Consider the following 288,358-nt stretch of genomic DNA (forward strand, 5'->3'; position numbering starts at 1 on the left):
TGACTATTTCCAGACTATTTTTCACCTTTTTGGATGATAAGTTGCCAATACAGTTCATTGTTTGTTGCACTTATTGATCTTAGGCCATCTCTGGCTTCAAGTACACAGCTATGCTTCAAAGATTCCAGCTGCACTTTTCAAGGATGCTTCTGGTTCACAGACCTAGTTTCCAGGCTGGCAGGCAATTTCTTCTCTTCAGTAATTTTCCCTTTCTAATGAGGTCTCTTTTATGGCTGCTCATATTACTTGGCCACTTTCTCTGTGAATGGAATAGCGTGTTAAATGGTTGGTGAAGGAAGTCCAAATCAACAGATATGTAAGTGAATAGCAGTGTGCTGCTGTTCCTTTGATTTTCATGACCGTGCACAGGAACAGCATTACATCAGGTACCAACTGTTTGCACTGTGTGTTGAAAGGATAGGAGGAGAGGAGCTAAATAGGCTAGGTAGGTGTCTCTAGAATTGCAGATTTAGATGTGGACCTGAAAACGTTAGTGTTCCAAAATTCCTTCCCCCTCCCCAAAACAAAACAAAACAGAAAAGTGTAGCTGACCTGTGTAACTACTTTAGTAATGTATTTTTGTGTTTACCTGGGAATGGTGCTTCTGAAGTACAGAATGCTCAGTTTTCGCATCAGCACAGGAATTAAGTATTAACTTAAAATGCTGGTGTTGTCAACCACTACTCAAACAGGAAAAGGAAAAATTTTCATAAGTTATAACCTATTCTGAATATAAACATTCACTTTTGGTTAGCTTTAAGCAGTGCAAGCGTAGAATGGAAAAGTGCAATCCAAAAGCTTGCTGTCTTCCTTAAGTTTTCTGTCCTAGCAGAATTTTCTGATATAAATTGTATCATCAAAGGTTGTAATGTAATGTAATGACTCCCAAGTACATGTCAACTGCTCAGAGAAGGCTTGACCTGTGGATAAAAATGCTGAAAAAAAGTGAGTGCTGTATCTGTTAGTGCTCCTGCTGCTGTTACTGCTCCATTCAAATACAAGGATTAGTAAACATTAGAAAGATTTCATAAAGAATGAACAGAAACTTTTGAGAAATAGCAAGTTTATCCCTGTCTTGAACATTTTAGTGTCAGCAACACTGGGCACTCAGTGGTTGAAAAAGTAGTAATTCTGTAAGAAATAATCTCAGACAATAAGGTGCTAAAAATATCTGTGCTACATGATGCTAAAGCAGCACATGACCATTGACAAATATACTGCTAAAAAAGGTCACAAGACCAGTGTGTTTGGAGAACTGCTTCATTCTTAGGGCTAAATTGGACTATGAAGCATTTTGGATTTTTATCTGAGGGCTATGGGAGTTATTTTTGGCAGTTCCCTGTCACTTTATGTAAAAGTTAATGAAGCTACTTTGGTTATCTCACAATCACCTACTTGAGAGGTATTGCCCTAGCCAAATAAATTGTCAATAGTTTTGACCTCCTCTAGTCTGTATCTTCTGATGGAGACAGCAGGGAAATAGCAAAACTCCTGTTAAGCTGCATGAATGCTTCAAAAAATTCTTTACTATATAGTGTATATTCTTTACTATATAGTGTACATTATATTGTGAGGTAGTCCTACTTTTTGTTATATTTTAAACTGTAAAGCTGAAAGTCATAATGAAATTTCACTTTATGAAAATTGGATTCCACCAAAGATAACAGTGATATGAAACTTCAATTTGACATGATAATGAATAATCTAAAAAAGAGTTTCAAAGTTTTCTGTTAAGTTAATGTTCTTATAAAGATGGAAAGTACTGGACTGCTTGGTAAAAATATTAGAAACTAACCCATGCACCCCTGCTACAAGAAGAGGATAGATTCCCTCAGTATTCCTCAAGCACCTGACTTTTGGATGGGGAGTCTAGTTTAGCTTATTGCATTTCAGGATGAAGTCAATAAATAAGCCCAGTTTTATAATAAAGATGTCATTTGTGTATCATAGGTATAGCATGGACTTGTGGGATTTTAAAAAAAATACATACTTAATTTCCTCTTCAAGGAACTTTGAAGCTATATTCTGAAAGCTTGGCATATCTCTGCCCATAGTCTGAAGTAAGTGTTTGTTATTGGAAACCATGTTTTTGTGAGTTGGAAGAAGAGATAAGGTATGAAATTCAAGACATCCATTCCCTTCTGGATTTTCGCCATTAATTCAATAAACATTGCCTCTCTGTTAAAGTGCTTCAGCTTCTATTCCTAAAGCAATGTTTTCCCAGAGTCTAGGGCCAGTATCAAACAAACAAACAAAACCCAACCACCACCACAACCTTATATTCAATGGAAAATTCATGGACAATACACCCACTTCTCTAAAAACAACTATTCAGTTCATACCTAAAACACTATACAGACAGGCCATTAGACATCAAGAAACTTGCTTTGTGAAAATATTTCTAACATCCATCTCAGCAAGCTAAGGAAATCTATTATGCACCAAATGTTTTCAACCATTTTTAAAATATCCACCAAAATACAATTACTTCAGGATGAAACAAAAGCTCCTCACTGACCGCATATATCAGAACCCTATTTGTACAGAACAGAACCTCATGTGACCATCTTTGTAGGAAGTTGCTAGGAAATTGTAGCCTATACTGAATTATTTGCAGTCCTCAAGCTCCAGATGTTGTCTAACCATAAGAAACAGATTCTGCCTAGTGAGACAAAATACCACTTTTTGGCTGAGGCTGGAAGGAACTTCCAACCTCAACCATTCTATGATTCTAATATACTGAAGATTAATCTAGGCTATTAAGGAAATGTGAACCTTGCCAAAGGCCACCCACAAATCCACCTCCCCCTCCCTACTAGCAGTAACTTATCCATCAATATGGACATCCTTGGATCCTGCACCTGTGATTTTACTTTATGTGCTTGCGCCAGTTCATCACAGTTGTAGCTGACACACAACTACCATTCAACAGAATTAATTTGTATAAACAGTGGATAAAAACATCCACCTATTAAATTTGTCAGAAAACAGGTGCGCTCTCTCTTCTGTCTCCTAATTCTCTAGAAAACCTCTTCCAAAGATAAAGGTGGGAGCTAAAAATCATAGCTGTACTGGATTATCAAAAATTATAGACATCAGTAGAAATATTGGTGGCATGACACAGTATGCTCCCTTTCTTCCTTGTTAACATTTCCTTTTCACACAAGCTGTAAATTACTTCTCATGTCTAACCCTTGCCCCAAGAAACACCCTCCTCAACTTGCACATTCAATACATGAGTACCAACTACTTTTACTTTCACCTATTTTAAAAGTGATACTTCCCTAAACCGAGTGATTTTTTTTCCAAGTTGTGTTGACTTTGAAGGCTTTTGTTTCTCTTTCAAAACTAAAGAACCTGCTGTACCTTCTGTAAAAAAACAAACAAACAAACAAACATTGTCTTCCCCACACTTCACTGACTTGCAGATTTTATTGTAGAAGAAAATCAAGTATTGATGTTGTGAATTTTGCAGTCTGACACATTCTTGCTTGAATGCTATAGCAATCTCACTGAGGAAAAAAAGTATTTAGGGTATGATCTTTGTCCTTTTCAGGTTTGAAAGTTTCCCTTTTTCTCTTTTGCAAACTGGCATAGGAGCTCAATATATGAACTGAGGATTGTCATGTAATCATTGTAAACTTTAAGGATTCGGTGTTTCATGGTATGTTTTCTCTTGCTTTCTCTTCTCTAAGGAATACAACAAAGGTAGAACATATTTTCTGCTTATGCTGCACAAGATAAGTCCCTATGTTATCTAAGCAGTTCTGTTAAGAACCTTACTGCAAAGCTAAATTAGTGTACAGATGCACTGCACAGGTAAGATATTTCTCAACCATACATAAGAACAGAATACAATAAAACAGAATAGTTCAGTTGCAAAGGACCTACAATGATCATCTAGTCCAACTGCCTGACCACTTCAGGGCTGACCAGAAGTCCAAAGACCTCTTCAACACTGACAGGCATGGGTCATTGACCACCTCTCTAGGAAGCCTGTTCCAGTGTTTTACCATCATCTTGGTAAATAAATGTTTCCTTATGTCAAGTCTGAAGCTCCCCTGGCTGATGCAGCTTTGAGCCATTCCAACGCATCCTGGCACTGGATACCAAGGAGAAGAGATCAGCACCTCCCTCTCCACTTCCCCTCCGCAGGAAGCTGGAGAGAGCAATGAGGTCTCCTTTTTGCCAAACTGGACAAACCTAGTGTCCTCAGCCTCTCCTCACAGGACATGCCTTCCAGCCCCTTCACCAGCTTTGGTGCCCTCCTCTGGACGCATTCAAGGACCTTCACATCCTTTTGAAATTGTGGGGCCTAGAACTGCACACAGTACTCAAGGTGAGGCCACACTAACGCTGAATACAGTGGGATAATCACCTCTTTTAACTGGCTGGTCATACTGTGTTTGATGCACCCTAGGATGCAGTTTACCCTCTTGGCTACCAGAGCACACTGCTGACTCCTATTCTCCTACTGCTGGCCTGCTGCCAACCAGCACCCCCAGATCCCTTTCTGCAGGGCTGCTCTCCAGCCTCTCCTCTCCCAATTTATACTTGTGTCCAGTGTTGCTCCATCCCAGGTGCAGAATCCAGCATTTTTTCTTGTTAAATTTCATGCCATTGATGATTGCCCAGTGCTCCAGTCTATCTAGATCCCTCTGCAAGGCCACTTGTCCCTTGAGAGAGTCAACAGCACCTCCCAGTTTGGTATCATCAGCAAACTTGCTAATGGTGCATTCAACCCCTGCATCCAGCTCATTGATCAAAATATTGAACAGAACTGGCCCTAAAAGCCAGCCCTGAGGAACACTGCTTGTAACCACTTGCCAGCCAGATGTAGTCCCATTCACTGCAGCCCTTTGAGCCCTAGTAACAGTTGTTATCAGTTGCTACAATTTCATTAGTTCATTAACTCAGCATTGGCTTTTTAAGGTAATGAGAACTCACTTACAAAACTCTGCAGGAAAGGAGAAGGCAAAGCAACTAGTTGTTAGGTCAAGTGTGTAAACTAGGAAATCTGTAATATAGTTAATTTAGTCTTTTGCCTAAATGATTTCAAGGATTTGGAAGTAAAACACTAACATCTACCACTATGTTATAAGGCATAAGATGTTAAATAGTCTTGGAACAGACATAAAAAATAATTTCATAATAGCTTGACTGATGGTGCTGCACCTGTCGTTTAATGCAGTATATATAGTAATTATGTGATACAACTGTTATCCTTTTCATTGCATTCTTGCCCCTCTGTCCCAGGTATTCTACTATGCTCTGCATCATCCTGAAAAACTCTCTGTACTACTCTCAAATGGTTCTTTCTGTAGCAAGTTACTTGAGCTATTTATTGTACAAGAATTCCATTAACGATGCCATGATGCTACCTAAATATTAATTTTTTCAAGATTAACTGCTAGGTTTAACAATTTTAGCATAAAATTTTTTTGTGCTATAGAGCTGAGTACAAATCCTACTTATACACGTATTTGGGAATGTGTTTAAGAAAGAGGTAGATATACTAATTCAGAGCTATAATGTGGGAACAGCGAGTAGGATGAGAAATGGACAGTGATGGCAATGTTTACAAAATAAACCAGCTCTGGATGTGATGACTTGGAGCTTTGCTATTCTAGTGGACAAAGCATAAACACCAAAACAAGAAAAATTATGTGAAAACAATGTCTATATACTTAATAATGATGGAGGATCTCAGGTATTGCTATTACTTTCTAAGGATCTGTACAGGAGCATTACCTGCATCTTATTTTTCCTTCCTTTTCCTGGGCAGACTTCAGATTATGGCAAATATTGAATTTAAGGACATTTGTCTTAATGTGTCTTTTTGCTTTATCTGTTCATGCTCCAGATAACTTACTGGACTATATCTTCCAATTCCCAGCTACTGCGGCTCTTGTATCCTTTGCAAATTGTTCCCTGAGAGATGACAGCTTACTCTGGTGGTATTTGCAATGGGGCAATGTAGTCTAACCCTAATGAAAGCACAAACCCTAACCCTATACCTCAGCCTAACCAAGTAACACTAACCCAAAACATAAATCGTAACAATAACCCTACTCCTAATCTAACCTTAACCCAAACTCTTGGTGTCCCTTGGGGGTATCTGGGAGCTGTCTGAATTTCACCAGAGGCACAGCAGGGGCTTTCTGTGGTCACAGGTGCTCTTGGAGTGCTTTCTGAGGCACACCAGGCTCAAACAAGTGACTTTTGGTATGCCCATGGGACCCTCCATCAGTCTGGACTTGCATGTAAGGGCCCTTGGAAAGCTTTTGGTGGGTCTCAGATGACTCAGTTCTTATCCTTAATCCTACACAGAAATTAATATTAGATTATATAAATATGTGTGGAGTTGAGAACAGCAGCCAGATACAGGTTCATTCAAATGTAGGGGGCCAAGAAAGATGGAGAACGCTGGGAGCATATGTACTTGTGTTCTACTAAGTCCTGGATTTTTACTATGAAGGGAAAAGCCGTTAATAGGATACTATTAGAAGTAGCATGTCTCATGTTGTATTTTCATCCTTGATTTTGCAGGGGCAGTTAGAAAAAAAAAAGGCATTTGGCCTGAAGTTTAGTGGCCAGTGGAGACCAGCCCCATCAATTTCAATTGATCCTCTTTTTTTTTCTTTTTTTCCCCCTCTGCATTTTCCCTCCAAGACAATGACATTTCCAAAACTGAATTTATCAGTCCCTCCTGGGGAATTTGCTGTCACAGTGGTCATCTGTCCTAAGAACCAACTCTACAAAAACCATACATGGAACAAAAGAATACTTGAAGCTCTGTTTTTCAGAACCAGAACAGCAGCTTGAGAAGACCAAAGAACAACTATGAAGAAGAGAAAGGCAAGAGCGTATAGCTGAAGAGGTGTATAAATATTGAAGTAGAAACATTGTTAAACTAAAGAATAATGCAGGGAAAATATGGAGGGTGTAAATTTGTGATGGAGTGGGAAAGAATTCAACGCTAAAATAAAGGCTCAAATTGACTAAAGGTAAATTGTGTACAATGTGAACTCAGGCTAACTCCATTTAGCCCTCAAGCACTAGTAGAACTGAAATCATACATGGTACACAAAGTAAGCTTTCTAAGTTTTCATAAGAAGCTCAATTTGTTAAACAGACAAAGTGAAGACAACGCTGGGCTCTGAAAAAATAGCACAGCAGTCACAAGACAGTTCCACCCAAGAACAAGTAGAGATGTAGTGTCCCATTTTTGTATGCTGTCATACCCAATGCATATCTGAATTTATGGTATTTGTACACATGCATGAGTTGGTAGAAGGGAGGCAAGAACTGGCATTTGATGAAACGTGAAAGATCCCTTTGTGAAAAAATTCATCCCTATTGTCCAAGTAGTTATATCACAACAGGGGCTATTTTTCTAGAACAAAAATATATTCACTTTTAAATGTAATTAATTAGAAAACTAAATATTACACTGGTGCAGAAGAGTACTGTCAAGTTTTACGTTCTTACAGAAACTAAAATACATGTTCTGTGACTTACTTTGAATGGAAAGTCGATAATATTTAGAAGAACACATTAACAAGTCACAATGAAGAATACTTTTCATTGATAAATGCTAAATCACAGGATATAAAACAAGGTACAAAAGAATACACGCAATGCAAATCGTGATTTAGGAAACACTTATACAATGTACAAGACCACAAGAACCAGGGAACACAACCTATGTTGCGTAAGCGAAATGAAATTCAGACTTAGAGATTTCCCCATTCTCTAAATGGAAGGGAAGCAAAACACAGAAAAAAAATATTTATGCCATCGTACATTTTTAATTCAACATAATTAATATATTGTACAGGCACACCAAGTTGGAACTGTAATTTCCACCGCCAACCGCATATACTAGTTTTAAAAAAAAAAATATCTGAAGTCTGGATCTTGCACAGTTCTGAAGAAGTAATAGGAAATATTTCCAAGATATTAACAAAAAAACCCTCTAAGAATTAGATTATAATGCAGCCCAGAACAACAACAGTGCTTTAGAGCGTGAGCAAGTTGATGTTTGGAATTTGCAGAAGGAAAAATGTTTCTAAAGAGTTCAGACCAAATCCACAAAACAAATTAGGATTTTAAGGCCCTAATTCTAAGGGTACCTTGTAAATCTACTGTGACCCGACTAACTCTGCTGTTGCTGGCCAACACCTTCCCTTGGCAGACCTTCCACAGCCCCACAAACGCTGGAATTCTGAGCTTGCCAAGCTGCCTAATTCCTCAAACATGTTGTATCTCAGTGTCGATAGAGCCCAGATCGGAATTTGAAAACATCCACCGACTGCTCGCACATGGAAGGTGCCAGCAGTCAAAGTTCCTGCTGGCCCGCAACTTCCATTGCCAGCGCTTCCACAGACGCACAAACATGGGCTCTCCGGGCTTCCCTAGGCACCAAACTCTCCCAATATTATCTCTCTCGGCGTCGCCAGAGCCCAGCTCCGAAATTCAAAACGCCCACCGACTGCTCCCAAACGAAACGTACCAGCACTGAAAGCTCTTGCTGGCCCTCACATTCCCTTGGCAGCCCTTCCAGAGTTCCACAAACACTGGTGTGCTGAGCTTTCCTAGCCACACAATAGTCCCAAAATTCTCTCTTCTCAGCACTGCCAGAGCCCACCTCCGAAATTGAAAACGTCCAGCGACTGCTCGCACACGAAAGGTCCCAGCTTTTAAAGCTCCTGCTGGCCCTCTCATTCCCTTGGCAGCCCTTCACTACGAACACTGGGACTCCGGTCTTGCCAACCACCTCCCTGTGCCGACGTTCCCCCTCAGCATCGCCAGAGCCCAGCTCCGAAATTGAAAACATCCACCGACTGCTCCAACGTGAAAGGTTGTAGCACTAAAAGCTCTTCCTGGCCCACACCTTCCCTATGCAGCCCTTCCAGAGTTCCACAACCACTGGCGCTCTGAGCTTTCCCACCCACCCAATAGTCCCAAAATTCTCTCTCTCAACACTGCCAGAGCCCAGCTCCAAAATTGAAAACGTCCAGCGAAAGCTCGCACACGAAAAGTGCCAGCAGTGAAAGCTCGTCCTGGCCCTCACCCTACCTTGGCAGCCCTTCCACTATGCCACAAACACTAACACACTGAGCATGCATAGCCACCTAACTCTCCCAACATGCTCTATGGCAGCGTTGATATTCCCCCTCACCACTGCCAGCGCCCAGCTCCGAAATGGAAAACATCCAGGGACTGCTCCCACATGAAAGGCACCAGCACTGAAAGCTCTTGCTGGCCCTCACATACCCTTGTCAGGCCGCCTACAGACCCACAAACACAGGAGCTCCAACCTTGCCAAAAACCTCACTGTGCCGACGTTCCCTCTCAGCGTCACCAAAGCTCAGCTGCGAAAATGAAAATGTCCGGTGACTGCTCGCACATGAAAGGTCCCATCTCTGAAAGCTCCTGCTGGCCTTCATCTTCCCCTGGCAGCCCTTGCAGAGCACCCAAATACTGGTGCTCTGACCTTTCCTAGCCACCCAATAGTCCCAAAATTCTCTCTACAGGCACTGCCAGAGCTCACCTCCGAAACTGAAAAAGTCCAGCAACTACTCCTACGCATAAGGTCCCAGGTCTAAAGCTCCTGCTGGCCCTCACCTTCACCTGGCAGCCCTTCCACTACGCCACAAACACTGGGAATCTGACCTTACCAGCCACATCACTATGCCAACGTTCCCCCTCACCATCGCCGGATCCCAGCTCCAAGATTTAAAATGACCAGCGAATGCCCGCACACGAAAGGGCCCAGCTCTTCAAGCTCCTGCTGGCCTTCACCTTCCCTTGGCAGCCCTCCTGGCTGAGCTGGCTGGCAGGCGCAGAGCCCCAGTGTCTGTGGGGCTGTGGAAGGGCTGCCACGGGAAGGCGAGGGCCAGCAACACCTGGGAGTCCTGGCACCTTTGGTGTGGGAGCAGGCGCTGGACGTTTGCAATTTTTGGGGCTGGGCTCTGGCGGCAGTGCTGAGAGCGAGCAAGGCACCAACGTCGGCACCCTGCGCTGGCTGGCAAGCCCGGAGCCCCAGTATCTGTGGGGCTGTGGAAGGGCTGCCACGGGAAGGCGAGGGCCAGCAACACCTGGGAGTCCTGGCACCTTTGGTGTGGGAGCAGGCGCTGGACGTTTGTAATGTTTGGGGCTGGGCCCTGGCGGCGGCGCTGAAAGCGAGCAAGGCAACAACGTCGGCACCCTGAGCTGGCTGGCAAGCTGGGAGAACCAGTGTTTGTGGGTCTTTAGGAGGGCTGCCAAGGGAAGGTGAAGGCCAGCAGGAGCCTGAAGAGCTGGGCCCTTTCGTGTGCCAGCAGTCGCTGGACGTTTTGAATTTTAGAGCTGGGCTCTGGCGACGCTGAGGGGCAACGTTGGCACAGGGAGGTGGCTGGCACTCCCGGAGCCACAGTGTTTGTGGGTCTGTCCTGGTGTCAGCAGGGATAGAGTTAATTTCCTTCCTAGTAGCTGGTACAGTGCTGTGTTTTGGATTTAGGATGAGAACAAAGTTGATAAGGCACCGATGTTTTAGTTGTTGCTAGGTAATGCTTACACTAGCCAAGGACTTTTCAGCTTCCCATGCTCTACTGACTGAGAAGGCTGGAGGTGCACAAGAAGCTGGGAGGGGGCACAGCCAAACTGGCCAAAGGGACATTCCATACCATGTGACGTCATGCTCAGTACATAAACTGGGGAAAGCTGGCCGGGGGGGCCGCTGCTCGGGGACTGGCTGGGCATCGGTCGGCGGGTGGTGAGCAATTGTACTGTGCATCACTTGCTTTGTGTATTATTATTATTATGATCATATTCTTATTATTATCATTTTATTTCAATTATTAAACTGTTTTTCTCTCAACCCACCAGTTTTTCTCACTTGTGCTCTTCCAATTCTCTCCCCCATCCCAGCGGGTGGGGGGAGTGAGCGAGCGGCTGCGTGGTGCTCAGTTGCCGACTGAGATTAAACCACGACAGGGTCTTTAGGAGGGCTGCCAAGGGAAGGTGAAGCCCAGCAGGAGCTTGAAGAGCTGGGCCCTTTCGTGTGCGAGCAGTCGCTGGACGTTTTCAATTTCAGAGCTCGGATCTGGTGAGGCTGCCAGAGTTACTGTACCCACACGAAAGGGCCCAGCTCTTCAAGCTCCTGCTGGCCTTCACCTTCCCTTGGCAGCCCTCCTAAAGACCCACAATCAGTGATGCTGCAGACTTGCAGCGAGTGCTGCACCATGAATGAGCAGCCAAAGAAATATCAGGGCCGAATGCAATTTTTCAGTCCTGGCCACACTGTGTAAACATTAACTAGCAACAGTACATTTTGGACCTGGGCTCTAGCAAGGTTTTGGAGAATGGTGAACAGCAATATTATTTGACAGAGTAAAAGTAAAGCTTCGTCACAGCCCACCAACATGGGACGATATTAAACCTCATTGCTTTTAAGGTGTGACATCCTATGACTTGAACGGGGAATAAGTGAATTTGCATGCTAGACTGGTCGGGGCAAAGGGGAATTGAGCCCCTGTTTGTGGTGTTTTTTGTTCTTATAACCTCTCAGCTAGAAAGAGATTATTATAAAATGCTGGTTTGGGAAAAGTAAGCAGATTGGATATTGATTAAAGGAAACAGAATGCATCCTCATCAAGTATGCAGCTGAAACTGAACTTGGGGTGCTATCAGTGCGGTTAAGGGTGTGGCTGTCCTTTTGGAAGGACCTATGCAGGTAGAGGAATGGGTCAACAAGAACGTCGTGAAAGTCCAGAAGGACAAGTGCAAAGTCCAGTACCTGGGACAGGCTTGTCCAGTGCAATGGTACAAGGCTGGGAACCTGCTCTGGTGAGAAGGACCTGTGGTTCCCAGTAGATAGTAAGCCAGCAGTGCGCCTTGGCAGTGACACGCTGGACTGCATCAACAGGAGCATAGCTAGTATATTGAGAAGTATATTGGGAAATAATATTCCTCTTTGCTCAGCACTCATTACAATCCATCTAGACTATTTCATCCAGTTTTAGGCACCCTAATGTAGGAAAGGCATCGCTAAGCTGGAGTGAGTTCAGCAGAGGACCACCGAGATGATGGTTGGGGCACAGGAGCATATCTCCTGTGGGGAGAGGCTGAGGGAGCTGTGCTTATTCAGCTTGGAGGAGGCTTAAGGGGAGTCTAAAAGCTGATGTAACTAACTAGTAAACATCCAATACCTAAAAGAAGGTTACTGAGAAGATGGAGTCAGACTCCTTACAGCAGTATATGGTAGGAGAACGAGAGAACATGATAGAATGGAGAAAGAAAAAATAAAAATTGAGATGACGATAGTCAAGCATCGAAGAGGTTACCCAGAGGTGATAATACCTCTGTCTCTGGAGGTTTTCAAAATCCGGCTGGACGGAGATGTAACAATCTGGTGTGCATTCAATGTTTAACCACTTTAAGCAGCAGGTTGCACTAGATGACCTTGGAAGGGTGATAATTTTGATTCAATAATTTCTCGGTAAAACTATTCTTTAAGGTAGCGTTTCAGAATGATGGTATGGCGGCTCATGTAGGTATTGTGTACCTGAAGTGATGTTGCTATTGCAAACTATGACTTCCTTGCTTGACAGTTGAATGTTTTGCATTGAATTAAGCACTTAATGTGCATTTTATTAATTGGTAATTCTAATTTTCCAATTCTTTCTTGCTTTTCTATATATATGTGCGTGTGTGTTTAACTTTTTTTTTTGGCAGACCTCAACTTTTGGTCCTGTTAAACCTGGATAGTGAGCAGTTGGTGAAACATCCTAGATTGCTTTCTTTCACCTCTCAGTTGAAGGCTGGCAAAGGACTGACTATCGTGGGCTCTGTGCTTCAGGGAATCTTCTTGGATAAATGCACAGAAACTCAGAAAGCTGAGGAGGTATGTAAAAGACAGCTTACAAACACTTGTAACTTCCATTCGTATTTAAATGTTGAAGCTGGATAACTCATATCTTGAATTTGAACAGACTGTTGTAAAGCGTTGAATAAAACATCAATTTTTTTACTATCAGCACAATGAATGAGGATATATTAAAGAATAGGTTGGTGTGTGTAGCAAAATGTTTTATAAAATTTCCCAATAGGATGAGACAATGCTGATACTTCCTAGACTCTTATTTTCTTTACTATTGAGAGCCCCGGGCTCACAATCAAATTACAGTCTTGAAAAAACCAAGTGATAGATTTCTAACAAATTACCTTATAAAGAAAACAGATTTATTTAACAAAAAGCTTAACATTTGTCTAACAAATGCAGATGTGTTTGGCATAATTTCATCCTCTGGAGGTATACATGATATTATTTTCTACATTGTCCTAGAAATACATAGCAGAGCTAGGACTAGGAGCAGTCTTGCTGGAATCCTACTCTGTTGCTTACCTGTAAACAGCATCCTTCTTGAGATCCTTTTACTTTTTCTCTTCTTTTTTTTCCTTTCTTATTTATCCTGTATCTCCAGAGAAGGTAGGATGAGGTAGGAAGAAACAGTAAGTTGTCACATAATTTAAGATGACATCTAACTGTGCTTACAAACACAACTGAATTTAATTTGAATGTTTCTCTTTTTTTTTTTTTTTTTTCCCCCTGACAACTTGTCAGTATTTGACTGTGCTACCCGATTGGAAATACGTAGACATTTTTGTGGGAAGCCCTTGAAAACACCTGAACTTAGTTTTAAATTGTCCCCTGAAGGAAAAAGGGAAGGTAATATATTGACTGAGCTTCTGAAGATCCATTGTTCATACGGCTTGGACTTTCAATGCAAAGCAAGTTTCCCTTTTTGTTCAGTCTTAATCAACTTGTGTACTTCTCTGTTTAATCCAGTATTGGGGTAACTCGGTATAGATAATTATATTTGCCTACCTACGCAAACTCTCCTACTCCTAACTTTGTAGAGCGGGGAAACATTTTTAGAAAATACCATGTTTCATGTATTTTATTGAACGCTATTGGAAAATCTGTTGCCTTTAGAAAACCACTATAAAGCCTACTCCAGAAGTAGGCTTTGGTTGCCATTACATCTTCCAGAACTGGTTAATATCTTCAGTGTTGTTGAAAAGAGTATCAGTTAAAATGGCTACTACTCTGATCCAAGTCATCTTCAAGGCTGTGTAAAAATGCCTGTGACTTATTCAGACCTGGTATCCCTCAAATAGATGAGCATTTGAGATGTTGAAATGGACTTAACAAAGCTAACTGCCCTTTTTCTCCCAGCTTGCTTTCTTTCTTTCTTTCTCCCTCCCTCTTGGTATTCAGACTTGTCCCTAGTGGTTTTTAAAATAACAAAGTGTGAAGCCAGATGGCCTAGCTGATATCACATGAAAAGGCTCCAAGAGGAGCAATTAGCTTGAAAATGTGGTGGGAAAAGCCTAGCAATGATATATTGTGAAAGTAATTGTTATTAAGCTGTTATTATCAACATGTGTGAGTAGAAAAAAAGACCAAGAATACAGTCAGGCCCTTGAAATAAAACAAAGGAAACCTTTGAACAGAAACTGTTTACCCGTGAGGATTTGAAATGTTACCTACAGTTAGCTTAACTTGAAGTCAACTACATTTTTGAGAGATGGATCAGGAGTGAATTTAAGGGAGACCTAGTGCCCGGGTTCTCTAGAAAGTCAGAGCTGGTGGTAAGATTGAGGAAACTATTGCTTTCAAAATGGAAATGAAGATGAATTGTAAAAGTTTGAGTGTCTGGAGGCCTCACTGGTTTTGCAAAATTTCAACTAGAAAATGTTTCTAGAAGATTTGTAGGAAATCAAGATTTCTCCTGTCTGTCTTTTAAAAAGAGAAAAGCATCCATTTAAACTGATAGGCCCTTGCAGATATTGTTTGCACAGACTGACTTCTTAGCTTTGCTACCGATTTCTCTGAAGACTTTTTTTTCTCTACTAAACAGACTTTCTGATGTGAAGCCACACTGAGCCAGTGCCAGGCATTCTGTGATCAAATCTGTTCCTGATCGTTTTTGATAGGAGTGCTGGTGCTTCCAAAATTCCAAACTTTGATGTGCTGGTTCTTCCTTCTGTGAAACCATGCTGATCTCCCACACAAGTCATTGATAATGATGGGATTTCTAAAGTCGTGCCATCAAAACATAGTAAATGCCAAAGCTGATGTTCCCTAGTCAACCTTGATACCATTTTGAATGCTACTTTTAAACTACTTGGTTATGTGTCTGTATGTTTGTCAGAGTTTAAATGAAGGGGAGCCATGCTGAACTTAAAGGGGTGTTGGGAGATCTAATCTAGTCAGTTTATCTTGTCATTATTCAGCCAGTGATTCCAATTGTCTCCTGCACGCTTTTTTTCAACGTTGGGAGCCGATAAAGAATCAGCCTCTTAACATCAAAGTTGTTTAAGGAGCTTTGGCGGCCTCTTCTTCTGAAGTCCTTGGCATCACGTTTTTCCAACCCTTCCAATTCCAAAAGAAAGGACTCGTCATTCCAAACATACGGTGCTTTGTCAGCCAGCAGTTTTGACTTTACCCGAAGCAATGTGACTTTATTTATCTTTGTCAATGTGGTTTTACTCATATCTTGTTCGTTCCTCTTTGGAAATAAAAGGCTGGATAATTGAAGTAATGAAAAACCTGTGTGTGGTGTCTTTTGGGGAGGTGGGTTGTTTTGGGTTTTAGGTGTCATGGAATCATGTTCGCTCTTTTGGAATCAGCGGTTTCTTGATGTTGGTTGTACGTTATAGCTAACATTTTGGTCTTATTTAGTGCTGTTACTCCTTATGGTGTTTATTACCAGTGTTGATGACTGTATTTCCTCGTGTGTAATCTTCCTTTTGCAGAACGTTAAGGCCTTAATGGGCGTAGAAAAGACTAAAGGATTTTGCCAGATTGTGGTGTCTCCTAATTTCAGAGATGGAATATCCTATTTGATTCAGTCAGCTGGTCTAGGAGGGATGAAGCACAACACGGTCCTGATGGCATGGCCACAGTCGTGGAAGCAGACAGAAAATCGTTTCTCATGGAAGAATTTTGTCGGTATGTGCTTATTGACATTCTCCTATGCATTTGTAATACAACTATGCATGTATTTGTCATCACATGAGGAAACGCGATGCTGAACATCCAGTGGACAATTGACTATTTCCCCACATCTGATTTCATGTGGAGTGGGTTTTCCCAGCCCTCAGTCTCTTCAACCATGGCTTTTCTTGTTCTTCTCCAAAGCAGGTTAGTCATTAAATGCAGGATGTTCCTCTTTTGCCTCAGCAGAATCTGGGAGGATTTAAGCTTTTGATTTTAAAACAAAAACAAAAGCTGTGAATGAAGACTAGAAGTTCTCGATCAAATGTCTTGCTTTCCCTTGCAGACACTGTACGAGAAACAACAGCAGCTCAGCAAGCACTGTTGGTGGCTAAAAACATTGACTTATTTCCGACAAATCAAGAACGTTTTACTGAAGGAAACATAGATGTGTGGTGGATTGTTCATGATGGTGGTATGCTGATGTTACTGCCTTTTCTCCTTCGGCAGCACAAGGCAAGGACAATAGAAAATGGCTGGGATTTCATTTTCTAGCAATGAATAGTTCTAAGGGTTTCTAATGAAATACTCTTTCACCTTGATAGAGTTATGCATGGGGAGGTTTACACGGCACCGGGCCTGCTGGCGGCAGATGGAGTCCAGCTGTCTCACAGGGGGAAAAGGATCATGGCTCATGAATTGGCGGGGCTCACTGAGAGGGCTTTAAACTAGGTTCGAAGGGGGAAGGGGATAAAACCAGGCTCACTAGAGATGAGCCTAGGGGTGGCATGCCGATGCCAGGGGTGAAATTGATAGCCCAGCTCAAGTGCATCTACACCAATGCACGCAGCATGGGCGGCAAACAGGAGGAGCTGGAAGCCACTGTGCAGCGGGAGAGATACAACTTAGTCGCCATCACAGAAACATGGTGGGGTGACTCTCATGATCGGAGTGCTGCAATGGATGGCTATAGAGTCTTCAGAAGGGACAGGGGAGGAAGGAGAGACGGAGGGGTGGCCCTGTATGTTAGGGAGTGTTTCGATTGTCTAGAGCTCAACGATTGTGACGATGATACGGTTGAGTGTCTATGGGTAAGGATGAGGGGGAAGGCCAATGAGGCAGATATCCTGCTGAGAGTCTGTTATAGACCACCCAACCAGGATGAAGGGGCGGATGAAGCGTTCTACAAGCGGCTGGCACAAGTCTCTCAATCGCTAGCCCTTGTTCTCATGGGGGACTTCAACTTCCCGGACGTCTGCTGGAAATACAACACGGCAGAGAGGAAGCAGTCTAGGAGGTTCCTGGAGTGTGTGGAAGACAACTTCCTGACACAGCTGGTAAGTGAGCCTACCAGGGGAGGTGCCTCGCTCGACCTGCTGTTTACTAACAGAGAAGGACTGGTGGGAGATGTGGTGGTCGGAGGCCGTCTTGGACTTAGCGACCATGAAATGATAGAATTCTCCATTCTTGGTGAAGTAAGGAGGGGGGCCAGCAAAACCGCAACCATGGACTTCCAGAGGGCAGACTTTGGCCTGTTCAGGACGCTGGTTGAGGAAGTCCCTTGGGAGACGGTCCTGAAGGGCAAAGGGGTCCAGGAAGGCTGGACGATCTTCAAGAAGGAAGTCTTAAAGGCGCAGGAGCAGGCTGTCCCCGTACACCGTAAGAAGAACGGGCGGGGAAGACAACTGGCCTGGCTGAACGGGGAGCTCTTGCTGGGACTCAGGAAAAAAAGGAGAGTTTACCGCTTGTGGAAGAAGGGGCAGGTGACTCAAGAAGAGTACAGGGATCTTGTTAGGTCATGCAGAGAAGAAATGAGAAAGGCAAAAGCCCAGCTAGAACGCAATCTGGCCGCTGTTGTTAAAGACAACAAAAAAAGTTTTTACAAATATATTCATGACAAGAAGAGAGCCAAGGAGAATCTCCATCCCTTATTGGATGCGGGGGGGGAACACTGTCACTGAGGATGAGGAAAAGGCTGAGGTACTTAATGCCTTCTTTGCCTCAGTCTTTAACAGGCAGACCAGTTATCCTCAGGGTACTCGGCCCCCCGAGCTGGAAGACAGGGACGGCGAGCAGGATGAACCCCCCATAATCCAAGAGGAAGCAGTCAACGACCTGCTACGCCACCTGGATGCTCACAAGTCTATGGGGCCGGATGGGATCCACCCGAGAGTGCTGAGGGAGCTGGCAGAGGTGCTCGCCAAGCCGCTCTCCGTCATTTATCAGCAGTCCTGGTTAACAGGGGAGGTGCCGGGCGACTGGAGGCTTGCCAATGTGACGCCCATCTACAAGAAGGGCCGGAAGGAGGATCCGGGGAACTACAGGCCTGTCAGCCTGACCTCGGTGCCAGGGAAGATTATGGAGCGGCTCATCTTGAGGGTGCTCACAAGGCATGAGCGGGACAACCAGGGGATCCAGCCTAGCCAGCACGGATTCATGAGAGGCAGGTCCTGCTTGACCAACCTGATCTCCTTCTATGACCAGGTGACCCGCCTAGTGGATGAGGGAAAGGCTGTGGATGTGGTCTACCTGGACTTCAGCAAGGCCTTTTGACACTGTCTCCCACAGCATTCTCCTAGAGAAGCTGGTGGCTCACGGCTTAGACAGATGTACTCTGCGCTGGGTCAAAAACTGGCTGGACGGCCGGGCCCAGAGAGTTGTGGTGAATGGAGTTACATCCAGTTGGCGGCCGGTCACGAGCGGTGTTCCCCAGGGCTCAGTTTTGGGGCCGGTCTCGTTTAATATCTTTATCAATGATCTGGAGGAGGGGATTGAGTGCACCCTCAGTAAGTTTGCAGACGACACCAAGTTGGGTGGGAGCGTTGATCTGCTCAACGGTAGGAAGGCTCCGCAGAGGGACCTGGACAGGCTGGATCGATGGGCCCAGACCAATTGTATGAGGTTCAACAAGGCCAAGTGCCGGGTCCTGCACTTCGGCCACAACAACCCCATGCAGCGCTACAGGCTTGGGGAAGAGTGGCTGGAAAGTTGCCTGGCGGAAAAGGACCTGGGGGTGCTGGTTGACAGCCGGCTGAACATGAGCCGGCAGTGTGCCCAGGCGGCCAAGAAGGCCAATGGCATCCTGGCCTGTGTCAGAAATAGCGTGGCCAGCAGGAGTAGGGAAGTGATTGTGCCCCTGTACTCGGCCCTGGTGAGGCCGCACCTCGAATACTGTGTTCAGTTTTGGGCCCCTCACTACAAGAAGGACGTTGAGGTGCTGGAGCGTGTCCAGAGAAGGGCAACGAGGCTGGTGAAGGGTCTGGAGAACAAGTCTGATGAGGAGCGGCTGAGGGACCTGGGGTTGTTTAGCCTGGAGAAAAGGAGGCTGAGGGGAGACCTCATTGCTCTCTACAACTACCTGAAAGGAGGTTGTAGTGAGGTGGGTGTCGGTCTCTTCTCCCAAGCAACTAGCGATAGGACGAGAGGAAATGGCCTCAAGTTGCGCCAGGGGAGGTTTAGATTGGATGTGAGGAAAAATTTCTTTAGTGAAAGGGTTGTCAAGTATTGGACCAGGCTGCCCAGGGAAGTGGTTGAGTCACCATCCCTGGAGGTATTTAAAAGATGAGTAGATGAGGCACTTAGGGATGTGGTTTAGTGGGCATGGTGGTGTTGGGTCGACGGTTGGACTCGATGATCTTGGAGGTCTTTTCCAACCTCAATGATTCTATGATTCTATGGTGATAGCAATCACTGTGTTACGAATTGTTATAACATATCTTTTTGATAGGTTTGGAGAAAATGTAAAATGCGTATCTTCACTGTCGCTCAAATGGATGATAATAGCATTCAAATGAAGAAGGATCTTCAGATGTTCTTATATCATCTTAGACTGAATGCTGAAGTGGAAGTTGTTGAAATGGTAAGTTACTGCATTTTTTTTTTTTAGGTGTAACTGAGACTGAACTTGGGAAAATGGATTTAGCATTTTTGAAACTAAGAGATGTTAGCCCAACTATAAAAAGGGAAAGACTGCAGTCCTACCAAGAACAAGAAGTTTTTTAAAGCAACGTTATCTTACCATGTCACAATGCTAGTGTATGTGGTAGCGAGTTTAATGGTTTTGTCAAGTGGAGTTAGCCATTTTGATGTGTTAATGCCTACTTTATTTATGAGGACTAGTCCGTAGAGATAGTTCATTCAGGAAGGAAAAAGGTTGAATTCTTAGCAGGCAGTGAAATGGAAGGCTGAATGTACTTAATCTAATAATCCATGGCATCCAGCATGAGAGAGGATGAACATGTCTGTCTCTCCAACTGCTGTATGAATATCTCTCTGGAATACGGAATCCCTAGGCCTCCGTGAGAATATGTCAGTTGTTTTTGGCATTGCCAGCCTCTTTGGCACTGAACGCCATGACAATATAGCTACAGAGTCACAAGTCAAATAGTGAGAAAATTAATTTTGTAACTTTTTTCCCTTTTTAAATACTGGGCGTAAACTGGTAAAGAGGCAGGACTAAAGCTGTAGTCTGTCTAGACCCGCTTTTTTTGGCAACTAAGGAAAAACTTCATTTCCAGCACGCAGAGGTGACTAGCATAATGTCCAAAGACAGACCAAAAAAACCCAAAAAACAAACCACAAGCCCCAAACCCAACCTTTTAAACTCATTCTGAAGTGGGATGAAGAAGATGGGTCAACTGGTTCAAAACTTCTACCGCCACCAGTTCCTGGAATGAATAAAAACAACCTATCAAAAAGATTTATCATGCTAATTGCCCATAAAGCAAATTTTAAGAATCGTTTAAATTACTTAAGAAAAAAACGACTTATGAAAAGTTTGGTTAGTATTTGAACCAGGAAGTAAGATAAATCCTTTTATTTATTTATTTATTTATTGTTTAGAGTACTGAATATAAAAGACTAAAATGATGTGGCAGGTGGAGGTAAAAGAAGATGAACAGCGTGCCATTAAAAAAAGGCTCAGCCTTGGTTGGATTTTGAGCAGAAGATAGTATAGGAAGCGCAATTTATTCTTTTCTTATGTGGATCGTATTTAACCTTGAGAATCTTCCAAAAGATAAGAGACATGTTACGAGTCAGTGACAAGACTGATGGCTGCTATAGATTTTTACGTTGTATTTTAGCTTTGAGCTGATGTGAGAATATATGCTGGAGTTTCTTTGTAAATGCTTCTATTTGTGAACACTTCTCACTGGTGAAAGGACAATGTGTTATTTTGTGGCTCCAGACAGTTTTTAAGGAAACAGGTGTGCACGCATGCTCAGGAGGCAGCAATGCAGACCCAGTTTAAATAAGCGCTTTCAACCCTTTCTCATTTCTGCAGCCTAGTTGGAACAGAACAATGGAAAGTCTGTCCCAAGTACCTCAAATTTAGATAAAAATCACATTGATATTGGCATAGTAGGATAGTTCATTGTACGAGATTGCTGTTTGAAGATGAAGCTTTAAGAACGAAGACAGAAATGATTGATCAGTTATATGCTTGGGATTACTCTAATGCCATAAATATATCCATGACTGAAGGAATGCAGGAATGAATGTGGTACACTGTCTAAACATTGTTCTTTTGAGTAGTACTTTTCTTCTGATGTTTCCAATGCCAATCTCTTTTGCAGTTTGAAAACGATATTTCTGCGTTCACATATGAGAAGACACTTGTGATGGAACAGCGATCTCAGATGCTAAAACAGATGCAGCTATCAAAGAATGAAAGGGAAAGAGAGGTAGGGACTTCGGCTTGGCAAGATGTTCTGTGAAAAATCTGAAAGTAATATTTCCTTGCCATGGCTTCTAATCAGTTTCTAACTAGTCAAAAGCTTTTAAAACTGCATTCTATGTTAGTTTCTCTACAGCAGGTTTCACTTGCAAGGTTAAAATAATGGGGGGAGAGGGGGAAATCCTTTTTTATTTGAACATATGTTTAGAGTTGTTCTTGTTAAGATTAGTGCAAGTACGTACCAGCAAAACATTTGAGCATCAGTGTGGAATATGTCCAGAGCACTTCCAAACTTGACATATATCAGTAGCTAAGGCTCATGATTATTCAACTGGGCTGATTAGCTTTGTTTGTGACTCGGTCTTGTTCTGTTCACACCAACTATTTTTTAGTTTCTGCATTATTTTGAATGTTTTATGTATCAACTAATTGTTGTTTCTGGAGCCAAAATTAGGCTGACTAACCTATAATCCTACGATATCCAGATGGGAATGCTGCGTTTGATGCTCCCCTACCCTTACTAGTCCCTGGTGGCGTTTTGCACGTTGTAGTGGCAAGCTTCATGCAGCTGTATTTTTGTGAATATTTGTAACTGTTAAATCTTTTTCTGTTTTATTTTGGCTTGTGCTTCTACCCCCTCATTTATGCTGTTAACTACCCTGTTAGTATCAACACTTTTTAGCGATGTAAAAGGTATTAAATGCTTTGGCTTTGCTATCACTTATAGTGATTTCCCTCCCATGCCAAGTAAGAGATCTCTACTGTTCACTGCTCACTTGTAAAATAACTAGTATTTTTTCCTTGTGGATTTTTTTGTCTGCTGATAATTGTAACTCATTTTATGCCTAAGCCTTTTTGGTGTTAATCCTACAAGTCCGTGCAGTCCCCTTTTTTTGTTTGTTTTCTTAATCTCTCCTTAATATTCTTTTTCCCGTTTCACAGGACTTACTTAAGGTTCCTAAAGATGCCTTGTATTGCTACAACAATGTGCTGCTGTAAATCCTCTTTCTTCTCATCTGCATCATGGTAGTTTTCTTTTGATCTGAGACTGCCTAACACCTTTTCAGTCAAAAACAAGCTCTCCTGTACTCCCTACTCAGTGTTTTTAAATTTTTCTCATTTCTTTATTGAACACTAGTATTTTTCCAGTGGAGTTTGAGTGATTAATCAATCCACAGTAGGCTTTTAAGGATTTAACTTCCTCATGAGTGCTTTATAAGTAGTCCAAGTATGTAAGGCTCTGTAGTCTATAGCATGTAAATTGTAGTGGAGACAAAAGAATGTCTTCTCAGCTGTATGTGAGTTGGTTGGAATCTGCACTACTTCAGAGTGTTGTTTGCTTGGCCGTTTTCACTTCTTTCTTCTCCTCCCCCACGTTTGGTGTGGATTTTTTTGGATTTGGTGGTTTGTTTTTTTTCATTACTCACTTTCATCTGAATGCATCACCATTATAGCTTCAGTTTGTTCCTTCATATCAGGCAGGGTAAAATCTGAGACGTTCAAAGTACCGTTGAATTTATTTCATGGTCTGATGTAAAATCCTTAATAGTTCCAAGAGCATCTAGTACTTATTTCCTGCCTTGTCCAAGAATAAAAGCCATATCCGTCTGTTGTTTCTGATTAGGATATCTTAATCTACCTTGTTCTTCTGTATTTTCATCAGAAAATGTTGTTTAGTTATGCCTTAACTTCCTCTGGAGCTACAGGTTGAGTAGATGCACTCAGCGTGCCAGGCCCTTTCTTAATCTGACCATCTCTCAAATGAGCTGAGCCATCGCCTCTAGATGAACTCCAAAACATTTCTCTCATTAGTATCGCTAGTTCAAATTAGCACTGCTTTTGTTTTCATTATCTGTCTCCAGTCATTCAAATGTAATCCTGATATTCCAGCTTTGAATGGTGCTTGTAGTTTTGTTTCTTGTTCCCATCAAAGTTAGTATTTTAACCTCACTTTTGCGCTGGTACCTCTTCAGACGAGGTTCAAACCTTCACAAGGAGGAGAATTTGTTTTTTGTACAGCGTTCTTTTGCTGTTTCCCTTATAGGCATGCTCTTATCCCTGAGGAATCACCCTCACCCTCCCCTCTTCCGTCACTTCTTAAAATGGAACTTTATTTGATTTTTGCCCCTGGGTTTTCTCGTGGAACTGGGGCACGGGGACTCATCAGATATTTGTTTCCTTTTTTGAGAAACTTGGTTGATTTTCTTCTATTCTATTCGAGTGTAAACATAACACATGCCTGCAAAGCATAAGATCTGCAGACTTAGGTGCAACTGCCAAACTTTTATTTATTTGACTTTGACAACAGCGCTGCAAAGATGAAAGAAAATGTAGAGCCTCGTTCACTTCCTTGCCGCCCTTCCTGGTGGTGGTTGGCTTCCTTCTCTGGCTAGCCCTGACTAATGACTGTTGGGCCAGGCCGTGATATTGTTGGAGCTGTGAGAAGGCGGTCATCCATCCCACCGCTACTTTCTGTTGGGTTGTGCAGCGGAAGTGCTGTTGTGCAGATTGCTGCTGCTAGGTAAGATTGGCAGAAACGTGGGTGCATGTAGGTGAGGACCACAATTATAGTTTGTGAATCACTGGGAAATACATCAGTGTTTAGAGTTGGAAAGCAGCTCTCTCATCTGCTTAAGTTTATTTTCAATACTTTTGATTGTAACTGAATAAAATCAATTCATCTGAATCGTCACATATACGAAGGGATGCGACTCTCACAAACAAGTGAATATTTGAGGTTCCCATACAGACTGAAGGATTCAATTCACCTCATGTTTTCACAAATCTCTGTAAAGAGACTTCATAACTAGCTGCTGAACATTTCAAAAGAAGCCCCATTAGTATATGTAAAAAAATGACATGTTTGTGAAAATAAACCAAGTTTATAACAAGCTATGATACCAAATCTTATCTATTTAAATTAAGACAATTTTTATTTTGAATAATATGATCACCTGCTTTTTTCTGTAGACTGTTTTTTTTTTTTTTGTCATTGGTAACCTTTTTGTCCAGATTCAGAGCATCACTGATGAGTCTCGAGGCTCAATGAGAAGAGTGCCTATCCTTAAACTGAGTCTTTACCATTACTCTTACCATAAGCCATCCACAGTTGTCTGTGAATGCCAGCTGATGGTCCTGCATCATGGCTCTCTGAGTGCCTTTTAGTATGTCCCAGGAGAAGCCAAGAGCCATTTGGAGAGCACCAGGGCATCTGATTACATTTCTCTTCTCCCCAGTGTTCTGAGAATGCCTTTTCATGCTTTTGATATACTGTGCAAATCTAGCACCTTCAGATGCCTTCTGGTCAGTTCACAGGGCCTCCATGTGTCTTTCATTGTACCTGAGGGCCCTTGGAGTGCCTTTGCTGTGCCCCCAGTGTAGCTCTGAGTGCCTATACATAAACCTAATCCTAATCCAAAGCCTAAACCTACACCCACACCCAGTGGTCTACAGGTGCCTTTTGGTGTGCAGCATGCCTTCCCAAGTGCCTTTCGGTGTGCCCCAGCAGTGTTTAAGAGCCAGCTGAAGTTCACTGGGTCATCTGATTATCTTTCTGTGTTCCCTCTGCTGCTGTACATCAAACTACAGGGACTGGTAATGGCTGCTTTCAGCTTTCGCTGTTTATAACTTTGTTTTGCTTTGCCTGAGAGAGCTATGATAAAAGCACTGGCCTTGAGCTTAGTCAGGTATTTGGGCCCTGCATCACTGCTGTCCCCAGGCTGAGAAACAGATGTTGATTGTATTATAAAAGAATAGTTTATGTATGTTTAAATAAAACCATTCTTTTTAGAGTAGAACAATCTACAGATACCCAACAAACACTTCAGGTCTTAAACAACATTTACAAAACTAAACACAGAGTGTCTGAAAAGGGGCAGAATTCTGACAGAAGCAAAAAGTTTCTATTGAGCACCTAAACTAAGTTGTTCAACAATTTCAAATGAAACACACTTAAGAGCTCGTTCAGTTCAGAAAAGCAGATTTTATTTTAAACAGCAGCACATACGTACAACATTTTCAAAATATACATATTTGAAAACAAGAGACTGCACTTCATTAACCAACTCACTGCGGTTTATCAATTGTTACAGTTATATTTGCAACCAGGTGGCGTTACTGCATCATAGCCTTCCTATGAGTTGGATGCTCTTAGGTTTCACTGGTATAAATGTGCAATATACTATAACTGCTAGTAGCTCATGAAAAAAAACCACATAACTTGTCAGTTTACTCTTACTGTCACCTGGAGCCTTCAGCTACCTGACTAAGTATTTTAAATAACATTCTCTATTTAAAACAAGTGTGGCAAATCATGGAACTTCAGGGAAACACTTTATGCACATAATAGACAAATTGGAGTGGTTGTATACACTTCTGAATGAATTTTCCTGAACCAGGACTAATCCCAACAGAAGCAACATAGCAGCATTTTGGTAAGGGAGAAAGCCAACTTTTTCTAAAACCTTTCCCTTTTTATTTAGATGCAGAACAAAGATTAAAATCATCAAAAGTTGCTTACATTTCTATACATTTAAAAACACCATTGCCTTACCATCTCTTTTCTTGTGTTTCACCACAATTTAACAAGTGTCAGAATACGCTACATATAAATATCCTAACCCATCCGCCATTTATTAATTCACTACAGAAACATTTTCTACATAAACCTATCTTCTTAAAATATAATTTAAATATAACTTTTTAATAGAAAAAAACAGAACACATGATCAGAAGATTCAGCTTGCAGGTAATTTTCAAGGTACTAGAACTCTTAATGAAGCTGCGCAAATTATGGCAAACAACTTTGTTTTCTTATTTGGGGCGGGGGGGGGGGGGGGGGGGGGGGCAGGTTTGAACAAAATGTGCAAACAGGTTAAGAATAAATGGTGATCACTTCACGTCCACTGCCTCGGACCAGGAGAACTCTATCCAGACCTTCTGTCAGAACTTCCAAAAACTCCATGTCTGAAATATCATTAAGTCAAGGAATTTATTCAGAAAAGAAAAACAGCCACTAATCTCTCAAAAAGTCTGACATATAATGCAAAAAATCAAAGTTCAACAGTTTCATCAAGGAGTTTTCCTGTGTCACCCTTTACTGTCCCATTATGTAATCCACCTGCTTGCTCAAATGGAAGCAAGGCCTAATTTGGTGGTGGTGGGGGAGATTTCTTGTTCTGCCCTACTCAACTACAGAAAAGATAAAAATAGAGATTATAAAATAAGTTCAAAATTGAGGAATGCTTTACATCAATTCAATAAAAAAACCAAACCTCACCACTATCAACATTTCTTAAAACTCTGTGAAATCAAAAGTTGTTTTCTAAAAGACAAAACTTATTCTTACCATGGTTACTAATGGTTATCCTGACAAGTAGACAATGGCACAATCACAAAAATCAAACTCCGATTTCAAGAAATATGGAAGCAATATAGTAGAGGATACAGTTTTCATCCCCTTTTCGGTTTTTAGGAGGTCCAGGCATATTCAGGAGAACTAGCTGAGCATGCTGTGATTTATTAAGCACTACTCCATTGAGCTTCACAGCAGTGTGCATTCTTCTCACATTTGACTGATTCCTAGCATGCAAACAAACATTTTTAAGTATGTCACAATACTTATTTGAATTATACATTATGCATTTGATACTATAAATTTAATCTATATGCACATAGAATAAGCTATTTTCATGGACACCAGTATTTGCACACATTCAAAATAAATTTGAGAAAATGCAATACCTAGGTTTAAAAGATTTTTTTCCTTTGAAAAGAACATTTAACTCTGAAATTCAAGCAGCTCTAAGCAGAATTACAAAATGCACAAATCTTCCAGTTGTCAGTTATCTTTTACAGAGATGAAGCAAAAACTTAATTTCAATAGAAATTCAACTTCAATAGAAATTAATTTAAATTAAGAATTCAATAGAAATTAAGTTTGGTCAAAAACACTGAGAATCCAGTTTATTGAATTATTTAAAGAGTAACTGGATTTGTACAAGAAATTCCAAACAAAGGAATTACAGGAATGCAATGGAAAGATTACAGCATTTGTGTTGTACAGTACAAGATTTCCCTCATGCTCCTTTGGAAACATTACAAGATTACTATAAGCCTGGTGAAGAAAATTCAGAAACAGCATAGACTTTATGAAAAAAATAGTAGTTTCTCATGTTATAAGAGTAAGGCAGTAAGCAATGAACTGAAATTGATCCTCTCCCCTTACATTATCAATATTAACTAATGCTTTGCTTGTTGTGTCCGCAAATATAATCGTTGTAAAATTTGTGCGCAAGAGGAAGAAACTGCTAGGACTTCAGAGATTTCCTTACTTTAGGATCTGCCTTCGATGATTTAGTTGCTCTTCAGAACAAAGCAAAAGAACAGTTTCTTTATAGTTCCTGAGAAACTGCCACCTGTGTAAAACTAGCCAAGACTGGAAATGAGTCATATGATACAGTGCAACAGAAATAGCCAGACTCTACCTAAGCCCATTTATCTAAAAGATCCACTGCCCAAAAGTAGATTCTTTACAAGTGAAGTGAGTCATTTCAAAGGGAACCTCAGAACACGGGGTGACAGCACATCTCAAGAACAGAGATACTGGTATGCTGATATAAGACACTTATATCCTGTGCAATTTTCTTAGCACTGTAACTAGTGGTCTCACAGTAAAAGCACAACTGTACCCTGCTCAGCTGGGCTCACATACTGTCCTATGGCAGAGATAGGACTGGCAGGTTAGTAGCAGCAGGACATAAGACATCCTCTGAAGCGCCTGATAAAGTCTGGCATCTTTTGAATTCCACTAACAGCAATCAAAATTACAGCACAAACCCCAGCACTGTTTCAGCTCAAGTAAACAATAGAAATTAATGAGAGCTCTTTTCCCAAAAGAAAAACATTTAGGAGGCTGAAATTTACGAAAGGAAACGCACAACTTTTTCTACTACCAGCGGTCATTTCAGGGGACTACACCAATACTTAATCCTAGAATCTTCTAGCAACATGAGGCTACCCTCAGATTATATAAAATATGTGTGGAGTTGAGAACAGCAGCCAGATACAGGTTCATTCAAACATAAGGGACCAAGACAGACGGAGAATGCTGGGAGCATATGTACTTGTGTTCTACTAAGTCCCTTTTTTTTTTTTTTTTTTTTTACTATGAAGGGAAAAGCCATTAGCAGGATACTATTAGAAGCAGCATGTCTCATGTTGTATTTTCATCCTTGATTTTGCAGCGGCAATTAGAAAAAGAAAGGCTTTTGGCCTGAAGTTTAGTGGCTGTGGAGACCAGCTCCATCAATTTCAATTGATTTTTTTTTTTTTCCTTCTTTCTTTCTTTCCCCTCCGCATTTCCCCCCCCAAGACAATGACATTTCCAAAACTGAGTTTCAGTCCCTCCTGGGGGATTTTCTGTCACAGCAGCCATCTGTCCTAAGAACCAACTCTACAAAAACCATACATGGAACAAAAGAATACTTGAAGCTCTGTTTTTCAGAAGCAGAACAGCAGCTTGAGAAGACCAAAGAACAACTATGAAGGAGAGGCAAGAGTATATAGCTGAAGAGGTGTATAAATACTGAAGTAGAAACATTGTTAAACTAAAGATAAAATGCAGGGCAAATATGGAGGGTGTAAATTTGTGATGGAGTGGGCAAGAATTCAGCACTGAAATAAAGGCTAAAGGTAAATTGTGTACAATGTGAATGCAGGCTGACTAACTTCATTTAGCCTTCAAGTACTAGTAGAACTGAAATTGTACATGGTACACAAAGTAAGCTTTCTAAGTTTTCATAAGAAGCTCAATTTGTTAAACAGACAAAATGAAGACAACGCTGGGCTCTGAAAAAAAAAAAAAAAGCACAGCAGTCACAAGTTGGTTCCACCCAAGAACAAGTAGAGATGTAGTGTCCCATTTTTGTATGCTGTCATACCCAATGCATATCTGAGTTTATGGTATTTGTACACATGCATGAGTTGGTAGAAGGGACACAAGAGCTGGCATTTCATGAAATGTGAAAGTTCCCTTTGAGAACAAATTCATCCTTATTGTCCAAGTAGTTATATCACAATGGGGGCTATTTTTCCAGAACAAAAATGTATTCACTTTTAAGTGTAGTTAATTAGAAAACTAAATATTACACTGGTGCAGAAGAGTACTGTCAAGTTTTACGTTCTTACAGAAACTAAAATACATGTTCTGTGACTTACCTTGAATGGAAAGTCGATAATATTTAGAAGAACACATTAACAAGTCACAATGAAGAATACTTTTCATTGATAAATACTAAATCACAGGATATAAAACAAGGTAAAAAAGAATACACACAACGCAAATCATGATTTAGGAAACATGCACACAATGTACAAGACCACAAGAACCAGGGAACACAGCCTACATTGCAAGCGAAATGAAATTCAGACTTACAGATTTCCCCATTCTCTACATGGAAGGGAAGCAATGCACAGGAAAAAAAATATTTATGCCATCAGGTACATTTTTAATTTAACAATATTAATATATTGTACAGGCACACCAAGTTTGAACTGTAATTTCCACCCCCAACCACATACAGTAGTTTTAAAATAATAATATCAGAAGTCTGCGTCTTGCACAAATTCTAAAGTAGTAATAGGAAATATTTCCAAGATATTAACAAAAAAACCCTCTAAGAATTAGAGTATAATGCAGCCCAGAACAAAAACAGTGCTTTAGAGTGAGCAAGATGTTTGGAACTTGCAGAAGGCAAACTGTTTCTAAAGAGCTCAGAGCAAATCCACAAAACAACTTAGGATTTTAAGGTGCTGATTCTAAGTGTACCTTCTAACTCTACTGTCTACAAGTCCTAGATTTAAGATAGGTTTCCTTTAGATATTAAAATTTCCCTTAACATCGTGCTTCAGGCACGTGCAGAAAATAGTCTAGGCCATGCTTATAACTGCATTCTTCCAGAACTCAGAAAAGATGCATGTTTGTGCTTGAATCACAACACGAGGAAGTAAACAAGCTGATGTCTTTGTCATTGGTTTTGTGTCTACTACATCAGGCTTGACACAGGCAGTAGCTCTTATCTATTAAGTGACTTCTATTTAAGAAAAAGACATTAAGGAATACTTCAACAGGAAATACTTAATATAACAAGACATATATATAAGCACAAATTTTATATTGCTTTAATTTACAGGATGAGGGTCGAATGTCCATTTCAAAAGGAAAAAAAAAAAGAAAAACAAAGAAACCAACACACCCAAAAAAACTCCACCCAAAACCCAAAACATAAGCTAAATATCTTGGAAGAGTCTATCTGCTTCTTTGGTAGACCCTCCACCCCAGCAAAACACAATAAATGAGATGGGGAAATGATACACAGTAATTTGTTACCCACAGGAAGAGAGAAAAAACAGAAGTTATCATTAAGCATTTTAACATATATGGTTTCTGGTACAATCCAGAAGTTGCGTTTACAGCTTGACATCTGTCATATTTAAGCTTCATTCACAACATTCTTGTGAATGACTCTGTACAGTCATTGCTGTTCCACTCAAGTCAATGCTAGGTTTCATAAGGATGGCATTGAAGTGAAGTGCATGGAAAAAATCATGTTTGTACTCAACTTTAAATAAACCTGAATCTCCTAAAAAAACCAAAAACCTAGATCACCACCACCACCACAAAAACCACACATTAAAATACATGCAATCAAATACAAAACTCCAAACGCCAAATGTATACTCACGGCTTCATGTTGAAAATATCTTTAAAGCCAGACACATTTGAATCTTTGGGTTTATGCTTTTCAGCTACAAACTTCTCTTTAGTCCAGGTCATTTGCACTTTTTCCGGCACAGCAGCAGCCACACTTGCTTTGACCGCTGGAGCTGAGTGCGAGGCAGTGTTTCTGTCATGGATCAGCTGAGCCTAGCCACAAAACAAAAAAAATCACCCCAAGATTCAGCCAAAAAGAGCATTTGTAGATTACACGCTATTAGAATTTTGAAAAGGAATTTCACAGCAGTGGAACAAAAGAAGATACAGAAAAATGTACCTTACTTTGTGAACAAATACCAGACTGTTTTGACTTCAGCATGAAATGAAACTGCTTGAAATGAAACTGCTTTTAAAAATGTAGTTATTTGTTCGTATTTGCAGGATTACATCTGGGCTGGGACATTATCTTTGTCGTGAACTAAAGTGAGGTTGAATCCAACCTGAGGGTACTTTATTAACACCAGGGGGTTTTGCCAGTGAAAGACTTGAAAGCCAGTGCTCTCATTCTTCATCAGTTATATTGTTATTTTCTCAGATACTATTGTACACACTGTCCATTTCACATGCCTTTAGCTGAACTACCAACATGACTCTCACAATGCCAGTAACACAACATTGGACTGGCTGAATTGGAGGCTAGCTACGTTCCATTAGATTTATGAATGCAAGTGCATATTACATAACAAAAGCCAGTCAGTTTAACCATGAAGGGGCCTTTTCTTCCCTTATAGTAGCAGAAACTCAAATCACAACTCTAAGAACACAATATTGTTGTTCCCACGTGCATATGCACTTCTGTCTTCTCCATTTCCCATTCCCCTTGCTGCTCTTGAGGAAAGAAGGAAGAAATATTTAACACATGTTATTTACTTACTTACTTCCCCTCATAATACTCTGTCCATAGGCTTCTGTATTTCCATCAAAAGCAACACAAATACAGTACCTTAGACTCTTAAAATCATAAGTGAATTGGTATGGGGGGAGGATTGTTTGTGGTTTGGGGTGTTCTGTTTTGGGGGGGTTGGGGGTGTTTTTGGTGTGTGTGGGGTTTTTGGGTTTTTTTGTTTGCTGGTTGGCTGGGGTTTTTTTGTTTGGGGTTGTTTGGTTTTTTAAGATCTTTAGCAGTTACGAAGTTTCTTCAGAGACTTGTTAAATCATGAGTTGAAGCTCCTGTTCCATTTGGGAGCCTCAGTTATTCACGTTAGTGATGGTAATGTCCCTCCATATGTGATGATTCAGAAGAATCAATTTCATTCAGGTCACAGTCAAAAGCATGAATAAAATCAAAGCATATGAGAAAACTACTTTCTATCTCTTTACAGCGATTCCCCTAGTGGTTCACAAACTGTAATTGCAGCTGTTTTTAAATGCCTAAGAGCTTCTGTATTTTTCCTAAATTATTTCCCTAGTCTCTATCCTTGAGGATTCCCAAATCCTAGAGTTCAATTCTGAGGTTCACATAAATATCTATTTGTTTGATGGTCTTCATATCTCCCCAGAAGATTAAATCATGAGTCAAGACTACAAATCAGAAGTTACTGTGAATACAGTTCTATTATGAGAATGGAAAAAAGCTAACAAATACATGCAGATACTGTACGTGCCGTACAGCAGTACCCAATGGACTGAAATTTCAAATTAACAATAGTAGGATGAGTTCAGTACAACTATGCTTTAATGGAAGAAAGTTCACCATTTTTAGAAAGACAGTGAGGCCAAGAGAAATTCTAGACCTATAGTACACGTTTATAAAAATGCAAAGACAACAAAAGCACATTTTTGTTAGTGCTATTTTGATACCAAATTAATTACATGAAATACAACATGGTCTTCTCATACTTCATGAAGAAAGGGAAACACAAAGGTATACAGCATTTCTACCAACTACGCTACACATCTTTAGATATGAGCAACACTTCAAGTGCACACTAAAACCATTGATTACATCCATCCATTTCCTTTCAAACTCACCATTCAGAAAGTAGTAGTGACATTTATGGGTTAATAATGGCTTGTCAATAAGCATAGGATCTCCTTAAAAAAACCCTAGTATATCTATATGGTCTCTGAGAGACTTCAGTACTTCAATATAGGAACTATAAAGGAAGGCAATGCTTTGTGAAAGCATGGAATATGCTTATTAATGAAACACCCACTATTAAGATGTTTTAAGAGATAGAAGGCAGAGAAGTAGCTTTGCTTCTGGCTTTTAAGAAAAACAGGCACTCTCAGAAACATAAGTGTTTCTTTTATGGAAAATAAGTGTGAGAAAAATAGGATGTAGTTCATGTTGCAGAAGCATCATCTAGAGAAAAGAAATATAGGGTAAGATAATGAACTTAGAAAAATAGTAATATTAAAATTTATGAAGAACTGTTCCATAACAATGAATGATCAAGTTGTTCATTTGTAGTTCAATTTGCAATAGTGGCACTTCAAGTGTTGCAATGAGAAAAATATATCTAGCCAGTACTATGTCTAACTACCTCCTCCTCTCGATAATCAGTCAGCAGTGCCTGCGCATCTTGGCCAATGGACTGTGGACTGGAGGGGCTTTTTCTTCTGACTGAGCCTCGAGACTCATCAGTGATGCTCTGAATCTGGACAAAAAGGTTACCAATGACAAAAAAAAAGTCTACAGAAAAAAGGAGGTGATCATATTATTCAAAATAAAAATTGTCTTAATTGTCTTAATTTAAATAGATAAGATTTGGTATCATAGCTTGTTATAAACTTGGTTTATTTTCACAAACGTCATTTTTTTACATATACTAATGGGGCTTCTTTTGAAATGTTCAGCAGCTAGTTATGAAGTCTCTTTACAGAGATTTGTGAAAACATGAGGTGAATTGAATCCTTCAGTCTGTATGGGAACCTCAACTATTCACTTGTTTGTGAGAGTCGCATCCCTTTGTATATGTGACGATTCAGATGAATTGATTTTATTCAGTTACAATCAAAAGTATTGAAAATAAACTTAAGCAGATGAGAGAGCTGCTTTCCAACTCTAAACACTGATGTATTTCCCAGTGATTCACAAACTATAAATGTGGTCCTCACCTACATGCACCCACGTTTCTGCCAATCTTACCTAGCAGCAGCAATCTGCACAACAGCACTTCCGCTGCACAACCCAACAGAAAGTAGCGGTGGGATGGATGACCGCCTTCTCACAGCTCCAACAATATCACGGCCTGGCCCAACAGTCATTAGTCAGGGCTAGCCAGAGAAGGAAGCCAACCACCACCAGGAAGGGCGGCAAGGAAGTGAACGAGGCTCTACATTTTCTTTCATCTTTGCAGCGCTGTTGTCAAAGTCAAATAAATAAAAGTTTGGCAGTTGCACCTAAGTCTGCAGATCTTATGCTTTGCAGGCATGTGTTGTGTTTACACTCGAATAGAATAGAAGAAAATCAACCAAGTTTCTCAAAAAAGGAAACAAAAATCTGATGAGTCCCCGTGCCCCAGTTCCACGAGAAAACCCAGGGGCAAAAATCAAATAAAGTTCCATTTTAAGAAGTGACGGAAGAGGGGAGGGTGAGGGTGATTCCTCAGGGATAAGAGCATGCCTATAAGGGAAACAGCAAAAGAACGCTGTACAAAAAACAAATTCTCCTCCTTGTGAAGGTTTGAACCTCGTCTGAAGAGGTACCAGCGCAAAAGTGAGGTTAAAATACTAACTTTGATGGGAACAAGAAACAAAACTACAAGCACCATTCAAAGCTGGAATATCAGGATTACATTTGAATGACTGGAGACAGATAATGAAAACAAAAGCAGTGCTAATTTGAACTAGCGATACTAATGAGAGAAATGTTTTGGAGTTGATCTAGAGGCGATGGCTCAGCTCATTTGAGAGATGGTCAGATTAAGAAAGGGCCTGGCACGCTGAGTGCATCTACTCAACCTGTAGCTCCAGAGGAAGTTAAGGCATAACTAAACAACATTTTCTGATGAAAATACAGAAGAACAAGGTAGATTAAGATATCCTAATCAGAAACAACAGACGGATATGGCTTTTATTCTTGGACAAGGCAGGAAATAAGTACTAGATGCTCTTGGAACTATTAAGGATTTTACATCAGACCATGAAATAAATTCAACGGTACTTTGAACGTCTCAGATTTTACCCTGCCTGATATGAAGGAACAAACTGAAGCTATAATGGTGATGCATTCAGATGAAAGTGAGTAATGAAAAAAAACAAACCACCAAATCCAAAAAAATCCACACCAAACGTGGGGGAGGAGAAGAAAGAAGTGAAAACGGCCAAGCAAACAACACTCTGAAGTAGTGCAGATTCCAACCAACTCACATACAGCTGAGAAGACATTCTTTTGTCTCCACTACAATTTACATGCTATAGACTACAGAGCCTTACGTACTTGGACTACTTATAAAGCACTCATGAGGAAGTTAAATCCTTAAAAGCCTACTGTGGATTGATTAATCACTCAAACTCCACTGGAAAAATACTAGTGTTCAATAAAGAAATGAGAAAAATTTAAAAACACTGAGTAGGGAGTACAGGAGAGCTTGTTTTTTACTGAAAAGGTGTTAGGCAGTCTCAGATCAAAAGAAAACTACCATGATGCAGATGAGAAGAAAGAGGATTTACAGCAGCACATTGTTGTAGCAATACAAGGCATCTTTAGGAACCTTAAGTAAGTCCTGTGAAACGGGAAAAAGAATATTAAGGAGAGATTAAGAAAACAAACAAAAAAAGGGGACTGCACGGACTTGTAGGATTAACACCAAAAAGGCTTAGGCATAAAATGAGTTACAATTATCAGCAAACAAAAAAATCCACAAGGAACAAATACTAGTTATTTTACAAGTGAGCAGTGAACAGTAGAGATCTCTTACTTGGCATGGGAGGGAAATCACTATAAGTGATAGCAAAGCCAAAGCATTTAATACCTTTTACATCGCTAAAAAGTGTTGATACTAACAGGGTAGTTAACAGCATAAATGAGGGGGTAGAAGCACAAGCCAAAATAAAACAGAAAAAGATTTAACAGTTACAAATATTCACAAAAATACAGCTGCATGAAGCTTGCCACTACAACGTGCAAAACGCCACCAGGGACTAGTAAGGGTAGGGGAGCATCAAACGCAGCATTCCCATCTGGATATCGTAGGATTATAGGTTAGTCAGCCTAATTTTGGCTCCAGAAACAACAATTAGTTGATACATAAAACATTCAAAATAATGCAGAAACTAAAAAATAGTTGGTGTGAACAGAACAAGACCGAGTCACAAACAAAGCTAATCAGCCCAGTTGAATAATCATGAGCCTTAGCTACTGATATATGTCAAGTTTGGAAGTGCTCTGGATATATTCCACACTGATGCTCAAATGTTTTGCTGGTACGTACTTGCACTAATCTTAACAAGAACAACTCTAAACATATGTTCAAATAAAAAAGGATTTCCCCCTCTCCCCCCATTATTTTAACCTTGCAAGTGAAACCTGCTGTAGAGAAACTAACATAGAATGCAGTTTTAAAAGCTTTTGACTAGTTAGAAACTGATTAGAAGCCATGGCAAGGAAATATTACTTTCAGATTTTTCACAGAACATCTTGCCAAGCCGAAGTCCCTACCTCTCTTTCCCTTTCATTCTTTGATAGCTGCATCTGTTTTAGCATCTGAGATCGCTGTTCCATCACAAGTGTCTTCTCATATGTGAACGCAGAAATATCGTTTTCAAACTGCAAAAGAGATTGGCATTGGAAACATCAGAAGAAAAGTACTACTCAAAAGAACAATGTTTAGACAGTGTACCACATTCATTCCTGCATTCCTTCAGTCATGGATATATTTATGGCATTAGAGTAATCCCAAGCATATAACTGATCAATCATTTCTGTCTTCGTTCTTAAAGCTTCATCTTCAAACAGCAATCTCGTACAATGAACTATCCTACTATGCCAATATCAATGTGATTTTTATCTAAATTTGAGGTACTTGGGACAGACTTTCCATTGTTCTGTTCCAACTAGGCTGCAGAAATGAGAAAGGGTTGAAAGCGCTTATTTAAACTGGGTCTGCATTGCTGCCTCCTGAGCATGCGTGCACACCTGTTTCCTTAAAAACTGTCTGGAGCCACAAAATAACACATTGTCCTTTCACCAGTGAGAAGTGTTCACAAATAGAAGCATTTACAAAGAAACTCCAGCATATATTCTCACATCAGCTCAAAGCTAAAATACAACGTAAAAATCTATAGCAGCCATCAGTCTTGTCACTGACTCGTAACGTGTCTCTTATCTTTTGGAAGATTCTCAAGGTTAAATACGATCCACATAAGAAAAGAATAAATTGCGCTTCCTATACTATCTTCTGCTCAAAATCCAACCAAGGCTGAGCCTTTTTTTAATGGCACGCTGTTCATCTTCTTTTACCTCCACCTGCCACATCATTTTAGTCTTTTATATTCAGTACTCTAAACAATAAATAAATAAATAAAAGGATTTATCTTACTTCCTGGTTCAAATACTAACCAAATTTTTCATAAGTCATTTTTTTCTTAAGTAATTTAAACGATTCTTAAAATTTGCTTTATGGGCAATTAGCATGATAAATCTTTTTGATAGGTTGTTTTTATTCATTCCAGGAACTGGTGGCGGTAGAAGTTTTGAACCAGTTGACCCATCTTCTTCATCCCACTTCAGAATGAGTTTAAAAGGTTGGGTTTGGGGCTTGTGGTTTGTTTTTTGTGGTTTTTTTTGGTCTGTCTTTGGACATTATGCTAGTCACCTCTGCGTGCTGGAAATGAAGTTTTTCCTTAGTTGCCAAAAAAAGCGGGTCTAGACAGACTACAGCTTTAGTCCTGCCTCTTTACCAGTTTACGCCCAGTATTTAAAAAGGGAAAAAAGTTACAAAATTAATTTTCTCACTATTTGACTTGTGACTCTGTAGCTATATTGTCATGGCGTTCAGTGCCAAAGAGGCTGGCAATGCCAAAAACAACTGACATATTCTCACGGAGGCCTAGGGATTCCGTATTCCAGAGAGATATTCATACAGCAGTTGGAGAGACAGACATGTTCATCCTCTCTCATGCTGGATGCCATGGATTATTAGATTAAGTACATTCAGCCTTCCATTTCACTGCCTGCTAAGAATTCAACCTTTTTCCTTCCTGAATGAACTGTCTCTACGGACTAGTCCTCATAAATAAAGTAGGCATTAACACATCAAAATGGCTAACTCCACTTGACAAAACCATTAAACTCACTACCACATACACTAGCATTGTGACATGGTAAGATAACGTTGCTTTAAAAAACTTCTTGTTCTTGGTAGGACTGCAGTCTTTCCCTTTTTATAGTTGGGCTAACATCTCTTAGTTTCAAAAATGCTAAATCCATTTTCCCAAGTTCAGTCTCAGTTACACCTAAAAAAAAAATGCAATAACTTACCATTTCAACAACTTCCACTTCAGCATTCAGTCTAAGATGATATAAGAACATCTGAAGATCCTTCTTCATTTGAATGCTATTATCATCCATTTGAGCGACAGTGAAGATACGCATTTTACATTTTCTCCAAACCTATCAAAAAGATATGTTATAACAATTCGTAACACAGTGATTGCTATCACCATAGAATCATAGAATCATTGAGGTTGGAAAAGACCTCCAAGATCATCGAGTCCAACTGTCGACCCAACACCACCATGCCCACTAAACCATGTCCCTAAGTGCCTCATCTACTCGTCTTTTAAATACCTCCAGGGATGGGGACTCAACCACTTCCTTGGGCAGCCTGTTCCAATACTTGACAACCCTTTCACTAAAGAAATTTTTCCTCACATCCAATCTAAACCTCCCCTGGCGCAACTTGAGGCCATTTCCTCTCGTCCTATCGCTAGTTACTTGGGAGAAGAGACCGACACCCACCTCGCTACAACCTCCTTTCAGGTAGTTGTAGAGAGCGATGAGGTCTCCCCTCAGCCTCCTTTTCTCCAGGCTAAACAACCCCAGGTCCCTCAGCCGCTCCTCATCAGACTTGTTCTCCAGACCCCTCACCAGCCTCGCTGCCCTTCTCTGGACACGCTCCAGCACCTCAACGTCCTTCTTGTAGTGAGGGGCCCAAAACTGAACACAGTATTCGAGGTGCGGCCTCACCAGGGCCGAGTACAGGGGCACAATCACTTCCCTACTCCTGCTGGCCACACTATTTCTGATACAGGCCAGGATGCCATTGGCCTTCTTGGCCGCCTGGGCACACTGCCGGCTCATGTTCAGCCGGCTGTCAACCAGCACCCCCAGGTCCTTTTCCACCAGGCAGCTTTCCAGCCACTCTTCCCCAAGCCTGTAGCGCTGCATGGGGTTGTTGTGACCCAAGTGCAGGACCCGGCACTTGGCCTTGTTGAACCTCATACAATTGGTCTGGGCCCATCGATCCAGCCTGTCCAGGTCCCTCTGCAGAGCCTTCCTACCCTCGAGCAGATCAACGCTCCCGCCCAATTTGGTGTCATCTGCAAACTTACTGAGGGTGCACTCGATCCCCTCCTCCAGATCATTGATAAAGATATTAAACGAGACCGGCCCCAAAACTGAGCCCTGGGGAACACCGCTCGTGACCGGCCGCCAACTGGATTGAACTCCATTCACCACAACTCTCTGGGCCCGGCCGTCCAGCCAGTTTTTGACCCAGCGCAGAGTACACCTGTCTAAGCTTCCCTAGGAGAATGCTGTGGAAGATGGTGTCAAAGGCCTTACTGAAGTCCAGGTAGACCACATCCACAGCCTTTCCCTCATCCACTAGGCGGGTCACCTGGTCATAGAAGGAGATCAGGTTGGTCAAGCAGGACCTGCCTCTCATGAATCTGTGCTGGCTAGGCTGGATCCCCTGGTTGTCCCGCTCATGCCTTGTGAGCACCCTCAAGATGAGCCGCTCCATAATCTTCCCTGGCACCGAGGTCAGGCTGACAGGCCTGTAGTTCCCCGGATCCTCCTTCCGGCCCTTCTTGTAGATGGGCGTCACATTGGCAAGCCTCCAGTCGCCCGGGACCTCCCCCGTTAACCAGGACTGCTGATAAATGATGGAGAGCGGCTTGGCGAGCACCTCCGCCAGCTCCCTCAGCACTCTCGGGTGGATCCCATCCAGCCCCATAGACTTGTGAGCATCCAGGTGGCGTAGCAGGTCGTTGGCTGCTTCCTCTTGGATTATGGGGGGTTCATCCTGCTCGCCGTCCCTGTCTTCCAGCTCGGGGAGCCGAGTACCCTGAGGATAACTGGTCTGCCTGTTAAAGACTGAGGCAAAGGCGGCATTGAGTACCTCAGCCTTTTCCTCATCCTCAGTGACAATGTTCCCCCCCGCATCCAATAAGGGATGGAGATTCTCCTTGGCTCTCTTCTTGTCATTAATATATTTGTAAAAACTTTTTTTGTTGTCTTTAACGACAGCGGCCAGATTGCGTTCTAGCTGGGCTTTTGCCTTTCTCATTTCTTCTCTGCATGACATAACGAGATCCCTGTACTCTTCTTGAGTCGCCTGCCCCTTCTTCCACAAGCGGTAAACTCTCCTTTTTTGCCTGAGTCCCAGCAAGAGCTCCCCGTTCGGCCAGGCCAGTCGTCTTCCCCGCCCGTTTTTCTTACGGCGTACGGGGACAGCCTGCTCCTGCGCCTTTAAGACTTCCTTCTTGAAGATTGTCCAGCTTTCCTGGACCCCTTTGCCCTTCAGGACCGTCTCCCAAGGGACTCTCTCAACCAGCGTCCTGAACAGGCCAAAGTCCGCCCTCCGGAAGTCCATGGTTGCGGTTTTGCTGGCCCCCCTCCTTACTTCACCAAGAATGGAGAATTCTATCATTTCATGGTCGCTAAGCCCAAGACGGCCTCCGACCACCACATCTCCCACCAGTCCTTCTCTGTTAGTGAACAGCAGGTCGAGCGAGGCACCTCCCCTGGTAGGCTCACTTACCAGCTGTGTCAGGAAGTTGTCTTCCACACACTCCAGGAACCTCCTAGACTGCTTCCTCTCTGCCGTGTTGTATTTCCAGCAGACGTCCGGGAAGTTGAAGTCCCCCACGAGAACAAGGGCTAGCGATTGAGAGACTTGTGCCAGCCGCTTGTAGAACGCTTCATCCGCCCCTTCATCCTGGTTGGGTGGTCTATAACAGACTCCCAGCAGGATATCTGCCTCGTTGGCCTTCCCCCTCATCCTTACCCATAGACACTCAACCGTATCATCGTCACAATCGTTGAGCTCTAGACAATCGAAACACTCCCTAACATACAGGGCCACCCCTCCACCTCTCCTTCCTCCCCTGTCCCTTCTGAAGACTCTATAGCCATCCATTGCAGCACTCCGATCATGAGAGTCACCCCACCATGTTTCTGTGATGGCGACTAAGTCGTATCTCTCCCGCTGCACAGTGGCTTCCAGCTCCTCCTGTTTGCCGCCCATGCTGCGTGCATTGGTGTAGATGCACTTGAGCTGGGCTATCAATTTCACCCCTGGCATCGGCACGCCACCCCTAGGCTCATCTCTAGTGAGCCTGGTTTTATCCCCTTCCCCCTCTGAACCTAGTTTAAAGCCCTCTCAGTGAGCCCCGCCAATTCATGAGCCATGATCCTTTTCCCCCTGTGAGACAGCTGGACTCCATCTGCCACCAGCAGGCCCGGTGCCGTGTAAACCTCCCCATGCATAACTCTATCAAGGTGAAAGAGTATTTCATTAGAAACCCTTAGAACTATTCATTGCTAGAAAATGAAATCCCAGCCATTTTCTATTGTCCTTGCCTTGTGCTGCCGAAGGAGAAAAGGCAGTAACATCAGCATACCACCATCATGAACAATCCACCACACATCTATGTTTCCTTCAGTAAAACGTTCTTGATTTGTCGGAAATAAGTCAATGTTTTTAGCCACCAACAGTGCTTGCTGAGCTGCTGTTGTTTCTCGTACAGTGTCTGCAAGGGAAAGCAAGACATTTGATCAAGAACTTCTAGTCTTCATTCACAGCTTTTGTTTTTGTTTTAAAATCAAAAGCTTAAATCCTCCCAGATTCTGCTGAGGCAAAAGAGGAACATCCTGCATTTAATGACTAACCTGCTTTGGAGAAGAACAAGAAAAGCCATGGTTGAAGAGACTGAGGGCTGAGAAAACCCACTCCACATGAAATCAGATGTGGGGAAATAGTCAATTGTCCACTGGATGTTCAGCATCGCGTTTCCTCATGTGATGACAAATACATGCATAGTTGTATTACAAATGCATAGGAGAATGTCAATAAGCACATACCGACAAAATTCTTCCATGAGAAACGATTTTCTGTCTGCTTCCACGACTGTGGCCATGCCATCAGGACCGTGTTGTGCTTCATCCCTCCTAGACCAGCTGACTGAATCAAATAGGATATTCCATCTCTGAAATTAGGAGACACCACAATCTGGCAAAATCCTTTAGTCTTTTCTACGCCCATTAAGGCCTTAACGTTCTGCAAAAGGAAGATTACACACGAGGAAATACAGTCATCAACACTGGTAATAAACACCATAAGGAGTAACAGCACTAAATAAGACCAAAATGTTAGCTATAACGTACAACCAACATCAAGAAACCGCTGATTCCAAAAGAGCGAACATGATTCCATGACACCTAAAACCCAAAACAACCCACCTCCCCAAAAGACACCACACACAGGTTTTTCATTACTTCAATTATCCAGCCTTTTATTTCCAAAGAGGAACGAACAAGATATGAGTAAAACCACATTGACAAAGATAAATAAAGTCACATTGCTTCGGGTAAAGTCAAAACTGCTGGCTGACAAAGCACCGTATGTTTGGAATGACGAGTCCTTTCTTTTGGAATTGGAAGGGTTGGAAAAACGTGATGCCAAGGACTTCAGAAGAAGAGGCCGCCAAAGCTCCTTAAACAACTTTGATGTTAAGAGGCTGATTCTTTATCGGCTCCCAACGTTGAAAAAAAGCGTGCAGGAGACAATTGGAATCACTGGCTGAATAATGACAAGATAAACTGACTAGATTAGATCTCCCAACACCCCTTTAAGTTCAGCATGGCTCCCCTTCATTTAAACTCTGACAAACATACAGACACATAACCAAGTAGTTTAAAAGTAGCATTCAAAATGGTATCAAGGTTGACTAGGGAACATCAGCTTTGGCATTTACTATGTTTTGATGGCACGACTTTAGAAATCCCATCATTATCAATGACTTGTGTGGGAGATCAGCATGGTTTCACAGAAGGAAGAACCAGCACATCAAAGTTTGGAATTTTGGAAGCACCAGCACTCCTATCAAAAACGATCAGGAACAGATTTGATCACAGAATGCCTGGCACTGGCTCAGTGTGGCTTCACATCAGAAAGTCTGTTTAGTAGAGAAAAAAAAGTCTTCAGAGAAATCGGTAGCAAAGCTAAGAAGTCAGTCCGTGCAAACAATATCTGCAAGGGCCTATCAGTTTAAACGGATGCTTTTCTCTTTTTAAAAGACAGACAGGAGAAATCTTGATTTCCTACAAATCTTCTAGAAACATTTTCTAGTTGAAATTTTGCAAAACCAGTGAGGCCTCCAGACACTCAAACTTTTACAATTCATCTTCATTTCCATTTTGAAAGCAATAGTTTCCTCAATCTTACCACCAGCTCTGACTTTCTAGAGAACCCGGGCACTAGGTCTCCCTTAAATTCACTCCTGATCCATCTCTCAAAAATGTAGTTGACTTCAAGTTAAGCTAACTGTAGGTAACATTTCAAATCCTCACGGGTAAACAGTTTCTGTTCAAAGGTTTCCTTTGTTTTATTTCAAGGGCCTGACTGTATTCTTGGTCTTTTTTTCTACTCACACATGTTGATAATAACAGCTTAATAACAATTACTTTCACAATATATCATTGCTAGGCTTTTCCCACCACATTTTCAAGCTAATTGCTCCTCTTGGAGCCTTTTCATGTGATATCAGCTAGGCCATTTGGCTTCACACTTTGTTATTTTAAAAACCACTAGGGACAAGTCTGAATACCAAGAGGGAGGGAGAAAGAAAGAAAGAAAGAAAGAAAGCTGGGAGAAAAAGGGCAGTTAGCTTTGTTAAGTCCATTTCAACATCTCAAATGCTCATCTATTTGAGGGATACCAGGTCTGAATAAGTCACAGGCATTTTTACACAGCCTTGAAGATGACTTGGATCAGAGTAGTAGCCATTTTAACTGATACTCTTTTCAACAACACTGAAGATATTAACCAGTTCTGGAAGATGTAATGGCAACCAAAGCCTACTTCTGGAGTAGGCTTTATAGTGGTTTTCTAAAGGCAACAGATTTTCCAATAGCGTTCAATAAAATACATGAAACATGGTATTTTCTAAAAATGTTTCCCCGCTCTACAAAGTTAGGAGTAGGAGAGTTTGCGTAGGTAGGCAAATATAATTATCTATACCGAGTTACCCCAATACTGGATTAAACAGAGAAGTACACAAGTTGATTAAGACTGAACAAAAAGGGAAACTTGCTTTGCATTGAAAGTCCAAGCCGTATGAACAATGGATCTTCAGAAGCTCAGTCAATATATTACCTTCCCTTTTTCCTTCAGGGGACAATTTAAAACTAAGTTCAGGTGTTTTCAAGGGCTTCCCACAAAAATGTCTACGTATTTCCAATCGGGTAGCACAGTCAAATACTGACAAGTTGTCGGGGGGAAAAAAAAAAAAAGAGAAACATTCAAATTAAATTCAGTTGTGTTTGTAAGCACAGTTAGATGTCATCTTAAATTATGTGACAACTTACTGTTTCTTCCTACCTCATCCTACCTTCTCTGGAGATACAGGATAAATAAGAAAGGAAAAAAAAGAAGAGAAAAAGTAAAAGGATCTCAAGAAGGGTGCTGTTTACAGGTAAGCAACAGAGTAGGATTCCAGCAAGACTGCTCCTAGTCCTAGCTCTGCTATGTATTTCTAGGACAATGTAGAAAATAATATCATGTATACCTCCAGAGGATGAAATTATGCCAAACACATCTGCATTTGTTAGACAAATGTTAAGCTTTTTGTTAAATAAATCTGTTTTCTTTATAAGGTAATTTGTTAGAAATCTATCACTTGGTTTTTTCAAGACTGTAATTTGATTGTGAGCCCGGGGCTCTCAATAGTAAAGAAAATAAGAGTCTAGGAAGTATCAGCATTGTCTCATCCTATTGGGAAATTTTATAAAACATTTTGCTACACACACCAACCTATTCTTTAATATATCCTCATTCATTGTGCTGATAGTAAAAAAATTGATGTTTTATTCAACGCTTTACAACAGTCTGTTCAAATTCAAGATATGAGTTATCCAGCTTCAACATTTAAATACGAATGGAAGTTACAAGTGTTTGTAAGCTGTCTTTTACATACCTCCTCAGCTTTCTGAGTTTCTGTGCATTTATCCAAGAAGATTCCCTGAAGCACAGAGCCCACGATAGTCAGTCCTTTGCCAGCCTTCAACTGAGAGGTGAAAGAAAGCAGTCTAGGATGTTTCACCAACTGCTCACTATCCAGGTTTAACAGGACCAAAAGTTGAGGTCTGCCAAAAAAAAAGTTAAACACACACGCACATATATATAGAAAAGCAAGAAAGAATTGGAAAATTAGAATTACCAATTAATAAAATGCACATTAAGTGCTTAATTCAATGCAAAACATTCAACTGTCAAGCAAGGAAGTCATAGTTTGCAATAGCAACATCACTTCAGGTACACAATACCTACATGAGCCGCCATACCATCATTCTGAAACGCTACCTTAAAGAATAGTTTTACCGAGAAATTATTGAATCAAAATTATCACCCTTCCAAGGTCATCTAGTGCAACCTGCTGCTTAAAGTGGTTAAACATTGAATGCACACCAGATTGTTACATCTCCGTCCAGCCGGATTTTGAAAACCTCCAGAGACAGAGGTATTATCACCTCTGGGTAACCTCTTCGATGCTTGACTATCGTCATCTCAATTTTTATTTTTTCTTTCTCCATTCTATCATGTTCTCTCGTTCTCCTTCCATATACTGCTGTAAGGAGTCTGACTCCATCTTCTCAGTAACCTTCTTTTAGGTATTGGATGTTCACTAGTTAGTTACATCAGCTTTTAGACTCCCCTTAAGCCTCCTCCAAGCTGAATAAGCACAGCTCCCTCAGCCTCTCCCCACAGGAGATATGCTCCTGTGCCCCAACCATCATCTCGGTGGTCCTCTGCTGAACTCACTCCAGCTTAGCGATGCCTTTCCTACATTAGGGTGCCTAAAACTGGATGAAATAGTCTAGATGGATTGTAACGAGTGCTGAGCAAAGAGGAATATTATTTCCCAATATACTTCTCAATATACTAGCTATGCTCCTGTTGATGCAGTCCAGCGTGTCACTGCCAAGGCGCACTGCTGGCTTACTATCTACTGGGAACCACAGGTCCTTCTCACCAGAGCAGGTTCCCAGCCTTGTACCATTGCACTGGACAAGCCTGTCCCAGGTACTGGACTTTGCACTTGTCCTTCTGGACTTTCACGACGTTCTTGTTGACCCATTCCTCTACCTGCATAGGTCCTTCCAAAAGGACAGCCACACCCTTAACCGCACTGATAGCACCCCAAGTTCAGTTTCAGCTGCATACTTGAGGAGGATGCATTCTGTTTCCTTTAATCAATATCCAATCTGCTTACTTTTCCCAAACCAGCATTTTATAATTTTTCTGTCATTACTACAAATTCAAAAGAACGATGAAGAGTCGGAGTGTACTTCCTGCCTCAAAACCAGCGCAGTGTAAGATGTAACAAGAAGGTCCAGTTCTAGCAATTACATTGACACAACAGAAGGATAACTCATCTGAAACTGAAGCGATGTCAGACATTTAACAGGAATGCTCTTAGTCACCGCTACATTACATTGGTGCCTCTGAGATGCCATGTTCAGACACAGATAAAGACAGTGGCTCATGTATTCCATAGTAACTGTCTATGTGCGTCAGTCCCATGACAAATGGTAAAGTGATGCCGTTACACTGAAGGGCAACAGAACATTGCATGTGCATGCACCCAGGGATACTTTAATTATAGTCACTACTCTGTGGTAGTATCACCGTTAGTGACTATTTTTGTGCGTTCCACTGATCAGAGTTCTTCTGATTTGCATTACATGCATGAGAAGTGACAATGTGCAAACATTCTTTTGTTTTTAAATGCTAAGTAATTTTTTGTGTTGGCTTTGAGAAAATTGGTAGTTTAACAAGTAAAAAGAATACATTGCAAAAATAGTAATGGACACCTAACCCCATTACATACAAATGGACAGCAAACATGAGATTTTGTTTTAATGATAGCTAAGCAATTTAGAAAGTGTTACTATTAAATAAAGCTATATAAAAAAGATTGCCACAAAAAATGAATTTAAACAAATAATGGATCCTCTGTGTATTTATACAATGTACATCAGAGGGATCATATATATATATAAGCAAAAAAATCTTATGGAATTGCAGCATTATTTCTTACAGAGACAGTGGGACTCAATGATAACTGTTCCTTTGAATCTGAAAATCTATAAATAATCAAACATTAAAATTCTTCTGCACTTTGGAAAACTATGTCAACACCACGTGGATTTAACTTGAGTTAGTTTGCCCATATTCCCAAGAAAGTTGATTACGTGCTGACCATAAGTCACATTCTATTGCGGTAAAATAATACTATTGCATTGACATCATTGCCATGCCCAAGTTAAAACATTACTTTAATGGTGAATTTCACTTTGGCCACTAGCTTTACCAGTAATATTCCCAATAGGTTTACACATTTCAAGAATTATGTGACCTTGGAAAGCATAGGACTTACCTCCAGTTCTTGGTGTGAGGAGGACCGTCTTCAACACGAAGCAAAGCATAGCGAGCTGCATTCAGAGACAGTCCTCGGATTCCATCACCCCATTCTTTTTCCGCTCTTGAGGGTGCAGAAGAGATTCAATTAACAGGGTCCCATTTATTTATACAAATTAAGTACATTTTCTCACATGAGGGATAACGGGCATAAAAAAAATGAACTCTTTTTGCATGAATGCATGAAAAAACACTCATCTTGCATATTTAAATCAAGAATGAAGACTAACCAAGATGAAGCACTCTCAGGTCCCTTCAAGAGAACCATTTATTAAGTATTTATTAATATTTGTTATGGTCTATTTTAGTCATACTTCAAAAGCTTTTCTGTAATCACGTTAGCTACTTAAGTTGCTTTTAAGCACTAGAATGAATAAGTGAGGGCTACTTAAAAGGAATTGTTTTAAAGCAGCAGAATGAATAAGTGAAACTTGATTTTGTATGGATTAGTGTGTTATATCTTCCCCCCCAACACCACCACTATAGCTTTCTCCACTTCCTTTCCTTCCCAGCTTCTCTCCCAGATGAGCCTAAAAAGCTTTATCCACCCTCCCGACCACTTTCAATCTCCCTACATTTTCCACTCCTCTTTCTCCCAATACAAAGCCATGCTATATGCCAGGTGGCCAACCAAATAAGAACGAACTGCTAGGCTAACACATTGTTCTCCTTTGTGGGGATTCTACTACGGCAAGGGGTCCATCTCCCTTGCCCTCCCTCCCTCTTATTCATGAATTCTCACTGAACTTTGTTACCTCTAGCCTTCTTTCGAAATTTAGATGAAATAAGCCAAACTGACTTCAAAAGCTATTAAGGAACAACATGGCAATTAACACATACATGATTGTGCTGTTAGGGTAAGTTTCTTTTACCTAGTTATCCAAAAATTCAAATAAAACCTGAGATTTTCTCCAGACACCAGTTTTTAGGACATTTCAGTGCGAGTTTCTCCCCACTGCCAAATTAGCCCCTGCGTTTGTAAAGGCAGGGAGAAGAGAAGTTAAGTTTCTGCAAAAAAGAGTCTCTTTCTACAGGGTAGGTGTGCTGGCTATGTGCCAACATTTATATAGTCTGTATAAGAATTTGGATGTACATATAGTTTTATGTATGTGCATACCTACATACACACATACAAGCAGAACTGTTATCATCTGATCTGACTTCCTGGCTAAAATAGGCAAATTAATTTCCTTATAATTAACCCAGTAAATGGAGCTCTTACAATCCAGGAAGGCATCTAATCTGGAAATGGATATATTAAAGGATAGAGAACCCACAAGGTGGAGCGGTTTATACCAGCTGATCCACTTAAGACCTGTGCTTAATCACTCATCAAAACAACTGGCCTTGCTTCTATTTCCTGCTCCAAGATCTTACTATTTTTCTTGACTAGAATCTTTCAGCATTGGGTACCTTTCCTTAGAAAGGGAAAGCACACACATTACTTATCATAATCACCTTTAGTGTTTGGATATGTTGTTTAGTTGGGGGGGTGGGGGGGTGGGTGTTTTTTTGTTTTTGTTTTGTTTTTGTTTAAACTCAGCATGCTCTTTAAGTCTCCTACTTGCACAGCATTTCTTAAAGGTGTGGTCCCGCATGTGTCCCTTGTCAAGTGCATACAATGCAAATGTAAGTTGCAATTTAAAGATTATCTAAGCCTTCAGAAAACAGATAATTTTCAGTGGGTGCTTTGGATTGTTCAGTATGATTCATTCTAAAAAGTGTTAAAGTCCACACAAGAGAGTAGAGTTTTTGGGCTTTAGCACAAGTTAATAATAAGGTAATGGTTTTGTAATAGTTGCTGCTTGACATTAAAAGGTGATGTTCCTGAAGTACCAAAAACTTTACACCATAATCTCTGCTCAAATGAAAATTTCCCAGCCTTATTGGTTCTTATTTTGATTAGTTCTGGCTGTCGAGAAGTTTGGAACAGAGGTTCCAGAGAAATTAGAACCTGAAAACTTAAAGCCTTTAACAGAGATGGGATCTTACCTTGTTTCAAGGAATATTCTTAATTCTATTACTTCAGTTGTATCTATTTTATACAAAAGTGCTTTTTGCTGAATGTTAAAGATATTAAATATAGAATAAATAAGATATATGGTCTTACCCTCTATATTCTATGTATTTGTATATACATCCTGCGATTAGCATGGCAATCAAAGCATAGTACCAAGAGCAAATGAACATCAAGGCAAGACATAAACTCATCCCCAGGAATGAGAGAGTCCTAAAAGAAACCATTTTTTTCCATTTTTTTAAATAGGCATGCAAACGTTCTACAAAGTCAATTTCTTATTTAAGTTAACTTCCAGAAAGGCCTTTCTTCTTCAAAGGCCATTTCATAGCTACTATACAAATAAAAATACATCATCCCAATTTTAGTTTATAAAAAAAAAATTACATTCTGAACCTTTGTGTGACATAAATAATGCAATTGAACTAGATATAACAATAGATTTACTACATTTGTCTGTTCTGAAACTCTATCAGTACCTCCAAGTAAGGTCAGTTTCAAAACACATTGCTATCACTTACTCACTGTTGATTTGAATTTAAGCTAAAAAAATTCTCAAATGGTACTAAACAACATTATGTTAATTCCATCAAAAATAGTTGATTAGTTTAAATTAAATTTGACTCAATTATATTCTCCACTTCTGTTGTGGCCTGTCTCTTAGGCAAGACGACAGGACAGTAGAAGAGAATACAGAAAAACAATCTTTCAAAGGTTATAAAGAAAGAATAACTGAGCTGAAAAAATTACAGAAGCATTTCTAGATTAGAGTTCATATGCCTGGTTTGCCCACACTATTATTCAAGATAGATGTAAGTCAGCTCAGAACTGGACAGTTTTGTGAATACTTTTAGTCACATATGACACCCCAGATTTCTTTTCACCTGATTTCCAAATTAGAGCAAGCTTTCACTGTATTGATAAAGAGTGTCGGCAGACCCAACTCTTATTTGGTACCTTCAGTTTGCTTCTTCAGCAATACAAGTACTGAGTCCAAACGCATCCAGTTTTAAACCGAAGAAATGCTTTCTACCAGTTCTGAGGACATCAATCTAAATGTAGTTTGTCTAAAAGAATAACAGCTGCTTATTCATGCTTGACTTAGCCAACCTAAGACTCTACTTTCACTCAAAAAATAAAGTCCCATCCCAATTTCGGCCAAGCAACCTGACACCTGCTTTGGCTAGAAGTGATTATGTAGTCATACAGTGAGTCAGTTGGCTCACTGATCTCTCTGGGGAAAATATAAAAAAGAATTGTTGCCAAATGGTTACAAACTCTGCTGTTACCATGTCACAACCCTTTGCTTTTCTTCTTCACCATGGTCCATCCCTTACTTCTTGCTGCCCATCTTACCCACCTGCCTTAGCTTTTAAGCTACTTTGTACCTCCTACTATACATCTTCCATGATCAGATTATTCAGGGGAGGTGGAACAAAAAAAAAAAAAAAAAAAAAACAGAGACCAAAAAGACAGCAATCCCCCATTTTCCTTCTTGATGTTGCAAATACCACTAGGTGTTTGCAGTGATAGACTGGGAGGCAGGCACTGATGTATTTGGAGGTTTAGGTGCCAAACTAGTAAGTGCTTACTGAGCATATTCAAAAAGATTTTTCAGGGCTAAACCCGTGACATTTCATTTCCACTCAATTCTTTAAAAGGAAAAATAATAAGCAACTCTTACATCCTAGAATCACTAAAGGCTCTAGTCTTCAAGGCATTTCAACACTAAAATTTCTCAATAGAGTTACTGTTAATTAAATACATATGTATTTTTCACATTTGGTTAAAAAAAAAATCAAAAAGTCCCCCAATCTTAGTTTGAAATGTTTGAACTCTTAAGCCATTAAAAAAATCTAAACTAAAAAAATACCACCCACACTTTTTGTATAATTGACCTTTACTGACTTTATCAAGTATCCACTTGTCTACTTCAGTTATCAAATGCAATGTTCAAAGCATGACATATTTTAAAAACAGTGATTGTTAAAGAGCGAACTGATGTATATTAAATGAGATTTTTTTCCTTTACAAGTTTTGGTTTTGTGTATTTTTTTGCATAACTAAAATGAAAATTGTATCAACCTTCCGTAACATTTTTATCAGTTCTCCTTATCTATATATAAAAGACAGATTTTTTTTTTCATCTTCATTCTCACATATTCAGAGATCTCTCGGCTTATAAGCAACATGAAGTGTCATCCTGTAGCCCCTTCCCAAACCCCCTACATTAGCCACCTGTTTTTGCGATCACAGCTATTACTAGCTCTATTCCAAACACATGAAAACAAACATTGCTGTTATAAGATGATTCATGTACTGCATACTCTAACTCATTTAAGTCAGAAAGGACATTTTGTTTTATTATTGCAAGAAAATCAACAATTTAGGGCTGCATAATTAGTTTTAACTCTTCTGAATAAAGGAATATTCCCTACCAATGGTAATACTTGAAACGAGGCCTCCAGTTGGGAGTCCGTAAAAGCGTCTGAACTGCACAAGCCAGATTTACAAACATATAGCACATAAGGAAAAACCTGTTAAGAAAAAAAAAAAGATCATTTTCCAATAGGAAATTAACTAGATAGATTTGCATTAAAAAGCTGAACACAACCCAAAAAAGGGTAGGAACTTGTACACTGTTCAGTGGCCAACAGAACACGACACAGATTGAATTAATACTTGCAGAATATTAGGCCTCAAAACATGGTATTAGCATAATATAGAGCCTCAAACAAAGATTTCAGAGAAAACGTAGCAAACAACTGACAATCATGGTGTACTGGTTTTGGCTGGGATAGAATTAATTTTCTTCATAGTAGCTCATATGATGCTATGTTCTGGATTTGTAATCAAAACAATGTTGATAAGACAGGGATGTTTTAGCTGTTGCTGAGCGGTGCTTACACAGCATCAAGGCCTTCTCTGTTTTTCTTGCTGCCCCACCAGCAAGTAGTCTTGTGGAGGGGACACAGCTGGCACAGCTGACCACAACAGACGAAAGGGATATTCAATACTGTATGACATCAAGCTCAGCATTAAGAGCTCAGGGAAAGGAGGAAGAAGGGGGGACATTTGGACTTAATGGTGTTTGTTTTCCCAAGTAACAGTTACAGATGAAGCCCTGCTTTCCTGGAAACAGCTAAATATCTGCCTATTGATAGTGATTGAATTCCTTATTTTGCTTTGCTTGTAATACTGAGCTTCTGCCTTACCTATTAAAACTGTCTTTATCTCAACCCATGAGTTTTCTCACTTTTACCTTTCTGATTCTCTCCCCCATTGCACTGGGGGGGAGTGAGCAAGCAGATGTGTGGGGCTGAGCTGCCTACCAAGGTCAAGCCATAACACATGGGATAAACTTCCAAGACAGTCAGTAAAATAAAGTTCAGTTCATACCCTAAAACATTAAATTGTTTTGTCTGCCTCTATTAGATGCACTTAAGCTCAAATAGCAGGAATTTTTATTTTAAAATCCAGGTTTTTAAAAGTTGAATGTATTTTTACTAGCATTCAAGAACTCTGTCATGGAAAAAGCTTTTTGTGCCTAGAAATTAGTTCCAGCCAAAATATTTTGTTGTTTCATATTATCTCCAGGATCAAATAGGAATATAACTTGTTAGAAGACAAAGTGTAGCATGTATTATTTCAAAAAGAAAAATAATTACCTCATTAATTTAAAAATAAAATACTAAGAACACAAAACACCATATTCATACTTACATTGAAAGAATTGGTGCTACGCTGTCCAATGAGGCTATCAAAATTCCTATTTCACAAATACCAGCAGTGAGAAGCAGAGCCCAAGTTGGTTCTCCATTTGCTTTTCCATGACCAAATACCTAGTTCAATTCAAGTAAACAGTAAGATTAGGGAAAGCTGTTCATTATACAGTTATGAAATATGGTGCAGATCACAAACTAACTCTAACTGAAACCAAAAACAGTCATTAGTTACAAAGGAAAATGAAGCAATCTATACTACAAAAAGCCACAAACAAAATTGCAAAAACCACACATTTCCAATATGAAAAAAGTTTACTAAAATAAGCAATGACTACAGAACATTAAAGTACTATTGCAGTTGCTGCTGAAATAATCTTAAGTAACTTAAAATCCACATGCATCAGAGATTTATGCTTAGTCTATAAAAAGCTAATATAGTTGAGGGCAGTATTTTTTGTAACATACAAAATAGGCATCAACTCAGTACTTACGAACATAAATATTGATCTTTAAAGAGGACTTAGGTAAGCCTATGATCCTGCACAGAGCCCTACCAAAAAATCATTTTGCATGTAGTAATTTCCTTTGGGAAGAATTCTATCCAGCTGTACTGGTGATGGATGGCAAAATGCCTCACCTAAAGTTCCAGCCATATTTATTCTCCTCCATACAATTATAAAGACTAAACCCTCACTCCCCATTTTCCACAATGGCTTCCTTTCCAAATGTCTAGGTTCTTCACCTCACTCATTCTCCATACTGCCTTCTTTCCCTTAGCTTCCTGTCATCCATCAATCTTCCTTCCCTTATATTAAAATGCCATTTTTTCTGCTCATGTTTCAAGTCTTTTGTTTTTTTCTTAAATATGTCATACGCTTGCCCCTATATTAATCTCCTTGCATTTATTTCCTTGATTGTCCATGCAGCAGCTATATCACTCCAAAATTGCAAGCACTTTTCAAGTCTCAAATCCCTCTTCAAATATCTTGCTTCTCCTGGATTCCCTTTCCCTCACTTCCCAAACCACGAATTTTTTTCCTTCCAATTCTTCACTTCTTTCCAATCTAACCCTGGTAAGACAGAATCATACTGTCACCCTCTCACCAAGTACCAAATTTTTACTTCAGACAAAAGTGAAATTTTTAATTTGTCTCTCTCAATACAACCCAGTATTTACAATTTATTGCATTACAACCCCTTCCCACTCACAAGTCAAACTCCATCATAATTCTGTACCCCCACCCCAGCACACTTAGTGTATAAACTTCCAGTTACAGATATAGGTCTTGCAAGTCAGGGAATACGCCACGGCTCTCAACTGTGAAATAAAGCAGCAGCATGTTTGATATTTTTGCACATCCTCATAATCTGTCTTCACCATGGTAGAAGAGATGCTCCTAAATCAAGGGAATGGTGATACAGCTTTCTCAATGAACAAGTTGCCAATACTGTAGGTGCAGAGCAGCTCAAACCAGTAGAATTGGAGACACAGCAGTTGCATTTCCTGCTACCAGTAGCATTGCTGCAAGTGCTGCTGGCAGAACATTCAGGCAGCAGAGGGACTGCAGAAGCAGCAGCTGCTGTCTTTTTAACTTGTTTACTTCTTGATTCATTAACCCTTCTGGCTCCTGCTCCCAGCAGCAATACTAGTGTACATTTCTAGTGACCATTCTCCCCTCCAGCCCAAAAGAAGAGAAAGACCTAAGGGAAAAAAATATCAAGGATATAGCCCTACTGAGACTAGGCACTAGCAGACAGACCAAGGAAACAGCAGTAGTGGAATGGAACCAAGTGATTAAAGACTGAGAAAAAAAGTTGGCAACAGCAGTATGATCTGCCTTAAAAAAACCCAAACAACAAAAAACCCACAACACACAAAAGACAACCCACCCTGCCAAAGTCACTAGCATTACCTCTTCCATTTTGCTTTGCTTCTCAGCTTTTCCAACCATCTCCTCTAACCCACTCCCTGTGCACTCCCTTCCCCCTCTTCACGCAAGTCCTTTCCTCTTTTATTTTCCCATTCCCACATATCTGCACATCTCTATCCTCCTCAGATGTTTCTCCCCCAACCCCACTCAAATTCTCCAGCTAACCCATCATTCATAATAGTCCTAGGCACATCCTAGCTGAGGAATTTTCTCAAGCCACACATCAATGTGTTGACTCATTGTAGGCTTTCCCCAAACTCAGGAACCAAACCAAGCTGCTGTTATTCTATACCTAGCCCTCACTGAAGATAGATTATAGATATCTCTGAAGAGTCTTAAGTTATTCACCAAGAGTAATAGCCCATTTTTAACATAACATACCACACCAACCTCAGATGTGAGACAGTGACCTAGAGCACACATCTGATCAAGACTCCAGAGGTAAGTGTGGGTAAAGTAGGGAATACTCAAACATAAGTTTGGTCACATAACTTAGGTATCAAAATAATGATATAAACCTCCCAGAGAGATATATAAAAACTAACAAGTGCTCCAAATCATCCTCAGAACTCCCTCCATACAGAACAGCCTATTCTCCTAAATTCAGCCCTAGCTACCTTCAAAGTCTGTGCTATCTGCAATCTCTTTCTGCATGCTAAATTTGATAACAGTCCCCTAACTCTGTTCCCAAAATATTTATAGTTACGCGGACATAATCCTGGTTTTTTTAATACTTGAACCTGTTCTTCGTAGGTTATCATTGCACTGTGCAACTGTTGGCTATTCTTGGCAATTTGAGGTAAGCTTTCAAACTCCAAGCTTCACCACAGAAATTACAGCTTTCCTCTCTAGACATTATCATCTTTTGGAATGTTATTTGTTTATTTTTAACTCAACTCTAGTTGTCTAGTTTTTGCAGATGCAGCCCAGCAATTCTGTTAAATATCTTCCAGCAAGAGTTCTCTTTTCTTCTGTTTGCCAGCTCCCTTACTCACTTCCTTTGAGAAAAATCTGATTTATTTATTTTTAAAATATGCACAGGGATGTCGGAACAATCTTAATGTTCGGAGTCATGGGACAGTATTCTATTGTTACATCTTTGTTGACTTAATTTAGCTTACAAAAATGAATAAAAATTAGAATTTTATCTCTATGATATGAGAAGTATCATGCAGTTCCATAGTGAGATTAAATCAACTCTGTTCACAAACACAAGTTGTAAACACAGCTTGGAGTCAAGAAGTTCAGTTGTTAGTTGCTTCTTAGTTCATTTATTTCCATTTATAGAAGACTCATATTCTCAGCTTTGAACCACTAGCTTTTATGTGTAAGAACAAAAATAATTAAATTGCATTGCACAGAAATATCCAAGTTCAAACTTTGTCCTACAATAGCTTGATCTATTATTGTACACAATTAGAACTGAGCTCCAAGTCTTTTCCTCACAGTTCTACAGGAATAGCAGAAATAATACCTCATTTTTTTTGTCAGACTATAAGCCATATTTGAAGTACTGTAAAGAAAAAAAATCTCACTTGAATAAACGGTACAATGCCATCTCTTGCAATGGCCTGCAACAGACGGGGTGCACCAGTGAGACTCTGGAGACCAGCACCACATGTTGAAAAGAATGAACCAATCACAATAACCCATGGAGAAGGCCAGGCCAGTGTACCAACCACTAGATTTCCATTAACTGCTTCTCCAAACCTTAGGGAAGGGAAAAAAAAGAAAAAATTCAGTAAGCATCAAAATATCTTTTACAATAGCTTCAACACCCACATTTCAATCTTTTTGGACAACAGCACTTTTCAACAATAAACACCGTGTCACAGTATGCACTATAGGATTTCCCAACCAATTTCTCTTTATTCTGCTGTTTTAAAGAAAACATATTATAATTGATTCATTATAAGTGCTGCCTCTAAGCAGACATGCAGCAAGTATCAGGTATCTTGGCAAACTTTGCAGAATTAACAGCAATAGCAAAAGTATTTACATATGCATCCTTAAGATCCTTGTGACTGCTAGGAACTAGATTGCAGAAGTCTGTTCTACAAGTAATACAGGTCTACCCTGGGGCATAAGCAGGAGATTTGCAAAACAAAGTATTAGCCTTTCCTTTTAATAGAGTGACACTGACATATGGACAAGTAAATAGAGAAACTACTAGACACAACCATCTCAAGTTATCCACATGCCTTCTGACTGTCATGCTACCTGATGCAATTTTTAAATGACTATGGCAAACAAGCAGGTGGAAGTCAGGAAAAGGTGTTTTCATTACAGTCTTGAGTGTCCCATCCAATGCCACTGCTTTTTTTTTTTTATAATTAAGTTTATGTTCATTTACAGACATCTTGGGTAAACTACAAAAAGGTTCTTACCCCCATCACGCTTGCGTTTTTGCTTTAAAAGCAAGTAAAACTTCTTGTAGTTCCTCTTAGTTTTGTTAGAAAGCAGCCAAAAATCAATTTTAAGACTATCTATACTGTGATAGCATTTTTTTCCCCCCAATGTTTTCAGGCTTTTCAAAACAAACACCAGAGAAAAGAAAAGGCTACAGGCTAAGAAAAATTAAATGCTTTAGCTCTTTTCAGACCTGCTCTTAAACAGGGTCAAGAAACACAGTAATCAGGTTAATATAACATGCCAGTGTTCAAATTCTTACATATGGCCAAGCTTGGATGCATGGCTACATACTATTTTTAGGAGATGGAAAAAGGGGAAACTACACCCTTTAAAGATATAGGAGAAAAAAAACACGTTATGCTTCTATGATGACATTTATACAACTACACATCCATTCTTAATTCAAATTCTAATGCCTGTGTTTTAATTAAACACTGGGTAGGAACAACTTGAAAAGATGAAGGACAAACACTGAAAGATGTACAACCTACTTTTTCCCATGGCAGATATGACAATCCATAATGAAAAAAACCCCAAAAAACAGTCTTTAAACCAGACCAAAATCCACGCATTTTACTGTTACACTGGATTTCAGCCAAACAAGAACTGGCAGCAGTGTAAATGAAAGAACATGGATTCAATGCTCTTGCTACAATGCATGCTGCTCTAGTGACAGATCACCTGCACTCACAGATTGGGCAAAATTCCACCCCCAAGTAAATTTCAAATATGTTACTTTCAAAGATGTGAGTTTATAGATATTGGCTGTGCATTAATTTATAATTCAGAATTAATTTACTGTTTTTTAAGCATCAGCCTGATTTGGTTTGTATATTTACTTTGAAGAAAAAGAAATCAGATTTTCACTGATGCAGCAATACTATTTTAAAGTAAAAATGATTCCCTGGTGCTTCTTGTATTAGCTTTGATTAGAATCCAGCTTTTAACTTAGACTAAAAGATTGTGTTTTGAAATAAGTTGTCTCAGCATCATCTCCTTCACCTTCCAAACAATACCCCAATGCCACTCCTTCATCACCAAAAGCAAACCTGGGCCTTAGTAAAAAAGAGAACCAGGCACCAGCAAGGAAACAAATGTGAAGCCTGCCAACAGATTCATCTTAATCAACTCAACTTCTCCTAAGGGAGAAATTTATCAAAATCTGGAGATCCTGTTCATGCTTATCTGCATTACATTTATTACCTTCATGATTCATTGTGCCTCAAATATCCTCAGGCAATTACATGGGTGAAAACTGACATGACTCCTGATATACAACTGATATTTTTCAAACAAAAAAATAGTCATACATCCAGTGGAAGTTATAGGCCTGATGGTGCATTGCAGTCTCTCTCATGAACTCTCCTTGTCACGTAACTGCCAAAAATATTTTTCTGTCTTTGATCCTCAGAAGCATATTACTTCTCCTAAAGTAATACCACTCTCCCCTTACCCCCACCCATCAGCTCCACAAATGCTAACTATGATTTTCTTTCTCAAGAACATTTTATGAGGACAGTTCTACTTCAAACATTTATCTTAGATTCTGCTTCTACTTCCTGAAGGGTTACAGCCTGATAGCCTGACCAGTTTTTGCAGCCATCTCAGTGTAACAGATAGACTTTCCCTCCAGTTTTAACCTAAGCAAAAGAAAAATATATCACATAAATATTTCCCAGAAGAGCCATTAATAAGTCCTATTAACATAACCCATGATCATACATACTCCCTGTAAAATTAGAAGTTGAATACGACTTACTTATCTCTTAATATCACACCTTCTATACAGGCACCAAACAACACTATACAGGAGAGATCTATTACTGAGACTGAAGGAAGATTACACTATAAATAATCATTTATAGAGAGAGTGAGAGAAAACACACCACTTTTCACCTAGGGATGAAATGAAAGTGTCCATGATAATGAATTGGGGGTTTTTTTGTTGTTGGTTTGTTTGTTCTGGTTGTTTTGTGGTTGGTCTTTTTAATTCTTCCTGCTACAACTTTTTAGTTTATGTTCTCTACAACTGCATTTGATGCACAGTTGATTTGTGAAGTATTGGAAGTAGCCAGTTCATATATCATGCAACAGAACATTTGTATATACAAATAAAATTTGAGATATTTTAAATAATGTTTATAAATATTTATATTTTAGACAAATATAAAATATTTCTTTTCAGTTTAGATTTCATTCATTTTATACTCAGGCAACTCTAATGACTTTTCAATGAAGAAACTATACTCTTATACCTACAGAATGCGCACTAGAAAAAAAAAGTCACAGCATAAAGGATACAAATAAAAGACGTAGTTGAAATAGCCAAAATTGTTCCAGTAGGAATAGACTTCTGAGCATCCTTAAGATCTCCAGATCTGTTTGAACCTGCCATAATACCTTAAAAAGAGACCAAATTTATATGTCAAAAATAATTAATACTAACTCCATGTAAATAACTAATAGAATAGGAACATTTAACTTTAAGCCTGATTTAACACATCATTATCAATGGAGCAGGCTACAGTAATGTATTATAATCCTGCACAAATCCTCAATTTATACCACCATTTTATTCAGAAATTTGTGTTACCATCCATTGTTGACTGAACAAATTCCAGACAGCTCAGGAAAGAGACAGGTAAAAAAAATGAAAAAATTTTTTCAAATATAACTTCAGAATCGTTTTTAAAATGGGGAAATATACATAAGTAGCAAAATATTGGGGATGGATGTTATAAACCAATAGAGATTTAGCAATTTCAGCCAGTGTGACCAAATGCACTAACTTTCTGCTAAACAGACCGTGCATAATAAGATATGCAAGCAAATCCATAAACTAAATAATAAAAATATAGAAACAAAAAAGAAAGGATCAGGCAGTAAGTACAAGAAGAATGGTTAGGAAGTCACATGTACATATCCCTGTTTGAATCTAACAAGATAACAAAAGTGTTTTCTAGCACATACTGTGACAGGAGGGAAAAAAATCATACAATAACTGACTAATTCTGCCATCTTTCCTAGAATTGCACTGACCACTGTTGGAGGCAAAAACATGGAAGTTAATGTCAAGATGTTCCAGTGCAAAAGCATTGTCAAACTCCATGCAATGAAACCCTAACCACAGGCTCAGATATGATGAGATGTTGATAAAAGAGCCTGAAGTAGAGAAATGGGAACAGTGGAGGCCAAGAATACGAAGGGACACCTCCGCCCGGTATTCTACTAGCAAACAGTGCTGCAACTTCGATCAGAGTTCTGTTTTGTTACTTGATATTACAATTGCTTGAGCTAGGACTTTTGAAGAAAAATGTCTCTGGTTATTTCAGTCAAATGTGATCTGAGGAAAATGATATACAACTAATCTAACCTTTAAGATTGACAAAAAATGTCTCTACTAGTTACAGTTGCAAAAAATATTGGACATTTAAACAAGTCACAGGCGGTTCACGGCTTGAATACCTGAAACAATCATCTTAATACTCAACTGTTCTCTCATGCATTTGAAGATTAAAAATATTATAAAGGCATGCATCTTATTTTGAATAAGCATTTAGTAACACACGAAGCTTTTGTTTTCTTTCCAGACATAGAAAATAGCACTTAAGCTGATTTCTTGTTTAAGTCCTTTAACCCCCTAAAATAACCAGCTGCCAGCTATGTCTGTCTAGCACCAGAAAGTTTTAGGTACATAAAACTTGGACACACAGACTAGCAATATATGTGTCATCAATAAACATTCACACACAAGAAAATCTTTTTTCAGCTATAAGTACACATCCTCACTCAAGAAAAATAACTGTATCTACCTGTCACAGATGGGAAATAAATCCCTACAAGCATTGTGAAGTAGGTCATGATGTCTGTAAAAACATAAGGGAGTCCACCCATTTTTATCTCTTCTGATCCAGCAACTGATGGCTGATCTTTTTTCTCAACTATTGATCCTTTTTCTGAATAGGTACTCCACAGATTATCTACAAGGGGGGAAAAAAAACCAAGAGCCAGTGTCATCTCTCTGATTCAGGATGTTAAGTAGTGAGAATGCAACAATCTTATGAATCAGATGGTTTTTCTTACACAAAAATCATGATGTTTCCCAGCATTTCTTTCCTTATAAAGCCAAGAATGCAGCAGCAATATGATCAATACCAATTGTAACTGGTGGACATTCCCACTGTACACCAGTAGAAATGCAGTATTGTATGGGATGCATCTTACAAGATTCTCTCTTCCATTAAAGAAAGATTTTGTTATAGAATTAAATTCTAAAATATTTGTAGAATGTCCATTTACATTGCACAAACATATGGACGTATTATCAAGATGCATTGTGAAAAAATAAGGAATCTATTATCTCCAGGTTCAGGCAATCTTAGCATATATTTGTAATTCTTGTTCCTATATTTTGAGGAGCAGGTCAAAAAAGAAGTGCTACTTAGCAATAACTTGAGTGCTTTGAGAACTGCTGTACCGAGTAACCTTGGACAACAGTTCAGGACTCAGCTGTTCAAGGTGAAGGTATTCCACAGTGACAAAAGCAGAGTAATTGGACTCCAGAAGAGAATTGATAAGCAAAAAAAAAAAAACCCAAAGCAAGCAAAAAAAGCAGAATGTGGCTCAAATTCTCCAACAAACTAAGGGTGCTTGTTCAATGAAGATTGACAGGTCAAAGAACCAGCAGCTTTTGAGAGCTTACATTTGTGGAAACACTGGTTGTGCCCCCGACAAGATGAGAACATCCAACACCGATTCTTATTTTAAAATGAGACAAGTTGTCCTATCGCATGTGAGGAAAACAAAGCAGATACTCTCCCTCCCTGTCAAAGAGGCAAAGGATTTTACACCACAGAAATAAACAATTCCCATGGACTGCCAGGATGATGGATCTGATAGCCAATTTTCAGTCATCCAGTACAACTTAAGGGAATTAAGTACAGTATCTAAGCCTTCACAATAGCAAAAGGTTACCTTGAGCACAATAGGAGATTGACTCTGAATCTCCATAAGTGGCCAAAGATAGGGTACTCATATCCAGATTTGTAACAGAAATCTTAACATTGGTAAGCATATATGGAAGCATGCATGAGAAACATAAAAGACAGTAGAACAAAGATTAAAAGGAAAGTAAGTATTAATTGCTACAGAACACTATGTGTGTTAGTTCATTCAAACGAAAAAGGAATAACAAACTGATGTAGAGATAAGACCAAAGCCATAAAAACAAGACTTAAGGAAACAAAAGAATTTTAAATTTCAGGAATTTTAGCAAAGATTTGAGGAGTGACATAAAACAAGGCCTCCAAATTAGCATCCACTTCCTATGAAGCATAAAAAGAAGGTCCAAAAATCAGTTTGTCATTGCCAATCAAAAGCACTAAATACTTAATGAGGACTTAATAGCCTGTGTCCTTTAGTCAGTATGACACAGAAGTGAGAATGGCCTGAGCACTCCAGATAGGTTTCCCTTCTAGGACCACTCATGGGTTGCTGAGGCTCCTCTAGCAACATTTAGGGACACATAAACAAGATCTGGTACAATGTATCTAATGTATCTAACCCAACAACATGCTACCATGAAGCCCAACGATGTTGATAAAAGTTATTTCCAGAATTATTTCATTATTGTTAGGGCCACATTCATAGGGATGTTTGGTCAGCTATTTGTAGAGTGATTTTTTTTGTTGTTAGGACAACATTCATGGAAGGTGTATACAGTAAGTATGCATCTCTTATACAAGTGCCCAGTAAATGGTGTGAAGGCTTAGCACACGCTTCCTGAGACACCCAGGCATGATATCTGAGTATTCCCAGACACAGCTCAAGAAACTTAAATGTGCAGAGTCTGCAGCTGCAAAGTCTTCACACAAAGCAGAACACAGGTCATCAGTGGAGGAAAATCCTCCTTGAGAAATCTTTGCCAGTCAAGTTCAAGCTTACATTAGGTATTAGAATGTGTGCTCACACTCAGCAAGCAGGACAGGTGATCCACTTAATTTAGTCTTAGCATTACGTGACACTAGGACAGTGAAATGCACTGTATGCTGTACTACTATACAGTAGTGCTAGTTCAAGTAAATGTTAATCCGTGAACAGAACCAGAGCACATTTTTCCAGAAGCAGAAAAATTAGTACTCAGCCTGAAACCTCCAAGAATACTGAAAGGCCTGAGGTGCTAACTATGAGTTTGCCTGAAATCGTATTACTACCCAAGGACTGAAACATGACAAACATAAGGCCAACTTTTTAAGAGAATTTTGGAGAGACCAGGAAACTAAAGGCTCACAAGTAGCATCTGCACATGAACAGTTAATAGCAATAATAGCAATGGATAGAAGCGGTAAACACATGGGTGTTATCTTTGAGTTCTGACAAAACCAGCATCTATTCACGGTTTTTTTCCTTGAGTTTTGGGGAACTGGGGAAGTTTCAGTATAGCTTTTGTAAAAGAAAGCTGTCAGAGGTATTCAAGTTCCTTGAGGGAAACATAAATGAAGACGATCCGCTTAATTCAGTCCCTCTGGATTTCCCACATTTTTGAAAGATTCCTCAACCAAGGAATCTATAATAGTCATGGGATAAGACGATAACTCCTCACATGGATAAAAAAAATGGTTCAAAAGATAGAAAACAACAGCTAAGAGTAAATGTAAATACAGTTTTATAATGCAGGAAAGCCACCAGTAAGCTTCCACAAGGATCAGTAGCAGGATATAGCCAGTGCTTTCCAGTACACTCAAACAACCTGGAAAAAGGAGCTAGTAGCAAGATGAGAAAGCTTAATGGTAATACTCAGTTATTCAAAGTTGTAGAAGCAAAGCCAACTGCAAAGAACTACAGAAAAACCATAGACACAGTGACTGAACAGAATGCAATTTGATGAAATTCACTATAGGTAAACATCAAGCAATGAACACCAGAAGGTGTATCTCTCACACTGAGCTTTCAGTAGACTCTCAATGGTTGTTAGAGATCTTAGCATTACATGACAGTAGAACAGTGAAATGCGCTTTTATACAGTAGTGCTAGTTCAAAGAAATGTTAATCAGTGAACAGAACCGAAAGCACATTTTTCCAAAAGAAGAAAAATTAGTACTCAGCCTGAAACCTCCAAAAGCAAAATAGCAGCTTAAAGCTTACACTGTAGCAAAAAATTAGAACATACAGCTGTCTTCGGAGCTGGGGCAGGAAATGTAAAAATATTCAGGAAGAGTTATAGATATGCGTGTGGTAAATTATAAGATGCATAGAACAAACCCTAAGTCACATTTCTTATAACAAACATTTAAATCGAAAAGAATTTCATTTTTCGTTGAGGAAATTGAGTGATTTTTTTAAACATACAAATTTAGATTCAGAGAAGCCAATGCTTCATTTACTATCTTTTTATGTACTTGTACACTTCATATTTGATATTTTAAACTAAATTACTATGGCAGTAGTGGTTGCCTAGTGTCCCTATGTAGAGTTACATATTTATATAAAACAAACCTTATTTTAAGGGGAAGCAGGGGAGAGGTATCAGAACATCCATTTCATCCCCAGAAACATTCTCTGTATACAATACAACCCATTACATATTCAAAATGAATCTTATGACCCAGTGCAATTGGAATCCCAAGCTGCCACCACTGTAGGGGAATGTAAACAGAAGAAAATCTATACACTTTGTAGAACATCTTCTGTCCAAATGCTAGACTGGAAGCTAGAAAGACTGCTTTTCTCCAAACCCACCACTAACTTGCTGTATCACATTGGACAAGCCACAGGATTTCATTCCTCAATGCATCACCTGTAAATTGGAAACAAGTTCTCCCTCAGGAGAGTTTGAGAATGTATTAATGAACAGCTTACTGAAATAGTTGTATTTGGCATAGAGAAGAGCTAAACAATTAAAAAAATTAGCTGTGATAAACACTCCCCTACTTTTTTTTTTGATAGAACAATGGCTTTTGAAAGAGTGCTATAAAACTCCAATGATCTCCAAGTTAAAGTATTTGATACTAAGCTTCTAAAACCAGATGGAAACTTTATAGGAGGAAGCATGCACCAGGTAGCAATCTTTCACACAAACAGATTAGAGCTAAAGAAGTAGTGCCAGGCTAGACCACTACATTACTGAACAGCTACAGGCCAAATTAACAATGTCCAAAAAATTTTTAAATCACTGCGCTTTCCAACTTACCAGCTAGAACTCCACTCATTATTCCTGGAATCCCTTGAATTTCAGTTACATTATTGAGACTGAAGTAGTCATCACATGTAGCATTAAGCAAAGAACTATCACAGAATAGGTTCCACAAAGTTGTAGTCTTCGTTTCATTATTGCTTTCAGTAAATTTGGCACAGACATCAAAGTTGCGTTTTGACAATGTACGGTTTCCAAGGAGACAGATACTATAAACAAAAAATAAAAAGAGTGATCCTTCAATATAGTGTTGTGCATTAAACTATTTTTTTTGTCTATTAGACTTCTTCAGAAACCTATTATTTATAGTACCTATCTTATGGCCTATACCACATCTACTAAAACAGTATGTAGTCTCTGAATATAAAACTATCGTCAATAATCTTTAAAACACCGATCAAACTTTAAGGTATTAATAGCTATTTTGCCTTCTGATTTATTCTTTGGAAAATACAATCAGCTCAAGCAGCTTGGCCACTAAATAACAGAGATCGTGATTCATTCAGTCCTACAAGAAAGAAATGAAATTAAGTAATACTTAATATACTTAATGTAACGATGAGCCTGACCAAGAAAATACAAAAGTAAGATTAAGCAAGTATATCATGCCCTTTTCTAGCAAATAAGTATTCTAGATGGCCCTCAAAAATATTAAAATCCAAAAGGTAGGAAATAAGCCAGGAGGGTTAAACAGGAAAATTTAAAAAACATTGATGGGAGTACAAATTAAAGAATCACGTAGCAGGAAGCAATTAAAACACTCAGAAATGAAAGAAAATTAGAAAACTCAGAATAGTTTGCAAAAAGCAAATTCCTAACAGCAAAGAATATTAAGGATCTAGGAACATTTCTTTACTAAGCTACACCAAAGATGTTTAGGAGGTATCTGTTCCAGGCTTGCTTAATAATGAAGTGATATATAATATCTATGAAGATGAAAGAAGGAACACCAAATAAAACATTCGTGTTAGGCAGAGAAGTAAGCCAACGAACACGTAGTACACACCTAATGCTTCTGAAGGCATTCAGTCAAGAGGCTGATAACAAGCAGTAAAAAAATACTACTTGGCATTAGAACAAGTATACAAAGCCAAGCAGAATATTGACCTAGTGCAATATCCTGTTTCTGATAGCAAGTAAGAGAGATGCCTTGAGAAGCGTACCAGACACCAGTACAGCTTCGGGGTATGGCATCACATGGAAGTTGAGCAGACTTAACAGAAAGCTGCTGCTGAAAAGATCATCTTGCCACTTGCTTTGCTCATTTTTCTTTTTAATTGCTATTGATTTGGTGACCCTATAGCAGCAGGGTATGTTAATTTGACCCATGGAAACTTCTTCCAGTTTGATTCAACTAGGAGATCGTGAGGTAAACTATTTTACCATCTATACAATGGCCAAACCTAATGGAGGTTAGTGATGCCAACTTAACTAACCAGCTAAGTGGAAGCTGGTCTTTTTGGTGACCAGCTCACCACCAGATCAGCTTTACCATACTAAAAAACCATACTCGAGTTTCTCATTTTGAGGCAGACTGGCCAAAATGTGAACAATTATGTTTATTGGAAGATAACCTTTCTTTATTTTTTTTTCCCCCGCTAAACAAGAATATATCACAGTAGCAGCCACAGATAAGGTTTCCAGGAACTTCGTAGTAAGTCTTACCTAGGCTACATATCCAGATAAACCCTCTTTTACCTTATAGGTGACTAAGAGATTTAAGTATTTCCCTACTGGAAGTTATAGTTTCTTAGAAATTCAAGTTTTCTTCAGAAAAAAAGTCAATTTTGAACACATTTTTTCAATAGAAGACTTGATAACATTTTACAGTACAGGCCACAAATACTGCTTTAATGCTCAATTTGTAACATGACCATCAACACTTCAAAGTACTAAGGTATCTGTAACAATCATACAGCAAAGGATAACTTCAGTCCTGCATAACAGATGGCACTTCATAACAAAAGTTACCAGGCTATTCTGCTAACGTGTTAAGCAGTATCATTTTGTTTTCTCTCCAAACAGAAAAAGATGCACAAAAATGCAACTCACATACTGATAACTGGACAAAAAAATAATTCTTAGCGAGCCAAGAGAGGTACAAGCTAAAGGTGCTGAGAAGCAGTATGCCACAAGTGACAACAATAATATTTGATTTTATTAAGAAGAAGGTATAAAGCCTTCACAAACACAAATGAGTTTAACACTGCAATGTCTCCATTTTAAGTAGGGAGAAATGGAAGTTTCAAAAGTTTCCTCATGACAAAGAAAGTTTGAAAGTATGTTTCTTTCACAACTATAGTTCATAGCTACAACATTTTCTTGAAGTTTTTACTTTATTCTATAGGTTTTTAGTTTAACTCTTTAGATAAAGCAGCTATATTTACTGTCAGCAAAAGCCACCTTCTTGTTCTTTACATGTGGATGGAGTAATGACTAGTAACTTTAAGTACCAAAGAACATTTTCCAGAGTATCATGACTTATGAACAATGAGAGAAAGATTCAGATATGTAACTCAGAATAACAAATGAGCGCATAATTACCTAAAACACATAAAACCTACCATGGAAGCCAATGTGCTTGTATTTTGAAGTTTAGCTTAAAACATGAAATGATTATAGTAGCTATTCCCTCCCCCCACTTTTTTTTTTTTTTAAATAACCCACACTACTTAAAGATACTGCACTTACGGAAAATCAGGTGGGTCAAAAGCAGTCTTAATAACTCCAGCATATATGGCAATGATGGAAAGAATCACACAGGCAAGGAAGACCAGTGCAAGTTTGTTGACATACTTTACTCCCACAAAAACTACTATGGCCATCAGAATGATAATACACGTTCCATAAATTCTCATGTTGTTCAGCATAGCCTCCGTTTCACCAGCCTCTTCTGCTTTAAATATAGCAGCACTTGGAGAAATGTAGGTCTGCAAGAGATATGGCAAACTATCATACACATAATAACAAACATTATTAAGAAATCATTTACTTCAACTTCAAAAATCTAAGCTTCTATTACAATATCAGTTTTATTCTTTCACAGACCAGTTCAACCAGATGACATGGGTGTTTAGAAAGTGTAGAGGTGAAAGGAAGGGGGAGGCAGGGATGAAAATAAATGAGTTTTGAGAATGAGGTACTGCTTTTGATCCAGCTGCTTCTCTCCCCTTTAAGAGTTTCTACTCTTCAAATTCATGTCTCTGCCAGACAGGAAAAACCACTAAGGACCTGGGGGTGGGGTGGGTGCTATTGATAAAAATTAAAAGAAAAAAACAAAACCAAAAACTAGCTCAAACGCAGCTCAAACCAGGTATATCCTTAGATTCATTTGAAGTATTTTCTGATTAATAATTCCATTGATTGAAACAAAATACGAAGAGTCAAACAAAAGCATAATAAAAAACTAAAAATATTTTCAGTCCCTGCACTATATTTCATACAAGTCAAAGATACCTTAAACATCGTACCTTGAAAAATGTTATGGTGTGTTTACCTTAATTTTTAATCTGAACTTGCAACAGCACAATTTAAGATTAGTGTGACAAAGCTTAGTCCTGTACTAAAACAGACAATTTAAACTACTGCAATTTCAAACAGAATTCTCTTACAGATCTCAATTTCATATAATTTTGTTCTGGGTTCTACCTGAAAAGAAGTTGGAAGCACAGCTTATAGGACTTATACTGATAAATGCAAATGAAAAGACAAACTCTGACCTATAGTTCTGAGACATTTGTGTACTACACTACATGATAAAGATATCTTTATTCCTTCTTCTAACACCTTTACAAAAAAGCCTCTGCTCAGCTATTAGGGGAGTACTGGGGCTTGAGGCAACTCCACTCTTTCAAAACAACTGCTAAACTGACTATCCTTAAATAATCTTACTTCTAAAGCCAGGAAGAAACTTTGAACAGGAGGCTACCCTGATATGTTCAGAACCAAAATCCAAAAATAGACATAGGCAATTCTTTACCAGAATTTTCTTTAAATTTAACTAATATAAATTAAATTAATTTTAAATTATTCACTTACTAGATTTATATTTAATTTAAAATTATTTGCTAGAATGCTGGAAGAGATGAAATTGTCACGTCACCATGAAAGAAAACAGAAAAAGCAAAACAAAAAAAACTGATTACAGATAGAGTATTTACATATTGCTATTAGAAAATCCTACATTGTGATGTTGCAGAAGTATCAGGCTCTGTATGGAGGTACTCCGGAAGGTTTTCTTGTGCGCTTTGTTGCCCTGCTGTTCACAGGCTTTGCTGGGGAAAGCCACAGGCAGATGACTGATTTCTGCCCCTCCAAATAATCCATGTCCCAGTGGAGGGGGGGGGGGGGGGAAATCAAACTTGTGCCTTGTGGCTATGACAGGAGTCTGTTCTGAGGTCTTCTGCCAGATATGACATCCTTGGGAGGCTTTTTACTTTGAATTCCATAGCTGAACCCCATACGTGTTTATTAGCAATACATAAAACCAGAATGACTCTTAAGTAGGGAGAACATTGCACCAAATCCAACCGACAACGTGACATGGTACTAGTGTTGTTAATATAGATCAGATCTCACAAGCTAGCAGTAGTGAGTGAGGAGTATCTCTAATTTCAAATCCAGGCTTTGAGTTTATGTCATGGGTCATAGTAAGTAACAAGAAGGAGGAATTCCGAAGTACCTCCTGTGCATATCTGCACAGTCTCCAATGTGATGACCAATAACTGTCTGGCCCCTCCTGGATGAGGCAAAGCCACAGTAGCTGGGCCATTGCCATACAGGCAGTCTTCCACAGCATTTACAGGAGTATGAAATTTCAAAGTCATAGTAGTCTGAAAAGGAGGAATTGGTATAGATAGAGGCATACCTCCCTGCCTCATAGGAGATATGCCCTTCATATTCTCCATAACCTTTCATTGAGCAGCAGCTTTCCCCAGTGCACATGGTAGTGCCAAGCACTGTAGAAGCTGAAGAGTTTCTGAGAGTTATCCCAGGAATGCTTGTCTGATGCCAAGCCCACAGACTTTCATTTGGCAGAAGGAGAGGAGTCCTCCTAGACCTTAAGAAAACATGACTTAAAAGGACTAACGCCATACTTACGCAGAGTAAGCAACTCTTCCAACAGAAATGTAAAGCCACCTAGGTGTGTGGACTGCTTACTATAAAGTAGTTGCCAGATTTAAAATCTTATAATCATGATCTCAAAACTAGAACAGTAAAATGGAAAATTAATTCCAGTAGATACAAAGTAAGTGGAAGCTCCCCTGAAGAGCTCACTAAAGGATTCAGGGCTCAAAGGCATACAGCCTGGGAAAAATGAAACAAGATATATATAGAGAAGTTACAGCAAGATGACAAAAAAAAAGATTTTGAAAAGACAAAGGATGAGTAATACCATGAAATCCACATCCTTGGTAAAACTTGAGTCACAAGGAAAGGAACCAAAACCTTCTTGTGTAAGATGAAAGAAAAAAAATGAGTAAGACTTCATTCAGAGTTGAAGAAAAAGGGAGGCTCCAAAGCAAAAAAAAAACCTGACTCTCAAGATAGAATCTTTAGCTTTTCAATTCCAAGTCTAAGGTGACCTGAAGGAAGTGCTATATGCATCTGCACATTTTTGTTCGGAAAAGGAGAGGAGGACGTGTAACACAAAAGCAGCATAATATATGGATCAAAATTTTTATAAGTTTGCTGTGGTGCACCATGAACATATGCAGACAAACGTTTAAAGAAATTAATTCCTTCACATTTGTAAATAAACTTTTTTAAACAGACTTAAAAATCCAAATGACATTTCAGAGGCCCTGAAAATAGGCATTGTCAACTATGATTTAATCTGCAATCTAATGTGACATTTCACTAAGGACTGCACTATTTCTTGTGATATTTTTTGTCATTTTTGATACAAAAGTTCTGGTTTTAAGTTGGTACAAAAATCACTGAATTAAATCTTAACATGTCACCAAAGTCTACCTGTTGATCTGATGTTCTTTTCTGTGAAATCTACTAAAATATTTCCTATTTTTCATCTGCAGTTTATATCTCCAGTTTGGTCCTATGCTTGTGGGTTTGGAATTTTAGTTATGTCTTACTAAAACTAATATAATTTTTCTTGCAACTCTGTAGGTTGCATACAGAGCATACAGTAGCACAGGCATAATTTATGGGACATTTGGTATTCAGAACATGTTATGAAAAGGTGACAACAGATACATTGCATCTGGTACAAATTACTAAATGTCAGTTACTGAATTCTGTTTGGTTCCTACCTTAAGTAGAACAAACTTACATCAAACAGCCTTTAATTTATTTTTGTATTGTTGATGAGAATTTTTTGAAGTTTTTCAAATAGTCACAAGTAAGAATAAATATTGACATACTGGGAATATAGTATCAAAACATTAAAAATCACCAAAGTAGAATGCATTTTAAGCCAAATGCATTCCTCAGCAATCTCCCAAAACAGCCCGAATACACTTAATCTTAAGAGAAACTAGTACTTACCAATAAAATTTCAATGGTACCAAGAATGTACATTGCTCCTGCAAAGGTTGTACCCAGGTAGAAACAAAATCCCACTGCTCCACCAAACTCTGGCCCTAAAGATCTTGAAATCATGTAGTAAGAGCCTCCAGCTGTGAATTTAACAAAAAAAAAAAAAGACTTCAGCCCTTCAGATCAAGGACAGCAATAGAGAACAGAAATTTGAATCATTCAATCAACATAGTCAAGATTCAGTGTCTATACCAACTAGGCAGTTAGAATGTACATTTCAAAGTGAATATCCCCATGTGCATTTTCTGGGGAACAGAAAACACACACCAAGGAAAGAGAGGAAAAAATCCACAAGCTAAACAATCTAAAAGTAAATTAAGAAAAGGATATACAGGTATAAATAGATGTGAATCAATCTAGTTTCTAACCTCAAGCTGTTTACAATCAAACAATAAGCTTCCAGAATAATTTCTTTATGAGATAGGGACAAAATAGAATTTGTCTCACTAATACGCATTCTTTTTCTTTTCTGTACATGAAACTATTACCACTTTCACTACAGGCATTTTTTTCAGTACCATTTAAAAGGGTTAGGTAGGGTTTGCTTTTTCTTGTCTACTCATATACTATTCACTTTGCCCCTGAATTTTTCCAATTCTTCTCACTCATATTTCCCATACACATGCATCATCTTTAAGTCATGAGCTACTCCCCCCATTTCCACTGTACCATTTCCCTTTCAATAAGGCTCTAAGTTTCAAGCTCTACCTAGACTTCCCCCCAACTCCCTCAAGGCATGCTCCTCTCTGGTTCTCTCTCCATGTTCTCTTAAATTAATGATGTTTGTCCCACTCATAACTGAGAAAGAAAGAGGAGACAGAGAAAGGAAGTGCTTTATTTTACGTAAACATACACTAGCCTTGTATAAAATTAGTCCACAAATAAGAAATACACTTCTAATTAAAGGGCAGAGCTTGAAACTGCTTTTCAATATAAACAAGTGAGAAACTAAAAAAAAAGTTACGATGCATCACCAATCCTTTTACTAAATATAATGCTGTTGCATACAACGGCAGGAGACAAGATCCTGCTGCTCAGAAGGTCTCTTTCAATCCTAGGTTCCTATCTGTGCCTTCTGCCTCCTCCATATATTCCAGCAGAAGCAGCATTTCTCTAAGAAACTGGCACCAACAAAAAAAAGTGAAAGTGAAGACCTGTCTAGTGTAAGAACTGCCAACTTCAAAGATTTCTGTGACACTCAGATGTTAAGCAAAACTTTTACAATTAACTTTAAAAATATGAGTGGGAAAAGAGCAGAACATTTTAGTTATCTGGACACTGATTAGAATAACTACATTTCATTATAAAAAATAAGTATTTGAAACAAAATTTTCTATTATATTTCATATATGGTACTGTATCCATGAAATGCAATTATTCTACACCCTGCACAAGTTGTAGCATTTACTTTTGCCCAACAACTTATGTATCAGTTCTGGAGCCCCTTACTAAGCTGGAGAAACTCTGCAAGTGAGGAATTATTTTAACTTCATTAGGTAAACTGTTCAGAGTTCAAAACAATGTCTAAACACTGGTATTATCAATTAATGTGTTGAGAAACCGAAGAGGATAAGAGCTGCAAAGGCTAACTGATTTTGCATCTATAAAAATTGGCTTCATAATTGAAGAGGAACAAGGTCATATATTTATCCTGAAAATTTAAGGAGATGAGCATAATCTAGAGTGCTTATATAGAAAAAGATTTCTGCTGGCAGATTGGCTGTTATTCTTGCAGAAAACAACATAACTAGCTCCAGTGTTTAAAAATGGAGTCTAGGCAAATTCAGGCAAAAAAAAAAAGTAAAGCAGCCTTATTTGTGAATTTGTAAAGAAATTTGCTTTGCATGAAGACAAGTCTCCATTAGTTCAAATTATAACATCTTATCTTTCATTCAAACAGAATCAAATGATTGATGACAAAAATGTGCTACAATTCATAACTCCCAGAAGGTCCAGTGAAGAGATTGCATCTCACCTTAAAAAGTCATTTATAAATCAGGTAAAAGAAAATATGCACTTGACATAAAAGCATTACTTCTGATCTCGCAGTACAGTAATTTCTTATCCCAGCTTTAAGCTTCCATCATTTGACCATTCACCATTTAAGATAAAATTCTTCATTACCTGGAACTACACCATTTGTTGCTATTGCACTCATTGAAATTGCAGTTAGCATAGTCTGTGGAAAGATAAAATAGAGGAAATTTAAAATAATGAAAGTTTTTTGAAAGATAAGGCAAGACAAAGTTATCAAATGAAACTAGGAATTTTTAAATTTTTTTTAAAAAGATGTTGTAGCAACCAAAAATGATCATATCTTAGGTTAGGGATATCCATGTAAATTAAGTACTAAATTTTTCAGTAGAAGTTTCAGTTAATTTAGATGTTTGAGGCAGTCTTTAAAAAGAACTGAAAGAATACAGACCATTGAATATACTTAAAATAAGATGTTCATTATTCCAATTAAATAGCGACAAACTGATCAAGTGTCATTGTTATGACAACATCATCTACTAGCGGTCTCACATTCCAAAATATTAATTTATGGACATAATGCTGTGGATTGATTTGTAGTTTATATTTCAGCTTGTTCTGAAGTTGTGAAAAGCAGAACAGTTCAGATCTCAATGTAAATCAGGAAATATTTGCTAAAAGCTGATTTAATAAAATCCATGTAATACTTCAAATAAAAGCTTACTGTGATCAACTCAAAAGAAACTCCATAGAGGCTAGAATGATATGTGACACTCAGTGCAAATATATATCTCTCTCCCCGCCCCCCCGTCTCTCAGTTGCACTAGTACTTAACCATTATGGAGAAATCTTTCTCTGCTACTCGTATATTAGAAGGCAGCAGTACTCTTGTAACAGAAGATTTGGCCAATAGTAAAGAAAAAGGTTAACTTACACAAGCACAGCACATAAACACAATGATGAAAGACTCGAGAACTCCAGCTGTTCCCACAATCCATGTTAAACGTAGGAAAAGAATGACTCCCAAGATGTTTTGCAAGCAGGGCAGGTACACACCAATAAAAGTGCCCATACGTGGAACCTGGAAATGAAGTCAGAACTTTAATTCCTTTGCCCTAAACAATTTAAGTCCATAAGCACTTCCGCAAACACTTATCACAAATGTTCCATGAACAAACGCCAAGTGAAATTGAATGGTAGCTTCAGAGTGTCCAGCTTCACAAATATTCATAGGCTGTTTATGAAGAAAGATTCCTGAAAAGACAGAAAACTATTTGTGATAGCAAACCCTCTTGTTCCACAGGAATTAGGATGAAACCTTGATAGGGGTAGGATGCCCCTTTATCTGTTGATTACAAGGCTTTACAAACTTTCTTCTGAAATACGTTACAGACTACCGTTGAAGAGAAGTTACTTCCATAATCAAAATACCAAATATATTCTGCAAAAAGTTGATCACCAATTGCCCTGCAGCTGGCCTACAAAATGATATTCAGCAATAAGCGTTTTCAATTTTTTTTAAAAAAAGACAGACAAGGTATTATGACAAGGCCAGAAGAAATGCAGAGCTGACTAAAATTTGTTTTTGCAAAAGTTGTAAAACCTACAACAACATAGTATATTTGTTTGTACTTTTTATTTGCTGGTGATCATCATGAGTCAAGACACATAGAAAAGCATTCAGGCTTCATCATTAAAGTTCCAGCCTTCTACATTTAGGAAGAAGTCAGGCCTTGAAATATTCAACTTAGAAGCAATAGTTATACACAGCAGGTTTCCAGATACAGAAGCTCTTCTTAAATCACAACTCAGCCTGTCAAAAAAGGCAATCAATTTAAATAAATATATAGCACCAATGCTTCAATGCTTGCTTAAGTTAACAAAATTATTAAGAAAACACTAAGTTTCCAAGCACTTTCAAGGAACCATTGAATGCCATTTAAACTATAATCTTGGGCATCTTGGACAATATCCATGTGCAACATCAGTGCTACTGTCTCAATTATGCCATTAAAAATGCTACTCTGCCAGGCTACTACTTAACCATCACTTAATTTCAGACATGGAACTGAAAAGAGACACATGCGCAGAAATCATGTTTTCAGGCCACCAGATGGTGCTCAAACGAGAGGCAAGCGAGGACACGGTGTTCGTTTGGGTAGTCAGTTCTAGAGGGACTAACACTGTGCTGCATTAACAAAAACCTCTCCACGGCAGCTGGACGGAGGACAGGGATCACGCTAAGGAAAGTGTGTGTTGATTAGTGTTGGTTTTCTCATATCTCAAGCTGTATCTTCAGTTGAGAAGAAACAAATACAGAACAAGCACAACAAAACAAACAAAAAGAAACCCCGCACAAACAAATGCAGGATAAGCAAAAAGCTAAAACAAACAGCTGGACTTCATTCCTCACCCTTGCCCATTGTCCTGGTACCAACTTCCTATACTAGTCAAGTCCTAATGCAAACAGTTCTATTGTAAATATTCAGGTACCATACCATAAATCTCTCTTCCAGTCACATGAGCTCCAGTTCTAACCTTACCTTCAAGCACCTTTTCATATCTGTCTCTTCTGCTACGTGCTCATTTCCTTTGATTCATTCTTATCTGCTTCTCCTCCTTTCTCCATAGCTCAGCATACAAACTCAGTAGCAGCACCCCTTCTCCTACACAAAGACAAGTGACTCCCAGCACTCTCCTTTTCTCAGTATCTACCCTAAATTTCTTAAGTTTCAGTCACCATGCTCAACCAGTTCCAGCTCATCATCCCTCCTTGCCTGGGAGTTTTTGTACTATGTCAGGTCACACATTTTTGATCCAAGCTTTCTCCTTCTGAAACAGCTCCCTGCTCACAGAGGGATCAATCCAACACCTCATTGCAGACTCCAACTGTTGCATATATTCATTTCTACAGAGGCCTAGATAGGCACTTTGGGTATCCAGTAGACAACCCTCAAAGAATTCAGCTGCTGTCTTCTAGCAAGTGTGTTTAGGGATATGCCAAACAGAACCTTTGCCTTTGTTTCTCCCCTCCCCCCCAATATCATATTTTTGAGGTATGTTTCCTTGGAATGTGTCCACTAAGTTTTAAAAATACTTACTCCAACACACAGAAACAAGAGAGCTACTCAGAAAAACTGCTACCATGTTAACAGGAGCAAATATGCTTATGGATTTAAAAGTGTGACCTTTTCATCTCAAGTTTTCCTTAAATTTCAACTTTGGGTAAAAACCCAGCCAATTAAAATATATTAATAAACCAGACACACACCACCACCCCACCCCCCAAAAAAAAGTCATACTATATCCTCACTAGAGGTAGACAAAAGGTACTGATGCTCATACAAGGACAGAAGGAAGAAAAGAAAGAAACAGGAAACTGGGTGCACTGCGTGTTTCAGGTCCTAGCTTTGCACGCATTTTATCTAGGGCTTTTACAGGAAGGTCTTGCTAAAACACGCTAACAAGAACACTGAATTAAACACAAGTCCTACCACAAACGCTTCAATTTTAAATACAGTATTACAAATCTTGCTCCTGTTTTTAGGCATCCACATATTTTCTTTTTAGGTTGAAAAAATGCTCCTTTGTGGCTAGCTTTGTCTCAATAACTTATTAGAAGTTTAAATACCTTGACTTCCTTTCGCTTGCTGTCTTCATCTGCTTCATGTTCCACCACGCCTTGAGTCAGATTAGTGTAGTTTGCTAGTTTATTAAGAAGAGATGACACCATGGGATTACTATCCATTTCTTCCTGTTGGGATTTTAAGAATACTGCATTCATTAAATAGTTTTTTTAAAAAGTCATGATTTTGTGATACTACTTTAAACACATACTCAACAGGTCAACCTGATTCACCCAAATCCAAAAATTAGCATGACAAAATACCAATCAGCTTTCAACCAACAAGAGCTCTAAATCTTTCTAGAAGTTTAACACTATGTGGCTATCTTGCAGTATTTCTTTCACTTTTTTTACACTGTCTTACAATATGCAGCTTGCACAGCTGGAATATAAGGGAAATCTAGAGAAGGTCCACTGGCAATAATAAAAATCTATTCCTATCACAATACAGTTTAAGGGATTGTACTAGCAGGGTCAAGTCATTAGGGTGTTTTTCCAGCATCTTGCTTGTGTCTAGAGAGTGGCCTCAGATGATTCTCTCAAGCACCAAGATACTTCAGGATCACCCTCAAGCCTACTGCTGCAGGCTTATATTTTATCTTAAACCATGCATATTACCTCCAAAGTGTTCATTTGTTGAAAATACAGGCACACATGCATACCATATGTAATATTACTTGGCTCAGAAGTCAGCCCATCTTTCTTTAGCCAATTATCTGCTACAAAACAAAAACGTGCTAAAACAAATAAAATCCAGGAGAAGCATATACAATAAAAGGATTCCAAGAAAAGCAGAACCAGAGAATTCAATCAAGTACACAAGATCAAATATTGGAAGGAAGACAAGAGATCACGACTGCAAACAGAAAGACAGGAACTAAGGCATCTCTGCCTGAGGTATTAGGTGATGATAATCATGGTTATAATAGCCAAACTTCTTTGTAACAGTTTATACAAAAATTCAAACACAAGTCGGCTGAAAACATGAGAAGAATAAGATCGTAGGAAACATACTGTGAAACATATATAGTACCAAAAAAAGATTCACCACTACAACAGCAATGGTAATGAAGTCACTAGAAGGCTTTCAAGGCGACACTATAACAGCATGGTCTATAATCTGAGATATGTAAAACATAGTCATCGTTATGCCATCAGCTGAGGATTTAATGTCAGCCACTATTCAAAATAACTGATGCAAGCATATATTCAAAGGAGATTAGGGACAAAAAGCAGCTATGGCCAATTTATCAATACTGAGGAATACAACAGCTAATTTGAACACAGGAAGTTTTGGACATTGCTTTATGGAATAGAGCTTGAAGGAGAGAAATTCAGTGACAAAACTCCACTATCATGGTTTCTGTTAAAAAATAGTAAGAAATTGCATACATGACAAAGAGACACAATTAATGACCAACATTACTTTGATCCTTAGCACGATCTTCTCTAAGACTTAGTGGAAAAATAGTAAAAATACATTATTTGGGTCATGCAGAAAGAGGGAACTGAAAGATCATGTTCTCTGTGCAAAGATATTTGAAAGGAATAAGAGAGGAGCATAAGAGGACAACAAGAAAATAGTGGATAGAATGCAACAGCAAGATGGCTAAGCAAACTGTTGGAAAAACCTTGTTTATTGTAAACAGCAAGCATCAAAGCAAGACCAGTTGATGCTGCTAGAGCAAAAGAACTTAGGTTAAACTTTACTAAAAATACTATTTCATCACAAAAGCAGCACTTAAATACCATATCAATATGTATCAATACCAGAGCCTCAATCACAGCTGAAATACCCCAAAAATGTATTTAACTTACCTCAAAGAGAGCCATATTCTTTCCTTCATACATGTTTCCTCTGTCCATCTCTGCACTGTTAATAAATGGACTACTTTCCCTGGCAATCCCATCACCTGGTGGAAAAGTACAACAATTAGAAACAAACAGAAAAAAAAAGACAAGGTATACCATAAAAGGAATATCAGAAGATGCTGGTTTAAGAATTGGTTCTAGATAACAATGGAGGTGGCTGCCAAACACTGTGTCTTTGTCCCAGACACGTGGACTCAATGTCCACATTTAAGGAAATTACAAAGATTAAACTGTTATAGTAAGCTTACAGCGTTCTGCCTCTTAACTATTACTTATTATTCTTTAGTACCTATACTGATCCCTCCTCTCTCCCATCTTTCTCGTTTACTTAAAAACACTTGATAATAGAACTTCACATAAACCTTCTGGACAACAACAAAAAAAAACGCAGCCTACCTTTTCATTACTTTACTGACTCCCTCAAAAACACTCCAGTAGTTGAGGCAGGAATTTATTAAAAAAAACAATGTAAAAAGTTATTTTGTAAAGGTTGTGGGGACTTCTCCATGACATGCTATATTTATTCTATTCCTTATTGAAATATCAATCTCATTAAGCTGTAGCTCCCCTGACCTGATCTGGCATACCTCAAAAAAATATAGCATCACTTTCACTGCCTTCCAGCCCACGCAATACAAAAGCTATTACATGCCAACACTGTCACAACATCAACATTTCCAAATAGTCTCAAGTCCTTGCCTATGTTGCTTTGCCTGTCTGCGCTTTTACCCTTATATTCACAATTTTCAGCAATAGCACCTACACAGTCTCTTCACTACAGAATTAAGGAACAGCTGGAGAGCAAGTTGTACTCTTTTGACCATGTCCTCCACTCTGCCCCATCCAGGACCCTTCTCCCCACATGAATTCCCAGAACAAAGCTGTTGCAAACATGTACACCAGCCTCAGCACAAAGTATTATCTTGGTTGTAATAAAAACAGATATAGATCTCAGTCCCTCAAGCAGATGAGCGACTACCTCCCTGATGGGTTTCCTACCACTCTCCATAGCTCCCTTATCCAGTAGGCTCTCCATAGTATCACTATACTTATTGGTAGCATGACATAGAAGCTGCATACTATCATAAAAGACTCGAAATATAGCTATTGTCCATTAGGGCTCTAGAATTAATTCCACGTTCCAGAGAAGAACTGTTGATGAATTCATCCACAACTACTGTTCTTACCCAATGTATCTCCTTCTATCCATATCCTCCAGCTTTCATTTTTCTGTTTTTCTACAGCTTGTAACTGGTCCCCCATTGCTTCAAGTCCTACAGCCTGTCTAGATGCCTCTCCTCCAACAATGCTTAATGCAAGGCCAGCAGAATGTGAACACAAAAGAATCTCCCTCATGGACCAGCACCTCGAGATGTTTCACAGTGGATGGAACACGCTGGTTTGGCACGAGATTATCTGAGAAGTTGGCATTTATTCTTTAATCGGCTCTATCGTACTTAGAGAAAGGTTCAGTTAGCTGTTCCACAGACAACAGAAAGCAACTCTGTCCCCAAGCAAATACATGCTGATTCCTCTCATCATCTTGCTAAAGCATACAAGGACTAGAACTTCTTAGTTAAGACACTGCACTTTCTTCAAGATTTTTTGGAACATTGTTTTTCTTTTAGCTCCATTCCTTGAAGTGATCACGTTATTTTTGCTAAAGTTCTTACAAAGCATTCATTACAAGGCACATTCCCAAGTTAAAATAAAAATAAGGTTGCTTGATATTTGTCTTGCTAAGACCACACTTTATTGACTTTCTCGCCTATTGATAGCTAGTAGCTGTACTTATTAACTAAATATTAGTACTCCCTTTGGGGTATTTCCAATCCCTTCAGAAAGGATTACTTTTCAAAAAGTGAGCTGGGGAATTTCAAGTATTGTTTTGCATTCATACAGAGCGTAATGTCACTGGAGATACTACTTCAGTGGGTATCATTAGACTAATCAAAACACCAAAAAGGTAGCCAAACGAATAACATGAATCAATATTCATAATTCTGAGGTTAAAGAATATAGTTTTGTCTTACCAGTTCTGGAGGTAAAAATCAGCATCTCAGCACTGTACATTAACTATTTTAAATTGTAGGTAGGAGAAAAGTGAAGTATTCCTTTATACGCTTGTATTTCTAAACAAACAGTTACTTGGCTTTGCTCCAGTAGGAAAAAGCTCAGAGCACAGTGTCTCTAACAAGCAAGTCTTGTCAAATGCACCTAAAAGACTTCAAATGGAAAAAATACAGAACTTAGGTTTCCTATTTTTCAAATCCTTTTTCGGTGTTTCCAACCAATATTATACCTATTTTAAAAGCTTTCTAATGCTAGTCTTCAAAATAGCCCGTCACTACCACAGTCTACAGAATTCTCTGTCTTTAATACAGTTGTCTCTCTCAGTATTTTGTGACTGTTTGGTAGAGCATTTTTATAGTATGTGACATGATCAGCATTATCTATTTTAGCTCTATTTGAAAGACGATCAATGCTGAGAAAGTGACCACAAAAATGTACTGACAAGTACTCTCTCATCTGCAGTTTGTTGACTAATCCTACAATTATGAACACCTTTGAACAATCTCCTTTGAGTTTTCAGCATTGCTGTCAACAAAATCATATTGCCTGTAAACAAAAAACCACCACCTTTAGGAGTATGCTTATTTAATATGCTTAGAAATATAGCGAGCCTTACAAACATGTAACTCAATTTGAGATGTATTACACCATCCAGTAGAAAGAACTGTCAACATACACTCAACAACTATGGCAAGATTAATGAAATAAGCTACTACCCCAATCTTTAGCTCATCCCTTCTTCAAAAGAAGGTATTCATTAGAAAACCAGAACTAAAAAAAAAAAAAAAAAGACAGGATTTACACTTCTCACAAATGCTGTAAATATCACCTCTGGTGCATCAAGTGGAATGGAGCAAATAGAAAAAACTATTTCAGTTGGTTCCACAGAGGTAAGATCGAATATAGAAATAAGTACTTTGTTCCACTAGTAAGTCTCAAGCCATTTAGAGCTTTGTTTTAACCCTATTCCCTTGGATTCCATGAGGAAGCTTAAAGATAATCAAATCATAGAATTATTTAGGTTGGAAAAGACCCTTAAGATCAGAGTCCAACCATTAACCTAACACTACCAAGTCTACCACTAAACCATGTCCCTAAGCACCACATCTACAGGTCTTTTAAATACCTCCAGGGATGGTGACTCAACCACTTTCCTGGGCAGCCTGTTTCAATGCTTGACAAGCAAATCACCTTTCCCTCAGGCTTCTTTGAAATTGCATCAACTCAAACTCTTTTCAGGTGTGGAGGCGAGTTAAACATACAATAAAAATTATAACTTCCAATGTAGTTTTAGGCATTCCTCTAAGCTGCACTCCCATACACCCCAGCCCTGCAATTGCTGATGCAGTGTAACCCACACAAGTTATCACAAACTGCCCCCAGCGTTGTGCTAGCCTCAAGTTTAGAGCAGCCAATGCCATCAGATAATTTCTCATTAACATTTCCACACACCAAACAAAATTTACATCAGAAATACATCTGCGTATCATAGAGGCAAAAGACAGCACTTTGTTCAAATTCATATTCCTCAGAAGTTTCAGAGTAGTGATCATCACAAATATTGACAGGTAGAATACTTTAAGGTATGTTACCAGTTAAAAATTTCTAAGCTGATCCAAACTGGTCCATTTTATACAGTGTAAGACAGAACCCAACAGCGTAGCTTAAACAGGCAGAATCCACCTTTGCCACCAAAAAGGTGGCCCTCTCACACTTACTACTCACCCATTTGTGTCCCTGTATCACACTGTCCCTCACACAAACAGAACTATTTATTATAAATGCAAGTGTTGTGTGCTTAATGCTGAGTTGGGAGAGAGTTGTTTTGCTTTTGTTTTTATTCTTGCTGCTACTTTTAATCCAGATGAGTTTGCGTGTTCATTACACAAATGCTTGTGCTGTCACTAGAGACACCATCAGTGTAAGAATGAGCAATCCGTGCAAGCAAAACCACTTCCTTAGCATTGATGCCAATATTACTAAGTCATAGAACTACAGTGGTTGGTTTTTCCCCTCCACCCCCCCCAAATCAAAAGAGGTAGAGTATGAAAAAAGTGTGTTACAGGTGTCTTGTCTGAGGGAAAGTGGCAGAGCAGGGCTTGGGGTAGAAGAAGGAAATGATCATTTAAGTGATCCTAAATTTGCACTAGGATGTCTGTTCAAGAGATTAAGGACAAAAAAAAAAATTAGACCATCTAATCTGACTTCCTGTCTTTCCACAGGTTGCAGAATTTTATTTCTGCATTAGGCTCTATAACTTTGAAAAAACATACTGAGATTTGACCAGTGTATCTCTTGATGTTTTCAGAACTGAAATAAGAAAAAAGCCTATAAATTTATCTTTATAAAGATTAAGGGTTTTTTATTCACTGGAAAAAGACTCAAAACAAATTGTTCCTTATTTCTGTTTAAATTTGGCTCTTTTCAAACTTCTAGCTGTAACATCCTAGCAAACCTTCCAAATTTAACCACTGGCACTTAGTATTTTCTATCTGTGAAGGTAACTATACTTACCAAATCATCTCAAGCTTCCTTTTGAAAAACTGAAACAGTTAAGGTTCATAAAATGTTTTCCTAACCCTGAATCATTTTTGTGGCAACATTCTCTCCAGTTTTTAAGTTATGCAGAATAAAAATTTTCAAACTTTAAAAATCAAATACAGCCTTCTAACACCAGTCTCAATCATGCTATTTACAGAAGTATAATCATCACTTCTCTACTCCAAGGATCAGGCTAGCCCTCTTTACCACAGCATTAAACCAAGCTCATGCTATTCTATTCCAGTCTGACCCCTAAATCCTTTCCAGATTCACTGCTTCCTTGCTGTCCCACACTATGTCTGTCATTATTGTTCACATTCAAGAAATGATCCTATTTGCTTTTGCATTCAAACACATTTTGTCCAAAAAAAGCAAGCATCTATGTCTCCCATCACACTGTAAGAGTTTAACACCTACCTGAAAAATAAAAGCAGATTCTTTTTATATGGCAAAAGAATACAGACGTTGTTTAAAGAAGTGAGAATGATCTAAAACTTTTGAACCACATAGCCTCAAATAAGATAGCTTGGCTATGATAAGGTATAGCTGTTCTCTAAACAAGTACATGTGTAAAACTAAAAAGTTTTGCTTCCCATTAGAAATGTCTAACTTTATATGCTTCTGCCTAAAGCAGAACGCAGTTGAAGAATAATGCTTCACAAAAAAGTCCTAACCTTTCAGTTTCCAAAGGGCAACTCTTAATCCATGTAGCTTGAAGTAGGTTCTGGTTAGCCAGATACGGGTGAAAAATAACAGGTTTTGTTTTGTTTTGTTTTTTTAAAAAAAAAAAAACCTATGGTAACATTTTCATTAAGCTAGCATTTAGTCACATTAAGAACAAACCAATACAAACTGAGACTATGAAGATAAGAGCCTGTTTGCACAAGGGTAAACAAGCATTTACTGTTAACATAAACACACTTTTTAAGGTAAAAATACATAAATTTTAAAAGTCACTAAATCCAATGTATAGAAGTGTCACATCCAAGAAAGCTGCCTGTGGCAAAAACTGTAATTCTATCTTCTCTATCATGCATATTTACTTCCTATATGTCCAAATTTTTGATTGACAGGCAACTAAAGAGCACTCAAAGTCTTAAACATTTAATTTCTTACCACTCCTAATCCAAAAATATATAGAAGTATTCTTTAGAGCTCTAACAAACTTGAGTTTACAAAAGCCACTACCTTGCTTTAATTCAAATTAAAAAGAGGCATCAACAACCTTGTTTGAACACATCTTGCCTCTGAAGTTTTGCATCAGATGGGTTTAAGAATTCAGTGCAATCTACTTCAAAGTTGCAGGTTATTAGTTTTTTAGTAAACAAATGTCTAAATATATTTACTATGTCATCAATTTCTTGCATTATTTTTATCAATGACTAGCACAATTTATGTAAGTTATCTTGAAAAGCAGAACAAGGTGTACTTAAGCTCCTTGTAAACCCCTTTACATAATGCAGGATTCTAATACTACATCCATCACTTACCTTATCAACATCACTAAATTTTAGTTTTCCTTTACTTAGGCTACTATTATAATCAAGCACAGCCTACTTCTAGTGAAAACACACTGCAAAAGCTCTTTATAAATTCTTTATAGTATAGCTGGAAGTATAGGACCTGCTATTTCAGTAAGAGAGTCATTAGAACCACGGTATTGTCTTTTAAAGACTCACTTGGATTTGGCCCACTTTCTTCATAGTCTTGTTCACTCATGATTAAGGAAAATCAAGTCATTCCCCTCTGCTGATTCTTCACATATCAAGAATTGAAACAGGAAACTGACAGTTGCTTCCTCCCAGCTTTGTGTAAGGTCTCAAATCCTGTTTCTTACTAGTATTGGATTAATCCTGAAACAAGTCATTAAGGCTTCATGCAGTGTGAAGCATGCACGACACAGCCAAACTACATGACAGTCACAGAACTCTCTAAAGAGAATTAAGCTGGAGGATTTCCGTCAGCAATAAACACCATGCTTAGTGAAACGGGCAGGATCAAGTTACTAAAACATCCCATATCTTTGCCTAATAAATACATTTAAAGTTTTCTTTCCATCAAATAAATTCACTCTAAAATACTTCCACTAAGCAGATCAGCATACATTAGCAACAAGTAGTATTAACCTATTCCAAAGATCTATCTACTATTAGAAAAGCCAATTTTACGCATCAAGTGCATATTAGCAGATCTGAAGCAAGTTAACCATAAGTATAGTTGCTAAACATTGATTTTATGTAGAAAGAGCTTGCATTAATTGTACTTAAGATGTAGCAGATAAAAACCACTTTAAAATATAGTTCTAGTAACTTTGCAAGCACTCTTTTAAAAAACAACTATTTTGAAGTTATAAAGGGGTCCTGTTTAAGACTGGTTGCATAATTTGTTAATTCTCTTTCAAATTAGATAAAAACAGATATCACTTTTCTAGTTTATGCATTAATCTATTTCACACATTTTATACCAGCTTTAAACAACTTCATACAAACTGTTTCAATTCTATTAAATTACTGTTATTGCTTAGAACAGACTAGTTCCTGTGGTCAAATCTTTGAATCACATCCGAAATCTACTTTTCTCTGTGGTCCTAACACCTATGCCACAAGCATGGTCAACTGTGGAAAGGCTGAAAGGGTTGAAGGCTCCTTCCAAGCCAATTTCCCAAAGTTCCTCCTTCCTAGAACCATCTCTGGTACTTACTAGGCCCCTAAAAGAGCTGCTTTAACTCACTGATGCTGCAAAAAGCCTGCCCCCTGTACCTCCCCATTTTGATTTTTTTTTTTATGTTTTGTTCCCCTCCCCGCCATCCCTTCCCCCTCCCCCCCACCCCCCAGGACTGCTTCTTGTTCCTTGCTAGCAAAATAAAGCAGCTTGTGCAAGTCTTCAGCAGATGTTCCACAAAGCAAGAAAGGCCAGTAGAGGGATAAAGATAGGACTGGTCACTAATCAATGGCAGCAAGCTATTAGGTTGTTTATGTCCTGGTAAGTTTCTATCAGGACAGTTCTACAGGTAACAAAGCAAAGTTCTGACATATTTTCAAGGATGTTCTAAACTTTCCTTTCTGAAGCTAGAAGAAAAATACGCAAGATTCCCATTCTTCAAGATTGGAATTAATCTGCTAAAAGGTTTTATTCTCTTCAAAAAGTAAGCTTGTAGGAGGTTGCTTTTAATTTTAAAAAGTTTTAAATTTGTGAGTTCCTTGTCAGAAGGCAAGAAACAGAACGAGTTTTTCATTTCTTCTTCTATAAAGAGAGAGGATTTTTTTTTCTTTTTCAGAAGATACACGAGATTAAAAAAAAAAAATCCATTTTGCAAAGCAGTTACCACTCAACATCTCACCTCCCAAAGGCTCCCAGAATGATTTCCTAAACAGGCTGCATGCTGCTTCTTTTTGGTTGCTATGAGTTAGCTAAAGGATACAGCTAATTAAGGTACCTAATTAAGAATGCTAGCTGCTGAAATCAGGAAGCAGATAATACTGTCCAACTGACACAGACATTACTAAGCCATGCTTTCCTATAGCTGTGAGTCAAGAGAAAAGTTATTCAGGGACCATCTTTAAGTTTGTATACTGCTAACTGCTCATGAATCGATTTCTGAAGATTACAGTCAGACCTTTAAAAATAAGTAACACTTTTGATGCCCTAAAACTCAAGGATGGCAATTTTGAGGGTTGAGAAGTGGCCAAAGAAACAGTTATACCTCTTGTAAAGCAGGGTCAGGGCAGCATAGCAAGAACCTAGTGTTGCACAACATAGTGCATCAAAACTTCATCCAATTTTGCAACTAGTTGAAAATTTGCATATGAAATCAGAGAGACTGCAGTTTTCATAGACTTCATGTGGTGGGTTGACCTTGGCTAGCTGCCAGGTGCCCACCAAGCTGCTCTATCACTCGCTCTCTTCAACAGGACAGGGGGAGAAAATAAGATTAAAAAGCTCATGGGTTGAGAAAAGGACAGGGACATCACTCAGCAATTACCATCATGGGCAAAACAGACTCGACTTGGGGAAATTAATTTAATTTATTATCAATTAATAAAAGAGTAGGATAATGAGAAATAAGAATGAATCTAGAAACACGTTCCCCCCACCCCTCCCTTCTTCCCAGGCTCAACTTTACTCCCAACTTCTCTACCTCCTCCCCCCGACGAGCACAAGGGGTTGGGGAAATGGGGGTTGTGGTCAGTTCATTATGTGCTGTCTCTGCTGCTCCCTCCTCCGGCGTGGGGTCCCACCTACGGGAGACAGTCCTTCATGACCTTCTCCAATATAGGGTCCTTCCCACAGGCTGCAGTTCAAGAACTGCTCCAGCATGGGTCCTTTCCATGGGGTCACCTGTCCTTCAGGAATGGACTGCTCCAGCATGGGTCTCCTCATGGGGTCACAGGTCCTGCCAGAAAACCTGCTCCAACATGGACTCCTCTCCATGGGCAACAGTTCCTGCCAGGAGCCTGCTCCAGTGTGGGCTCTCCACATGTCACAGCTTCCTTCAGGGCACATCCACCTGCCCTGAGGCATGGGATCCTCCGCAAGCTGCAGGGTGGATATCTGCTCCATGGGCTGCAGGGGGACAACTTGCATCCCATGGTCTTCACCACAAGCTGTAGTGGAATCTTTGCTCCAGCGCCTGGAGCACCTCCTCCCCCTCCTTCTTCACGGACCTTGGCATCTGCATAGTTGTTTCTGTCACATATTCTCACTCGTCTCTCTTAGCTGCTGTTGCGCAGCTTTTTTTTTTTTCCCCCTTTACCCTTTCTTACCAACATCACCAATGGGCTCAGCTTTGGCCAGTGGCAGGTCCATCTTGGAGCCAGCTGGAACTGACTCTGTCCGACATGGGGACAGCTTCTGGCATCTTCTCACAGAAGCCACCCCTGCACCCGCCTCGCTACCAAAACCTTGCCACATAAACCCAGTACACTTTACCATGTATTTTTCTTTCACCAGGGAAGGAAAAATGTTCACAACCACTGCCAAGAATGATGACACCTTCTCCACTGAATTTGTCTTTGCTGTCACCACTGTGTCAAAGGTGCAAAGAGACAAGAAAAACTTATTCCAAACCTGAAGTACTCTTATTAGCTTGGGGTGGGGGAAGGTAAATAGAAACCTGACAGGATAAGCTACACTACTAGCAGAATTAAAATTCTGCTAGCTACTGTCTGGACAGTTCACAAAGCCATGGCATACAAATAATTGCAGTTATATAAGTTATAGTGTGTACCAGAAATACTCCTTGTTCAACTGGTACACCGAATAAAGTAGGAAAAGAAATACTATCTGATTATGTAAAAAAATACTACATAAGCCACAAAAGGACTGTGTAGAAAAAAAAAATTGGTAGGAGAATCCATTTAAATTGGTAGGAGAATTCGTTTAAACCAAGCAACACATTTTGTTAAGGGGGGCAGCCTCAAGCTTTAATATTTCTACTCAGATTCAGAAAATAAGTCCCCTGTGATAACATTCTGTAGTTCATTAGTCTAGAGAGCAAATAAAAATAGCACTAATTATTTCATTCCCCATGCTTTAGTATCTATTTCTATGTAAAGCAACAACATAGTTCAAAGATGCAGGAAAAATTAATCAGGTCAGTGCTGCCAAAAGGGGTGGTTTTCTGTGTTGGGGTGGGGGTGGAACACCACTGTTGTTCTGCAGTGAGCTGATTCACGAAAATAAAGCCTCTTAAAACAACTTTTTAAAAGCAACCCGTTTTCTGTCATAGCTAGTTTCCTGCCGATTTGGCTCCCTAAAACAGTTCACAAGCAGCAGCACTGGAGAGAATAGAAATACTTTTTTTTTTCCCCAGAAGCAGCTAATAAGGTCTGCTGTGCAGTAACAAACTATATCCCTTACCAAAGGCAGCCTTTACAAAGTTTACCTGTGAGCTTTTAACACAGTAACAGTCATCTTAAAATTATAAGATAACAAAACATTACAAGTAAAGTTCTGTTACGAAAAACAGTAAAAACCAGTTACACCAGAAGACCTTTACTCACCATATTCTGATGGCTGCAAAAGTATTATCACCAAAAGAAAAAAAAATCAGCAATAAGAGATCAAAAAATATCTTATCCTCTAATGAAAATATTATTACTGAGAAGTTAAAATTATGAGGGTTGATATTGCTATATTTGATGTCACTTTCTCCTGGAATATTCTACTTTAAAGTTGTTTTATGACTAGAATTATTCACATTTAAGCTCTTAGGCAATAAGTACAGTAAGAGAATGTTAGCATTTCATTCACATGAAGTTAACACAATGGAGTAAAAATAATAATTTGCTGTCCATTTCAAGCATTAAGATCCCCTCCTTCACAAAAAAAGGTCAAAACTGCAACAGTCTAAAAGAAATGTTTAAACAGTTACAAAATGCTAAGTGACCACTTACTCCACAGTGAAGTTAGTTTATTATCCTTCACTCTGCCTCCTTTATTTGCCCCCGTTTCCCGTGGAGCTATCAATAGCTAACAGAAACGCTTATATTCACAATGATACATGTAGCTATATTAAACCGTGAAAGGACCAATTAAAGCAGCTTGGCAGAGCTGGGCGTACAACAGGAGTTGACCTGCTCAGCCAATGCCCCTAAGAGCAAAGAAAATCCCTGTGTGTAACTCCCATGCCTGTGATCAAATGTCATATATGCATTTATCTGCAACAGGAATAATATTTTCCATTCCAACATTGTATTACACAATATGACATTGGGGTGGCAGGGGAGGACAACCAATGTGGCTTCTGTAAAGGGAGATTCTGTCTCACATGCCTAAAAGTTCTTTGAAAGAATCAACAAGCACATGGATAATGGAAACCTAATTTATACAGTCTGCCAAGAGCTCCAAAAGACTTTTGATTAAGTACTTCTCTGAACATACTTAAGGAAATAAAGCAGCCATAGAATAAAAGAGAAAATATTAGATAAGCCGTAGGTAAATAACTGAGTAAGAAAACAGAAAACAAATATGGTCTACTCTCAGAGATGGAGGTGGTCATTGAAGTTCTGCTCGGACACATGCTGCTCCACACATTAATAGAAAACAGCAACAAAAATAAAAAACATGAGGTGACCAGAGATGTGACAGTTTGAAACTATTTCAAGTTATTTAGGATAGTCAAGGCACAGGCCAACTGTGGAGAGCTGCAGATCTCCAAGACTAAATGAATGTTAAACCAACAGACAAAATTTGACGTAGAGATTTAAAAGTAGATCTATACATACACGAAAGAAAACAATCCTAAACTACTTGGACTCCAACTGATCATTACCTCTCATGAATGAGATACTTTGATTATGATTGTTTCATAAAAACACCAGTTCAATAATCACTTTTCAAACCACAACCTGAACATCGGGAATGAAAAGGGAAAAAAAGTCCATATTAGACAAATGCATGGGGGAAAAAAAAAATCAGTTTGTTCACAACTTGGTTATCATGCACAATTCTGGAACGTCTCCCATTTCAAAATGCACAGAAGTGGAAAAAGTTCAGAGAAAGACAGAAAGTAGAACAATAAGTATGGAATAGCTTCCATGTAAAGAATGACTAAATAAGAGTCTTCAGTTTGGAAAAAAGGTGATAGGGTTAAGATGGGACAAGGTTCATAAAAAATCTTGAGTGATCTGGAGACGGATCTGACAAGTATTAGCATGATTGGATGCCTTTAATCTGATGACTGGATCAGAAAACAAACAAACGAGGTAATTTGCCTTTGAGCAGCAGATCTTACTGCCACAGTTTCTGAGGTGCCAAAAGCATACGTTAATTCCTCACTGCATAAGAGAATGGAAGAGAAATTCATTGAGTGTATTTAGAATACAAAAAAATTTAGAACTTAATCTAAAAATCTAAACTCACCAAAAAATGAGAAACTAATCCAGTTTCATAGAAGGCTCATCTTTTTCTGGCCCACAAGTTGTTGGAGCCTGGAAGAGCACGTGGAAAACAGTATCATATTTGCCAACCCATGCTCCCATGCATATCCCTAGACCTGAGCCTTTAGCCAGTACTGGAAACACTGTGCACGCTACTGACTAAGCACATGAACAGGGCACAGAGGGATAACTAACCTGTGGAGATTTAAAAAAAAAAGTGAAGACATCAGTTTGCATTTTTTTCAGAGTACAGAAAACTGGACAAACTGCAATGGAATGAAGGGGAACATGTAATACTGTATTTTTCTGTACAGTAAGTTCTGAACTACAGACTGGTTCTGTGTTTCAGCACAGGCTGACTGAAAATATACTAGACATCTCAGTAAGATTAGCCCGTCTTCCCTCCATTGAGCGTATACACACACACACCTGCCTCAACTATTTCCTGGTTTTCCAGGAATTAGCATTTTACCAAAATTCACAGCATTCATGCTTCATTAGTTATGTGATGACTTCTTGGTAAATGATCAATGTTTGTCATTGATATTCCTTGTATTTGAGGGTCTTCAATTTAAAAATATTTTGTAGGAGTTATTTAGAAACCAATATGAGAACTAAGACACTGCTGTGGCTAGGTAAATAATACTATGGGATGCTAAAAATACCAGTTATGCTTTGAAACACCTGACATGCAGAACTGTTAACAACAGAGATTTGATCAACTTTATAAAGTTTTGACATGTCTATGTAATAGACAGTCACTACTGCTATGTGTGAAGAAAACAAATAAAAAACCCAACACAAATGAACGCCAGAATTTCTCATAAAACTTCATTCATTACTGCCTACAACAGACTCCTGTTTCCTTCTCTTCTTCAACCAGTTACTATTTCCTCACTACCCTTCCCTTGTAGTGTATTACAAACACATTAAAAGACACAGGCACATACGCTTCTGCACAGGCACATATGCTTTCTGTTACTTTGTGCATATTTGCGTCAGCAGGTTCTGACCCTCAACTATTTTGTTCAATACAAGCATTAATTTCCACTCTGCCTCCCTACTCTTCCCAAGTACTACTTTGGCCAGTGCTATAATCCAGCCAAATAGCCACTCACCCAAGTCTTCCCCTCCTTCACACACGTGAGGGTGTCACATAACCAGAAAATACAAGGCTATAGAATTTCAGATGATTATGAAGGAGTGAAGAACATAGAGTAAGAACATCCCAGCTTACTCCATTATCACATAGATGAGTATCAGATAAGAACGTGTGAAAGGGGATAAATGCGCAAAATAATTGATAAGTGCCTTGCTAATAAGATACAAGCACTACTTTACTGGTGATCTAATAGTCAAACAGCATACAACCTGCTTTCCTGCAAAAAATGGTGTTGTGGGTTTGGTGGAGGTTTTTTGTTGGGTTTTTTGTTTGTTTTGGTTTTTGTTTTGTTTTGTTTTTTTGTTTTGTTTTTTTTTTTAAGGTACTAGTGCAGTCAAGGAAATTGCAGAACAACTACTTGTTTTTTAAGCCAGACAATCCAATCAAAACTGATAAAATTCTAGATTCCTGAACAATTGGAACAAAATTATATGCTGAGCTATATAGGCTAAGGGTGAGCCAAAGGGGAAGTTCCCATTCTCCCTCTTCTTTTAATTCCATCTCCGCTCTCAGCTTTACCCGCCTCCCACCTTGACACAACTCAAGCCATTCTCAGACTTTTTGCAGCACTCGCTCACCTCAACTCCAAAACAGGGGAAGCATGTTTTCCCCTCTGCAGGAGTTTAGTTTTCTGCCAGTTTATCATGTTGAACCAGCCCAGTGAGTGACTCAGCTCCATGAGCACCAAGGTCAAGTGCAGGAAAAAGGAAGGGAACCAGGGGATGTGGAAGAGGGCAGGGAAGGAAATGTTTTACTCCCTAGCCTTTTTCTCAAGGCTGGAGCAGGGAAAAAGGCAAGCACTCTTTCTCCAAGCAGCAGGCTTTTAAATGGACTTAACTACAACAGCTTTTAGCTGTACTAATATTTTAGAATTCTTTTAAGTTTTCAGTAGAATAAGTCAAGGAGAGTTATCTGATTACATAGCATTAACAATTTTATGCATTACAGGTTTACATACCACAAACATCCATATAATACCCGAGGCAACATTAAGTATGTTGTTCACATCCCAAACCTCTGTATCCAACTATAGCATTTAATCTCTTAATGAAGTCGGAGCTCTCCGACTTGTTTACAAGTCAACGCCTTTCCTTTTCAGTGTTTTCCTCTCTAACTCCCTATTTTACAGGCACGTTAACAGGAAAGTCACACACAAATTCATCCACTCAAGTGATATAGATCCAGAACAGTAGATAATTTAAACATATTTTGCAAATGTAACTGCTAGTCCACATAAATTCTACTTAATTGCATGAAGAATTTTTTTTTTTTAAAAATCACAAACCTAAAGGTCAGAAATAAGCCACTACAAGAGTGCCAGTTCCACTCTTCCCCCCACCCTCCCAAGATTTTCAAATGTACAAAGCCTTCCAGATGCTTCATATATAAGCATGGTCTAACAACTGTCTAACTATGCCTTTACGTATGTTCAGTATTTTGAGATGCCATCTCACTGAACACCACACTCCATGCCTTTCTGACTAGCTCTTCTACCATAAGGAAGACTGCCCAAACAGATTGATGCTGTACTGCTGTCATCCATCCAGTACAGGAAACAAACTGTTGCCGCAGTTCATACTATTTTATTTTTTCTATTCCATTTAGTTTGGGGGAAAAAAAGTGGCGGTTATTAGAACACTTGCTCATCGCTTGAATATACCAAAGGAAATGCATGTAGTATATCTCTTTTATGGGTAGGTAGGGGTTTGAGGGGAGAAAGCTCTGGGAGAAAACAACCCAACTTTGTCAGCTTGGTGTTTTACTGGATCATCTTCCTAAAGAATCTTTATGCAAAAAGCAATTAAAATAATGTAAATATATTAAGTTTATCAAATATCTGTTTTCATCTCTTTACATTCACATCCCACATCACATGGTATTAGCCTTATTTATCCGTGATCTATACAACAAAAAGGAGAAGCCACCATTATGAGGAATTGCCTTTTACAAAAACCCATCTTTTCACCTATGATCATCTAAAAAAAAAAAAAAAATTAAGAATGAGTATTGATTGTAAGACAGTGTCCAAAATAATGTGCAAGATCCAACCAGCTCTCACAGTGCCAGCAGTGATTCAAGCACCATACTTGGTATCGCTGCTGCAACACGCTTCAGAAAGAGGAAGCGTTAAGGGCTTCTGAGCCGAAGGAAGAAAGAGTTATTGCTTCCCTAGCAGTGCCTCATCATCCAAGTGAGAAAAGCACTCATTTCCCCACCACCGCTTGTAGACAAATACTCATCCCGCTGCAGAAGAGGCTGCCCTGACCAGACCTTCACTCGCGATGCCCGAGCTCCACCTCAGGCTTGATTCTGCTCCCCCAGGCGGGTTCAGGGGCGAGGCCTAGCAGGAGGCAAGGCTCCCAACACCACGCCATTCGGTACCAAACACCTACTTAATCCAAGACACGGTCGCTGGTGCAAAAGCACATACCTAGAAAAACACGTGGAGCAAGCCAGGTTAAGACTGCTCCTCTCCACAGTCCGAATCTTCCCTCCTACCTCTCTCTCTCTCTCGAGCTCCAGCAGGACTTGCCTTTTAAACAGAGCTTTTACGCCTGCCTGTTGAACTGCCAGCGGCACTGGTTACTCCCGCTCCCCCTTGCAAGCGGGAGGCGGACTGACCGCCCCACGCCGCCCCGGGCGGGAGAGTGCCGCGCCCGCCGCCGGGCTGCTCCGCTGCCCCGGCCGGAGCCGCCCAGGTGCGCTTCCTCCTTTCGGCCAGCGGCGACGGCTTATGGAAACAAAGAGAAACAAGCTCTCAGCCACCCCAGGCACCGGACTTTCGCCCTCTCCCGAGGCACGCTCCTCCACCTGGACAGGTAGCCCCGGCACCGCCAGCTGCGGAGAGGCGATACGGCCTCTCCACAGGGTCCAGGGGCCCTCCGGCGGCGAGCCGGCCCACCCCACGCGGCAGCTCCACTCCCCCGCACACAAAGCGCCGGCGCTGTCCTCAGGCGCTGCCCCCGGGCATCTCCCCGCTCCCCCCTCTCTCACCGGAGCCCCGGTCCCTCTCGTCGTCTTCTTCCTCCTCCTGCCGCTGCCCATCCCGCTCCGCCGGCCCCCGCTCCTCGCCCTGCGCCTCCACCGGCACCACCGTGAAGCTGGTCGGCATGGCGCAGGCGGCCCCGGGACCCGCTGGCGCCTCCTCCCAGGGCAGCGGGCAGGGTAAGCCCGGCGCTGCCGCCTCCCTCACGTGAGAGCCATTTCCTCACGCAGCAGGGGGCGGTGGCTCGGTGCCGGCCACCACCCGCTCCCGCCCCCTCACCGCCTGACTGACGGCGCTGCGGCCGCAGCTCCGAAGTGAGAGGCAGGGGCCCGGGGGCGCGGGCGGCAGCCTCCCCGGCGGCGAGGAAGAGGAAGAGGAAGAGGAAGAGGAAGAGGAAGAAGAAGAAGAAGAAGAAGAAGAAGAAGAAGAAGAAGAAGAAGAAGAAGAAGAAGAAGAAGAAGAAGAAGAAGAAGAAGGGCGTGCTATGACTAGCTCTGATTTACATACACGCAACTTCCCAGTTCGGAACTGAGGCAGGTCGGTGGGAGGTTTTGCTTTCCCGCGGAGGGGGAGAGGAGCGCCGGGGCGTTGGCGGGGAGAAGTGGCTGCCGTGAGTCGAGCTAGTGCCATTGGGGAAACAGCCTGAGAAGGGTGTGCGCCAGCGTCTGGATGTGTGCGAGCCGCCCTGGCTTGTTTATTGGGTTTCAGCTATGGCTGTTGGGCACTAAAAATGCTTCCTGTCTTTCTCAAACCTTGCCTTGCAGATATCCTTGCAGCACTAGGACCACCAGGCTGCTACTCCTCAGATCCCAGCAGACAGAAACTGTCTTCCAGTTTCTCTGAAACCAGAGCCAGGCAGCGGGGCCCTGATCCTCCAGGTCTCAAGGGATGGCAGCATCCAGAAGGCCCAAGCAGGAGCTTTGCGGGCCACCTTTTGGACAAGTGGAGGAGAAAGTCCACTGTGTGCCTTGGGACTACCAAGAAATGAAGATGGTTCCCAGACATCTGCTCTCCTACACAGCAGCCCTGGATTGCAGGGGACAGCTGAAGGCCCTGTGATTCAGGTTGGAGTCAGCACATAAGGTCTGACCTGAAGTGAAGCAGATTCAATGAATCAGTGCATGGGCAGTGTATCAAATTAAATATTAATGATGTAGCACTAGTGATGAGCTGTAGCTCTTGGTTACCTTAAACTTCCTTCCCAGAGGAGGTTGTAGCATCTCCACTCCAAAAGTAGAGACAACAGACTTGGAAGCCAAGGGCCTTTTTCTTGTCTCCTGCTATTCTACCTTCCCAGCAAAGTGCTAGAATAGAGCAGAAAGACTCTGTTCATGTCAGTCTGTATCTGTGCCTTTTGGAAGGGGACTCTGGTGGGTTTGTGGGTCCCATACCTCAGTGGGATGGAAGATGTCTACCTAACACTACAGTCTGTCCCACAGCGTAGAGGCCTTCAAAGAAGGGGGTGGGGAAAGTGATTCTGGCCATCAAAGGTGGCAGTGAAGTGGCAGATGTGGACGTGGTAGGGCAGCAAGAAAAGGAGAGGGAGAGAGGCGTGGTAACATTTTGGTATCTGGTATGGGCTTCCAGTTCCACCCCCATTCAAACCATGGTGTAACTACAGTAACGAGAACAGTGGCTGCATCAAAAAGGAGTTTCTGTGTTGGGGATGTGTCTCTTCATCCTCCCCCTGCCTTTTTCCAAGCTCAAGAAAGCAACTGGAATGGTGTCTTTGCTAGTGATAGCAGATTTCTAATATGTTAATGATGTTACCTGCAGAGGCAAGGATATTTGGGGGCACTTTTAATATTAAAACTTATTTTGTCATGGTACAGGCTATCAGAATTAACAGTACTAAGGAACTAGATACAATGGTAAATTAGAATAGTAAATGTAATTTTAAAACATATACAAAAAATAACAATTCCCTCTTCAAGGACTGAACAGCATGCAATCTATAAGGCATGGGATCACATATGAGCATTGAGAAGAAAATTTTAAATTGCTGATCATTTTTTAAGTACCATCCATCTGGTGCCTTGAGAAGTCTATTGAAAGAAACTCATATACGATAAAGATGAAAACTGTATCATACCGTCTCATGCTGCATGCACAAAAGGTTGAGTGGGGAGAAAGTAGGACTGCAGCCTTCAATTTTACTTCAACCTGATGATACAATTTTTTTGTCCAGAATAGCTAAGAGCCAAAGAAAGAGAAGCTTTGGACCAAGCAACTTTTGAATGAACAGAGGCAGCACTTCCTCTTCCAACTTTCTTCTGTTTCCTCTGTTGTAACCATGGAGAGCCATCTGATGAAAAATAGGTGCAGTTCTGTGGAGCAAGGATGGTAAGTTCATATGAGGTTGTGGGTTGTCCCCCATTACAGGGACACTGTAGTCTGAGGGCTGTGATTTGTGAGCCTCTTAAAAGTTTTTGGACAATGAGGACCTGGGACTAGAAAAAGTAACTCACGTTGATTTATTGTCATTTCCCTTCAAATAGCATGAGATAAGTAGTGTTGTGATACATGCCAGGTTTAACAACAGACTACTCTGATGGTACCCTTCTAGGAATAAGAAATGAAAAAAAGAGCAAAAGTAGAATAAGATTAAGACATCATATAGATCTGTGTCTAAAAAGCACAATACTGGAATCATAACATATGAGTGTTTTGCTAAAAAAAAAAAAAAGCAAAAGCTTTCAGTTTGTGACATTCACTGAAAACACAGAGCGCTGGACCATCACCATCTTTCTGTTTGGCAAGATAGGAATGCAGCAGGTACACCACCAATTCAACCAGATATATCCAGATGGACCTTTAGAAGGCATTTCACTTGTTAACAAAAATGAATTTTGGCGGTGAATATTCTATTGAGTGCTCAAGCCTGTCCCCCCCTAAAAAAAAAACCCCAGAACACATGAAGAGATATGAAAGTATAATGAAGCTAGTTTACATACTGAGAATAGAAAAAGGATTAAATTAATGCTAGCGATGAATGTTATGATTTAAAACAAGACATCTGCCTAAGGAAATTGATGATATCACTAAGACACCGATACCTTAAAAACTTGTATTGTCTTTGATGTTATTGAGATATTAGAAATAAATCACTAGAAATAAAAAAAAAACCCCACAGTTATTGTCACAGGAAAAAAAAGTAAAATCAGAAATAGCAAAGAAGGAAAGAAAAATGCTTAAAACATCCAGATCATAGTCTATGTGACTAACAATAAGAATCTTACTAAAATTACACATTTTCAAGTCATCAGGACTAATGCAGTTTAACATACATGAAACTGAAAACAAGCTACCCAGTGACTTCTTGGACTCAGGAATGTTAAATTTTTAAAAATCTTGGAAAATTGGGAAAATTCCAAAAGAGTGAATGATTGTCCTTATCAATATTGAGTCATCAATACCCAAAAAGAGGAAGAAGAGTGACTCAGAAAAGTTGAGCTAACTGGCTCAATGATAACTTTGTTTTGAGGAAAGATGATTGTGATATATAAATTTTGGGGGACAAGATAACGTCTGAACAGTTAAAGTTGTTCTAGTGTTACAACCCACATGAAAATAGCCAAGGCATTTGATTTGGTACCAACTGAAATTTGGTTGGAAATTTCTATGGAATTAACTCCATATAACTTCCATATATTTCAAAACTGCTTCCTGACAGATCTCAAGGTGTTAGCAGAGGCAGAAAGATAACGAAATGTAAGACAGGGAGCAAAGAAGATTAGGATTTGCTCTGACATTTTCATCAGCCATTTAGATTTTCTAGTAAAGTCTGTGGGTGACAATGATTGCAATAATAAGTAATGGGGGGGAATGTTTGTAATCTGAATCGAACAGACGAAGGCATTATAATGCAGCCATAAATACATCTGAGGATCAGGACTGCAGGAAGCGAACATTTATCTTGGGAAGCGATAACTCCAAAAAGGATACACTGTAACCCAAGTTGAGTGTGACACCTTCCCAGTTTGACCTTTGCCAGACCTTCCTGACTCTTCAAATATTTCTGTCACATACCATGACCAAAATGCAAGCCAGCTACATTGTGCTTTTTATTTCCTGGGTACAGACAAGTGTTTCCCAGAGTCCCATGCACCATGCCAAGTGGTACTGTTCTAAGACTTAGTCTGTTGGCTACTTGTCTCTCCTCAACGAGAGGAGAGGGGCATCACAACCTGCCATCACCTGATTCCTTACAGCCTGTTATCACTGTAATCTAGAACACAGTTCAGGTTAGCACATCACAATGGACTCTAACTTTGTGAAAGCCATAGAGTTTCCATTGCCCAAGTGCTCATGGCTAGGACATTTCTGCAGAGATGCTGCAGTAGCTTTTCATATCTATAGTGATCATTAAGACACACCTGAAGCAAAGTGTCAGATTGTGTGTCTATCTTGCATTCAGAGCATATGGAAGTGGAAGCCTATGAAAACCTGATGAAATTACTCATTGCCAACATAGTCAATGCAAGTAGTGAACTGGCAGTGTTTAGGCAGACTGAACAAGACCACAGTGGTGTAATCACACTGTTTTGTGGATATGGAATACCCAGCAGCAGTTCCAGAAATCCTGTATGACCTCTCTGTTATGAAAGAAGTTGGCTACAGTCTTCCAGGGTCAGAGCATGCTGATAGAAGAGCACATACTGGTATGAAGGTGGAATGCTACAGAATTATGTCATCTGGCAGCACAGTTGATTCCTCATTCTTTCTAAATCACAAAATCATTGATAGAGAACATTCTGGAGGATCCTTTCCTGGAATGATTTAGGAAGCTGTATCCACCACAGTATGAAGCATGTTAGGATACCATCACGGAAAACTGGGTATGTATAATTATTGAACAGTATTTGCAAAACTAGTGGCAAGTATTTTTACTTATAAAAGGCTCAGAACACAACTGAATTCAACAACTATTCCTCCATTCAGAAGGTATATGAATCTTAGCTGACCGAAGGCTGGGGAAATTAGGTGTGTCACATATGCCAGCATGCTTACTGAGTAATGATATGCCAGAGCATGTGTTGATATCACAACACAGGTTTCTAACAAGACTGAGATTTGCTTTGTAATCCTTTAATGAGTCTCTTTGCGTTGAATGCACATACATATCTTGATTCTACTTGAGTTGTTAGCAGAGCAATGCTGTTGGCTCATCGGCAGGCTTTGCATGACATAATTTTATCTTTCAGTAAACTCCTGTGGCTTCTGTAATAAGAGCAAAACTCAAGAGTTTCATTGGTTTGATAAAGCTTTCCATGGATGAGCTTTGTAGAAATCCACAGACTGAGCTGGGCTACTTTATCCTGTCATTAGTTTACATGGTGATAGTTTATGGTGCTTTTTTAGTCCGTGAGGCTGGGTAGACTCCTAAGGTGCTATGACAGATGGCAGCATTTCTTAAATTTGTGGCTTCAGTTTACTGTATGAAAACCTGCATATTGTCTCATTTTGTTGAAAAGATCAGATGGATAAGCATCAAAGCAAAAAGTTGTGTGTTTACCTGGCTTAGCCAATGCACTGTTTTTCATTGTTTCCATCCTTCTCCATCCTTAGTGATATCTAAAAGTTGCTGTCAGGACCCTGAGTGCACTAATAGGACTTAATTGCACTGACCAGCCTCACCTGAGACACTTCCACCTGCACATCCTCTGCCCCTGGGCTGAGGGGCTCCATTTAAGTTCAGGCCTGGGCCTTCTGTCCCTCTCTGATCTATACCATAGGTGTACTTGCCTCCAGTTCCATCACAGCTATGCTTCACCATGGGCTTTGTTGATCCAGAGCCTGGCCTGCTTGCCTCACTTGGGTACTGTGGAACCAGTCCCTGGCTGGTGAAGCTCCTGCCCTGCTAGCCTTGTTACTGTGCTTGGCTTCTCTCCCAAAGGGAGCAAACAGTCCTGACTGTTTCTTGATGCAAGTCTGGATGAGGCCCTGAGTAACTTGATTGACCCTTGAAGTTTGCCCTTAGTGTAAGAGGCTGCACTAAATGACCTCCAGAGATCCCTCACAAACGACTTCTTTCTGATTCCGTACAAATGCAACCACTAGCCCACGTTAACTAAGCACAACAGAATTTGCTTTTTAATAGAACAGAAAAATAGAAGGGAACTAGAAAGCTTGGTATGTTATCTGTTGCCTTCAGCCTCTACATCTGCTCTCTCCCCTCTACTTTTGCCTCTCCTTGTCAGTATTGTGTGGTGTGGGGATATCATGAGACTTAGCTCCTGTAGTTTGCCATGCCATATAGGAAACACTAAAGGAATATTAATTGCAATAGGTCCCATCTTTTCTGGTGATAAAACAGAATGAGAGCCATCTCCCCCTATGAAAAAGCCCAAGCCTGTGTTATGGTGCATATAACAGCATTGCTGTCTTAGAGCTGTACGAGCTCTAATTTCTGTTTATCCTTGTTGCATTGTTCAATATCACTTGCAGAATTAACTTCCCAACAAACTATTGTTTGTACTTCTATTTATTCTCTCGGTAGCTTTTCTTCTTAAGAGAAGCTAATGCATGCAGTGCATCTTGAAATTTTTAATCTCCTTGCTACAACTCTGTGAAGTTGTTAACAGTTGTTGACTCATGCTCAGCTTGCGTGGCTCAGTGGGTTGGGACATTGATGCCTCCTTGGACAGTTAAGCTCTTACAACTATTACAGTGCAAAGGTACAATTTGTTGGTTTTGTTTGTTTTTGTTTAATTTCAGAAATGAAAGGCACAAAGCTATGGTTTTGCGGCTTTTAGCTTGTTTGGCATGCTACTTTGACATGTTTGCAAGCAGCTACAGATGGAGTGTTTTTGAGACAATGCCAAAATTCCTAATGGAAAGTTGGTTTTCTTTGGCCTCTGCATTAAATATTGATCCATCCACATAGGGCTTGTTCTTTCAAAAGAGAGCAGTTCAATTCATTATAGCACTAGGGTAATTTTGTTCCTTGTCCACTTGATGTAGTGTTTCACGTATACCTTGAGCTGAGAGATTGTGGTGTGGAACAGATGTCGAAACTGCGGAGGTGCACCCTTAGAATATGCACAGTAGATTTTTCTGACTGCACAGTATGTGCCAGCTGGAGCTAGCTTTGTTAGTTACAGAAGTGGTGAAATAAACTACTCTTACTGATTAAAAAAACTGCAGTGCCAACCTCTCTGCAGGATGAAGGTAGGAACACCAACATGTTTGCATAGTACACTAGCACACCTTTCACATGCACCTGTTCCTCTTTGTCATTGCTAAACCACTGCACTGGGGGAGGGAAAACTTCACTCATCATGGAAGTATTTAAAGCAATTGTCCCTCATGAACTCATCCTCTGCCAAAATCAATAGCCTCTCTGCCCTCTCAATGGCATCTGCTAGCAGACACAGTGATACTGACTTGCAACATAAGCATTGCAGGTTAATCGTTGCCAAGGTTTAAATGAATTGTGAAACAAGTTTCATAACTCCAAATAAGTGAGGAGAACATAGAAGCATATTAGAAAAATGTAAAGAGTTCTTTAAAGAGCAATACCTTGTCAAATGAATGGCAGGTAAAAACATTAAGATAATACAATAGAAGTTAATATTACCTTTGCTTTAATACTACTTTGCTTTAACTGTGTTTTATTATTCTACTGACATAGAGTACTTGGCAGAAACCCCCCCTGCATAATCCAATTGCATTGCTTTTCTTCTGAAGGGAAACTATGCTCAACTCAACACTGGGAGTCCCTTCTGCCCAGTGAGAACCCCTCACCACTGAGCAGCAAGCAGCATTGTCTGGTTCCCTGACACGCGCTCCCTCAGAAGAGTGAGTTCTCTGCTGGACAGTACTATGGTTTCAGTACAGAAAGGGTAGGGAGTAGCTTCTTGCATACTTATTAAGGATATTATTTTGGGATATGGGAATAGTACAGTTGAATCCCCTCAGGCAATAAATGTTTAGAATCCACCTGGAGGAGTACTCTAGATAACAGTTTATTATGCTAAAGTAGGCACTTCTCCTTCTGTTTTTAATTAACTAACTTTTGACTGTTATATGCCATATTCTTCAACGTGTCTGCTGGATGAGGCCCCTCAGAGGACATGGGCAAAATTAGGTGTGTCTCTGCTTTGTCTGAATTGCAGTGAATCTATGAAAACAGGCTGATTCTTCACGTGTGAAGGTGCTCAAATTAAGCATTAAGGAAATTTTGCAAATTGAAAATCAGATATTGATTGAATCAAGCAAGGCACTTACAGTGTTAGCAGGGAAGTATGTCTTCTCTATTGCCATCTTGGACACAGGCACCTGAATTCCTCCCACGTGTTGTATTAAATGCCAAGGAACATGGCCTTAATGTAGTTCATTATTGTTTATAATTGGCTCTTTAAAAGATTGGAGCATTTGTCAGAATCAGCTGGTGGCAGTTTTCCTTCTCCCTCCATAAATTATGCCAATTTACTTTTTTTTTTTTTAAATAATATCAAGGATTCATCTTAGTTGAACATTACTTTATCTTGTAACTTGTCCATCACTATCAACTGAGAATATTTCACCTATATAGAGACTTCACAGGCGTGGTTAGGAGTGACACAGTAAATCTATCAATTTTACATCTTCTGTAGATGATATTGACTAGAGGATGAAAAAAAAAAAAAATTGCTTCCAAAATGCTGAAATTAAACCCCCCAGATGTTATTTATAGTTTATCTTTCTTCCTTTTAATTTTCCTATGCTTCTCTGCTAACATCTGTGATAAAGTCAAGTTGAAAACACACACAAACATAACTGTAAATCTCTCTCTCTGTTTGCCTATAAGGAGATTCTGCTAGGTTCACCTTTTTGTATTTCAACTAGAGGCAGAGTTTCTTAGCTTTTTTCCTCAGGTGCTATCTTTCTTTCCATTATTGGAGTGTTGTAAAACAAAGATGGAAACAGAAGTTCTATGAACTGTAGCAACAAACTGCCCAATTATTTCTCAATAAAGAGAGCAAATATCTTTTATGTATCAGGAAAGCTAGCCAACTTAATGAGCTTGCAAACTGATAGAAAACTGCTAATCCGTGAGGCCTTTCTATAACCTACTGCAATGGCTACAATTACAGCTTCAAATTTGATTGACTAAAATTATAATATGCCTTCTCATGCTGAAATACTAATTAACATAATTTTATTCCCTTTGTATAATTGTATTCAATAAATAAATGTAAAAACTCCTACCTATATTAGATTGACTGTTTTTTTAAAAATAATAATTTTCACAATAGTTCACAATACGTAGTCTCTGTGGATCATTTCTTTTTTTTTATCATGACTCTGTGTCCCCATATTGTTGTATGCTATCATCTATTAGAGTACAGTTGGACAGTGGCTATCAGAATAGCCCGAGGAAGTAAAACATGATTAAACAGCACCTTTCCAACCAAGAACCAAATAGAATTTTTCACCCAAGTTTGAAGCAGGGAGGCAACTGGTGCTGAAATGACATCTTTTGGTGACCAAAGAGCATGGAAACAACAGCCAGGTTTTAGAAGAGATTTTTTTTTTCCCCCCCCAAATTTAACTGTAATTCAGTGACAAACACAGCCGTGGTGGATTCCAGGAAAACAGGCTGGGTTGTGCCTGCTATATGAACTTTGATCACACTTATCTAGAGACTGCGTGCTGCAAGCTAACTGACTAAGAGATGCTAGTTGCTTTTAGAAAAACTGTCTATGTCAATAACCTGTTCTCACAGCTTTTCTTTAGAGATAAGCTCTCAACATCAGCCAATTATGCCTTACAGGAATAAATGCCTATGCTGTAATGCAAAGGCAAGTCCTGATTTGAGTTGCACCATCATTTAGGACATTACACCTTAAACTGTTTTCTAAATGGAAGTTCAGGAAACTGTATGAAAGGGCTGGGGGCTGAGCAAAGCCTTGTAACTCTTCATGAAATATCACCTGGTTTGCAGCCAGGAAGATGGCCTCAGCCAAGGAAATGATGCTTAATTTTGAACTTTCAAGTTTTTCACCTTCTTTAAGTTTTGAACTTTTACAGCATAAACAGAAGGGCATTGTTTTCCCTCAAGCTCTGTAACTTATTTCTTTATATGGATTCTTCACAGGGCTGAATTTTGATCAAAACCAAACAGTAGAGGTGATCCATGGAGTATGACTGCAACCAGAGGGGTTCACTGCCCACATCCACCTGTACAACCTGCCCCTTCTTCTTTCTGCTAGCATACTCTGTATTCATATCTGTTTCTAGATCAGTCCACTGCAGGCCATTGTTCCATGACAACGCAACACAGACATACCCCTCTCTCCTTGTATGTAGTCTGCCAGGCCAGCCCTGTACCATCTTTGCTGTTTCTATTTAACTTTCCCACACACAAAACCCCACTCCTTTACCAGGTGATACCGGGCTAATTTCATAGGAACATGCCAGCTTCATCAAATGTATTCTTGGACATAACTGAAAAATCATATCTCTGTCCATCTTGGTTTGTTTTGTTTTGTTTCCTCTGGCTGGGCTTTATCCACATGTCTGGCTCATGTCGGACCTCGTACTAGCTGCTAGAGCAAGTTAGTACACTGCCATCCCCTTCCTTCCTAAACCACTGAACTGTGTACACCTTTCCTGTTCTTCCTTACTGATTATAGACTCTCCACTAATTTTACACTGTTCAGTTGATGTAGTATTAGCAGTAAAAATAGCAATCTAAGAGGGTGGTCCCCCTAACCTTAAAAGCATTGGGGAACAGCAACAAGTTACAACATGCAGTCTTAGAAGGCCACCAAGAAATCCCCAAGCAAGCCTTGCCCCATGCGAAGAGGCTAATCCTGTGAGTCTGACCAAGAGACCCGTGCACCCTGACCCAAGCTGCCAGGATGACCATGGCAGTTCCTGGGGCAGCATTCAGGCTTTGCACTGTGCTGCAAGATACAGGCAACGTTGCACACTAAAATGGAAAAACAGAACAAAAATGCCAACTTTGGGAGAATGCGTAGCTGGGGACCATAAATGCAGGCAATTTGGTGCTGGCTAAGTAGTCTGCAAGCTTCTTAGCAGACTAGAAGCTGGGGGTGGGGGGCAGCATCCTACTGGGGTTCTGCTGCTAACTCCGTGGCAAAAATGTCATTTGGGACATATATCCCTGTTTTCTGCACACACTTTATATCATCAATAACATAGCCCTTCCCTGCCTCTAGATTTTTGAACATGGGCATGAAGCACAGGTGCTTGTTTAGATGACGGATCTATCCGTAGCACATTCCGCTCTTCTGGCCTTTGCACCTGTGATGCTTTACACGCAGGCTTTGCATTTCTCTCAGAAAAATCATAACCAAATAAACAATTTGGTTTTTAATAGCCAGGGCCTTGTGCTTCTGCAGACATTCCCAGACCTGCACATCCGTCTGCAGTTGGGGCACCTTACTTTTACTGTTAACTGCACAGTCGTGTGACAAGCAGAGCTGGCAACATGTACAGTTATGGATGTGATTACACCACCTGTGACAAATACAGCACCAAAGTTTCTTGCCCTAAATAACCTTCTGACATCCTTAACACTGTGCTAAGTTTGATCATGTGAAAGGAGGAAGGACGTCTTGGGATATCTATGGTGATTGATCGGCTTAAAAATACCCTAAAATTTTTTCCCCTCAGATAGGAAATTGATGCATATATAACATGCAGCAAGTCTTCAGGCAAGGCGATCTCACTCAGTATGACCTTCCTGTGCACCCCAGTTTGTGAGGCAGCTCTTTTGCACCAATTAACTATAGTATATGTCAGATCCCTCACCGCTCTAAGTCCTGTGAGACTCCCAGCAAAACAGAGGTTATTGTTACCATTATTTAGATTAATTAAATAGTACCACTTTTTGTCTATGATTTTAGAATGGCAGATAGACTGTAGGGTTCTGTGTCCTATGCTCCCAACTGCTTTTATAGTAACGATAGCCAAGAGGAAAGTCTGATCAAAACCACAGCTCTCATTTACTCTGTAGGAGAGTACTGATGCAGTCTAAAATTCTCTCTGCTTTCATATTGCTTAATAGCAGGAGAATATAAAGGGTTGTGCATGCTGACAGCTTTAAGATGGAGCTGAGCATGATCACCAGGTTCAAACAGTTGGCATGAGTGGTTAAAACAAACGTTTCATACAGTTCTTGCAGTCATACCTGGCCTAAATTAACAAATCTGTATTCTTCTACATATTGCCTAGCTCCAAACCCCTGGATGTGCCATTACCATCGCTGCACATCCTCCATGGATGCCTCCCGCTCTACCTCCTCTGCTACATTTGGGTGCAGAGGTAGCACTGCTCTTTCAAATGCCCCCTCAGGACGTGGGTGTGCTGCCAGTGGATCCTTCTGGTAAACATCCTCATTGTGAACTTGTTCACAATGAGCACAGCCCCTTATTCTATAGGGTGAGTGCAGTGTCAAGGATGTCCTCTTCCGCCCTAGCAGGACACATGTCCATTGCCAAGCAGACTCAGAAAAGCAGTTTGCACTTGCAGGACTTGTGGTTGCCATAAACACTCTCTAGCAAGATGCTCATAATAATGCAGAAATTGTTTAGCTTTACTAATGAGCAGTCTTTGTTGTAACAGTGTTTTCTGTTTTGTCGGGCCAAGAATTATCTGCAACACCAGCACTTTCATGCCCTCCACCTTGCCTGCTGCTCCTTTGTACCCAATAATAACCATGGTCTGCAGCCCTGCAAAACCTCCACTGGTTTTTTTGATACCCTTGATCTTTCAGCCACAGCTGTGGTCTCTGAGACCATGTGTCTGTAGGCTGCATCCCAAAGCTTGGGTCTTGCTGCTTCCACAGTAATCATGGTCTAACAGTAGTCTTTATTTCATTCTTAGTCTTCTGCTTTTCATTTGTAACATCAACCTAACGATAAGGAAACACAAGCTTCCAACCCAACTATTATTAGTCATACAAGTTGCTGTAAGCTCCCCACAGCTGTGGGTAAAAGGTGCTTCCCCACATCCCACCTTCTCTGAGTGACACTTACTTTGAAATTCAGTTCACAGCCCCAGCTCATGTGGTCTTTTACAAGAAGCCCTTCGGGCTCAGACTGCCCACTAGCGTCTCATAAGGACTTCTGTACGACATACAGTTCTCCTCCTGCAACAGTCTGGCTTTTTCAGCCCTGAGAAGGTCCAGACCACTGTAGTAGCATGTACTCCACCTAGCGTTACTATCCTTGGCAGCAAAACAACTAGCAATCCTGCAAAATGCTTTAGAGTGCAACTGTCTCTCTTCTCTCATTCCAGTACTAAGAGTGAGGAATTTGTCCTGGGGCTCCCTGTGTATTCAAACAATACATCTGTCTTCTTTTCTGCTAGCAGGAATCTGCTGCCTGTAAATGTCAGAAGTCCAGCCACAATCCTACTATGCTGTGCAACAAATGGAAAGTCATTAGGACGTGTGACACGAGCAGCCTTTTGAATTTGTTCATTCTAGCATTGGGCTCATCTGCTTTGAAGGCTGCACAAGCTGTTGAGCAACCACTGTGCCTGGCCTTAGAACTTGAATCTCAATAGATTAAAATCACATGGGGTTTACCAGTAGTAGTCAGAATGTTAAGTTAATATATTTTGTAAGCCATGTTCTATAACCACAGGAATGTATCACTAAAGATGCTGAGCCAAAGAAACAGTATCTCACAGAGCGTAACAGAGAATCCATTCTGTCATCTCTGGCTGCTCTGCAAGAATAGAATGGAATTTATACCTACAGTTAGAGGACAAGCGGTGATCAACCAGAATTCACTGGTCCCTTTAATGCTTATTGGTCTCAAGGATGAACAAAACTTCCCCTCTAAGTGGCAAATTGTCATAGAACACAGTGATTTTTTTTTTCCTATGCCTTGATAGGTTGTAACTCCATGCTATTACCTGGCACCCTGTCCACCTTAAAACCAGGAAGCCTTCTGGTACTTAACCCAACAAGCATGTTGTGCACTATCTCCTGGGCTAAACTGTCAGGAGAACTCGGTGCCCACTGCAAAATGAACTTCTCAAATCTCCTGAGTCTTCAGTGTATTGGCCTTCACATCCACTCCTCTGTGACTTTGCTCACCCTTTAAAGCAGGCCAAACTCTGGTTGAGGCTCCACCCCACATTTGGCAGGGGAGGGAGGTTTCACCAGTGCTGCCTTTTGAAAGTGTAAAGAGCCTGGAGGAATAGATCTTCTCAATCTCCCCCCTCCCTGCATTGCCTACCGTGCAAAACTTCTTCACCTGTGAGCTTTGGTATAATCATGAACTCCAGGCATAACCTGCCTATTTCTCCTTTGGTCAGAGTCTGCAGTCATTAGCTCATATTTGCCTACATCTCCCATTCTTATTTCAAGCAATTTTGTCCCTCAGTGTGCCACCAGAATGGTCTGCCCCCACTTTCCAAATGCCTGGGCCAGCTTCATTTGTTTTCGAAGAGTATTGCTGTTGCTGTCCCGGTTGCAATATGCTCAGGAATACTGTTGAGCGTACATGTCCCTTTCCTCAGTTTGTCCTGCTCTGCTGCTATCTTTTCCCATCACTGCAAGACTGTTTCCACCCATGTCTTATACCAGAGCCTGATTTTCTGCCCTTTTAGCAGAAAATGCCTGAACAACATTTTCTGCATGCCATGTAGCTTCTCTGAGTACCTCATGACCCTAAAGCATGGTAGAAGACTCTCCACACCTGGGCTGCTGGAGTGACAATGCCTTTGTTCCCCACCACATATGCTAGCCCCCCTGCTTTCTTCTTCCCATATCTCAGCCAAACCTGCTGTTTCCTGGCTGTCTTACGCCCTTATACCTGTCCTTGGGAAGCCAAGCTCAACAGCACAAGGCATATGGCTCCAGCCCAGTTTCCAATATCATTCATCTACAGTGGTAGATGTATGCTACCTTCTTTGCTACCTTCGTATCTTCAAGCATGAAGAAAGAAATCCTCCCCATACCCTTCCAGTATTCTCCATCTGTTTGGCACCCTTATGACAAAAGACTGCCAGCTATAATACAATCTTCCAGGAACTCTGGAATGAAAATCCCCAGTCAATACCCGAGTCCATGCCTTTTTCTCTCTCCTGTCCAATCTGCTTTTCCTAAAACTCCTCCTGTCACAGATTCATATGGGGCCACACACCCACTCTGCACCTAGAATGGCCAAACCTCCCATCCAGTAACAATTTGGGGGTTTAGTACCTAGAGAGTGGAAAGATCATTACTGACTTGGCTGGAGGACTGAATTTGAACTGAACAACCAAACAGGGATCAGTAACAGATTGGAGCCAGTGGGCTATGGAGTAAATCCAAAATTGCACTCTTCAGCAGTGACCTTGGTGGGAAAAGGGGGAAGTTTTAGCTCTAAATGTGCATAATTCTAAAGTAGTTTTTATTGATATTAATTTATTTCACATTAATATTTTCAATTTGTAGACCTGGATAATGTTTTGAAAAATATTTTACAGGGTGACTGGTTTTAGCTTATATTCACCTGAAGAACAACACATCTGGCACTAGTCAGCTAATTCTTTCAGGTATTTTTTGCAAATCCTTTTGCTTCTGAAAACAAACCTTTTCCATAACTTCTTGATATAGCCAGTAAGATGTCCATTCCACAGAATCAACTGACTTTGCTTTAATAAGTTTTTGATTATAGAAACTGTTTGGCCATTAAAAGTATTTGCATCATTAAGGAATTAAATATCAGGTAATACTTAAAGAATGCTTTATTCATCTCAGAATAACAAGAACTCTCTTTTCAAGGGTGGCAAGAAAAAACCAATACCTTTCTAAATTATTTTAATTTTAGACATTCTTTGATGCAAAAGAAACCTGTTATGAACGACTGAGATTTTTTTTTATTCACTTAAATCTCCTCTTAAAAATCTGCCGCTCTTAACATTATTATCCTCAAAATTAATATTTGAATTTAACTATAACTGTCTTTGAATCTGCAAACGCTGTAGTAACTGAAGGACTACAGCCATATCATAAGTGAGGTACGAAATTGCATATACAGCTTATGGGGTCCTAGGAAACCATGAAAATTTTATTTCCTTTCATTCAATCCGTTCTGTTCTATCAGAAGATATTCTACCCATAAATGTGTAAAACCTACTGAATGGTAGACATTAGAAAAGTACAAAATCTGTATCAGAATAAACAACAACAAAAAGCTTAACAACCATCAAATTTGGAACAAAACAACCATCAGAAGTCAGAAGCACACTTCAATGTGACTGCAGAATTACCTCCTTTATCAATTAACCAATCATGGTCTTTTTGAAAAAGACAAAATACAGCACAGATGTTAGCATATTAATAGAACTGCTCATGACTTCTGGAGGCTGTATGCGACATTCAGAAAGACGAATAAAACAGACTAAGATGATAATGGGAATCAACAGCCTGTTCAAAAGGAAGCTCAGGGAGGTCAAGACAGCCAAGATGTCTTTGCCCAGCAAAGCAAAGACATGGAGAGAATTTGATTAACTCATCTCTATAAACACTTTTGACAGCTAACATTGTATGTAGAAAAAGAACTGTTAAAGCCTAAGGACAAAAGTGAGTCACGAGCATAGCTTACGTTGACCATGAATTCTCGGATCATATTGGTTGGAAGGGACCTCAGGGAGGTGATCTAGTCCAATTACCTGCTCCAAACATGTCCAGTTAGAGAAGGTTGCTCAGGACCTGTTGTGGTTTAACCTGCCAGGCAGCTAAACACCACATAGCCTTTTGCTCACTCCCCTCTCCCCTCAGTGGGATGGGGGAGAGAATTGGGGAGAAAAAAAAAACAAGTAAAATTCATGGGTTGAAATAAAGACAGTTTAATAGGACAAAAAAGGAAAAATAATAATGATAGAAGAATATACAAAATAAGTGATGCACAGTGCAATTGCTCACCACCCGCCAACTGATGCCCAGCCAGTTCCTGAGCAGCGGTCACTGCCCCCTGGCCAACTCCCCCCAGTTTATATACTGAGCATGATGTCACATGGTATGGAATGTCCCTTTGGCCAGTTTGGGTCAGCTGTCCTGGCTGTGCCCCCTCCCAGCTTCTCGCTGGCAGGGCATGAGAAGCTGAAAAGTCCTTGACTAGCGTGAGCACTACTTAGCAACAACTAAAACATCAGTGTGTTATCAACGTTATTCTCATACTAGATCCAAAACACAGCACTGTACCAGCTACTAGGAAGGAAATTAACTCTATCCCTGCCGACACCAGGACAGACCCACAAACACTGGGGCTCCGGGAGTGCCAGCCACCTCCCTGTGCCGACGTTGCCCCTCAGCGTCACCAGAGCCCAGCTCCGAAATTCAAAACGCCCAGCGACTGCTGGCACACAAAAGGGCCCAGCTCTTCAGGCTCCTGCTGGCCTTCACCTTCCCTTGGCAGCCCTCCTAAAGACCCTGTCGTGGTTTAATCTCAGTCGGCAACTGAGCACCACGCAGCCGCTCGCTCACTCCCCCCCACCCGCTGGGATGGGGGAGAGAATTGGAAGAGCACAAGTGAGAAAAACTGGTGGGTTGAGAGAAAAACAGTTTAATAATTGAAATAAAATGATAATAATAAGAATATGATAATAATAATAATAATACACAAAGCAAGTGATGCACAGTACAATTGCTCACCACCCGCCGACCGATGCCCAGCCAGTCTCCGAGCAGCGGCCCCCCCCGGCCAGCTTTCCCCAGTTTAGGTACTGAGCATGACGTCACATGGTATGGAATGTCCCTTTGGCCAGTTTGGCTGTGCCCCCTCCCAGCTTCTTGTGCACCTCCAGCCTTCTCAGTCAGTAGAGCATGGAAAACTAAAAAGTCCTTGGCTAGTGTAAGCATTACCTAGCAACAACTAAAACATCGGTGCCTTATCAACTTTGTTCTCACCCTAAATCCAAAACACAGCACTGTACCAGCTACTAGGAAGAAAATTAACTCTATCCCAGCCAAAACCAGGACACGACCTCATCTAGTTGAGTTTTTAATGACTTCAGGGAAGAAGGTTCTGTAAGATTTCTGAGCAAACTCATGCTGTATTTTGCCACCCTCATGGTAAAAGTTATTTTGCACATATCAAGTCATAATTTCTCATGTTTCAACTTGTGTCTATTTCCTCTCATCCTTCTACAGTGCACTCTGGCTCTGCCTTCTCTATACCCTCCCATTAGGTAGTTGTGGACAGCAGTAAGACCTCTTCTTAGTCTTCTCTCTTTGAGGCTGAACAAATCCAGTACCTTCAACCTCTCCCTGTATGTCATGTACTCCTGCCTCGTGACCAACTTGGCGGTCCTCTGACTCACTCCAGTCAGGTCTTTCTTTTACTGGGGAGCCCAGAGCTGGACCCAGTAGTACAGGAGTCATCTCACAAGTGCTGAATAGAGGGGAGTAATCACTTCCCTCGACCTGCTGTCTTCGTGCTAATACAGCACAGTACACAGCTGGCTGCCTTTGCCACAAGGGTGTACTGCTAACTCACATTCAACTTACTGCCCCCCAGGACCCCCTGCCCCCCAGGTCTTATTACACAAAGCTGCTGTCTAGACAATGGGCTCCAGCCTGTACAGTTGCATGGGGTTATTCCATTCCAGGTGCATGGCTTTGTGTACATTTAGGCTGAAGACTAAAATAATTTCTCATAGTCAGGACTGGAAAAAATGGGAGAACCATGGGATAAAAATTTCATTGATTTCATATGGGGCTTTATCAGCTACTTCTTAGTAAAGACATTACTTACATTACTTAGTAAGTACTTAGATGTCAGCTAACAAGTAAGATGTAGCATTCCTTAAATGTCTAATAAAGTTACCAGAAATACACCTTAAATAAGAATTCATTAATTATTTCATTGATATTACAGTGGCAGCAATCCCATATCTGTTTAATCACTGCCTACTTCAACAGAATATAATTAGAATTGCATAAGCCTTTGATTGAAGCTGCTGAATTGTCCTTCCTAAGCAGTCACACAGACACATACTTAATTAGAAACTTTGGCACCTGTTTATTTCATGCCAACATACTGAATTTAAACACCAACCTAAATCAGTACTTATCCCAGGAGTTACTGCACTGACTGAAGATTTTAATCAATACTTCCTGAAACAGCATTTATTAGTATCTATTAAGAGGTATCGAACTTACTGGGTAAGCAGTAAATTCTGAAATTCCTTAAATAGCTTGTTAAAAAAAGATAATCTCTCTAGGTGCCTCGAATGGACAGAATGTACCTTCCTGACTGTATTGTTTGATAGGCAACTATCCAATGTATCTCACTACTCAGTTTTCACCACAGCCTCTTATTTCCTAGAACTGAGATTTATAAAAAACGCTCCCTAGTAAAACATGTAAGCTTACCCTACATACACAATTTTGAAAGAGACAGGCCTTTGCTTCCTACCTACTATATAAAAAGCATTCTATTAAGATGAGTTTTTCTTTACAATGATCATGATTTTTCGTTTAGTTTGTTACAGCTCCTTACAAATGAATCCCTCTAGTCCTCTGACTAGAATAAATTTTCTACACTTTAAGGGAATAAATGTGGATGTAGCAAGAAGACTGGACATTGGAATAGGCACACATTAGATCCAGTACAAAGCTGAGTCATTTACTAGGTGGCAGTTCCTGGACATGATTTCACAGAAAGTAAAGTTGTGAGCAGCAACCAAAGCAGATCTCCACACAACAGACACATTTTGCCCCTCCTTCCTCTCACTGAAAAGAGCTCCAGAGCAGCCAACAGTAGGTCGTACAATGATGGAGCCTAAACCAATTTACAGAGGATTGCCTGAAACACCAGAAAGGTGCTATACCTTGGTCTGTGCTCTGAAAAAGATTCTTTCAGTGGCAAAAACCATTTTCTATTGTGAAAGACCTGCATTTTCTATAGAAGTATAAAATTGGACACCCTGACATCAAAACAAATATACGGTGCTGGAAAAAGTAGCTCATGGGGTGGCAGAGCAAGACATAAGCCTGGACTGTAGAAGGGCACCTCACCCATACCACAGCCCTACTCTAGAAGGGAGCAAAGCATATTCAGCAGCAGATTTCACCCACTGAACATAAAGGCACGCTCACCTATGCTTTGGCTGGAAGCTGAAAGGATCCACATGTTGCTACCTGCAACAGGGTTCTATTAACACCAAAGGATTCTGTCATGGTTTAACCTCAGTCAGCAACTGAGCACCACACAGCCGCTCACTCACTCCCCGCCTTCCCCCCCCCCCCCCAGTGGGATGGGGGAGAGAATTGGAAGAGCACAAGTGAGAAAAACTGGTGGGTTGAGAGAAAAACAGTTTAATAATTGAAATAAAATAATAATGTAGTAATAATAATAATAATAATAATACACAAAGCAAGCGATGCACAGTGCAATTGCTCACCACCCGCTGACCCATGCCCAGCCAGTCCCCGAGCAGCGGCCTCCCGGGTTAACTCCCCCCGGTTTATGTACTGAGCATGACGTCACATGGTATGGAATGTTTCTTTGGCCAGTTTGGCTGTGCCCCCTCCCAGCTTCTTGTGCACCTCCAGCCTTCTCAGTCGGTAGAGCATGGGAAACTGAAAAGTCCTTGGCTAGTGTAAGCATTACGTAGCAACAACTAAAACATCGGTGTGTTATCAACATTGTTCTCACCCTAAATCCAAAACACAGCACTGTACCAGCCACTAGGAAGGAAATTAACTCTATCCCTGCCGAAACCAGGACAGATTCCCAGGATCCTTCTGGGACCTGGCTTCTCCCGGGGTAGCAGCAACGTGGCCTCCTTCCCTCTGCTCAAGAGCTGCGCTACTTCCTCCAAAAATCCAGAGATGACCAAGACTAAGAAACCTGATCTATAGCTCAAGAGCATCCAAAATACAGCCTTTGTAAAGACACCCTTTCTAAGGTCTCTGGCATTAACTGGTTCACAGTTAAATAACAAGTGTATAGACATAAAAATTCGCACATCAACCATCTTGAAGAATTCAGCATCTTCGTAAAGGATGAGAACAGCATTTGTTAAGTAGCAAGGCTTCTGCTGGGACTTCAGCATCTACGAAGTCTGAAATACTCAAAACTCAACATTATTTGAACAGTAGTATCTATCTAAGCATTTTTTTTTTTTAACCTATAAGGGACTGTTGTGACCATGTCATGACTTGAATAACTTATTTCCAAACATAGACAAGATAAGTGAACGGAAAGCAAAATTTGTCTCTTCTGCTGCCATTTGCACACACTGATAACAATGATGTTTGGTCACCTTCTAGTCAACGACAGTCCTGAACTGAAGTGTAAGTATTTTTTTCAGGCAGAGATTTCCAATTAAGATCTGTTTTGCAATGCTTATATACCTGCAACGTGCCATCTTCATCCTCCAAAATATCCTGAAAAGAAAGTCCAAACTTACTGGCAGTTGAGGTAGAAAGACAAAAGGTTTTCAGCTGTCTTTCAAGAACTCTTCAAGCTCAGATTATTTCTTGAATTTCTTTGAGCCATCTTGCACTCCATCCGAAGTATCAGGTCAGGCCACTGAAACTTTTTTGCTGCTATTCTTCATTTCTGTAGCTTTTGCCATTGGAGATGCATTACTTGGTATTATTAAAGTTTGAGGAGGGAGCAGTTCAAATAATTTCAAACTTCTGATTTTCAGACTGTTTGCTTTTTGAGTCTCCCTGCCATCTACTGAACTGTGTTGGCAAAGTTTTCACCACCCTGCTCCCATAACATCTGTCATCCAGTACTTGTTAAATCTAATGCCCATAGGGACTTTTAAGTGACATTAGTCCTCACTTCTCCCCCCGCCCCTATCACTCTTCTTTACAGCCATCACAACTGAACGGTGGACAAACAACAATGAAGGGACAATGAGTTAGAATCATACATTTTATTGCCAAGTAGCATTTAGGCTGACATAGTAAAGGTTTTTTCAGATAACCAAAATGTACATTTCTATTCAGATAATAATCTCTCCCTTCTTCTGAATCCCAAGAAGGCAGCAGATAATCCTTACTCTCCATTTCCTGGGGAGTCCCTCTTTACTTGCTTCATTCTCCTTACAGCATTCATTTAAAATCACTTCAAATGCAGGAAATCACACCTCATATTTCAAAATTTGAGGAAAAGGACTCCCCAAACTTCCATTTAAATCTTTATTTTTTCCTCTGTGATATCTCAGTCTTCCAACTTTGGAATACCAAGACAAAGCTTGCAAACAATTCCAAAGCACTGAACTTTCAACTTAGATTTATTTCAGGTTTATAAAGGAAGTAATTTTATACCAGTAACTTGAAAAAAAATCAAGTCAAATATAAAACTTTCAACAAATAACTTATTCTTAAGTGTTTTAGAACAATTTTACTTTGCTCATTATGCGGCAGAAACTGTACAAAACTGCCACAGAAACAGTGGTATTGAAGTCTACTTACGCATCTTACACAATTTTAGGTTAAACCCAAGCACTGAATATTCAGAGCACTTTAAACTTTAATATAGATAAGTAATAGCACAGCCCAAATGCCAAAGTATCTGCCTATTTCATACACAACTTTAAAAGCACTTCATGAAGTTGCATGAATTCCAACTGACATCACATAATTTATTTCAAAAGATGCTTATTGCAGAGTACTTTTTTCATATTATTCTTAGGGCTGTGGAAAATGATTAGTATATTGAAGCTTAAGTCTTGGTTCCAGTGATGTCAATAGGATTTTTGCCACTGACTTCACTGATGCAGAGATTTCTTTTATCCACTCATTCTTCTATTAGATAAAAGGTGTAAAGGCCAGCTCAGATTTACAAAATAGCTATTTGAAAAATATTTCCATGAGGCACACGTGCAATATGAAGGTGAATTCACACAGATATCAAAACTACAGCCTTTAGTACTATTCCATATGAAAGTCACAGATACATTGCAGCAAAAGCAAACCAGAACAGAGAGGAGAGCACCACTGTTAAACTTTGCCGAGTTCCTTCTTAAGGCTATGTAACTATGTTCTGGGAAGAAAGACATCAATACTTTCTTTTTGGTATTACTTTCCTGGGTAAGTGTATGGTATCATGTTTTTAACCAAGTTATTAAAATGCATTTCAAAATAAATGTTTCTGTACATGTGATTTGCTTCATAGCTACAGATATGCTCCAACAGCCACGACTGAGAGATGTGTAAGATACAGATCTATAAAAATATTTTAACATTCATGTAGTTAAGGGGTTTAGTGATGAGAATTATGACTTCTCAGTATGAACAGATTCAGTAATAATTCTTAGTCTCAACTTCAGAAGCTGAAGATTACCTGGGTTTTCCTATTAAAAGCAGTGGCAGAATACTTGACTGCTGAAGTGCATCTCACCAAGGTTCACATTTTTATGTTAAAGCCATAATCTGATAAAAATTTCGAAGAGCAGAGCTAAATATAATGCTAGTAAAACCTTTTAAGTTTTAAATTTCAAATCAGAGGTGCAAATGTGAAGTTTTAGCTATATTCATGTGAAACTGTGTGAAAAGTTAATAGGCTTCAGCTTTATTCTATTTATTATCAACTAAATCACTTTGGTTTTCTGTAACGTTAGGTCTACCTATGGTATACCAACTGCGTGTGCTCCAGTGTACGTGCATCTAACTTTATACTCTCAGCTCACCGGATGTGTGTGCCTGCTCCTGTCCAGAACCTACCTTTGCAGTATAACTATGTACATTCTCCCTAACAGGTGTTACTAGCTTGAAAACAGTGCTATATTAACATAGCTCTGAGTTTCAAAACCAGAATTAGCCTTTGTCTGGCCACACTGAGCTGGCACTTGAGCAAGCACTGGAATAGATACACTCCTCACAATGAAGGGATTGAAGAAATACATTCCTGGAAAGATGCCGAACAACTTACTTCTTCAGCTGAACTTAGCAAAGCAGTACACCTTGTAGAAACAAACATTACTTTGCTTAAGAAATTAAGGGGAATATAAGCTATGTTAATTTATTTTTCATTTCTGTTCACAAAATATTAGACAAAAAAGGTAAAACCAATTTAAATCACTACATGCAAATTAAAAGCCTGAACATTCTTGAGGTTTGAGAATCCTTCTGGTAACTGTTTTACCTGAAGCATATGCATTTCAAATGTTTAGAAACATGTAAGACTGCATATTTTTTTAATGTGAAATAATAAGCTCCTACAAAAATAGGCAATAACAGCATGCATTCTAATTTTCAAAACATTTTGGGGGACAGATATGGTCTGTGAGTTTGCTGCTCATTCTTTCATGTTTCACAAGCTGTTCAAGATGAAATGTAGCCACAGAATGCTTCACAGTTAAGGCTCAGGGTTGTGCGATAACTGTAAGTGAATCTAAGCATGGATAACTGCCTTCCATTTTCTTGGCAACACATCTCATGCTACACCACAATGAGCTGGCTGAAAAAAAAAAAAAAATCAACAACAGATGACAAGTCTTCTGCTAGATCTGTTTCTTCATTATGCTACGCCCCTTTTAGCAGCAGCCTCTGATGCTGTACAGGGGACTCACCTTTAGCGCTACATGTAGCCAGCCACAAGGAACAAGAAACAGAGCGCATCAGTGTCAGTTACTAAAATTACTAGTTCAAAAAACGTTCTTCTCAAGTGAACAGGTATTACTCAAATTCAGAGCTGTGTCACCTCTTCTGATCAGACCTACAATCTCCTCTCCCAGAGAGCTACTCACCTACCTTAATTCATCATCTGGAAACAATTCACCGTCTATGAGACCACTTCGGTGTCTTTCACTGTTTAAACCATTATCCCATTTTGTTTATGGCATTTTCCATAAAACAAAGATCTTCCATTGCCAAACAGTTTAGACAGATGGTCTTATAAATTTTACAAATATTATTCCAAATTCATAACATACTTAAACCAAACTTCACACATCCACGTTAAGCTTGCACAGCACAGAAAAAGATTATAAACCCCCAATAAAACCATGCAAAAAGACCCCCCTAGAAGACCATCAAGCTAATATATCTAAATACAAATTAAACCAAATAGAACATCAAAATAATATATAAAGTCTGATTTTGTTCAAGCTCTTGAGTAAGAAAGGATTCATAATTTTCTTGTCTTGGTTTTTTTGGGGTAGTTGGGTTTTTTTGGGTTTGGGTAAGCAAAATAAGTCTTAATTCCCCACCTTCCCCAAATCCTGGTTCTTCAGGAAAGGAATTCTGTGCTTTTAATGGGCATTTAGTGTATACGTTCATACTTAGATTAAATTTTATATTTCCTTCCATGTAGAAGAGTAACTCAAATTCCCAAATTTACCACATTAACACAAAAGTGAATTAATAAAATATGAAAACGCTTTAAGAGTATTCCCATCAGTGTTCTTAACACAGATTATTTCTGGTCCATTTTAAGTTGTGTGAGATATGTCAAAATAAATCTTTGAGATTGATCATTGTTCTTACTACCTCCAAAAATATATTTGATTACCAGTTCTCTCACTTTAAAGGCATCAATGGAAATCTACATCATTCTGACAGCACATTAGATAAAAAATTGCACCAAACCCAAGTTTAAAAAGCTATACTACTGTTAGGTATTATGCAGTTACGTAAACTGTAAAAATGCATAACTTTTTAAAGTATCACAATGAATGTAACCTTAGATGTTAAATCATGACTATGCTGAACAACTGATCATTTGACAGATAACCAAAAAGCGCCTCACACAATAACTTAGTATCTTCACCTCTAAGCTTCTGTATCATAATTCTACATCAATCACTTCAGTCCTGGACATCAAAGTAGTCAATTACCGGCTCTTCTTTTAATGGTTTGGATAAACCACTGTTCCCACTACTCCTGAAATTATAAGAATATTAGATGTTACTCACCCGCATGAAAAACAAGAAACAAAGTAAACTGAAATCACACTCCCATAATGTCTCAGCGTGCACACGCACGCTGCACTGGTAAGTGGCATGCATTTCTAAATTATGTTTTAATGGAAGTACCTTAATGCTCCAGAAAGCCTTTGTTAACTGATTTTTGGAAAAAACATATACTTTATTAAATGAATGTACACTAATGTGTGGCTGAATTGATACAATTTGTTTTGGGTTTTTACCAGAAAATACCATTTACTGGTAATATTTATTACAAAAACGATACTGAAGACTAAATGTTCAACATGCCTTTTTAAAAGAATAAACAAAAGAAATACTGTTGAAGCAAGCTGATGATCAAATCTGCCCACTTTTAAAAGCAAGAGTAACAAAAAGTATGTGGTAATACCAAATCCAAACACTGTAAAGATTTTTTCCTTAGGACAGTATGGGATCTTCCAGAATATTTTGTAGAATTAAGCACTTCTAAAGAAATTTAACTTCTAGTAATTAAAAATAAATTGCTAAAGCCCTTTTTTAATTTAATTTTGCCACATAAGCCGCTTTCATTAGGGTCACTGAAGACAGGAATCCCACAGAAGTAAGTGGAAATAAAGAATAACAAACTTTTTAAAATTCACATTGAGTTAGACCGTAAGCAGTCATTTTAGACGTGTTTTACTCCAGGTGCTTAGTTCTGAAACAATTTAAATTTTCTCCAAACAGCCGACTTTGTATTCCACCAGCCCTTTAAACACCCAATAGCTACTGCAATAGTTACTGCAAAATTAAGCTGTCCTTTCTGAAAATGGTACTTCACACAACATGACTTCAAATGCTAATTTGGAAATAACTTGGGGGAAAAAAGTTCTGAAAGGTAAACCTTAACAAAGAACAAGCCATCCATTAAAAAAATTCATAACTATGAGATGACTACAGGTACCTGAATCTGGCAGGTCATATAAAGTAAAGACTGTTCTATTAGACTATTTACCAAGAAGCCTTATATAGCCCACCTTCAGTAGTTTTCACTATCTGAGAAAAACAGTAGTTCACCTTTAGCCAATTGTATAGTCATATCTACACAAGAAAAATACATTTACTACCTGTCCAAATAAATCATTTTATGCCAGTAAGACATTATGTTTTACACAGAACAGTTAAAGGTAAAAAACATCACAAAAACTCCAAAACAGCCATCTCTTCCCAACTATCTAATCTTTATTAAAAAATAAAGTCCACAATGTTTGTTATATTACCACTACTCCTATACCACACAGTCAATCCTACATTTTTCTTAGCACTTCATTTCAGGTTTACTTCTACGGAAAGAAAATCTTAGTGCAGACTGCAAGCTCCAAAGCTGTGTGTGGGTTGGGAAAACAAAGAAACAGGGAGTATGAAGTTGAAGCTCAGGAACACTCTCCTCAGGTAACTCAGCACAAAATTGAAGAATACAGTTTCAAAAACAAATTCCTTACTTATCTGTTTGTTTGTAATGAGGAATAGGAGGTGGAGCCCTGCTCTGCATTTCTTTATCTAGCACAGAAGTTAAGGTATTGCTTGGACAAATGGATTTCCCTCTAGAGAAATAAAAGAAAGGTTATTTAATTCAATAGGAATTTATATTCATTAAGAAGTTAGAGCAAAAGAGTTACATTTGTAAGTAGCAGTTCTGGTGTCAGAATTCATACTTGTATACTCAAATCATCTATTCAAATATTTAATTTTCCAACCACAGAGACCAACAGTGTGCAAATTCCATTTTCATTATCAACAACAAGATTTCCAGTATTCTAAATGTCTTTTGATCACTGTCTATAAAAGATGCAGAAGCAGTTTACTAGATTTGAGTGTTGGTACCCAGACTCCTTCCTTTCTGCATGTGAAGTGCACAACTCCTTTCTACTATGAAGTGCACAACATGATCAACTGTTAAAATACCAAAAATGCAATACTTGCATTCTAGGGCAACATATATCTGTTCTTTCACAGAACAAATATAACATCAGAAGCAACAACTTAATAGCTTAACTCGGCATCATGTGAACACAGTTCACTGCATCTTCAGAACATGTTATCTAATGTTTTGGAAATGTGTTCTTGAACTCTGGCAGTAAGTCACGTTAAACTTGTTTATCACTCTGCACTCAGAATAGCCCTGCTAAGCAGCATTCTTCCAGGAACAATGCAGCAACACTGCATCTTCCTTGTCAGCTAGCCCAGGTGAATGAGATCAGAAAAATAACAGGCATTAGGCTCTTCTTGCCCTCCACACTAGTTACAATCCATTATGTGATCACAACCACACAATGAAGCATCCCACTTGTGTTTGTCCCAGCTGCAATGCAGGAGCCACCCTGTGGCTGTGGTGCAGGGCAGTATTTTCTCCAATATAGGAGGACAGTGTACTTTAGCATGTATATTTATATGCTTTAAGCATATATTGGCTGTGAATCACACTCAACTTCAGTATGGCAGTCCATGACCAAAGGATGCACTGGCTGGAGAAAGAGGAAGGATATAAAAAAAAACCCCAACCAACCAACCGAACAACCCAGAAAAAAAACCTAGAAAGATTGTTCCACAAAGGCATCTAATTAAAAAAAAAAATCCAAGTAATTACCAAACGCACTATATCTCTAATAGGCTGTGGAGATGTCTTAAAATTTCCTATCAATTCATGAGCCACTTTCAAGAGTGAGCTTGCTTATTTCAACTTCCGTTCACTGTTATGACTTAACTGCAAGACTGAAAAACCTTCCACTATCAGCATCTTTTCATTCACAGTTTCTTTTTCATCTTTTCTGGGGGGGAATAAGCTGAATAAATTAAAATTCTTAAACCTTGTCAAGGTCAATTTCTTACCTTTCTTGCACTTTCCTCTAAACCCATGCTACTGATGTTTTAAGACCAAACTACTTCTGGTACACTAAGCTGGATTGCTTTCCTATTTCTATCTGAATGGTTTATACTGGATATTAGGAAAAATTTCTTCACTGAAAGAGTTGTTAAGCATTGGAACAGGCTGCCCAGGGAAGTGGTTGAGTCACCATCCCTGGAGGTATTTAAAAGACTTGTAGATGTGGTGCTTAGGGACATGGTTTAGTGGTGGACTTGGCAGTATTAGGTTAACGGTTGGACTTGATGATCTTAAGGGTCTTTTCCAACCTAAATGATTCTATGATTCTATGTCAATCACTAAATAATGTTTCCTCCTTGTTTATTTTATTCATGAATTTTTAAATAAGCTCCTCCCAGAGCAGAGTCCTCTAGACCATGAGATTCTCTGTTTTTACTAATGACATTAAATTCCTACTTTCAAGTTCATCTTGCTCCTTTGAAAATTACATTTTGAATAGCAAAAAATGCTGCAAAACAATGGCTTGTGTATTGTTACAATTCCAGAAATATGTGTTAAGAGTTCCATGCTTTGTCACATACTCGGTAATTCATATTTTTTCCCCAACTCTCTCAGGGCTCTAAGCAGTTGAAGTCTCACATCAGTACACAGATGAACACTAGTTCTATTTCAGAGCTTAAAAAAAAATTTGTCTTATTTCCATCATGTCTTGTTTCTATCAGTTCTGAAAATATAATGGCCAATTCCTGTGATATTGTGGCATCGCAGATGAAAAACTCCACAACATTCTCAAGGTAAGTCAGAAGTCCACTAAAATATGGTGATGACCCTGACCCCATTTCAGTATTGTTTTAAACTGAGTACTGACAGCCTGTTCAAATGAACTGCAAAATCTTGCAAACATAGGTCACCAACTCAAAAAATGTCCCCATCCTCCCAACACTGAAAGTGTTCATTATTTGAAAAAAAAAAAAAAGTTACTTGCCACTGACCATAATTTTTTCAAGATTATATTATGTTAACATGTACATTCTAACAGCAAGTATATTAGTGTCCTATCAGTTGAGAACAACTAATTTTCCCCTCTTCTATAAAATGGGTTAAAACTCCTTTAGCTCCAAGCCTGGCATATAAAGCCAAATGCTCCCACTATCATTTCAGTTACCTCTCAACTGTAGAGCTCTACCTGAAAAGACTAAAAGAGGACAAAGGTAGATGGGAGAATATTTTGTTGTCTTCTTTCCTTTTTATAAACCGTGGTGTGCAAAAACATGGAAACCCAATTGACTGGAGGTAAATAGGCAAAAAAAAGGAAGGCTAGAAAGGCCTTCACCAAGTAAAGTAAGGTGTCTGTCTTTAAAATGTCAGGCTAAATCTTGCTTGTGTAGTAAAAAAAAGAAAATAAATGAGAGTTCTGGAATGCAGGAAAACAGAACACGTGCACTTATTTCTACAATTAGCTAAAAAAAAAATCTTATTAGAAAAGAGAATATTCTTGCATTCCAAGAAAGTAAATACAGCAGCTCTGCTGTGAAGTGAAATGTTCCCAGGCTGTAGAGGGTTAATGTATCAAACTCTTAAAAATGAGGAGGGATCAAAGTCTTGTGGACAGTTACAGGAGATCCTCGAACCAAATTTGCTTTGTCCACATCAAGGCCTAGCCCTGTTTTTGCTTTGACAAGATTTAGTGTCCCTCCAAAAAAAAGCAGAAGAGATACACAGCAGACTGTCCAGCCATGAAACCACAGAGGCTTTAGAGATGAAAATCTATCAATGAACACTTAAGCAAAATGTACACCACTTCCTGTATACCTTGGTGACACACAGGACAACACTAGACTGACTCCAATCTCCCCAAAATTCTGTGAATATTTCTATTCATTGGTTTAAAAAAACAACCACCACCAAACCTGAAACAGCCAATCATATTCAGATCATCTGGAAGAAAACCAAACAACTGAATTCAACTAAATAGGTGTACAATGGAAAAAAACCCTTGACTAATTGCCAGAAAGAGAAAGAAAGCAGACCCCTCCCTTCCTGCTAACGTAAATCATGGTTATCTACCATCAGTTGTAGTAGAACTGTGGAGATGGAACCAAAAGGCTCTGCAAGTACTTTGGACATTTTGATATGAAAGTTGTCATTCTTCATTCTATTAACTTACTCTCAAAGTAAGGAAAAAAAGACAACTGCCTGCCCCAAGCAACAAAGATGAGATGACAAAGTTTTAGCAGCACACCAGGGAAAAGCAAGGAGAACATAACTATCTGATGACTATACGACACTGGTAGTGCTGACAGGATGGCTTGTTGTATAAAACTGAACTGTGGAAATCAGGACTCAAACTTATCTTCTCCATAAAGACTGGAAGTTCAATTTTTATAACTCCAGGATGGATCAGCATTGATCTGTTTTGGTATGAACTACTACAAAATTCTTTGCCCGCTAATCTGTCCAGAACTGACTCCGTGTAGCCTTGCAATAATGATCCATCAGCTTTCAGACAGAGCAGGTTTTTGTGAGAAGTGTCTCCAAAAGCTGCTACAGTTTGGGTGGAATAATGAAGCAAGTGGCTCTCAAACAATCTCCCGATTGTCTAGACTTCACATAGCTGTCAGGAGGCAACACATACTATTCTCAGAGCAAATGATGTCAAGATTGAAGGAAAAATAGTAAGAAAGAGATGTAGCTCTTTTCTGGAGCAGGACTGCTGTTAAAACCACCTTGGCTGGTGACCTGTAGCATTATTTGTGCTTAAATTGCTCAAAAAGCCTTAAGAGGTTAGAGGTGTTGAGATGCAGTCATTGGAAAAGGCCTCTGTGATTGCAAAGGGGGTGGGGAGAAAGTTAGCTTTTTTCCTTATGGCAGAGGAGAAAATTCCTAGAGAATGAAGGGTAGAATAAAAGTCCTTACAGCGATAGAGTACCTTCAGGAAGTCATCAGAACTTCTGTCAAATTGGAAGTGAAGTTATTCCAGATACCAGAAAGGCTGCAGAGACAGTTAGCTTATTAAATAAAATGAACTTGTACCTGGAGATCAAGTACTGAAATGTGTCCAGAAAAACTTAAAAGAAGCCAAAGAGTAATTCTGTTTCCTCAGAGCATGTAATTTCCTTTCAACCCTGCAATTGGGATGTACAGCTTTTGTCTTCTATGATACAACTGCCATGATCTGATAAGGGTGTTTTCATGTAGTTACAGGGGGTTTAATTTCTTTAGGTCTTTGTTCCTGCTGGTCTTGTGTAGCCTGCAGCTAAGTAACCACTCCTGAACTGTCTCCAGACTGACCTAATTGAAAGGAAACAAAATCCTGTGTGAAGAGTAATAGAGAACACATTGATGAGACTGTGGCAGGATGTGGTTTTCTCAGTGAGAACAATGTGCAGGGACCCTGTCACCTTCCTGAAAAGTCCCCTTGTTCGTGAGGAGAGACTGACCCTATTGTTCTTCCTGGAAGGAACAGGAAAAGGATGGGTCTTACAGGGATGACTGTTCTCAAAAACACTTCCAGGATGTCTCAAGTCCATACAAGGTGCATGAACACTGGTCACTACATAACAACAAGCAGACACCCCTTAACAGGCTCTGGCATCCAGAGTTATTCTAAGAGGAGGGAAATTCATACGAATAAAAGACTTCAAGAAACCACTGACAGGTACAGCAAAGCACATGTGTCAACTTGGGAGAGAAAAGCCTTCCCCTTTTCACCGTACCAGTCTGGACATTACCTTTGAACCTGGGTTCAAAAGGAATCTGGTATTGCAACTGCTCAAAAGATGGAGAAGGGCACTTGCAAGGATTCACTTGGGGTCTTATACTTCAAAACACCAGAACTGTAATTCAGATCAACGTTGACAGTCAATACTGGGAACACTCTCTGTGTGGTTAGACATTGGCAATGCTGTACATAAGTGATTCTAATGCAGCTAATATGACCAATTCTTACTGATGTGGTGGAATGATGATGGGGCAGGGGCTGAGGGCAAAGCAGATTTGTGGAGTTTGCTCCTACATCTCCAGAAGAGGAAGAAGTCTGGTTGGAGGAAACTTTCTTAGCACCAAGGAGACTTTCCCACTCCTCTGACCAAGCTGTACCCTGTATGGTGATGTTACCATTTCAATGACACAATGGGGGAGTGTGAAGAGGAAGAATGGTCTCTTTGCCTAGCATCATTTTGAATTATCTATACTTGGACGAGCCCTAATAGAAATCTGTGGGGAATGCTGAGAGCAGGACGAAACAAAAGGAATCAAACCACTTGGACTTTCTGGTGATTACTAGCCCCTGGACTTGAAGAAGCTGTTACGAAATACTCAAAAATATCATCCTGGAACTTGAGCTATCACTTGCCTGAGGCTTCAATGTTTTTTATGTCTTGAAGAAGTGACAAATAAAAAGACAATGACAAGAAGCTTTGGATGAATCCACTGAAATAAGAAACATTGCTATGCAGCTGAAGTATATTTTTAGTAGACCACTCTGTGTCTGTAAGAGTGGCAGAAGTGAAATAGCAGCATGTGCATTCTGCATGGTACACTGTTCCCTGAACACAAGGGAAGGACCAAGTGTGCAATCTCTCCTAAAACCACAGAGGAAGGCCTCCCATTCTCAAGTTGCAGGATACGTCTTTGTTTTTAAAGCATAGTCATTTGTCCTGGTCCTTTCTCTGACACTTTATCCTCTTCACTAATTTCTCATCCCGCCCCCCATCTATTTCTTTTTCTTACATAAGCTTTTTCAAATATGATCTCTTTTCTCACCTTCCTTTACTAGAAACAAAAGAAAGAGTATCTTAAATTGTTTCATGGAAACAGAAAGGGGTATCAAATTGGTGTTCCATCTCTCTTGGAAGAAATCAAGATTGTAGCTAAGCTACCAACCCATGAACAGGCTCAGGAGCAGCTCATGGCACTCTAGTAGCACGGACAGTGACAGGTTTTTTTGTGGTTATTTGTTGGGTTGGTTTTTTTTTTTTTTTTAATAACTACAGTCAATATCTACAGTTAAAAACAACTGGTTATCGAAGAACCACAATTTAACAGTGCTAAACTAAATATGCTGCTCAGTGAGCAGCAGAACCAAGGAAGCCTCGATACCTGATTTGGGAAGCCTTCCCATACTATGTCTCCAGTGCAATCACCTTGCTTCTCCCCCAGCTATACTCCCTTCATTTCCTTCTCTAGTATGAACTGTCATCTGTGGGTCTTCTCCAAATATTTCCAGTTTTGCTTACAAATTTCTTCAATTTGTTGTAATTCCAGCTCCCTCTTTGTCCATTAACTAAAGAGGGAGTATACTCTGTGGCAGTTTCAGATAGGTGGAGAACAAATAAGTTCCAATACCAGATTTTTTCAAAGAAGGTGCAAATTTAGGTACAACTTCTCAACCCAGCAATTAATTTTCATAAAATTTTACGACATTTGTTATCTTTTATACCTCTATCAAATGTAGCTGATGGCAAAAAGACAAAAAGTTACTGCTAAGATGAACAGAAAACAGCCTTGCAAAATATTTTCTTAGCTTTTTTATTTCTAATTGGGTTTTCTTCTCTGAAGATTTACTTGACTAGTGGAAATAGAAGCCTATGAAATTATGAATTTAAAAACAGCTTTAAAAAAAATTTATACTGGAATTTACTGCATGTTGCAAATTGCACTGTAAATAAACTCATTCGAGTAAGTGATAAAAACATCCAATTATTTAAACTGTAGTTAATAGATTTGAAAACAATAATGAATTACGTACTTCACTGCAGTGATGACAACATTACGCTTTGGTTCGTTGTCATAGCTCACACTTTCAATGCCATAAACCTGAGCTAATTCATGGATGATTCTGCGGTGATCTCTGTTCATTGGTGGGTAACAATGGCTCTTCTTTGTATGCTTGCCCTGAATTCAGGAGAAAAGGTTTAAAAAAAAAAAAAAAGAAAAAAAAAGGTAAAGTTTTCCTTCAGGGAGGCCAGGAGGAAGAAAAAAAGAAAAGAAGAAAGTGCTTCTACCTCTAAAATTTTGCCACTATGACAAAATTAGTACCACAAATTGCTAATACCTCAGTATTGACAGAACACTCATCTAAAAATGTCCATTTATTTCCCAAAAATTAAATTACGTATTCTCTATTGTTTCCATCACCTCAAAGTATACACACACACACGTCTCAAGTTTGAAATACAAATCCTGAATGTATCCATTCTACTTACATCCCAAAGAAGCAGTATAAAATGATTTTTTCTGAATTTTTATTCTTCAGAATGATCTGCCTATTTTGAATGTGATCTAATTTTATTTTTCAGACTGGCTTTGCAATGCACATATTGCAGATAGCTACTAAGGTGTCAGATTTATTTATCACTTCCCTCTACCAAAGAAGCTATTTATCTGCAAAATCTGCCATGTAATGGCATTAATAGACTTTTTATTAAATAAAAACAAAATTGTAGTTTTAATTTCAGTTAACAAAGACTGATAATGCTTGATTCGACACTGATTGCTAGATAAACAGTAGAAGAACAAACAAAAAAGCACGGCCCTATGAGCCCTGTCCTAATGGGTTGGGTGACTTTGTAACAGCAAATGCAGACGGGGATGAGACACTCAGTGCTTCAGTTTGCTTCAGGGCCTCAAGACACTGCTTCAGCTTTTGCCTTGGTTGTCACCAACAAAGTCTTCTAGGTCTTTGGGTCTACAGACAGGGTTCAAGGGGAAGACAAACTACCAGTAGTACAGTAAGTTTGAGTCAGGGATTTCTAGAGAAATCCCAACCTATACAAATTCCTGGGACTGCAGGTAGTACATTTAAGGGCACTGAAAGACCAGAACGATGTCCCACTCTCTGTCATCTCTGAAAGATTGTAGAGAATGGGGTAGGAACCCAATGACTAGAGAAAGGTAATTGTTGCAACTATGTTCAAAAAAAAAAAAAAAAAGCAAAACAACCCAAGAACTACGGGTTGATCAGCTACACTTCAAGGCCTGGGGGGGGAAAAAAAAAAAATCATAGAGCAAGTCCTTTTAGAAGCCATTTTTAGGTACATGAAGGAGAAGGTCCCTGGGAGTAGTCAACGTGGATTTACAAAAGGTCAGTCACCTAAATTAATGTAAAGAAGACCACATGTAACAGAGCAAGCTATACATCAGAGGTACATTGTAGCTACCCTGTAAATAGAGGGTTAATATCTGTCTCCTCTTAGATTGTAAAATAGCTAAGTTATGAATAGTAACTGGACCAGAAACTGTGGTCAATCATTTCCATAAGTCTTCAGGGTAATCACATGCTGTCAGGATATAATCTTTACTTAGCAATGAACAGTAATAAACCTCCAACCTATTACAAAACTTTTAGCATATAGACAAGCATTTGAATGAAGAAAACTCTACAGATTCTGTACCTGTTTATGATGACTAGTAACGCTTGCTTTAAAAAAGCGGTGATGGTTCCACACTCAGAAAACCATCAGAATTTCTGTCCGTATGCAGACAGAGCTAGATGATATAAATGTTCCCTGTCTTGTCTAATTACATGTATCAACAATGACAACTCTGCTGTGCTACATGAGTACATATTGATGAGTCTAGGGGAACAGATGTTCATGAGGCAAGCAAAGTCATACAATGATAGATACAGATGAACCATATTAATGCTAAAACCTGTAAGTATCAAAATCCTTTTTATTACTCATTTATTCAGTTAAACTGAAGTTGGTGTCTCCAAAGGCACAGTGCAAAAAATAAAAAAGTCAAAGTGAAATGTGTCAGCATAAGTAACAGCAATCAGTATGAAAGACATAGTATTGATATAGGCAGAGCTACCTGAATGCTTGATAGACTGGCATGCAAAATACTTCTAATACAAGTAAGTAAAGCTCTACATCTAGAAACAAAGAAAATAAGCCACAACTTTAGTGAGAGAGGATTTAGGAGTCATGATAAACAAACAACTGAACACAGACTCAAGCATAAGGAGGACTTGGGGATCATGGCAGAACAACAATTAAAAACAGTCTTCTTGCATAATGCCATATCAAATGTATTAATCCAATCTTTGGCTACATAAAAAGGGGGAGTTGACTTGGTCAGGTTGGACACAGGCCTGAATGAACAACACTGATAACACTTACCAGGTACAGAAACATGCCCAAGACAACATAAATACCTGTGGGTTGCAAGATGAAACATGACTCTTACAAGGGAGAAAATAAAGCCTCTGAGACTTCCAGAAATAAAAAGAGAAGGTATGCAAGAAGAATTGAGTAGAAGAGGAGGTTAACTTTACAATGCAAGGGACATGTTCCCTTTTACACCATACACAGCACCATTTTGAAGGAAAAGAAAGTCAGAGCACGGCCTCCACACATGCTGTCACTCCTATCTTCAAGACGGGCATGGAGAACACACAGAGCTACAGGCTGGTCAGCCTCACCTCGATCCCTGGGAAAGTGATGGAACAGCTCATCCTGGAACCCTCTTCCAGGTACATGAAGGACAAGAAACTCCTCAGGAGTAGTCAGTATGGCTTCATGAAGGGGAAGTCATGCTTGACTGACTTGATAAACTTCTACGATGAACAGATGTGCCTGGTAGATGAGGGGAGAGCAGTGGCTAGTGTCTGCCAGGCCTTCAGTAAGGTCTCTGACAGTGTCTCTCATAACAGCCTCATAGCCCCTCAAGCTGTTGCTGTAGGGGCTGGATGAGCAGACAGCGAGGTGGATTGAAAACTGGCTGAATGGCCGGGCCCTAAGGGTGGTGACGAGCGGCGCAAAGTCTAGTTGGAGGCTGGTAACTAGCAGTGTACCCTGGGGGGAGAGGAGGAGGAGGAGGAGGACCACATAGTGGGTCCAGTCCTGTTTAACATCTTTGTTAGTGATCTGCACAGTGGGGCAGAGCGTACCCTCAGCGAGTTTGCCAATGACACAAAGTTGGGAGGAGTGGCTGATAGGCCAGAGGGGCATGCTGCCATCCAGCGTGAGCTTGACAGGCTAGAGAAATGGGCTGACAGAAACCTCATGAAGTTCAGCAAGGAGAAGTGCAAAGTCCTGGTGAGGAACAACCCCACACACCAGTAGATGCTGGGGGCCACCCAGCTGGAAAGCAGCTTGGCAGAAAAGGACCTCGGGGTCCTGGTGGACACCAGGTTGGACATGAGCCAGTGATGTACCCTTGTGGCAGAGGCGGCCAACGGTGTCCTGGTCTGCATTAGGCAAAGTATTGCTAGCAGGCTGAGGGAGGTGCTCCTTCCCCTCTGCTCAGCACTGGTGAGGCCACGCCTGGAGTACTGTGTCCAGTTCTAGGCTCCCCAGTACTAGAGAGACACGGACATACTGGAGAGAGTCCTGTGAAGGGCCACAAAGACGATGAAGGGACTGGAGCATCTCTCCCTTGAGGAAAGGCTGAGAGAGCTGGGACTGTTCAGTCTGGAGAAGAGAAGGCTTGGGGTGGTATTATCAATGTCCATAAATACTTGAAGGGAGGGTGTAAAGAAGGTGGAGCCAGACTTTTTTCAGTGGTGCCCAGTGACAGGACCAGAGACCATGGGCACAAACTGAAACACAGGAGGTTCCCTCTCAACATCAGGAAACACTTTTTTACTGTGAGGTTGACTGAGTACTGGCACAGGTTGCCCAGGGAGGTTGTGGCCTCTCCGTCCTTGGAGATACTCAAAAGCCATCTGGACACAGTCCTGGGCATCTCGTTCTAGATGGCCCTGCTTGATCAGGGGCATTGTACAAGATGACCTCCAGAGGACCCTTCCAACCTCAAACATTCCAGGATTCTGTGAAGTAACTACAGCCTCGTGTAGCAGGGCACAAGTCAATCTACTGCAGAAGCACAGGAAATTTGTAAGCAATGTGAATAACGCAGATCTAGAATGGGCATCTAAACAGAGTACTGATAATCAGGAATCTAAACATTTCAAGAAGGAATTTGACAGCCTTGTGAAAATTAATATGTAACTAAATGGAGAATTTTTAGGGACAGAACATTGAGATTGTCATGGAACTCCTCAGGTAACTGTTGGATTTGCCTACTGAAGACTTCATGAAAGAAGAATGATTTCTTATCTGCATTTGCATTATAATATATGTATACCAAGCTTCAAGGCTTGTGTCACTTGCCTTTGGTGTTTAGAAAGAAATCTCTTCCCCTTTGAAATATAATTTGACTTCTGGGGACCTCTTGTACCTTGTGGAATAGCAATTCCCAACAGCCTGAGGGGCAGGATGGCGCAGAACTGATCCCTGAGATACTGAATTGTCATGTGGGCCTAATTGGTTCATCCTCATTATGATAAAAGCTTAAGTAACCACTGGGTAATTCTCCCTTTAGGTCAGACAGGGAAAAGATTGCCACATCTGGTTTGTTTTCATTTTTTCATTCTCTTCTGCAATGTAGATGCTCTTTAACAGACACCATTTGTCTGTTTTGTAGAATCATTATTTAACAAATAGGTTACTGCTGAGAACTAAAGCACTGGAGATGCTCTTGCACTCTCCGGTTCTCTTGTTCCGTCATATTTGATGTCACTAATTCATTGTATATTGCAAATTCAAGACCTGTGGTTGCCTTTTTTTTTAATATATATTACATACCTTGGTTTGATATTAGTATAGGCATATACATTGGTATATGCAGTTATCATCTATATAGAAATATATGCGTGTACACACTTGTGTACATATGTGCATATAATAAAGGCAGTATATAAACGTGTATGTAAAATAGGATAACCACAGGCAACACATCACTTAAAAATAATTTGCCCAATGTTAACAACTGTTCTATGCATCTGTTACCAAGTGTCTGAGGTTGGAGGGACCTGAACATAGTTAGACACAGATGGCCCCCTTTTAGACTTTCATTCCAATGTGGAAAACAATGGGCAAGCACATTAGACAGGTGGACAAGCACAAAGATTGTTTAAGAAACATCATACATAAAAAAAGAAGGAATAAAGTTAAGTAACAGTCCTCATGGGGTAGAGGAAAGGAAATTAATGCTTTCTACAGAAGGTTAACTTTCTTGAGCTAAGGGCAACTGAGGATAGTATGGTTTACACTGTCCTTTGAATCACATATACCGGATCAGGCATGGTGCTGCAGCAAGCCAGGAATATGCTAACCTGATAGGCCTGAAGGCAGAATTCTGCTTTCACTGAAAAACCTATGATTGTGTCTGTGGTATCAACCTCTCTAGGTATACTGGAGTCTGCCAAACAACTGTGGCTGAATCTGAGTCTCCTTATAGAAGGAGGAGGACTACCTCACACACTGGCAAATGCAGGAAGCTATCCACAAATTTGTGAGCAAGTTCCACTACAGGGATCAGAAGAACCTAGGCTTTCCTCCTCAAAGTCTGAACCTTTAAACACCATCTTTGATGATTAATACTTTATTAATGGAGATCCAAAAATTAATGGTAATCCATTGATGCATTAAAGCCTAGCACTGGTTGAATCTTTAAACAAAGCTTGGCTGTCACCAAAGTGATCCTGAACTACTATGTCTCCTAAAAATTTTGTTCTATTTATAACTAAAATGTGCACTCTACTGGAGCCCAAACAGATCTAGTGTCAACTCATAACTATTAGTACTAACGAAGTTCAATAACATCAAACTCCCCTCAAACTAAACAAAACTGTTTCTTACAATAAGTCATACAGAATATCTGAATACTGACCTTATTTACAGCTTCCACAAGCATTCTCATTTCCTTCTCAATGTCACTGACAAATTTTAAATCCTTCCTGCAAGAACAGCATTCTAGGTAAATGAGGCAAGAGAGTATACAAAGATACAATATCTTCATCTGTTATAACATTAATTTTGTTGTTGTTGAAAATAAAGAACTCAATTGACTGAATCAGAAGCAGGAATGAGAGCACATTTTAATTTATATATTACACTGTTTACATTTAAGAAATGTTAGTATGCCATCACTATTGCAAAAATCATGAATTATTTTCCCTTCAACCCTTGGAACCCAGCATAAAATTCTATGATACAACTCTATTGTCTGACAATACAATTCTACATTTTCAAATGGATAACGTAGATTTTAAAGTTGCCATTTCAGTGTTTTTAAATTACTTGTCATTAAGGCAATTCACTTAATTAGAATACATGATTAGACAAAAAAAAAATGGAGATTGGGTAAACAGAGTGGAGTTCTTTTCCAAGACAGAGGAAAAGTGCACTGACTTTGGTCTTCAACTTGTCTAGCATAACAAATTAATAAGAACAAAAGAAGAACTGTTAGGCTACTTGCAAGCAAACAAAACGTTCTTGATATGAGATATTAAGGATTTTTTAAAATTTTTTTTTTTACCTTGCTTAATCACAGTAGGTAAAGTCTTTAACATTAGGGGTGAGCTTTGCACTCTGTTCTTAAATAAGCAGGTAAACTAACTCCAAAAGTAAGGTTGTTATGGGTTAAGGCACCATCCCCATGGGGAAAAAAGGCTACCTGAAGATTTCATACCTCAAAGCTGGTTAGTAGTAAATAACCTTATTTCTTCAAATATAGGCACCATTCCATACCAACACAACACCACTTTGTGAATGATGTCAGAATTTCATCAGTCAAGAAGTGCCTACCAAAGTAGGCACTACTATCTTTGGTAGATGCCCTACCAAAGTTCTGGATGCTGAAGTGCATGTATCACCAAAAGACCAAGTGGTCTCAAGCAAACATGCGAAACAGCAACATTGAGTAGCTTGGCTACCAACATCACTTGATCACTGGCATGATGGACTCAGCCCATCACTGGAAAACCTTCAAGGTTTTTTAACAGTGGATGGACATTGCAGGTGGTTATCAGAACTCCTGGATCTTCAGTGGAGAAAAGTATTACATTGGGAGAACTGCAAAAAGGACCTGGACTTGCAGAGTTAAAAAGAAAGGGGCCTCCAGACACCTAGGCTATGAAATACAGCGTCAGTCCATGTGGCATGAGGCTTTGGAAAGAATATTACAACAATCATGTCAGGTTTAAAAAAAAAAAAAACAAACAAACAAAAAACCAACACAACCAAAAAAAACCCCAACAATAAAAAACCCAACCAAAACCACTGATCCCTTCAGGACAAGCTTAACTCCAGAGAGTCAGAAAGCAAACACTACATGGAATGCCAGCCATGAACACCCAAATTTCAAGGTGAAGTAATCACAAGAGGTAAGAAAAAAATGGAACCAACAATCCAATGAGAGGGTCCACAAGCACCTGATGTGTAATATTTAAAAACCTACTGAGGAACCAGCTCACAGACTGAGGGATATGTTCAAAAAAATCAACCCTTCAGGAGCCTATAAAAACAGAGTTATCAACTGAAAGTGACTAGTGAAATCAACCAGGTGGGAGTTCTTTCAGAAATACTTAGAATGTCTCTCAGCTTCAAGAAATCTTTCAAACTTCTTAAGCAAACACTGACTATTCCAAGATAGTCAAGAATGAAGCGAAGCATACTATGCTGGGGACAGGGCTGGGTGGCAGCAGAAATCAACTGATTAAGAGAATGTTATTTCCCTGTAGGAAAAGGTGAGATGGATTGGAGCAGATGAACTGTACAGAAACTAATTTCATGGGCAACACCTAACATCCCTAGTTCCAATGACTATCTAAAGAGTAGAAGCAGGACCTTACTCCCTTTTGCCTGTAACATACTACACAATGGCAGAGTTGTGACTACCCATATGTGTGTTCAAAGGTTAAGCAAGTGTTTTATGTACACTTCGTACCTCCAGAATCTTTCATATAGAAGAACTTCAAGGAAGAACAACCCTGAGCCACCTCACAATCTGAGTGAGCCCCAACCTACAGACTGTTCAGACAGGAACAACAAAGGGCAGGCCAATGCAGATGGTGGGAGAGACAGACCAATTGCTTTTTCTTTGGAATCATCAGGAAGATTCTAGGGAGCATAAGTTGGGTTGAGGAATCTTCAAGGAAATGGTGGACTTCAGTATTCCTTAATCTGAAAGTTTCCTTTGAAAGAGGCACCCTCAACAAACATCTGGATTGTCTTAGAGAATTCTGGATGCATCAGTGAACAGCTGACGCAATCCAACAGGAAGATGCATCTTCTGTATCTAGATGTTCAGACTGAAGAATAGTACTTCAGGCTGTTCACTCCTCTGCCGCTAAGGCTGACAAAGAACAAGTAAGATTTTCTTTACAGTATCAAACTTTCCTTTGATATCACTAGATGAAACAGTAAAGAAAAAAATAAAGTCTCTTTTCAACAGTGTTGTTGCTTCCAAATTTGGGAGCAAACCTCATTAGACCGCCATGACATAAGAAGAGGGGAGTGTCAGGTCAACATGCAAGGAAGTATACTCTTTATTCCTAGCTATGCAGAAGCATGAACCCACACTTCACTGAAGGGTAAAAAGAAGCCTGCAGTTGCCAAGAAACGTTGGCAAGCTCAACTGTTAGCAAAGGTCTTGAAAGGCCAAGAGTAACAGAAACTATCCATTAAGACAAGGAAGAAAATGAAACCTGTTGTAAGTCTTTTCACAAGAAGATGAAAAAAAAAACAAATCCTGCAGGTTCAGTAGTCTTCTCTGTATGATCCTGATCAGATACCTGGGTGAGTAGGGACAGTAAGAACTGGCTACTGCTTATTTCTCACCTGCACTTGTCTCTGGTTCTGGTCTTGCAGTTTTAGGTTGCTTGTTTCGGTGTCTTATCAGCTTGCTCATATCCTGTTTGGTGAATTTCCTTTCTGGTCATCCTGAGCTGGAATTCGCTTGTATATTTACAAATTAACCAATGTACAATTCATACTGCCAAAACTACATATCAAAACCAAATGGAGCGTCTCCACTTCCCAGGATATTGATGAGTATCTATTACCTGACTGAAGTATTTTCTCAAGTATTTTTAATTCTTTTGGGTTACTCATCCGAGCTCTTACAATAAGTTTTCCAAGTTTTGCCAAGTGTGTTGTTTTATTGCTGTTTTATTTTAAAAGGAATATTGTTATTACTTACTAGCACAGAAATCATGATTTGCACACAATTCTTTCAATTAAGCTATTTATGGCTGGTTATGGCCAAACAACCAGCTAGCTGCTCATTGTGAGCTCTTACGTTCTAACCTGCAAGACACTTAATGAAAAATAAGTAAGGAAATGAAGTGGTTCTTAGAATAAACACATCTGATCCGATAGTGCATATACTGAAATTCTGCAATGTGGGACTTGAAAGCCTCTTTTTCTGTGCCGTGTCTATAAATGGTGTACCTTAGGCTTCTCCTCACCTCCTTGCATTGCATGTAAGCAGGAGCAAGTCTACTGCCATTTCAGTTCCTCTCAACCACGCTACTTAATGAGAATGTTCCTCATTGCTTGGTTTTTCACTGTAGTTCTTGCTGTATATTTTTTGCTTTTCCCAGATTTTGCTGCCTTTGCCAAAAGCCTCCTTATTCTTGCAATACTTGCCAGTACAAGATTTTGCCTCTATGTGATTTGACATTCCAGGCTTGCAGTTTGCCAGTCGTGCTTAAGAAACTGCCCTCACTGCCCCTTCCTTCAGGCTTCAGTTCTTGTTTAAGAAAGCTACAAAGGTCTCCTACCCCTAAACATATACGCTGCTTCTGTTGCCAGATCATACACAGGAGTGCTTGGCTCTGCCTTCATTGTCTACAACAGTATGTGGAGGGTAACTCCTGGGAAGACTGGCTAAGAAGATGCCTACAAAGGACCCATCTCCCTCTGCGTGTCTCTAGACTTAACCATTTGATCTGAGATTTCCCTGGTCCATACAGCTGCTGTGGGGTCTTGCACAGCCAGTGACAAAATAAGAAAATTCTCTTCTGTGTAGCTCCATGTGGTCAGATATTCCAGATGTCCTCCTCTCCTTCTCCAGTAGTCTTAATTCATCCAATAGCAGCCTTACACCATCCTTGTCATTGATACTTGTGCCAGTCTACCATTCAACTTCATGTCAACAGGCCAACTTGAGCATTTGCTTGCTCTCTCTGTTTTTGGAGCCTCTTAGAAAGGTCAGTGCTGAAGTGTCCACCCAGTGGATCTGTACCCCCTGATCTGCACTCAGTTGTGCTGGTACAGTCATCTCCACACTAGAAGACAGATTCCCCTTGGCAGCAGGATATCTCCTCATGTAAAGCTGTATGGTGTAGAGAGTTTTCTTCTGACTCCTTGTCAGATTCTGACTAACGCATCAGCAAGATCAGCATGCAGCAGCATTACCATATTATTCCTGGTGCTCCCTTCTCCTGCCACTCTCCCACAAAGGAGACATTATCTTGGCATGCTTCCGCTTACTCATCTTCTTCCTGTTACCTGGAGTTGTACTGCATCTTGGAGCTTTAAGGTTCTGTAATTAAAGATTACAGCTCAAAATCAGGAGTTTTCTCACAGCTTTCTCAAGTTCTCATTTGTAGATGTGCATTTTTTTCAGCCCTTGACAGTGTATCAGCTTCACAGATCAATGGATTACCTAAACAAGATAATACCACAGCATTCTACTCATGGTTTTGGCAGCTGCCACCTTCTTGAGGCAGTGACCCTGAATGCACAGGAAGGCAGCTGTCTTGTTTCTCATCATTCTGAGATCCCATACATAGATGTATAACTTACGCTCTGCAGAAAACCACAAGCCTTGAACTCTTGCATTACTGGAGTGACCTGCTCAAGCAAGAATAAACTCATCTGTCAAAACTTATACAGAACGCTGAGCTACCCGAAACAAATACTGTAACAGATACACTTTGTAGATCCTGCCATTTCACAAGACTACTGAGATAAAAGATCATCAAGAGCAGTCAAGGAAGTAAGTTCATAAAGCTTTACAAATCGCAGATTGCTGCTCATGTAAAGAGAGATACGTTAATGCAGGGAGAAAATAATTTATCTTGAAGACTAGATAAATGAAATCCAGTAATTCAGTGTGCAAAGTCATTGACTTGAGGACTAACAAAAACTTTTGCTTTAAGCTGTGAATCAGTAAGAATAGCCTGTGTGTATTAGTTTATCATGAGTTACCAAAATAAAGTGGCTACAAAGGAAATGCAAGTAAAATTGCAGCATGACTGAGAAGAGATATTTTCACAGAGAAGTGTGGAAGCATTAAGGCTACTTTTCAAGGTATCTGTTAGACCATCTGGAACACAGCACATGATTCTGGTCAGTTCTCTTCATGAAAGATGAACGTTGCACTATGGGTAGAGAATGACTGACAGGAAGGTGAGATTGGATTGTACTCCAAAAAAAGAGAGGGGACTACACACATGACACATGATATTCAACACAGTAAGAAAGTGAAAACGTGTGCTTCGTTTTCTGAAAGAGGTAGAGCAAAACATATTCTATATATACACTTAAGAGAACAGTCCCTATAAAACACCACTTTTAGGTGCAAATACTAATAAAACAGTACCTCCACAATGAAAACACTCAGCTCATCTTGCAGCTCTTATCTTGCAGTAATCAGTTGGAAGTAAAGCAAGAGGTGATTTACTCAAATTCTGTGTGGCTATTTATGTAAAATTTTCACTTATCTCAATACATCAGCAAATTAAATACAGGATTTTCAAGTAGAAAACATCCTCACAAAAATATGAAATTTACGGATCATTAGGATAGTCAAGCAAGAGCAAAACAGATTCAGCTGTTCTAAAAACTTAGAGCTGGTAAAAACTAGTGTCATGCCTACAAACACACACAAGAGTAAAAACTTCTTAGATGACACTTATCATTCAAGCATCTTTTTAAAAACATGTCTGACCCCTCCCTGTCATTCCAGATTGTGTAGTATTTATGAGTGTGATGCTTTTGATATTACCTTGACTTTCTATTGCCTCATTTTCAGATGTTTCAGTCTAGCAGCCTTTGCAGTCAGCACTGGCATAGGCTTAGCTCTGCATCAATCAAGTGTTTTATTAATTCCATTTCTTTATGTTTAAAGTAAAGGCAGTAAGGCAAAAAAATAAATGAGACTGGTGGAGGGAAATTATGTCAGGCTATGAGAGCATATTTCATTACTTAGCTATCACTTTTGTCTTTGTCTTGAAAAGTTTACAAGGAGCACCGAGATGGGGGTTGGTTGTGTATGAAAGCAGTGGAGACGTGAGAAGTACAGGTACTGATTTGTAGTGAGAAGAATGGTGGAAAACGATGTTCCCAGTCTACATTTGGTCCTGTTAGAGAACAAAGCAACCCGTCAAGCACTTTTTACTTTTCAGGTTCTCATTTTGGAGATCTTGAGAAGTGCACATAACCTCCTTTGCCTCAATTATCACTTATTGCCAAGGCTGGAAAGAAGAGTAAACACGGGCATTTTTACAGGAGTAAATAGAACTATCCTGCATTTCCCATCTTGCTCTCAACGCTATTTACCTATGACACCTGTCATTGCAACACATACCTCGCATCTTCTTTTAAAAGGTCACTGTACTTTGGTCCAGAAGAACGGATGTTAAAAGGATCAGAATTATCATCTATTTCAAGAGCCTCAGCAAGACGCCTAAATTTGAGGGTAGGAGGGAAAAAACAAAACATAACAAAAACACAGCCAAACAAAAATAAACACACAACCCTCCCCAGCCTCCCAAATGGGCTGTCATTGAAAAGTAAAGATACAGGTTACTAACACAGAAGAACAGCTTGCAAAAAATACAGTCTGTCCATTTGAAACTACTCATTTAGAACTTTTCACTACAATAGTCTAGTAAGATCTTGGATCACTCAATATAGATCCCTGTAACACACGAATCATCTCCACATTTATCAGTTCTCTAGGTCATGCAGGAAAGGTTTTTTTGGTGGTTTTTTTTAAACACACACACAGCATTAACTTTCTGAACCTGGACTACTTCTGAAAAAAAGCAAGCAAGTTCATTGCCCACCTGTTCCTCTGAAGAGCTAAGCATTCTTCATCACATTGCAACCTGAATTATGAAAGAAAAATACAATTAGAATCACTGCTGCTACTCATACTTTTCAAACTGAAGCTTTGTTGGTGTCATACCATTATCACAGCCTAAAGAAGTAAGAAGAGTGTGTGAGAATAGTTTATTGTATTAGATCAGATAATACAGCTAAAAACAAACAAACAAACAACAATTAAAGATCTTTGAGCACACAAGCCCTTCTCCAGGTCTTGAACAGAAGCAGCAATTACCAAATCCACATAGAAGCTGAGAAAAACAGCTTCTAAATTAGATTTTATTATATTGGTAAATTTGAGGAAAAAAATGCAGTTGATATCAGCATTGAGGGGATGCTAGGAAGGATGGGAAATTAGATAAAGAAGATGTGACAAGGTCACTTACTCCTATGCATCAGAAAGAGACATCAGCCAGGGAAAACAGGAGTTAGGTATGCGTACGGAGGATTACGATGCACCATAAAAATCAGTATTTCAACTGAGCCCGTAACTTCTAGTGTCTGTAGAGTTATGAATTTCAGTTTTCTGTCTCATCTTTGTAAAAGTACTTCATAATTTTACTTTAAGGGATTAAAATGTCAGAGAACGATCAAGAGTTCTCCAGAATTTCACAGTGGCAGTTACAAACTTCTGCCCCTTAGACTGCATAAGTGAATTGATTCTGTTGATTTCGAACAAGTAATTTCTACAGGGGAAACTGGTTCATTCAGTGACATGTATTATGTTTGGAGACACACAACTATAGGATCCAGAACTTCCGGTGGTTTTCTCGAAGGAGGCAGAAGAAAGCTAACATACTTGCACTCTAAGGTCAACGTGGTACTGTTTAAAGTCATCTGCTTGAAGAATCATTTTCCCCTCCTCTAAAAGAGTAATGTAGCCAACTTAGAGAAGCTACTCTAGGACTGACCAAATTTGTCACACAAACACCCCCCCCACCCCCTAATAAGGAAACCAAACTAAAGTATAAAATGTCTACAGAGAAGACCAGAGAAACAAAGAAAGGAAGTCTCTGCACAGTTTGCATACAATATTCTGCTACTGTAAATGAATGAAGCAGATTTCTAAGTTACTTTGAAAATACTGGAGTTTGACAATAAACTAGAAATTTAAGAATAAATATTTTATGTGCCACCATCTCTTTTCCCCTCTGCCCTGGTATTTCATAGATTAAAAGAGTGGGGAAGGGAGAATACCTCCTCTGACTGTCCTTGAATAAAGGCTACCTGCCACAGTTCAGATATCATATTAGGAAAGATTTGCACAGAGAAAAGTAATCTCTGGTAATTTCAGCTATTCAAGGAAAGGGCAGTATAAGTCTGCCCACACAGAAAGATGTGCAGCAGTAACTACAACACAATTTATATTACACATTGCAAAGGCTGGGACACCAACAGAGACACTGGTGTCTTATTTGCTCTCCTGGCAAGTATACCGCTGTTATAACAGACTTGCAGCTTCAATAGCTGAAAAAGTCATCCCCCCTTCTTCTACGACCCCACACCCCCATGCTCCCCTCCAAGTTCTAGCACTGTCAAATGGTTGCTTTCTTTAAACAGTGACTTTTTTTGAAGAAGCTGAAGTTGGCTTCATATTGTTGAGTATATTTGTATCTGGTTGGCATTGTGATACAAATAGGAACAAAGTAGTTGAGGCTCAATCTGTGTAAAGCAGAGATTATTCTACAGTAATTCTAAAGAGAAAAATCAATGCTTATATAGTACATTTTCAAGTATTCAATTAATTGAAACAAACAGGGTAGGCTAAAAAAGGACACAATTACTGTTCCCTATTTGTATCTTTCTTATATCATGCTTATACAGTACTCATATCACACTCTTTAAAGTTGCACACAGGAATCAGTACAGCTCTCCCTCTTTCACCTTGCTTTTCCCCCCCACTTTCTTCTGATGTATGACACTGGCCCAACTAGAACAAAGCTGGAGACTGGGATGAGCAGGTGTTCCCATGCGCCATTTCTGCTGTTAGTTCATCTTGCCCATACATTCAGAGTTAAAGTTATTTCAGTGTAGAAAATTATCCAAAAGGACTTGGTAATAATGTGCTCCAATTTCACAGACATCAAACAAATAAACAGAACAGAATGACTAGCAAAATTTCTTGAAGTATGCTGGTATAAGCTTCTGATACAGGAAGTCATGAAGCAACTGTATAGGAAATTTCACTATTTTGACTTTACACAATATAAAGGAATATTAGATTTTAACACACATAACAGACTGACTCCAAAATAATCAAATTCACAATTAAGAGAGGAGAGATGGTAAAAGAAAATAAACTAAAAACAGAAATTAGGGACTTCAAGGGCAAAGACTTCAGGAAGTCAAGTTTCTGACAGAAGGAGGTTGGAGAAACTTAACAATTCCTTAAAGAAATGATACTAAAAAGACAAGCTATTCCAATCCTGAGGAACATCAGGAGGAACAGAAAATCACCAAACTTAAGTCATAAGTGGTTTTGTGACTTAAAAGCAGATTTGCAGTGCCAGCCAGTATGAGAACACAGAAGTGCAAATCAAATTGAGATACAAATATAAGAAATCTAAAAAGGGTAATAGAAAAATATTATTAATAGTAAGATGATGACTAGGGGAAAATACACCCTATTAATCATCCAGGAAGGAATGCTGGATGCTGAAACAGAAGATAATAGCAAAAAGTTATACTGTCTAGAAATCTGAAAAAAATCCAGAGGAACTCTAAGGAGTTTGCTGGGTAGAAAGAAACTCTGAAACCACAATTATACTGTGCCATACTTAATTATAACAACAAACCAGCCAATGGTAGAGAACTCATTCTACATGAAAGCAAAAATATGAACCGCTAAGGAACTGCAAAATACTCTTTTAGCAGTATTGTTACAGTAGACTCAGGCTATTTAAAGTCTTCCTATTTTAGCTGGGATTTTGCTCACAATATTATGTATTTTCCACATCACCTATGTTTCAGGTACACACAAGGGTTTCAAGTATGTTTCTACATGTATCTCCTTACCTGGCCTGCTTCATTTCTTTTTTCGTAATAAGCCTACTGATTTCCACCGAATCCCCAAGCTGTAGATCTGTTAACTTAGTGGCTATAGATATAGCAGCTATTCTGGAAAAGAAGAGCGTTAGATTTCATTTGAGGCAACACAAACTTTTGAAAAGGTGTATAAAGCTGCAGATTTAAACCTCCAGGTGAAGTAATAAGACAGACTGACTGTTTCCTCATCAGGTTGCAGAATGGGACTCTAGTTCCACATCACCTAGTTTTAGGAGTCTGATCTAGCTATGTAAATTAAGAGGTTACTCTCTCTCTCTCATCTCCCTCAAGCAACTAGGAGCAAGACTAACAATTGGACATGCTTCTTCAGGGAATTTTTCAGAGCATCAATTCTAAGCAAGTCTAAACTAGGCAATGCAAATACTCTTTCTTCTCACCTGCTTAATATTCAAACTACAGCTGACCGTATAGCTTTAATTGTCTTTTTAAATTTTAATGTGATTAAACTGTGTGCAACTAAAACCTGTAAAGTGAATTTATAAAGTACTTAGAAATTTGCTTAGAAAATAGGGATGATACAAGCCATAAGGAAAGAGCAAAATGCCTACTGAGACGGTTACAATTTTCTTTATAAAGATTCTTCATCATTCCCTTCAATAACAAGCCTTCCCAGTCTGATTTTCTGGCTAAAATTTCTGTAACTGAAATATACAGCAAGTTTTTAGTGAAATATCCCACACCATTCTCAAACAAAATCCTGAAAATGGAACATTCTATCCTCTGAACCATCTTTTCTGTTAAATTCAGATAAAAGAATATGTTTGTCTCTATGTTTTGCATCACATTCAGAGAACTAATCATCTATCAGGAAGGAGGATAATCATACTTCATAAAACCAAAAAGCACTGAGAGGCATCATCAGCTTCATATTTATCAGGTGGTGACAGAGTCTAGGTAATGGGCCATTAGATGATATGACATCATCATTTTTATCATGTATACAGATATAGCAGCACACTCCCTTTCCTGTTCCCTTGGGCATTCTTTCACTGACATTCACTGGCAAAGCTCAAAGCTGTTTCATCATGCCTGTATCTTTTGAGAGAACTTGGATACCCCATTAACTTGCTGACCTTTCCACAGTAGTACTACAAGAGTTACTTCGTTGTGCTTGGTTTTTTGGGGGTTTTTTATTATTATTTTTTTCTCCCCAAGTGTGTAGATAGTGGGGAAAAAAGCCAAACCTAACTCCCTCAAAATCAGAATATTTTAATCTTTCAGCAACCTGAACAGTTGGAGTTATCATACAAACTTAGCTGGCATTAAATGCTGCTTTTGTTAATATCACATGGGCCAAGAGTAATTTGTAAACATATATGAACACATTTGAACAAACAGATACAAACACTTGCTTTAAACTGATTGTTTCCTTCCCTTCCTCTTGACTTGGGCTCTGATTAGATAAAAACATACATGTGTTCAGCTTATGCATGCAAGAACTCTCACTGACTTCAAAGAACCATTTTCCTCATACAAATATTTTTGCAGTGCCTGAGCTATAAACAGTGCAGAAATAACAGCCTTCAAAAATCTGGCCTTGTAATTAATGATAAGCTGGGAAGGTAATGTAATGACAAGCATGTGTCAATTTAAACTGGTATTTCAAAGTTGAGTCAGTCTTCTGATTTGTATTCATAGTGAGATAGATCTTAACAAACCCCCCCCCTTTTTTTCTAAAAAAGAAAAAATGATCACCACTCCCGTAAGTCTATCTTGTATTCAACTTAGTATTGACTACAATTGTTCTTAACTGTTTCCGATTAGCACATTTTTCTCCTCGTTTCCATTAGGTAGTATTAAGCACCTATTACATAGATGCTAAGCCATCTTCTGTCAGAATTTGAATCTGGGCAGTGTTCAGTAGCAACAAAGCAGCATATCCTAAGATGGACTAGAATTGGACCCTCAAATACCAGTTCCAAATAAAACAATCATTAGGAAGCTTTCTTTGAAAGACAGGAAGAATCTGGGACTGTGCTTTCCTATCAACTGGGATGCAGAGCAGAACTCTGGTTGCATATCAACTCTCTAGATTAATTTTTTGACTCCCTCTCAATCACAGCCTCAGAGTAAGGTTTTTTATTTTTATTATTATTACTACTGTTTTGCTATTTTCATTTCAAAACTTTCAAAGCCCTACTTTTCTTCTTTTCCTTGTCCCTTCCTTGCCCTCTCTTGTAAGAGAGAAAGAGAAATAAATTTAGAAATAGGATCTGGAGACAAATCTATTGCAATAAATGGAGTTGGGTAGGACTCAGTTTGCATATAAAGAACCAAGATTTAGATGCCAAAGCTCTTTGGCCTAAATTTAGCTATTTCAGAATGACTTTAAATCACTCTTTAGCTTCCATCATCTGTATTGACTAAGTTCCATCACACATTAAGGGAAACTTAGACAGCAACTCACACATGGACTGCTATATGTAATCACCTACATTCAGGAGCCTGAATCTGGACCTGCCCAGTTAGTCTGTATCTAATTGCTCTATGTGGGTAGAGCAGAGTTCCACAGATGGGAGATTCAAGCTTTGGCACAGCACCGCAGACTAAAAACAGTGAAAAGAGGAATATGTTCTAGTACAGCATAGCTGGTATGAAAGCTCAGGGGAATTAAAAAAAAAAAAAAAAAAAAAAAAAAAGTATGTGAAAGTACAAAAAAAGTGTGGAAAAGCTTGTGAATTAAATATATTTAGTCAAGCCTGAAATTTAATCAAACTGCAAAGAAGTCCAGTGAGGAATTAAAAGAATTATTACAGTACAAACCTTTGATATGTATTAGATGCTTCTGAGCAAATCATACTCTCCTTTCTTCTTCCACATTCACATTGAAGATCAACCTGTTGTATCACACACGAGAGCAGCTTTTTTAAACTTTTGTCTTTTTATGGCCGTAGAGGGGTGTGAGGGAGGTAAATTTATTCCTTTAAGAAGTCCCATTTTAGTGGAATAATGGCTAATTAAAAGTGATAAATAGTTTTTTTAAAAAAATTCAATATTGTAAGTTTATGGAAAAAATGTCATGCTATCAATACACAAATGTCATTTTTTTGTCACAATTGTTATTGGCTGATAATTAAACCATACAATTCGCCTGTGAATTTGCAGTGAATTTTCTTTGGGTATCTAACCTTTGCACAGCAGGATGTTGTCGGGCAGGGTGAAGAAGGATGACATGGAGCCATACAGGGATGATTACAATATAGCCTTGGAATAACACATGGCTGTTTACACTCTTCATCTATAAGACATTCTCCTTTATGACAGATTCTTTTACATTTGTGCATTCCACATTTTAACATTTGATTGCAGCGAAGTCCGCAGGAAATGTCAGTGAGATGACAAGGAATATTACTTCGCAGCTGGAAGAGGGGATGAAAAAGATGACAGCTAAAAATGAAAAATTATAAATGCAAATGCAAATCTCAAAGCACTTTTGCTGTTCACACCTTCATTTGCACTGTCCACGCAAGAATCGTAATACTAAGATATCTTAGCATGAAGACTGAGGTTTTCTTTATATCATAGTCCAATATAGCAGTTGGTCTGAATGTGTATGGAATAGAAGATACTCTTTTCTAATTTAATCACATTAAACTCAAACTCCAGTAACATATTGCATTCCAAAGAGGCCACAAAAATCTAAGCCTACAGTCCTAGAACATTATTTAGTATTCAAAAACATTAAGTGTCCAGACTTACTTCATGCTTGCCCATACACCATTTCTGAGTGAGATAGGTACAGGGTGGACATTTCTCCTCACTATGACATGAATGGTACACTGCAGTCACAGAAATATAAAAGCCAGCACAGTTTTATTAGCATACTTCAGTCAAATGCATTAAAAGAGACAGTAAAGACTATTAAACATGAGTTTGCGTTTCAGAACTACACAATTTATGGGAAGCATGATGCTTCATGCAAGGATAATCTGTTCTTTAAAGTACTCTTTAAAAATTATGATGGCAGATTTTTAAGTGAATATTATTCCATATTTTCTAAATGAAATAGCAGAGAATTTTGTAACTTCTGAGCAGGGTTATACTATGAGACAGAATTTGTCAGAAAGCATATCTGTTTGACCTGTGCTATATTTTTTGCGATCAGCCAATGTAATTCCAAGGAACATAGAAACTAACTGTTCACTAGATTATGCTACTGTTCCAATAGAGCACTTAATCTTTGGAATATAGTATTTAATGTGTTGTGACTATTAATAATGATCAGAAAAAAATCCAATGCTTTTACCAATCAGAAGAACCACTACTAGTATTCATGGCAAGTTTTTAGTTGGTTGGCTTTTAAGTGTAGACTTTTGGAAATATTCACAACTACTGAAAAAGCATCTAATAAAAAAGTAAATATATTTTCAAGCAGACCTACGTACACTTTTCTACATTTTGATTAAAAAAACCCACAAAACAAAACAAAACACCCAAGCAAAACTGAATGGCCTGACTTACCTGGATGATCACAGTCATGTGGCCTGGTGCATGTTTTTTTACACTCTGGTGGCTGGGTGCCACAGGGGACAGGGGGGTAAATCACAGATTCACCACAATAACAAGTTAACTCGTCAAAACCTGAAAAGACAAGTCAAATATATCCCAATGGCTACATGTGTTTGCACTTCTCCACTATGAGAAATCTTTAAATAACATGCAAATGTTTTACTCCAGCTTTGGGTTTTTTATATTAAGCACCACTGTAGTGAATTTATTAGTTTTTGTGGCTCCTACAAGAAAACTGGACTATGATCACTTCATTAGGAATTATGCTTGCTTTTAGAGAGTGGTTCTTTGACAGCAACATTTTGAACTGGAGCAAGAGAAATGCTCATGTCAAGTTGAAAGCTGTTGCTGTTCTATCCTTAACTTAAAAATGGGGAGATCTCTCTTGAATTCCCTTCCAGAAAGCACACCATCCAAATCTTGTTCTCTGAACTTCCCCCTGCCATCACTTTTTCAGACCAGTGGTTAGATTTTGTCCTTTTGTCAAGCCCTGCACATAGTACTGGGAAGATTCCAGAGAAAATTAGCAAAAGGCCGCCAGTCTGTAGACTTCTTCCTATAATTTTTTCTGTATACTTCTTCATGGCATATAGTATTACATAGATCCTCATAAGCAGCTTATGAACCTGTCCAAATACTTCAAAGCCAACTTTGTATGTTTTGGAAGTCCTCTGTTTCAGGCAGTATACATTTCCTTCTTTTTTTTTTTCCCTTCCACATTTGGGAAACAGATTTTGAACTCTTATCACAAGGTTCCAAATCTCAGTGATAAAATAAACAAAGGAATAGAAATATTTACATACACCACCCCAACTAAAACTTAAACTGCACAAAAATAAATACAGTTCACTGCTGTTTTTCAGACTATAAAGAAACTGGGAGGGAGACTGATTGCAATGCAAACTACAGTTCAAACAGATAAATCTTTAGAAGAACATGACGCTAAGAGAAAATATTAACATCAGAACTCATATAAAAGATCTGAGAACAAAAAGAGAATTTGGTTGGTCTATAAACGAATAAAGAGATAGTGGATCAGGGAGAACAAGAGAGAATGATGGAGGAGGTAAGAGAATAATGGGGCAATAAAAATACAAAACAACAATTCCAACCTGAAGAAAAGACGAGTGTGTTAAGGGAGCTGCTGAATTCAGCAAGTTCTCTGACTCTGGGAATCACAGGATTCCTCCTTTCTAGTCTACCAAAGCAAAATCTGTTGAACTCTAAAACCCCAAAGGTTCCTACTGCCCCACTTCCATGGATATGATGGCTGCTGGATCAATATGCAGGTCCAGCCAGTAGCAAGACTGAACACATATTCCAGAGAGACAAGACACTCAATACATACATGGCAATAACATGGCGCACAGGCTACCACAGAGCCAACTGAACAAGATTCACGTAAACAGGAATACCAATAGCCAAGTCCTCTTCCTCCTCTCCAGCTCATCAGGATTCAAGTTCACTAGTGAAGACACAGACACACTAGTGAAGACACACAAACGCATACACTCTAGATTCACATGCACACCACATTCATGGATCTCAAATATTAGCATAGGCTCTGTCTAATATCCATACCTGGACAGACCCCTTGCCCAGTCACTGGCTGAAACCTTGGGTATTCCCAGAGGCAGATCTCCTCCTACTAGTCAGTCAGTCCAGCTTTGAAGCATGTTCATTAGCAAATTATCCAGACATACACAGGCACACACAGGACTGAAATTAACAAGGGAATCGCGCGCACACACCCTGGTCTCTCCAGGTGCTGGCACCCAGACCAAAGAGCCCCTGTAACTTGTGACCCCGTTGTCCAGCTGCTGGCATACAGTATAATAAGTCTGTCTGGTCTCTCCAGTTGCTAGCATAGAGACTATGTGCTCCCATGATCTGCAGCCAAGTCTCCAGTTGCTGGCACTTAGACCTCTCACACACAGAATAGAGAATGAGATTACACTGAAAGATATTAAATCTTATTCTTAACTAGGACAGGATAGACAGTTGTCATCAGGTGCACAGGGCTCTGTCAGAGAGGTGCACTGACCAGCAGCTTCATTTGTGCAAATGGTGCTTTTTATCTCCCCTTCTCTCCATTTTCCCATGCATCCACCTTGATTCCTCCCAAATAATCTACCAAAATAAATTTCTCTCCATTGGTCCCAGTTTAGCTACATCTGTACCCAAATCTGCTATTTCTGGTATCATTAGCTAGGTCATCCCAGCATCACACAACTACCTAAGTTCTGCAATATTCCACTCCCCAAAAGGTTCCCAATACCCCCCTCCTCCAATTATTTGTGAAGCTCAGTCATCTCTCACCCTTAATATCTGTGAAATCCATCCATTTCTCATGGCACTATCTGAAACTTTTGTCAGCTTTTCACTGTGTTTTTTGTTATGTTCAGAAATTTCTCGTGTCCAGTTGTTTTTTTATTGTCTGTTCAGTCAGTTAAATCTCAGACCAGGTCCTAGTCATTTGCCTATGTATCTTAGAGTGCAGCAGTTAGTAGAAAGGATCATAACTTTTGTCTAAGGAGACTCAGTTACAATAAATTCCAGCAAATAAGAATGCTGGGGAGAACAAAATGTTAAGGGTTAGAAGAAAGAAGTAGAAAAAAGAAGAAAAAGCTGAGAAGTTTCAGAATGTCCATGGATTTTGTGTGTAAAGCAAGCATGGGAAAGAGTAGGGTTTTTGTTGACCCTTACTACAGGTCTTGAAACAACCTTTAACCCTCCAGGCTTCAAAGCCACAAATCTTCCTCGGTCCAGGAAGACGAAAGACCAGAGGCCAAGGTCCCTGGAAGACCTGAGTGTCAGACAGCTACACTGGCTGCTTGCTATTGATAAGAAGTTATAGGGTGAAGAATCTTAACTATAATGAAGGTTCCTTCACTAGCACTAATCAGGATAATGGCGAGGGAATGCAGAGAGGTCTGATCCGAAGAGTAGAAATACAACATCTGACAACTTAAGAAAAAAGCTGTCTAATGCTGACATCGTTTATTTTCCCCAAGAGATATATTGCCGTCTTGAAGTAGACTGGATGTGTATAAAGAGATCCTGGCATAGAAAGGGACCTCACCTCTCAGCACTGAGGAAATGACACTAGAAAGGTAAAGTACCTGGGAAGCACACAGAACCACAGAGGTGTAGATGTACTCATAGATACATACATAGATGCAATACAAGATGTATTGCATCTTGATGCCAGCCCTCACCATTCCCAGCAAAACCAGTAGTGGAGATGGAGCCAGGGGCAAGAAATCCAATCTAATAAGTGGCAAGTGGCTTGCAGCTGACCATGGCATGGCACATGATACAATGGCTGGTGCAGCCCAACTGCAAAGTGGTGGCTAGACAGGTAGATGAGAGCCAAGGATGAACTACTTAGTGCTGAGAAGCACTCCCCATCAGCTACAGGGTCAGAATCACACAATGTATGCCTCTGAAATCTCAACTAGCAGCATCCAAGGAAAGCAGGTAAGAAATCTTTGAAGATACTGCTTAGCTGATTTACCTCTGGACAGATTCAGAATGGGAGACTTCAGGGACACAAAGGTTTAAGCCAAATGATCATAAGTATCTGGTTCCTTGAGTAGGTAGCTGCTTTTCCTGTGCTCAAAAAAGGGCCTCACTGCAAAATTGCAGAAATGAAGCTTGTCCTCTCAACTGCATCACATCCAACAGTGGAACAATCTACAGGGGAGGCAATCCTTAGGTCTCTCCAGGCTAAGACAGGCATCTGAATCTTAGGTCTGAGAGTGAAATACAATCCTCAAAAATACTGCAGCAATGTGGAGAAGTTTAATGATCTTGAAGATCAAACCCATGAAATCCAGTGAAGAAAAACAACCATTCAGAAAAAACTGTGCATTCTGACTCAACTGGACCAGCAGTTACTAACAGGACTTCTGAGACATTCAGATTACTATTTTGCTTTGTCAAGAGAAATGTTTGGACACAGAAACAATTATTTTTTTTTTTTAGAGAGGTACAGTCAGCGTGCACATCATATTCGTAAGCTATTAAGACAGACTACAATGCTATTTCAACCACAGTGAGCTTTAGAGGCTCTAGTACCTTCTCTTTTCCAGGATGTTTCCATGAAAATTTGGTCTCCACAGAAAAATTGAGTTCTTATACACATAGACATAGTCAATGATATAGGAGAGACACGTGTACTATGGCAGCTAAGACACTTCCAGCTGTAAACAGTATCCTTAAAATGTACAACACCTGTCTGTCTCCTTTTCACAAATGTCATGAGGTCTGGTTCACACTTTCAACATCTCATTATCCTCTTTCCCACATTCAGTGAGCAGTTCCAAAGCAGTATCCAGTTTCTGAGAGAGGAGACTCACTTTTCTCCAGCAGTGACTGCAGAACTACTAGACAAAAGACAGTATTTGATGAAAGCTGAAGGGGAACTACAGGCGAGTATTTATATTCCATTCTAGAAACACTCTCCCCTCAGTTTTATTGTAGCTTACAGCAGATGCAAAAATAAACCTAGAATTCGCAGCTGTAAGACTTAACAATGATGGATTTAAAGAAAGCTTTCAAACTTCTTAAGCAAACACTAGGTGGAAGGATGGATACAAGCTGAAGAATTCATTACGGGCTTTTTCTGCCCAACTTTCAAAAATTGCATTTAGTAAATAGCTTATAACTTCTGTGATAAGCTACAACTATACAAAGAAAGGGGAAACCTGTATTAAAATATGAGACTGAGAAAATTAATTAAACTGCTATCGCATATGAAGATGTTCCAGATAAACTAGAAGTTCTGCTAGCAAAAGGAAACAGAAGCATTATTCTGTCTGCTTCAGGCCAAAATCAGAAAATTTAGTATTATCTACCTATTATAATGGTGCAAAATAATCCACATATGGTCCCCTACATCAAGTGGTAAAAAGCAGTTGTAGAAAAACTAGGATATTCAACTGACATAGCTTTTAATAAGAGTACATACCTGTCTAAAGCTATTGCACCAGCTTAAATCTTTAAATAGTCAGCAATCCTAAGAAAATTAATACCTGCTGGCTGTCCATCTATTTCTAGCAATTCAGTACTAATTTTCACTATCCAGAGCGTGACCAGAAAGCCTAAAGACACAAACAACTGACGTCTCTTATTTCTTCAAATAGTCCTGTCCAGAGAAAAATCACTAGTGTACCAAGTTGGGAAAGTCCAAATTCTAAGCAGCTAAACAAATTCTGCTACATACTTCAATATCTTTAACAGTTATTACAATGTTAAACAAGAGTTCCCTTAACTTAGAAACTATCTTTCTAAGCTGCTTTTTTTTTTTCTTGCATGATTCCTCAAATCTTTTAAGTGACTGCTGGATCAACATACATAACTGAATATATTTCACTGTAATTCAATTTTAACTATTAAAATCCAACACTCAATAGACTCATCTAAAATGAAATAACTCTTTCATGAAAAAACATACAATCAAAATGAACTGCATATTCTTCAGGTTCTGGCCAATTTGGATCACATTCTCTGTCCAATTCTGACCAGTTAAGTGAATAAATTTCTCTAATATCTAAGAAATAATGTACTTTTGCATGTAACTCACTTGTTTGCCAGCATGTTTGACAACTGCCCCGATGACAGGGTTCTTCACATCTATGAAGCCCACAGTTGAGTTTACGACCACAAACCAAAGAACACTTATGTTCTGTGTCCTAGGGGAAGGCAAAAAAAGAAAAGCAGAATTAACTATAAACCCCATTGGTTTATTTTTCTCTGTGAGGTCATAATCTACTAATTAACAAAACTGTACAGTGCAAAAAATAGCTTAGGCCTGATCTATACATTTTTTCCATCACTGTATGGATACACAATTTTTAAAGCGGATTCTGTTAAGACCTCTGTTGCAGACATAGCTATATCATAGCTTATGCTTCTTGTATTAAGTAATATCCTTCCCCTCCCCATTCTCCCTGGAAAAACACTGCATTGACAAAAAGCACCTTTACAGTGATTTAATTGCATTTAGGCTGGAACGTGGTTTTACATTTATAATGATACCCATAAAACAAACGCTGCAAAATAAGTGCACACACACAAACTTTTTGAGCATGACCAATACTGCAAATAGAGACTGAAGAGGCACAAAAATGGAAAGATACAAAAGCAAAAAAGTCTTTTAACATCACAACCAAAACTAAACACACATCACAATGAACAATTTTATACCACCAGTAAACTTACCACACAGCAAACTTCAGTACACTTGTGTCGTCCACATGATCTTTTCTTGTTGCATCGCTTGTCACACATGAATGTAATAGCAGCTATTATAAACAAAAAAAACCAACAAAACAAAAAAAGTGTCATAACTTTTATGTCTTCGCTTATACTGAGAACAAAGGCTGCGATCACAATGTTATGCTAAGGCTGTTGCAGAGCACGGTTTAAAAGACACTAATACAGAGTAAGTCAGCAAGCAAACTTTTAAATTACTTGCTCTTCCACATTAATTCCCCATGTGAACACTTGGCTTCCTTTAAACAAACCCTTGCTCAAAAGGATTTTGGAGAGCAGAATACATGAAACTAGTTTATTTCACATTAGTCTTTACACCATAAACTCTGCACAATAGAACACAGAAAACAGGATATCCTGATACACTGGAGTACCACAAACATCCAATTTAAGACTGCTCAAACTGGTAAGGCAGTAAAAGTCAGCTAAATACAACTACTGCTGATATGCCCATGAAACTAAGTATTAACAAAGAATATCCTTATCACCATCCACAGGTAACAAAAGCAATCACTTCTGGATTCTGAAGAGCAAAGTCTTCATAGACAAAAGCTCAAATTAGGATATACGCGTATTACTAGCTTACGTATCTTGTAAACAAGTACCTCATTATGATGGGGGTCCATCAAGTAAACATTTCACTGAGGTGAATTTTGAGATGCTACATCCAGAATACCAAGAAGTGTCAAATGGGAACTCTGCCAAGCTCAGATGCAAAGACCAGCAGTATACAACTGTGAAGCAGAATCAAAGCTTGTATTTCCCCAGGAACTTGGACAAGAGCAGAGCAAAAGCATTACTTTGCATCTGAGCTGTGCAAGTTGACCCAAAGATACGCAGGATGTTGGGGGGGGGTGGGGGGGGGAACCTATTGAATATGGCAGGTGACATAAGAAACTGTTCAAATTGAAACAGACAGCTTGTCTGGAATCTTCGAGATCAAATGCTGAAGAAGTCTTTCCTTATGTTAAAGATGAATAGAAATGAAAGAGGTTTATTTCAAACCTCTTCTCAAAAGTAGCGGCATCTCAAGAAATTACCAACTTGGCATAGAAGTATGGATAAAAGAAGCAGTACTGATCAGATATTTGCCAACTTTGTCAATCAGACCCCAAATTAATATGAGCTGTGTATTGTTTTTAAACCAATTTCACATTATATATGTAACGTAACATTGTACCTTTATTTCTGAGGAGAGTACATGGGACTTCCTAGGAAACAAACAGGGAGCCATTAGGTTAAAACAGATGAAACAACTAAAACTTATCTAGAACACACCTAGTCACATGATACAGAAAGAAGCAGCACTCTCAGTTTTCATGTATGTAACACTTCTGTATACAAAAGTGAAACAAAAGCTGGAAAAATCCTCAAATCTTTTAACACAGTACTTTTTCCTTAGAGGTTCAATACCAATTAAAAAAAAAAATAGTTTTGTATTCCCCACTTAATTCAGCAGATAATGCTGTGAAGTGACAGAAACAGGTTTGTCCTAAGAAACCAGAAACTTGCATGGAGGAAACCAAAAGAATTCTCCCAGAGAATATTGACAGAACGCATAAATTTGTGCTTTGACCAGCTGTCCCAAAAATGCAAGTCTGACTTGATTAAAAAAAAAAAAAAAAAAAAAAGAGAGAGTGAAGTCAAATCTCATGATCAAAGAAGTTTTACCTAGATTAAAGACCTCAACATGAAAATAAAAGGTGATGGATGAAAAGAACATTGTTGATCAACTACATTTAAACCTTCAGTCATCACAACTTTACATTCTGAGTTGTCATTTCAGAGCACCACATTTTTCATGACTGATTTAAGTTATCAGCATAGTTCACTCATACTTTTTCAAGAAGCACCTTTCTGGTGTCTGAGAAGCTGCATAAACTAAAACCCAAACCTCACTACTTTGTTTCAGGCCTCAAAACGAAAGATAATCTGAAGCCTTCTACCCCATAACTACCTTCAGAAAACTTGCAGGAGAAAACTGTTCCAGCCTCAAGCAAAGTCTCAACCATTTCTATGTACTTATAGACATATATTCAGAAGCCATCTCTAGTTATAGATGATATATAACAGGTCAGAAAAGTCATCAAGGCTCCTGTGATAGTAGCCAAAGATTTCAAAGCTATGATCACAGCATAGTTTAAAAATATACTAACATATACTATAGCATAGTTTAAAAATATACTAATTATTATATAACAATTGCTGAGAATCTGCTGGGTCACTATATAAATTTTTAATCCTGAATCTATAGACTAGAGTTTCAGGTCTACAATTAACATTGAAAATGCATACATTTTAAATATTTTTTACATTAATGTGGGGGGGGGGGGGGGGGGGGAAGATTGTGTGATACTATCTTACCCAAGTTCCAGGAATTTTAAGTAATTTTTTCTTCCTTTTCAGCCCAAAAAAAATCTGCAACAAATCTACATGCTATTACTATAAAGTTTTAGTTAGCTTTTTGATGTTAGGCTACCTTTCTTCTCTCAGTTTACATTACTCCTGGTAAAACTACCATTCTTTGTGCTATATAAATACTACAGGATAATACAGGACTTTGCAGCCAGCTTAAACAAACAGAATTCTGTGTAAACTCTGCAAAAATACTTCAAAAAAGTAAGTACTTTTTCCACAGTAAGTATGTGGCAGCGTATGTAACAGTGCCTATGTTAGCACTTCACAGTATCATCTAGTTAGCATCTATCAGTATACAACGGACGTTCTTGCAACTAAGGAGCACAGCACCTCTTATACTTCTTAGCTTTCTTTTCCTTAACTACTTCAGCTCCTTTTTCTCCATAGCTTTAAAAAAAACCCAAAGATTACCTGTTTCCATGGTCAAGCTTTATAAACTCACCTTTTTTTTGAAGCCACACCTACAATAAATATTTGATGTGTGAGAACATGGTCTACAGTCTCCTTCATGGCAAAGGCTTTCACATGTGTGAATGAACTCTAGCAAAATGAAAATAAAAAGATTAACAATCAATAAAAAAAAATAAAATCCATGACCTGAACTTCATATTTATCAGGAGCATCACTGGTCAAAAATACTAAGCTATGTGCAGCTGGGTTTCTAAACAAATTAACTATTTTGAGTTAAATGTGCATAAAATTTTGCCATTATTTTCAACTTTTTAATCCTGAATCTATAGACTAGAGTTTCAGGTCTACAATTAACATTGAAAATGCATACATTTTAAATATTTTTTACATTAATGTATGGGGGGGAGGGGAAAAAAAAAAAAGATTGTGTGATACTATCTTACCCAAGTTCCAGGAATTTTAAGTAATTTTTTCTTCCTTTTCAGCCCAAAGAATGACTTACTATGCATACCTTCATATTTCACTTACTAGGTTAACTGAAATTCAACTAAAAGCTGAATTACTCATTCCCTTTCTACTTGTTGTCCTTGGACTGACAGAATGGATCAGTCATTAATAAGAAGCCCTCATCTTGACAGCGTTAGTCTCTCTCCTCTCTAAAGTCTAACAAATCACGATTAAATATGTAGTCTGTAAAACTGGAGCTTCACACAATCTCACAGTTAAATACACTTGAGTTACCTAATGCACTCATTGAAGTGTCAAATTGCTTCTGCACATAACTTTCTCCAACTTTCCAACACTACTTTTTACTTCATGAACCTCTTACAGCAGCAGGAAATAACTATTTACTGGAGGCATCTGAACAAAGTCATTTATCTCTACCAGTCTCCACGTGAAAGTCAAAGATCTAGGTGGGCTTTTAAAAGACATCAATATGTATCAATATAATACATCAATACTCTCTGGGAATTCCTACAGCTCTATTCCTCTACCAATATAGGAAAAGTGCATGTAAACAAAATTTAAAAGGCTAGCTAGTGGTAGTGCTTTCTAGACAAATACAATTCCTGATTTTAAGGTATCATTATGAACAAACAGCCAAACTGCAGGCTCTGCAGTGGCTTTTACATTCAGTTTGGTTAAAACCCAAAATCACTAATCAAATATTTATTTCTTGAAATGAAACAGTTAAGGACCACTTTTTTTTTTTTTTTTAAACAATGAGATAATTTGAATACTCTGATACAGAAAGTTCTAATTACCATAGCTACCACAAGAAAGAGGTTTGCCACATGTTTTTCCACATGATGGGATAGGGTCTGTGCATATTTTACGTTCAACACATCCTAGTTCCAGTAACTTGCTGAGAGGAGTCTGACCACAAGGACAGCGATACACTACTTGTGGAAGTCGTGGACAGAGCTGGCAAGGCTGAGGATGGCATACTTGCGTACAGTTGTGCCTCCCACAATTTAATTTTCTGGAAAAAAAAAAACAAAACCAAAGGAAAAAAAAACAAAAAAAAAGGGGGGAATTATCTAAGAGCATCATGATCACTGAGTGTGAATAAAACGACCTTTTTCTTTTCAAAAACCTAAATTATAGTGACCTTACTTGCCACATATATTCTGACATGAGAAATTCCCAAATCCATCAGAGAATTCTTCCTTTGTCCCACACAATACTTCTTTAAAGTTGCTTCCACAGTAACACACTGAAATAAAGCAATATTCCACAGAAAACAACACAAGAATATCAGTGACAAAACACATCCAGCAGTACAGCAAATATAAAAAGGTAAAATGTGAAAAATTGTTACAGCCAGTTTTTAGAAGAATAATGAAGCTGCTCTTTAGATTTATTTCAGCAATAGAAGTTTCTCAGTCCTATAGAAGTTGGAATTTCTGTTTTATTTGTTTTGATAGATAAAAAAATAAAGAGGAAGTATTATCTGCACAAAAAGCTTACTTATTAAAGCAGTATATGTAACAAGTTAATTATTACCTTAAAAGTTGAGAAAATTAAATTGCAATTTTCTATATCAAATTTCAACAAAAATGTATTTGTATACTGGCACACATACATGCGACAATTTAATTTCCATTCAAGACCAAGTTTAGAAAATTTTAACAGAAACCGTGAGTAGCCTGTTGAAGTGTACTTTCCTATACCTCTTTCTGTTCTTCTTCCATGTACCTCAGAATTATAGTAAAAGATTAAGTAGGATCATAGGACAAATCAGGTCAGAAGGGCCCTTAGGGGATCAGCTAGTCCAAGCCCTTACTTAAAGCAGAGTCATCAATGAGATCAGATCACATTACTCAGCGTTTCATTCAGTTGGGTCTTGAAAACCTCCAAGTTTCCAAGAAAAGAGTTTTTTCTTATAGCTAGTTATAACATTTCAACTTAGGCTCATTGTCTCTCATCTCCCCCCGTGCACAGTCTGTCTCTGTCTTCTTGATTACCTCCTGTTAGCTATCGAAAAGCCACTACTCGGCCTTCTCAAGCTAACAAATTCCAGTACCACCAGCCTGTCGTAATAGGGCACATGCTCCAACAGCCTAATCACCTTGGCAGGATTCTTTCTAGTCATGTTTATATTCTTACTTAAATATATAGTGATGCTGACACATTTTCCTTTTTTAAAATATTCTAGCAATAGATTTTGGTTTTGTTAAATAAAAATAAGGCACTTGCCTCTTGGTACTGTTTTTTTTTCTCACCCTGTTGTTTTTGTAGTATAGAGTGGATATACATAAGGCTTTCCAATACTTACCTTGCTGTGCTGTTAATTGGCAAGGTGAACATTTTCCTGCATGGCACACTTGAGTACAGCTGTGCTTACCACAGTTTAAAGTATTTCCACATACATTAGAACAATGAATTTTTGTTGATTGGCCACAGCGAACTGAATGACTGTAGAGAAATGACAACATAGTCTGTCAGCTACCTTAATATCTACAGAGCGTTTATTAGAGAGGAAAATACTTTTTCAGTAAAATGCCAAAGCCTTTGAAATGGAGCATAACTTTTAATGACTTTTTAGGAAATAACCCCCCTGTTTTTCCCCCTGCTTCCCCTCTCCAGCCCCTCTGAAGTCGGACACTTATCACAGTAGTGAGTCTACGGATTTTTTTTTTTTTCCATTTTGTTGAAAGAAAAGGTGACACTATAACTTGAACCTAATGTATGGTTACGCATCATGCCAGAAGAGCAGATATTTCTATTACAGACATCTTTCTGAAGACTTAAACGATCCTAAGTCCACTGAGCACACTGAAGATAGGGATGTGGGCCTTAATAGTGAGTCAGTAGTCTATGAAAAGAGTTGGGTTTTTTAATTAAATTGTTAAAAAAATGGGACAAAACAATAAACTCTCCTCTTTTTCCATTCTGGCTGGCCTCATACAATGGTTGCAAAATGTACATTTGAAATAGTAACTTTAAAACAACTTAAAGTCAGAGATGCCATACCATACATCTTGGATGCTAATATAGTACATATGAAAAAATGCTGTTTAAAAGCAAGTTTTAAGTATTAAATGCAGTATTACAAAAATCAGCAATCTGGTGAAAGTAGCTGGCACCCAGGAAAAAGTAATAAATCAAAGTTGGTTGCATCTATTAAACTTTTAAATGCAAGGAACAGCTAGGAAAAAAAAAAAAAAAGATGTGATCTTACTATGTAAAATAAAATTCAGTAATCTACAACCAACCCATTTTTCTACTGACGACAAAGTTCTTTCAACTACAAATACTGCCACAGAAATAGCTGTACCTTCTTTTGAAAAAGATCACTTAATATTACATTCAAACTTTCAGAAATAATTGTAAAAGTCTGAAGACATTTTTTCTAGAGCAAGAATGCCAACACTGAAATTGGTTTTTGTTTGTTTTGGTTCTGGAAACGAGCACAAGCACACATTTTATTTACACAGAATCAGTTCTAGGTAGCTAGAACAGGGACTCTAAAGACTCTGAACAACTGAATATAAGAGATCAGAGATAGTATGGGCAGCACAGTCTTGCTGTTGGCAACGACACTATATGCATCTAACATGCAAGGAAAAGATAGCTTTCAAGTCTGGAGTATACTACAGACTTCTCTCTTGCTAGTGGTACAGCTTCCTAGAATTGTACACGTTATTTTTGAAATTATTATTTCTGGAATGGAGTAACTCAGCATTATATTCCATTCAGACAGAAAAGGTGTGAACCTTTTTCTACTTCCTTCTCTGTGTCTTCTACAAAATAAAATAAATAAATACTAGAATAGGATTTCAAAATCAAGTCAACTCAGACTGCTTGGACAATTCAGCTACATGTACCATAAATTGATTTTAACACAGACAATTCTTTTTTATTATTTTTATTTCTTCTTAAAAGATTAGAAGTAATTGCATTTTTTTAAAATATAAAATTCTCCAAATTATTTTAGCGCATAAATAAGTGTTACAGCTCAGATTGTTTACAGAAACTTTGTTCTGTAAACTTTTAATAAACTGTAAGAAAGAAAAATTTTATTATATAAGCTTTCAATCAACTATTCTTATATAAACTTTTATTTGTATAGTAGAAGCATTCTCACCTTGTTTGTCCACATTCACATGTTTTTGTCACAAAGGCTGGGCACGAAGGGCAAGGTCCTGGATGGCACAGGCTTAATTAAGTCCAAAAAGCAAACCAAATTGTAAAGTTAACTTTAGCTTTACTACACTCCCAGAGAAACAATCCACCATGACCCAATCCACAGTGCATTATCAGAACATTATACAAGCCACCTACACTCCTGCAAGGTATGAAAGCATTATTAACACAAGAAAAAAAATACTAGATTATTACAGTTGCATCAGTCTCAAATGTCACTGATGTTGAAGGAAAACTTCAGTATTCCTGCTGCTGTCAAATCAACAGTAACAGCGCTAACACATTTCATAGTTTGCATTTCACCAGCAGACATGTATCAACTCAACTGTGTTCATCACTGATAACTCAAAACATTGCATGCCCAAACCATTAATACCTATCCTTCTTCAGTGATCTTAAATAGAGACAAAAACCTCTCAGTGAATTTCTTCTTTTGAGTTGATGGCTTTATCTTTGAACTCAGCATTTCTAACACCACCAGTAAGAGTTGTTGCTCCTCTTCTTGTAAGGTAACACGTGGGAGATGCAGCAAGTCTGCCTCAGTTTTCTTTCCTACCATCAAATGCAATTTCCTGTGAGTGTCATCAATGCCAGTCCCTTACTTGATTATCAGATCCACCTCCTACTTCAAGAAACACTAGATGGTCTCTATCTGCATATAAGACCTCTGTTGGGCATAGACAAGCCCAGGTTTGTGAAATTATACTTAACTAACTTGTCTGCACTCTTCCTTAGCCAGCTCCCAGTTCCCTTCCTTTGCAAATACAGCAACTCTCATGTGGAGCAATTATTATTGGCCAGGACTGACCAGCCCAGATGTCCTAGCCAAAAGAAAAAGAAAAAAAACCAACCAGCAAAAAAACCCATAAACCAACTACCCAATTACATGGTAATTACTAAATTCCCCAAGTACAGTCACTGCGCAAGTACCAATTAGTACACCAGTTACTGCAGCCATATGCAGTATAATTAAGTCATGTCAGCAGTTCATCAACAGTGGTCTGGCTCCCTTCTTCCTCTACCGCTCCTCCCAGTTGACAACAAAGCCTAATCTATCACCCAACTTACAACAGCTCTAACAGTAAAGCCAAGCCATTACATGATAAACCAATTCAACACAAAAAAACACCACCAAAACCAAAAAAACAAACCACCAAAGAAACCACAACTCTGCCTCTTTGATACGTCAGTTTTATGGCGTAATGAAGAGTTAAATAAGCAGCAGAGCAGGCACGAGGAAAGGGAGAAAAGAACAAAACTGGATGGAGCAGGGAGAACACGATACAGAGGGAAACAGGAAGAAAGCAAAACCATTAAATTAATTAAAACTATTGTGGAACTTCAGACAATGAGAATTAACATGCATTCTGCAACAGAAAACCTCTTGTAAAAGGACAGCACTATATATTTCACTGTCTTGACTTCAATTCTTGCAGACCCATGTAGGATTCTAAAGGCTGGATGCCAGCTTATAAACTTAAGAATCAGATTAAAAATAGATATAAACTCAAAATCCTATTATCTAGGTCATAACATGGAAAAGGGAGAAGACACATCTTCAGAAATCTTGTCATGTTAAGTTTTCTATCTGGTATATTATTTTCCTCACTGTCGTATTCAAGCAATGTTAACATTGCTTCCATGAGACCTGTCTTGGCACACTTTCTGATGATACTATACGACATAACAGCAATTTATACTGATCACAGATATTTTTAAGTTGTAAATACATATAATAGTAGACTGCAGTCTTATAGCAAGATTCGTTCTGTTAGAAGAGTATCACGCAATTAATTTCCAGACATCTCCAAGTTTTGATAATGTGTTTCTGAGACAGTTTTAAGTGAGCTTGTGTCATTTTGTTAATATGAACAGAAGAATTCTAGTAATGCAAAAACTAACACTTTGCAACCAAGCTTCTGACTTTAAAAATAAGTATTCTTTATGCATCCCTCCAGATACACACACTTGCATGCTACTTATTTAGCAAAAGTCTCTGGTACTACTTGGTTTATGCAGAAGCTACAGTATGTGTACAGTTCCAGGATTTACTTGATCAATACAACAACAGTAAGATAGAAATTCAAATTTCAGTCAGCACACAAACACACACAGAAAGTGCAGAAAAAGATGATAAAGATGGGTGTTACCTTAGAGTTTAAGTCTGTTTTAAGGGACTAAGCAAAAAGTTAAGTTAAATGACTTAACAGTGTTACAAACTGAAGTCAAAAAGGCTGAAGACTTCAGTTATTAACTTCTGTTCAGTGAATGCAGTCTTATTTTTACTGAAACTCTATTATCTATCATTAGCATGGAGGATTTATTTCACAATTTACTGCTGCTGCTCTAGAGAACTGGCATACAAGAAAGGTTGTGATGATAGATACATCTAGGAAAAATTAAACTTCCATTTGCCTGACAGTGAAAATACTAGATACTGTAGGAAAGCCCAAACGGACTTCCAGTAACTGCTGTGGAAAAGATTACAGCACCAAAGATCTCTGAAGGAAGACCAGACACTAAAATTTAAACTAGTAGAGAGAAAATTTCATTTACTGCCTTTGTAAGACCTTCTTCAAATGCTCTCAAGGCCTTGCATAGTGCCAGTTGGCAGGGAGAATTTCAGAGTCTTAAAAGAAGTTTAAGTTTGTCATGAAGTTTATTATCAGGAACATTTTCTTGAAGGTTAAGCTAGATGTTTCTTTGATGTAAAACCTAACAGCGAAATAAATTTCAGTGTATTTAAACTAAAAATGTGAAGAGAACTCACTTCGTGAAGGCTATGCACGCCACAGCTCACGCTAGCAAAAGGCTTGCAAAGCACTCCCCTTTTAAACAGCTGCTTGCCTGTTCCTCAGCTCTGCCAACAGAGCTGTTTATATAAATGGTTACTAACCCATTTCAGTAAATCTGAGCAAATATTAAAGACTTATTATTAAAACAGCGTAAATTAGCGTCACTCATTTTCACCAAAATGGACTAGCTAGTGCCACACTTAACACAAGCATCCAATTGAACACTACACCGAGGAAATGAGATTAACACAATGACATCTACATTTAAAAAAAAAAAAGTCAGATTGAGGAAATACTGTTGGGAATTGGCCAACCATTAAAAAAAAATCCATATGCAAGGTGGGGGGGGAAGCAACCCTCCCCAACCAAAATATAAATGAATAACCAAAATACCACTTCAGTAGAAAATCATTTGTTCTGGTGGTATAAAGGGGATCAACACATAGGTGTAAGCTGGTTACAGGCAACAGTAGGCTGAAGAATTGCTGTATCTCTGTAAGCTCATTTTTTAAATTTGAACACCAATTTCACACATTCCTTACAAGTGTAAAAGAAATACCAAATAATTTGAAAGCCATAGCCACCACAGTCACAAAACCTAAGGAAACATAGCTCTGATTCAAACTGAAAGTATGTAGGATGCATATGTCTTATTACATAATTTTAGACAGTGCTTAGAGACAAAGGCGTCAAAAATGATGGTCTAACACTGCAAAGTAGAAAATTATGACACCCACTCCCCCCCCCATACAACACACTTCTTGCCTGTCATCCTAATCTCTCTTAACCAGGGTACAAGCTTTAATATCCTTTCCAAAAGCATCTACATGATGCTGAGAGCTCTAGACATTCTTATTACCCATATCAGGATCTGTCCTCTTTTGAATCTTACTAATTATTTGCAAGGAGATTCCCTGCCTAACAGAATGCATTTGATGCCTTCTGTATTTGCCACCTTCTGATTTAATTGAAGGTCTCATTTCCTACTCAGGGAACACAGTGGGGGGAAAATCCCCTTATTTTCAATGTTTTCTTGATAAAACTAATCACTTCACAAAGTATTAAAGTAAAAGGACCCAAATCTTTTCCCATGACTTTTAATCCAATTCTTTCTTCTCAGCCACAAGAGCCTGATGCTTACTCAGTTTTAAAGGGAAAACAGATTCTCAAGTAACTTAATCCACTTTGATCCACTTCAACTCGCTACTTCATAGTACATTAAGAATAATGTAACCACCTAAGCAGCACTTGGAATAGCACAACTGGCACCACCAAAAGATTACATCACCAGTCACATCGCTCTCAGAGCTGCTCATTCCACAAGGGACAATCGTTCACACAAGCCTAGCATATAGCGTAACAATGCATAGAGAAGGCAGACAGCAGGAGGGAGGCTGAAGTTTAGACCACCAACAACAACTATTACAATGGCTTACTTACAACACCTCCTGTACTCTGCACATTTCATCTACATGGCAGAGGGAGCAACTACAAGCATCCTCATGCACAGCAGTAAGAACAATGTTCCTCTGATGTCACATATCAGGAGAAAAGGGGATGATGTTGGATCCTGGTAGTGTCACACCAGATAGCTGCAGTGTAGATACACAGTGTGTGGTTTCTGAAAACTCAGACAATACTGCAATTCAGATTCTGTTGCTAGGCACTGCATAAATAATTCTGATATAAAGAGCAGTATATAATATCATATAGAGAGCTATAAGCATCTAAATCTCCCATACTCTAATTGTTGATACAATAGCCACAAAGAAAGATAAGAAACTAAGCAAGAACCCCATGACTCAAAAAGCAGGTTCCCCAAGACGCAGATTCAAGTCCCACCAATGAATACAGTTTATAACAGGATTCACCCAGATTAGCTCTGTCAGAGGCTCACGGACTGCAGATACAGAGGTCTGCTCAACTGGAAGACAATGGACGGAGCTGGGCTTTAAATGAGAGTCCCACATACTTCAACTGCAAAGGGTTTCTCAGAATACATGGGATTAAATACTGGAGAAAGGGCAACATCAAGAACGCCACACCAAGACTCAGTCCACTGCCCATAACAATGGACACATCTCTACTATTAACTAAAGTCACACATACTTGAGAAGAGCACGAATAGTTCACTCCAGAGAATTCATCGTCCCGTCACACTGTGAGGTAGAAGGTCTTGACAATGACATGAAACATCTGACCCAGAAGGGGTAAAACAAAAGAAAAGGAAAAACAAAAAAGTTTTTAGCATCTCAGTGACCAGAATGGCATTTCTGGTTCAAACCTTATCACGTTATGGGAACCTGTGGGAGCCAGGGGAAAAAGATCCACAATCCAAAGAAACAAGCGCTTACAAGAAAGAGTTCTGAGATCATCTAAACTCAAGCAAGAACACGAAACAGACTCCTGGTCCTGATGGCAACAAGTCCACCTTTGAGTATCCTCTTGAGGAAAAACTCTGCCCAGATACAGATCATGATCCAGACTTCTAGATCAGTTGAGGTTGTCCAGTGGGGAGGAGCTGGTAAGACAGACTGCCAAAGATGCATTCAGATGATAAAGCTCCACATCTCTAACTCCACCACTTCCTGATACGGCAAGAGAGAACCAGGTTTCTACTTGCTTTTTGATACAGCAGATGGAGGCACAGTATGTCCTCATAAATACCTAAGATTCCCACACGGGAGGAAGAAGTGTCCAACATATACTGAGGAATGTCCAAAACTGGGTAACACTGATGCTGAAAGTGCACTCCTCTCCAGATCAATACCACAAGTCAGAGAGTGCCAAAACCACCCATTATCTTGATCTACACCCTTGCTGTTTCCTTACCTCCAGGACTGGATGATCTCAGCATGGTTTTACTCATATGGAATGAGCTGAATGATAACACCTAAATTTGCTACAACTTAAACTGGTAACAAGTGGGACTTTAAAAGGTCCCAGTTTTCACAGCTTTTGACGCAGATCAGAGTACCAGGGACTATGAATTCGTAGCTTGCAATAGGCACAATATTGCCACCACTGTTCAGAAGACTTCCCAGAAGAGAATGCCAGAGACTGAGCCTCTGCTGTAGACTGGGACAGGAAAGAAAAGGAAAAGAACAGCTGTTTCTTCCAAGCACTATAGGAAAGTTTGTCAGGTAGCAAGTTGCAGTCACGGAGTTCTCAAAGTAGTTAAGGAGTCTACTTATTTCTGACTGGGCAAAAAAGTCCTCCATGGACACGCCTCTTCTGAGATGGAGGCCAGCAGCTGGCCTCCAAGAGAATCAGTGTTCTGCTAAGTCAAGATATCAGCTACATCAAGTGTAGTCTGAAAGCTGATCTGTGTTTCAGTTTTACCCTGCAAACCACAGCGAAGAGGATCTAGTATGATGATGAATTAAGAAAACAGCTATAGCACTGAAATGACAGTCTGAAAAGAAATCTAATATAATATTTTCACATGTGGGAAAGAAGTATTAAAGACTAAAGAAATATTCTTTCATTCAACAAGATGCTGAAATAGGTTTGAAACCGAACGCATTAAATAAAAAGTTTGGAGTAAAGTTCTAGTAAAGTTCTGAGTTTTAGTAAACCTTGGAAAAAGTGTAAGATGATAATCTATTTGTTGGAATGACTCAAGGTTTTGATTGTGTACCAAGAGCAGAAACAATTGCTTCTGACTATTAAAAACTTCTTAAAACAGAACTATGAACAGGCATCATGGACCAACTTCCATACATGGAAAATGAAGCTAGATACACTAGGAACAACATATAATTTATTTTTCTGACTAGCAAGCATTTTTATACATCGAAAAAGCTCGCCTAATGCTCTTAATCTTATCAATATAATACTAACACACTGGTAAAAAAAGATCTAAAGGAAAGTATCAAACTGAAAATAGAATTGCTTTTCTTTGCCTCTCTTCATTGAATTATACTAATAAATGTTAGCAAAAACAATCCAAGTTACGTATACCGATTAAGATCTCCACGAGGGATCCTGGTTCAACCATCTGGTGGTCTCAACAAATAGACAAATATATGTAATGCCCTCTTGTCCTCAACACTTTACAAGCCAAAGAAAAGAAAAAGAAACAAAGGATAGAAGTAAGCGGTCCTTCAGTTTAACCAAGTACCATTGCTCTTAGATTAAGATATACAAACACTATTACAGGAAAAGCAGCACCTAAAACGTCTGGTGGGCCACTGGATATACATTTAAAATTACTTCTATTCACTATTATTTCTCTACTTCAATGAAAGTTCTTGAAACCCAGTCAGGCAGCTGGTTCAGTTCCTAAAGTATGATGGAAATGTTGCTATGACTATTGTTGCTGACCTCCTGTTCATTCTCTCATATGAACTCACTTTAGACATACAAATGCAAATAGCCTCCATTTCTTCCAGGCTTCAGTTGAGCTATAAAACACCTCTAAGCATATCCTACAGTCAAAAAATATCCAAATACAATCTACAGAAATTTTCTCCAGATCATTTCAATATTCATATGATAAACATTTACTTACATGTTACAAAGATGTGGACAGTCCAAACATTGTCTCTTCTTTCCACAAAGTTCCCCACAGCTATGTGGGATTTCATTTCTATTCCATTCAGGATTGTGCACCTTACCTAAACCACAAAGACAAAAACATATTTATTGCCTTGAATACAACACTGAATTTGGGAAAAATATCACACCAAAAAGTTGTATTTTCAATACTGGCAGTAGTCGTCTTTGAAAAACAAAATGACACAAGATGTTTTAAGTTTTTCTCAGCTTTCAGTTCTGATATATACTAAACTTCTTTAAAAGTACATGCCACTGGAATATCAAGCTCCAGAAGATTCTTTCCTTCTGTGCTCTCAGCAGGCACTTAGGTAGCTGGTATTTTACATTAATTTAAACTGATAAAAGACAAGAAAATTAAAAGCCCCCTTTAGTTGGTCAGGCGGCATAGTAGGTAAGAAAATTAAAGGGTGAAACTCCCTTGCTGCCTCAATACAGAAAGAAAAAAAAAAATAAGACACAATTCCCAGAAAATAAGATCTAGCTGGTAAGGTGATGGGGAATAGGGGCAGAATGAAATAACTGGGCAAATTATAAAAGTTACTTCTCTAGAAAGAAGCAGACTCTACATAAATCTAAACATTAAAGGTTGACATTTTGATGCATGCCACAGGAAGTCTTGAACAAGAAGTGATAAATCCAGTACATTAGCTTCAAGTATTCTGTATTTCAGATAAGCACTGAAACCATATTTTAATTAATCTGCCATACCGTTAGCAAATCTCATAGCTCTAAGTGCATGAGATGATCATCAGGGTTAAAGTTAATTGCCATGGTTAACACAAGCAAATCTAATTTGGCTCTCTGCAAGAGAGGAACTAAATTAACAATGAAGCAACCGAGCCAATTTTACAAATTTGAGTTGCAACAACTAAAAACACGAAGAAAATGTATTTTTGGTGACATAGTTACATCATTTTAACTCTTTTAGTACACCTTTCTATATGCTACAAGTAGCAAGTTAAGAAAGTATGAATAAACACCACAGATGGCATACATTCACCCGAGTTTCAATTAAACTAGTTGAATACCCAGGAAAAACCTGAAAATTAGAAGATTCAGAAGAGAAATAAGCTAGGAATTTCCTCATGGAATGGTGAAAAAACCACTTAACCACACTCAACACATAGTTAGTATCTTGCATCAAATAAAAGATAGCTTTGCATAAGCAACTGGTGACGTCCAAATGCCGTATTGTTAATGTAAAATTATCTACAGAAGATTAAGGTCTTATGTTCCAACACAGTGCTCTGCTAATATTAACCCTGTGGACAACTTGAGGTTCCTACTGTAGATCTCCCACAAAACTATGAAACAGCCTTTAAGCCTAGGCAGAATTTCTTTCCTATTTAAACAGATGGACGACCTGTCTTAAAAGTGTAATTTTCATTTGGAATCAAAACATTCATTCTAACTGAATTATTATCCCTATACTCGTAAGATTTCACACATTGTCATACAAAAACTCTGGCTTTCCTGCATTGCACTGTTCTTAACTGACTCACTGACACATTTAGATAAAGAGAACTTTAGACAAAATTGTTACCTACTACAGCATAAGTCTAGTGTCTTTAGGGCAAGAAAGGCACTGACTCCCAGTTCCTGTCTCAATTCCAGAATATTCTGTTTTGTAGAAAGCGAGGTGAAACTTTCTAGTGACTCTGACTTAAGGAAGGGAAAGCTTTGTGAAATCAACACAAATTTCAGAAGTGTAAATCCCAAACAAAATTTATTTGCATGTATGCAATTAAGTAACATAATTAATTTCTCCCTTTTTGTCATATACTTCTGGCTTAATGAATGTTGTACTCACTTCATTTACCTCTTTTATTAAGCATGTATCTACATAAAGGTCTGAAAAGTCTGAATATTATTTCCTATTTAACCTGTATGTGCCCCCGATCAACGTAAATGACAAAATTGCTAAATCAATTTAAAAGGTTTAAATAGTTGTATGCTTCAATTGTGTATTATTTTGGTGTATCTTGCCACAAAGACAGACATAACATACGCAGGTTTCCTTCTACAGAAGGAAAGCTTGCAGGATAGCAGCCCAATTCTATCATTATTCTATAAAAATCACTATTTTTACACAGTGATATGAAAATATTTATCACTTACAATTTAATATTTCATTTTTAAAATGTTTTAAGCAATGTATGTGTGATTCTCTGCGCAGCCACCTTCCAGTGTCAATAAAGTTTTAAACAAGGTTAAATTTCAGGGATGTAGGCAAACAAGCAGCAATATTGGAATTCAAATTAAAAAAAAAGAATCAAAATTACAAAATTGTTTTTCTTTGCAAAAGCAAGCAAGAAACTCACCACAGAAACAAGTGTAAGTTTTAGGAACTTGTGTAGAAGCATTCTGACAAGCTGGACATCTCCAACCACTATTACCATCTGTAGATAAAAAAAATTAAAAGATAAAAATGACTTGGAAGTAAATAAAGGAGCTAATTTGCAAACCCAGAATAAGTGCTCTTGCCTTGTTTCTTAGCACAGCTGCAACCAAACTATGTTTTTCCATTTACTCAGAAGTGGTGAGAAAACAGGTTAATAAAAATGCATTTTATACAGTATCAAGATAAACACAGCAGTGGTACTTCACCTGACCAGGCTCCCACTTTATATAGAGGCAAGAACAAATTTTAAAATTGCACTTTTTCTATTACCATGTACCCTGTTATAAGACATTCTACCAGAATATAGACAGTCTTCACCATATCTAAAGATGTGAGGAAAAAAGTGCTAGTGTTGGAAATTGGTGAGGAAAATATAATTATCTACAGTCTTAAGCACCACCTGTATTTTCCTTTTCATTATCCTCTGATGTTATGAGTTTACATGTCTTGTAGAAGACCAATTTAGTATTGCTTCATGTCCAGAATAAATTAGTGCTATGTAAACCAGAATAATCTACTTTAATTTAAAGGTGACAATACCTAGCTATTGACTAGGACACTATTCTTCAAGTTGGTATTTTATTAAATAGTAGTTTTCTTGCTTCTGCATTTCAGGAGGGTGTTGGTTAGCAGTAAAGGAAGAACTTCAGTGTAAGGAAAGCGACATTCATGAAGATGTTTCCCAAATTCAGTACATATCTAGCTATGAAGAATACCAGCGAGAGAGCACTATTGAACACAAAGGGGGCAGAGAGGAGAGAGAGATACACTTTTTTTAATACATATAAAAAAGTAAAAATATGTAAATATAAACTGATTAGCTCTTCCTGTCTCTCTTAACCAATCAATTCAGTACCGGTAAATTAATAAAGCTGTTATTTTAGAACTGTTCTTCACGATTAAGAAATCCAACCAAGATTTATGATAATTTCATGTTATGAATGCAGGAGGGATTGCAAACAGGAAACCGTATGTGTGACAAGACAACTGCACTGCAGTGACAGGCACACCTAGGTTCACACTATCAATTGGATTGGAGACTTCTTAACGTTAACTATCATAATGCACAACGGTAATGATTTTCACAAACTCGAATTGATCCAGGTTATAGACTGCCTTGACACTCTTGAAATGCAAATCTAAAGCATGTCTATTCTTTTCAATACTTGGTGCCTATTCATACCCCTCATTATCCTGGCTCATATCACTGTGCCACCAAGACTGCTGCAGAAAGCTGTATAATTATGAGCTGAGCAGCTGTAGGACAGCAGCACAAGGAGTATACTTTCATATTCATGCTCAAGACCAACCTGCATTTCCTGACCAAGATTTTTTTTCTTTTTTATTTGACTGCTGCAAACTGAAGCATCTCAGAAAGCAGCATCTCAGAGAAAAGTGTTAAAAGCTACAGGTAAAAACTGGCAGCAGGGGACTGAAAGGGGTATCTGCTGACAAAGCTGTCAGCACCTTACGTGGCTCCTCCCAAAGCTAGCATACTAAACCCTAAGGGATTCCCTATAGGATTACTTTGTATGGTATACTTAACTATTACATTAACAACATAATTTCTTTCACTGTTATTCCACGTTATGTTTTTCAAAAGCTGTGAAGGTAAACCTATCATCAAAGCTTCAGAAGGCCAGCAGAAGGCATCTCCTGTCAACATCTCTCCTGGAGCAGGATGCCTAGTCCTCTACAAGCAACAGTTTCTCTAGAGTATAGTGAAGGTCCTTGTAAAATAGGAACCTTTTGCCAAGCAAAACAGCCTTTCAAGATATATTTTGTTGTTCTTAATCGTTGATTATCCTTCGCTCCTCTAAGACATAACTACATTCATGTGGGTCCACCCACAAGGAACATGCATGGTTGCTTTCCTCCAAAAATAAAAGAAGTAAGTTTTCTTCCTGGATTCAAATGCAATTACAGTAGGATAGAATGACAGTAGGATGACTCCTGACATCCACATTTGTAAGGAGTGGTCCTGTAACCACTCCTTACAAATCCTGATTACTGAAGAAAGTGAGAATGAGGATGACCCTACAGAATCCCTACAGAATGAATATTCCACTTTCATGAATCTTCTCATGAATAGGAGCGAAGTAGGCAGAATTCCAACCAAAGACACCAAAAGGACAGCTGTCCAAGCAAAATCAACACACCTCACTCCTGTTTACTAGAGATTGTTTTAGTAGTTGCTATCCTCTCCCTCCTTCTGGGATAAAAAGATTCCTTACTTGTAATTATTTACCAAAATTTTTTCCATACACTTTCATATTGCAAACGTCCCTATTTGTAGCACTTTCAGCCACAAAAATCTTTATCTGCGGTAGCATGCCCAGAACCCTGCCCCTTCCTATTGCATACCTGTTGTCATAAAGGCACAGTGAATGATCTCCTCAGTTGCCAGAATCCTAAAGGATTAAAGGGCTCAAAAGAACCTTGAGTAAGAAGAGCTGGGAATTATATATACCGACTAGGGATCTTTATGTGTAGTTTCAAACAAGCAACTTTCGTCTTTACATGCTTGCTTAGATGAGTCATAGGTGATTACATAAGAAAGGATCCAAACACATCTGCTGGAATAGAGAGTGAATGCTAAAAGGCTATGTTTCCAAAGGCAGCAATACACCAGCAATTTTCAACATATATACAATGCTAGGTACATAAAAAGAACTCCAAACAGAAGATTTCAGTCACTTCAACTGTAGTAGAACATACTAGAATCAACACTGGCAGTTTCATATTACCATTTCTAAAAGGTCTTATGCAGTTCTCCAATAAGATAATCTGTATCAGAATAAATTATTGCTTTGACTTCTCAGCTAGACACAATCAAAAGCTTTTGTCCCAGTAACAAAAAAGTGACAACATTTGTGTAATATCCAAGGCACACAGAATGGCTTCAGCCCTTTAACATCATGGCTTAAGAAGAAAAAAAAAGGAAAAAAAAAAGGCAAGTAGATTCTGACTACTGAAACTCAGAAGCCATCTTAGATGCCAATATTGGATTGGTACAGACCACTAGCTCATCTATAAGTAGAGGGCAGGGGCAGCAGAGGGAGCAGAATAGGAAGAGGCAGTTGTAATAACTCAAATATCTCCAATCCTTCCAGCCAAAATGAAAATACCAGTAAAACCACCTTCCTGCAAAGAAGGGAGCAAACAGCTTAAACTTGTGTTCCATTAATGTAAGGGCACAAACACCATTGAAGCATCAGCTTTTAAAAGAAGTAGAAGGAAGGGGGCAAGAGACAACAATTTCCCCTTTATTAAACATAACAAAGTAAAAGATCTTGTGTGCAATGCAGGTATTTTTGTCAGATTGACAAAATAGCTGTGCAATATCTAAAGGTCACATTCCTCCAAAACATAATTCAAAATGTTAGTAAAAATGCTTGCTAAGGAGAAAGTTATGTTCTTCCTTATAGGAAAGAATCTTTCCACATGATGGCAAAGTGATGCCTAGCAGAGCTCCTCCTCTTGATCAGGACATCTCTAATACACAATGAAAATCCATTCTCGAGTTCTGAGTGCTGCTGACAGTCTACATTGTAGAAATACTGAACATTGGATGTCAATCACAAGCCTAATGTAAGCAGAGCAAGAATAGAGCAATGCCCTATGATTCCCCACATAAAATCAGGAGATTCTTTCACCTGACTTGGCCAAAATAAAAGTCAGTTTTCAGATGATTGTCAAGACAACAGAAGGCAAAGAAGTCTCTGAGGGAAGACACCTTCAGTAAAACACATCTGAAAGAGTCCCTGAGAAGAGAGATACTGTAGGGTGCGAGAAGACTTTGTTATGGTAACCTAGGATAGTTCTTTGCTTCTTCCCACCCGAGTATGTAGAGTCCCAAACACGTTTTATCTCATTCACACGGTAACCCAGGATAATTCACTTCCCACCCTCATCTGCACCCACCTTTGCATGGGTGCCAACCTGACAGCCAGCTATGGATCTCGGAATTCGGACAATAGCACCTGCATTACATCAGCAAGTTCACTAAAGAGCAGAACTGGACATTGCATGTGTGCGATATGTTAACTGGCACAAGTTTTATTATCCATCCCTGCAGTGTATTCCTTTGAGCTTCACTCCTGAGCAGGGTTCCGTTGCATTGGGTCCCCATTTGATTAGCGTTGGTGTCCTGGGGCTCCCACCGTGGTAACGCTATGCTTTCATTAAAGCCAAAGCTTTCACTTGCTGAGTGTCGTGCCTTGTCCTTGAGGGATCCGCACTTGCTTTTCCCTCGTAACAGATACCTATTACTATTGATCTGGAAGATGGAGCTATGTGAGAAGATAGCATCCTTGGTGGGGTATCTACTTCATCCAAGTATTCAGGATTTCTCTGACACAATGCTGTGATCACAAAAAATTGTGAGAAATTATGTACACATACATACTTTCAGCCTCCTACTATGTGTCATAGAAATAAGAGCTGCTGTAAGGCCCCAAATGGAGGGACATTCTCACTGAAACGTTCAGTTGCTTCAAAAACATAAAAGAATGAACATTCAAAACTGATCTTATGAACAAAATATTCTCACTAGGCTGGAAGTGAAATGTAGCAGTGAAAAGTTTGGGTGCTGAGATTAGATAGGATTTCCTGGAATTGATTATAACATTTGCAGAATCAAGCAGATCTAAAGTAAATTGTGTCCAGAAAAAAACAGGTTTTTTTTCTTCTTCAAGAAAAACAGCGAATTATTGAGTTAGGTAGATTACAGTGTCCTATTTCTCTTCTGGTAGACAATAATTACTGCCAGGGTTCTAGTGAATTCCTCAACATTGTACAAAGCCTGAAAAGTAGAATCTACACTGAAACAACCTACCATAAAACAAATACACTCTGAAGTACAAGTTCTAATCAAGATAGGGCAGCAGGGCCTTGCAGGTCAAGAAATATGCATCAGTGTCCTTACTGGAGCTATGGAATCAGTTCTACTGAGGCCACCCCCTTTAATTTCAATTAATGATTAGCTCAAGTTCTCTCATAACAGGATACAGTAACGTACTTAGTCCACAAATTCTTACAAGAAGAGCAAATGGCCAAAAGATATGGCTATTTGAAATGCTGTCAGGATTCAAGCATCTAAGGTCACTGTCTTGACAGAGAAGCAAAACCTCCCTTACACAACGGGATACTCTTTTGATCAAGCAATAAGCTGTTTCAGGGAGATAAATCAGCTCCAAAGAAGGTGACAGAAAAACAGCTAGGAGATAAAGGTTCTCAGCAGTCACTCTCAGTTTGGCTTAGGATCTCAGTCTTACCCAAAAAACTGTTCCCTTCTCAAACATTCCAATGCCTTTATGTTTCAAATCTTGTGCTGACATTTGTAACTTCCTTTCTACTGTCAGTATGAAGCATGACAAGCCCTACCCAGAAGTCTGTCTATGCATCTTCAGAAATCCAAGAACTTTGCAACCAATCCTTTCTGCAAGAGATTTACAGTCTGTAAGAACTTCTCGGAAACATTTGGAAGTAGCTGACAGACTGTATTTCCTCAGTCTGCCCAGAGAGAGACAGAAGGACACATGAAGAATGGTAAATGCTAAACAAGCAGGGTACAGAAAAAGTTAACCCTACTTCGAGATTAACATTACAGTCTTCAGAGTGTGTATACATCACACAACTGAACACAGCAGAGAGGCTGCAATTCAGCCTTAACTTACACCAAAGCATTCAAAGGGCAGAATGTAGTGGTATAAGAGTTTCAAAAAGTGGTATAATACCAAGAATCTGAAACAGTTTAAGCTAATGACAAAGGCAGAAGCTTTCTGTCTTCTCTGAATTTCATTTCACTGCATGGCATTGGTGACGGATTTCAGGAGTACTTTATCTGAGAACAGAACTAAGAAGTGGTTCAGTAAAAGCAGACAACTAATGCTTGGAGTGCTTCTTCTGTCTGACTGCTCAATCAAGCACAGATGAGAAAATATGAGACGTTTCTTGGTGTGTAAAAACACAGCCACAGGGCTTTGAATCTTGATACACTGATTTCATTGAGTGATCCTATACTTATGTATCCAAACCTGGAAATTAGTTTTAGCTAGGAAGAATCAAAACAGTTAGGAGGATTATACAAAGCGTCCAAAGAACCCTAAAAAAACCCATTTTTTTATTTAAAACTTGCTTTGTTTACAGCTTACTGGTTACCTTAGACAATATTTATAAGTAGTTTTCCAACATAAGAACACATGAACTTTGCTATTATATATATATTTGAGAGAGAAAGCGTGTGCAAGAGAGAATACCAACCTTCAGCTTGTGAAGCTGGTGATCGTGCCCACTTCTTAATGCAATTCAGGTGGAATACATGGTAACAATTCTGACAGCTCCACACTGGGGCTACTATTCGGACCACCTCACAGCATACCATGCACTCATACTTCTCTGTGGTCAGCTGTTCAATCAACGACCCTGCAAATAAAATATATTACTTGTGCATGAAACACCAGCTAGCTGAGAAACAAAATTCAAATGAAATTCCAAGATGTCATTTAAATTGTAACAGAACTTATTTCTCCTGTGTGGCTGTAAGTAAGGTATTAGTTTACACTGGGAAGATTCCAGTTTGATGCTTGGTATGCATTTCTCTAGTTTCAGAGCAGGAAGAGGGAGTATGAGAGTCCCATAAAAGTGGCAACAATAATTCCTGTTGATGAATAGCAATCATTCTGATCTTACAAATTAGTTAATAGTTTTAAGCTTGGCAGAAGTTTGAGATTTTACTCATCACTTTATATGGGAAATTCATCTTCACATAAAGTTTAAACCAAGAAACTTAAAGCTCTTAACTACAGAAGTTTCAGCCAAAATTAAATTTAATTCCCATCCTCGAGTATTCCTGGAAGACCACACTACAAATATTAACAGTGAAGTACCTGAATTACGGAAATAAGCCTGTCAAACTGGCTGCTTTAGGAGTAGAATTACTGGGAAACAATAGTCAAAATACAGGGCCTTTTGAGCCATATGAAAGAACATGAAAAAGTACTTTGAAAATAAAGCAACTCCACATGGAAGACAAAACAGCCTGAAAATGTAGTTAGATATGCAATCATACAAAGGCACCACATAACTTCAGTTCTGCCAGATTAACTCTCCCATCAAGGTAAGGCTGCCAAATACACCTTAGAAATGCTATTTTATGTATGCCCACAGAATTTTAAAGTATCTTAATTACAAGTGTAAAGTGTAAAAATGTACCATTTTTACATGGTGCCAATACAAGGGAAGTTAGAACTCATAATGAAGGACAAAAATATGAAAATAACAAAAGAAAAATGACTATCAATTAGAAATGTGCTTGTACCACACATGACTGAAAGCAAGCTCACAAATGCCTGGAAACTTGGAAGTGTTAACACTGTTTGCCCTCCTTAATAGGATATAAGCACTTTCAAGCTTCTTTTCCAGCCCTCCTGCATCAAGCACCACAAGATTTAGAATTAACAGTCATTTCTGCTTTCGGTACCCCATGAATACTACCTGCTGCAAAGAAAGCATTCCCAACTAAAACATACTTCTTTTCTCCAGAAGACTAAAGCTATACCATACTCAGAAAGGATAGCTGTCCCATAAATAGTTAAAAAGCACAGACTCAGTCCCCTGAAAATAGTGGCAGATGTTGTTTCCAAAATAGCTCCCAACTAAAGCATGCAAAGAAAGACTGCCATTTTGGAGGGGGAAGTTCCTTAAGTTCCCTGTAAAAGATTACTACTTCTCTTCCTGCTTATTGCATATGATGTTTTTCATTTAATAAAATAATGCTGGGAGAAAGAGTGAGGTATCTTTAATTTTATGATCCAAGTAGAACCCAGGAGCATGAAAGTTAATGTATTTAAGTTAGAAAGGATCAAGGGGGATCTTGATCCTTGAGCTTCTCCTAAGGGAACAAAGTTTCTGACTGGAGCTATCTCATGCTTCCCGATTATGCTACTACCTTCTCAGCTCTGAAAGAGAAGAGACACTGAGAAGCAAAATCTTCAAAAGATTCAATACCACTGTTAAGATAACAGGAACTAGTCTACCCGTTTCTATCATTCTGGGCAGAAGGAAAACAGGTTGAGATGCTCTGTAGAAACCAACTAAATATAATTCTTATTTTTTTTCCCAAACAGAAACATGTACAAACATGTTTGTACAACTGGAAAGGGACCAAATTAAAAAAAAAAAAAAGGAAAGTTTCTCTCCTTATTATCTCTGAAAGAAAACAGGACTTCTGCTGGATGCTATGAATAACATGAGACTATTTTCTTGGTGCACGCTTAAGCTTATCTAAAACAGTAAGAAAAAGCTACCTAGGTCATCTAGAAACAGAAACCAGCACCGTGGCATTGAAGAGATTCAGCTGATTTCCATTTAATGTTTTAAGTCCCTAATGGTATGAGTTGGCACAAAATTCACTCAGACAGTCAAAACCTGTGGGTCTGCTTTACACTGTCAATGTCACATGTTTCTATTCTCAACTTCCGAAAATAGTATCCAGAGACTTTCTATATTTCTAATTACCTTTTGAGACTACCATTGCAAAAAAAGAACAAAAAATCCAGTTAGGAGCAGAATACAGTTACTCTATCTGGCATTTTCCTACTTCTACATAAAACATGAGAAAACTTATTCTGCATAAATCAGTTTTAGGATTGTTCCTCTCAAGTCCCATTGTTCAGAATTTTACTCCCCACTCCCACAACATACATGTTTTAACATGGTGCCTGACCAGGCTGTCATTTGCAGTTTGGTACTAAAACAAAAAAAAAAACACTTTAAACAAAATCTGTTCTACCCTAGTAAACATACAGAACACCTCCCCACCCAGAAACCACACATTTACATTTAATTCTACCCTCTGAAACTGATACTGATCTAACGTGAAATAATAAGCCTCTTCAGCTAGTCAAATGTGAAGGCAGTTTAAATTATTCAAGATCATATCTTTAACAGAGGAGTACAGGACAGTCTAGAAAGCTTACCTGTATGAGTTTCTTTGTTTTTTGGTACATCACTTTGCTTTTTCCAGTACTGGGTCCAGCTGAAATGAAGTGCAGGTGCCTGATCCCCCTTTAGCAGGAACTTTCTTCCATTACATCTGACAGAATCAGACAATGGATGCCTGATTTCACTGGTCAAGTTTTCATCATTTTTGTGAACAGAGAGTTCTTTCTTCCTTTCATTTTTATCTTTCGGAGTATATGCAAGAGAAGACTTCTTACCTACTTTTGTATTTTTACTACGGTGAGAATCATGTCTTTTCTGACACTCCTTTTCTACTGGGGGTTTATTCCACACAGGCTTCCGGGGATATCTTTTGTTTACGTAATTGTAGCCTTTCTGCTCATCCCCACTACCAACAGGTGCATCACAGAATGCCTTTCCAACAGATGATTCCGATGAGTCAGACTGAGTCAAATCCAAAGATGGAACATTTTCAAACAGCTCTACTTTCTGTTTAGAGCTCACTCTCTTTTCCCGATCAGGTACTTGCTTTCCCTTCTCCCTGAAACCTCTTCCAGATGCATGCATCAGATGTGTTTTCTTTGGCTTTGCTCCTCTACTATCTGCATTAGGTACCTCCCTGTCACTCTCTGAGGAGAGAAAGTCATTGTACCCTCTAGGAGGTGCTCTTCTCCCAGGTACTATTGCAGCATCTGAAATTCCTGGACCTGCAGCAGCATCAGCAGTACCTTGCCTTATTTTACTTCTAGTACACGTGCTATCGTTTCTTGATCTGTGCCACCTCTGGCTTTGCAAGTTGCGATTCTTCAAACTTTTACTGGTACCAAAATATTGGTGGAAGTCTTCAGAATTCCCATACTGACTTTCTGGATTACAAAAGCCATGATGCTTTGTGGAAGAGCTTTCATAATCCGTACCTCTTTCAGAAGACAGACTAGGAAATGGTATTCTTCTATTCTGATTACTGTTGGAGTCTTTCCTATCTTTATTTACCCAGTTTATATCTGTAGGTTGTCTTTCTCCTGGAATGGAATCGGCAGCATCAGTATTGAAATTCAATGCACCTAAAAAGTGAAAAAAAATAAAAACACACGTATAAGACTATTAAACAGTAAACGTTTCTTTTCAGCAAAATTACCATACATGCAAAGGCCCAGAAGTTCAATCAATCCCACACTTGACAGAACAACTGTCAAGTTTCCAGAAACTAGAGTTGAATCATACAGTGCTTTGTGGAAGCTACCTTCTCTTGTCATCCTTAGAGAAAGACTGTGATGACCCAGAGTTAAGATAAGAATATAAAAACGTAAGGGGAAGAAAAACATTTGAAGCAGCACTATAAGTATACAAGACATGCAAGTGTGATAATCGGTGTTTAACATGTGCTGAAGTTTTTCCTAAGCATGTTTACATACACACACGAACCTGAAGAAAAAGGGGTCCTTTAAATACAATGTCTACATCTGATATTTTAATATTACACAGAACTTTGAATATAAATTAAAATCCATCAGCCAAAGAGTAGCAATAGTAAATGCTTGCATGAACTGTGATTACACTGTTCTACATACAGACATATTAAATGGTAGAGGGACTACCCAGGGCAGCTTTGCAAAATTATTTTTCTGTTATGAGGCCATCAACGTGAACCATGCTTCTACTTGAGAGGTGTCCTGTCATTTCTGTGTCTCTAGATAAAAGAAAGAGGCATGTGTTAGAAATCCTATGTTGCTCAATTTTGTATCACATCATGCCAGCGGGGCCTGCCTGCAACAGGAATTATCAGGTGAATATCAGGGACAGTTTAATGGGCTGTGGCAGACTGGTTAAGTCTTACACAGAAGTGTAAAAAAAGAGAAGAGGTTTCTAAAATCTCATAGAGGTAATGCCCATTTTACAGGTTAGGTCGGTTACCTCTGATGGAAGGGCAGGTGCAGTTTATTCCTGGTTCAGGACAACTGAAAGAAAGAATCAAGCACTTGGGCTATGAACATAAGAGACTCTCCAAAAGGCCAATGCTATCTGGGTCTCTCAACTACTATTATTTTAACTTTTCAATAAAGATTGTGGAAATTAATATTTTGAAGGGAAGAATAAACCAGAACACTTTGAAGCATTAACATATTTTTTCCAGTGAATTTCATTTACTTTCAAATGAAAGATTTTTTTTTTTTTTTTTTTTTAAAACTCTAGGAATGGTCATAACTACTATGAGGGATTTGCTGGCAAAGAAAAAATATAACATACAACTTTGTGGAAGTGAAGCTTTAAGCCTACTAAAAGTTAGGAATGTAAAATTACATTTAAGGATGTTCTTAACCACATAACCTCATTCATACTTGTTTTTTAAGAGAGACTCAGCTGAAATAATTTTGTCTTTGCAAAGACAACATATATATAGTTATATATTATTTCTAGTACTCTATTAAGATATATTAATATTATTATTTGCTATGCTATATAATTTTATATATTATTATTACACTAGATACAAATGGCAAATACAAAGCGGTGGGGGTTTTTTTTACGCTGTAATACTAACCTGATTTTGAGACAACAGAATCAGAACACCAGACAGAGGTCTTAGAAAACAACTAGGGATTGAGTTAAGAATCAATCTTAACTCAAGAGGAGGGGAAGTGGAGAGGGAGGCACTGATCTCTTCTCCCTTGTACCCAGTGCCAGGACACATGAGAATGCCTCAAAGCTGCATCTGTCAGGGGAGGTTCAGACTTGACATTATGAAGCATTTCTTTACTGAGAGGGTGGTCAAACCTTGAAACAGGCTTCCTGGAGAGGTGGTGTCCCAAGCCTGTCAGTGTCTAAGAGGCATTTGGACAATGCTCTTAATAACATGCTTTAACTTTTGGTCAGCCCTGAAGTGGTCAGGCAGTTGGACTTGATCACTGTAAGTCCCTTCCAGCTGAACTATACTATTCTATAATTAGGACTGCAGACCCTAGCAGGTACAAAAGATTAGGCTTATACATCTGAAAGAATCTGGACTGCAGGCAGCTTCCCTGGAAACGTTCTGTTTTTCTCATCTTAGCACATGTATCCTGTGTAAAGAACTCAAAATATAAAAGTTCTCCTTTTTACTTTCTACAACTACATTTACTTTCAGTTTTTCCAGTGTTTTGCCAGTTTCTTTTCTATCACTAATAAAGAAGACTACAAACATAAATTGTAGTCCTTTTACATTATAAGTAAACAGCAGTCATTCAGTATAGATTACTTAAAATAGTTTCACATATTTTGATTTGAAGACAGGATGCAATCCTATAATTACATACAAACTTTATTTGAAACAACCCACTTTATTAGTTGGTTTAAGATTTCTTTTGTATGCCTTAAAATTTAAAGTCCAATGGATAGATTAACAAGGCAAATCAAACGGCTTTTTAACGTTTAATAAAAACATGTTTTTCAAAAAGATCACACAGCTTGCTTCTAAAAAGTATATTCTATTATTAAAGACCATTGTTTCTTCGGTTATGAGATGTGGTATGTGAAATCTATGCATGAATTATAAACAAATTGCTGCAGAGGGCTTTCAAATGAATGCAGTAAATAAGATTGAGCAAGTATGTTTTGTAGATCAGTAAAACATACTATCTTATACTGACATAAAAAACATGCTGGACATGGCTTTAAAATGCTGGTTTTCTAAAATACAGTCAAATCTACTTTTGAGCATGGCCTCCAAGAAGCATAACCAGGACTTGAAATGTAGCTGTGGAAGTGATATTTTTGAAAGCACTTTCCAAACTATCTATTAAGTTTGAAGAAACAGATGGGAAACCAGGATTCAGATATTTAAAAGCACCTCCAAAATATGAATAATTCATTAGGACTTTTTATATCACCCATGAATAGGATTCCTATTCTTACTGTCAGCTTTTACATTATAAAAAAATTCCAAAGTGGAAAATTCTACTAAAACTGATATCTGTCTGCCAAGACAAGAAACAGCAAAATACATATACAAGTGTAATAATCAGTAGCTAACACTGGCTCAAGTTTCCTGACATGTTTACACGTACATAACACAAAAATCCCAAGAAAAAGGGAACCTCCAAAGCTAGATTCCAGCCTGTGCTTCTATAAAATAAAAAAAGAAAATCCCAGTACCTTTAGAAACAACCTGTACATTGCAGATGTATATCCCTAAGAGCCTGAATGTGAATTAAAACAAAGCATATGAAAGTCATATGGTTTCATGCCTGTTCTGCCATAACATTACACCGCTTCAGCATTAACTGTGGACAGAGCCAGAATGCCCTGGCAAAGTTAGGTAGTCTGTGTGAACTATCCTTCAGAAAAATAATTTGATAAGGACACTTAAAAATATGAAGCAAATTAGTAAGTACACGTCTCATTTTAATAAGTACAAGCTCTGCTTCAAAAGCAGAGCTTATTTTGGGGACCAGTACAGCCATCAAACTTAATAACTTGGGTACTTTTTTTATGAAGACTTCAACAATGACATTTGAAGGTGCCACTTAAAGACATCATGCCTAAGTGGTATTTCTTAGCACAGCTGCAGCAAGCTAAATTCAATTCAATTTTGAAGAGCCATTAAACAATGTACTTTAATTAGGCAGAGACTGTATGAAGTTGCTAATTAAGAATAAATATAAGAAAGAAAAAAAATATATTGAAGAAGTCCAGCCAGAAAAAAAAAAATATAATGGATACAAGAGTCCACAGGGTAGCCACTTAGGTGTCAGAGGTAGTACTTCATTCTTAAATGAATTCAGCTCTATCTCCTAGATAGGAAGAACCCTGATTTTCCTTCTGAAGCTTCAGATCAATACAAAACTGGAACTAAACAATCAACACTGATTCATACCAGTCTTTCTGACTGGACAACCATAGTTTTTAATTGACCACTTCTTATTGAGATACTCAAATTCAACCACATATAGCGTCACCTTGAGTACTGTGTGCAGTTTTGGGCTCCGCAATACAAGAAAGATATAAAAATATCAGAATGTGTCCAAAGGAGGGCAACAAAGATGGTGAAAGGACTAGAGGACATGACTTACAAGGAGCAGCTGAGGATACTAGCTTTGTTCAGCTTGGAGAAGAGGAGACTGAGGGGTGACCTTATTGCTGCCTACACCTTCCTGCTGAGGTGGAGAGGGAGCTACTGACCTCTTCTCCCTGGTGGCCACTGATAGGACGTGAGGGAATGGCTTAAAGCTGTGTCAAGGGAAGTTCAGATTGGGTAGTAGTAAAAAAAAGTTTTTCAATGAGAGGGTGGTCAAGCACTGGAAGAAGCTTCTCAGGGAAGTGGTCATGGCCCCAAGCCTTTCAGTGTTCAAAAAGTGTTTGGATAATGCTCTTAGATACCCGGTTTAACTTTTCAGTTGCCCTGTGTGGAGTCAGGAGTTGGACTCAATGACCCTTGAGAGTCCCTTCCAACTCAGGATATTCCATGATTGTATGTTCTGTTTATATACAGGCTCCCAGTAGAAGACAAAGGTAATTTCAGGACAGATGTCTTCAGTTTTAAAGCAATTCAAATAACATATTCTTCCACCTAAAGATGGACGACACTACAGAGTGTGTACACAGCAATCTACTTGTGTCAGCACTGCATATATCCAGACAAGAAATGGTCCAGTCAGCTGAACACAAAGCACAAGTTACAGGGAAGACACTCCCTGCAGGTCTTATGGTACCTATACTACACTGTACCACAAAAAAAAAACTACTCAGGAATAGTGCATTATGGAAATCTGAGGCTTTCCCCATAGCATTGGAAGCTTTAAACCTCTTCCTCACAGAACACCAAGCTTGATCTTTTTTGTCTTCTCTGATCATTTTATATATTCACCTACAGCATCCTATCATTTCCAGAGATGACACAGATTTACAAAAGGTTAGATTTCTTCCTAAACAGGAGTTACACTGTTTCGGGCTTAAAGAACCAAGCAGCGCAACCCATTTTCACACAAAACAATCTGCCTGCCCAAAACTTATTCTTTATTCCAACTGTAATAGCTCATCTAATAAAAGATATGCTCCCTTCCCACCACTCTTGCCAGAAATTATTAGGGAAAGATTAACACACAAAATCATCATTACCATAGAATCACAGAATGGCTGAGGTTGGAAGGGACCTCTTGAGATCATCTAGTCCAAATATCCTGCTCAAACAGGGTCAGCTAGAGCAAGTTGCCCACGACTGTGTCCAGCTGGGTTTTGAATATCTCCAAGGACAGAGAGGCCACAGACCTCTCTGAGCAACCTGTTCTAGTGTAATACCATCCTCACAGTAAAAAGGCTTTTTCTTGTGTTCAGATGGAATTTCATGTGTTTTAATTTGTACCCGTGGCCTCTTGTCCTTTCACTTAACACCACTGAGAAGAATCTGGCTCCATATTCTTTACTCCCTCCCATCAGGTATTTGTACACAACATTAAGATCACTCTGAGACTTCTCCAGACTTAACAGTCCCAGCTCTCTCAGCCTCTCCTCATATGAGGGATGCTCCAGTCCCTTAATCATCTTCATGGCCCTTTGCTGGACTCACTCCAGTATGTCCATGTCTTCCTCGTACAGGGGAGCCCAGAACTGGACACAATGCTCCAGGGGTGGCCTCACCAGTGCTGAGCAGAGGGGAAGGTGCACCTCTCTTGACAAAATGGCAACGCTCTTCCTAATGTGGTCTAGGATACTGTTGGCCTTTCTTGCAGAGAGTGTGCATTGCTGACTCATGGTCTGCTTATAGTCCACCAAGGACCCCAAGGTCCCTGTCTGCAGAGCTGCTTTCCAGCTAGTTAGCCCCCTGTGTATATTGGTGCACAGTGCTATGTTTTTGTCTTTTTATGCTATTGTCCAAATTCAGCGCATCCACATTTTGAACAGAAAATGAAGTTTTAGCTAGCCCATTTCAAGACAACATAGAAGAAATATAAAAGTAGGGAATGAAATACAACTTCACTATAAGTAGCTTCATCATCCTAAGAGAAGTATCTACTACAGAATGGATTTCACATAAGGAGAATAAATGTATTACAAGTTTGCACTTTCCTATTCACCCTTACAGTGGGCTACTCAATGCTCTATAGCAACTCCCCGATATCTTCAGTTTAATAATGCATTGTACCATGCAAATGACCCAGCTGTCTTTGTGAAGGCAAAAAACCAAAACTACATTCAACAGCAATTACAGCAATTGATGGGAAAAAAATCCATTAATGGCTATTAAATACAAATGCCACCTGTCCCTTCTAGGTGCACAGGGCTGGAAACTAGAAAGGTATATCAATGTGAATAATCATTCTACAATTGCCTTGTTTTTTATATTATTCCCCTTTGTCTCTTATACTCGTTCCCTGAGTCTCAATAATCGTTCACTATTGGCAAGATATCCTGAATGGGCTGCACATCTGCCGTGACCCAAAACTGCCATTCTTCAACCTCAATTGCTTCCCCTGATCTACCCTGACAGCAGAAATATCTTTCGTATTTAAGCTCTCAAAATCATACACTCACTCTGTCAATGAAGTTGCAGGGCAAAAGCCAGTTCCCATCCTAATATTGCACAAGCAGAATTCGAAACTTACCTATGACATGGTTCTTGATAACATAGTGTTACCATAACAAGGAAGGAACTCCAGAACTTAAGGCCATGTGACAATATCTCTGTTAGCTTAAGTATTATAAAGCAAATGTAGAAATGGTGTACCATCCAGACTAATCTACTGCTTTTCAGTAAAGCTATTTTTAGCTCAGTATACCTATTTAAGACCCTTTATTCCAATACATATGCACTGTACAAAGGTTTCAGGCCCAGAGCAGACTTGCAGCCTGACAACATGGAAGATAGACATGCAGACATTTGCCTGCACCAGCTTCTCAGTCTCTGCTCTCTGAACCATGTCCCAGGCTATTCCACTTCTCACAAGGCAGCTGTGGACCCATTTTCATCCCATCAAAAAATGAATCAAACAACTTTTCCATCATGATAGCCAGGCTGCCAAGAACAGAGAAGAGACAGAGGATCCTATTTAGAATATAGGCTAATGATAAACCTTAATCCAAATTAGCATCAGGGTGTTGCAAAAGTAGATTCATATTTTCTTCTTCACCTCAGCCACAAAAGTCCAGGATTCTTCCTGGCAGAAATCTAACAACTCTATAAACAATGAAATGAGTTAGGTCATCAGGTGACCCCAAAGTGACATTGATTACCCAAAAAAATCTACCCAAACTGCAAAAAAATCAAAAGACATGATGAAAACACTACATATCATGAATGACTCTGGGCAACAGTGTTAATTCTAGTTACACGCTCGAGACACAATTACATAAGGGTTCTTCTATCAAGTGCCTGCAATACATGATAAATCATTAAATGCAAGGCTGGAACATAGATCTTGAAAGGCTATTCCCCCTCCTCCTCAGCAGCCACACCCAGTAAAACGAAAGTTAATCTGAACCTGCATCATGAAAGCCAGCAGGGAAAAACAAACAAACGAAAAAAATCTTTTCTTGCACTTGTGGCATTCAGTGCCACTGCAGGTCGGGTCCCTAAGCTGCTCTCCACCCGTGACCCCTTGCCTAGATCACTCTGGGCAGGTGGCACCTCCTCTAGGCAGTCACCTCCTGCACGCCCCAGACCTCTGCTTCTAGACCCCTGTGAGACCCCACGAAACGCTGCAATTTTACAGCAGCCCGTGGGGCTGGGAGAGGTCAGGCCGCCCCCTGCAGGCAGCACCGCCCTCTGCTGGGTTTCACGGGCACGGGTGGGCAGAGAGCAGTAAGTTTTCCAGAAACCAACCGACTCTTTTTATTTTTTCTAGCGTTCCCGTTCGCTTGTCACACACTAGAGGCTCGCACGTTCCTCCTGAGGCAAAGTTTCCCTAGCGCGCCCTGCGACAAAGGCGAGCCCAGCCATTTTGAGCGCCACACGCGCCGCGAAGTTGCGGCGGGCGGGGGCGGGGCGGCGGCAACAGGTGGTGCCGCAGCCCGCGCCCCTCGACACGCCAGGCGGCCGCCGCGGCGCGGCCCTCTGCCCCACAGCACCGCTGCGGAACGATGACTGCTCCTCCCCTCCACGCCCAGCCCAGCCCAGCCCAGCCCAGCCCAGCCCAGCCCCCCGGCCCCGGCCCCGGCCCCCTCCCCAACTCCCCAACTCTCCCCCCGCCGAGCACAGCAGCCGCACTTGCCTGCGCCGGGCCGCGCCTCCGCCATGCCAACGCGCGCAACCCCCCCCCTTCCCGAGGTCCAGCTTCCTGGCCGCCGCGCACGCGCACAGCTCGTGCCCACCCCCCTCGGCGGAGGGCGGCTAAGCGCGCGCAGCCGCGCTGGTGCTCCGAGCGCGAGCGGGAGAGCAGAGGCAGGCAGGAGGGGCGGGGCCGGGGGCGGGCGGGAGTGCGGGCGCGGGACCGTGTGCTCGGCTGGGGCGGAGGCATCCGCGGGAAATCGGGACCCTGGTCCGGTACTGCAGCGGAGGAAGACGGGAAAACTGACAGCGACAAAGAAGTGCTAGCGCTGGCAACAAATGGGCTATTTGCTTGGCAGTCAGCTTGCCTGCTGTGGCCTTTCCCTGAAATGGGCTTACTGTACTGGCTGCACTTCAGAGCCCGGCCAAGCGGGCCGAGAGCAGGAGGGTGGGTACAGGACAGGTCGTCGCTCTGTCAGTGCATAAAAGAGGTGCTTTCTCTAGGCACAGGGTAGAAAGTGGGGATGCGTCACCAGGCTATCTATTGTATCCTGCATGCACTGCTCTAGGGAGGTGGCATAGCCTCATGCTTGTCATCCCAAATGAGTGCTGGAACTTAAGCTTCTGTTGGAAAGCCCACGCAAGGATTCCTGTACTACGGCTGGTGCTGAAGACGAATCTTACCATGCTCCAGCTACAAATACTCCATAGACCTGCACGCTTTGCCATACTGCGGGTTTCAGCACCAGTATTTAACCATTGTATGATTCACACCTCCCTGCAGAGGTTTGCAGTGCCATGGTTACAGTACATCTACAGAACAGTTCTACGCTTCTACTGCTGCAGTGTGGCTCCAGAGTCTCTACAGAGCTGGTGATCTTTTCAGACACTGCAGAGTAAGTTCATAGTTCCATAGCAACTGCACCTCTTGAAGAACGGCACTTCAGGAGCACTGCTGCACATAGTCTCTGCATTCTGCCCTCCACACCCTCCTGGTGAAACTCCATTCCTGGATCAAAGTTCCATCTGCTGCATAGTTCTTCCCCTCCTAGTGAGGAAAGTTGATGGCTCCAAAGCCCTTAAAGAACCACTGGGCTTACTGCAGAAACACTAGCTGTTGAAATGCACCCCAGACTCCTGCCACCGCTGCAATGGAAGCTTGCAAACCGGTATGGCAACAGCCTTATGAAGATGCTACATGTTTTGCCATGGATTTTGAGTGTGTTTGAAGTGCTTTGCTGTATGTAAACATCGTGACCATCTGAGGTTGCAAAGAAAGGTATGTGGCAGTGGCATCCTTTCAGAGGTGATGCATGGTTTGCCTGCTGCTGTCAAGAAACTTGCAATAGTCGTCTGGTTCCCATAGACTTCTCTTCACTACTGTAGAGATGTGGCCATAACATTCACATAGAACTACTACAAATTTTTAACACTGCTTTACATGAATACCACTGCACTACCACTTCAGTATCCACACTCTTTTTTGCTACCACCAAAAAACCAGCTGTGGTTTTGTTATCCCACAAGCGGGGTCCGGTACCCGGTGTGCAATAAGCCAATCTTACACACACAGCTGAGATATTTATTTAGCTCATGTTTGCACCAAGATGGGTGCTAGGTGGTAATTCCACAAAGCTAGCACACCACACAAAAGAACTACAGCGTATTTATATTGTTACATGATTAGTAAAAACCCACATAAGTTCATGCTCATTGGTTAGTTATGTTCAAATTAGCCTCACTTGCCATGTAAATTAGCACGCGTGCTCCTTGCAGGTGTGTGTGGGGGCAAGTCTTTCCAGTCTTGAATTGAGTTGGTGGTCACGATCTCCCCCTGCCACCTTTACCTTTCCCCTCATTACCGCAGTCTTTTGCTGACTTCTTGTTTCTTTGGCAATCATCTAGCCTCCGACGCCTTCTAGGGCAGGATGTTCCCCTTTTATCAGTATTTTAGTTCTTCAAGGGCATAGTCATTGTCAGGCATGCATTGTATATACAAGGTAATCAGGCTAGTACAATGAAGACTACACTCTAGGATAGGTATTAACCCAAACATATGGCTGCAGTATGGAAAGGACTATAGGGATTTGCACCTGTATGTGCTGCTGTGCAAATGCCAATGATTAGGTCTATACAGCTTTTCCTCTGTTCCCCCTTTTCCCTTTTTACCTAAACAGTTCTGCTTTTTTTTCCTTTCTTGTCTTAAATTTGCGTTGGGCCAATCCCATCCACTCCTGATAGCCTAACTTAATTGCCCAGCATTTCTGTACAGGCATGTGATTTTATTCTCTTCTTTAGTTTGGCCAAAATAGTCTTTTTATCTTTTCCTCATCATTTCTCTCTTTCAGTGCAGGGATGGGGGCGAGGATCTCCCCACTGTATCATACACCCTCCCTTAAAACATATTTTTTGTTTCTACTTTGTCATGCTTGAATATTTATCTCCCCATCCTTTTGCCATTTATCGCTCATTTCTTTTCTCGGTGGCTGCTTTTTTCCATCTGACCAGTATGACTGTCAGGAAGCAGCAGGGACAGACTGCTCCATATGGAAAGTAGAGCTAGGAGCTGAGAGTCAGCAAATTCCACAATACCTGAGCAAGAAGAGCAGAGCAGGTTCACCAACACTTTAGGCAACAGGCCAGGTTGTCCGGCAAGCCTGTAGTGACAGGGCAGCTCAAGCCAGAAGTCAAGCCAGTGGGTAAGGATCAGAGAGGGTAGGCACAAGCATACCTGCAACGTAGTTCAGGCAGACACTAAGGACGAGAGCATGAATTTTAAAGCAGCGTGGGAAAGAATGAGGGGCAGGCACCCATTGAGGCTTCTCAAGGCCTGACAGCTACTTAGAAAAGTTGGTGCTGAGCCCATCCAGACAAACCCCCAGGGTGGTGGGAAGGGACATGGGGGAGATGTACTCAGGGCCCTTACAGTTACAGACCTCTCCTATATGCAGCAGGGATGCTGGTAAAGAGCCTTGCCTTCAAGGGAGAGGGGAGACAAAGTAGGGAAGCAGAAGGAAGGGAGTCCCTAGCCATAACTGTCAGTGCCAGCATGCCAAGGAAGATAAATCTGCTAATAGAAATCTGCTAATATTCACTCCTGAGCTGGCATCATGGTATAGTCATTTTTAAGGACCAGTCAGCCTATGGTGGGGTCAGTGACTGCTCGGGAGATGCCTTGACATGAAGAGAGATTGCCATGATGCTGAGATTCTGGTGAGGAAGACGAAATGGACTACAGCCAATCAACTGCAAGTCTAGATGTTCAGCATGAGTCTCCTGCATACACACAACACCCTTTTGTGCAAAGGATTTCCTGGAGTTCCTGATTTTTAAGGAAGCTGTTCCTAGGTGTTTCCAAATGCCATTGGGGTTACAATCCCTGCAGCCAGAAGCAGTAGTTTAATACAGTACCGTGTACCCCTCCAGAAGGCAAGGAAGAGTTATAAGGTGCTGTGGGCACAGTCCATTGCAGCACACAGGGATGTTCTGTCTCTTTTGCCCTTTCCTTCCTCACATATAGCCCTTATAGACAAGCAAAAAAAAGTCCACCAATATGTGCTTTCATTGAAAAAAAAAAAAGGAAACTACTTAGAAATGAAGAAGCTTGTTAATGGAGGGGCAGCTAAAATAATTATGTCTTTGAGGGTTACATGAAGACTTTAAGGATACCATACTGGAGGTTCAGGGGGAAAAGGAACCTGCCATGGTTAAGCAGCAGGGACAAGGGAGCCTGTTGCTGGGGACGGCTTTTCAGAAGCAGCCTTCGAAAAGCTAAATTTGGGCCTAAAATTGAAAATAGAATTCAAACTTGTGACAGATAAAAAGTAAAGCACACCATGAGACAGTTCAAAAAGGTTTGAGGAACAACTTGCATAAGGCATAAAATCTAATAATAAATCCCTTTTCAAACACTTCAGGCTCTGGAAGCCTGCCAGACAGTCTGTAGCACCAGGAAAATTAAAAGAAATTTAAAGGAGCATACAGAGAAAATAACAAAAAATCTAAATTAATTCTTTACATCTGTGTTCACTACAGCAGAGCTAGATGAGATTCCCAAGCCAGCTCTTCTTCTTTATGGGGGGGACTCACCAGGGGTTGTGTCTTGAAAGAGTCAGTATGGAACATATAGGTTATGGAACATATAGGCAAAATCAATAGTAACAAATCACAAGGACCAGATGGTATATAACCAGCAATTCAAAAAGAATTCAGGGGTGAACTACAAACTGTCCTGTACAACCTGTAGTATAAAACTGCTTTGGTAGCAGGAGACAGGGATGTGTCAGCTGTAATGTCATTTTTTTAAAAGGATGCCATAAGAAATCTAGAAAAGTACAGGCCTGATGTCTGTAGCAGGCAATTTAATGGAAACTGTAAGATAGATTAGAATTAGTCAGCATACGCATAAAGATGCTGTAATAGGGATGAGTCAAAATGGCTTTTGTAAAGGGAAGAACTGCCTCACAATCCTACTGAAACGTTTATGAGTCAACAAGCTTGTGGCTAAGGGAGATAGACCCTGGAATCCTGACCATGGATTTCTGGAAGGTATTTGGAGAGGTCACTCATCAAAAGCTCTTAAAGCTACACTGCCAAGAAATATATAATTGCAGGGGTATATAACTGGTTGAAAGACAGGAAATAAGACAGTAGGAGTCAATAGTCCATTTTCACAGTAAAAGGAGGTCACCAATAAAGTCCCACAAGGATGTGTTCTGGAACCTGGTCTGTGCAACATGTTTCTCAAGGATCTGGAAATGGCAGTGTCAGAGTCTGCTGATGGTACAATGTTATTTAGGGAAATAGAGGCAATGGCAGGCTGGGAAGACTGCAAGCAGAAGAGTCTTAGGATAATGAGTGTATAGGCAGAAAATGGCAGATGGAATTTAGGGAAGCTCAATGTAAAGTAGTGCCTATGGGGAGAGACCATCTTATCTTCACATTTAAAATGAAGAGCCCTGAGCTGTTGCAACAGTTATAAGTTAGTTGTATGAAAATGTCTTCTCTGTGCCCAGTAGTGTGAAATAAAGCAAATCAGTTATTAAAGATTGCTAAGAAAGGAGCAATGAATAAAGGAGTAAAGAATAAAACAGAAAAAACATCAAGACAGTGTATAAATTGATAAATATTGTACACAAATCTGGGTCCTCCACCTCAAAAAGAGTACAAAGGAATGGGGAAAGGTTCAGAAAAGGGCAAGGAAAAAGGGTTCATAAGCATGCAATGGCTTCTGTGCAAAGAATGACTTAGATAAACCTCCTGGAAAAGACAGTGTGTGTGTGGATATGATAGAGGTCTGCAAAATCTAGAGCAGCACAGAGGGAGGAAACAGACTGAGCACTGACCTTTGACAGGTGACATCAAATTAAAGATCATTTGCAGTCCTGGCCAGGCAGCACTGAAAGAAGGTAAAATGTCAAGATTAAGCTGCACTTGACCTAACAAGTATGGGTGCCCTGATGATCCAAACAAGTTAGAAGCTGAAAGAAAACATAATGGTGGGGTACTGATACTAATAACATGATACTAGTAACAGAATGGCTAGTCTGGTTTGAAAAACCTGAGTGTCCATCCCAAAGCACCGCACAGGAAAATTAAGGCCATGGGTGCATCAATAGACCTTACTTGCCCTGACCAGCCTCACCTGGGGCTTCCACCCACACGCTCTGCCCCATGGGCCCAGGAGCTCTGCTTAAGTTCAGAACTGGGTCCCTGACTCTTGCCTGTGCTACATCATAGGTGTACCACAGGTATACTTGTGTCTACTTCTGTCTCTTGTTGCTTGTTCTGTGTCCTGGATTTCAGGATTGACTTCAGATCCGACTTACCACCTTGCCTTTGTCTGATGAAGCCTGTTATTGTCACCAACCCTGCTTGGGTACTGTAGGACTGCACCGTGAGTGGTGAGATCACTGCCCCTGCCTGTTTTATGGTCAGTCCTGGCTTGTCTTCCCCTATGGAGCGGTCCTCACTCCTGCCTGAGAGGTCAAGTCTCCTTGAACTCTGAGCTGAGCACCACAGGGCCAGGCCCTCAGGCTGTGCAGGGACGAGCCCCGATGGCTCCCTACAGCTCCAGGCCCCAATGGCTCCTGTCATGGTTTAACCCCAGTCGGCAACTAAGTACCACACAGCCATGCGCTCACCCTCCTCCCCCCCAGTGGGATGGGGGAGAGAATTGGAAAAAAAAAGTAAAACCCATGGGTTGAGATAAAGACAGTTTAATAGGACAGAAAAGGAAGGGAAAATAATAATAATAATAATAAAAGAATATACAAAACAAGTGATGTGCAATGCAATTGCTCACCACCCGCTGACTGATGCCCATCCCATCCCCAAGCAGCGATTGCTGCCCCCCAACCAACTCCCCCCAGTTTATATACTGAGCATGATGTCACATGGTATGGAATATCCCTTTAGCCAGTTTGGGTCAGCTGTCCTGGCTGTGCCCCCTCCCAGCTTCTTGTGCACCTCCAGCCTTCTCAGTTGGTAGAGCATGGGAAACTGAGAAGCCCTTGACTAGTGTAAGCACTACTTAGCAATAACTAAAGCATCAGCGTGTTATCAACGTTATTCTCACACTAAATTCAAAACACAGCAGTATACCAGCTACTAGGAAGAAAATTAACTCTATCCCAGCCGAAACCAGGACAGTATCCATCCCTTATTCTATACCATTTACGTCATGCCCACGTCCTGCACTTCCCAATACATTCCAATTAATCACCACCACTTTTTCTGTCTTTTGATATATACACACAGATATCATTCCCTTAATCTATGGGCCATCCTTCTAAAATGTCTGTTGAGTTCACGTAGTCCATGACTTTGGGCTCCATCTGTCCTAACAGTCTTTCAGGGCAGAAGAGATGGTGTGTGGTCTTGGACTGTTGCATGCTGAAGCCAGTTCTGGTTCCATCGCTGCCGCACTTTGTGGTGTTGGATGAATCAAAGTTCATTCCTCATTAATCTGGGTGATTCTTATTGTAATACCACTGATATGGCATATAGCAACCATAGAAATGATGACATACAGATAGCAATTAACATCACACAGTTCAGTTCATTGGCTATTTTCACCCAAAATCAAATCCCCTGGAGGTACACATCGGACTTCCCCATCCTTCTGCATCACCCACCAAGTCCACCCAGGTCCTTGAGCAAAAGCAATCCCACGAATGGGTTTACCTTTGCCCAAGGCAGGAATAACCCAGACTGTCTTCCCCAGCATATTTTTTACGTGCACTACAGGGACTTTATCCCCATCTACAGTACGTAAAAGTTTTGACTGGGCAGGGCCAGCTCAATTGGTAGATGCCCGAGTGTTGTCTAACCAGGCGGCTTTTGCTAAATGTGTGTCCCAATATTTGAACGTCCCGCCACCCATTGCTCTCAGTGTAGTCTTTAACAGTCCATTGTATCGTTCAATTTTCCCAGAGGCTGGTGCGTGGTAGGGGATGTGATATACCCACTCAATGCCGTGATCTTTGGCCCAGGTGTCTATGAGGTTGTTTCGGAAATGAGTCCCATTGTCTGACTCAATTCTTTCTGGGGTGCCAAGTCACCATAAGCCTTGCTTTTCAAGGCCCAGGATAGTGTTCCGGGTGGTGGCATGGGGCACGGGATATGTTTCCAGCCATCCAGTGCTTGCTTCCACCATTGTAAGCTCGTAGCGCTTGCCTTGGCGGGTTTGTGGGAGTGTGGTATAATCAATCTGCCAGGCCTCCCCATATTTATATTTCAGCCATCGTTCTCCATACCAGAGAGGCTTTAACCGCTTGGCTTGCTTGATTGCAGCGCATGTTCCACATTCATGGATAACCTGTGCCATAGTATCCATGGTCAAGTCCACCCCTCGATCACGAGCCCATCTATATGTTGCATCTCTTCCTTGGTGACCTGAGGTGTCATGGGCCCACCGAGCTATAAATAATTCGCCCTTATGTTGCCAGTCCAGATCCACCTGAGCCACTTCAATCTTAGCAGCCTGATCCACCTGCTGGTTGTTTTGATGTTCTTCAGTGGCCCGACTCTTGGGTATGTGAGCATCTACGTGACAGACCTTTACAACCAGATTTCTACCTGGGCAGCAATATTTTGCCATAATGCGGCGGCCCAGATGGGTTTGCCTCTGCGCTGCCAATTGCTCTGCTTCCATTGCTGCAACCACCCCCACAGGGCATTTGCCACCATCCATGTGTCAGTATAGACATAAAGCACTGGCCACTTTTCTCATTCAGCAATATCTAAAGCCAGCTGGATGGTTCAATCCCCCGGGCATCTCTGGCCCATTGTACCCTTTTGGGTCCTTGAAATACCCTCTCTTGAGGTAGTCTATGCCAAGGATGCATGGAGCCTCTGGGCCAGTCACAATGGGGTGCTTCTGCCACTCATTCCCAGTTAGACTCACTTTGGCTTCCAATACAGTTAGCTGTTGGGATCCCCCTGTCACCCCAGAAATACAGATGGGTTCTGTCCCTGTTTAGCTTGATGGCATTAGGGTACACTGTGCACCAGTGTCCACTAGAACCTTATACTCCTGTGGGTCTGACGTGCCAGGCCATCGAATCCACAAAGTCCAGTAAACCTGGTTGTCCCTTTCCTCCACCTGGCTGGAGGCAGGGCCCCTCTAGTCCTGGTCACAGTATTTGTTACTCACTTCTTGTAGATATGAGTTAGAAGTCCCTTCCTTAAGATCAGAAGTAAGATCAGCCCTTCTACTCCATCTGGGGAACTGCCCACTGGAAACCAGAGCAGCAATTTTCCTGGAAGAACCCCCTTTTGTGATTGTTTTTCCTTGCAACTCATGTACCCGTGCCTCTAGGGTCGAGGTAGACTTTCCATCCCACTTCCTCATGTCCTCTCCATGTTTACGTAGGTAATACCACAGGGTGGCCGTGGTGTGTACCCACTGTATCCTCTCTCTTGAGCAGAGGAATGCTTACTCCTAATAGCTGAGGTACCAGTTTGTACAGGTGGGGAGCAGGACATAGCCTCTTTGAATCACTGGAACTCCCGGGACAGTTTCTTGGCTAGCATGTCCGGCAGTTTCTCCACAGCTGAGATGCAGGCCCATAGGGAAGAAGAGAGACTTTCTTCGTATTGCCACAGTTAACCAACCAAATCATCCACTGTTTGTCCCTCTCCGTCTTTCCAGGTCATTACTGTCAATGAGTTGGCATATGATGATGGTGCGCTCCGTACAAACTTCCACCACATGGGTTGTGTGCACTTGACTTCATCTGGATCTTTGGATAACTGCTTGTTGTCCAGGTCACCATAAATCACCTCCAACATGGCTGATTCCCTCAGGTACTGGATACCCTTCTCCATGGTGGTCCACTTGCCTCGGTGATATACATCTTCCTTGAAGGGTTACCTTTCCTTCATGCCTGACAGGAGTTGCCTCCGGAGGCTGAGGACTTGTGCCCCTTTTCCAATCGCTTTTGTCAATGCCCCCTTCCCTAGAAAGGGATCCCAGCTGCTTGACTTCCCTACCCTCCAATTCCAGGCTACTGGCCCCGTTATCCCAGCATTGCAGTAGCCAGGTGACAATGTGCTCGCCTGGACGATGGCTGAAATCACTTTGCATATCTCACTCAGGGATAGGGATCAAGTGGTTAGTGTCTCGTTTATGAGTTCTTCCTACCCCTCTGAGGAGGAACACTCCCGCCGAGTTCTTCCTCGGGGAAGCAGGGAATTCTTCCTCTTCCTCCTCCTGTTCTCTTGATGGCCCTGCTTTAGAGTAGTCTGCCTCCTCTCTGGCGGGGCAGTATGCTTCTTCCTCCTGCTCCCTCTTAGAAGAAGCTTCTTCATCCCTTACTAAACGAGCTGACTTTTGCTTCCAACATTTCTTCTTCTGTATGGGGGTGACTGATATCGGCACAGGTTGGTTCTCTGGTTCAGGTGCAGTGCCTATCACTGGGGTCGGAGTAGCCGCAGTGCCTGTCGCAGAGGTTTGAGTAGCCGCAGTGCCTGTTGCCAGTGTTTGAGTAGCTGCAGTGCCTGTTGCCAGGGTTGGAGTAGACAGTGCCTGTCACGGGGGTTGGAGTAGACACAGTATTCTTAAATAGTTGTTTAACCCTAACCAAGACATGACACATATTCAGGAGACACAGCAATAGGAACATGCTGGTTTGAACATCCCAAGGATGTTCAAAATTCTCAAGAGCTATTGGAATTAGCCTGGAGGAGAAGGGGAAGATGGAGGAAGGCATCTCCCCCATAGGTTGGCTCTCTGAGGAGAAAAAATGAAAAGTGTAATTATTAATAATTTCGGATAGATGGCTCCCAAAGTACAGAGGTGATGGCAATGCTGAGTACAAATACGAGATTGATCTCACAACCAATAATTTTATCATACCATAAGCCAGTGTTACACAGTACAGCAAAGCGATAACCTTAATCCACCTCCCAGAGATGATAAACAGCACATAAATATTGATAAACAGTATATACGGCAAGTAAGGTGTTACATAACACAGCTCTGAGAGCAAATACAACAAGTTAGAAAGCAAATAAATCAACATTGTAACCAGCAACTACTAAACAAATATAATGAATGCTTGTAACAAATTTGTTTTAACCCGCTCTGGTCAGATCTGTCGTTATCTCAACCCTTCATGCCCCATGTTGGGTGCCATAAAGAATGGTTGTGGTTTAACCCCAGTCAGCAACTAAGTACCACACAGCCGCGTGCTCACCCTCCTCTCCCCTGGTGGGATGGGGGAGAGAATCGGAAAAAAAAAAGTAAAACCCATGGGTTGAGATAAAGACAGTTTAATAGGACAGAAAAGGAAGGGAAAATAATAATAATGATAAAAGAATATACAAAGCAAGTGATGCACAATGCAATTGCTCATCACCCACCGACCGATGCCCAGCCAGTTCCTGAGCAGTGATTGCTGCCTCCTGGCCAACTCCCCCCAGTTTATATACTGAGCATGACATCATATGGTATGGAATATCCCTTTGGCCAGTTTGGGTCAGCTGTCCTGGCTGTGCCCCCTCCCAGCTTCTCTCTGGCAGGGCATGAGAAGCTGAAAAGTCCTTGACTAGCGTGAGCACTACTTAGCAACAACTAAAACATCGGTGTGTTACCAACATTATTCTCATACTAGATCCAAAACACAGCACTGTACCAGCTACTAGGAAGAAAATTAACTCTATCCTAGCTGAATCCAGGACAGCTCCCTACAGCTCCAAGCTAATCTCCAAACCCTGGCCAGGAAGCGGATAGGTCACAGCCCTGCAGGATTCTTTAACATCCCCTGTGCCCAGAGTGACCCCTGCCCCCAGCTTTGCTAAACCCCCTTCAGTGAGGATCAAGTGAGGGTTCAGGGATTTATTAGGCACACGTGGCTAATCTTTGCAGCCAAGGCAATAGATACTAGCTGCTCTGCAGTCATAATCTTCTGGCTTTCAGGGTGGCCCTGGATTGAGTCACCCCTATAAGATATGCAATGAACCCTGAAGCCTTATTCACTGATTTGAATTGGTGTCTTTTGGGACCATCAATGTGCAGCTGTGGCTGTGATTGCTCCAGCAGGGAAGCCAGGTGGTTGCTGACTAGACAATCCAGTTTATGCACTGGCTGTGGAAAACTGGCTGGGAAGAATGAGTCCTTAATGACCACTACAGATTACTGCCTACTCAAATTCATTCCTTTGGTGAGGCGATGGGCAGTGCAAGAGGTTGCAGTAATTTGTGTAATGGTTTCTTTCTGCTGCTCCTTGCTTCTTACTCATTTTCCTCTGCTCTGGTATGGCTCACCTATGGGCCGCAGTCCCCTTTGGGGAGTACCGGTATAGAGCACCTCTTTTCAGGAGTGCATCTCCAGCTGTGTACACAACAATGTCTCCTTCTATGTGTTTTCTCCATTTCTCCTTTCACGTCTCCTCTGCTTCTTCTCAGTGTCTTTTCCTCTTTTCCTCCCTAAGTGGCTGCTGCTATCTCTTAAATATGTGTGAGCTGGGGTGCCATGTGCTCCTCTGAGGTTTTGGCGTGTAGTGGGTTGTTTACATTGATTTCAGAGTTATCTCTGGTACTGGCTGTGACTGGCACAGGGCAATACATGATCTCCTCCTGCACAAGTCGCCTCTGCAACCTGCTGCTGAAGCCCTGCAATTTATGTGCAGTCTGCTGCGTTACAGAAGCACAACATTCTCATTAACTGCCAATTGGGTTTCTTGTGTTTCCCTGCAGGAAAAGAATACTCAGATCCTGAGGGCAAAAGTCTGCCCTGGGATCTCCTCTGGACTGTCTTCCCCATTTCAGCACCCAATGTGGGTTAGTCTGGACTCCCATGTTTCTGGTTTTACAGTGTGAGGCACCACAGCACAGCCTCAGCCCAATATTCCTACACCACTGCAGCTCTATCTTGCCAGATCCCAGGACTCTGCTCCCCACCCCTCTATGCTCCCAGATAAATACAGTGATCCTGTGGATGTCTGTGAGAAGAAGGAGGCAGAAAACACTACTATCCTGTTACTCATGACTGTCACATTGAACCGGCACCAGGAAAGGGTATGCCCTTCAGGTACATCTTTGCCTTATAGCACCCTGAATTGGCAGCCTGCAAGGAGGACCCCAAGGACTGTCTGGCATGTAGGTTTATCCACTCCTCACATGTCCCTGCTGGGGCCCCTATTTTTTTTTCCTTCTTGAAAAAAAAAAGAAAGTCTCTGTGTAGATTGCAGTGGGCTGAATGGCACCACAGTAGAGAACTGGCACCCTCTGCCTCTTGCTCTGGAGTTCTGTGAACATCTGCAGGGAACTTGCTGGTTCACAAAGCTAGACCTGTGAGAGGCCTGGCAGGAAAATGAATGGAAAACTGCTTTTCACACCACATACAGCTACTATGTTGTGATGCCATCTGCTCTCTGCAATGCTCCAGCCAACTTACAGCATATTGTAAATGATGTCGTGAAAGACCTGCTTCATTACTACATAGCAGCATGTCCAGATGACATCTTTGATATTCTGCACCATTTAAGAGGCATATGTAGACCATGTCTGGGAGGTCTTGAGTTTCCTGGGGCAGCACAGAATTCTATGCCAAATTTGAGAAATGGTCCTTTCACCAGCAGAGGGTAGAGTTCCTGAGGCCCCAACATCTTGCATATGGACCCCAAAAAAGTTGAAGCCATCACTTTCTGGTGTGCAGGCAGTGCACAGGATCTTAGGATTTGCCAACATCTATCGACAATTCATGAAGGGTTTTTTTTCTGGTATTGTGGTTCCTACACGAGCATTCACCTGAAGCAGGCTTGCTTTTGGTGGATGCCTGTAGCACAAGTGGCTTTTGAGAAAATGAAATGGGCATTCACCACAGGTACTAACCTACTCTACCCAGACTCCAGTTGGCCTTAAGTTGCAGAAGCAGGTGCCTCAAACCAAGCCACAGTGACCATCCTCCCCCAGAAGGTCTGCCTTACACAGGAGCGCCACCCTTTTTTCTCTTAGTAGCCTCTCCCCACTGAGAGGAATTAGAAGCTTATCTGGGATAAGGAGTGTCTTGCCAATCAAAGCTGCCTTTCGGCAATGGCAGCAATTCCTTGAGAAGGCAAAAAACCACAACAGTGTTGCTGACCAACCATCAGAACATGGAATAGTATCAATGGGTGAAGCGTTTCTCTCTCCATCTTGCCTCCTTTACATGGTTCCCCTTCACTTTCACATTATGTCCAGGAAAGATAAACAGCAAGGCAGATGCCTTGTCATGGAAGGAAGATTCAGATTTGGATGCACACCTTCTGCATGCACCCCAACCCTGTTTTCTCCAAGACATTTCATTACAGCCATGGCATTGGATGAATTCACTGCAGAATTTTTCCAGGCAACTGGAAGCAACTTGAACATAACACAGCATCCCATTGGCACAGCTGCCCTCAGCCTGCAAGAACAGGATGATTGCCTGTACCATGGCAGGCAGCTGTACATCCTACAGGGACCACTGCAGACACAAGTCTTCTGCCGATGCCATCATGTTCCTGCACCCAGACACAGGGACTGCTGGATGATGCAGTACCTGATTACTTGGTGGCCTACAGGACAGGGAGATGTGGTTGACTATATCCAGGCCCACAACAGCTGTGCTTGCACCAAAAGATCACCGGGTCCCTAACAGCTCCTCCCTGCTGCCAAATAGCCTTGGCTATTTGTGCATATGGATTTAATAGCAGACCTGCCCCCTTTGGAGTGGAATGCAGTGGTCATAGTGATTGTGGACCTGTTCACCAACATAGTTTACTTCATTCCCCTCAGGAAGTTGCCCATAGCCACTGCCTCACCCTTCCTATAGCATGTTTTGTGATGCCATGGCCTCCAAGTGCAAACCCACCTCTCATCTGCCAGACAAAGTCATCAGACTGAACACCAATCAAATCCTGGACCAATACCTCCAGTGTTACAGTAACTTTCTCTAAAAATGAGAGGGTCACCATCTTCCTATTGGTAGCATTTGCCCATGCTAACAACATACATATATTTACACAGCAGACCCCTTTGCTTACTTTGGTTTCCTCCTGCGAAGTCATCCAGCCACACCAGCTGCTTCATGCTTAATTGCAAGTTGGAGATCTGGTCAAACACTGCAACAGGGTTCTAACCCCCTCATAACTCAGCTGGACAAGGTCAAAAGGGCCTACAAAAGATGAGTCTTGGCTGGTCCTTGGCAGTTCTCCTGGGACACGGTCTGCAGAGGAACAAGTCTAGCTCAGGCCTCCTCCAGCTCTGTTGCAAGCTGTAGGCTTGGAATACTGGTGTCTACAGGGAAGAAGAATATGGGCGATGCTTTGCTGTAGTGTGTATCTCCAGACAACACCAAGAAACACATTTCTCCCAGTATTCTTTCTCCACAGGGGCATTTGAGATTGGAAATCGCAGGAGTCAGGATGAGGCTAGAGGTTGCCTTGATCAAGGGGGTAGGAGTGAAGATGATGGCTCTTCACCCATTTCCTGGAAAGGCTCTTACAAAGGAAGGGGCAAGATCAAGAGCAGGCATTACCTCAGGAGCAGCTGGGACACAATGCAGACGTGCTATGGCATTGTGTGCTCTCAGCTCTACACCAGCAGAATTTCTCAATTCTCAACAGCCAGCTCTTCTAGCAGGTGGAACAGCTCAAGCCACAGGTAGACAAGCAGCTCCTTTGGAAGATCTCTGTGCCCCTTTTTGTTCAAACACTGCAGAGCAGCACTACCTCCTGCAGCCTCAGTTCAGGAAGGCCCAACTCTTGGGAGCAGTCAGTCACTCAGCACCAAAGCCACCTGTGCTCTGTATGACTTGGCAGAGGAAAGACATCAGCAGTCTCAGCAGGAAGTGAAAGTGGACACATCCTGTGAGATTGCTACTGTGGATATAAATTGCGATTGCCCACACATGCATTGGAGAGGCAGAAATGGAGACAAGAGACTGAATGTGTCTGTGGAGAATGCAGCTAGGGAAGGGAGCTGGGGGAAACTTGCAGAACTTGCCAGCATATGGGTGCAGATGGTAAGAAAGAAATCAGAGCTTTTTATTTATTTAATTTTTGGCTACAGTCTAGGTAGGTCAAAAGGCCTCTGCAGCCCTATCAACATAGCCACCACAGGCCAGACGCGGTTCGTGTCCATCATGAGCTGGCCAACACCTAATAGCCTTCCCACAGACTGGTAAGAGTCAGACATAAGAAGGCTCCAGTGACTTCTTTTCTTTCCAGAGTGATGTGCTCACAAAAGACAGTGGCCCAGCCGGGAGTCTCAGAGATGACTTTTCACATGCTGAAATTCTGTACCCACTTCTGATTTCTGAGGTGCATAGCACAAGCTGATCCTACCTTTGGTCCTGGTGTCCCAGGTCCCAACACTGCTTTCCCTGATGAACAGCTTATGGAGGACAAGTTCTGAAGTCCCCACACAGCCCTTTTACCCAGACAAAAAGAGGTGGCCTACAGCAACTGTTCCCATTGCTGAGATACCGGACCAGCCCCACAGGGCTCCACAGAGCTTGCATCTTGGTTTGGAGCCTCCAGCAAGCAGCAGTTCTGCTGTCTTAGGTGGAAGAAAGAGGCAGGTCCCCCCCACAGGCCCTGGTGGTGAAAGCTGTCTGGCATGAACACAAACAGCAAATGAGGTAGACACAGACAGCATGTTGTGTTACCAGGAACTAAGCACAGCTCACCAGTCTGCAGGTATAGAGTAAGTATCGTTTTAGAACGGCATCCACAGGGATGTAAGGAAAGGGAGATGTGCATGGCATACTAGAAAGACATGCTGGCAATTAGGACCAAAGGCTTTTATGCTAAAGGACTCCTGGCAACTAACTTCTGATTTGCATGCAGCAGACACCCTATTTTGGGGGAAGAATTTAGCTGTATAAACATAAACTATATCTTGTTACAAAGTTTCTGAGCATCCATAGTTCTATCTGGAAAATCTCAATGAGTAGTATTATGTGCTGCTGAGATGCCCAGTATGAACACAAAGCACCTCCAATGCCCATGCAAAATCCAACATATAGGGCTTACCATGCATATATTTCTCAGTTTACTACACTTCTAACCAGAACACAAGGCACTTGCTCCACATGCATCTGTCACATGTACAGCTGACATGCAGTGGATCTATAAGCACTGAGTAGTCACATCCCTGTGATTTCTAGTCAACCTTGCCTACTTTATGTAATTTCAAGGAAAAGAATACAAGAGGATTCTACTAATGTGTCACCCAATTTACTATAATAAGTTCAAGCTTTTTTTTAAGAAAGACCTTAAAATTTAAACATGATGGATTTCAAATAGATCCTTGTAACCAGTACGGTCTCCTTCCTCTACCACTTATCATTCAAATATCAGAGGCAAACAAGTAAAAGAATTCATTGCACACAGTAAAAGTATACAGGAGGACCAGGCCAGATAATTTACCACCTGGATGTTCTCCCGATACTGAGAAGAGGCACTAAGAATGGTACTTCAGGAATGATACAGAAAAAATTTTTGATGTCATGGTAACAGAACAAAGAACCAGAGCCCCTCTCAGAGTTATTTTCATAATCAGAAGAAACTGTACCTCTGAATTGATGAGCAGCCTGTGGCAACAGAGCTGCTTTCCAACATCTGACAAATCAGAGAGGAAAAGAAAAAAAAAATCTAAAAAAGAGGTATTGCAGTACTGAAGAAATATGCACAAAGCAGTCAGAAAATAGGGTAAAGAAGGACAAAGCCTGAGAAGGGAGATAAGAACATGACACATCATTTTCACCCTGAACTAGGAGTTGACTCACCCAGATTCCTACACAATGTCCATGAGACTATAGGAAACAGAAGCTTTTTGTGTCCTGTAGTACACTCACCTGAAAAAACTCCTATATATTTATTCTCAGGACTCTGAATACTATGCAGTGATAACTCAGCAGCCGAGTCTGCAATGCTGAGCGTACCGTTCAACTGGTGTGTCTGGATTTGTCTTACACTAGAGGAAAAACCTGAAAAAGCAGGTCAAACAGAGCCATTCAGAAGAGCAAGAAGTAGCGTATTCTGTCTCAAATTTCATTACTGTAAATTTATGTTACAGAAACTCATAATTCTGCAGAATGTGTGTGTGTGTGTACATATCCGTATAGAGAGTGAGGGAGAGAAAGAGAGAGACGAAAAATAGGAAGAAGAGTAGTTTGGATATACCAGATATAGACAAAAGGTAAAGGACTCCTCTATGAGTCACTATGCCAGCGATCATCTAGCTGGCAGCCTAATTAAACAGCATTTCTTAAGGGTCAACACTGAGGCTGACACTGTTTAACATCTTCACCAATGATCTGGAAAAGGGGACGGAAGGACCCTGAACAAGTTTGCATATGACAGAAAATTGCAGGGAGCACATGATATGCTCAAAGGCAGGCCTGTCATTCAGATTGACCTTGACAAGCTGGAGGAATGGGCCACCAGGGGCCTCATAATAGGAGATAATACCTCAGGGAGAGGCTGAGGTAACTGGGTTTGTCCAGCCAGGAGAAGAGAAGACTAAATGAGAGATCTAATTGCTATCTTCAACTACCTAAGGGGGTTTATAGAGAAAACTGAGCCAAGCTCTTCTCTGAGATGCACAGCTAAACAAGAAGCAACAGACTCAAACTGAAACAACAGAAATTCTGGCTGGAGTGGAGAAAAAGATTCTTCACTCTTAGAACAGTTAAGCAGGTTAGCCAGAGAGATGTTAGGATCTACATCCTTGGAGATTTTAAAAAATCACCTGGACAGGGCCTTGAGCAACCTGATCCAGCCTGTAGTTAAATCCACTTTGAGCAGGTTGGACTACAGACCTTCAGAGGTCCCTTGCAAGCTAAATTTTTTCTATGATGCTGTAATATTATTTATAATAATAAAATGATAATATCCTTGCCTGCTAATGTCGAAATAAAATAGCTGTTTCAAGTCTGTCTTAAATAAGTTGTTTCCTTACCATTATTGCAACCCAGGGTACTGGGGATAGGAAGCAAGAAAAAGTGAAGATGGTACTTCCATCCCGAAGTCTTGTCTCTTTAGTGAGAAGAGTAGGATCCTATTTGTCTGCATTTCCATTCTGGAGATCTGAAGTACTTCAGAGACCTTGTACAATAGACTGTCAATAGGGGAACACCACAAGAATCTGAAATTGGCAAGAGCAGCTGAAACAAGAAATTCCACTGAAAGACTGCATAGCAATTCTGCATAGGAGGTACCTATCACCACATATCACCACAGCTGGGATAGGTGGAAGTGGCACATCTCCATGGAGTAATACTACTCATTTGATATTTTTGTTCAACATCAGGTAAGACATTTGGATGCAAGCCTTTGAAAGAGTTTAATGTAGGCAAAATATTAAAGTATTATACTAGTGAAAATTCATATTAGTACAAGAACTGTAGGTGTGTAAGGTTAAAGGGGAAAAAAAAACCCAAAACCAGGTGAGAGGGATATCAGGCCAAGGAACTTCATTTATATAAATCCTTAATAATCAGTCCAATATATATCAGTCCAATAATATTTCTTATTTTTGTTAATGGATTTCACATCAGATTAAGTCCATGATAATAGAATTTTCTGAGGACACTAAGCATTGTCCATGGGGAACTGCAACAGCATACAGAACTACTTGGATATTATAGAGAATGAAGTGATAGCATCTCAGTGAAAGGTAATGGCTCAATATCCAGGCCATGCAAATAGTTACAAACCAGTCACAGTGTTTAGAAACTCAAGAATAAGGTGGCAAGTAGGATCTTCAGTTGCAAGAGGAGATGAGCTGTCTGCAAAGTTAAAGAAACTGAGTTGCCATTATCCAAAGCACAGGTAAAACTCATCATCTGGAATTTCCTCATCTGGAATTTAATTCATGTATATCCCCGGTCACCTATGTTTAAGAAAATGTGATCCACAATTCAGGGAATAGAAGATTTCTCCTAAGAGATAAAGCAAAACCAGCTCAGATTGCTTAGCCTATCAGAGGCCAAAACAAAACAGGCCAGGGTCAAGAGAAGCCAAGATAGAGTTTGGTTTTGTTCTTTGTATATACAGCATAGGGGTACACAGTTGGAAGTGAGGAGAACTGTTTAAGGTAACAGAAGAATTGGCAGAAGAACAAAAAAATATAAATTGGCTATGATTAAATTTAAAATGGAAATTAAAAATGGGCTTCTAACAATCAGGGAGTGACATTCTGGACTAGCTCCCAATAAACATAGACAGAATAAGAAATCTAAATAGCTGATAATTGCTGTAAAGGATTGCATGTGTCTGTGAGATGCTTGACTCAATGATTCAACAGATTTCTTTGAGCTCCCATGTTCCTAATTTCTATATAAATTATTAATACATGGTGGTGTCATAAACTACGACCAACATATGTCTCAATGACATTGTCTTCATCACCTTATCAAGAGTTTAGTAATAAAATTCAGTACTGTATGATGACCTGGAAGCAGTAATACGTCACTGAAGCATGAAGCATGAGCAGGGATGTCATTAGCCACTGCCTAAAAGAAATTTTAACACTTAATGCTACTCAAGAATATTTTCCCAGATCATCTTGTTGATCAGGTCTGATCACTGTGCTAAGCTGTAACTTTCCCACTGCTTGTTGACAGGTTGCAACTGGCATGGCTATTCTGAACTAGTCATGGGAATACAAAAAAAAAAAAAAGGGGACTAGTGACTGTATTGATGATCCTTGTGTTGGCTGAGTGATAAAATTTACATAAGCATTTCATGCTGCCGATAATTTGGAGGCAGAAGGATAATACAGTTTTTACTCTTCCGTGGTAATAACTTGGAAAAGATCACATGCAAGCTAGTAGAGTGAGAAAGTAAGAGCTTTCAAATGCCATATGCCAAAAGCATCAAAGCTGACAACAAGAATGCTTCATTGCTGACTGCAACAGACTTATCCTGGTTGAAGTTCTGGAATGTCAAACCAAGGCATCTGCAAGAAGGGAAAACTATTCACATTTTGAATAGTTGACCATACTCAAGGTCAATCAAGTAATATTTGTTTTTATCTGTGACTAAAATTTTCTTTGCAGATAGATTTTATAAATTTTTTTAAATAATTGACATTTGTATGTATACTTGGTTAAAATAAACAAATTGTACTCTCAGTCATATGAATGTTACTTTCATGGACCTCACTGGGATTTACTGCATGATAAATGCGTGCATAATTACATTAATATGTTTCCAAAGTCAGCCAAGACACCTAAATCAGACAAGACTTCTAAAGAGAAGCTGCCTGGCAACAACACTATAGCTGCTCAGCCTCTCTGAAGGTAAAGTTACCTGGAAATAAACAATAAACAACAGAATTCTAGGATTATCAATCAGTTAACTGAAGTTGAAAACACCAAATATAGCTTTACACTGTCCAGACAAAAGTTCTGATTAAGCAGTTATGACTTTGTGTTATTTTACTTGTGTGTTTAGAGCCACCTTCCCTTCTTCTGGAACATGGAACAAATGACAGACCTAGATGACACAATTTAAAACATTGTTCCCCGTTCTGGAAAAGGAACAGGTCCAGATGGTCACCATTTGATACCCCAGACTGGATTTGGTACCAAAATAGATGAAATGTCCTTAAGACAGATGAATCTATCATTGTCAATCACTCTCACGTTCTCTTCACTGTGGAATTGTTCGGTGGGACTGAATGAGCTGGATGCCAGGATACATTTTTGATCTCAGGCCTGGGCTTTCATTCCCTGCCCAAGCGATGTCACAGCCATGCCTATGTCTGGCCATGAACTTCATTGATCTGGACCCTGGCCTGTAGACTTGTTTTCCCAGCTTGACCTCAGACCCCCCTCATCACCATGATCTGGACTCTTGGCTGAACCCAGCTGCCAACCCTGGGTCTGCCCTGCATGCTTGGCTGGTAAGGACCCTGCCCTGCCAGTCTTGTCATCATGCTCAGCCCCTGGCTCCCGTTCCCTGGGGAACAACTGGTCCTCACTGTTCCCTGACATTGTTCGCAAACCCATTCACTTTTAGACTTTTGAAAGATTTCCCTTCTTCGGAAGGAGGCAGATAAGAATACTGGCTTTTTCTGTATTCTCTACATAGCATGTGAACAGAGATAAAATCTGGCTGCGCAGTCCAAATGCTGTGAGCCTACACAACTTTTTGGGTGTGCTGATATTTTTTCCTTAGGGCTTGGAGTATATTATCAAGCATTAAAAACACAGTAAGAATGTAATTTTTTTTTTCTTAACTAATGTCACTAATTTTATCCGGGAAAAAGCTTTTATGTAAGAGTTACACCCCCTCATCCTACAAAAAATATTTGTTTCCTTGTATTGTCTGCAGGCAGCAGAGCTTTAAGTAACTACTTCTCCCTAAAGACAATCTCAGTTACACTGAAAATCTCACAAGTTTTAGCAGCTTGCGACTGGCAGGTCATAGAGGAAATTTACAGAAATCCTAGCCCCCTCTTACAAAGGATGCATTTCTAATGGTAGTATGAACCTTGTGCTTATTCTAAAATAGAGATTTAAGAACATCCTCACATGCAAGTCTGAACATTTTGTTCTAAAATTGAGTAGAAGTAACTCATGAAGAACATTGGTTATTCATGCATCAGTTTTTCATCCAATGAAAATTTAGCTTTCTTTTCTGGTTGCTATAGAAAAAAAATTGATAAGTTTGATGCTGTCTTCTGAACTTCATAGGAATCGGTATGCACAAAACAAATGTTCTCTTTCCATTGGTCAAGTCTGACTGGTAGCCTTCTTATGTGAAGCTCAGGACTGAGGTATTTCATTCAGATCATACTAAGTTTAATTTACAATTGCTGGGTGATACAAGATAATAAGTTGTGGATTAGTCAACAGCTTCAGAAGAAAGTGTCTCAATCTTCAGTCTTTCCTTCCTAACTTCATCAAAACTAGTGTCATATTTCTAGCACTAAGTTCAAAATTAGTTTTTTTTACTTGTGTAGATTCAGAAATTTGCAGGAGTAAAACCAGATTCAGGACCAATATCTTTAACATGAGCAATGAAATTTTCTTTTCTGTTTTCTGTCAGTGAATTGAACTAAAAAATCAGTAATTTCATGGGAATTTACTTTTCTGATGGATTCCTGCACTTACTTAAATTTAATGATGAAATCATCATGGCAATCCTTTTTGATTTTTATGTTCAAAGCCTTCCTCTCACCTTGTTTAGTTCAAAATGTTTTTTAGTTTTGTGAAACTTTTATAAATAAAGGCATGCATACATTACAATTTTTACTTTTTTTCCTGACAAATATAGTCAAAGTATGATCATCTGAACAGGCATTAATTTCTAAGTTTGTGATCCATTTGTCTTTGCCTGCAAAGATGGGATCTAATATAAAATTTCCTCCCATTGGACACATTTTTTGCAGTATGAAATTGTCATTCATAATAGAGACAGCTGTAAAATCAATTCAGAGAGCAACCTGGTATGGGTCTTTGGGAGAGTAAACTTTTAGCATCTGTAGTATCCTGTGTCAAGGATTTCCATAGTTTCACTGAATATTATGTGAAGAACTATTTTTGTTTGTTTGTTTGTTTTGAAATGGTTACTCAGCAACTTTATTTGGTGTCCTCAGTTGTTATCTCAGAAGGCAAACAGTCCTTCATGCAACTCAAGTTCTGATAGGCTTTTATAAAAATACCTTGGTCACCTCTCTTCTGTCAGAATTCTTGCATGTTTTTGCATGTATTACCTACCTTTGTTTCTCCTTTATACCCTTCTCTGAATCTTCCTGATTGTGCTATATCCATTTTCTAGACTGCTAAAGTGAGAAGAGGGAAAAAAGAACAACTTACAATATATAAGATGCAGGCATGTGATGGGTTTATACAGTGGCTTAGTGATAACTTTTCTCTGCTTACTACCATAAAATATAATTTCAAATACTTAATAGATTCAAAAATATGTTGGGGATGAGGGAATGGGTGACACACACAACGTAACTGCATACCTTTCATTCCTCCAGGAAACCAAGTTAAAATTACTTAAGAGCATCATGTCAAGATTTCCATAGAGGATGCTTTTTTATCTGTTGCAGCAATGTTTCACACTGTAGTATACGTAGTTTTGGATGTCTGCAAACTCTTTTTCGAGGATATATGAGAAAAAATCTTTTGATGGCAGACCACGCATTCACTTATCTATTTTACAGATTGTCATTACTCTGACATTGAATGAAGCAATAAAGTTGAATTTCCCTCAAAATGCAGATAACCTGTTTTATCATAACTAGACTTTTATTGGTGACTGGCAGAGTTCACAAACTGTGAATCATTTAGGATTCCAAGGACAGAAGTTACTTCTGTCTTTGCGTAAAACAATACGTATATCTAGTGTCACCTTTTTGTCACTTGAACAACTCAGGTTCCACTCCTGCTCCTTAATATTTTGCATATTTTCCTATATTATCTAATGCAACATAATGTAGTAAAAAACGCCTAAATTACAGACCTACAGTTTACAAAGCTGACACTGGTCTCTTCAGCGGTATTAGTTTCTGCTGATTATTTTAGCACCTGGAATCCCATGGTTTATGTTAGAGCCACTTCCTCCTGCCTAGGTTACTCTTTAGGATTCATTTCCTACCATTCACTTCTAGAGTTGTCATTTTGGCACCACAGCTCTTCTTAAACTTGGTCCATGGGACACCACATAGATGCTATAGGAAGACCAAAAGCTGGATCCAAATTTCGGTACTGAGGGTTCAAACAGATAAAACTCAGAATATACTTTTTCTTGCAATTTCCCTTGAAAAACTCAGCTCTGAAGCCCATACACTACCAAGGGGAAGATCACAATTTCCACAGGAGCCCCCGCCTCTTACAATTACGCATAACTCATTCAAAGACAGGGGACCCACATTTGAGCTTAAATGCAGTTCCTGGGTCTATGGGCAGAGGGCATGTATAGAGGTCTCAAGTGAGGCTGCTCAGAGCAGTCAAATCCTACTTGTGCCCTTGGGGCTCTGCCAGCAGCCTCCCCTTACATCCTCATGCCTCACTGTCACATAGAGACTGCAGACAAGTAATGCGGGTCTTTTTCATAGCCTCTGCAAGTGGGTTCCTGTGCTATTTTATTGCTGGTATGTTTGGCATGTCCTAGGTATAGTGTGTAACAGGGTGTATGTGTGTTTGATCCCAGAGCATGCCAAGAGGACCGTTGTAAAGGGTACTTGCCAAAACAGCACACACTTGTCCACATTGCTATCTCAGTCCTATCCCAATAGCTATCCAATAGTTAGCCAAGGCATGTTTGGAAGAATGTTGGCTAATACAGCCCCAAAGCATTTTGCAACCAGTTAAACAACTGGGATGATCATATGCCCTGTTTACTCCTATGGAAAATGATTATACTGACTCCTCCATCCAGATGCTACTGGAGTGGTTTATTTAAGAGGGAGAAGCAATAAGGTTTGGTGGATGCTCTCTAAGAGAGGCTATCTGTGGTCGGTTGACCTTGGTTGGCCACCAGGTGCCCACCAAGCCATTCTATCACTCCCCCTCCTCAACAGTACATGAGGAGAAAATATGACAAAAAGCTTGTGGGTCGAGAAAAGGACAGGGAGATCACTCAGAAATTACCATCATGGGCAAAACAGACTCGACTTGGGGAAATTAGTTTAATTTATTGCCAATTAAACAGAGTAGGATAATGAGAAATAAGAACAAATCTAGAAACACCTGCCCTCCACGCCTCCCTTCTTCCCAGGCTCAACTTCACTCCCAACTTCTCTACCTCCTCCCCCCTGAGTGGCACAAGGGGACGAGGAATGGGGGTTGTGATCAGTTCATAATGCGTTGTCTCCACCGCTCCTTCCTCCTCATGCTCTTCCACTGCTCCAGCGTGGAGTCCCACACCTCAGGAAACAGTCCTTTGTGACGTTCTCCAATGCGGGTCCTTCCCACTGGCTGCAGTTCTTCAAGAACTGCTCCAGCATGGGTCCTTTCCATGGGATCACCAGTCCTTCAGGAACGGACTGCTCCAGTGTGGGTCCCCCATGGGGTCACAGGTCCTGCCAGAAAACCTGCTCCTGCGTGGGCTTCTCTCCACAGGGCCACAGTTTCTGCCTGAAGCCTGCTCCAGTGTGGGCTCCCCATGGGCTGCAGCTTCCTTCAGGGCACATCCACCTGTTGCAGTGTGGGGTCCTTCACAGGCTGCAGGTCGATAGCTGCTCTACCGTGGACCTCCATGGGCTGGATGGGGACAACGTACCTCACCATGGTCTTCACCATGGGCTCTGGGGGAATCTCTGCTCCGGCACCTGGAGCACCTCCTCCCCCTCCTTCTTTACTGACCTTGGTGTCTGCAGAGTTGTTTCTCTCACATATTCTCACTCCTCTCTCTCACAGCCGCTGTGCAGCTTTTTTTCCCCTTCCTAAATACATTATCACAGGGGCACCACCCTGGGGCTCAGCTTTGGCCAGCGGTGGGTCCATCTTGGAGCCAACTGAAACTGGCTCTGACGAACATGGGGGGCAGCTCCTGGTCTCTTCTCACAGAAGCTGCCCCTGCAGCATGCCCCCCGCCAAAACGTTGCCACACAGACCCAAGACACTATGACAGATACCTGTTAAATGCCAATTGTAAATAATAAGCATTACTATAACTTAGCTATGACAGGACTGAAACAAAACCCAAGTTCTAAGTACAAAACAACTGCAATTCAAAACATTGACTAAATCAACCCACTTTTAATGTTTATTTTCTTGCTATTGCTGAAAAGATTTGTAGCATAGTCAATACATAGTCATTGGCATCAGAGCACTGGCTGTGAATACTCAAACAAAACCAAGATTCCAACTATGAAATAAAAACTTATTGTCCTGGTTTCGGCAGGGATAGAGTTAATTTCCTTCCTAGTAGCTGGTACAGTGCTGTGTTTTGGATTTAGGATGAGAACAAAGTTGATAACGCACCGATGTTTTAGTTGTTGCTAGGTAATGCTTACACTAGCCAAGGACTTTTTAGTTTTCCATGCTCTACCGACTGAGAAGGCTGGAGGTGCCCAAGAAGCTGGGAGGGGGCACAGCCAAACTGGCCAAAAGGACATTCCATACCATGTGACGTCATGCTCAGTACATAAACTGGGGAAAGCTGGCCGGGGGGGCCGCTGCTCGGGGACTGGCTGGGCATCGGTCGGCGGGTGGTGAGCAATTGTACTGTGCATCGCTTGCTTTGTGTATTATTATTGTTATGATCATATTCTTATTATTATCATTTTATTTCAATTATTAAACTGTTTTTCTCTCAACCCACCAGTTTTTCTCACTTGTGCTCTTCCAATTCTCTCCCCCATCCCAGCGGGTGGGGGGGAGTGAGCGAGCGGCTGCGTGGTGCTTAGTTGCTGATTGAGATTAAACCACAACACTTATCTTTCAAAAAACTTACTAAATAAATAATTTTGTGGCTTACATAACACAGTTTGAGTATTTTATTTTCTATTTTCTTAAAATATTTATAAAAGAATCAGGGCTTTCTTGCCTAGTAATGAAAGTATTTAACCCAGGAATAATATGTAACTGAAGCCTTATTGTGGGAAAATTTTCTGTTTGCCAAGAGAATTTGAACTGACTTAGTCTATAAAAGCCCACAATTTGTTGGTTGAAAATATTCTAGTTATTTGAAATGTTCCACTTTTTGAGTTATTCCTCCAGAAAACTACAAAGCAGAAATGTAACTTGCAAGGACCAATATCCACTGAAATAAGCAGAAGTCTTTCGTTAACTTCACTTTGATGAAACCCTAAAACTATCTAGGAAGAAGGTATGGGTGACACAGTATATTGAAATAGTTTCTACTTCCTTGCACAGCACCCAAGACAGGAGCAGTTTGGAGACTGCTGGCCTAATCTAGAATAGAATCATAGAATCATTTAGGTTGGAAAAGACCCTTAAGGTTATCGAGTCCAACCATTAACCTAACACGACCACGTCCACCACTAAACCATGTCCCTAAGTGCCTCATCTACTCGTCTTTTAAATACCTCCAGGGATGGGGACTCAACCACTTCCCTGGGCAGCCTGTTCCAATGCTTGATAAACCATTCGGTGAAGAAATTTTTTCTAATATCCAATCTAAACCTCCCCTGGTGCAACTTGAGGCCATTTCCTCTCGTCCTATCACTTGTTACTCGGGAGAAGAGACCGACACCCACCTCGCTACAACCTCCTTTCAAGGTAGTTGTAGAGAGCGATAAGGTCTCCCTTCAGCCTCCTTTTCTCCAGGCTAAACAACCCCAGGTCCCTCAGCCGCTCCTCATAAGACTTGTGCTCTAGACCCTTCACCACCTTTGTTGCTCTTTTTGGACACACTCCAGCACCTCAATGTCTTTCTTGTAGTAAGGGACCCAAAACTGAACACAGTATTTGAGGTGCGGCCTCACCAGTGCTGAGTACAAAGGGACAATCACTTCCCTACTCCTGCTGGCCACGCTATTTCTGGTACAAGCCAGGATGCTATTGGCCTTCTTGGCCATCTGGGCACACTGCCGGCTCATGTTCAGCCGGCTGTCAACCAGCACCCCCAGGTCCTTTTCCGCCAGGCAACTTTCCAGCCACTCTTCCCCAAGCCTGTAGCGTTGCATGGGGTTGTTGTGGCCGAAGTGCAGGACCCGGCACTTGGCCTTGTGGAATCTCAGACAGTTGGCCTGGGCCCATCGATCCAGCCTGTCCAGGTCCCTCTGCAGAGCCTTCCTACCCTCAAGCAGATCAACGCTCCCGCCCAACTTGGTGTCATCTGCAAACTTACTGAGGGTGCACTCGACCCCGTCATCCAGATCATTGATGAAGATATTAAACAGAACTGGCCCCAATACTGAGCCCTGGGGACCACCACTTGTGACCGGCCGCCAACTGGATTTAACTCCATTCACCACAACTCTCTGGGCCTGGCTTTTTTACCAGTTTTTTACCCAGCAAAGAGCACGCCCGTCCAAGCCATGAGCAGCCAGTTTCTCCAGGAGAATGCTGTGGGAAACGGTGTCAAAGGCTTTACTGAAGTCTAGGTAGACAATATCCACAGCCTTTCCCTCATCCACTAAGCAGGTCACCTTGTCATAGAAGGAGATCAGGTTAGTCAAGCAGGACCTGCCTTTCATAAACCCATGCTGACTGGGCCTGATCACCTGGTTGTCCTGTACGTGCCATGGGATGGCACTCAACATGATCTGCTCCATAACCGTCCCTGGCTCCTTCCAGCCCTTCTTGTAGATGGGTATACCTTTGCTAACCTCGAGTCAACTGGCACCTCCCCCGTTAGCCTGCTGATAAATGATGGAAAGTGGCTCGGTGAGCACTTCCGCCAGCTCACTCAGTAGCCTTGGGTAGATCCCATCTGTCATACTTACTATAGTTAATAAACTTTTCTGCTATAAAGCTGAGACTGCCAGAGACCATGGTGCTGTCACGTTGACAAGCTGGAAAATGGTTAGGCATCTTCATTTCCTCTGTAGAGCCTCTCTAATTGGACCTATCATCAATATTGCCTTCAGTTACTGGTGGTGAGAGGATGACACTGCCATGCTATGAATGACCACCTGAGTGTTGTTTGCGCAGCACTTCTTTGGGAACATCAGCGTCTGATTCTTTCTGTTCTGCATTCATGAGAAACAGGAAGGACCATTTATGTTGTCTCTATGAGCAACAGTAAAGAAATCATGTTTATGTGCTGCTAGCTATTTCAGTTCTGCTAAATAAACGTAATAACCCTGCAGGCATAATTTCATTCTTTTTAAATGGCCCCATTCAGCAATGAAGAGATTCACAGCTATCAACAGTGGCCAATTTTCTGTTTTATCACCAACAAAAGGGACCAAAGTCTCTATGATTCAGACCTCATGGCACACACATACTAGCCCTGTATAAGTCTAGTGTTGAACTCACAGGGCTTTTTAAATTCCATATTCATAACCCTCCTCTTTTAGATCCTAGTGCCCTCCCATCCCCATGCATCCTCTCTGAACCCTGATGTGCTCATCACTTGAGATATAATGAAGCAGAACTTCAGAACTCCAAGCCCTACCATCTCACTTCTTCTTGGCCTAATCAAGTTAAGTGCAATTTTAAAAAAAGCATATAGTTTACATTATTATTTCATACTCTTTGTTTTAAATTTTAAAATCTCTTAATTTTTTGAAGAAAATGCTTTTAATAACTAGTTTTTGTAGGGCATGTTAAAACAGTGAAAAAAAACAGTTAAAAAGTAAAATGGCAATACTGAATTTTCAGAAGTTTACTTGCCTAGTTCTGCATGTATTCAGAGTCTGAAGCATTGAAACTTATAAGCTTTTGTAGAAGAAGTATAAACAACTAGAAAACTTGGGCATCTTCAATGTTAAAACAGAATTGTGAGGATAACATTTTCACTTAAGCAGGAATAATCACAAGAAAACACTGAACTCTTCTGCAAACATCTTATCTATTCACTTCTTTCTGATAGAGTGCAGTTTCTTTCTGCAGAACCCTGCCCTTAACTATCTCACCTAAAAAAGTGCCTTGTTACCTGACCTAACCACAGCCCCAACCTCTCAAATCTAAACTGAGTAGCACTCGGCTCCCTTCCCTAGGAAGGGCACTTCACACGGGAAATTTACTCACCCCAGAGGGAGTGATTCGTTCCAGTGACACTGTCACTTAAACTCTACTCCTGCTCTAATGAGTATCTTATTATGTTGTTGTAAAGCTCTCAAAGTGGAAAGATTGAGAAGGCCTGAAATACTCTGTTTGGTCAGAGCACTTATACAGGAGTTACAAGTTGCAACGTCTTAATCAAGGTCCAGTTAACCATGCAGCTGTATGCACTGTTGCTAGTGAGAAGGAAGATTTAACGCGGCTCCGCAGATCTAGAGATGAATAGTGACTCCCCTGAGGAATATGTACAAACTACTAGGAAGGCAAGAGTGAGAAAGCAATTTGAAGTACCCGGATAAACCGTGAGCCAGAGAAATTTTCAGGTAGGCTAAAAGTTGCGTAAGCAGCAGCAACGCTGCAAAGAGCATTCTGTAAATAAAGCGCAACAGCATGAGCTGAATAGAAAAAAACCCATGGACCAATTCACGCTGTCTGCAACTATCTATCCTGTGTTCTAGATACTGAATGATTGCTACGGAAATAATGCGACGGGACCATACCTCAACAGTAACACAGTGTGGAACAACACAGTCAGCACTTACTAGCTTAACTTCTGTTTCTCTAAGCGATCGAAAACATGGCCTGCAACGCATGAAGTCCTCTCCTAGCTCGCTTTCTGTATGAAGATGTTGTGTAAGCCGTAGATGCAGGCAGCCATGATGATGGCAAGTGATGCTAAATACTGCCCGTAAAAGATCTCTTTACAAATGCTCGGATGAAATGAGAAGCTTCATCTCCAGCCATGAATAGCATGCTCCCTCCCACAAGACGCTGTCCGTGTGAGCCGAACCGCTGCGCTCCCACTTTCGGGACCGGTTTTGCGTACGTCAGGGAACAGCAACAGCTGAGTGTGGCCGTGCCTAGACGGCAGCTCCGGCTCGCGTGCAGCCAGCGGCGGAGCAGAGGGAGGGGAGGGCGGCTCGGCTCGGCGCCGCGCCGATGGCCGGCGCCGGAGTCCCAGCGGCCTAGGCTACAGCTACGCCCGGCCCCGCCCCGGGCCGCAAGGGGAGAGGGCGGGGCGGCCGAGGGCGCCGGCACCGCCCCCCCGGGCGCCCCGCCCCAGCGGCGGCCCCGTCCAGCCTCTCGCGCCAGGCGAGGAGAGCTGCCCTAGCTCGCGCCTGCGCCAGGAGCGCGGCAGCGCCCCTTGGAAGCGCCCGTGCATAAAAAACCCCACACGACGGTGCTCGTAGAAGGGCGTGGTCGATGCGGGAGCCGTCGTGGTCGTTTCTTTCCGTGGGCCGGGACGGTGTTGGCCCGGCGCTTTCAACGCTCGGCCTCCGCGGAGAGCGCCTTCTGCCGCCTCTCCTGCCGCCGCTAGTCAGGCGGCGATGGGGCCGCCCTCGAGGGGGCGAAGGCGAGCGGGGTCCTTGCTGAGGCGGTGGCGCGGAGCCGCGTCGGCCGCGCCCCCGCGCCGCTGTCGGGGCTGGGCGGAGGGGCGCGCGTGGCTGCGCGGGGCGCTGCCGGGCGGCGGGGCCGGCGCGGGGCGCGGCGGTCACTATGATGCCTGGAGAGACGCCGCCGCCGCCGGCCGGGACCGCAGCCGCCGCCGCGGCCTGCGCGAACTGCGGCGTTCTCCAGCAGGTAGCAACGGGCCGCCGTCCCCCTGGCGCTGGAGCGCCTGGGGAGGGGTTTTTCGCTTAAGGACGCGACCGTGGGGCTGCGGCGGGCCGCTGGCGGGTGGGAAGCGCTGGGTGCCGCGGTCAGCGCTCCCGGTGCGGCGGGAGCTCGGATAGAGAGTGTGGCGAGCGGGCTCTGTAAAAGGAGCAGCCGTGGCGAGCTTCAGCCGGGCGAAATGCGGCAGAGTAGCTCGTGTCTCCGCGGCGTGCCTAAGCGGGATCCGCTAGTGAGTTTCTAGGCGTATCCTTTTGAGTTTGCTTCGGTGCAGTGGAAGGAGTGTCATCGTTCACCTCCTTTCTGCAGTAATTTAGCTAAGGTATAACGCTTTGGGCAGTGTTTGTTTCCCCTTTAAATGGGGGGAAGGCCCCGCTGAGAGTTCAGAGGGCGGAGGAGGCCGTCGGACACCCTTAGAATGAGTATGGATTGAGAATCTGGGAAATCCGTAGGCTCAGATGAGCTAGATGCTGTTTATCGGTAATATTCTGCTAAAGCTTAATTTGATTTTGAGAGAAAAAGCTGCGGGGATTTTAGTGCATAATCTACTGTAAAGGCAAAGTTTGAAGAGCTTTTGTTGCAAAGCGTCATCTAAGTATGCAGATTTTCTTGTGGAGCCTGCGTCTTCTACACGTATTTGTATGAATATATTTTTGGTGAATTACTAACTTGTTCACTAAGAGCACTGAAAAAAAGAAGACAGATTATTATATTGTGTAGAACATTAGCAATCGGTTTAGGGGTTATTTGCAGGGTATAGTACTGGTTTTTGGGGTGAAACTTCTTTACCGACTTGAGATTCTTCCTTACAGAATATAAATGAATATGTAGCCGCATTAATTGCACTGAAGCAAAAAATGATTGATGGAGAGTAAGTACAATTCCACGAGTGTTTTGTGGTGGTTTTTTTTTGGTTTGGTTTGTTTTTTATCGCTCTTAAGTTCTTAAAGCAATGCAGCAAATACGTTTTGTGGAATGTAGATATTTGTTAATGCACAAAACTAAATCCTCCTCAAATGAAAGTAACTTCTTCACAAACAGGTCCTAAATCTAGACTGTAAGACTTATTTAATTTATGCCCTAAAACATCTGTGTGTAATGGTAGTAAAACAGGGCTATTTTGTATAGCTATAATAGCTTATATATTATTACGAATAGTAGCAGAAGCAGCTCTTTGAAGAGATTTATTTCATTTTATCTGTTGTGAGGAATATACTATGAGAACTAAAAGTTGAGCACAGGCGTATACGAACCTTTTCAACAGAATTTAGTCTAAGCATTAACAGCATTAAATGCTGTTGGGATTAAATATCAGAATATAAAAAGTGAGGCTGAACATCAGTCAGAACAGTAAGGTTCTAAAATGCTTCTCATAGTTTGCTTTCTCCTCTGTGATTGCTTCCGCTTCTTCTCAATAACCATCAACATATGATTGCATGGAATAATGTATCGCGATATGTTATGTATGCCTCCGTACTATGGCCTAATATCCTTGCTATGTCTCCTAATTGTAATGGTTTATTTCTCATGTACCCTTTCTCAGATATGTGTTGATCTGGCTTTAGCAAATCTAAATTCCAGTCCTGCATTCTGGTTTCCAAAAAGTATTTGAGAGAGCCCTCACTGTCTTAACTGGGACCCTTTCCTTCAAAGCTCCTTTACTCTGTGTCGATAGATTCCTTTTCCTACCTCCAAACTTTGTGTCCCTCTTCTCTCTGCCAGTGCATACATTTCTTGTGGGAATTACCTCTTCTTTAACTACTTGCAGCTCAGCCCCTTTCTTTTTTGCCTTCCTTGATAACTCTTAACTGTTGCAAGAGAAGGTAATGCAGCCCTCTCCTTATTGGAGTAACTGCCACGGTATTTCTCTTTCCTGTCCTTTCTTCTCTCCATTCTTAAAAACTGTAACATTTGAGGAAAGGAGAGACTATCTTTCCTTGGTGTTGTCCCTGGGCCACTGTACACCTTGGATCAGAGTAAGTGTTACCCTCTAATGGCTGCTAGGAGAAATGTGTAAAGATTAAAGCCTTTTAGGGCCTTTTGAACTATTTTTCCTATGTGTTCTTTCCTAGGAACTTTGTTCTTTCCTAGGAAAACATCCTTTTAAGATTGGGAACTAGGATATGATTTTGTGATTATATGTGTATTTTTTCATTATATGTATATGGTGTTCTTTACCTAAATAATGTTTTTTGTTTGTTTTTTTTTAAAGCTGCAAATAGTTAATGGCTACAAATTCATGTAATTGCCAGTTGGGTTTTTTTTTCTATTATAAAGCAGCCTGATTTGAGGTTTGAAAGGCTTAATGAAGCAAAAGGGTTATATCGATTACTATCAAAAACTGCAAACCAATCTTACACTTTCTGTATTTATCTATAAAGCGAAAGGAAAGGTATCCTAAGACATGATTGTCAAAATCAGGTGAGAAAATGAGTAATGTCTCTTGGTTTGTTGTTTTTTTTTTCTTGCAGTCGTTTGCTGACAGAGTATCAACAGAAATGCACTGATATCCTTTACTTTTCTATTAGTGTTCTTACAGAATTAGTCTATCAACATTTCTTTTAAGAGGGCTTGAGGCTTTTTATTTAAGGTTTAAGTTAGGGATGATGCCTCTAGTAAAGAACAGACTGGATAGGCTTTGTAAAGAAGATAGGGCTTTGGAATTAAAACTATCCACTTAAGATCCATCTGTGTCTAATATATGGCTTAATATGGACTACTTGAAACCTGCGTTGCTGAGAATGACTCAAGTTTTTTCATGTAACAGAAGCAGCTCTGCTTATTCACTTCAAATGTATTGAAGTGTTTCAATTAAATGCTTAGTTCTGCAAGTCCTGTGTTTTTTGGGTGGAAGTCTTTATTGGATGTTTCTTTGCAAGTGGCCATTGGATTGAAATATACTTACGGATGTTTGATAAACTGTTTTTAATTTCTACCTTAACAAGAGATTACAGCTTCAATTTGCTGAACGGTAAGTTTGATTTAAACTGTTTACTAAAGATGCTATGTCTTGGACAGCTTTAGGAGTCTGACGTTGTAACAGCATCAGCCCTGGGTCTAGGCTGAGCTTTTAATATGGTCCTTTCTTTTACCATGCTTCCTAGGCCACAGTTAGCAAAGATACCCTTGATGAGGAGAGAAATCTGTCCTCCTTCTACAATACCTGTGTAAAATTCTTTCCTGGCCCTGTGTTACATAAGAGTCTAAAGTGACCAAGTGGAGATGCCGAGCTCATCTTTTGGTGGTGGTTAAATGTAAGCGTATTTGGGGCAGCCCTATTTATATGAAGCATTTTGTCTTAGAGTTGTGGCTGGGTGCCCTTGCTTACTCTACTTGATTATAGAGGAAGAGGCAGCATATAATCTGTACGGACTCCATCCTGCCTGTTGAAAAATCCTGCAGTTGGACTCTGCTCTTATTTCACAGCGCTATCTATGTAGAGACACGTACTCCTGGCACTTCAGTGTAGGCAGCTGGGCAGTACTCCAGTGTGGCACATGCCATCTGCTTGCATCTAGCTTTAGGCTCAGTTTAATGTTTTTAAATCAGATCTTGAATTTTCTTTGAATGTAAAATGTTGGATGGAAAAATGAGAACACTTAGACTCTTAAAAGCCTTTGGGTATCTCTCACAGCATTTTTCCATAGGGGAAGGCAAAATATTCAGACACTTGCCTGAAAAATCAGAACATTGAGTTTGAAAGCACCCATGTTTTTTGGCAACTTCCTGTTTCAGAGAGATCTCTGCTCTTCGTTGCCAAGTGGAGCAGATGCTACAGAAAATCCTGCCTCTGGAAAAGTGCCAGGAAGAGTTGGGTTCCTTGAAAGCAGAGTTGGAAGAGAAAAAGGTGTGCTTGTAAGGTTTAAATAACTTGCACTTCTTCTGTTGAAGGAAATGTATATATTTAATGATCATCTTAATGAAGCAGGCTTTAACGAGCCCAGTTGTTATTTCCAGCTCATTGGGACAGGCAGCTCTAGTTTTAGGTGAAATTAATTAAATGGCAGCAGGTTTCAGATAGGAACTACAAAAGCCTGAACTTTTTGCCTATGATTGTTGATCAGATTATTTGGGGTTTATTTCCTTATTTAGAAAGGAAGGAGATACATTCAAATTCCTTTGGTTTTCTGTTCTGATCTTATTAGATTACTGAACTCTCTAACTTGTACAACTAAAAAGGTGCAAAGAGGGTCTGTGCAGAATAGGATTTTGCTTCTGTTACCATTTTGAATGTATGCTTTTACATTATTAGCTACTTGAGTTCATTCCTAATTTCTCTCCCATCCCTTAGCTGAGATTTAGTCTACAGAAGAAAAGCTTTTGACTGTTCAAATCGCCTAAATAGATGTATTTTCTAGACATTAACTATTATTTCTGCAAAAAATACCCCACCCTCTTTCTTGGTTTTTTTTCATGCTGGTACAAGGTAGGATATTAACATTTGTCTTGTCACTGAACCTAGTTTTTCTTCTATCTTAGAACAGTTTTTTAAATCCTCTTCCATCAGCAAGCATTAGTAGCTGATGTCCTGATGGCACTTTTTCAGAAAAAGCAGGATTATATGTATGGTGTATAATAGTTGTGCTCTTGACTTCAGCTTTGAGTTCCTATCCAGATAGGTGTTGGAGGCATATACTCAGAAGATAGATGAATAGATATAGACTGATTGGTTGGTTTGTTTGTTATAACTTTTGCCTTTAAAGAAGAATAACCTGACTTTTCAACTTGCTTGTTTCCTCATTGCATAGCCAAAAAAGTATATTCACTGTTTTCATTAGAATAGGTAGAGTGTCTGCCATCTTCACACACACACACACCCTCCCCAGTAAGGACATATCTTAACTGTGCTTTCCTTCTCCACAGAGTTCTCTCAAGATTTATCGGGAAAGTCAACTGGAATATGTTAAAATTAAAGAAGAAATAGTAAACAGCGATGCTGTGTGAGTGATGCTTCTTTTTTTCACAACATTTCTTTCTCCCTCTTACCTCTTCCAGAACTTGGTCTTGTACCTTACCTAGTTATGCCTTACATTTTGCTAAATTTTTTATGCTTACGGGTTCTTAGAACAGGGAGTTGATGGAAGAATGGTCTTAAACTTTGTAGCAAACACTCTGGAAGGTAGTATTAGTTTAACTATTATCCTGTCTTGAAGTGGCTTTTGGTGGTTGTTTAGCAAAGGTTTTTAAGAACAGGATAAGATTGGAGAAGCAGCTGTAGTTTCTCCAGTTTTAAGTGGTTCTTAGTCTTGGCTTTTTGTTATTGCCGCCCGTTTCCATTGTGCTGATAAGTCTCTGAGGCTAATATATAAATTATATTGCTGAAGCGATCTGCACTTAAAATCAGTCCTTAAAATAATTGTTTTTAAAGAAACAGCTCAGCAGGCCCTGAACTGTCCACCATGTTTGGAAATGGTCAGGAGGGATTTGGCACCAAAAAATGCAGAAGCCATTTTTGCTGCCATAGCACAGAATATTGTGAAGCTGTGCCTTGATAATTCCCAAAGTTTGTTCTTCCAGTAACCAGTCACTCAAGGGCTTCCTTGCCTGGAGTGTGTGTGTGTTATCATGTCTTACAGCTCTTGATGGACTCTCTAATGAATTCGTCTAATTGCTTTTTAACCTGTTATACTCCTAGCCTCTAAATCACCTGTATCAGGGAACTGTGACTTCTCAGTATTGTATGGAAAGGTACTTATGCTCTCAAAAGAGAACCAGCTAATATACAGCTGAATGTTGTGAGTTTGTAGTTGTGGTTGTTTTTCTCAACGTGCATCACTTTGCATTTATCAACACCAATGATTGCTCTCTAGTAGCTTGAAATTCTAAGACCCTTCTGCTGTTTTTTGTAGTCAGCTTTTATTTCTGATGTGTTCCAGCGCACATCCCAATGAGACTCCCACTGGTGACTCCTTACTTCCTTCCTTGTAAACTGGCTATAACTTTTAACTTTGGTGTTCCTAAGCTATTTTGGTGTTAACAGCAGGTCGAGGGAGGTGATCTTTCCCCTCTACTCAGCACTGGTGAGGCCACACCTGGAGTACTGCGTCCAGTTCTGGGCTCCTCTGTACAAGAGAGACATGGGCATACTGGAGAGAGTCCAATGAAGGGCCACGGAGATGATCAAGGGACTGAACCATCTCTCAAATGAGATACCCTAGTATCTTTACATGGCTTGTGAAACATATGGTACTCATAAGCACAGCAGCAAGCCGCTATCGTCCAAAAGATTGTACAAGCAGACTAGCATTGTTGTCACTTCTTCTGCCAGACTGCACTTATTTCACATATAGGTACTCTACGTCCTGTGAGCTTAAAGGAATCTTCAGCACATCATCCTATCTAAGAGCAGCAGAGAGGAGCTACCCCATTGCTAACTGCATCTTAAGAGGGAACCAACCACCCTAATGTGCTGGCCATATACTGTGTCAATATAGATATACCGCCTATCTCCTATCTGTCACTCATATCTTCAAGAAGGAGGAGCCAGGAAGCTACAGGCCAGTCAGCTTCACCTTGATCCCTGGGATGGTGGTGATGGAGCAGCTCATCCTGGAACCCTCTTCCAGGCACATGAAGGACAAGAAACTCCTCAGGAGTAGTCAGTATGGCTTCACGAAGGGGAAGTTATGCTTGACTGACTTGATAAACTTCTACGATGAACAGATGTGCCTGGTAGATGAGGGGAGAGCAGTGGCTAGTGTCTGCCAGGCCTTCAGTAAGGTCTCTGACAGTGTCTTTCATAACAGCCTCATAGCCCCTCAAGCTGTTGCTGTAGGGGCTGGATGAGCAGACAGTGAGGTAGATTGAAAACTGGCTGAATGGCCGGGCCCTGAGGGTGGTGACGAGCGGCGCAAAGTCTAGTTGGAGGCTGGTAACTAGCAGTGTACCCTGGGGGGAGAGGAGGAGGAGGAGGACCACATAGTGGGTCCAGTCCTGTTTAACATCTTTGTTAGTGATCTGCACAGTGGGGCAGAGCGTACCCTCAGCGAGTTTGCCAATGACACAAAGTTGGGAGGAGTGGCTGATAGGCCAGAGGGGCATGCTGCCATCCAGCGTGAGCTTGACAGGCTAGAGAAATGGGCTGACAGAAACCTCATGAAGTTCAGCAAGGAGAAGTGCAAAGTCCCGCACCTGGTGAGGAACAACCCCACACACCAGTAGATGCTGGGGGCCACCCAGCTGGAAAGCAGCTTGGCAGAAAAGGACCTTGGGGTCCTGGTGGACACCAGGTTGGACATGAGCCAGTGATGTACCCTTGTGGCAAAGAAGGCCAACGGTGTCCTGGTCTGCATTAGGCAAAGTATTGCCAGCAGGCTGAGGGAGGTGCTCCTTCCCCTCTGCTCAGCACTGGTGAGGCCACGCCTGGAGTACTGTGTCCAGTTCTAGGCTCCCCAGTACTAGAGAGACACGGACATACTGGAGAGAGTCCTGTGAAGGGCCACAAAGACGATGAAGGGACTGGAGCATCTCTCCCTTGAGGAAAGGCTGAGAGAGCTGGGACTGTTCAGTCTGGAGAAGAGAAGGCTTGGGGTGGTATTATCAATGTCCATAAATACTTGAAGGGAGGGTGTAAAGAAGGTGGAGCCAGACTTTTTTCAGTGGTGCCCAGTGACAGGACCAGAGACCATGGGCACAAACTGAAACACGGGAGGTTCCCTCTCAACATCAGGAAACACTTTTTTACTGTGAGGTTGACTGAGTACTGGCACAGGTTGCCCAGGGAGGTTGTGGCCTCTCCGTCCTTGGAGATATTCAGCAGCCATCTAGGTCCTGGGCAGCAAGCTCTAGGTGGCCCTGCTTGAGCAGGGTGGGTTGGACAAGATGACTTCCAGAGGTCCCTTCCAACCTCAACCATTCTGTGATGCTATAGCTATTTTATCAACTTTGATGCTGAGGCCATTTTAAGTAGTAGGTCACATGAGTTCAGTAATTTGAGAGCTGAGTTTCTTCAGAAGCCAAATTCTAGTGAATTGCTCATAAAATGAATGTTAATCTATAGTTACTGTAATTTTTGACCTGAATTATTTTATCTCTCAAATCCTTTGGTCCAATCTGCCATTCAGAGCCAGTGTCAAAGTTAGGTTGCTCAGGACCTTGTCTAGTTGAATTTTGAATATTTACAAGGATGGCAATTCCCCAGTTCTGAGCTTATAACAAGCGTGATAACTTGACACAAATACACATGTCCACTGTGAAGAAGGTTTTAGGTATGAAATTACTCCTACAGACAAGCTTCAAAAGAAATACTCAAAACGTTAGACTGTTACAGAAGTAAGGTTGCTCATTTAAAATAAAAGATCACGTTCTCTCTAAGGATGGAAAAAATATGACAGACACAGTTGTTGTTTATATTTTTCAGCTTTTGAGTATTACAATTATAACCACATGGGTTTTGCAGTTTGGGTAGATTATAATACTGTATGTATTCTGCTTCTGAATGCAACTTCTGTTACATAGCTTTCTGTCAGCTGAAGTTGTGCATGCATCTTAGATCAGATAGGAGCTTGAGTTGCGTAGCCTAAGAGGAGTTCTATCCAAATGCATCATCTACAAACCTTGCTTTTTGTGAATGACTAGAGTTAGCATCTACCTATTTTCTTTCTTAATGTAATTGCATGTGTTGATGAAATCAGTCAGCATACTACTGCACCTGTAAAAGTAACTATTTCTTCCGTAAATATCATTGCAATGACAAACGTTGGCATTTAGTGGCTCTCTGGTTATTCAGATTCTTAGTTGTTTGTATCATAGAATTTCTATCTTGAGCTGAAAGGACCCTATAAGGATCATTGAGTCCAACTCCCTGCTCCTTGCAGGACTACCTAAAACTAAACCATATGACTGAGAGCATCATCCTTGATGAAGCAGCATTCCTTGAACTCTGACTGGCTTGGGGCCCTACTTCCCTGGGCAGCTTCCTCCAGTGACCGACCACCCTCTCGGTGAAGAACCTTTTCCTAATGTCTAATCTGAACTTCCGCCGATGCAGCTTCATTCCATTTCCTCGTGTCCTGTTGCTGGTCACCAGAGAGAGGAGACCAGCACCTCCCCCTCTGCTGCCCCCCTTGAGGAAGTTGTAGACTGTGATGAGGTCACCCCTCAGCCTTCTCTTCTCCAAGCTGAACAAACCAAGTGACGTCAGCCGATCCTCCTAAGTGTTGCCCTTGAGAACTTTCACTATCTTGGTCGCCCTCCTCTGGACGCACTCTAATGGTTTGATGTCCTTCTTGTATTGAGGTGCCCAAAACTGCAACCAGTACTCGAGGTGGGGCTGCACCAGTGCAGTGTAGAGTAGGACAACCAACTCCCTTGACTAGCTAGCTATGCTGTGCTTGATGCACCCCAGGACATGGTTGGCCCTTTTGGCTGCCAGGTAACACTGTTGACTCATGTTCAACTTGCCATCGACCCAAACCCCCAGATCTCTTTCTGCAGGGCTGCTCTCTAGCCTCTCATCCCGCAGTTCGTACATATAACCAGGATTACCGTCCCAGGTGGAGAATCTGGCACTTGTTCTTGTTAAATTTCATATGGTTGGTGATTGTCCAGCTCTCTAGTCTATCCATATCTCTCTGTAAGGCCTCTCTACTCTTGAGTGAGTCCACAGCTCCTCCTAATTTCATATCATTGGCAAACTTACGTAATGTACACATTCAACTCCTGTGTCCAGATCATATATAAAAACATTAAAGAGCACTGGCCCTAAAATTGAGCCCTGGGGAACCGCACTGGTGCCTGGCCACCAGGCTGATGTAATGCCATTTGCTATAACTCTTTAAGCCCGAACCCATCAGCGAATTGCTCACCCAATGTATTATGGACTTGTTTAGCTGTGTGCTGGACATTTTGTCCAGAAGGATACTGTGAGAGACAGTATCAAAAGCTTTACTAAAATCCCAAACCACCTCATCTACTGGCTTCCCTTGGTCAACTAGATGGGTGACCTTGTCATAAAAGGAAATTAAGTTGGTTAAGCAGGACTTTCCCCTCGTGAACCCGTGCTGGCTATGACCAATGACTGCATTGTCTCTCAAGTGTTTTTCAGTAACTCCCAGAATAACCTTCTCGATAATTTTACCTGGCACTGAAGTGAGACTGACAGGCCTGTAATTACCAGGGTCTTCCTTCTTACCCTTCTTGAAAATTGGGACAACATTTGCCAGCTTCCAGTCGACTGGGACCTCTCCAGGCTCCCAAGAGCATTGAAAAGTAATGGAGAGAGGTCCTGCGATGACATCGGCCAGCTCTTTTAGTACCCTGGGATGAATTCCATCAGGCCTCATAGACTTACATGTATCCAGCTGGAGCAGCAAGTCTTGAACAAGTTCAGGTTCGGCTGGGAGTTTTTCATCCCCCCAGTCATGGTCTTCCAACACAGGGCTTTGGGGGTCCCAGGGCCCATCATCAGTGTTAAAGACAGAGGTGAAGGCGGCATTAAATGTCTGCTTTGTCTACGTCCCTATTTGTTAGGTGACTGACCTCATCAAGTAATGGACCAACGTTATCTCTGTTCTTCCTTTTGCTGTGAACATATTTTAAAAAGCCCTTTTTGTTGTCCTTCAGAGTACTGGCCAGCTTGAACTCTAATCGAGCTTTGGCTGCACGAAGCTTCTCCCTACAGTGGTGAACAGCATCTCTGTAGTCCTCCAATGTCGCCTGTCCTTGCTTCCGATGTTCATACATTGTAGATGCAGTACTTCTGTGCATTGGTCAGAAGATAATCTGCAGAGAAACAGAAGTTTGTTACCTGCTGTTTTTCAAAGGACAATCCCCCCCCTTTTTTTTCTTTTTTTTTTCTTTTTTTCTGCAAAGATGTATTATGAGGACTTTTTTCTGAAATTCTCACCTATGGCTTGACTGTCAAAGCCATAATCTGAGTATAGAGAGAGTTAAGTATGAAGCTGTTCAGGCTGCGAAGGCCCAAGAGCACCGATCTGTTTATAGTATAAATGCTTTGACTACTGAACATGCCAAAGGTGGTCAATCATACTGTTTCCGAGTGGGTTTTCAAATGTATTCTAGTTAATGTTTGAAGTGATGATTAAAGCTTGCACATCCAGAAAGGCTTAGGCTGTAAATCTCAATCCATTATACAAGTTTTAATATGGGGAATGGATGAACTGTGTTCTTCTTCTTGAAAGTGATCAGTGAACATTGGTAGCTTGTGTTTGTCAGGACAGAGTCCTCTACTTATCAAAAGAGTTTAAAAACTGCTTCTGGGATATTGGGATTTAGCAGAAGGAAATAATAGAAATGTTTACTCTTTTTATTTTTTTATTTTCCAGTTCTGTGTATGTTTTACATATAAGGTAGGGCTGGAAATGCTGAAGGCAAAATTCTTCAAGATGCATAATTTTTTTGGTTTGGCTTTGGGAAACACCTGGATATTCTGAACAAAAAGCTGTGGGACATAAGTGATCCTGAAGGCTATTCCTGATTGTCTCATTGCTTAGGTCTTATTGATTGTAAGCAAGGCTTAATTGTTTTTAAGGCTTAATTGTTTTTAAGGAGTAAAACTAACCTGCCTGCATTACATCATAGAAATGCAAAAGCTGGAAGCCATTTTTCTTGGGTTGTGTTTGTAACTCCAAGTTGTAGCTGAAGGTATATTTATGTACCTGGATTAGTGGACTGACTCTCTTAAGAGCAAACTCTACCTCTGTAACAGATACAGCTGTTTGTGTGAGAATGTCAGCAACATGCCACTGATTTAAGTTTTCAACTTCAGGGACACATTGGTCTCACAGGTCCTGGGTCTAGGAAGTGGGTTTTCTCTGAAATGGCTAGATTTTTTTTTTTTCTTCCTGGCTTTTCGTGCAACATAATTCTATACAAAAATGATGTATTAATGTCTTCTTTTTAACAGGAGAAAGAAACTGGAAACGAAAGTGAAGAAACTTGAAGGTAACTTTCTACATTGTGTTACTGTGCTGTTGTCCTACTCCATTTCTTGATTCCTTTTTAATCCAAAGAAGTAACTGCAACTTTCTAACTCTGAGGCCCCAAGGAGCAAGGCAGGGCAGTACTACGTGTGGTGCTTAGTCTCTGAATTACATCAGCCCTCCTGCAAAATGTTTTCTGTTGAGTATCTTATGCACATGGTGTAAATGAAGTTGGAAGGGAACTTCTGGTCATTAAAACCTCAAAGGATGGAGTCTGCCCAGCCTGTCCAGGCAACCTGATTCACTGCATGGCTGTCTTCATGGTGAAAAAACTCTTCCTTAATAGCCAGTTGGGAACTCTCTTGTTTCAACTTATGCCTGATGTCTCTTGTCCTCCCACCATGTGCCACTGAACAGTTCCATCTTCTTGATACTTCCTTGTAGGTACAGGAAAGCTGCTCTTGGATCCCTTCTAAGGTTTTTTTGTTGTTTTTTTTTCCTCTCAAGCTAATTAAGTCTAGTTCAATGAGTCTGTTTTCACAGGGCATGTGCTCCAGCATTCTAATAGTCCTGGCAGGATTCTTCTAGTCATGTTTATAATCATATTTAAATATGTAGTGATCCTGACACATGTTTTCTGATTTTTTAAATAGTCTGGCAATTGGTTTTTGGTTGATTTGCTTGCTTGTTTGTTTTGTATTTGAGTAGAGATAAAGCACTTGCCTCATGGAACTGTGTTTTTCTTGTTTTGCTAGTAGAGGGTGGATATGCATAAAGCATTCTAATACGTAACTTGTGGTACTGTTAGTTGGCAAGGCAAACATTTTCATTCATGGCATACTTACAGCTGTGCTTACCACAGTTTAAAGTACAGTGAACTGAGTGACTTGTATCTTAGTGTTAGAAAACCCCCAAATCCTACTGCAAAGTACAGGTACAGGGGGTCTATTTTGATGACCCTTTTGGAGTGGAAGTTTTTATATCCTCTTGCCCCCAAAAACTCAAATTCTGACAGAGCTAGAACAAAATACTGTGAGATAGTTTGTCCTAGGTCCAATTTGAGTGACTAGTTTATTTGTTTTGTTCTTCTCTGGGTTCATTAAATATTCCAGACCCCGTATTTTAGCCTGGTATCTTTTGTCAATCTGAAATTTTCCCATGATTGTTTTTTGTCAACCTACTGCCTGAGCTGCCTTTTTAATGCTCTTTCTTTTGATATGCTTTCTTCTGTGACCTGATCTGATCAGCAGGCAAGTTCCATCTGTCTTCTCTGCTGTCCATGTATAAGTCACCAAGCTGATCTCTCAGGAGTTCTCTCAAGTATCTGTCTTGCTTGAGAATTTCCCTAGGAACCTCATATTCAATCCTCACTTACCTGCCCTGTACTTTTTATTCCTACCCATCTACACTCTTCCCAGGTGTCTGTTAGACATTAATAGATAAGTTACTCTTCTCTGTTTATTAGTCTTGAGTGCTATCTACATCTTTCTAATGTTATGGTGTTTTCATCTTTGAACCAGAGCCCTCTTTTAAATAAGAGAATAAAATACATAAAAAAAGCATTGCACCTCATTCTTAATTTTATTCCCTTTTTTCACTTGGTGTATATTGCTCTACAGTACAGTATCAGTAAAATATGATCCACTCTTCATTCTTGCATGTAAGTGAGAAAAGTAATAAATGTATTTCAGTAGTTCAGAACAGTAATTATGCAGTGGAAGACAACATACTTGTATGCATGAGTTGTTGTCTTAATGAGCCAAAATATAACTTCAACAGATTTGTATTTCACACTACCTATTTTTTTTCTGGTTATTTGATTTGCAAACTAGTGACCAATACTACCTAAATTAGTTGTCTCTTATATTGTAGTTTCTAACTTGAATTTTGGTTCTCTTTCTTGAAGAGGCTGCCACAAAGCATACACAGGACTTCAGACAACTGAAAACTGAAAAGAAAAGGCTTGAAAAGGAGCTAAAGAAGGCACAAGTAAGACTTTCCTGGTCTTTTGGATGAAGCTTCTTTTAGTATTTCTGGGGGAAAAAAGGAAGCTACTAGTAATAGAGATACTGAAATAGTAAAATTACATTTGTTGGGGATATTGAGTAACTAAACATAGCAATTCACCTTAAGAGATAGAAATTTTCGAACTGAAGCATGACCTTTGAAATGTTGATTTAGATTTCATGCTAATTAAGAGTAGATGCTCTGCAAACTATGTATGACATGAAAAGTTATTATTTAATTTTAACAGGGAAAACTTGATGGTGTACTTAAGGAGAAGTGCAGAAAAGGTAAGTGTTCACCTTTGATTGCCTTCAGATTTGTATGTGGTATTGTTCCATCTGAACACTTCCTTTCCCTCTTCTCCTCTTTTTAATAGTTAAGCATGTGGAGACCCAGAGTTCAAGTGAAGATCTTACAACAGATATAGACAAAGGTAAGATTTTTTGCAAGACTGTTCTCTGTGCGGAACCAACCATTGAATTTATTGCAGCTCTTCTGGAGTTGCATTTTTGGAAACAGAGGGTACTGACAGAAATGCTGTAAGAGCAGATGTGATTGATACAAATATGTTACACTGATGAAGGACTAATGTAATAGATGACTATTTTCAGTTTTGCAGTAAGGAAAATACTTGATTCATTAAAATGACTAGTCTACCCCATGCATGTGTGAAGTCAGTTGTGCAATTATAAAACAGAATGCAAACACTGGGAAAAATACAAAACAATCCCATTGTCTCATTGAAATCATAAAGGAAGCATGCAAAGCAAAAGACACAAGATAGGAGTGTAATCTGCTACAATTTCTATGTGAGGCTCTGTAAATCAAGTGGAAATCCAGGATGTATAGCTGTTTCTTATCCTATTGACTTTTTTTCCCTAATGATCTAAAATATCTGCTACAAATTATCTGCATCTAACTGTGTAATGGAGCAAACTCCTAAACTTCCTCTAAAGTACTGAGGCCAAACTTTAAGCAAATTTATTTTTTGCATATTTGCAGTCTTTTAAAATACTGGTATTGCTTTTGAATTGTTTAGAAATTCTGAAGGCAATTTTCAGGCAAAAGAACTTCCCTGTTTTATTTCTTGCTTTGCAATATTTGTATGTAAAGTTTGTTGCCAAAATTAAACTTTTCTGAAAAAGGTAGACCTTGTCAGTTCTTGCGTGTCTTGGCATATTTTTACTGCCTTCTGGATTGCACTAAATTGGTACCCAATTTCATCCTTTAATTTTTAATTAATGGCAAAATGGGAAAATTAAGATCTGAGCTCTAATTTGAGCTTCCAATAGCAGCAAGGCTTTATTACTAATGAGAAATTGTTAGTGTTGTTAATAGCTGTCATGCAAAATATGGCAGGTTTTCCTCTTATGTGCTGAGGTTTTTTTAATATGTCTCTTCATAAAACAGTAGCAGTTTGCTGTGGTCTTTGTCTTATGGAATTGGTACAAAACCAATAGTCTCAGTTCCTGATTGTTGGATCTGATGATAGTTTTGGCATAAGTAGGTGAGATGCTTGTGTATTTTGTTGAGTTTTTTGGTCTGTTTCTCCCTCTCCACCTGCCTTTTTGGTTCTGGAACTCGGTTGTTTGGTATCACCTACCAATGGTGCTGTTAGGACTCCAGACAATGTCTACTAATGTTGTGGCCTGATAGTTAATTCAGATACATTTAATGTGCTGTTGCTCCATGGTAAGACTAAGACGAGTTACTACTGAGTGGGCATAAAGAAAGAACGTGATATAAATTCTTTCTTCCTAAAAGATTTCCGCCCCCATTTATGTTCATGTCACCTGAGTTGTTTTAGAAAGCTGTTTAATTTCACTAATGCTACATTCAAATCTGCTTTTACGTTTTACTCTGGGGGCTGCTACAACTTTCTGCCACCTTCACTGTAGAAAGGAAAAGCTAAAGCATTCTGCAGCTGTTCCTTCGGTCTGCTATGTGGCTATGGCCAATACAGGATCCATTCCCTCAATGGCATCTAGCATTTCTCTTTCTCTGAAGCTAAAATGCCCCTATGTCCCTTGTCTTAATTTTTGTTGTGGGTATTTTGGGTTTTGTTGTAGGCATGTCTGTGTTCTGAGTAAAAATAAACACAAATTCTTAGCTCTCTGAGCAATTGAGGTTTTCCTCAATTTATAAAAATATTTATTTTAACAGAAAAAATAAAGCTCTTGTTGGAAGAACTCTGGATGTGCATTGACAGTGCAACAGGAAAAAGAGAGAATCGGGAAAATGATCCTGTCTTGGGTGAGACGGCATGCGAAGTCTTGACGTTTTCTTGAAGCTGTCTTTTTCTGACCAAAAATAAATATTGATACATTTTTTTTCAGCTTCTGTTCAGGATAAGGCATGGCCTGAAAAAAGAAGGCTGACTGTTACAGAAGGTAGGTTCCAGTAAATGTGAATTTATTACTATGCAAGTGCATTAATTTAGTCTTACTGCGATGGGTACTGTTTGCATAACACTTTTTTGACAGACTTAAATACTTCCCTTGGTGATTGCCTGGTCAAGTACATGTGTGATTAGAATATTTGAAAATAATTGCAAATATTAATTTGAACAGCCAAGTAAACTGGCTCTTATAAAACTAAATAAAAGCTGTTGTAATCTGCTGTTGCAATTGAGAAATCGAATTCTTTTACTATAAGCTGCTTTCACTATTTCTAAGTAGTCCAGACTCACCTCTCATGTTTATACCTTAATTATTATATCATCAGTATATAATGTGAATTACAGGATGCAAGCACTCTTTTTAGTCTGAAACAAACACATGGTAACATAGTTGGATTGTAAAATTTAAGAAGCTGTTACCACCATTTTCTTCATAACTGCATGAATAATAATAGATAACGGTGCATTAATTTTCATATTTGTGATACAGAGAAACAAAACGTATAATTTGGTGATAGCTTTAATTTTGTAACGTGAATTGCCCTGCAATGTGGATGATCAGGAGCAAGGATTTGAGTTGTAAAATTCGATTTGTTTACTACCAAGGCAACCGATGTTAGCATTGAATTGCTTATTTCATCTCTGCTCTCCTTTCTCCATTATTCATCAAGGAATTACTTCACAGTAGTGTGTGGTAGATTTTGATGGTGTTTTCAGATCAGAGTAATCTTAGCCTTCTCTCAGAAGTGGGAGAAGGCAGCGATGTAAGGGTTTGAAGCTAGATTCCAGGTTGTAGATTTGAGGACAAAACTTAATAATTTTGGTAAGTGACATAATGAAAAAGAGTGTGATTCCCTGGATAAAGTAAAATTTGTCTGTGAAATATGATCTTTGAGAGGATCCTTCCGATGAGAAGGGCTCGATATTAGTAGGGCTTTTCCTGGACCTGAAGTTCAGACCAAGGTGCCAAAGAGTTGTCTGTTTCCTATAGAGAAGTTTACTATATCCTGAACCTTTGAAAACTGCTATGACAACTCTTCCTACAGATAAAGGGGTAGCCATGAGAAAAGCATCTCATTCCTAAATAAATTCAAAGTTATCAGGGATTGGGTTGGAAAGGGGTGAAGAGAGAAGGATGGAGAATCTCTTAGTTATTCAGAAATTATATCTTTGACCCATTTCTCAGAGGGAACTTTTCAGTGGATAGTGTATATCAATATTCTTGGGCTCCATATAGGCGCATGACTGATCTTGAGAGTATAGATAGGGTGTAAAGTGCCTGATAACTTAGTACTATTGTGTAGTTCACTGTGCAAAGTAAACTTCCCAATTGTCTAATTGGAAGTTCTTCTAGGGGCAAAATACGGAACTGTTTGTTTCTGACCGCTTCAGTGTGGAGAAAGTTCTGAGCTTAGAACTGGTTGGTACAAAGGAGCGTGAAAGAAATCAAAGATACAATCCAAGATTATATCTTAGAGAGAACCACCTTCTGAATTTTCCTTCTTTTCTTTGTTTCTGCTTGTGAAGGATCTGCTTTTCCCTTGGATGGTCTAATGGGACTCAAATTGTAAAAGGAATCTAGGTTTTTCATGACAACATGTAGAACATCCTGGAAGCTCTATGTGACTGTAGCTCGTAAATAACTTTATAAAACTGTGTGTGATCTTAAAACTTGTAAGATGCTCCTTTGACCAAAGGAGATATCAGAGCTTACTTATCCTTGGGGAAAATGAGGTGGTAAGGCCCTTTAGGGTGAACAGTTTCTCCCTCCTCCTACTGTCCATTGCAGCAATTGAGATTTTGACATGGAGCTGCTACGTGAAGTGACTGCGATGAATCTTGGAAATAGGGGTTTTGATCAGTTTTCCTACTAACTCCTTTAGTGGAGCCAACATATCAGAATGTGCTTAAAGGTTATTGGGAGACAGATCTCTGGGAGGTAATTTTCACCTATCGAATGAAATTAGTATTTTCAAATGTGATACCACCACTGATGCTGCTTCAGGAGTATCTCTGCAAGTTCTAGTAGTGAATAAACACAGACAGCAATAATGAAGCACACTATTTTTTATTTTTCCAACAGAATGCAAGTTGTGCCAATTAAATCAATACATCCTCTGTTCAAAACCATTTTGTGCATGTGCTGTTCTTTATACTGTGGGATGCTACCTGGATATACACAGAATAGGCATGATCTCTTGCTTGAATACTGCTGATTCTGTGTCCAATAGTGTTTGTGAGCACTATAAACAAGATCACACATACAAATGTCGTATAAGAATTGCAAATACTACAGAGTAGGTTCTAGTTCCATGTGGCACACTGGGATTTTGGGATTGTTGATTTCTGCTGTTTCATTGGAGGTCGTCTTTTCTTTTTATAAAATCATAGAATTTAAATTTCAGAAAACTGGGCCATCTTTTCACTGTTAAAAGTATCTAGCACAATTATAATCAATATTTAAATTCTTTGTCTACTGTTTAGACTTTCCTGGGGCAATGTCTTTTGTCTGCATGCATAAGAAATGGGTTAGTGTGTAATAATAAAAAGTGTGATTTGAAAAGGAACAAAACAAAATACAATGCAAAGAATCACACAGAGAATCACACAGAGCATCTGGACACGCCTTCTTGCTGTGAGAATAACTGTAAAACTGGTGTAGTTGACATTATCTTGAAAGGGTTGTCAGCTGCTCAGTATCTTTCATTGTCTTAGTGGTTCAAACTCCTTTGCATACGTATGTTGCGGGGGCAACCTCACTTCTAAGAAAGTTTTTTTTTAAGGGTTCAGCTTTATCTAATTCACATCATTAGAGACAAAATCTTGCACAATTAGACTCAATATTGAAATTTAAAGAACCAATGTTTTAAAAGCATATGCATATTAAATCATAAAACTAGGAATATAGCTAAGAACTCCCTTACTGTGTTTATGGCAGGGTATAACTGTAACTGGTCAGCAAGTGCAGCTGCTGGCTCAAAGCTGCAGGTTTCTTTAAGCTGAGAATTACAGCCTGAGTGGGGAATGTCACTGCATGCTTGTCCTGCTTTTCCTGAACATCAGTTACTGGGCTAAAACAGAAATAAATCATTGAGCTGTACGGACCTTCAGTCCTACCCAGTATGGCCCTTCCCGATAAGAAAAATTGGGAAGAATAGCCTTAACGATCCAAGTCAGAAAGTGGTTTGGGGGGGAGCTCTTTGCACATACATATACCTTTTTCATGAAAAAAGAATTGTTTGTGAATAACAGTATCTGATCTCTGTAAGGAAAATATTTCTAAAAGTGACATTAAGTGCTTCTTATTACTAGTCTATGGGAACATCACTTGAAAAGATGGTTATGCATTCTTATTGCTATGATGTATTATCTCTATAAAGAAAAACGGGAGGGGAAAAAATTCTTAACAATATTTTTGTGTCTTAGAAACTGTACAAATCCACCAAAAGATCAGGAAGTGTGACGGCAAAACACTACCTTGGTGTTCTTCACTAGAAAGTGCTGGAAAGCAAAATTCTGTAACAGCCATGCAACTTCAAGCGTGTACTGAGCCTTTTGGAGGTGACTGTGTTGAGAACAGGACTACTGAAGAACGTCTGCAGGGTGGTGAGGATAAAACTGTAGATGTGATAATACAGACAGATGGGGCACACAGCAGTTCAGACTTCTCTGATCAGGAGCAAAAGGGCCCAGGTGGAAATGTGATGGATATATTGAATTGGGCCAGGCCTCTCCCTGCTCTACTTTCTCCAGTACAGCTTTCACCACTAACTACACAGGTGAGTTTCAGGATGTGTCTGACTTGGCACTAACTTTGTATAATTACTGCAAAAATAATGATTTGATATTCCTGGGCTTTTTTATTTTTTTGAGTATCAGTATTAGTTACTCATGCACTGAAAGGGTCTCCCTGTGAGTGTTTAGATCCGTATGGATACTTTTTTAACTTCTAGCATGCTGCCTGTGCAAGGGGGCAAAACATAATTTTCAGAAGTATATTTAAAACAGTCACCCGTGTCTCAACTGCTGTCATAATTTCTTTTCCCACTGTTGCAGACTTACAGTCCCAACTCCTGTTGGGTATAAGCGTGGCTTTCATAGCAAAATTCCACAGCTTGAAAGTCAAGGGGAACCTACTCAAATGTTGTTTTCCAGTAATCTTAGAATGCAAGTAGGTAGGTGAAAAAGTCTCTGACTTTTCACAGAGGTACTTCCCATTTGCTGTGAAGAACAATGATGGAGAAGGATGTAATTCTGTTGATCAGCCTTAATCTCTCAAAACCACTGCATGTCAGGGCCACTAGTGTATTTGTTTAGAGAAATAGATCTTAAAACTGATACCAGGCTTTGGAACGCTAACTTTGTATTTTTCATTAAAGGATATATTGATTGGAGAAGTCATAGGTTCCAGTGACGAAGAAGTTGATTGCAGTGCTTCTGCAGTGGAGGATATTTTACGAGACCAAGTTCAGCCTCAGAGTTGTAATGTATTCAGCCTCGAGGAGGAGTGTAACAGACAGAGCAAATCATATGAGCATGGTCTTGATGCAGAAATCTCATGTAACCTGAGTTGGAATGAAAAGAATGTTCATATTGGTCCAAAGATGTCAAGCAAGGGGGAGAGAGATGCTGAAACAAAGCACGCTGAACCTGCTACTTTAATTACAAACATGGAAACTAACAAAGATTGTTTGGAGAATTCTGAGAATATGGAAACTGAGAAGAGAGAACTAACTGAAGCAACAGCACATGAATTGGAAGCCATCAAAGAACAGAAAGGAGAGAGTGAGGACATGCACAGTGAAGAGGGAGGTTCTTCAGCTGATTTTATGTTACACGGTTTCAAGCCTCAGAATCAGATGGAAAAATGTAGTAAGGTAGAGCAAACAGAGGAGAATGTAATCTTAATCAGAGCTGTCGATTGTGAGGGTACACATGAAAAGCGTGGTGAATTAATGAAAGCAGAAAGAGATGGATTATCAGGAGAGAGAGAAACTCCCAGGGCAGTATCTGTTCCCCAAAATGTTACCCATTTGCCACCTGAGCAATGCATCATGCTTCAAAGTGAATATTCCGAGGAGAAATCTGATGTGTTGATACAGAATGAAGTGGTTGAAAATGAATCAAAAAATGTAATCAAAGTAATTAATATGGCAAGTGATGTAGAGGAAAATGTAAAACAAGTGATAATTGGAGAGGAAATACCAGCTGCAGTACAGATGAAAGGACTCTGTGCAGAGGCAAATAATGAGAGAGAGCTCTCTGAAAATGTATTGTCTGATTTCAGTAGTTCAAAATCCTTCTGTGAAGTGGAGTGTCCTAAAGACCTAATGATACAGCGTTATGGGGAGGGAATAATTATGGAGTCTGAGGCAGACACTGAAGCTATTGAGATCTGTGCACACTCTCAGTGCTCTGAAATAAAACACGATAGTGAAGAGATACTGGAGAAACAATGTGTGCAGACAATAAAAGATGAAGCGGACAGAGAATGCGAACCAGAGACTGTTAAAGTCTCTAGACATTACTTACCTGTATCTGCTGTTGAAGGAATCAGAAATTCATTGTCTATGGATGACATAGACAAAAATGTAGGTATGGAGAGGGCTGCTTTGTCAGCCTTTCCAAAAGATGGACAGCTCAAAATTGAAGACATGTATATAACCAGACCTGAGACTATTGAACTAGCCATGAAATTTAACAGAGAAAGTGTTCTAGAAATAGCTGAATCGTCAGAGCTACTCCATAGTGCAGAAAATGGAAAATTAGTAGATATAAAGGAGGGGGGATATTTAAAAGGCAAACCACACCAGGAAGAAAATGGTAGTAATTTATCGCAAGGGAAGTCAGACTTGGAAGGTACACTTGCACTACCAAAGACAGCATGCATTATGGATGCAGAAAGCAGTGTAGCTAAGTGTGAATCCTCTGTGTTAGATTTTACAGAAATAAAAGGTGAAATAAATCAACCTGAAAACTTGTGTAGTACATTAGAACGTGTGTTGTCCAAAACTCAAAACTTTAGAGTGTTTGAATCTCAAGAGACTGAATTCAAAGTTAATCCAGATGATTTCGGAGAGGAAAGCAGTGAACTGTTAGAAAGAGTGGATACCATTGAATCTGTCTTAGTAGAAAGTAATCTTACTTCTCAGGCACAGTTTGCAAAACCTCTGAATCAGTTCTTGGTAACTGAAAATGTTAAATGTGATGAAATAAAAGGGGGATTAAATAAACAAAGCAAGGAATTGGTAACTGAGACTTGTTCCAGTTCATTTAACTGGGAAGTCAATGTTGTGAAGAAAAATAATATTTCAGAGATCATCTGCCAGCCTACTTCAGAAATGGATTTTAATAGTGGCTTGGCTTTTTCTACTCAAGGGGACTTGAAGATGGGCTGTATAAATACTGCAGAAACAGATTCTCCTGTGAAAGTGGGAATTGGCTTGGAATCCACAATGCCTCCTGATATAAATTTCAGTCTTCAGAAGGTTGTCAGTTTTCTTGAAACTAATTTCACAGAAAAGGCTGCTTTTTCCCGTGCATGGGAAAACAAAGGAGATAAAAATTGTGTTACAGGTAGTACATTTAACTGTTCTTCAGAAAGCTTGGAAGAGGGTGGTGAGATCCTGTCTGCTGAAAAAGACAACATGTGCAAAGAGCTGGACTGCCCTGAGAGGGAATACGTACACAAAAATGAAGTGAAAATTCCAGATGAGAGGGAGCAGCCAGTAGATAAAGAACCTCAGGCATCTGTTAAATCACAGATCCTGGATGCAAACTCTTATAATAAGAATACTTTTCTTCTCCAGAAGTTTAATTGTCAAGAATCAGGATGCAGGACTTCTACATGGGAGGTTAGAACAGATCCTTCTAGAACTGATTCACTGACAACTGGGGGAGAAAGCAAAGAATTGAATAGTTTTGAGGCATCTGGGAAAAATGGCATAAAAAAGTCTAAAAATGATTTTGATATGCCAGAGCAGAGCAATGAATCTGAAGAGGAAGACTCTTCTATACAAAAAGTTCGATATGTAAAATGTTCTGAATGTGTTCCCATGTTCGGAAAGGAACTGAGAGCTTCCAGGAGAATTGCAGTGGGTGCTCTGGAAACTGGTGCAATTGTTGATGCTGATTACCAAGTATGTGAACTTCATTCAACAATGCACCCAGGAAATACTTCAACAGCTAGTCATCTAAAAGCAGACACTATGGTGGATATGGATACACACAGTGAAACAAACACCTCTCCGGATACTGCAAATGAGTTGTCAAGTGTGGTTGGGGAGAGTTATCCTAAAGACGTAGCCTCTTGGAAAAGAGAGTGTATAGTAGTAACCTCTGAAAATACTGAGAGTGCTAATGAATGCGTGGTAGATTCTAACAGAGCTGGATGCATCAATGACAGTGAGGAAAGCCCATTAAAAACTGGGCCATCAAAAGAAAGCCCTGTGATGCCAAATGCTTCAAAAAATAGATTACCACTATGCCAGATGTTAACCAGATTCTCAGAAACTTGCAGACTGGCTGTAAAAAACAGTAAATTAAATACAAGAATGTTGGCACTTGGCAATTTCTTAGAAGAAAATGATTCTGAAAAACTTCAGTCAAATGTGGAGCAAAGTCTACTACATGGTGTTGATATAGGGGTCTCAGTGTTTGAAGAATATAATCATAATCAAACTTGCTCTGCTTGTAACATAGGAGAAAACAACACTGATGTTATCCTAGATGATAGCAGTAGGAAAAAAATTTTTGTCAAGTATCTTCCAAGTCCAGCCCTATCTGATGTAGAGTGCAATTGTCAGACAGTTAGGCAGCCTTCTGAGCCACAGAAAACAGTATTTGAGAAGCTATGTATGTTGGAGTCAGAGTCTTGTGTGGATGTTGCTCTCAAAAAGAACAATAAATTGAAGTGCAAAGAGCAAGAACCATCTGAAATCGTGACCGTTTCAACCAAGACAGCTGCCCAAGTAATGCATGCCAAGCTATCAAAGAGGCTGTTTCAAGGTAAAAGAAAAACAAAAACTCTCAAAGTTAAACTAACTCAGCCAGTTCTTGCAAATGCTGATACTTCTATGCCAACAAAATGCTCATCCGAGACTATAAATAAAATTAGGCAAGAGATGGGTCCTCCTCTGCCCCCCTTGCTACTGCCTTTGATTGCTACTCCTCCAAAAGCTGCAGGTACCATGTCCCCAGTAATGTCTTCTACTGGTCGATCCTCTTTGCTTTCCCCTCTTGATGACCTGATATCCCCACTACGTGAAACTCCTGTTCCTCCTCTCATGTCTCCATTAACAGATACTCCAACAGTAAAATCTGCTCTTCTATTTTCTCCTCCCTCACCCTCAGAAATGGCAGTAGGTAGAAGGATTCGCTCCTCACCTTTGAAATTTTGTACTTCCATTCCAAAGCATGCACTTCCTGTCCCAGGAAGATTTCCTCTGTTTGCAGCCGATAGTGCTGCTCCAGGTGCTCCTCAGGAGAACTCTGTGAAAATATTGGACACTATGTATCCAGAGCTGTCTGCAAGGGCAAGGACACTAAACATCCTGAAAGGTAATATTCAGCTTAACCGATGTGCTTTTTCAGACAGCCAAAGCTTGCCAGGACCTGTGGCTCAAATAGGTGGGTTCAAAGCAATTGCATCTACGTCAACTGCTTTTGTTAAAACTGGGAGCAATTTGAAATCTGATAGTAGCAAAGATCAAGACAAAGATGTGCAAAATCAGCAATTGTTTTCAAGCTCATCAAATCATCTTGAAAAACGGGCACTATTGCCAGTATCTATGCCAAGAAGTGCAAAGAGGCTGAGGTTGGACAGTGAACCACTAAAGCTGGAGCCCAATGATATTGCTGCTATTGGAAATACTAAAAATACAATCTCTGAAATGCAGGAGGCTTTCCGTGACGAAAGCTGTGAAGTCAGTGATTCAGCGCACAATTCCAGTTTAGAAGCATCACTACCAGTAAAGGTTATTGATCCTGACTGCCAGAAAGTTTCTTTGGCACTGAAGAAAATTGCTGAATCCTGTTTTGACTTGTTACCAGTTATTAAAGGTCATGTGTATGTCGGCAATATCTCAAAGATTCCAATAATGAGAGATGAAGAGAAAGAAGTTGTCTATGAATTTGGTATAAAAAACAAGGTAAGTAGCATAATTTTTAATTCTGTGCTTTAATAATGATTTCTGTGCAGGTGAAAAGAGTATAAGTATGTACTATTTGAATTCTTAATTGTTCAGGCAATCTGCAGTGCCAAAATGTAGTCTTGAAAGGTTTTCAGACATCTAAACTTGTATAACTTAAGAAAATATAGAACTTTACAAGAAATTACTGTTCAGTGGTGTTCAAGATGCAAAACTGCATTTGTAAGTACGTTTGCTTTCTTGATGTATACATAAAACACTATTTTTGCAGCATTTTTTGTAGTGGCTAGCATTAACAATTATAGGAGTTCCTCTAAAAGTGAGGTTCAATTACCTTTTTTTGTTTTTTCAATTAAATAAGATAAACTGCATTGTATGTACAATAGTGACATACCCTTTCATTCCATGTTTACCTTTATTTTTCTACATCAGGTTGTTCAAATGAATTTTATTGGAAAAATCTTTCATTAGTTTGTTTCTCACAACTTGCTTAGCATCAGTGTTGAAAAAATTCACTTTAATTGACGTCTTTCTCATAGATAATTTGTAGTCTGCAGCAGAGCAATTCACCAACTGATGCATGGCAGCATTTTGCCCTGTTTCAGTTCTTGAACGTAATTAAGTTCTCCACAGAAGTTGCCACCAAGTTCTCGGGTTATCTTTGTTAGGAGTTGCCAAATCTGGTAACTTCATAGAAGCAAGGCTGCAGCAGCTTTATGTTTCCAGGTCCAGCCAGTAGCAAGGCTGAGTACGTACTCCTGATAGGCACATACGCACACAATATGCACCTGATCTTGTTCCCTTCTCTGGCTGATCAGGGTGAAAGCCTGGTAGTGGAAAATTACATACATATATATACAGACAGTATGGATCCCTCCAGTAGCTAACATTAGACAGTATATCCGGTAGGTGACTCCTGTTCTCTCCACTTGTCTCATGAACTGACAGACTTACAGACACAGAAGTGCACACACATCCCTCCAGTAGCTGGTCCAGACCTATGGCCTTACCTGCATCTGACCCTCAGACCCCCAGTCTTTCAGGTATCTGGCTTGGACCTTCTGGTTCCTCACGAAGCCAACACTTAGACTCCCTGGTGTCTGCAGGTACCCAGTCTAAACCTGTGGCCTCTCCAGCACCTGGCTCCTAAGCCTCCCATTCTACTCCCCACTTTTAGCCCTCCCTCTAAACATCCTATAGTTGTCTTGCACAATCCCAATATTCTCCTTCCTTGCATCTCATATTGAGTCCCATGTTACTGTAGACAGTAACACCCCCTTCCCACCTCCTGCAGTGTGTAAGGTGATCTGGGGAGAGACTCTGCTTGATGACTAATCTAGTAAGTGTCACACCTGGACAATGGGCTGTTTGTCCTTCTGTGACAGCTCTGGGAGTAGCCAAGTCAGGGTGCTCCATTTGCTCTGATTAGGTTATTGGGGTTCCTCGACCTGTCATTATTCCTCTCCTCACTTTTTGTTTAAGGAAGATAGTTTTCAATCACATAGCTAAACACTTTATATTTAAAGAATAGTAGTCCTATACTGCATCTGTTTGAGGCATGTTTATTCTGGGAAGTTGCTCCTCACTCTTTTTTCTTTCGCTGATTGCCTCTGATTTACTTTTCTGCATTTTTATATGTATGCAAACAGTATTCTTGCAAATAAGATAGTTCTTTTTACTTGTCATACTACTATAATGTTATCAAATATTCTCAAGTATATAATAGTCTAACAATATTTTTTGTGCCTTATAGCATTTAGCAGAGTCCTTGCTGCATGTTATTCTCCATAAACTCAAGGCTCAGAAGAATGCCACAAATTACAATTTCAATCAGGCTCTATGTCGAGTCTATACAGGAATTTGTCGACAGTTGGGAGATTTGGAAAGAGCCCGCCTTTTCTGCTATAGCCTACTTAAAGAGGGTATAGTATGGCTTAGTGGTTTTGTATCTTAAATTTGCTGTGTGTCTTTGCTGTAGTGTTCCAGAATGATTATGTTTGTAAAAACAAACAAACAAAAAAACCCTGTGAAAGGGACGTTTTCATTAAAACTTTTTTCTATAGTGCAGGAGTATAGACTGTTCTAGAAGAAATTTCCCTTCTCACAGTTCCTCCACATCTGTGTCTGTTTGGTGATGACCTGGTCTCTTAGTAGTCTACTCATTTTTCCAAAGAAATATTTTATTTAGGATCCTCTGTGCTTTCATTTTTGCCCCACCATCTCCAAAATGATAATGTGATTCCAGGGAATTTTGTACTTTCTGCTTATTACTGTTATTTTAACTAAGTAAGCACTGATTCATAAAGCAAGTGTGATTTAAAAACATGTATTGGCTTAAAATAGCGTCGGGAGTTGGACGGTACCTTGATCAAAACCAGTGCATTTGTACATGTCCTCCTTAAAGTTTTATTACTTCCCATTATCCAAAGTCTTGCTTCGTTGAGAGTTTTTTTCATTTTCGTTCCCTTCCTCTCCCTCCCTTCCTTTTGTTCCCACTAACAAAAGTAATACATATGTACTATCACTGTACTAAATTAAGAGTCTGTCTTAGTTCTGGAAGGATTTCACTTAGTTTGAAAATACCGAGCCGTCCAGGGCTCAAAACAGTATATTGGTATCTGTGTTTCAAATTAAAATAAAATAAAATTTGAGAGCACTGAGGAGCAAAATGCTACCTTTGATAGCTTCAGTTAGTGGTTATCTTCCATATAACATCCTTGTCTTTTTTCTTTTTTTCTTTTTTTAATCTTATTAAGGATTGTGATTTTATTTTGTTCTTAATTATCTTTTTTTTTTTGTTGGGTTGGGATATTTTTGTTTGGGGTTTTTTGCTTGGGTTCTTTTTGGAATTCCTGTTTTCTTGTGTTTTTTCTGTCCTTCATGCAGTCCATCATAACTCCTTTCACTTTTTTCATGTTAATAGTTTTAATACTGCACCATGTCAGAAACTATTACTTGTCAGATATCTTTTCTTAGTCTAAATTAACAATTAAGCCTTTTGTTTTGAAGTACTTTGCTACTTTATCTTTTTGTGGGCTTTTGCAAATATTAAACATTCCCCTTTTTTTCCTTTCTTTTTCTGGGTAAGATCCAAACTTCAGTAGCTAAATGCATATTCTTGTTGAATGATTTTCTATTCTATACTTTGAATTGCATAAATTCCTGTTGTGGCTGTTCTGTGGTTTTATTGTTATCTTCTGAGTGTGAACAGCTGTAAACACATCTTAAGGGATGGTTGTTTGGTTTTTTATTTGCTTATTTTGATTTGATTACAATGCATTCATTTTAGGGTTTTCTCTTTCATGTAGTTTCACATATTAATTCCCATCAAGAATTATGGCAACACAAGTGTGAGCTATGTGCCAGGTACACAATTGCCAAATTGACTATAAACAGTCAGTACTACCTCATTAGACTTGCACCATCTGTTCTCTTGACTCCTTGTCCGCCCTTTTTTGTTCTGTTCTCCTTTCAGGTATTCTGCCTTAAATGACTATAGATTAAATGTTAACTTTCTCTAGTTATTTTTCCTTGTTCCCCTCCTCTGTTCCCCTCCTTTTTTCTCTTTTCTTCTTTTGATGCCTCTTTAAGTCTTAGTCATCACTGAGTGAGTCTTTTAAGTGTTCCAAATTCATGGGCAGGCAATTCGAGTTGCAGCATGTAGATAATTCTAGTTTAGCAATAGTCCTTGTTCTGACAAAAAAAAAAGTTCATTCTTATGTGATTAGGGGCTTCAAAGTAGAGAAGGTCCAAGACACTGGATGGAACTCTAAATTCTTTATGCTCAGTGAATCCATTAAAGCTTTTTGATTTGCTGTATTTTCATATGCTCTCTAGTTCTTAAGATCTTTCTAAAAATGTAGAAATTATGCTGAAGTTAAGAGGGAGGACACATTTAGGTTTTCAGTTTTCATTGTTTTTTGTAGCTTTTTATAGTGACAATAGTGTTTCAGGCATATGTATTGCAGTATTGCATTTCATGCATGAAAGTAATATCTACTTCTTGCTTATTCCAATGTACTTTTTACTGCTTGCAGTCTACACACTCATGTTTTATCTTAACATTTTGCCTTGAAGATCTCTGCTTTGGTGTTCAGAAGGGTCGATTAGCTTCCCTTTGATGGCCTGGAACTCTGTCCTTTCTTACTCTTATAGTTCTGGATATATAGTTGTCAGATACTTGCTCTGAATTAATTTAATGAATGAGGTTTCTTCAGTTACATCAGTAGCACACTTTTTTGTGTCTATGGAAATACGAATTTTGACATGCATCATTCATATACGCTCACTTACAACTTGTATAATGTATAATTTCCCTGATGGAGTCTGGGAAAATTGCTGAGCAATATCAGATTTCATATTTGAATTGTATGAAAGTTCTTTGCAAAGTTGTTTTTTTTCATGTGGATTTCATAGGTGTATGGGTGCAAGGTGTTAGCAGGTACTGTGGATTTGTACTGAAGACCTGATTTTAACATTGGTACACATCTCAGGATTATTTTTTTCTTTTGGACTAGCTCTAGTTTGATCCAATGATCAGAGTGCTCATTTGTGACTGGAGTGTATTAGGTAGGGTTCTGAAGTGTGTCTTCCAGTTTAATTTCATCCTAAAAGAATTCAGTTTCAATCCTCCAAGACCACTCTCCGTAGTGAACTAAAGTGAAGTAAGGATGAAGGGAGACTAACCTCAAAATGCAAAAGGAAAGGTCCTTTTGCACTGTTGTACACAGCGAAGTCCAGTGAAGCCTTCCCCCCCCCCCTTAAAAAAAAGAGTGAAATTACAATGGGGGAGGTGGCTTGGGAGGGGATTTTTTTTTTCTTGGGTCTTTTCTTATTTAATCTCAGGACTGAGATGTACTAGTATGATTCCCCTTCCCTGGGCTGCAGTTGTTACGTGACTCTATACCTTCTTTCCTAGTTGTCTTGCTGAAGAGTGTACTAGCTTTTAATGCCCAATTATATATTTTTTTGTTTTTAAATGTTAAAAACTTAACTTTGTTCTCTCTTTTTTCCCTTAGACTTTCCAGACTCAGAAAAATTGATTTTATTTATCATAAATGTATGGTCTGACATACTTGTCTTCCAAGGTGCAATTAACAAAGCTGTGCACTTAGTTGTCAGGCAGAGTGCAAGCGATGAGATGCTGGCCTGTTTGAGTGCTTATCTCAACTGGGAACAGGTAACATTTCATTGTCAGTATCAGCTTTAGTCTGCATTGGTCGCTTTGCTGGCTGAATCAAATCAAGCAGCTTACTTCTGATAAAGGGTGTGAAGATACCCTGTGAATCTCCCATGGAGTCCGTACAATTGCACAACTAATGCTGCTTCAGGCCTTTTTCCTGTGGTTGTCTAGACCCTGCTAGAACACAACACTTTTCTTGTTTTCCCTATTACATACTAATCCCTCTATTAAACTTTAAAAGTAAACATTGTTTTTAAACTTTGACTGGAGTATTCTTGGACTAGGGAATTCTGTCCCTCTATGGAACTATGACTTTGATGTTCTTTGAGGTGGTTTTTTTGTTTCATTTTGTTGGGTTTTTTTAATATGTATTGGGCTTGTCTGTCTTTCATAGTTCTCTGTGTAATAGGTAATTATTTATCCCAGTTAATTTCAAGATGAGCCTATCTCTTTTTACTCATGATCTTTCTGTGAGGTAGACTGTAAGTACCCATTTATCACCAAAAAAATATCAGCCAATTAATTTCAAAAGCAGTTGGCATGATCAGTACAAAACTGCAGTGATGGCAGAAGGATGACCAATGTTAAGGACCTAAGGACTTTTGAGGTTTGACTTCAAGTCTGATCCCTTGGGTGAGTGATTTAATTTCTGACAGTTTTCAGCAGGTGCATATTACCATCCTAAAAGGGATGTTGCAAAGAGGAAAAATTTGGACACACTTGATATCAGTAGGAGCAAATTTATGTCATGCAGATGGAAATCCAGAGGTACTTTGGTTCTGGAGAAGGAGTTTGTGTAACAGGCTTGTGTGTTTGCTTGAAGGGTAGGGCCTCGGTAGTTTTGAAAACCCCATATTAATGCCAGGCTTGCTTGGTGGAAGTGCTATAGTTCTGTAAATATCAAGTGAACAAAATCATCTTGATTCATAGCTCACCTATTCCCTATCCTAACATGCTGCTCCACAACTGCCTTGGGGACTGCAGCTAGGCTTACTGCTGTCAGCATAGCCTTTAGGTGTTGTACCCACTGGAAAAAGCATGATGATTTTTTTTTAGATCTGAAACCAGCTCTGAATTTAATATGGTACCACTGGAATTACAGCCCCTTATTAGGGGGTAATTCCCTATAAAAATCAGGCTAACCTCCTGATTTAGTGCAGGTTTACAGTGGAGTGAGTTAAGAGGGCATGGATTTGTATATGTTTCTTTTTTGATTAAATCACAGTTGTGATGTAGCATTAAGCTCTGGTATTCAGAGTTATGCTGTACTGCAATCCCTGTTTAGCAAAGAATTTGTATTCTCCATTCTATTAGGTTACAGCTTTCAATCTCATGCCAATAGAGATGAACATAAGTATGTCTCGGTAAATGCTCCTGGAAATATTAATTCTGTGCACTCATACTACCTAATTTCTTTATGGATCTCTATGAAATATGAGAGCTGCTGCAGGTGGGGAGAGGGACCTCAGGAACTTCTATATTGATGATAGCAGATGACATCATCCTATCTGTAAGATGTTTTTTACTTAGGTGGAAATACAGGGACAAATTTCAAGCAGATTGTGGTCGACAGTCTGTTACACATAATTTTATGAGAAGATTATTCTACTTATGAAAGTAAAGCTCACGTAGAATGGGTATTTAATTCTTGGTCAAAGTATGCCATTTTAGTGACTTGCACTGTTGCAGAACTTAGCAATTATATGAGCTTTTGTACCGAGAAGATATGCTGAGTACCCACTGTTGTTTATGTGATAAGCCTAGACTTTTTTCTTAATACTTCAGGTATTCAAAGGATGTTTGTTTTTAAATTTCCTTGCTTGCCCTAGCTATTTAATTAGCAGAATTGTTTCACGTGACATGTTTTCAGTTATTACTACCTCAACTATTGAAAGTACTTGCTTGGAAATTAGCCCCTAATGAACAATAAACAGTAACAAATTTCAGCATCAGAAAATAAATTAAAAAAAAAAAAAAACTTCGAAAGCAAGCAGGATTAGTCTAATCTTCTTCTTGCATTGGAAATACTCTTCTGACCTTAAAGCTTCATTGGGAGAAACAAAAATCCCCAAATTGTAGGAGGAGAAAAGAGAGTGGGTGTAGGGTTTGTGGTTTTTGTTGGGGATTTTTTTTCCAAACTCTCCTTTTAGTAAAAGCATCAAGAAAAATGCTGAGTACTTGAAGATTTTAGTTTATGTACTCTTTTTGTTTGTGTTAAGTCAAACCCAAAGTTGAATTTATGGTGTAAGATGCTGTGGACAGTCAGAATCAAATATACGTAAAGAGTTTGGTTCTGGGTTGGTAACTTTTCATGCATTAAGATAATCACCTTCTAAAATTCCAGAGTTCCTCTTTAGATGCTGGTATTATGGTCTCAAACCTGCTTTTAGAAATGCAGTCATGTCCAAAAGTAGCATTTCAACTGAGTGAGCAATACGGAGAAGATCTGAGTGAAGATGCTTGGCAGTACATATTTGCTGTTGATCTACTCTGCTCTCACCTGAAGTGGGATTGGACACATGACAATGTTATAAGGTATTGTGGCAAGCAGTTCTTTCAAATGTTTTCCTGTGTGGTTTTTTTGTGGTTTGTTTTGGTGTTGGGTTTTTTTTCCAAATTTGAGACATTATGACTTAGCTTTTAACATAATAAAACATTGCATAGATACTTAGAAATGAGGGCGTTTTAACTTGATGAGACCTAGACTACTGTGTTTCTGTGCCTTATTTTAAGATAGAATGAGTGATCAATGAGGAAATGTAGGATTTTATGCTACTGGTCCAAGAAATTAACCCTGTTTGAACCGTTCTAATAAAGAATTGCTTTTAAAATAGCTATATGTGGACAAGTGTGAAAGATTTTGAGATGGATTGTTTGTCAATGAAGCAAAATGAATGATTGTCTTCCTCTGAACTTAATTGTTGAATTCCCCTCCCCCCCAACACTAGAAAATGAGGGTGGAACTTTTGATGTGTAAATAGCACTCCTTCAGTGCTGAAAGTGAAATGTAACCGTACTCATTAGTGTACTATCCTGATTTCAGTCTGATTTTAATTCTAAAATCATTATGATACTTAGATTCAATGTCTTAAATTTTCTTTGAACCCTATAATCCAGTGCATGGACTGCTACCATACTTAACTTGGTTTGAAAGACTTCATTTTGATATCTACACTGATCTTTGATACCTACACTGATCTGACAGCCCCTATTTTCTATGTAGAGGTTACATAACCTAGTAGAATCTCCAAAAATACGGCATTTGTTTAACTATGACATAACGTAATCATTGAGTATAAAGTAAATGCAAATAACTTACAATAATCATCAAGTCTTTTATACAAGTTCCATGCTTTCAAATAGTAAAGAAGTTATTTTTAGTGAAATACTTTTAAAATGAATACAAATTAGCTTCAGTGAAAGGTATGTCATTTTAACTAAAGCCATACAGAGTTGATTGTCTGTGTGGAGTTGTGCTGATAACAGGTAACTAGGTCTATTAGCATAATTTTAGGGATGAAAAAAGTCTTATCTCAGGTCCTTTCAGGTTTAAAAACAAGCATCAGATCCTACTTGTAACATGCAAACTGTGAATTTTCAGTCATATAAGAAGCTTGCATAACATCTCAGCATGACATTTGAAAGTAATGTGATTTCGTATACATCTATGAAGTCAGTGGAGTAAGTTCTTGACTTCAGGTAGAGATGCAGAATGTTGCAGGAAAATGAATGAAAGATGAACAGGAATACTATTCTGAACAGGAATCATTCCTCCAGAAAGTTGGCTTTGATTGTTTGGGTTTAAAACCTTTACATTGCTCAGATTTGTGGATGCATGGCATATTGTGAGTTTCCCTAGAAGGTGGATTAAAGATGCAAGTGGAGTTATGGAAATACATGGTAAACAGAAGTACCATTCGCATTCATTATTGTATAAATATTGTACCACCCCTTCATGCAGTATCAGATTTTCAAATTCATTTTGTCTTTCACAGCAAAGTGCTTTGGCCTTCTATGGATAAATGGGTGAAGAAGAGAAAGGGGCATGAAACTGCTCAATCCATTCCTGATAGCGTTATAGCATTGACACTCAGGCTAATTGGTAAGTAATCTAAATTCTTTTTTGAACTTCTTTGTGTAAGTACGTCCTTTGAAAGGTCTTTAATTTACTTTCCAGGTCAGCCTGCCTGGAAAGTAAATTAAAGTATCTTTGCATTTTTTTGGATCTTTTTTTTTTTTTTTTTTTTTTTTTACTTTCTTCAAAAATTTTCAGCTTAAAAGCCAAACTTTTACAATCCTATGCAGATATTTTCTGTTTGTCAGCCTGTGGAAAGCATGTACTTAAGTTTTGAGAGATGTTACTCTGATTTCATGATAACAAATACCAACAGGTTTTATGTATTTAAAATGAAATCATCTGTAGCTACATATGGTTTATAGCAAAGTGTATAAAATAAGGTTTTATATGCAACATAATACCTCTTCCTGCAATTTTAAGTTAGATTAATTTATTTGGGATCTAGATGGCATTTAAGGTAAATAGATAAACTTTGGGTTTCAATAGATATTTTCAGTATGTAGGCTATATAATATTGTTTGTTAAACAGAAATAGCATTCTTTGAGAGTTTTACACTTACAAATTGTAAACCTGCGGGAGGTTGGATCAATCTGATGAAAAATGCCTTGGGGTCTTTAGTCACAAAAGGAATAGGACAACTGTTGTTCCCAAGACAACATGGTAACAGGAGTGACTGATTTTTGTAATTGAAATTTCCATTTTCTGTTGATACTTCAACAGACAATCGGTAAGTCTAAAAATTAGGAAGTTGACTGTCTAAATGTCAGATACATAGTAACCTTTTTTTCTTTCAGGTCGATTGGGCCAAATAGGTTTGAAGGAAGGATATCTTGCTGCAGTGAAGAATATTAGTTCTGTAATTGGGCTGTTTGTACAGCATGCAAAAGAGGAAGGTAAGGTTTATTTAGAGGAACTTTAGTGTAACATCTGCAGTGTGAAGTTTTGCCAATGTAAACAGAACACACACAAATTGAGACACACATGCCAAAACAGCCTGCTTGTGCAGTTTTATGTTAGTGCATAACAGTACAAACAGTTTTCAGTTTGAGTCCCTTTCTCTTCCGAAGTTAATGAAGCGTGTGTATTACCCTCTGTTTGAGACAGAGAACAACTCTGAGATAGTTTCAGCCACCTTGGAATTACACTGCTTCATGTAACAGCATATCAGCTGCCTCAGAGAACTTAAAGGGTGATCTTAACTTGAGCAGTAATAGCTAATTTGTCACCTGAGCAGCTCATGCTGAAGCTTGCTACTAGCAAGATTGTTGTATTGGGAGAGGGTTGCAAGACAGTCCAAATTCCCGACTGAGACAAAGCAAGGCAATTAGGGCAGCAGAGACCTATATTGCTAAGTTATTCTGGATGTTAAGTAAATTTTGCAGTGAAGCATTGGTTGATGTTAGAGAGCTGTTTTGAACCACTTGTATAGCTTCTTTTCCTTGCAATTTCAAGTTCTTCCAAGTAAGTCTGATCACCCTTAACTAGAGTAAAATCACTAGATGCTCAAGTCTTCTGTGCCTTTTGAATACTGAAAACCTGATGAATTCAGAAAACTGGAAAGTGCTAGTATAAAACGAGATGTTATGGAATTTGTGTGCAGGTTGTCGTCTTGCTACTTTCTGGTTTTAGGCGTCCCAGTCGTTGATGTGTTTTAATTCCTAATTCTTGAACTAATAGTTTCTTTAGATTCAGGTTTCCCAAAAACATTATTGCATATCAAAGTTTCTGTAAGCTGATTTGTGTTAACTTTTTGCAGGTGTTCCCTGGGGTGTGCAGCTGGCAGCCATATATTCACTGTGTGACTTGGGTTCAAGCAATCCAGAAGGTATTGTTGAGGCCATCCATGCTTGGAGAGCAACAGTTCTTAACAACATCCCTTCTGCTGTCACAAGTGGCATAGCTGAAATCACTTCTTTGTGTAAAATGGAGCTAAACTAAAATCTAGGGAAGTGGACTGATCTAAAGGAAGAAGTGCCTTATTTTACTAAGCAGTAGTTGGCTCCAGTTAAAAACAATACAAAGTGGTGTGTCCTTTTTTTTAACAGAATGTCAGATCACAGAAAGCAAGCTCAAGTATTTTATTTGGCTTTTCTGTTTGAGGGAAGAGTTTTAAGGAAATAAATAAATAGACTTGCTTTTCCTAATAACTGATCAGTGATTTGACAACCAGTGCATCTTTGACTCCTGAGATATTTCTGGTTTGATGTCAATAAAAATCAGTAATAGTTTCCATAATTTTACTTCGCTCAATTTGGAGCATGGGCTATTTGACACAACAGCAGATTGAGCCTGGCTGAAAACCTGGCTCTATTATTTTGTACTATATTTATAAAGTAACTGTTCAGATAGCAGAACTTTGCCCAGATTCCGATTTATTTTGCTTGAGTAGTCTCATAAGCTTAATTTAAAATACTTGTGTAAGACAGGTAGGAATTGACTTTTTGTGTAACAATCATGTATAGAGTAACAGAGATATTAAATCTCTGAACTTGTATATATGGTATATTCTGATAATGTGTCTCACATTTGATACTGTTCCAATTGGGGAATTTTGTGTATGTAAATAGAAAGTTGGTTCAAGAAAAGTTCACGTTTCTAATGATAACTTCACTACACTCTCTGGTTTTGTATCTTTCATAATAAAAGAAGCAAACACCATTGTGTTCTTGTTGGTCTTTTTAAATAACACAGAATGAACTGTTGTTTCTAGCTTATATAAATACTACTTTGGGGGGCAGGAGGAAATTACCTATGAGGTCATTTCACTGAATGAACTGCCCATAATGCTGCAGTTCTGGCCACTGGAAAGACGGTATATTGCATCTCTCCAGAATTTTCTGGTATGCCTTGGAGGCTGGGGAGGTAGTTTTAAAAATCCATTGAAAACTTCTGTTTTCACCCCCTGATTATAACCATATGAAGGGGTGAGCTTTGCTAATGCAGATTCTTATTGTAGTGGGACCTAGACTCTGCCAGAGCTTTGATGTGGTGTCAGTCTTTTTTCCTTTCTCTTTTGATCATAAAAAGGTCAAAAGGCTTTTAGTCTGCTGAAGCCAGCTGTGAACTTGGATAATCAAATCTTTAACTCAGAGTGAATTGGACAACGTACAGCTTACCTAATTCTCTCTCCTACGCGTTGTCCTTGCAGGCACATCTATGCTTTCAGGCTTGTCTTCAGTCAGTTCAGTATCTTTCAGTTGCAGCAAGCACTTTAACAATTTCTTCTGGTTCTTACAAACTTTTTTGGCACCTGAGGACCAAGTTGTGTTTCTTGGTCCTCTCAACAGTTTCTGAGTTGCTGCATGAGCTGCAGGCTCTCGGCTCTTGTTGACAGATCTTGTGTTTCCTGGAGGTTCTGGTCTGCAGCATGCTGAGCTGCTCATTAAAGAAAGAAAAGTCATCCCCTTCCTGCAGTTCTGCTTGATTAGGCGCTGCTGTCTTCAACAGATAGGATGCATGCTGCTTGTGGTATTACCTGTTGTATCAATGCCTGTAGCATCATACTTTAATTTAGACACAAGCTTTAGCTTATTCTGCCTTGCCAGTTTGTTTTTACATCTACTTCAGATTAATGTCGTAAAACCTACTGGCTGTTTTTGGTGCAACTGGAATTTTATAAGAACCTCCCTTATATCTTATGCCTCCTATTCTAGACTCACTGATAAAGACACTTAAGAAATAAAATCAATTCACTAATGTTTCTAAATGTTTCACTGGAAATTCTGGGTTGAAACAGCTGGTATTGACAGTTCAAAATTTATAGTAAAATCATGTATTTTATAAAATAGAAATTGTATATTTTGTATATTTACACAATTTATACAAAATACTGTGTAAATACGTTGTTTCTGATCAAATTGCTTTACACACTCTATTGCTTATCTATAGAAGTAAGTTCTTAGTTCACACATCCATTCTTCAGTTCTGCCACCAGTTAGTCTGTCTTTGCGGCATCTGTAGCTGGCATGTTCTTTATGCTCTGTGTGTGACATAAGGGGTAACACATGCTGAAGCTTCAGTTCTTCTCATTTCCTCACTGAATTGAAGTACTTTGCGCCTGACTCCTTTTGATTATATTTGGTTTCAAAAGCATCTTTCTGTACCACTTGTGATAGTCATGGTCAATCATATGACTTTCATTCCAGATGTATTTGTATTGTCACAGCCTAGAACAACGTGCCTGAGAAATTCCACTGCTCTTCTATATCGCAGATGAAGCACAGTAGCTTCCCAGTGGTGGGGCTTCGTGCCAGAAGGATTAAGTCTTCAGATCTAGGAGCCTGGGTCATTTTATCTGTGTCAGATCATTCTGCCTTGTCCTTGATATCTTTGAAAGCTACTAGCTTAAGAAAGACCAAATGAGAAGTTGCTTGCAAGCCATCTAGCCTTCTTACCTGCTTTTTCTGGATTCCAGCACTGCATCTCTGGAGGCCTTGGTGATTGCTACAGACTAATGCCTAGCTATTCAGGCCATCCTTCAGCACCAAGAAAACCATTGCTGACAACTGTTCCTTCCAGCCACACCTGAGGCAAAACCTTATGAGACTGATTTCTGCCAGCATCAGTGATGTCATCGCTTTGGTTGCATTAGTGTTGATTTTTCTTTGGTGCTGACTTGGCCCTTAGCTATTTCTAGCTTTGTGCTAGTACTGTAGTCTGGGGCATTCAATTCTGTCTTCATTTCTGCTGCCAGTGCTGCTGGCATGGTCAGCTCTGGTGCAAAGAGCCGGTGTTGATACGCATTGTGATTTTTGTGCCTTTTCAGAGCCTGACTACCAATGCAGTCTCCTAGCCCCCTGAGAGGTTCTCTCCTCTGAAGTGAAACCATGCAAAGTGTCCATTGATTTCAGTTGCAGATATACCTGCTAGCATTCTGGACATCAAATTGACCTAAGTGAGTTTAACACAGCCAACTAGGTCAATGAAAAATGTCTAGTAGTATTATTGGTAATACCTGTGCACAACAGGCACTGCTACAGATGTCTATCATGAAGGCTTCCAATAAGGATCGGTAGAAATTAATTTGCCTTAGGTTGAAGCTGTATGATGTCTGGGACACTGGGCATTTTGGTGATTGTCAGGGCTGTGGGGATTTTATGTATAGCCTTTACTTATCTTTTTTGATTAAAATGAGCACAGAATATCTGGAGTGGAAGAAGGACAAAAGTAAGCAAAGGTTGACAATGAAAGTATTGATAATAAATCTGGTAAAGAAAATGAATGGGAAATGGATCAAATAAAAGAAAACAAAGAAAGGAACAATGTGAGAAAAGGATCCCAGATGTTTCAATGCAAAAACATTCCAACCCAAAAATCTCCACAGCAAACAGAAAATCCTGTTGCCTTTAGAATTTTTATAAAACACTTGACATTTGAAGTATATGAAATTTGCAGGGGAAATATCAGAACTTTCCAAGATCAAAAATCTACAGCTATACTAATTTGGAAACAAAATAAAAAACAAAAAGAAAAACCCGCTAAGCCATTCACATGAAAAATCTTCTGTTCTGCTAATACAACTGTAAGAATAATTTTTTCGTGTGCCAAAATGTGAACCTGATTTTAGTTCTGTTGTTACTTTCCACTGTCCAATCAAACTGCATTTGAATAAGCAAAATCAGAATCACTAATTACCTGAAGCTGTTTGCTTCTGTTAAATACTAATCACTCGTGTAAAAATAGTACTTGTACTTCTCACACACAGTGTCAAATTTAACAGTATTTAAAGAGCTGTAAAATGTCGATGTCCATAAATAGGTGAAGACAGTATAACGATTTTCACCATATGGAAAACTTTATCTGTATAATTCTCATTAATCAGAAATTGCATAAGTAAATTTCTCACCCAGATACGTGTTCCAAACACTAAAATCCTATTTTGTGTAAAATACTGAGTCCATTAAAAGAGAGATTTTCAGATTTCTATCATCATTTGCAGATTTTTGCTTTCTTGTGTTCTCACACGAACTTGGACCATGTGGCCTGTCCCAAACTATGTGTATCAGAGAATGTCCAAGTTTTCACTTCCTCCATTGCCTTCTCATATTCCTAAACTAAGACGTGAAAAGCCGCCTCAGCTGCTAAGAAATTAATGTCAGCAATCCAGGGCCCTTTGAGACAAAATGCTAGCCATCAAAATTGATCTCCGTTTAAAATACTCAGCTCTAGCACTTCTCGCCGCCCAAATATAGGAGATGATAGTAAACATTTGCAATCATTTATTAGGACAAGTCTGTACTACAGGCTTCTGACTTCATAGCTGTATTATCAGGTATTTGAAAAATCCCTGACAGACACGTATTTATGCCAGGAAAAGAAATCTGTCATAAATATTGGGGAGCAGTTTAACTTTATGTCTGTTTGTGTGTAGATGAACAGGATGCTGGAATAAGTTATTCTAGGAAAAAGCGTATTTATTTATTTTACTTGTATAGCTGCCTTTATACTAAAAGTTCTTTTCTGAGAGTGTCTGTATCCTCGCATGCTGTATTGGCAGAAGTATTCCACTGTACGCTCAGTCATACAGTCGTCCCTTGCTGGAATACTAATTTTGGACATATATACCTTTTTTTAAACTATATTTCTACAAAAAAGCAGCATCTTTGAGCTACCATTTTTTTTGGCCTGTTATACCATTAGGGTATTTTCCGGGATGATTCTACCTGTCTAGGTATAGTAGCAAATCTTTTCTGCTGTGAATTAGTTCTTAGTTTGTCTTCATAAAAGAGAAAGGTCTGGACTCTAGATTGTTTAAAATTAAGCTCTAGTTATTTTATTAAACCCTCTAAAACTGATGTATTGTCTTTCCCAGCTTCTTTCACCTGCCTGTTTTGAACAAAAAGGATTGCTGAAACAATCACTTTAAAAAGGCCAAATCAGTTACAAGTTTTCCAGTTTGAAATGACTAATGAAATTCCATGCTCTACCCTCAGTTTTAACTGACGAAATTGCACGTATGAATGGAAACCAATCAGAGAACCTGAAGATTTGTTTTCAAGGAGCTGAAATTAGGTGGTTAAATCAGTTTGGAATATCACCATACAGCTTCACATTCTTCCCATCCTACCTAACTTTTCTCTTCAAGAAAAGTCAGAGACTACTATCAAAAGACTGTCAAATTAGAGAGAAAGGGTTTCTTCAGAGACAGGCTTTGTAATGACACTGTTACTGGACCGAGTAGGCCGAGGTCTCCATCTGCAAAATTCTGAACCTTGTTTAATTGTTCAAGGTTTTATAGATCCATGAAATGTTAATGCTTTTGGGTGTTCTGAGCCCATCTGTTGCACTCAACTTAATGCAACTCACTTTATGAAATTACTTTTTGCACTTTTTAAATTTAATTTTTAGAAAAATCATTCTGGAGATTAATGAAGCAAATACGTAATTAATGGGAGTTAGAAAGAAAATAAGGGAGATATTTACGCAAATGGACTGGTTTTTGATTATTTTGAATTTCAGTCTTAGATGGCTCAAATTCCTTGAGCTGCCACATCACCCTGGAGATGTCTAAATGTTTGCTGCTGAAAATGGCCTGGGCTTTCTAAATAAAAACCTGCGTTTTGTTGGCATGCTTTGGCTTGGACAGAATGAATTCTGACATGGTTTAAGCATCAAGTAGGAGACAGCTCAGTACTTGGTGCAACCTGTCTCCTTGGGCTTCACGTACAGCCATGAGCCTGGCTCCAGAGAGGTGTTGATGATGGTGGATTCTCTATTGATTGCACAGGCAATAACCTGTTTGTTTCGGTTTTGTTTTTTTTTTAAATCTCAGCATGCTAGGGACAAATGTATAGTGTTCATTTAGGGCTCTTCTGAGATTTTGTAATTGCTCATTGCTTCAACGGTAGTGTGATATTAGTAGGCAGCTTCATAGCACTGCTGGAATATTGGCCCAACAGCAAAACTTTGCTTGAAGACAAGATCTCTACATATGTTAATAAAGTTCTGAGTCTCTTTGGACCTCCATATACCCTTTCTTTATAACAAACATGAGCACAAATATGGAGACAGATGCCTCTTAGCTGTAGCTCTAGCATATTATTTTCTGACTTGGTAGGTTTTCTCTGCAAGCTGGTAGGATTTCCCACCAGAGGTTTTATGTGATTCACTCGATATTAAAGCCCAAAAATAAAACAGCATGTAGGCAGCATATAGACAAGGTCCCTGAATTGAAAATGAATGGGAATGACTTAGCCATGAAGGTACAAAGAGGAGCAAGTACTGCCTCCCTGAGGATTATGAAGGTAATGTTATTTTAATAAAATACAACTTGTTTTAGGTAAAATTATTTCATTTAACTCGAAACAGTTTCTTGTGATTGTCCATATATTCAAAACTACTTCAATTTCAGTTTTGTGTAGAACATGATAGAAAATAAAGCTTGAAGTTCTCTTACTTCATCAATAATAAACTGCAGGTTGTGTTTTATTCTTCATTTCTTTTTCACTTTGTATGTTTTTCCATATTTAAATTACTACGCATTTTTTAAATTTGTGATGCATCACAATGGATCCATTAACCATATCATAAAAAATGTGTTAAAGATACATTTTGGAATCTGAGCATTGGTTTGTGGCCTGTGTAGGCTTATATTGTATTTACTAATCTCTTGCTCAAAGCACCACTTACCATAGGGGTTTTCACTAATAAATTTGAAACAAAGTGTAAAAGAAAGGTGTGTTTCACTTGGAAATGCTGATTAACCTTAACATCTAGATAAAAACAGTGGTCAGTTTCATTTATGTGAAAAATACTGAAGTTTTCCGTAACAGCCAAAAAAAGCTTAAAGCTGTCTTACCACCTCCTCAGTCCAGTGATACAGACATGTTCAGAGCTGAGCTTCAGCAGACTGGGATCAGATCTCACAGACTTTTCTAGCCAAATGATTACCTGTTTATGGGAGCTGCAGGGGGGAAAGCCTGGTAAATTAAAGCTCTCTGTTCTCCTTTCCGTTACACTACAACTCTTGTTGGGACAAAGGGGATATATATGCAACTACCTGTATGGGCATGTATATGGAATGAAGAATGTGCTGTTAGTTTAGTCTAGTTAGTGTATTAGACCAGTTACAGTAATACCCACTTGTAGTTCAAATCAATGTGGAAAGACCTCAACAGTACAGTTAAAATTGTTACACAGAGAAAGAGCCCTGCCTAATATCTATCCCTTTTCTGGGGTGTTATGCTCCCCCTTCCAGTGTCCCTCTCGTTCTCAGGGTTGACATTCTCAGATTTTTCTTTCACTTTCTTTGTCTCTCCATCAAGCAACCTAAGTCAGAGTCCCACAGTTAAGCAGTGTGAATGCCTTCTTCCCTGAATGAGTATACTTTAAGTTATTTAGATGGGCAGAAAAACATATAACTCATGATTTCATATGCACGTGTAATTCATTTATTATGTAAATAAATAATAGAAAAAATGGGAAAAAAAATACATTAACCGAGCAAACACTGCGGGAGAAATTGTTTTTGATCACAACAAGTAACTGTGTGGCAGCAGGACTCACTAGGCCTAAAAGTTGGCCAAGGACACAGCAGTGTCACAAGCCAGAGGGGGACACGCTGAGGAGATGCATGGGTGGCACTGCAGGTTCTGAGTTATCAGGAGCAGAGGGGTACATCTGCTGTGACAAAGCTTCCTGCTGCGCAGATGCTGCTCTGCCATATCAGGCTCCTTCACAAAGCTGTTTATATCTGCTGTAAATGTGTATATGCCCTAGTACTTTTGTTTTAAGCCAGTATGGGTGGAGAGCTGAACCTCTGTCACTCTGCCTTCTCTCCTACAGCTATAGCAATAAACTGCTCCTGCCCAGCCTGAACCCCTGAAGCAGAGCGTGTGGTTATTCTGCAACACCTGTCAGTCAGTTCTGATGAGAGCACAGAGCAATACAAAGCCATTTTTTGCAGGCTTTTAGGTGTATATATAGCATATAATAATTTATTTCTGATACCTAAGTTGGTTACTAATTCTCTGTTCTTTATTATTTAGGGCAAATGATGGAAATTGTCTGTATATGTAAAGTTTGTCCTCTCATTGTGACTTAACCTTCAGAGGTAGTAAAGCATTGTTAACAGACAGACCATGTCTAGAAAACAAGCTAGAAAACAAATTTGTGTTCAGTTTTCTCAGGAGACCATATGATAAATAGTCAAAGGCAGAAAAGGCAAGCAGTGTGGATCTGTTAAGCCTTTTGCAATCCACACATACCAGGATGTCACCACTTTAAAGGGATTAGATCAACCTTCCTTCCACAAATCCCACTTAACTTTCATATAGCAAGCATTCACTAAAAGCAGTCTGCAAGTATGCATGTGAAAGACGGAAAGTGTGTTGAACTGCAAAGTGTGATGGAAGTATGAAAGATGCAATGAATCTACCTGGCTGTGTGGGATTTCAGTCCATCAGGGCTGTATCTTCTGCAGCCACATTTGTTTTACAAAACAAAAGGCTAACGGAGCAGTATTTAATGAAAAAAATAGAGGTCTGTCTTTCAAAGAACCACACATACAGGCTTTATTCTATTCACACTCAGTATTTTTGCCACATCTAACATACTTGAAAAAAATCTCAAGCTGTTTTGTGATACAGATACAAATACGGCATTGACAGACTAGGTGCCATCGCTGCGTAAATCAGAGTTGTACCACCAGAGCTGCAGGAAAAAATGTAAATTTCTAAGAGTATTATCAAATATTTGTAATCACACTGACCAAGTTATAGCAGTACATTTTCCAGACAAGTCCTCTAATGTTCGTCCTACCTACCCTTGGCCTTTATGGCCATTTCTTTCATTGACTTGTTTGTCGGAGTTTCCCTTTGTTCAGTGTCGACGACGGAGCGGGAGTTGCGATTCCGGAGTAATGACGGATCTCAATATGAGTATGGTCATTCTCCTTTATTCATACTTATAACAAGGCTTATATAGTTATCTACTATGGACACGCGCTACCTGCAGCTTGCAGATAGGTTACAGCCTTGTGTTCACGCGCATCTATGCTCTAGCAGATTGGCCCGTTCTTTCTGATCATGCGAAATGCCTTCATGGTCTTTATCTTGTTTTTCTCCTTCCGGCTGCACATTCCTTTCTCCGTTGTTTTCTGCTTAAGTGCCTTGTCATGCCAGGTGGTGCAGTGTTTGCTCATTAAAATCAAACTCAGGAATGTCCGCTAGTGATATTCCCATTCCCACATCTCCCCCTTTTTGTTTTACTAGAAACACTGCTGAAACCGATCTTTCAATCATTTTTCGTATACATTGCAACAAACAGGGTACACAAACCAAAATGCATATAAATACTATTACACATATCCCTCCTAGCTTGGCTAGTCCTTTTAACCAGCCACGAGGAGGAGCTGTCTGATACCCGCAAGTCTGCAAACGCAGCAGCCAGGGGGTCTTTCTCCCCGGTCACTCCCCCATCATTCACCGGAACGGATGGGGTGGCTGGGCACGCTCTTCATAACAACCTATAATTGGTTAATCACAGCTGTCCACGCACTCACAACACCTTCGGACACGCGCTTCATAACAACCTATAATTGGTTAATCACAGCTGTCCACGCGTTCACAACACCCTTCTCATTGGTAGCCGCCGGCTGGTCTCGCCGATCTCTGCCTCCTCCCCATCCCGGGTGTTGTTCCGCTTTTGTTGTTCATCACGTGGCGAGGTTCCTTCTTCTGCTCAGGGAAGGATGGTCAAGGTCACCAGCCGTCTTTGTCAGCATACCCCTGCTACTGTTTAAAACATGGGTTGCTCACAGATCCTAGATCGTGCCCCTGCTGTACCAGCCACTCCTCCACAATTCCCCCTTCTTGTTTTTGAGCAACCCAGACTTGATTAACAATTTTCATAATTGCTTTCTTCACACAGCTAAAAATTATACAAGAGCATATACTTATTACTAATATAACAATTAAAATGCGTAAGCTTTCTTTTATTAAACTTATTATCCAAAATGGCAGTTCCCCAAATATATTCTTAAGCCAGGTATCGAGTAACCCCTGATCTTGTTGAATATTCTTGGCGTGGTCCTTTAACCATTGTAGCTGTTTGTGGATTGACTCCCCATGGTCAGACAGATTCATACAACACATCCCTTCAAAATCCTCACACCCATGTCCTTGTGCTAGTAACAGAAAGTCAACAGCAGCTCTATTCTGCAAAATCGCATGGCGCAAGCTATCCTGATCTGCAAGTAATTTTTCAATAACCTCTGTTGTCACATCAGCCTGCTTTTTAGCCCAACAAGCTAATTTCCCTACCTCATTTAGGGCCCTCGCAGCTGCAGCGCCTGGTATAAATAGTGAAAGGAAGACTTTTTCGGTGTCGCTAGGCAGAATTACGTCATCACGACAGTCTGGGGAAAGACCCGTGGCGGCTCTTTTTCGTCTTCGTTGTTGCCCTTTTCTTGTTATGGTTTTCCACCAATTTTCTCCCGGGGCCAACAAGGTCAATTTTCCTAAGTAGCATGGCCCTCCTACAGCATTTGCTGGGATACCCTGCCAGGCCCTGTCCCCACATATTAAAAATACCTGTGGGGGCAACGCCTTTGGGGTACCATTGTTCCAGATCCCTATTCCTCCCTTTGTTTCCGCTCCAGCCGCTCCTAAACCATAGCTATTACCACTGTCGTTGGTACCACAAAAATCGCCCGCATCCTGACACTTGTAGTAAGATGCGTGAGAGGTGACATTAGTCCACCCTGTCCAATTTCTTGCCTGGTAGAAGTGGATACCCGTCAGTAGGGGTCCCCCAAATATAAAACATGTCTGAGTCCAATTTTTAGATGTATTTCCAACTCGCATCGACCCTAATAGTTCCAACTCCTGGGGATCCCAGGGTAGCGAGTGATTTAATCCTTTTATCAATTCAGCACTACAGTTGCTAGTTGCAGTCACATTAGTACAGCTGCCATTACTGAACCCGGCAAAGTCACCCTCCTTATATCCAGGCATACCTAACAAACAAGTCCTAAACGGCTCAGTTGCTGAGGCGAGGGAAAGGCAAAACGCGGGCTGCCCTGTTTTATTTGCCCAGGTTACCCACGTATTTTCCCTTGGGTTAATGCGATGTATAGTTGCCGACCCTGGGATTATTAAGATTAGCCCAATTACGATCACGTCTGCCCGGCTCACCGTTTTCCCTTCTAGGCGAATCGCCTTTGACATTAGATCTTCGCTGTTTCCCATCATTCTGCAAGCACGTCCCACAACTTTTTTACATTCAATCCCACAAACAATAATCAATTTGGCGTTTTCGTGGACTGAGCTAATCCACTTATGGCTACTCTCAGCGAAAACAGGCGTATTAACTATTTTGTGTCCAGTGGTTATTAATATTCTATACAGCACTATTTCTTTCAGATAGCAAGTTTCACACCACCTTTGTGCGCGCGTGCACCGGGCCCACCACTTCTTATCACAATGGTAACACTGACACAATACTCACGGTACACACCGTAGGCACTCTAAACAACTTATCTTATTTCTTTTTTTTTTTTTTTCTCTTTTTTTTTCCCTCCTTTTTTTTTTCTCTTTTTTTTTCTTTTTTTCTCTTTTTTTCTTTTTTTCTCCTCTTTTTTTCTTTTTTTTTCTTTTTTTTTTCTTTTTTCTTTTTTTTTTTTTTTTTACCACCGTTTTTGGAAAGCTCATTGCATGAGCTAAGTTCTGCGGTTACAGGTCCTCTGATTCTCTTTGTCCTGATGATAACGCAGGCTTCACAGATCTGCTGGGCACCCAGACCGGTCCATTACCTCCTTAATGGCGGTTTTTAGTGTGGCAGCCATCACTTCAGTCTGTTTCTTAATTTGAGCACTCTCTACTCGCATGAGCATGTCTTCTACCCCTGCATCTTTGGGTAGCGTGGCCAAAATGTTTTTAGTGGCATTATTGGCATTGTCAAAGGCCAAAATGCGAAACATTTGTTATTATCCTCCCCCAAATCTGGATGATCACGTATCGCCCCCCACAAGCGATCGACAAAATGACTATACACTTCAGTGGCACCTTGCTGTACAGAACTAAAAGATGGAGCGGATGAACTGGGTAAGGCTAAAAAGGCATCTAGTGCCAGTCTGGCAGACATCTGCAACAAAGCAATAGGAAAGACCAACTGAGCATTAATATCGTTAAACCTTCCTGTCCCCGTTATCATTTCCGCGGTAATCCCATAGAGGGGATCCCTCTGCGTTTGATGCTGTGCCGCAGCACCCGCCGCCTGCCGTGACCACTCCGACCCCCACAACAAATACTGCATAGGTGACAATAAAAGCCTCATAAGGTTTTGGCAGTCAGCAGGGCACATCGGGTCAGCCGAAAAGATCCAGATTACAATTTGACGTGAAGCTTCTGATTTTATCCCATACTGGGACACAGTGTTTTTTGCTTGCTGTAGGATTTTCCAATCGTGAGGCGCCCACTTATTGCTGTTATTCTCTTGCAGCACAGGAAAAGCACTCGCCCCCAAGCTGGATGCCGCTTGCCACTGCCCGTCCAGCATAGCGTCTCTAGCCACTTCGCTCCAGCGTCTGGGCTGAACCGCCGCTGGTGGCCCAGGGAGGCAAGGGGGTAGGGATTCCCCTGATGCCCCGGACAGGTGCTCCATCCCTCCCCTCTGGGCTGTAATTGTTAAGTCCTGTAACTGTTGCACCACCTTCTTCAGGAGCTCATTAGTCTCAGCCATACTCTGTTCTTTGCTGTCACCCTGTGGCGGAGTAGACGCACCTGAAGAGACTCCTAGAGGCGGGGCTGTTGGCCAGGGAGGGGTTAACGGAACCAGCCGCTCCTCCTCCCCGGGTCGTCGCTCTTCCGCGACCGCCTCAGGTGAAAGAGGGGCCCCGTTACCGCTAGTTTCTGCATCTTTGCAGTCCGTAAGCGGAGGGTACGTTTCATGCAGTTCAGAAGCGCCGTCGCCCCCCAGAACACTATACTTGGCTTCCAAGGCAGTTCGTTTGGGGGCACCCGACATACCTCGGACTGCAGACGGCCCAAAGAACCGAAACAGTCCAGATGTTGTATTCTTCGGTCTATCAGGCAAGGGTTCTGGGGCTAGCATTTGAGTGGCTGCACAAGCCACCTTTCTTTCAGCTTTCATGGCTTTTAAAGTCTCTAACACAGACCTCCATAGTTCCCGCACTGTTTTAATCTCCTTCTTTGACTTTTCGTCCCCTGTGATAGTCTGCTCCCACATAGTATTGCCAAGCTCTCGCCACTCAAGGTTGGAAAAAATAGTTTGACTGTCCTTAAAATGTCCCCAACGTTGTCCTAATTTAATCAACGTACATAATTGCTTTACCATTGTCTCGATCCCTCTCTTGGAGAGGATGCTTGCGAGCAACGCCGCTGCCGCCTCTATTTCCATGATAGCAGTCGCTCACTGGGAGGCAGTTGGCCAGACTGCTCCATTATCTTATCCCCCTCCGATCATCGGGATAGTACAACTCCCAGCTGCTATTCTCCCGCTCCCCTTCTCTCGCTGCTCTTACCACAGTCTCGAAGAGGCGCGCCGAACCATCCTCTGCTACCAGATGTCGGAGTTTCCCTTTGTTCAGTGTCGACGACGGAGCGGGAGTTGCGATTCCGGAGTAATGACGGATCTCAATATGAGTATGGTCATTCTCCTTTATTCATACTTATAACAAGGCTTATATAGTTATCTACTATGGACACGCGCTACCTGCAGCTTGCAGATAGGTTACAGCCTTGTGTTCACGCGCATCTATGCTCTAGCAGATTGGCCCGTTCTTTCTGATCATGCGAAATGCCTTCATGGTCTTTATCTTGTTTTTCTCCTTCCAGCTGCACATTCCTTTCTCCATTATTTTCTGCTTAAGTGCCTTGTCATGCCAGGTGGTGCAGTGTTTGCTCATTAAAATCAAACTCAGGAATGTCCGCTAGTGATATTCCCATTCCCACACTTGTTGACTTGTCTGTGTGGGCTCAATAACTTGAGTGGCAGGTGAGTGCCATGAATATCATCTTAGGATGATATAGGATTTGAACATCTAACACAAATCAAGCAATCTATGTCTACATTTTTTATATCCTGAAGGGTAATCAAAGTAATAAAAATTAAATAGCCTGTGATTTTAAAGAAAAAAATCTTTGAACATTTGTAAACAGTTTAATTTCTTCAGGTCTTATGACGGATTTTTTCTCTATCATATAACGTAGCAGCTAGCATGAGTTAAGCCTAGTTAGCATAGCTGTTAGCATAAGCCTATGAACTTTAATGACTTTTTGTTTTAGAAGAAGTAGGTAAAATGTAACCAATCTCTTTCCCCAAACAACAAGAAATGTGTTCAAGAAAATAGATAGCTGAACTATGCAAACAACCAGTTAGTCATCAAGAGGTGTGAACATGTCCAGAAGTGTTTGGAACAAGCAGACTGAGAGTGCCAAAAACAGTCACAGAAAACAACAGCACAATTTGAGCAGACTAATCACCAATGAAGCATTCTCTACTGAGTCCTAAGACTAAGGACACATTGCGGGTAATGCAGTACACTTGAAAAACTCATCCATGGAGAAACTCCACTACTATGCATCAGGACCCAAGACCACCTCTCCAACCCCCACGGAGAGAGTTGGTAGAGTATTTTGTAAGATGAACTTAAAATCTTTCCAGGAAAACCAAATGTTTCTGTTTTCTTTAGATGAGGAAAGAAAGTCTGATTCACCAATTCTCTTCAAACACTTAATAAATTTTGCAGATAAATTGTAAGTATTTTAGTATTCAACAGAATATTCTGACATTCATGACCTTAAGTTTTTCCTAGGTCATTTTGAACTCTGTAGCAGTAGAGTGTGCTCCTGTGACATGGCCCTTTGGCACAGTCCTCCAGCACTGTCCTGATGCCTCACATCAGGCTTCCTCAGTCAGAGAACTTGGTGCCACTCTTAGAAGAACTCTATCCTCCCTGGACAGGCACACAGCAACAAGCTACATCGCAAGTGGCTCTCCATCCATTTAGAGTTGGGATAATGAGATTTCAGAGGGAATCAGCCATCTGAGTAGGTTTGCAGAAAAGATGGAAACCTGGCAGTACAGCTCCTTGCAGAGAGCCCTAGTGGTGGCCTTCTACGGACAGAAGTTCTGCACCCTCTGCCAATCATCCCCTTTTTTTTTTCCATCAGTAGGAAGTGGTCTTCCAAATCTTCTCCATGATGAGGGGTGTGGGAAGGCCAAGGACCAAGATCTCAGCCCTAACTACTTCCATCAGCCTGGAGTGAGAATTCCAGGCCTTGATGATAATTTCCTTTCTGCCTATGCTGCTGAGTCCTGAATCAGGTACCTGACCCATTCACTGTGGAGCTTTCAGGAAGCACAGCTCTGCTTGCTCCCTAGGAAGAAAGCAGCCACCTTTAAGTGTTTCAAAGGCTGCTAGGGCATGATCAAAACCAGCAAAAGTAGGAGTAGCAGGAGCAGCAAGGTAAGCTTCTTGTTAGGCACCAGCAGCATAGACAGAATCCTGTGACACCAAGTTCTCAGAAGAGGCTGCCCATCTGAGACTGTAGGGCACAGGGCAGTCAAGAGAGGAGCAGCATGCCTACATTGTGCTAGTAAGGTAACGTAGTCCATTAGGTGCAAAGGTGAGACAGAGTAAATGACAACTTCTTGTGGATCAGGACATTGGTGTTCATTTAAGAAAAAACAAGATCGGAGCTCTTGCCCTACTTGATTGCTTCACACACTCCCTCTCATGTCCCTCTCCCCTTTGCCCCCAAGCTATATTCACTAGGTCCTGACTTCACTTCGTAGTAGGGAGACTGCTGCTGGTCTGGGAAAGTCAGGCAGAAAGCTATGTTGGTTTCATGCTGTGCAACTGCTTGCAGTCACTGGCATTACCAGCCAAGGACCCTGGGCATCCTCCAGCATTTGCCTCCATGAATCTCCCCCATTTCCAGGAACTCCCCCTCATTTCCAGGATCTTCCTCTCTCCTCCAGGATCCTTCCTCCAGCCAGGATCTTCACCTTCTTCTTTACAAGCCCCCAGCCCCTGCTTTCCCAATCTAAATCTATGCACAGAAACACAATCCATAATGAGTTTCCTAATAGGTGGAAACTCATTTATTTATTCTTAATTTCTTTATTAAAGAAACGCTCGTTTCTTTATTAATCAGATGATTCAGAACTTGCCACTTTCATTTAGTTCAGGTCTCATCAAAATTTACAACCAGCCTGTACTGGCTGTAGCTAGCAAATAGCGGGCTTGTGCCCAGTTCAGAAGTTCAATTTCAGAAATTCACACACAAACACACATACACCCAATTATCTGCCACCTGTCAGCATCCACAATTTTAACTATTTTTTACATACCACAGAAAAGCAGTAGGATACTTTTTGTGCAAGGGTCTATTTCATTCTGCTTCAGGGACAGTAAGTTTACTAGAGATACTGTAGTCCCAGCCTGTGTAGCCTAGTAAATATGATTTTTACCATGACTAATTGAAGGCCACAGGTTTTGTACGGACCTGACAGTGCATGGTCTCAGGACTGTCCTGGCCTGTGCTGGTTTTAGCTTGTCAATTTCTCAAGGGATTACCGTGTCATCTGTTTTAGCTTTAGCTCTGGGAATATCCCATATGGTAAAAGTCTGACCCAGCTAGATAGTCAGTGCGTAACAAACAGTCCTTGGTGTTAAATAGGTTGGGGGAGGTCAAATTGCAATTTTCAAACTTTAGCTGGAAATGAATGAGAAGGGAGCAGGTTGAGGTGAGAAAACATACAAATATAGCCCATTTCAGGTGGCCTAGAAATATGTAAGGGTGTTTTCTCAGCTTTTAAGCACAAGAGCCAGACAAGAATGAAAGTAGTGCATTAAATTGTGTGTGTCGAGGATAATTTCTTAATCCAGGTGACAGACAGCCCGACCAGAGAAGAACTGTTACTGGACCTGTTGCTCACCAAAACAGAAGAACTAATTAGGGATGTCAAAACTGGTGGCAGCCTGGGCTGCAGTGATCATGCCCTGGTAGAATTCACAAACTTGAGGGATATGGTCCACGTGAAGAGTAGAGTCACAACCCTGAATTTTAGGAGAGCAAACTTTCAGTTGTTTAAGGAATTAGTGGATGGGACCCCCCCGGGAAACTGCCCTCAGGGATAAAGGAGCAGAACAGAGCTGGCAGCTCTTTAAAGACATTTTTCTTAAAACACGAGAGCTCTTGACTCCCACATGTAAGAAATGTGGCAAGGAAAGCAGGAGACCAGCATGGCTGAGTAAGGACTCCCTGGTCAAACGAAAGTGTAAGAAGTAAATGCACAGGCAGTGGAACCAGGGACATGTATGCTGGGGAGAATACAGGGGTGCTGCCTGGATGTGTAGGGATGGGATCAGGAAAGCTCAGGCAGTTGGAGCTGAATTTGGCAAGGAATGCGAAGAATAATAAGAAGGGCTTTTATAGGTATGTTGGCCAGAAAAGGAAGACTAAAGAAAATGTGCTCACCCTGGTAAATAAGACAGGAGAGCTGGTGACAACCAACACGGAGAAGGCTGAGGTACTCAACAATTTTTTTGCCTCAGTTTTCAGTGGTAATCCCTCTTCCTATATCTCTCAAGCCCCTGAACTTAAAGGCGGGGACTGGGAGGAATGAAGTCCTTGCCATCATAGGAGATCAGGTTTGAAACTCCCTGAGGAACCTGAACATAAATAAGTCCTTGGGAGCTGATGAGATACATCCCATGGTCCTGAGGGAATCAGCTGATGTAGTTGCCAAGCCAGTCTCCATCATATTTGAAAAGTTATGGCAGTCAGGTGAAGTCCCCAGTGACTGGAAACAGGGAAACATCACACCCATTATTAAAAAGGGTGAAAAGGAGGTCCCTGGGAACTACTGACCAGTCAGCCTCACTTCTGTGCCTGGTAAAATCATGGAGCAGATCCCCCTGGAAGACATGTTAAAACACGTGGAAGACAGAGAGGTGATTAGAGACAGCCAACATGGCTTCACCAAGGGCAAATCGTGCATCAGTGGAGAAGGGAAGAACTACAGATGTCATTATGGCCTCAAGTTGTGCCAGGGGAGGTTTAGATTGGATGCGAGGAAAAATTTCTTTACTGAAAGAGTGATTAAACATTGGAACAGGCTGCCCAGGGAAGTGGTTGAGTCCCCATCCCTGGAAGTATTTAAAAGACGTGTAGATGAGGCACTTAGGGACATGGTTTAGTGGGCATGGTGGTGTTGGGTCGATGGTTGGACTCGATGATCTTAGAGGTCTTTTCCAACCTCAATGATTCTATGATTCTATGATTCTATTTACCCTGACTTCTGTAAGGCCTTTGATACGTGTCCCCCCCCAACATTCTTGCTGCTAAATTGGAGAGGTATGGGTTTGACAGATGGACTGTTAGATGAATAAGGAACTGGTTGGATGACCACGTCCAAAGAGTTATAGTCAAAGGCTCAACGTCTGAGTGGCAGCCAGTAACAAGTGGTGTCCCACAAGGGTCTGTATTGGGACCAATACCATTTAATATCTTCAAAAATGACATAGGCAGTGGGACCGAGTGCACCCTCAGCAAGTTTGCAGATGACACCAAGCTGAGTGGTGCAATTGATTCGCTAGAGGGACGGGATGCCATCCAGAGGAACCTGGACAAGCTCGAGAAGTGGGCCTGTGTGAACCTTATGAAGTTCAACAAGGCCAAGTGCAAGGTCCTGCACCTGGGTTGGGGCAATCCCCAACATCAATACAGACTGGAGGATGAATGGATTGAGAGCAGCCCTGTGGAGAAGGACTTGGGGGTACTGGTGGGTGACAAATTGGATATGAGCTGGCAATGTGCGCTCGCAGCCCAGAAAGCCAATAACATCCTGGGCTGCATAAAAAGAAGAGTGGTCAGCAGGTCGACGGAGGCGATTCTCCCTCTCTACTCCACTCTCATGAGACCCCACCTGGAGCACTGCGTCCAGCTCTGGGGCCCCAGCACAAGAAACACATGGACCTGTTAAAGCGGGTCCAGAGGAGGGCCACGAAAATGATCAGAGGACTGGAACACCTCTCCTATGAAGAAAAGCTGAGAGAGTTGGGGTTGTTCAGCCTGCAGAAGAGAAGGCTCCAGAGAGACCTTATTGCCACCTTTCACTATATAAAGGGTGCTTATAAGAAAGACAAAGAGACACTTTTTGCTAGAACCTGTAGTGACAGGTCAAGGGACAGTGGTTCTAAACTGAAAGAGGGTAAATTTAGATTGGATATAAGGAAGAAATTCTTTATAATAAGGGTGGTGAGACACTGGAACAGGTTGCCCAGAGAAGTTATGGATGCCCCATTATTGGAAGTTTTCAAGATCAGGTTGGATGAGGCTTTGAACAACCTGACCTAGTGAAAGATGTCCCTGCCCATGGCTGTGGGGGTGGACTAGGTGATCTTTAAAGGTCCCTTCCAACCCAAATCATTCTATGATTCTATGATTCTCTTCTATGGTTTGAGTTTGGGTTAGGGGTTAGGGTTAGGGGTTAGGGTTAGAAGGGTTAGGGTTTGGCTGAGGAATAGGGGTTAGGGTTAGTGTTAAGGTTAGGGGAAAACATATAAAAATCATTGCTTTTGAAACACAGAAACACAGACTGTGGTGATTTGGCCTCACTGGGAATTGTCCTGTTCCTGGGGGGGGGGGGGGGGGGGGGGGGGGGGGCAGGGGGAAAGAAAAGAAAAAGATTAATTCAGAGAAGAAATGACTGACCAGAGTTTGTGATATCAGTCTAGAAAGGAGCTATATAAGTAACAGCAAATATATAAAACCCTCAGTAATGAGAGGTCTGAGAGGAGGGGCTAACCTAGATATTCGAATGGAAATGAAACATTTGAAAATTCACTAGAAATGCCACATCACTGAGGTACTTTCCATTTATTTTCTTATCTGGTTTTAATGTTATAGCAAGTTCATAATGAGTAGCTTGACTTATTTCTTATTTTGTAATTGTCTGCATATAGATGACTCACTGGAATATGAAGCATGAACAGAGTGTAGATCTTACCTGAACGTACATGTTCTTTTGCCTGCTTCCAATACATTGCCTAAGTAAATTTTTAAAAGTACATTTACACAAATTCTCGTATTGTGTCTCTTCCCTGATTACCTAGTCCTTTTTAATTAGGTATGTATTGTATGTATGCTCTATCACAGTGCTTAAGCATCAAATAGCTGTTTCTAAATGGATGACAAATATAGATAATATGATTCAGCAGATTAATTTCTTAGAAGCTCTAAGAAATTCTAAAGAAGTTCCATTGTCAAATACAATGAAGTGCCCCATTGCATACAGCATAACTAACCAGGCAAATCTAAAACAAAGTTTTGCAGTGTTAATTTCTATCCCTCTGACTGGGAACAGAGTTGGAAACACATCTCATTCTATTCTCCTTTTTGTGAAGCCATCAGTACTTTAGGCTTGGCTGCTTTAAAAATATTTCTAAGCTTGATGACTAAGAACTAAGATGGTAGAGTTAGGCAAACAGCCTACATCTTCTTCCCACCCTAAGTACTCCAGAAAGGAAATGCTCACCATCCCAAAAGAAGTGCTCTCTTGACAGCCATCTGGTAGAACACAGAGGAGGTAGATGGGATTGACAAGCAGGCAAGTCTAAACCATGACCGTTTTGCAGGTATTTGTGACATATTTCTGCTAAAAATGAATTCATCTAAAAGGGTGGGGAAAAAACACATGTACTTGTAGTAGTGTAGAAAAGTCGAGGCCATTTAATTCCATCGCAGTGTGTCCCATTGAGAAGTCATCCTGACCTCAAGCAACAGCTTTGAGCACTGGAGTGCCATGGTTGGGTTCTGAAAATAAAAAGTAGAAGGTTTTGTAGAGTGTTTATAAAAAAGGGGGAAGTAGTATCTGCAGAGAACTTGGAAACTATTTATTTCCCAAAGTTATGTGTGCTCTTGTAAAAGCTGACATAACAAAGATGACACCAAGCTGAGTGGTGTGGTCGACACACCAGAGGGACGGGATGCCATCCAGAGGGACCTGGACAAGCTCGAGAAGTGGGCCTGTGTGAACCTCATGAGGTTTAACAAGGCCAAGTGCAAGGTCCTGCACCTGGGTCAGGGCAGCCCCTGGTATCAATACAGGCTGGGGGATGAAGGGATTGAGAGCAGCCCTGCAGAGAAGGACCTGGGGGTGCTGGTGGATGAGAAGCTGGACATGAGCCAGCAATGTGTGCTCGCAGCCCAGAAGGCCAATCGTATCCTGGGCTGCATCAAAAGAAGCATGGCCAGCAGGTCGAGGGAGGTGATTCTGCCCCTCTACTCTGCTCTGGGGAGACCCCACCTGGAGTACTGCATCCAGCTCTGGAACCCTCAGCATAAGAAAGACACGGATCTGTTGGAGAGGTTCCAGAAGAGGGCCACGAAAATGATCAGGGGGATGGAACACCTCTCCTATGAAGAAAGGCTGAGAGAGTTGGGGTTGTTCAGCCTAGAGAAGAGAAGGCTCCGGGGAGACCTTATTGCAGCCTATTGGTACTTAAAGGGGGCTTATAAAGAAGGTGGTGGCAAACTTTTGAGCAGGGCCTGTTGCCACAGGACAAGGGGGAATGGCTTTAAATTAAAGAGGGGTAGATATAGACTAGATCTAAGGAAGAAATTTTTTATGCTGAGGGTGGTGAGGCACTGGCACAGGTTGCCCAGAGAGGTGGTGGATGCCCCACCCCTGGAAACATTCCAGGTCAGGTTGGACGGGGCTCTGAGCAACCTGATCTAGTTGCAGATGCCCCTGCCCACGGCAGGGGGGTTGGACTAGATGACCTTTAGAGGTCCCTTCCAACCCAAACTATTCTATGATTCTATGATTCTATGAATAATTTTTTCCCACATTTGCAATTGCTACTGTCCCACTTTACCCCCCCTTTTCCTGCTACACCTATGTGCTGGTTTTGGCTGGGATAGAGTTAATTTTCTTCATAGTGGATTTGTGCTGAAAACAGTGTTGATAATACAGGGATGTTTTCGTTACTGCTGAGCAGTGCTTACACAGAGCCAAGGCCTTTTCTGCTTCTTACACCACCCCACCAGCAAGTAGGCTGGGGGTGCACAAGAAGTTGGGAGGGGACACAGCCGGGACAGCTGACCCCAACTGACCAAAGGGATATTCCACACCATATGACGTCATGCTCAGCATATAAAGCTGGGGGAAGAAGGAGGAAGGGGGGGACGTTCGGAGTGATGGCGTTTGTCTTCCCAAGTAACCACTACACGTGATGGAGCCCTGCTTTCCTGGAGATGGCTGAACACCTGCCTGCTGGTGGGAAGTAGTGAATGAATTCCTTGCTTTGCTTTGCTTGTGCACGCGGCTTTTGCTTTACCTGTTAAACTGTCTTAATCTCAACCCACGAGTTTTCTCACTTTTACTCTTCCGATTCTCTCCCCTATCCCACCGGGGAGGAATGAGCGAGTGGCTGTGTGGTGCTTAGTTGCTGTCTAGGGTTAAACCATGACAACCTGTCAGTGATCCCCCATTCTCTAGTGTAGCCATACCCTCAGCCAGGGGTCTACCAATTAAAGTAGAGCCTGGAGTGATAAAGAACCATTTCTGTGGTCCTGGGGACCAATGGGCCCCATGACACCTCTCAGACCAATTCGACAACAGCAGCCCACAGAAATGGGAACTCACAAAAGATGAGGGTGTAACATATTCACAGACATCATTGCATAAGAGATTTCACAGTGAACTATCATCTTGTTAGGATGACTTTTATCAGGGAAATAGTACTCTGGAAAATACAGTGTTTATCAAACCACAGTGCTGAGTTTATTGGTTGAAGATTTGAATCAGGATTGATTCTGCCAAACCCTGCTGCACTGGAGTGGTTTCTCTAGGAAAATCTTCAGCTGATTTCTACAAAGTGCACAGGGCCTGGGAGCAACACAGACAGAGAATAACCTCTCCAGAAACTATTGCTCTTTCTGTCAGTATGTAGACCTGAGCTTATTTCTTTTGTTAATTTTCTTCATAATGACTGTATCGAAAGATAGCATCAAGGCACTGTGGGCAGCATCCCAAGAGTATTTTAAAATCAAATGAAAGAAAGGCAATTTAGCTGACCTGGGGAACTTGCAGTGTGACAAATGCACACCAGACAACCCTGAAGGACCTAAGAGGACAGCAGGAGAAAACTGTCTCTGCAAATGCTGCAGTTTTCAAGGACTGCAAGGAACTAAGAACACCAGAGGCGAAGGACCAAGTCTCCTGTAGGAAACAGGCATGCCGCACACAGACAGGAACAGGTAAAGCAAGGTTTTCCCTCACTTTGTACTTCCTTGAACTATTCCAGTCTCTGCATAAACCCCTGCACACCATGCACTAAGCTGAAATAGCCCTGGGCAAAGGGAGCCTATCTGCATGAGGTGCCCGGTCTGACAGAGGGATCCTTTGTCAAAACACTTTCGGTTGCCCAGTCCTTTCTGGGTGACCCGGCTAGCGATGGGGAAGAGGAAAGGCCCGTTACAGAGCTCTGTTCTCTCCGCTTTCTTACATGACTGTTGCTTTCCTCCCTCGCCATCACTTCATGTTGGGCATAGCACTCTGCCCAGGGGCAGAGTCTGGGCCTGGCCCCTGCCAGGGGCTGATGTTTTCTGCTGCAAGGGGCCCCTTGGATTTGAAGGAGAAAATTCCTCGAGGCATCGGGGGGGGGGCAGCAAGCAGATGTTTGGATTTATACATATGTCCTGGGGGTGCCGAGAGGTTCTGCTCTGAGGTGAGCTCTTCGGCCCTGGCTCCGGGGGCCGCCAGTGCTGCGGAAGGAAGCCAGCCAGGCCCCGCCGGTGTGAGGCCGCAGGGCCCGCCGAGGCCGCAGGGCCTGCCTCTGTCGCAGGGCCCGCCTCCGCGCAGCAGGAGAGCGGCTGCAATGGCCGCTCCCCGCGTGGAACTCTTTGGCCAGAGGCCGCTCTCTCCCTGACTGACTCCTGCCCGGTCCCGCCCTCGGCCGTACCGCTAGCGGCGGGCGGTGCTGCGGCAGCGGGCGGGGCCGGCGGCGCCATGCGATTTCGGGCTAAGATCGTGGATCTCGCCTGCCTCAACCACTTCAGCCGTGAGTATGCCAGGGCGGGGGGGTGGGGGGCCGGGCCGGAGGACGGGTGTGCCTCGGCGACCGGCCGCGGCCGCCTTTCCCGGGGAAAGGGAAGGGGAAGGGCTGTGCGCGTCGGCGGACCCCGGCCCGCGGCGGGCGCCCTGAGGCCCGGGCCGCGGGTCCAGAGGCCTTTCCCGGGGGGAGGAAGCGTGAGGCGCTTTCCTTCGCCCCGAGGTGTTCGGGAGTTTCCGCAAGCAGCACGAGCTGCGTTTTTGGAGACTGAACGTTTCTCCCCTGTCCCCCTGGGACGAGGTGTGTGAAGCGGTTACCGCTGTGACGTTACCTCTCTCCGCCAGGTGTAATTAACACAATCGCCAAGTTAGCCAAGACCTGCACCCTGCGCCTTACTGTCAGCAAGCTGTATTTCATTCTCTCCGATAAAGTAGCAAATGGAGGCGTCAGTATGTGGTGTGAGCTGTGCCAGGTAAGCCCCGGGAAGTTCAATAACCACATGTTGTTGAAAACCGGAGCATGCAGTTGGGTCTAGTGTACAGTGGGTTTCTTGTACATGTAGCCCTCACCTGAGATGTGCCAGGTCGCTCAAGGCCTGTCTGGTCACTGAAGGCACTCTGTTTTGCAGGACTGCCTTTTAGTTGCACAGGCCTGGTGTTTCTGGCTAGACATCCCCTTTACCTTGGTTGTCACTTCAGTGTAAAGCTTCAGTGTGTGCTGGCCCACAAAGGCCTGCCCAAAGCTGGAAACAGGAAAGCGTAACTCACCCATCATACCCCTTGTTTTGAGGACTGATAGGTGTTAGGGGAGGATCTGAAATGAATAGGTTTAGGCTGAAGCAATGGGCCTTCATGCTTATGCAGCCTGTCTTGATTCCTGCAGGTGATGCCAGGCAGAGGAAAGCTTCCTGTTGTACACATGCAGTTCTAAGCTTAAGGTCTGATAGGCAAAACTTGCCCCTCTGTCTTTTTTTTTCTTTTTTTTTTTCATTTGCTTTATTTTATTTCCCAACTTTCAAAAATTGTAGGGCAATTTCTTCGATGAATTTCAGATGGAAGGAGTAGCTGCAGAGCACAATGAAATCTATTTAGAGTTGGTGCCTGACAACCTGTCGAGAGCATTAAAAACTGCCCAGAGCGCTAAGGCAGTGAAGATCAAGTTGACTAACAAACACTGTCCCTGTCTCAGAGTTGCTGTGGAGCTAGTAAGTGCAACCATGCTTTTATCTTCATTATTAAGAAAAAGCTCTTAAAAGTTAAGTGCTTTTCCTGAGATCAAATAGAAGCTTTGGTAGTCTTTGGTGTAGTTCTAGAAAACGAAAGCAAGAAAAATCATGCCATTTTCCATTTCACTAGCCTTTCCTGCCATCATGGTTGGTAGCACACAGAACCAGCTTTGTATTTTCCAAAAGGCAAGGAAGAGGTGGACGAAGAATGAAAACTATGAAACACCTTTTTCTAATGTCTACTTTTCTCCATTCCTTCATTCTCTAAATCTTCTGTGGATTATTGCCTTCTCATTGAAGCCATTAGGTGAAGGAGGTTTCAGCGTAGCATTTGGCTCTTTGTTTTGCTTTTGATTGTCCTGCCATTCCATTTCAAACTGCTGTCTTCCGAATTTTTTTTGTTGTTAACACCTCTTCACTGATTCACCTCTTCAGCTCTAAGGATAGCTTATAAATACTAATGACTGATACCTCACAACCTCTTCCTTATTCAAAAGGGAAGTCCGCTTAATAGCGGACCAATAGGAACCTATGGAAAACTGGAACTGAATGTCTGGGGCACTCAGTTATAGTATTTCCCAAAGTGGGTCT

General features: G+C 40.2%; 5 protein-coding genes and 1 long non-coding RNA gene across 15 annotated transcripts in view; 4 read left to right on the forward strand and 2 right to left on the reverse strand.

Moving 5' to 3' along the window:
• The first annotated feature begins 11,727 nt into the window (after window positions 1-11,727).
• On the forward strand, window positions 11,728-24,830 carry LOC143157282 (solute carrier family 12 member 7-like). Its single transcript, XM_076332102.1, has 7 exons — window positions 11,728-11,855; window positions 12,721-12,889; window positions 15,808-16,003; window positions 16,335-16,504; window positions 19,716-19,847; window positions 21,565-21,672; window positions 24,678-24,830. Exons 1-7 carry the CDS (start codon window positions 11,728-11,730, stop codon window positions 24,828-24,830), a joined length of 1,056 nt encoding a protein of 351 aa, XP_076188217.1.
• Window positions 24,831-26,516: 1,686 nt separating this feature from the next.
• Window positions 26,517-97,478, reverse strand: LOC143156766 (solute carrier family 12 member 7-like). Of its 2 annotated transcripts, XM_076330707.1 has the most exons (25): window positions 97,264-97,478; window positions 80,560-80,654; window positions 78,748-78,870; window positions 76,051-76,197; window positions 75,267-75,321; window positions 73,092-73,222; window positions 69,279-69,517; window positions 66,585-66,796; window positions 62,209-62,376; window positions 60,698-60,796; window positions 60,156-60,213; window positions 57,520-57,694; window positions 54,052-54,170; window positions 52,767-52,865; window positions 50,422-50,541; window positions 48,271-48,375; window positions 45,808-45,976; window positions 42,695-42,890; window positions 42,194-42,363; window positions 38,867-38,998; window positions 37,046-37,153; window positions 33,927-34,040; window positions 31,409-31,590; window positions 27,112-27,245; window positions 26,517-26,630 (listed from the first exon to the last, which is right to left on the reverse strand). In XM_076330707.1, exons 1-25 carry the CDS (start codon window positions 97,379-97,381, stop codon window positions 26,539-26,541), a joined length of 3,360 nt encoding a protein of 1,119 aa, XP_076186822.1. In that variant the 5' UTR covers window positions 97,382-97,478; the 3' UTR covers window positions 26,517-26,538. The 2 variants fall into 2 exon arrangements, with proteins under 2 accessions (XP_076186822.1, XP_076186821.1); XM_076330706.1 differs by lacking the exon at window positions 33,927-34,040 and having other exon boundaries at window positions 97,264-97,476.
• Window positions 97,479-97,538: 60 nt separating this feature from the next.
• LOC143156767 (uncharacterized) lies at window positions 97,539-102,737 on the forward strand. Its single transcript, XR_012994689.1, has 3 exons — window positions 97,539-97,792; window positions 98,020-98,338; window positions 99,444-102,737. It is a non-coding gene; the product is annotated as an uncharacterized LOC143156767 (long non-coding RNA).
• Window positions 102,738-119,086: 16,349 nt separating this feature from the next.
• Window positions 119,087-194,137, reverse strand: NFX1 (nuclear transcription factor, X-box binding 1). 2 transcript variants are annotated; one of them, XM_076330705.1, is made up of 25 exons: window positions 194,083-194,137; window positions 184,918-185,964; window positions 182,201-182,362; window positions 175,857-175,934; window positions 173,489-173,594; window positions 166,122-166,193; window positions 164,310-164,449; window positions 163,148-163,247; window positions 162,796-163,013; window positions 161,562-161,659; window positions 159,882-159,912; window positions 158,648-158,730; window positions 158,010-158,118; window positions 152,375-152,494; window positions 151,613-151,692; window positions 151,042-151,272; window positions 150,677-150,750; window positions 147,863-147,964; window positions 144,808-144,849; window positions 144,327-144,425; window positions 137,619-137,685; window positions 131,689-131,834; window positions 124,558-124,659; window positions 122,941-123,053; window positions 119,087-121,629 (listed from the first exon to the last, which is right to left on the reverse strand). In XM_076330705.1, the coding sequence occupies exons 1-24, from the start codon at window positions 194,105-194,107 to the stop codon at window positions 122,978-122,980; spliced, it is 3,408 nt and encodes a 1,135-aa protein (XP_076186820.1). In that variant the 5' UTR covers window positions 194,108-194,137; the 3' UTR covers window positions 119,087-121,629; window positions 122,941-122,977. The 2 variants fall into 2 exon arrangements, with proteins under 2 accessions (XP_076186820.1, XP_076186819.1); XM_076330704.1 differs by having other exon boundaries at window positions 119,087-123,053.
• Window positions 194,138-225,699: 31,562 nt separating this feature from the next.
• ICE1 (interactor of little elongation complex ELL subunit 1) lies at window positions 225,700-263,174 on the forward strand. Of its 4 annotated transcripts, none has more exons than XM_076330709.1 (20): window positions 225,700-225,789; window positions 226,632-226,690; window positions 228,291-228,325; window positions 228,772-228,790; window positions 229,555-229,666; window positions 230,683-230,759; window positions 237,686-237,723; window positions 239,608-239,690; window positions 239,956-239,995; window positions 240,085-240,141; window positions 241,872-241,961; window positions 242,045-242,098; window positions 245,533-245,885; window positions 246,486-251,255; window positions 253,009-253,177; window positions 256,274-256,434; window positions 258,782-258,972; window positions 260,433-260,539; window positions 261,311-261,409; window positions 262,273-263,174. In XM_076330709.1, exons 1-20 carry the CDS (start codon window positions 225,706-225,708, stop codon window positions 262,452-262,454), a joined length of 6,780 nt encoding a protein of 2,259 aa, XP_076186824.1. In that variant the 5' UTR covers window positions 225,700-225,705; the 3' UTR covers window positions 262,455-263,174. The 4 variants fall into 4 exon arrangements, with proteins under 4 accessions (XP_076186824.1, XP_076186827.1, XP_076186826.1 ...); XM_076330711.1 differs by lacking the exon at window positions 225,700-225,789 and adding an exon at window positions 225,857-226,065 and having other exon boundaries at window positions 226,651-226,690; XM_076330710.1 differs by lacking the exon at window positions 225,700-225,789 and adding an exon at window positions 226,099-226,299.
• Window positions 263,175-286,360: 23,186 nt separating this feature from the next.
• HUS1 (HUS1 checkpoint clamp component) overlaps window positions 286,361-288,358 on the forward strand; it is an 8,614-nt gene continuing 6,616 nt past the window's right edge. For 3 of the 5 annotated variants that reach the window (XR_012994690.1, XR_012994691.1, XM_076330713.1), the window contains exons 1-3: window positions 286,362-286,551; window positions 286,887-287,014; window positions 287,570-287,746. Coding sequence is in view for 3 of the 5 variants with exons in the window: in XM_076330713.1 (XP_076186828.1) it covers window positions 286,500-286,551; window positions 286,887-287,014; window positions 287,570-287,746 (357 nt within the window). In the remaining 2 variants the exon portion in view is untranslated. Of the gene's footprint in view, window positions 286,552-286,886; window positions 287,015-287,569; window positions 287,747-288,358 lie in introns of all 5 variants that reach the window. The other 2 variants (XM_076330715.1, XM_076330714.1) reach the window with 2 other exon arrangements.

This window comes from Aptenodytes patagonicus, chromosome 2, assembly GCF_965638725.1.
Source record: "Aptenodytes patagonicus chromosome 2, bAptPat1.pri.cur, whole genome shotgun sequence".
NCBI classification, from domain to species: Eukaryota; Metazoa; Chordata; class Aves; order Sphenisciformes; family Spheniscidae; genus Aptenodytes; species Aptenodytes patagonicus.

Coding starts and splice junctions, on each gene's coding strand:
- LOC143156766 (XM_076330707.1), bottom strand. CDS start 97,381: ATGCCGACCAGCTTCACGGTGGTGCCGGTGGAGGCGCAGGGCGAGGAG. Junction 69,518..73,091: donor GTACCATTGAAATTTTATTG/GTAAGTACTAGT, acceptor TATCTCTTGCAG/ACCTACATTTCTCCAAGTGC. Junction 60,214..60,697: donor TTCAACTACGTCTTTTATTT/GTATCCTTTATG, acceptor TCTCAGTAATAG/ATCTCTCCTGTATAGTGTTG.
- ICE1 (XM_076330709.1), top strand. CDS start 225,706: ATGATGCCTGGAGAGACGCCGCCGCCGCCGGCCGGGACCGCAGCCGCC. Junction 239,691..239,955: donor AGGAGCTAAAGAAGGCACAA/GTAAGACTTTCC, acceptor TAATTTTAACAG/GGAAAACTTGATGGTGTACT. Junction 251,256..253,008: donor AATTTGGTATAAAAAACAAG/GTAAGTAGCATA, acceptor TGTGCCTTATAG/CATTTAGCAGAGTCCTTGCT.
- LOC143157282 (XM_076332102.1), top strand. CDS start 11,728: ATGGGTCAACAAGAACGTCGTGAAAGTCCAGAAGGACAAGTGCAAAGT. Junction 12,890..15,807: donor AAACTCAGAAAGCTGAGGAG/GTATGTAAAAGA, acceptor TTCCTTTTGCAG/AACGTTAAGGCCTTAATGGG. Junction 21,673..24,677: donor AGAATGAAAGGGAAAGAGAG/GTAGGGACTTCG, acceptor CTTTTTGTCCAG/ATTCAGAGCATCACTGATGA.
- NFX1 (XM_076330705.1), bottom strand. CDS start 194,107: ATGGCGGAGGCGCGGCCCGGCGCAG. Junction 185,965..194,082: donor GGAGGCGCGGCCCGGCGCAG/GCAAGTGCGGCT, acceptor TTCACTTTTTAG/GTGCATTGAATTTCAATACT. Junction 147,965..150,676: donor GCATCTAATACATATCAAAG/GTTTGTACTGTA, acceptor CTTCTTTTCCAG/AATAGCTGCTATATCTATAG.